General features: G+C 43.2%; 1 protein-coding gene across 4 annotated transcripts; it reads left to right on the top strand.

Moving 5' to 3' along the window:
- The first annotated feature begins 116,747 nt into the window (after positions 1–116,747).
- ADAMTS16 (ADAM metallopeptidase with thrombospondin type 1 motif 16) lies at positions 116,748–273,301 on the top strand. Of its 4 annotated transcripts, none has more exons than XM_046672470.1 (23): positions 116,748–117,482; positions 117,585–117,687; positions 123,900–124,225; positions 155,828–156,110; positions 159,946–160,145; positions 161,571–161,654; positions 163,813–163,972; positions 165,429–165,534; positions 172,719–172,856; positions 180,911–181,064; positions 190,492–190,587; positions 195,297–195,445; positions 196,842–197,014; positions 198,827–198,957; positions 200,626–200,749; positions 201,171–201,415; positions 203,521–203,659; positions 224,997–225,123; positions 257,135–257,336; positions 257,508–257,702; positions 259,630–259,854; positions 271,100–271,247; positions 272,048–273,301. In XM_046672470.1, exons 1-23 carry the CDS (start codon positions 117,372–117,374, stop codon positions 272,161–272,163), a joined length of 3,735 nt encoding a protein of 1,244 aa, XP_046528426.1. In that variant the 5' UTR covers positions 116,748–117,371; the 3' UTR covers positions 272,164–273,301. The 4 variants fall into 4 exon arrangements, with proteins under 4 accessions (XP_046528426.1, XP_046528425.1, XP_046528424.1 ...); XM_046672469.1 differs by having other exon boundaries at positions 117,582–117,687; XM_046672468.1 differs by having other exon boundaries at positions 116,748–117,494.
- The last annotated feature ends 15,057 nt before the right edge of the window (positions 273,302–288,358 follow it).

The following is a 288,358-nucleotide window of genomic DNA, read 5'->3' as shown; positions in this document are numbered from 1 at the left end:
GTGCATACCCCCCAAGCCCAGAGGTGCAACTTTTGTGGGGCTGAAGTCTTGCACTTTCCTGGAGCATCTGATCACTTCCTTTCTTGCTACCCCTTTCAAGGGGCACAGAACCTTTTGCTAGCACCTCTGCACTCCAGCCTGAAGGCTGACTTCTAGTAGAAGATGATGGAAACCAAACAGTGGTCAGGAAACTCTGCCCTCTTTATCCTCTCATAACATTATAAATGTCCCCAAGTGTGGGCCCATCCTTTTCTGCCTTTATTTGCTCTGCAGACATTAAGTGGCTCTATCTCACAGTTGATAGTGAAGTGGAGAGTGTCTCAGAAAATGACAAGTGGAAAGAACTCTTTTGGGAGTTGTCTTCCTCACTTTAATTTTCTGGAGAATGAAAGTAAAGAAATAAGTATGAAAGTGTTGAATAGAATGGGCTTTCCATAATTTGTAAAAATAGAACCTGGAACATGGAGATGATGAGTACATAAATCGTGTCTTCAAAATCCAAATCTATAAAAACATCTGTAAATAATTAAATGTCAAATTTGTGAATGTTAAATACTCTATTTGTTCTCATGGATTATATTATTCAGAACCTATAAAAAACAACTAACTTGAATATTAATTACAATTATGATTATTAATTGAAATATAAAGTTACTTGAAAGTTTTACTGCAATGTTGTAAAAGAAGATTATTAAAGCACATAAGAAAAATAAAGTGTACTCGTTCCTTTTGTGCATGGACACGCATCTCTCAGAGGGACTTGAGGTGGAATAATTTCCTATGCCAGCTATTTTTCCAAGATCCTGACTTGTTTGGAATATCTCTTGGTAATTGGTTCCTATTCTTCTGGCAAGCTACCTGTAAGCTAAGGCGGAAGCTAAGGAGGAGTGAAATGGGTGGAGTCGATTATGTTTTTAACATTACTTCATTATACTGCAATGCAAGCTCTTAGCTCCTGAATCCGCACATTTTTGAATAGGGTGTGTGGTTGATTTATTAAAGCCATTAAGGTCAAGCAATCTGAGGGTTTTTTAATGTAAAATTTCAGAAAAGCCTTTTTTAGAGAAATCTCGAATCTGAGATTTTTATCAGTGATTTAAAGCAGCAATATAAGTCAACCTAAAGTCAGCAATATCAGTGAGAGACTTGCCTGGTTAAGGGATGTATCAGTGCCCACAAGTAAGTATTAATTTTGCTTCTATTGTATCAGTGCAATCGTGGTAAAACCTAAGACATTTATTTTCTTTTGCTTCAAGACCTAAAATTTAATTATAAGAAGAGGAATTGGCTCCTTTTTGGTTAATACTTCGGTGCTCCTCGACATCTATTCTGTGTTTCTCGTTGAGCTAGGAGGAAAGTCTGATGGGAGGTAATCTGTGTGGCCCTGTGCTCTGACCACACAGCAGATGGCGGAGTGGACAGTCCCCACTAGACCTCACTCCAGTGGAAGATGCTCTAGATCAGTGGGTCTCAATGTGTGGTCCCTGGACCAGTACAATCGGCATCACCTGGAAACTGGAATATACCCCAGAATCGCAGCTTCGAGGGATGGGCTCCACAACCCTGTCTTAAGCAGCCTACAGGTGATTCTGCTCTACGCTAAAGTTTGAGAGCCACTGATCTTGGTCACACTCACTAAGTGGACTGAATAATTTTGCTGGAAGCAGCTTAATTAAAGATCAACACAGAAAGCATGTATATGAAACCCTGTAAGAAAAATAGAAATAGTGGAAAGTGAGTTTTATATATACCAAAGATAAAGATGGATTCCAACACTCTCAGTATTTAAGTCCAGAAAACGATTTCTTACAGATTATAATTTTGAATTGGAAAGAACGAAGCATGACTCTGCAGGGGTGACAATGTCAGTTCATGGTCTTTTGGGTGACCCTCCATTACAAAGAGCTTCAGAAGTTTCGCAAGGATATGTGCATTATCATTAAGGATCTGCCTGTCTCCTAACATAGCATCAGTTAACAACTAGCTATAGGCAACATTATGTTCCAAAAGTTTGGAATGAAAGGGAAATCCACAGCAGGGCAGTGCAAACAGTAAGAGATGAGGGTCAGATTTGTAGTTCCTCTAGCATGGAGGAAAGGTGAGCTCGTAAATGAGAGATGAGCCTCTTTACAGTGTGCTCACCTTTCACAAGGCTGTATTCAGATTGGAAGTCAGGCCCATGAAGACATTCCCTATGGTAACATCACAGATAAAGGCATAAATACTCTATTTACAAAATTAGCAATTTTACTAGCCCTGGAAGTGTTTACCAGATCTCACATGGCCACTTGGGGTGCACATGGTTCTGTAGGCAATGGCATCTATGCGTTCAAGAGCTCATCTACATAGGCTCGGGGCATCATCTCCCTCCCACTCTCAAGAGTTCGTTAGGGACAATTTGTGATATAAGGTTGATGATTACATATGTTCCCTTTCAAATGCTTGTGTCTTCAAGAAATAGACTTTCAAACAGCAAACGGAAAGTTAACGCTGGAGAAGATCCCAAAAACCTCACCGCCCGTCCATAATGCTTTGTCCAAAATAACCCAGGTACTCATGTCCTTGGATTCTTAGGCCAGCTCACTGTCCTGTTCTCTCTTGGCCTCTTTTAGAAATTTATATTGAAAAGGTAGAAGAAAGTAATACTAACGTCAGTACTGTGAATCCATCAACAGTAACAAATTTCTCCTGTGTTCCCACAGCTCTGGGATCTTCTACGCACCCTCTCGCAGAGTCCTATACTTCTCCTTCACAGCATAGTGTGATAATGATGATGATAATTAAGTACTTGTGTTTTAATATGTCTTTTTCACTAGTCTGAAAGGTCCAGGAAGACAAAGACCACGCATGTCCTACTCTATACGCTACCATTCACACTCAACAGTGCAATAGCATATTGTAGGCACTCTACATGTTTCTTTGGAAGTAAGGAATGAATAAATATTCATTAACGTGCAGTTGATATTACACTACATATCACACTGTAGTTTTTCACAACAATTTCCATGTTTGGCTCTTTTGCTGGGCTGAATCAAATTCATCCATCGCCCCAACATCTAGAGCAATATTTGGTTTCTAGGGGATATCAAACTGGTATTCTTAAAGGAATAACTCAGGATCTAGGAACGAGTAAACATGGCCTTTATTCTAACTCTCTTTGAAAACCAGGGACTTTTGAATGAAATATTCTATGTTCCAATTTTCCCATCCATTTTATAGATACAATGGTATTTGTCTTGATCTCCCTGGGACATTGTAAAGCCGTATGAGAAAAATGGCGATACAACACAATGAGCCTTGAAAACAAAGGTGTTATGTAAGTCTGTGATAACAACAATAAAGTTATTACTTTTACTCTGCTCTTTTTTTTCCTGAAATATCTGTCCTATCCTGGTAGTTCAGGCAGAATCTAAAAGAAAACATAATTTCCCATCTTATTGATTTTATTCTCTAAATAGTATTTTCCTTTTCAGCACATTCCTAAAACCTATCCAATGGAAGACAGAAATCAACAATGTACGTTGATCTTTCTTCAATTTCTTCGGCAGACACTTAGAGTCTCCCAAACTGGGAGAAATTATCCTAAGTGACCCATGATTCCTTTTGCAGCCAGAACTATAATTGGTGCCTCTAGAAACCCACAGAGGATGTGATTGAGGGGCCATGTGAAATGCAACACGTGAGGGATCTCACAACACTGAGTCTTCTTGGTGGCCATGGGCTCCCACCCTGGCGTCCAGCTCCATCAGTAAAGCTCCTTCCACAGTAGCTAGAATCCAAAAAGTAGAAATAAGCCAATTGTAATTCATAACCTGATTGCTGGGCCACATATCAGTGATTGAAAAGACCCACCCTGTTACGTGTCTTCTCAACCGAGGTGATGAAGACCAGGATGGTAGGGGAATTGTACCCGTGGAGGCTGAAAGAGAGGACGTATTTTTTATGATGTTCACACCTGAAACAGTGTGAGGTGAGTCTGGGGAGGGTTAAGGTGGAAGAAGTGTAAAGCCATGTAGAAGAGCAATGCCAGATCCTGCCCCACTTAAACGCATTGATGGGCTCCCCCACCCTCCCCCCAGTTTGGAAGCTTTGCTATAATGTGACCTACTCTCTAGGCAATACCCTCTCCTGAGCTGGAATGGTGGGAACAACACAGCAGGTTTAAAGCCAAGCCTGGTGTAGGGACTCCAAAAATTCAAAGAACTAAGATCCTCAATGTGTAAGTACTTCAGGCCCACATGATTGATCCCTGATAGGGACCCTGGACGCAAGGCTCAGGTGAGCTTCCCCAGTTGGCAACACCTCACCCGGGCCATCACACATGGCTGCTGGGAGACTTAGGCACATGCACTGGAGAGGACACCCAGAAGCTTGCTCCTGGTTTCTCCTAGACGTTGTCCCACGTCTCTTTTCTCTGCCGACTTTACTCTGTATGCTTTCACTGTAATAAGCCATGACTGTGAGTCCACAGCTTTTCTGAGTGCTATGAGTCCTTCTAGTAAATCATCAAGCCTGATGGTGGCCTTAGGGAGCCTCAACACAGAGAAGCAGAATTCAACAGATGCAGGAGTCAGTCTAAGGGAAGGAAACCAGGAGAAAGATGGAGTCATGGAAGCCCTGGAGACAACTGGCAAGAGGAATGGTTCCCACTGCGTGTAGGTTGGAAAGTTAAGCCATTTTCTTCCAAATTGAGTGATGAACAATCCTATAAGGGGTGATGGAGTGGGGATAGTCTGATGTATTCTGCCTTTCCCTTTTGTTTGTCTAGTTTCTCCTCACTCAACAATTTTAAGCGTTATTTTATCCGGTTATGTTGAAAGCATTTCGTTAGCAGTGTTAAATAATTTCTGTAAGAAGGTTGGGGATAACCCAATTAATCAATTTATAAAATAAACATCTCACCAATGGCCCTTTTCGCCCCGAATCAGATAAATGTGGCAATAGAACAAGTGACTCAACTTTACTGTATGTGGCCACCACCACGGTGTGCTTCCAGGAATCCAGAAAATTCCACTGTGTTAGGAAGGCAATATCTTGTTTTCTCTTCCACTTTGACGGTGAATTGTAATTACCACCCACACAAGCTGATCTACCAACATCACAGTCCCCCATGACTACATATTATGCAGCCAATCTAGATCATTCTGTTCTGTCTCCTAACATCTAAATAAGGGCAGATTTGTCAATCCTGGAGTGCACTGCATCTGACTCACCCAGATATCCTGGATCAGTTTTCCATGGGTCCACGGCTTCTCTTTGACTGACAGGAAAATACAGAGCTAGCCGCACAAGGACTGGGTGCAACTGATGGGTCTTGAGCGGCTTTTTCCAATTTATAGCACATTTTAATATGGTCGTGCTTTATGAATCATCCCTTTGAAATCATCCTAGTGTTTTGTCTTGTTGTTCTGTAAATTGTTGACTATAAGCTGGTATTTATATTATTTCACAAATCAATTTTGTATGTGTCTGTGTTGTTGTGGAGCACACTGTTTAGTCTGAGAATTCACAAGCACAAACTGGTAAACAGGACGAAAGCTGCTTGTAACCTGGCCTGGGGTTCGGCAATGCCTCATAATGCCTGACTCATTGATGCAGCCTATAAATGATTTTAGAGAGTTTTACAGATGGTGCATAGTTTTATCAGCCCCCCTCCACTTTCTAGAGACACTAACTAAAGTGAACATGTTATTTCCCCTCAGCTGAGCATAATGCTTTGGTTGGTTCCAGGTGAGAAGGCACTGGCTGATTCAGGGTGGTCCCATTGGAGATCAAAGGCAGATGCTCCGCTGGGAATACATGACTTGTGCGCAAAGCCCCAGAAAATCAAAGCAGTTCTCACTGAAACAGGAATAGTTTACAAACACTTTCCAGAAAAATGTGGGTTTGGATGATCTTTTTTGTTTTTTTAATTTTTTTTTTTCAGTAAAATGCTTTCAGAACTTTGTCAGGTCTCTCAGCCATCCACTCACCTGCGCCAAACCAAATACAGGGCTTGCCATGCATCCTTCAGCAAAGTTTCAGTTCTGTTTCTCCTTGCTCTTCTTTAATTGCAGAAGTGAAGTTTTTCTAGAATAAGTTATGTAGATTGGTGATAGTTATTGCTGTATTCTGGGACCGTCATACAACCTGGCCCTACAGTAGATAATTACTGAACATGGTTGATTTAACATTGAACCTCAGGGTTGAATGAGCCCGTATGAGGGTATTCCAGCCATGTCTCTGAATATATAACTGAAGAAACCAGAACAAAAATGGACTGTGAATTTTGCACAAGATCACATTGTTTGTTAAGACAAGGTAAGAAATAGAACCGAGTACGGCACACATCCCGCCTATGTCATTTTCTCCCTGAGCACACCGTGGAATGACATTGTACAGGGTCCCTGGCAGTTATATGTGGCCATGGAATTGACTGAGTTCGAGCCGAGGGGTTTGAGTACATGTCGGGTATGGTACTCGGTAGTACGGTAAGGCCTGGCCCACAAGAACTCCCCACCAAAGATGCTGTAAGCCCTTGCTTCACCCGCTGACCTCATGTAGACAAGCATGCCACTGTGGGGGTCATGAGTCCTTCGAAGGTGGGAGAAGCATGTGTCCCTAAACCCCTGCTTAGGGACAGGCTACCCACCCACCAAGAAACTGTCTTGGGTTTTACATGAGAGGGTAGGAAATAAGCTTCTTGGATGGAGCCGCTACATCTTTAGCATCACCGTCACTACCATGGCAGGTCTCACGGCTGGCAGCACTACCACGTGTGTGTGTGTGCATGTGTGTCCTGATACCATCCTCTCAAAAACTAACTGCAACCATATGAATTCAGAAGACAGCAGCTAGACCTAACAGAATATAATAAATGAGCTACATTGGGCAACAAGACACAACTAAGCAGATACTGGCTATAGATGTCGATTATGCTCGAGTGGTTACTGTGGAGGTTCTGTGGTTTTAGTGTCACTGTAGTTGTTAGTTGAGGGTGGTATTAAGATTTATTGTTTCTACACCTTATGGTCTACTAAACAGTCAGCTGGCTGTCAGATACAAATACAGATTTTTTTTTTTCCTCATCCAATAAGCCATGTTTCCGACAGTTGTGAAAAGTGGATCTGGTATATTTGGAAGCAGGAAAATGTAACTGTAGTCTGCTTCAAGAAGCACCTGCATTCAACACACGCAGCGCAATTCTTGCCAGAGCTGAACGACGTTGTCAGGAGTTTTGCAAGCACAGGTGTTTTGTGGGTAACAGACATGCCCCCAAGGATGAGCAAGCTCTCTTGTTTTCTAATACTATTGTAGAAAAGTTGTTTCTAAGATGCCTAAGACTCTTTCTTTCAGTAAAAATAATTTGTTCTTCTTGTTACTATTACATAAAAATAAACAAAAGTAATCTTAGAATACGTTAGTGCCTGGACCACTCATAAAAGTAGTCTGCATTTCTGACAGCAACAATGCAGCCTGCTGTTTATGCAACCGTCATTTCCAAGGTGCTCAAAACACTCGAGAATTGTATGCACTAAACAATGAAATAGGATCTAAACTATGAGGCTGGGCTTCTGAGATGTGTCCCTTGTCCTTTTACTTGCTGTGTGTTTTAAGGCAGCTATTTCAGGACTAATTTTCTGCATCTGTCAAATGAAAGGGATCGATTTTTGTAAGAGTCATTCCGACTTCAAAGTTATCCTCGTTCTGTTCATCCCAGCAACATCCACAATCAGTTTGAGAAGCACGTCTGTGTGCCAGGGGCTGGCCACATGCTGCCTGAACCCAGACCTTCTTCTTTCAGGACACACAGCTGGAGGACGTTTCCCACTCTCTCCTGCAGGCAGGTTGGCCTCATGGCTGAATGCAAGGGATTATGGTGCGATGATGTTCACCATTTCCAGGCCCCTGCAGGAAACCTCCATAGGATTTTGTCTTTCCCTGCCCCTCCAAGGCTGAATGCAGAGTGCCCTGAGGAATGAGAGGAGCAGAGAGTCAGAGCTGGGAGGGGGCTGGGGACCTAAATGAGCTTGTGGAAGATGTTCCACTGGACCACCTGGTGCTGGACTAGGATGTGAGTGAAAAATGAGCTTTAATTGTGTTAGTCCAGTGTGGATTAGCGGTTTATGTTTAAAGTATCATTGTCACCTTAGTAGAAATAGACATCTCTCTTAAGCCTTCTAGTCCAAAGTACATGAGGCATTCATGGGTAAAAGTGCAGTCCCCTGTCTTTAACCGGAGTCTTACGCATTGTTCATGACACAGAGACACATAGATGACGGCGGGTGACTGCTTTTCAGAAGATTAGACCATGGGTTGTAAATCCAGGCTTCTCAGACTTAGCACTACTACTATTTGGGGCCAGATCCTTCTTTGTTGGGGCTGGGGCTGCCTGTGTGTTGTAGGATGCATGGTAGCATTCCGGGCTTCTGCCTGCCCCATGCCAGTAGCACCTCTCCTCTAGGTATGACAACAAAAATCATCTCCAGGGCATTATTAAATATCCCCTGAGGAGCAAAATAGCCCCCTTCTTTGAGAATCGTGATCTAAACTAATAGAATAGCAAGGTAACAGAAACACATAACTTCTGCTGTTTGATTATTTTAGGAAATATTAGAACTATACGATCTTAAAAGTCTGATGGGAATTTAGAAATCCACTAATGCTGGGCTGCCACCCGCTCCAGAAACCCTCCCAGGCAGTAGTGTCTGCTGGCCCCTGTTACAGTGGAGTGCTGGTACTGTGGAGTGCTGACCCCTGTTACTGTGGAGTGCTGGGTCTGGCTGGCTCTTCCTGGACCTGCTTACCTGTGGATGGCAAGACTCATCATAAACACATCAAATCAAGGGCACATTAAATGCTAACAGAGAAATAAGAAATGTCTTGTAAATGCCATGGATGGCATTGAGTTAGGAAATTGCTCATGTTAGCATTTACGAAATGCTCATAAACCACTTTCTTAATTTCAAAGGCTTTAGTGTTGCTCAGTTGTAACTAAGGAGTCATGAGATTATAATCAACATGTTATCTAATAGCAAACCAGTTATCTAGGTGGCATACAAGTTGGGTATTAAATAGATTCTTCATTTACTACAGCATACCGATGTACTTAATATTTCATAGGGAGAGTAGAACTTAATTTTAAAATCTAAGTACTTCCCTTTTGACTACATGCCAAAATATCACACTTCCTCACACTCCTCCTCCTTGTAGCTGGAGTGAACTGACAGCTGTCATCAGCTGCTCCAGTCACCCATCTTCCTGCACGCTGTAGACACGTGCACCTGATGAAGGACACTTGGTGACTTTAAATATTTAAACACAAATGTAATTTTTAATACGTTCATTTCTTGATGTCTTTAAACTATAAATATTTTTAGAGAAAACGTAAATATGAAAATGGTTACATTTTCATTCGCCATGAATATATGCGTAGTTAGCAGCTAGTATCTGCTATACACTGAATGTTTGTGTCCCCCCCAAATTTATGTGTTAAAATCCTAATCCCCAAGGTGATGGTATTAGGAGGCGAGACTTCTGGAAGGTGATCAGGTCATGAGAGTGGAGGCTTCATGAGTGGAATTAGTGCCCTTATGAAAGAGACCCCAGAGAGCTAGCTCACCCTTTCTGCCAGGTGATGACACCGAGAGACACGGACCCTCACCAAACACTGAATCTGCCAGTGCCTTCATCTTGGACTTCCAGCCTCCAGAACTGTGAGAAATAAATTTCTATTGTTTACAAGGCACCTAATCTGTGGTATTTTTTTTGTAGCAGCCCAAATAGACTAAAATAACATCCAAGTGTGTTATTACGTGAACCTGTATGTTCATAACATGCATAAACAACATATCAGAGAATTGGCCTCAGCCCTCAGCACGTCTTGATACACACAAAAGAGTGAGGCTGCAAGGCTGTCGGGGCTGGTGGTGGTTTGTGAAAGGAGACCTGGTCTAAGAAATGCCTTACTTGAGTTCCCTGGTAGACTTAGGCACCTTTGCAACTTTGGGACAGTTGCAAACATATCTTGTCTTTAAAGAGTCTCAGCACGTGGCCCTCTAGAGTTAAGGGTATATTTCATCCAAATTAGAATCCTTGAATGGCAGCTAAACCTATTACGCAGACTGAATCCAGTAGCCAGCTTGTACCATACGGCACCTCTAACCACCAGTATTTTCTTAGCAAAGTTAGTTCACAGAAAAGATTCAAAGCTTTGTCAATGACCCAGAACTTGGATTGGTTTATGCAGCTCTCACTGAGACAATAAGACAGTAAGGGAAGTCACAGCTCATTCATGTGGATTTTTTTCTGCCTCCTTCACTCCTCCTCCTTCGTTTCTCTACTGGCTCCTTAGCTATGTCTCTGACCCAAGGAGCTCACTCCTTGGGCCTCTTTCTTTCTACCTGCAATCAGTTCACTGATAAGCTCATCAAGTCTCACGGTTTCAACGTCATCTGTATACAGATTTGTCCTGCACCTTAATCCTCAGTCTGGTACTTTCCCCAGAGTTCTGGATCCTCATACGCATGTATCACTATTGCATGTAATTGAACATCTCAAAACTTAAAGCGATCCAAACTTAGCTCCTGTATGACCACCTAAATCTATTCCCTCCTCATTCTTCCCCATCTCTGTAAACGGTAGCTCCATTCTTTCATTTCATCAAGCCAAAAATGATGCATTCCCCCCTGATTCCTCCCTTGCCATCATACTCCACATGGTGTGTGTCAGCAATTCGTACTGACTCTAGAATAAAAACGCATCCAGAATCTGATGATGCTTTCTCATCACCTCATGACTATGACTCTAGTCCAAGCCAGGGACATCTTTTTTCCTTTAAGTGAGATAAAAGTATGCTTCAAGTGAAACACACAGATACATATACATGTAGTGAAACACCGATCTTAAGTGTATAATCCAATGAGTTTTATAAATGTGTACATCCATGTAACCAGCACCAAGCAAGATATAGAACGTTTCTGATATTTCCCTGGTGCCCCTCACCTCCCCACGCTCCACTGACAGCTACTGTCTTGATTATCTATCACCATAAATTAGTATGGCCTGTTCTTTAATATCATATAAATAGAACCATACAGTATTTACTCCTTTTATGTCTGGCTTCTCTCACCATAGTTTTTAGAGATGTGTTAATATAGTTGTGATTATTAATGGTGCTTTATTTTTTATTGCTGGATAGTATTCCATGATATCGATATACCAAAATTTTCTTAGTGTATTAGTCAGCCTTCTCCAGAGAAATAGAACCAATAGGCTGTGTGTTTGAGTGTGTGTATGTGTCTATAGCTATCTATATCTACATGTGTGTGTATGTATATACACAGCATACATATATTTTTTTGTGTGTGTATACATATATTTATGGAGAGAGAGAGAGAGAGACTTTAAGGAATTGGCTTATGCAATTACGGGCCTGGCAATTCTGACTTCTGCAGGGCAGGTAGGCAGGCAGGTGACCCAGGAAGTAGTTAATGTTGAAGCTCACGTCTGAAGGCTGTCTGGGAGCAGAAGTCCTTCTTGGAGGACTTCAGTCTCTTTTTCTTAAAGCCTTCAGCTGATTGGATGTGGCCTACATACATTACTCTTTACTCAGTCTATTGATTTAAATGTTCATCAAGTCTGAAAGCAACATCTAGATGGTGTTTGACCAAATATTGAGGCACTGGGGTCCAGCCGAATTAACACGTAAAATTAACCACCACACTTATCTATTTGCTAATTGATAGAATTTTTGGTGGTTTCCAGTTTTAAACTTTCATTAATCAACATTTTGCACATTCTTGTTGTGGAAATTTATTTTCATTTCTCTTGGGTAAACAGGAATAGAATTGCCAGGGTTTAGGGCAGTTGTATATTAAAATTTATAAGAAACTGCCAAACCATTTGCCAAAGGATTTACATCATTTTAAGTTCCTAACAGCAACATATGATGTTTAAGGTTGTTTCACATCCTTGGCAAGCATTCTCTCAAAGTGGGATTTTTGGAAGTGAGGAGACTTTCTGATTGGTGTTTAGGAAATATTTGTGGGCCCTAGGTTGGCTGTGAGGGGGCAAGTGAGCAGTCTGGGACATTTCAGTGTTAGGCACAGAGGTTTTCCCATGTCTGGCCGTTTCCTAAAGCAAATGGAGGTCAACGGAGGGCTTTACTGGGGGCGTACTGTCAGACGGGGCCCTGTGAGGGGGCGGCTGCCATGTCTGACAGTTTCTAAACTGGTATTTTATTCCTTTTCATTACTGAGTAGTTTTCCGTTCTATGAATATATCATGGATTATTTATCCATTGATGGATTCTTTTGTAAGAAAACTCAATATACAGACAATAAATCGAAGTTAGGAAGGTATTATTCACATCAAAAAAGTATTCTTCCATTGCTAAAGGATTTGCCCCAGAGATCTTTTAGTCAGGAATGACCATAAGAGTCCTTAAAATGTAGATATAACTACAAAAAGTCAATTTGCTTTGTTTTTAAGCTAAAGATTTTATCCATATTTTAGTGTTATGTTCTAGAAATTCTTGGTAAAATACTTTTTTATTTAAAAAGTAGCTTATTGTAGCATACATTGAATATGTTCCCCCTTTCTTGTGAATAAATAGGCATTATAAAAACCCATGACTATTAACTAGTTTTCTCAAGCAAGTCTCTTGAAGATCGATGTGCACATTTCTTGGAAAGAAAATTTTCACTTTACCACCACAAATGGAACGTGTAAAGCTTGCAAAGTTGCCATGAGAATTCTCTGTATAAAATTGCGCCTTCTTGGGGCGGGCCCAGTGGCACAGCCGTTAAGTGTGCACATTCCGCTCCGGCAACCTGGGGTTCACCGGTTCCCATCCTGGGTGCAGACATGGCACTGTCAAGCCATGCTGTGGTAGGCGTCCCACATATAAAGTGGAGGAAGATGGGCACGGATGTTAGCTCAGGGCCAGTCTTCCTGAGCAAAAAAAGAGGAGGATTGGCAGCACACGTTAGCTCAGAGCTAATCTTCCTCAAAAAAAAAAAATTACACCTTCTTGCTGGTTAATATTAGTACCGAAAAAGAGAGAGAGATTCCTCAATGGACTCTTCTTAATGGGAACAATAGAACTGTGATTAGATGTCACCCTTGCCCTTCTTTTTGCCTCAGGTCAGGTTTAGAAGGAGCCAAACAATTTTTCTCTTGGAAGCAGAGACCCTGTTAGATGTAGGGATGTTTGTGTTTACCTGTCTGTTAGATGAAGTGAGGTGAGGGCTCCTGATTAAACGTGGGAGAAAGGAAGAACATCGACAGCAGAGGGCTGACACAAGTGAGGTAAGACCAGAACGTTGCTTGGTTTTGTTTGACTGGACAACAAAGGGACATTAAAACCCCACTTTTGCTGGTTTCTGATACTCTGGAATGTGTAAAGTCTTTCCTATAATTTATTTAAAAGAATCAAAATTAGGTGTTATTTCTGATGTTAAAATGTGCTTAGCATAACTACAAACAAAAGGTGTCATTTCTGATGTTAAAATGTGCTTAGCATAACCACCGAATGATTCTTTCTCATTTGCCTGGAATAAATCATTGCTTCTCCTGAGCCAGTGGAAGTATGGAAATTGGTAGATTGTATTGTGCAAGTACTCAGGTAGAGTGATTTCTTGATCAGAATTCTTGGGTTCAACGCCTACCTTCTTAACACTGTTTTTCTAAAAAATAAGAGATCTTTCAGCAGCAGTATTATAAAAAATAACATAATTATGTGCTAGATGTCAGGGTTGTAGTATTGAAAAGTCAGTAAGCTTATCCAGAAAATAAACTGAAAATCTTATAAACAAACAGCTTTCAAGTGAGAAATTGATCAAGTCGAGGTTATTCTTTCAGGAAAGATGCAGAGAAGTAGAAAACAAGGACTTGAGATGAGGCATGCTGAGGAATGACATTTACCCATGCTTTCACAAGCTTAAGAAGCTGGGAAATATTTTGATGCAGAAGCTGTGGTTTGTAATAAGAATCTTCGTCTTTCAGAATGGTCCCTATTGCCTCACCCCAAGACAGAATGTGTTTACAAGATATAACACACACAGTGGTATTATTTAAATTTAAAAGAGAGATGGGAGATGTAGTTTGGATTTTGTGTAAGAAATTCATAAAACAGAGCTTAGTATAAAGTCAAAGAACCAAACAAGCTAGTTTTATCTTCAGAGAAAAAGTAAATTTAGTTTGAAATTATCCTTTCAAGGTAAATATGGACAAAATTCAAGCCTAAAGGAGTGCATGTGATAAGGTTTTTGCCCTTTATTGTATTGATATAGTATGCTACATTAATTGTTTTGCTCATGTTAAACCAACCTTGCATTCCTGGGATAAATCCCACTTGTTCATGGTGTATAAAGTATATGTTGCTGGATTTAGTTGCTACTATTCGTTTGAAGATTTTTAAAATCTATATTTATAAGAGATCTTGATTTGGAATTTCCTTTTCTTGTGATATCTTTACCTTGCTTTGGCATCATGGTAACACTGGTCTCATAAAATGAATTGGTAAGTTTCCTTCCTTTTCTATTATTGAAAGAGTATCTGAAAAATTGGTATTAATTATTTTATGTCTGATAGAATTCACTAGTCATGCCATCTGGGCCTGCACTTTTGTTTGTGGGATTTTGGTTACTAATTCAATCTCTATAACTGTAATAGTTCTATTCAAATTTTCTACTCTTCTTGAATCAGTTTTGCTAATTTGCATCTTTCTATGAATTTGTCCATTTGATTGAAGTTAACTAATTTGTTGGCATACAATTGTTTGTAGTATTCCCTTATGTTCTTTCTTACTGATGTCCCATTTTCATTCTTAATCTGGTAATCATACTCATAATTTTTCTTGGTCATTTTAGTTAAAGTATGTCAATTTTCCCCATCTAGTCAAAGAAACAACTTTTCCCCTTTATTGTTGTCTATTCTCTATTTCATTAATATACTCTCTTTCTTTTTCAAGTTCCTTAATGTGGAAGGTAAATTTATTGATTTGAGATTTTTCTTTTTTTGTATAGATGTTTACACTGTAAATTTATAAGTACTATGTTATCTGCATCCTATAAGTTTTGGTTTGTTGTGTCTTCATTTTCACTCATGTCAAAGTATTTTTTATTTTTCCTTCTGATTGCTTCTTTGGATCATTGGTTATTCAGGAGTGAGTAGTTTAATCTTAACGTATTTGTGAATTCCTGAAATTTCTTTCTGTTGTTTATTTTTAATTTTATTCCATTGTAGTCAGAGAACATAGTTTGTATAATTTTAAGCTTTTAAAATTTATTGAGGTCTCTTTTATGGCCTAGTATATGGTCTATCCTAGAAAATGTTCCATGTGTGCTTGAAAAGAATGTATATTCTTCTGTGTTTGGGTAAAGTCCTACAGATGTTGATTAGGTCTAATTTGTTTATAGTGTTGTTCAAGTCTTCAAAAATCTTGCTGCTCTTCTGACTAGTTGTTATATTCATTATTGATCTTGGCAATTGAAGTCTCCAACTATTACTGTTAAATTGTCTATTTCCCCTTCATTTCTGTAAGATTTTCCTTCATGGACTTTTGTAAGGTACTTATTGTTAAGTTCATAGGTTTACAATTGTTATATTGTTATTCTAGTAATACTTTTATCTTAAAGTATTTGTCTAGTAGCCTATATTTACATGATACATATGTTTCCATTCTTTTACTTTAAACCTATTTGTTTCTTTGAATCTAAAGTATTTCTCCTGTAGAGATCATATACTTCTATCAGTTTTTTTACCCATTCTGTCAATCTTTGCCTTTTGATATTCTTTATCTGACAAGTCTGTTCAAATCTTTTGTTTTATTGGATTTCTGACATTGTAATATTGATTTATATATATTCCAGATACAACTAAGCAGAATTTTTAATTTTGATAAATTTCAATTAATCCATTAAATTTTACTTATGTTTAGTGCTTTTTCTTCTCCTCTTCAAGAAATCTTTGCCTAACCTAAAATTGGGAATATATTCTCCTATGTTTTGTATCTAGAACATTGTAGTTATAGATTTTGTGTTTGAATCAATGCTTCATTTCAAGTAAAATTTTTATGCAGTGCGAGTTAAGCATTAAGGTTCATTTTTTCCCTCATGGATATCCAGTTGTTCCAGCACCATTTGTTGAAAAGAATTTCCTCTCTCCATTGAAATAACTTGGCACTTTTTAAAAAAAATTATGTGATCATATATATATCAGTCAATTTTGAGGTTGACTTTTTTCTTTCCTTTCAGCACTTTAATGGTGTTGATTCATTGTTTTCTGTACTTCATTGCTTAGGTGTCATGTATGTTATTGTTACCTTCTACATAATGGGTCTTTTTCATCCATCTACTTTTAAGATTTATTTTTACGTTTTACTTTCAACAGTTTTACTATAATATGCATACACATATGTGGTTCTCTTTCCAAATTTACTCTGCATGACATTTTCCTGACTTCTTGGATCTCTAAGCTTATGTTTTCAACAAGTTTTGGAGCTTTTTGCCATTACTTTTCAGAAAAAAAATTTCTACCTGATTCTCCATCTCCTTTATTTTGCAGACTCAAATTAAACCTGTTAGTCTGTTAGTCTGCTTGATGTCATTCCACAGGTCAGTAAGGCTCTGGTCAGTTTTTGATTCTTTTTTCCTCTCTGTTCCTCGTATTGGAAAACTTCTCTGACATCTTATTAAGCTCACCAGTTATTTCTTCTGCTGTCTCTAGTAATCCACTACGAAGCCCATGCATTGAATTGTTTGTTTCAGAATTGTAATTTTCAGCTCCAGAATTCACATTTAATTATTTATTACAGTTTTTATGTCATTACAGAGATTCCCTATTAGTTTATGCATTATTATGATCTTTTTCTTAAAGTCTTTCAATATATTTATAATGCTGCTTCAAAATCCTTGTCTGATAATTCTAATATCTGCTTGTCTTGGAGTCTGATTCTATTGATTTTTTTTTTAGCCTTGTTAATGGGTCACATTTCCCTGTTTCTTTGCATATCTAGTAAATTTTTATTGTATATGGAACATTATAAATGTTACAAGGTATTATGTTGTCTTCTTTTTAAAGATGTTAGGTTTTGTTATGGGAAGCAGCCAAATTACTGGGGACACTGTAAGTCTGTTTTCTTTTGTTAAGATGTGTCTATTTCACTTTTCAATTATCCTGGGACGTTGCTTTTACTAGAAAGTATGATTCTTACTTATAAAACATATAATTATATGTAATCTCAAGTAGATGTTAAAGCTGTTCAGCAAGCTCCACTGTGGTTGAAACAAAACTCCAACATCTACAGGTCCTGCATGACCTCTTGTATCACTGCTCAGTTCTCAGTCCTGCAGCAGGCAAGTCCAGCCCTGTGCAAGGATTCAAAGTGAATCCCATGGTTACTTCTGGGGCCCTCCTTGTACAGCTTCTTCTGCCTCATGTCCTTGCTCCACCATTATCAGCCGCTTCTGCCATTTCAAACTCCAATCTCTGACTTCTCCACCCAACAACACTACCACTCTGTTTGGGTTCCATTTCTTTGTGCCACTGAAGGCAGGATGCTAGGACTATCTTCAGGTCAGCTTCTGTGTTTAGACTCTCCCCAGCATCCATATCTTGTGCTGCCCATGCCTGAGATATTGTAGGTTTCACAACATCTGAAAATAGTTGGATCATAAATTTTGTCTGGTTTTATGGCTATTTTCCATTGGAAGGAGATTCTGATGATTGACTGTAGGGACCAGAAACAGAAGTCACCATCATTTTTTGTCTGGATTATTGCAGCATCCTTTTGCCTGGTCTTCCTGCCTCCTCCCTTATCATCACAGTCTGGTCTCAACGTATCAGAGCAATCATGGTTGGAAACTTAGATTATGTTGTTCAATTACTCAAAATCTTTCATGGTTTTCCTACCTGATCTTCTCCTTGATCCACAATTTGCTCTCTAACCTCATCTTCTCCCACTTGATTTTTCTATTCCTGCTAGAGTGGTGTCTTTTTCATCTCATAGATACACAAGTTGTGCTTCTTGATCATGCTCCTAGTGCTGTTTGTCTAGAATATGCCTCCCCATTGTCTGGATGACTCTCTCCCTTACTGTCTTCAGATCTTTATTTCAAGCTTCACATTCTCTCTGAGACTTCTCTAGCAACTCTTTCCAAAACTGAATTTTCCCATCCAAATACATGACCCTTCCTATCTATGTCTGTATTGCTTTTCTCCATGAAATCCATCAACAACCTAAAACACCATCTCTTTTGCATATTTACATTGTCTATTATGTGTTTCTCCCATTTTAAAGTAAGCTTCATGAAGGCATGGATATTTTGTGTTTAGTTCACATTTGTAACCCCTTCATTTAGAAGAGTACCACCTTAGTGGACTCACAGTTTTTGTTAAAAGAATAAAAGCTAAATCAACAGAATTCATTTTATAGCAGAATTTATTTTATACATTGAGAATATACAGAATTATTTTATACCTTGTCTTTTTTTATTTTGAAAGAATAAAAGCTAAATCAATACGTAGAATAAATTACAGAAGACAGTTTTTCCAGATATCACTTGTCAAAGAAAGAAATTATTCATGGCACATTAAAATGGGAAGGCTGACTTTATTCAGGACTATTATGATAGATGTAGGGACTGGTGCAATGGGTTTTGCAGGAGGAGAGAGAGATTGGGCTCAACTCCAAATACAAGGAAAAGTGGGAATTTATATCGAAAGAGCAGGGTGAGGAGGTCAGTGAACCAAAATTACCAAGAGCAAGCATTAGAGGTAAGGGGGGATTCTGGCTAGACTGACCCATTAGGATTCTTGCTGAAGGCAGGCCAGGTGATCAGACATCACCTGAGGGGATGGTGGGAGATGAGGAATTTGGTCAGATATTGAGGGTGATCAGATATTAAGGGTAGGGGATTCTGGTTAAACAGACTTAGCAGGATTCTTGCTAAAATTAGGCTCTTGAGGAAATATACAAGCCTAGTCACAAGGGCTCGGAGTCATAGAAATGGACACATAGACATAGACAATGGAAATAGAGTTCAGCTCTAGGCTGACTACAGGTTGGTCAAAGAGAGGTTTATCTTAGCCCATTCTGGCTGTTTTGACAATATGCCACAAACTGAGCAGCTTACAAAAACCAGAAATTTGTTTCTCACAGTTTTGGAAGCTGGAAGCCCAAGATCAAGGTGCCAGTGTGGTCTGGTCTGGTGAGGGCCTATTTCTAGGTTGCTGACTTCTCGTTGTGTCCTTATAAGGTGAAGAACAGAGAGGGAGCAAGCTCTCTCCTGAGTCTATAAAGCACTAATCCCATTAATGAGTCTCCACCCTCATGACCTCACCTAACCCTGATTAATCCCAAAAGGTGCCATCTTCTAACACCACCACATGGGGGGGGGGGGGGGGTCGGGAGGTTCAATGTACGAATTTGGGGGGGAGTGGGACAAAATTATTTTGTCCATAACAAGAATCTTTGTCATCCCTTAAATACTTTAAATACTGAGAAGCTTTTAAAAATTATACTTTATATTTTTTCCATTACAAACAGAATATACAGCATCCAAATGATTTTCTTTACCATCCAGTGAAATTGAGATGTTTTATTGCATTTCACTGTGATATAATGACACTCTCAAAACCTCTAGAGCTTTACAGGGTTTACACTGTTCTACTCAATTACCTCAAACTGCTCTGCTATTTATATTTTTCTCTGTTTTCCAAGTTATTGAAACTTTCCACTTTAGGTCTATTTAAGCAAAAAACCATGATTATGATCTAAAATGGGATAGACAATTGTAATCCCTGTTTATGACTTCTGGCCCTCCAGTCCATTCCTCTGCTGTGAGCTGCAGGCCTGATGCCTCTAAGCTGACTTCCCTGGTTACTGGCTGGGTGTGTGTCCACCGGGCACTGAGGGGAGACTGGAGGGTGGAGGGAAGGGATAAGCCAACTTTGTCTTCTTTCTCTATCTGCCTCCAGTCTCAGCAGCTGTGTGGTAATGCCAGCATCTCCAGGATGCCATCAGCCCAGTTCGATCCCCCCATACCCTGTACCCACTGGCCTGAGTGCAGCGACATCCTGCTGATGCTAATATCTGGGTCCCCGTCATTCTTTGTTTGGCCCCCTGGCTCCTCCCTCACCTGTGCAATGGTTTCCCTGATTAAATTATCTCTGAGATATCTATCTACCTAGCTATACAATTGATGTGGTTTCCCCTTTCCGGGTTAAACTCTGAGTCAGTGACCCAAGGTCATGGTTGTGAGCAACAATTTCTGTGTTCTGAATCACATATAGGCAGGATACTGACTCTTCTCCTGCCTTAAGCTTATGCTTTGTCAATATTCTGATTGCTACCAGTGTGTCTCCCCCTTAGAGAGTCCCAGGATACTCCTGCTTGGCTTGATGGAATGGGCTTCATTATGGTGGTTTGGGGACTTGAGAAATTTTGCCATTTTTATGATGTGAATTTTCCCAAATAAATCAGACATATAAGGAAATCATGTCAGATTTAATAGAAAAATTCACTATCTTTCATGTGGAGGTCTTCTTTTAGGTGAATTTGTACTCCTGGTCTCTCTTTTCTTCTCGGTCTCTCCTTTCTTCTCAGTCTCCCTCCTAAATAGAGACAATTGGAATGACTTGATTGGCAAACCCAGGAGAAAAAACGGGGCTTTCCCATTCACACTTTGCTCCATTTTGTTTGGAAATCTGTCTGAAATAAGTATCTATTCTCTGATTTTCTGTATCATAAGTTCTCAAGGGAAGGCAAGGCTGGAGTTTTCAGCTCAGTCAATAACTGGCTGGGTTTGATTCAGGGCTGCTGAACAGGAAGTCTGTTTTTGGCAGAGATGGAAGCTGTGCTGTGCGAACAGCCTTATTAACAGTAAGGGCACCTGTTTTCTTCTCCATCTCTTCGACTTCTTGCTCTATCTCTCAATCAATGCCAAGTGTGGAGACATGGAAGACATTTATTAACTCTTTGAAAGCGCCAACAGCAGTTTACAGAGCAAACATTTCATTTTATATCCTCACTGGCGCATGTTTAATTCTCCCAGGCCGGAATCCTTGCATCCCTTATTGGGAATATCATACAAAAGAGATATGCTCTGATAATTCCCAAGGGAGAGTTAATGATCTGTTTTTGGTTGTGTATCTTTAAAATATTTCTCAATAACATTAACTTTAAAAAAGAATGCCTATAGGAGAAAAGTGTGCATTCTTGTTTTATTCAAATATGTGTGTCCCCACGATCAAGTGCAATGTCGAGTCTTCACACTGTTTAAGCTTTCACAGGAAAGGCAGCATGGTCATCTGAATCCACTCTCAGTTCCGAAAAGTTTGATGGTTGGCATCATAGAGTCAAAGCACTCAAAAAAATTACAAGTTTCAACTTTTCTTCCAGACATTTTTATATTTTTTCTTAGAGAGGGAACAGCTGGACAGGACACTGCACCTATTTTAGCATCCTCTTAGGTTGGCGAATGCCCATGGAGGGAGTAAGAAGTAGGCCATAAAATGGTAGATGGCTGGGCCATGGTTACTGGATAGGGCAACTCAGAGCCTTGAATCTTCTTCTAACTTTTTAGTATCTAACCCAAAAACTGCATACGTTGAGAAAAAATATATATAGTAAAACACATAGTGAGTTACAGAATATTCTGACCTACAGCTGAATATGAAAAATTGATGTCAGTTCTCACCTTGTCAATTAGAAGAATCTTCTGTTGGTGCCCAGCAGCTATAGCTAGACAGTGGTATCTAGATACTGCCATTTAAGGTGAGATCAGAGATACACATGCAAGTGTAAAAGATAAATCTAATACTAACAAATAAGCCTTAAGTTCTAAAATAGAAATACGCACATTCTTTGACTTTCTGAAAAGAAATATATTAAACTGCAGTAGACCTTAAAATGTCCCCCTCCAAAGACACCTGCCTCCTAACCCCTGGAACCTGTAAATGTTAACTTAAAAGGCCAAAAGGGGTCTTTGCAGATGTGATCGGGATGAGGACCTTGCAATGGGGAGATTATCCTGGATTATCTGAGTGGGCCCTAAACACCATCACATGTGTCTTTCTGGAGGGGTATACACACAGAGAAGAGCAGGAAGTGATGAGACTATGGAAGCAGAGACAGAATGATGTGGCCACAAGCCTGGGAATGCGACAGCCACCAGAAGCTGGAAGAGGCAAAGAAGAAATTCTCCCCCAGAGCCTGCAGTGGGAGCAGGGTCCTGCTGACCCCTTGATTTTGGTCCAATGAAACTGATTTCAGATTTCTGGCGTCCAGAACAGGGAGACAGTAAACTTCAGGTACTTTTAAGCCAACGTGTTTATGGCAATTTATTAGAGCAGCAACAGGAAGCTAAGACAGAAATCTTTGGCCCTTATTACTTGCTCAGAGTAAAAACATCCTCTGGACTCTGTTGGACTTTCAGGGCCGCTGAGGTGGCCCCCGTTGCTAAACTGCCAACTGCACACACAGCCCCACATTTACTGTTTAGGGTACGTTGTCTAAAACAGACAGTAATGACAAAACAAATTTAGTTTTGGCCAACTTTGAAATGCAGTAAATTGATTAAAGTGGCGATAGTAAAAATTGTGATTTTTTGAAAAACTGCTTATTTCAAAAGGGTCAATACTTGCAAGTCATAACATTTTTTGTGTGCATTTTTGGGTACATATATGTACACATACATATATATACCTGTATGTGAACATGCACACATATACATATATACGTAACTGAACTCAATGAGTCTGTCTCTTGGTGAATGCAGAGCCCAAAAGCACAACCAGGTCTCAAGTGGGTGAAGAAGAAGGTTTATTGCTTGCACAAGCAATGGAGAACACCTGGGATAGCTTCCCAAAGCAGTGTCTCCCCCAGCCTCGTGCTGGTGGAGACTTTATACATCAGAGTGCGGAGGATATGTTACAGCTAGGTAACAACTGGGCCTAAACAGGCTGCATGTGCAGGCTGTTACATAACTGGGTCAAGGTGCCATTACATAAAGATGTCAATGCAACATGCCATTACATGACAAGCTCAAGGAACAGATCATTGCACAGTGGGTCCATGGTAACTTTTGGACACCTAGAGCCAGAGCACTCTGCAGGGGTCTTGCTGCAATCGTGTAAGTTTCACTGTATGATGGCGACATCTGCAAAAACGGGGACATCAACCCGTAAAACACTGCACCTTTAATTTTCTCCTTGTCTGGGAAACATTTGACCAACCATCTTAGTTACAGATCAGATGCTCAGTAATCCTTTCCTTGCCTGGTTTCTGATCGCATGTACATGAGCTCTCATCCAGAATGTTAAGAAAATTATAGTTCTAAAAGCTACAGTTTATCTTTCCCTGGAAATTTCTAAGTAATTACTTTAATTCCCTGCATCTCTCACCATCCTCATTCGAATCCATGCCATTCTGTGTAGACATAGCAGAAATCAGAGATGAAGAGTTTTGTTTGTTCATATGGTGCCTATCTCATCTCATCACCCTATTCTTTTACACCCATACCTTCTAAAGCATTTTTTAGTATTAAATACTGTGAAGGATTTCTTTCAAGTATTATACAAGTTGCTGCTTCTCTTGTTTTATTCATTACTCTCATGAAAATTTATGAGCTAAATAACAAAGCATCAAGCCATATAAAGTAAAACCACTAGAAAAATAATAAGAAAAGGACTAAAGCTGAAAAGTGCAGAAACTAAAATCCATTAGAAATCACTATTGCTGATAACATAATTGTGTTCTTGGGAAAAAAACAAGAGAATCAAGTGAAAACTGTTAAAACGCGTGAAAACATTCAGTGAGATGAATCCATGAAAAATCAATTTTGAAAACTCAATATGTCTTTTACATATCAATTACAACCAATCAGGAAATAAAATAAAAAATCTTAAATCACCACATAAATTATATTGAATTGTTTGATAATAAATCTATAAAACTTCGCTAAGGGACTACAAAACATGAGAATTTGAATTTGCTTGGAAACATTTGCAGTGATAACATTTTTCAGCTATAATCTGCTCTAATCCACATAATTGTCAAACAGAAAACAGACAAATGCTTGCTTTCTCAAATAACCTCCGAGCATTTGCTGAAATAAAATGTCACTAATTTCAGCAAATCGCTGGCTAACGTGCTAAATCTTCCCCATAGCTGAGGACATGTTTGTAAACGTAAGGATTTCTAACCTTTAAAATGGCATCAAATAGTTTCTCCTTCTATTTTTTTTTTCCTGGAAAATTTCAGTTTCTTTTTTCCTTTGCTCTGTATACAGTATTTATGTCTCCGTGCTAAACTCGACCTGAATCCCTATTTATCCTTTCAGCATTCAGCACAATCCTGTCATTTAGACATTTGAAGGTTTAAGAATAACCGCGTCGACTCTTTTAACTGTGTGTAATTTGGCGTCCTGTTTCCCATAAATGCCATGTCTGTGTTTTATGGGATTTTAAAAAGGTTTAGGGAAGTATCTTGGATGGAGATCAGCCTACTGGATGAGAGCAAAGTGGCAGGGGCCAAGAGAAAGTCCAGAAATGATTCATGGTGTGTTCACACCGTGTGGGGCTGGCAAGTCGGGGGAGACAGCTTTCAGTTAGCAGACTGGAACTAAATTCTTAGACATTCCTGAGCTGCCAAAAAATATCATCACGGAGTTTCCTAGAGAAGTCTTGAATTGGAGGTCAGTGTCTTTCGGCTGAAAGTAGCATTTTTGTCAGACTCCAGGAGGGCTCCTTAGATACATTTTTCTAGCTGTGGCTCCTTTTTCTTTCCGGACAAAGAAAAGCATTGATGCCGAGGTGTCCCGAGTGAGAACTTCAGCCAAGCAGGATTCCAAGCAGGCAGTTACACGTGGTCTAGATGGAGCTTTATTCTTTCTGGCAGGTTGGTACCTCTGTCCCACATTTTCGAGGATGGATGCCACCCCTCTCTGGATCTCTGCACCCTTATTCTCCTCACCATCTCTCTGCGGTCCTCTGATGGGGACCCTAATTCTAGCTGCTATAGGGACCACAGTCACCCTGACCTCCACTGGTGATTTCGTTAGCCATGGACAGCCACTTTCCCTCTGTCCTGTGCCTTCTCTCTTCTATGACCTTTGATTTTCAAGCTGAACATCCACGGCTTTCTAACTCACACTGCAGTCACTCTTTCTCACCTTAACAGAGGTGGTCGGAGGATTAATATCTCACTCCCACCACATTAATGTTACATTTGTCCATGCAATTAAGAGAAAAAAATACATTCTGTCATATAAATGTCATTCCAATCTAATGGGACATAATTTCATACCTTCAATACTGAGGGGAGGTAACGAGATTAATCTCAAATCATGGGTAATTCCAGAACTTTCTCTACTTGTCACATACTAAATTTCCAGTTCCATCATTCTGTTTTTATTGTTTTCTTTCTTTTAACAGTATAGCAGCAACATCAAATTTCATCCTAACATACTTTCATCAGGATAATTTTAAATACAATTGATTATCCCCAAGTATGCATCAACTGATAAGTGGATGAAAGCTTAGAATTTTTCTAAGAAATTATGCAAGGTCTTTAGTAAATAAAAATTTTTAAGCATTTCTGACACATGAATAAAAAATTAGTTCCTTAAGAACTCAGTTGGATTTATTTTATTATTTGAGGAAAATCTAGACCATGTTACACAAAGAATCACCAAGATAGTCATGAGATCCATATGTCCCATTTTCCTGGATTGTCTCAGCACTTGTGTGACAACATTATACCATTATCCCAATTTGAAGGTGAGGCACTGCAGTATGACAATGTCATGGAGATTTTCCAGCATCCCACAGAGGAAAACAGGGTTAGGATGTAACTGCAGGGCTTTCCAGCTCCTAACCCCCGGCCTCCTCCACTGTGCCATAAAAGGGTTTGGATTCTACTGGCGGCCGAGAAGACATTTTGCTACACACTTACATATTTATTAAATAACTACACAAATGCTTTCGGGGTGCCTGTTACACAGGAGACATGCTACTAAGCATCAGAGAAGACCCTGTGGCATCTGTTCGTGAGACACAAGTTCAGTAGGCACTTATTAGGCTCCTCAGGTGTGCCCAGGACGGGACTAGGTGCTGAGAGTATGGAACTTTTCCCCTAATGGAGCAGATGCTCTGCTGGGGGTTCAGGAGGAGGAGTGGAGTCAATGAAATTATGTCAGGTGAAGTCAAGTCAAAATAACAAACAGAAAACAAAGCAGGCTAAGAAGGTGACATGGTGGGGAGCGGTCAAGGGTGTCTGGCCTGTGTGAGAAGGTGACCTGTGAATACTACAGAAGTGATTCCTGCTCATATGGACCAAAACAGCAGCAATAAGAGAGACCAATAGTCAAAGTAATCATGCACTGTGATAGAGATCAGAAGGAAGGGGGACAGGCTGGGAGGCAGAACAATGATGAAAAGACTACCTGTAAATGGCAGTGTGGGAGGCTGTGGTGAGCTGGTGACCTGCAAGCTGAGAGCTGATGGTTGAGAAGGAATCTGTCAAGCCCATTGGAGGTAGGTGTGTTCTGCTAGAGTCAACATCAAGTAAACAGGTCTGAGGAGGGAAGAACTTGGCACATCCAAGGACCTGAGAGATGCCAGTGTGGTTGGTGAATAAGGAGTGTGTGGAGGGTGGCCAGGGACAGGGCTGAAGAGATTAACCTGAGCCCATCCTGTCATCCCGAGGGCCAAGGGAGATGGTCAGGTTTATCCTAAACCTAGTGGGAAGTGTAGGAAGCTCTTTACTGGTGGCAACATGATCTAATTTGCATTAGAGAAGGCCAGTTTGCTGCTGCATGAAGCCTGGAAGGTAGAGTGGGAGCATTTAGGATCACCAGAGTGTGGAGTGCTGTGACGGAGGCTTGGACTGTGGGTTCACAGGAAAGGAGTGTTTGTATTTGTAATTACTTAGATGACTGGCTTGGAGCATGGACGTAGGACACTCAAGAAACAGCATCTGACTTGGAATTTTCTGGGTGGTGACAGGGCCTTTTGTAGAGACTGGGAAGATTTCAGAGGGAGGATGCATTTGGGGGCTGTTCAGGGGCATGAGCTGTGCACGTGTCAAGTGAATTAGAGTAGTAAGGAATCTTGTGAAGGCAAATTCTCATCTGGAAGGATTTGGATAAGGAAACCCAAATCCCTTTCCCAAACTCATTGAAGATTGGCCCCCACATCACCCTTGCCAGGTGCTCACGCAGCCACACTCCGAAGCCTCCAGGGTGAGTTCTCACCACTGTGACTTCCCCATCTTTGGACAGCCCTGCCTCCTATCACACTGGAGCAGGAGTTCAGGACACAGGACTTGAACTCCATGGATTTGCTGGGCCCATCTAGAGATCAACACAGTGCTACTTCTGTACAAGAACCTTCCCAATATGCAGAGGCAGCACCACTTCCCTTATTCTTAGTTCCCCTGAACAGCTGAGCGGCTGTCTGTGCTTCCACCTCTCCTCTTCCAGGCTTTCTCTGGCCACCATCCTGGCCATGGTTTTCAGACTGTGCTTTGTTTGTTTAACATCCTCCAAGGAGGCATCCAGAACTAATGGTGAACCCATTGATGAGGCAAGAGAGAGCATAGCGAAAGGCCCTCGCTCCCTTTACCCTACATGCTCTGGGTCCATTAATGCAGCCCCAGGCTCTCCTCCATCTGGCACCACACCACACTGAGGAGTCACCTGAGCTTGGTCTACTAAGCCCTGTTTTTCCACACATACCTCTGTAAGGCGGGGCTCCCCAGCTCTGCTTTGAAGCAGCTGGTTTTGGCCCCCAAATCATCTCCCCCACATTTGGATGCTCGGTCTGACAGCTGACACTGTGACTGCATCCCTGGCACTGCTTCGTTGGTGACAAGAGCACAATGAAAACTCAGGGATTAGAACTGGGCCACACCCATGGTGGACATTCTGGGCTGCACCAACAGAAGTGGTGTCCTTGTCCAGGAGCTTTGTGAAAAGGGACCCCTGAGTGTGACTGTGTGTCAGTCTGTGGGGTAAGTCAGCCAGGAAATGGGCCATCCTTCAAATCACCCTTTGAGTGAAGCGGAATCCCACAGGTTTGTCCTGTTGTCTTAGACTAAATGTGGAGAGCCTGAAACGCTGGCCTAAAATGTCAGGGCTTTATTCTGTAGGGACTGGAAAATCATCGTAACAAAGGATTAAAGAAGAATTTGGAAAAGCTAACTGGTGGAAAGGTTGCAGATGAACTGAAGATAATGCAATTCACTTTTTTATAAATCTCAGAAAGAAGTCAATGTTGGGTAACCTTTGGGTTATGTCATGGGCAAAATAAGAATCATAATTGTGATATGCTTCAGATAGAAAATGAATCAATCGTTCAGTATCAGAGCACTTTAGTATTTCCCGAAAAGAAAACCTCCAGCTCAAGGGCTGGAGAAATGTTTGCACAAATATTATTCTCACTCAAATGAATGGCAGCAAAAAAGGTGAGGTTGATTTCAGAATGCGCACAGAGTGGGCAAGATATGGTCAGATAGCAAAATTGTGAGAGCACAGCATTTTGTTACGTGTCATTTTTGCTAACTGTTAAATATGTAATATATTCACATTGTTCAAAACTGCTCCCTCCCATCCCTGGGGCCATCTGATCAATTCCTCCGAGCCCCCGTCCCAGCAGCTTTTAGTTTCTTCCACATCTTTCCAGTATTTCTTCGTAGCAAGCGGTCTTGCTTCTGCCTTCTCTGCTATCTTAGCTTGTTCAGGATTTCATGACAAAGTCCCACAGACTAGGGGCTTAAACAACAGAAGTCTGCTGTCTCACAACTCTGGAGGCTAGAAGTTTGAGATGAAGATGTCAGTAGGCTTGTTTTCTTCTGAGACCTCTCTCCTTGGCCTGTGGACAGTCATCTTCCCACTATTGTCATCTCTGTACGTGTCTGTGTCCTGATCTTCTCTTCTTGAAAAGACACTAGTCATATTGCATGAGGGCCCACCCACGTGACATCATTTGACCCTAATCACCTCTTTAAAGGCCCTATCTCCAAATGCAGTCACTTTCTGAGGTCCTGGGCTTAGGACTTCAACATATGGATTTTAGAGAGACACAATTCAACCCAGAACACTCGCTCTCAGTTTCTCGGATTCTAGGAAAGGAGCCAGCTAAATGGGACAGGATAGAGGCTAACCCGGACCCAGGAAAGTACCTTTGCCGGGAACGGCTCCATCAGGACAACAATGACCTTGGCCACACCGACCTTATGCCAATGGGGTACCCCCAGTTTGTACTGTGAAATTATTGCTCTGTTACCTACTTAGCAATATGGTTGTTGGTCCTACAGATTGAGCTCAGTTCTTCCCTAATAACCCTGATTTACAAAGTCCCAAGATAAAAGAACCTATGTAGGAAGAGTTGTGAGACACGCTTGATACAGATACACCAGACAGACTTTTCCAGAAGCCATCTTGTGTGTGTCTTCTGTAGTGAAGGAAGCAGTGACATTACGGGAACTTGGATATGTGGCACAGACCTTCCTCATTTTGGCATTTCATGGAGGACAATGAGATTTAGTGCTCCTCACAAGCTCATTATGCAAGTTTATGTTCTTTTGTCATTATTATAAAGCAGATACCAGCATATTAAAGGAGATTCAGAAAACAGACAAAGGTTTTAAAAGTCTGCAGGCCCACAAAGTTCAGATGGAGGAGCTAGTCTCACAATATTACACCTTATGTTAAACTATTACTTAAACAAGTCATTGCAGCTAAGAGCTCAACTTAAAGAGGAGAATATTAGAGTCATGGAGCAGCAGAATCCTAGAATGACAAAGTTATTATCAAAATAGGATGTGGTCAGAATTGCCAGACCTGAAGAAGAGGAAGACATCAAAGGGAAGAGAAGAGGCCAGGCTTTTTTTTTTGAGGACCCTGAGCTAACTACTGTCAATCCTCCTCTTTTTTTGCTGAGGAAGACTGGCCCTGAGCTAACATCCGTGCCCATCTTCCTCTACTTTATATGTGGGACGCCTGCCACAGCATGGTGTGCTAAGCGGTGCCATGTCTGCATCTGGGATCTGAACTGGCAAACCCCGGGCCTCCAAGAAGTGGAACGTGCAAACTTAACCATTGCGCCACCAGGATGGCCCCAAGGCCAGGCTTTGAAGGTGCCAATTACTTCCCTGCAAGATGGCCTGCTGACCCCGGGAGGGTGACAGAGGGGCCACAGCTGAGGTCTCACAGTCCCCTGGCACCTGCTCACAAATGTGCAGGCTTCCTTCATCCCCTCCTGGATGGGGACATTAGGCACAACTTGAACCAAAGGCTCAGAGAGATGCGTTTTTTTTAGAACTCCATTCAGTTAAAGATATTCTAGATCATTGGTGCAACTCTTTCATTTTGCTATAGAAGGAGAGTAAGATAACATGAGCATAATCATTGCTCAATGAATGAGGTCGGATGCAGGACCCTGGGCAGGCAATGTCCTGGCAGGAGCTTGCAGCTCAAGGACAGAGCACGGGGAGTTCCACGAGGTGCTGGCTGGGCTTGTTAGCTGCAAGAGCAAGTGTGTGCATCTTCAATATCCTCCAGACAAAGATCATAGCCCACATTGAGAACCCAGGGTGAGAAAATACACAGAAGGCAAAAACATGCAATACATCAAACCATTGCGTATATTAATACTGGATCCAAATTAGCTTCTGGGTGTGATGTTTATTTAGTTTGCATACATTATACATTTATTACAGTAAACAAAAAAATAAGAAATTTTATATATCCGCTTTGCAGAAGCAGAGAAACATCCCGTTAAGTTTGACACTTTTTGTTTGTTTTTTCGTTGTCACAAAGAAATGAAATAAGTCATATGTCTGAACGGTGCCCCCCATTTCTGCTCTGGTCATATGATCTCCTATGCCTGAGACTAAAGATGCATTTCATTACGTGGGAACTGCTCGATTCTTCCACTATAGTTTCCAAACTCAGGATGATTTCGATTTGAATTAGTTCCTTAAAAATGCTTCCCCAAGGAAAGCTATTTTATTACACTGATCATCAATTTGTTTGACCAACTCTTTCATGAAACAAATAATATAAATTTACAACATGAATCTTTCAGCAATCTACATCTTACTATTACTGGTCCATCATTACCTTTCATGTAAAATGGAAGTTGAGCACATGAGCCCCAGATACTTCAAATTCTGAAGCCCTAGGTTATTATTCTAGCCATACTGTTTATATGAACCAAAATTCTACAAAATTCTTCTAAAGTCTATAAAATAGTCAGATATGCAAAAGAGGCTATATGTTTACACTTACAGAAAAATTGAGACAGAAAAAATTTTTGAATAAATTAAGAATATAGTTTATTTCCTATAAGACCAATATGTTTCAGATATCAATTCTCTCCAATAACTATGTAAATTAAAGGAAAGTTCTTTCAAAATTCTCATGATTTTTGAAAGTTGATAAAATAAACCAAAGTCATCTGGATAATTCAAAACTAGGCAGGGAAATTTTGAACGCAAGCAATAGCGTAGGGACTTGCCACTCACTAATAAAATATAAAATAAAGCCCCAACAACTAAAAGTACACGGACTAAAGTAGAATCAGCAGATGGATCAACGTAAGAGATCAGAGAGCCCAACTACGGAACAAACGCACATGGCAGCTTGGTATTTGGTGGCGGCAGAATTTCAAATCAAGGGAGGAGGGGCAACATAGAGATTATTTGGTAAGTGGTTTTAAAATAATTGCCATCTAGAAAAAGATACTGAGTGAACACTTTATTTCTTATTGAAAGAAATGAAAATTAAAAAAAATAATCTTGGACTGTGAAATTTATTTCTAAACATAGGCGATTATAAAGATTAATAAAAATAACACAACGATTACTGTGTTGCAAATCATTCCATGAACCAAGCCATGGAGCAAATAATGATGGAACAAAGTGCTGCCATGCATTTGACGCAGAAGGGACAATATCACAAACAGCATGTCCTTAGTTTTGCAATAAAAATAACCTAAATGAAAACCATGGACACATAGTTATTAAAACACTGTTCAAACATCATAGCTAAATTCAAAGAAGAAGAGTTCACAATCCCCCTAGAAATTCCTAGGAATATTTTAATGAGAATTAGGCGTGGACTCTATGAGAAGCACAGATATTTTCTGATATAAAGGAAGACTGGAATAAATAGAGAAATGCAACACACTTTAGGTGTTGAAATGGCTGCTGAAGACCTCGATCAAGCTATTTCTTAGTCTCAGAATGACCTGTGGTGACCCTTTGGAACTCTTAGGTTCATAGAGATGCTTAGTTTGCACCTCAAAACCCAGCGGGGTGAGCCCCTGACAAAGGCCTTTTAGCGTTATGCCAACCACTCCCCTAACATGGGGCGATAAAGATGCTCAGAGAGTTTTTTCTTCTGTTTCTGTGCGTGCGTTTTTATGTTTTAAAGACATAACTAAAAGGAAAGAGGATTTATTTTTCCTTTAAATATTTCTCTCGGTGCCTGACAAAGGAGCTGCCTGAGAGCTACAGGAGTTTTTAATTAATGTGACAAGTGAGGTCAAAGTAGCGTTCCTGCTGGACCAGCATAAGTTAGTGTCCGGCGACTGAGAAAAAATCCATAACATTGGCTTGATTGATCTGATTCAAGTGCGTCTGGTTTTCAATTCCAGATGAAATTCTTAAAGTCTAGACTATGGACACAAGGGGCTTAGCTGAGAAGAAAAAATGTCCAATATGCAGATTGTTTTAATAGTTAAGATAGGGAAATATTCAATGGTCTCTAATGGCAGGGTCACGTTTCACGACCAGTCCTGTTCCATAAGGGAGTCCTATTCTTTCCTAGTCACCAGTGACTTAAATCTTAATCTCGTGTCCTCAACTCTTTTTTTGCTCTTTTGTAGTAAGTTGAATTGTATCACCCAAAAAATGTATATTGACGTCACAACCTCTGGCATCTGTGAATGTGACCTTGTTTGGAAATAGGGTCTTTATAGAGGTAATCAAGTTAAGATGAGGTCATGCTGGATTAGGGTGGGCCCTAAATCCAACGACTGGTGTCCTTATAAGAAGAGAAGAGACACACACAGGGGAGAAGGTCGTGTGCTTACGGACTGGAATGATGCATCATCAATCAAAGAATGCCAAGAATTACCTGCAACCGCTAGAAGCCAGCAACAGGCAGGGAAGGACTCTCTTCTAGAGCCTTCAAAGAGAGCATGACTCTGCTGACCCCTTGATTTTAGACTGGCCTCCAGAATTGTGAGAGAATACATTCTTGGGTTTTTTAGCCACTCAGTTTATGGTACTTTATTATGACAGCCCTAGCAAACTAACATTCTCTTCCTGAACCAGTTCAGCTAGTGGTTTATTTCTCAGTCCAAACGTAGGTGCTCTCAGACTCCCCCTGTGCTTTACAGGTGTCTAATGTCTAAAAGCGAAAGGGCTTTTCTCCATCTACCCCAAATGCCAGCCTTGGCTTTGCTTTAAACACTGAGCATGTGTGGACCCCATGGTCCTGTGTCAGGCCACGTTGATTCCATGGCCCCTCTTTGGGTTGCTTTTTGCAGCTATTCTCCTCTCAGGGGTCACACGTCCTGGGCAGTCCTTTGGACTTGTCCAAATAGTAATAATAAGAAGAAGACCGCTCTGCAGTCTCAGCTTTCTTTCTCATCTTGCTGATGATAGGAAACCTCTGTCCATGCTTCCCAGTCACCATACACTATCCAACCCATCTCCCCCATGACTGACTTCACATTGACCGCCATAGTTTTTTCATGTAACCAAATCCCACCATCTGAGTGCTCTGCCTTCAACTGTAGACCTCTGCATTCTGAGCTTTCAGTCCATTAGAGGAGTACACTTCTTTATGACTGCTCCTTAAATTTGGATGGAAAGACAGACACTGGAAAGACCAATAACTCCTGGAAATTACAGATCCCATTCTCTTGGCTCTTGCAAGTGTTTCTTATTTAAAATATATGCTCCTCTTTCATCTCTGGCCATTGGCAGTTGAAGCCACAGGAATTAAACCTACTATGCACACCAGAACCTTGAAAAATTAAAGCATTTGTCTAACTTTAGCCTTTTTCAGTCAGCCCCTCCCACATGAGACCCTCCCACACAAGCGCCCTTGGACAGACGTGAGGGGTCAGGAGAAGATGGCAGTGTCTGTTGTAAATCACCTGAGAAATTAATATCCAGGCACTTAGGCTCTCTGTGTTTGCATAAATTCTACCCTGAAACTAATGGAGTAAGACAACAATCATTTTATCATTTCACACAATTTTGTGGGTAGACTGTGCAAATGATAGCAGCTGGAGCTGTGGTCGTCTGGGGACTTGATTGGGCTAAAATATCCAAGTGGCTCACTGATGCCTTAGTGGGGTTAACTGAGGAACTGAGTTCAGCTGAGATGCTGGATCTCTCTGTATAGATGTAGTCTGAGGGCTTCTCTCTCCATTTGGGCCTCCACTCATGGTCTCTTAATGTGGTCTCTCCTCATGGTCTATCCACATGTTCTTGCCCTGTGGTCACTCCTCGTGGTAACTTCTTGTTGTCACTCCCTGTGATCTGTCCTCATTTTCTGTCTTTGTGGTCTTTCCCTGTGGTCTTCCCACCTGGTTTCTCCTCATTATGTCTCCTCATGATCTCTCCCTATGGTCTCCATTTGGCTTCTGTAAGGTCTCTCCTCATGGTCTTTCTTCATGGTTTCTCCATGTGGTCTCTCCCCATGGTCTTTCCATGTGGTCTTCTCACATGGTCTTACCACGTGGTCTCACCCTGTGGTATCTCTATTTAGCCACCCCTTGAAGTCTTTCCTAAGGATCTCTTCAGCAGGATTGCTGGATGACTTACACAGCAGGTCAGGCTCACCAAAGCCCAAGCACGGAAGCTGGTAGGCCTTCTTATGGTTTAGGCCCCAAATTGGCAGACTCACTTCAGCATTCTTTTAGAGCAAAAACCAGGCCCTTCAGATTCCCTGTGAGAGAGGATCACCCAAGGGAGATATGGCTCATTGGGGGATCTTCCTTGGAGAGCAGCTGTTGGTAAGTGTTAGCAGATTATTACAGATCCACAGGAGTCGTAAATCACCAGGCCACAGCTAGTGTGTGGCTCCCAGCCATGACTGCCCACGACCATGTTCCCGGCCCCAGCCGTCCCATTCATCCGGAGCTGCATGCAGCACCAGCAAGAAACACGCAGGGAACATTGTCCATGCAAAATGTGTCCTCTGTTGTCTCTCCAAGAATTCCGTAACATAAATTGATGTAATATTAAAAGAATTAAATTTCCAATAGACCATCTACATGATTTTATTTTTTGGAATTTCCCAAATATCTTTTAAGTGAGGGACATTGGGACTATCGCTCATATTAAGGCTGACTTCATCTGGTTTGTGCTCTGCAAAATTGTGAGTTACTTGCATTTGATAAGTAATTTAATTAACAGACAGTAAGATCTGTTTTGCATAAGGGAAATCCAAGAGCAGCGGTCATAAACATAAAAAGTTCAAGTTTAGAATTGCTTTCTGATCTCTCCAATTCCTGCCCCCCAGCCCCCTCCCCTTGACTGGGAAACAATTGCTTTGGATTTACTGTAGCTAATGCTCTCCACAAACGAAACATAGCTCTGACAGAGTTATATTTAGAAGCAAACTGTAATAAGTGAATAATTGGTTAACATAACAGGTAAGTGAATATTTCTTGGACTAGTCTGTTGAAAGAAAACCATGAAGATTTTAAAAGTTTCCTTAAAATTTTAAAATCTAGTTTCTGTTTTTGTAGCAAAGAGAAAGGAAAGCTTGGAAGTAAACTACATGAATGTTATCTAATTTAGTAGAAAGTATACAACTGTGCAAGTTTAGACATCTGATTCTAATGACGTTTAAAAATGATTAGTACACTATGCACTTAGGAGGGTCCCAGGCATTTGTTAGGGAAACAAAGCAAGAGGACATGTTGGCCTTGTGTGCAAACTAGGGTGAAAGTGTGACCACTCTCTCCCTGAGTCAATGGTACGCACCTCGGGGTGGTCTTAGCGTCACAAGTGTTTACATCTGGAGGATCTTTAGGCTTCTCTACTGAAGGCTATGATTTCACTGGCAGTTTTGCCTCAAGTTCAATAGCTAATTGTTGGCTTGATCCCACAGAATCAATGATAGCAGTTATTAAATGAAATAGTCGATGGAATGTACTTTGCAAGGTGTAGGCACATGGAGTGTATTTAATACAAGGTGGTGAAGCTGTTTCTTGTCTCAGATCAGATTCCCTGTAGTAGACTCTGAGATGAAGTTTTGCAAGATGCTGATAAGAATGGAAGAAATAGGACAAGAAAGAGGAAGAACCAAGGTGAAGGACTCTCATGAAAAGTCCTGGGTGAGTAGGCGAGAGGGACCCCAGAGGGGGGCTGTGTCCAGCTCCAGGTGCGGCACTGAACTTTCACACTCCAGCCGGTCAATCTTTGTTTGAGGGTTGATGATGGGGCAGGGGGCAGAGCGTGAGGGAGAGTAGAAAATCCCTAGGTTTTTCCAACTCTCCGAAAGCGTAGGCAAAGCAACAGAAATACTCATGGCAGCGTATTCAAAGTAACCCCAAACAGAAGCAACTGAAATAGCCCTTGGCTGGAGAATGGAGAAACAAAGTGTAGCATACCCCACACAGTGAAATACGTCTTAGCAGTAAAAAGAACAAATTACTGAGTTGGGCAAAAGCATAGCTGCATCTCAGAAACATTATGCTGAGCGAAAGTAATCAGATATGAAAATAGCAGAGTGTACAATTTCTTATAAATAAGTTTCAAGGACAGGCGAATACACATCTTTGGCAATAAAAATCAGAGAGTGGTTTCTGCTGGGGTTGAGGATGACTGGAAAATGTAAGAGAAAACTTTCTAGAGTGGTGGCAATGTAGATCTTGATGTGTGTGACAGGAAAAGGGAGAGAGGAGTTATAAAGTTTAGCCATTTGGAAAATTCCTGAGACTGTACCTTAAGACCTTCTCGTTTCATTTTATATCTTGATTAAATAGTATGATATGAAAAAGGTGGGAAATGAAAAAACACACTTTTACAGTCAGGACCTAGTCCTTGTTTCAACTCCTTGACCTTAGCACCTAAAAGAAATTCTGGCACATAAGAGGTGCTCAATATATATGCATATGTGTGTGTATGAATGGATAATTATTATCATTAGCACTCTAGGCTTGCTTACTTCCACACATGCCTTTGTTCATAAGGATTGTGACAACTCCAAGCAGTTGAAATTAGAGAAATTATCAAGTTTTGACCTTAAAATTGAGATCCAAAATGATGTAAATGTAAACAAACATTTTCCCTAAGATTCTGATCCAATTTCATATGAAGTGACCAGCAGGAGCATCTCTCACTGCTTCCCCTCCTGGGGCAGCAGTAAGGAGAAGCAGCCCTCCAGGACTCATCCTCTGCTTTGGCTAGGGGTTGTAGCTACAGGCTACATTTATAAGAGGTTTTCTTCTGCATTAAGCCAGATAATTGAATGCAGACGACTTAAATTTCAACCCAAAATATCAGAATGACTGTCCAAGAGGAGAAAATCCTTTGTAAATAGTACACATGGAGCAATTACAAATACTTAAGTGTAGTGCTTCCCATGCTCCTAAAGGAAGCAGATGGTGGTCAGCACTCTCTCCCTTGCCCCACACTGTCCTGTGTCCATCTGTCCTGTTTCCATCTGTTCTGTATCCTCCTCTTCCACTTTTCCACATATCCAATTCTGCATTCCACTCAGCTCTATCATATGCAAACCAAGAGCCTTCTCAACTCGTTCCTCAGTGCTATCTCCTGAAACCCAACATGCTAACCACCCAATTTAGGCGCTGTTTGGAAGATCTAGACCCTGGACAGGAAGGCTGACTCAAAAATTAGGGGGAAAAAATAAACAAATCAATCAATAAAATGAAAAAGGGGTGTTTGTTGTTTTGTTCTTTAGAGAGTCTTGTGTTACTCAACTAAGGTCCTTGGCCCAGGAAACAGACTTCCTGGCCCCAGTACTCACTCGCAGTGTGAACTTGGACATGGTTCAATCTCTGTGCATGACTCAGTTTCCTCATTTGTAAAACGAAGACAGTTTACCCATCCCATGAGCGGTTAAGTTATTGCAGGCACAGTACTTATGGTAAGCACACACACGTGCATTAGGCTCTCATTAATCACTTTCTAAACAAGCGAACACGGCCTCAATCTGTGAATAAAGAACCAGGGAAGATGTTCAAGTAATATTAAGAACATGAACCCTCATGGAAGTTGTGGGATGTGGACTTGTTCTCAACCCAGGACAGAGAGCCCATTATCCAATCGGAGCTTTCATCATTAAGAACGGACAGTAACCTCACCACTTACTTCCATGTGATAGTTCACCCACCTCATGGCTTGAAGAGAACATATCAAATAACCAAGAGTGAGTTTTAAGCTTGGTAAGATTTTGCCAAGCATGTACAGTCCATGGGCTTGTTGAGGCTGGCTGGTTGTGGGAGATCACCTGGGCAAAGCAATGGGGAGTTTGAGATGGAGAGAAACTGAATGAGGAACAGGGAGACCCCTGAAAAGAAGCATCTGTCTAAAGATGCTAGGCAGAGAACAGGAGCACCCAGGAAATTAATGGAACACATAAGAGCAGAGGATAGACTTGCTTCAGTAGTGGGAGTTATTGGGGTGAGAGTGGGGAGAAAGACCGCAGGAGTCGGAATGGGTTAGCAGACATTTGATCTTGTCCAAAACTTCCATAAGACATTTCGTCCATGCCAAAAGGTCCTTGACATTTGGTCCTGTCCAAAATGTCTGTGACCATATTTGGTCCATGCCAAATTATTTTAGACAGGACTAAATATCAAAGACCTTTTGGCTTGGACCCAATGTCTCCATGGACATTTTGGACAGGACCAAATATGACCAGATATCAAGGACCTTTTGGCATGGACCAAATATTCTCATGGACGTTTTGGAAAGGACCAAATATCAAGGACCTTTTGGCATGGACCAAATGTCTTATGGACCAAATGTCTTATGGACATTTTGGACAGGACCAAATATCCTGCAAGGGCCTGGAGGAACTCCCAGGCCAGCCTCCGATGACTTTGGATGTGGCTTTGAAGGAGCTGGAGAGAATGGGATATGTGTTGTATGCCTAAAGTTTCAAATTTCATATTGAAAGATAACAGAAATGAATCACATTGCCTTAACCTTCTTTTAATTCATTATATCTTTCTTCTTTTAAGTATTTCTATAAGTATTGTAATTAATGATTATTCTAACTAATCATTATATTTACTATTAAACCTTTGAAAAATGCAGAAAAGCACAAGGGAAAAAAGTAACAACCCATAATACTACATAATGCTACTACTCAATGATTATTTTTAATATTTGATAAGTTACCATATGATTCTACAAAACTGATATCAATTTTAAGAAACTAATGTGGGGGCCGGCCTAGTGGTGCAGTGGTTAAGTTCGCACGTTCCGCTTCGGCGGCCCCGGGTTCGCCAGCTCGGATCCCAGGTGCGGACCTACACACTGCTTGCCAAGCCATGCTGTGGCAGGCATCCCACACATAAAGTGGAGGAAGATGGGCATGAATGTTAGCTCAGGGCCAGTCTTCCTCAGCAAAAAGAGAAGGATTGGCAGCAGATGTTAGCTAAGGGCTGATCTTCCTCAAAAAAAAAAGAAAAAGAAAAAGAAATTAACGTGACCATTTTTCCATGCAATTAAATGTTTTTTTTGCAAAACTATTTTAAATTTTTCGGTAGCATTACATCCATAGACACCACAATTTACTTCTCCAGTTTTTATTATTGAAGAGTTGGTTTGTTTTTTGGTTTTAATAATGCTATATCAAACATGCTTGGGACAGAGGATGTAAAATGTCTGTTGTCTATTATTTTTTTTACCTATCTCCTCCCTCGCAAAAGTCTATATCTTTGTACGAGTGTTGTGTTTACCTCTAAACTGGGCAATTCTGAACATTTTCATTGCTTTAATCTTTCCCAATTTGGTAGGGGGCAATGTTTTCACATTTACATTGTAATTTACACTCCATTAATCAGCACTGAGATTAATCAGTTTCAGGGTTGATTGTATTTATTTCTTGAAATCTGAATTGCATATTCTGATTTTTGAATACTTTTTAGGAGTTTGTTTTTCTTAATTACTTGTGGGAGTTCTTTGTGTGTTTAACCAGGTCAACATTTATGAGTCACAGATATAGTCTTTGTTTTTGGAAGATTCTGACATATAATTACAAATTTCTGCAGACAAGTCTCTAAATCTTTTGCTCTATGGTTTCTGCCTTTGGTTGCATGCTTAACTTGGCCTTCCACAACTAGACATTCTAGTAGATAAACTCCATTTTTTCTCTTTTCTGGATTTAACATTTAAATAGTTAAACTGTTTGCAAATGGTGCGTATATGTGTGTGAGTGTGTGTGCGTGTGTGTGTGATGGGGAATCTAACATTTTCTTTTCCCCAGCCCCTAGATTACAATCTCTGGTTTGTCTCAATTTTTCTTTCCTCTTTAACGTAAATTTTATAATTATATTTTAGAAAACATGTTCCTTTAGGTTTTTTTAAAGGATGATGTTATAGCCATAGATTCATTTGAAAAGAATTAAAGATTTCACATTATTAGTCTTCCCATTCGAGAATGAGATGTTTTCATTTATATCAGATACTTCTTATCATCTTTACGCACAGGTCAGGTCCTCTGGGAAGCAGCCTCTGAGATAGAGATGGACATGCAGGAGGTTGATTAGGAAGCGGTCCCTGGATCAAGACTGTGGACGGAGAGGAGGGAAGCAGAATTGGGCCGATGGAGGAGTTGGGTTGATCTCCACCAACCTGACAGAGAGCAGACTTAGTATCTGAGATGGCCCTTAGGCAAGGTCCAGAGTCGGGATAAAGGCAGGGAGCCTCTGAACCACCACATTAATCAGTCACTTTTGGGGGGCCATCCCAAGGAGGAGCAGCACCTGGGACAAGGTGGCTCTCTCAGCCGGGGCAATTCCTGAGGAGCTATTAGCCAAAAACTTTTTCAGCAGCTAGGGGAATAAATCCATCTGTTTTGAAGAGGAGACCTGGCAGGTGCAGCTCAGCGTCCTTGAGAGTCTACCACTTCAGCCATTCAGATATTGCTATTACATGTGAGTTCTGCGAGCAATCCACCTAGAATTCTGGTGGATCTGTCCTCCTGGGGAAACTGAGCAGAGGAAGGTGAGTGGAATGAACTTCAGCCCTGCCAGTATAGCCAGTCTCAGATCTACAGTGATACTCATTTCTCCCTCCTCTGTCCATCCTAGTTTCCCCTCCCCATTGGCTGGTATCTCTGCTGGTTTACTCAGGGTCATGACCCAGCTCCTAATCCCTGAGGGCTCTGAGTCCCTGACAACCATGCCCTTGTCAGGCAATGGCTGCTGCATGTATCCACTTATTGTCAAAAATGGAGAATCCTAGAAAAGACTCAAGTGGAAAGCAGGTATCAAGATTGTTCCTCCCTGACTCCACAGAGTAGGGGCAGCACAACCTCCTTTTGATTGTGAGGGTCAGTTACCCCTGCCATAGTGAAGAATCCTCTTCTGCATGGTGTGGTATGTGATGGGACCAGTGAGTCCATGGTCTTGTGCCCTTTCTATAAAGTGGCCCATTCGGTCCGATGTGATGTCATGTGGAGCACCATATTGGGGATCAATCATTCTTTAAGAGGATTCTTCTCCTTTGGCACAAGGAGTCTGAAGTGCCAGGTAGTGGCTGAAGTTTAAAGTTGAGTGTAATGCTAGGTGTGTCCTATAGAACCAGGATCTCTAAACCCACAGAGACTCAAATTGTTGAGATGGAATCACACATTCACAAGTGGACATAATAGCAGATGAGTCCACTCCTGCTTCTTGAACCTATTGATTTTATCTCTTGGAGGCACAGTGCATGAAATGGTCATCAATTTAGCATCTACACTGTATTTTGGAGGATGACACTACATCCTTTGAGCTGATGCCTCAGATTCGTCTTTAAGGGCCACCCCATCCCTCTATAGGCTGGCAGCTTCTGGTGGTGTGGTATGTGTTGAGACCAGTGCCAAGGTCATAGGCCCACTGTCACCACTCCCTTTCCAAAGGCAGGTCACTTGGAAGTCTGCCTGCCATGATAATTAATTATTGCTATATTAGTGTAGATACCCACATACAAACTGAGATTTTTTCAAATTATATTACATTTTCTATGTAGTCTTCACAAGCATACTTTAGTTTTCTTAATAAATATTCCATTATCTCAATAAATGAAGTTATTCATTCATTGAACTACCTGTTATAAAATGCACAGTCTCATTTTCATTCAGAAATAAAGACTAGAGCCTGCTGGGACTACTGTGGAGAACGGACTTGAAGAGTCCGTCCTAGAGAAGTTAAATTCGTGCGATATTATGTGAGAAACACACAATTCAGACAACATTCAGTGCTCCACTTGCTCAGTACAGACCTAGTTAGACTGTCAACCACCATATACCTGAACTGCATCATGTTAACTCCTCCATTGCTCAGCCTTAAAGTCGAATGCTACATCTCAGTTTTTATTGATGGATGCTACATGCGACAAAGCTATAAAATCTATTCTTGAATTTTCAATAAAATTGTACCATAAAAATGTTTTTGAGAGGCTCAGTTAGCACACTGATTCATGTCCTCCAGATATATGTCGTAAGTTTTTAAAACTTTGTATTTTCCTGCTGCCTCAACATACCCACAAACAGGCCATGAGCTGTCCGCCCCAGGTGGCCAGGTGCACCAGTGTGGTAAGGCTGGCCCTGCTACAAGTTCCCTTCTTGTCATCCCCTGACTGCGACCTAGTGACATTCGCATGCATCTTTGGCTTGTGTACTCCACCCTGACCCCCATAAAGGCCCTCGCTCACCTGTCCTCGTTCTCTCACCTCCCCACTGGGAGCCTGCTGGGTGCTGCCTCCACAGGCCCCCGGCGTGGACTGCCACACCTCCCTCTCTAGACTTTGGGTGTAACAAATTTCTTTCACTTTTATACTCTTCTCCATGGTGTTATTCCATGTCTGCACCTGACTGATCATCAAAACACTCCTTTTTAAGTAACATAATTAGTCCTTATAGCACAATGTAAAACTTCTATATAAGAAAGTTCCTTTGCAATTTAGTCCTAAGATAGACTCCGTGTTGCTTAGAACTTGATATTTATGCTCCTTTCTCCTAATTGGAATTCTGTACATACTGCTATTTTCCTTCCAACCCAAGACGTCAGTAGGCTCCTAAGCCCTGGCTAAATTTCATCCACAGGAATCTTGCTCACTCTTGTAATTGATGTATTATGCATACGTTTTCTTTGGTGTTTCTTATTTTATACTTGTATACAATTTTACTATTTTGCCAGATATTTATTTTGTTATAAGCAGTCTCAAATATTCTATGGAAAGAGGTGTGATATAAAAAATTATATATAAATTAACCAACTTGATAGTGTCCTTGCTCTAACATGAGCTATTTAAAATATTTAAAATTGTTTGCTATCATTGGTAACTCTGTTGGGGCGACTTGGTTCATCACATCTGGCAGAATAGTTCCATTTTATAAATTCTTAAGAGATTTTTTGAACAGTTTAAAGTCTTTGGATATCTTTAGACCTGTCCCCATATGTTGTCACACTGATTTCCAAAGGTTGTGGATTCATTATGACGCCTGCAATAAACAGCTGTCCTGGTTTCATCTTATATCGGAGCCGTAATGTTTTTATTACAAATCACACCAAACTCTTTATAATTTATTCATTTTATAAATGGTATCTTGATGCTTTTCTTATAACTCCAATACAATTTTATGTACTGTCAGTCATATTGCTTTATCCAGACTAAGTGAGGCAAATGCTTCCAAGCTACTGTTGGCACTTTCATTTTATTTTACTTCTGAGAATCTTCTTGCTTCTTTTTCTTGAAGCTGAGATGACTACCGTTACTCCCAGAGCTGATCCTTAATCTATTTTTTCTACTATTTTTCTACAATATTAATAGTTAACTTTTTAAACTCCTAAAACTTTTTAATGTACGCTTTATTATATCTTAAGCTAATCACTATTTTTCCATGTTTTCCTTTAATTAGCTACTTTAATAAATTTATCATTCTAATTTTTAGCCGACTTATTTGGGTTGCCTAGCTGTCTCATCAGTAGACTGGAATATAATTATACTTCTAGTTTCCTCATTCCAATATTATTGGAAATATAGAATACACTTACTATTTATTAAAAAACTGAAAATTTGCTTGTAGTCATGTTACATAGTCACACAGCCACTAGCAACCTAATTAGCTAACAAAATATCGCATTTATAGGTTCCTAACAATAAGAGTTTATATCAAAAAACTAACTATATATAAAGAAAAGTCATTTATTTGATAATTCTTAATTATTCTTTGATTGAGTCACAATTTCAAGAAGAGTCAGAGGTGGGAGAAAATTCTCATATATGTTAGATGAGTAGAATAGGGCTTATTCAAGAGATAGATTTTATATAACCTTGAAACATGTAACTAGGCTAAGAGAGAGAAATAAAAAGCATTTTCCAGATTGTGACAACCTAGTTTCTCCTTGCTCACAAGGCATCAGCCAGCCCTTCATCTGCGCTGTTGGAGGGATGGTTGGTGCTGGGGATGGGGTGAGGGCGCTCATGATGCTCAGTGTACAGAGCAGAAGGGACCCGAGTTGAGTGTGCTGCATGGCTTCCTCAATAATTTATGGGAATTTTCAGCTTCATCTATGTTCGTCATTTTTATCAAATGTCAATAATTTCATGGGAATAAGGGGAAAAAATATTGTCAAGATACAAAATTAGTCCTAGTGAGTCATGAATAATAATATCCAATAAGTGTATAAAAGGAAAAGACACTGATTTTTACTACAGCTTGTTTACTGGATCATAAAGTCCTTAGGATTCTACCTTCGGGAGTATCTCGTTCTCCTCCTTCACTGAGCTGTCACATCATCCTATCGTACAGTCACTTTGCCTCTAGTTGTTGGTGGACCTTCCACCCAATCCTGATATCTGCCTCCAGAATTATCTTCCAAAAACTCAACTCAACTTACATCGGACTCCTGCGTAAGAAACCTCTTCTGTGCCACCCCGTGGCCGAGTGGTTAAGTTCACGCACTCTGCTTCAGAGGCCCAGGGTTTCACTGGTTCAGATCCTGGGAGCAGACCTAGCACCGCTCATCAAGCCATGCTGAGGCGTGGTCCCACATGGCACAACTACAGGGACCTACAACTAGAATATACAGCTGTGCACTGGTGGGCTTTGGGGAGAAGAAGAAAAAAAAAAAGAAGAAGAAGAAGATTGGCAACAGATGTTAGTTCAGGGCCAATCTTTAAAAAAAAAAGAACCTTCTTCTGCCTCTCTTTTAGGATGAAATTGTAATTCTTTATCACCTTTAAAAAACAATCATCATTTTGTTACAATAAGGCTTTTTAGCCTCATTCTTCTCTCATGCAATTCACGCGTTAGCTAGGACCAACAAAACACATTTAGCTAATAGAAGATTAACACTGAATTACAACATAGTGTGAGGTGATGCTCCTAATTCAATTTGATATCTGAAATTAATTTTCACCTGAAAAATAAATTCTCCTCTTGGAGAAGAGGAAAAAATGATTCCCTATAAAATTATAGATGCGGAGAGGGAAAATAATTTTTGGAGCTCGTCTTAGGCATGTTTTGGAAAGAACAGCTACAATGCATGTTCCCATGGTCATCATAAATTATATTAACATTTTTATTGTTTCTCCCCTAAGTGAATCTGTGTCCTTGTGGAAATAACAAAAGAAAAATATAAGCCAAATATAAATTATTACTGTATCTGCATTCATTAAACTTTGTTCAGAAATTAATAAAACTGAATCCTGATGGCTTTTGTCATAAATCTAATAAAATAGAGCTTTTTTGGAATTCAGAGCAATAACACTCATCCTGCCTTCTACCCTCACCCCTGATGTCTGTGTCACACATTTTTTCTTGCTCTTTTGTTTCTCCAAAGACTCAAAGTATTTCTTTCAAGAACCAAGAATTTACCCATTTTCTGAACGGTCCCCTTGTTAGTTTGTAGCCTTACTCTCTTGGGCCATGAGGAATCTGTTTTCTATTCTTAGCATCATCATAGATCAAGAGCAGCTCAAGGGGCAAATGCTCCATGAAGACTTTGATGCAATAGTTCAAAAGCATGCTTATTCCATCCTACCTAATGCTCACGCACAATGCCCTTCTTTGCATTATGGCTTATCATCCATACCAGAATTTAATGGAGAACAATGGCTTTTTTACTCATCTGGGTATCTTTTGGCACACATGCCTCCCAAGGAAGGCATCAAATAAATCTTCTCTAATTAAATTGCAATAATTTTAAAGAAAATTTAAGTTAACACAAGAATATTTTTCTGTTCTATTGTTTTAAGTTGTGTTTTGATTTATTAGTATTAGTATGTTTTTTAGATAATATTGAATCAAAATGCATTTCCTTAAGATATAAAAACAGAATTTAAGGGTAGACTTGAAAATGATATGGTTTAAATATTTTTAGTTTAAATATTATATCAGGATAAGTAAACAAAGCTTTGCATGCTAGCAAGTAGCTTATGATGTTTCTGAGAAAAGAAAAGCTGTCCAACATACAAAATTTGACTGGCTTTTGCTTTCTTTTGGGTTCAGGATACGTCTGCACGTTTGATGTAGCTGGGAAGTGTTGTGCCTTGTTTACAAGCCTGACAAGACCAGACAACTTCCCAGTGCTGACCCTCACTGATGCTGCTGATGAGCAGTGTCCTGAATCCAAGAAGATGCCAGAGACTCGCTGGAATAGTGGTCCCTTCTGCTCTCAGGCCTCTAGTAGGCTCCTTAGCTCAGGGTCAGCACACGCAGTGGACTATGTCAGCAGGCTCTTGGCCCCGGAGTGGCACACATGGCTATAAAGGCTGTCTTACTCCTTATAAAGTACAGGGAGGAAGTGAGGACGGACCCACTGATGAGAGGTAGCCATAGATTTTTACTCTCAAATGTATGAAAAGTTTCTTTTACTGCCTTTTGATCTTTTTGCATCAAAAATACCAGCTCATTTCTTGGTTTAAAGCACTGCCATTATATGGATGTCCTGAATATATTTGTATTGCTTCCAAAATATACATTTGAAAAATCAAGAAGGTCAGAAGTTCAGAAGATTGAAGAGTAGGGCAGAGGAGAGAAGAGAGGAATTTACCTTGGTGGCTGTGCTGTGGCAGGCTGTTACCTCCACTTCACACATGTTCAGGCGCAGCTCACCAGAAAGATTTTCTCTGCTGTGCTGGGCACTGACTTTGCCCTGCAAATGGCCCGTGCAGCCTGAGGACAGAGAAGCAGATAGGAGTCCTTAGGGTAATCCCGCTTGCGTCTGTATTCCGTTCAAGTTTCACCTACCGTTTTTGTGATCTATTTTATCAAATGAAAATACATAAACTGAAAATGTAATTCCATCTGGCTTAATCACCTTGTGTTATGGAATCAATATAGACCCCTAGCGAGCTGTTGTCAGTCTGGCTGCTGGCAAAGTCACGTTCAGTTGCTTTAGTGTAGTCTCACGAGAGAAAGAGAGAGAATTCATGCAAGCCCCTCTCCTTCCTAAATGCTCTCCACGCTCATCACCAACTTCCCTAATTTGAAAGACCTAGACCTGTCTTTTTATTTCCTTTGTGAGCACGAGGTAGTGAGAGTCATACATTTTTAGCTCAGTAATATTATTCATTTTTACAGAATAGATTCTCATTTAACAGCAACAAAAAATTCACATGGATGAGTGCTATAGCCTAGCCCAATATGCAAAACTAGAACGTATAAATAGGGGGCTAACCGTGGACATATGGATTGCTTGATTATAAGAATACATCTGACAACAAAAATGAAGTAGCACGTGGTTTAAACCAAATCTCAAATAAATGAAGCTTTCAAACAGTTAATTCAACTCCCATGGTGTTGAGTATCTCTTTGAGAAACTAATCACTCTTTCCTGTGGGCACTGGAGGATCATTAAAGGTTTTCATGTGGTGAAAGTGTGTCTGGATGTTAGGCTAAGCAGCAGCAGAATGTGGTTCTGGGACTGGAGAGCGCAGACACTACAGGCTCAGGTCAGTCAGGAGGTCACTCAGGCTGCTCAGTAGATCACTGAGCTGGGCTTTGCTGGTGGGGACGGAAAGAAAGACCTAATAAAAGAAGTGTTCTGGAGGATAAATCTCCTCATTTGCTTATTGCCTGGATATAGGGGTAAAAAGGAAGAGAAATCAAAGGTGATTCTGGAAAAATGGTGGCAGCTTGGACAGGCAGAGAAGAAGACTGCGGAAGGACCAGGACTGGGCAGGGAATGTGGAGTTGGTCTTTGAGTATGAGGCAGTGGAGGACTCCACATTGTAATGTGAAATGGGGCCTTAGACACAGGATATAGGATTACCCGTGAAGGTAGGACTAGAGGTAGAGATGTAAGCATCATTTTCACAGACGGGGCCTTCTAGAGAGAGCAGAAGGATGGACAAAATCAAAGGAGCAGTCAAGAATGTTGCAGGATAAGTAAAGAAAGCACAGGTCATGGAATCCAAGGGAGGAAGTTTTATGTTAAGTCAGATCTTGTACCGTAAGCCTATCCCAAGCCAATAGGAAGCCATTACTAAATATCCAGAATTGGGATTGTAATATGATCTTTTGATATTTTAGTTATAAAAGTGGTTACTTTAGAGAAATCAGCTTCAGTAGAAAGAAAACTTATAGAAAACTAAGATCTTGATTTCAAGATAAAATAGGGACACCAACAGTCTTCTTCTGGTGTGAAGCAGCCATCCTTAAAAGTGAGGACAGAAAGAAACGAGGGTAGCGTTGCTGTCAGTAAGTGTCCTAATGGGAAAGAGATGGAATATTTAAAGTGGATATTTTGGGAATAATTTAATGAGGGGGCCATTTATAAAGGTGTGAGCAAGGTGTGAAAAAACCTATACCTGGGGCTTTTAATAGTTCGTGGGTGCTGCTTACCCCAAGACTGATGGAATATTTAATAAAACCAAAAGACTTGAGTGGAGAAGGGCTTCCAACAGGAGCGGCAGCTTTCGAGGGAGGAATTGGCCAGACTGTGGAAGCCGGAAGGGAGGAATAAATGTGTGGCCTTACTTTCTTCCCTCCCTCTGATCTGCTACTCTGATTTCTCACTGACTGAGCCCGTTCAGAAACAGACAGATTCTGAGGGCACAGAGCAGGATGGAGAAGGACGGACAGCAGATCAGAAGTATAAGTAGGAGACTTATGGGGTGTGCTTATAAGGGCGTTGGAGAAAATCCATGCTTTTTAGGATGGACAGTTGTGTGCAATTTAGATGACAAGATGGCCAAAGTCAGAGAAATGAAAAAGATTGAGGCTATTGAGAAAGGTGGGTTGGCCCTGTGGAAAGCTGGAGCCACATCCTACATCTCATAAATATTGTTTAAGTATCCAGGAACTTTGCAGCAAGTTGTCAAAACATCAGCCACTTAAAATCAACTATAGTGGGAGTATGTACGCCACAGAAATTGGTAAACACTACGAATAAGAGGTCTTACCAATGACCCTGAGCTGGAAAGCCAGTTTTAATAGCACACCACTGGTTGCAACAATTCTTTCAGAATTCTGGGATCTTTGAGGGAAGTATGGGCACTAAAAGTTGTCTTTCTCCCTTTCAGATTCAGGAGTAAGCTGACAGGATAGGGAAGTGGGTGAGAAATTAGGTGATGGCTTTAATAGATAGAAGACAAAAGTGAAGAAGAAAAAAAAAACCACTGAAAAATAACAAATAAAAAGAGTGCAAACAGCCTCCATGTCTACTTCTCTGCCTCTTAGTGTTTGTAACATTTGTTCCAAAATAGTCCTGCTGCACCCAGGGTTTCTAAGAGCAGGTGGGAGGTCACCATCCTAAAATGATCAGAGTGAAACTTTCTCTTATGTCTCCACATCTGATCAACTTCCCGATCTCAATTAGTCAGCTGCATCGATCTCAATTAGTCAGCTGCATCACTATTCGTGAATTCTTGAATTCTTGAATCTGAATTCTTGAATTCAGCAAATTCTTGAATCTTAAGCCTTAGAGACAGTTTTAATTTCTTGGCAGGCAACAATTCTAATAAACAGCCATATATTGTAGGCAGAATACTTCTCCCCAAAGATGAGTACATCTTTATTCCCAGAACCCGTGAATATGTTACCTTACATGGCAAAAGGGATTATGCAGATATGATTAAAGTTAAGGATATTGAGATAGGCAAATTATCCTGGAATATCACAATGAGCCTAATCTAATCACTTGAATCATTAAAATCTAAGAACTTTTCTCAGGTAAGTCCAGAGAAAGAGATATGACAAGAGAAGCAGAGTCAGAGAAATGCTACTTTGCTGCTTTTAAGGATGGAAGAAAGGAGTCATGAGCCAAGGATCGTGGGCCAGTTCTAGAAGCAAAGAAACTGACTGTCCTCTGGAGCCTGGAGAAAGGAATCAGCTCTGCTGACACTTTGATTTTAGCCCGATGAAACATATGTTTGACATACAAACTATATCATAATAGATTTGTGTTGTTTTCAGCCACTGAACTTGTCGTAGTTTGTCCTGGCAGCAAGAGAAAAAGAATGCACCATAATTCAATTGTCCTGCAGTTTTTATTTCTTCAAAAGATGTTGCTGCTATGATCTTTATTTCTAAGACCTGCACTGCCCCTCACTGCTGCCCTAGTGGACCGAGTGCAAAGGGCCCGATGAAAGCTCACACAGAGATAGCGCTGCAGTGGGTGCACTAGCTGGAAGACAACGCTTAGCACCAGAGAGAGGATCGAGAGTTGGTCAGGAGGCTGGAGACATAAAGATGTTTGTATGGTTATGAGTTTAACACCTGCCCCTCTCACTGGACTGCTCTAGCAGTGAGGGCAGAAGGCTTGTCTGTCATGTTCTCCTGGACATTCAGTTCTCAGAGAATCATGGGCATTTTGCCAAAGTGCTTAAGAGCAGGCCTCCAGACATCTGACTGCCTAGGTTCAAATCCCAGCTTGGCAGCTTCCTGGCTGTGTGACATTAAGCAAGTAAATCAAAATACTTATTGTACCTCCATTTCCTCATGTATAAGATGTAGGCCAACAGGAGTACATTTCCAAAGGACAATTGGAGAATTAAATAAGTTAATATAATGGTTATTTATTCAACCAGCATGTACATAATATGTGCCAGGAACTCTTCTAGACACCCAGGAACCATCAGTGAGCAAAAGAGAGCAAGCCCTACCCTCTTGTAGTTAACACTCTGGCATGAAGAAACAAACGATAAATATAATAAATGACTAATGGAAAAGCTAATACAGTAGGGAAAACAAAATAGTGAGAATCAAGGGCAACAGAGTAGAGTTGTAGAGTTTTCATATGGTGGCCAGGGCAGGACTCATGAAGAAGGACACTGGAGAAAGGCTTAAGGAAGTGAGAGAATTAGTCATGTGGACATCTGGGGCAAGGGCTTACGAAGTAGAGAGCAGCCAGTGTAAAAGGGCCTGAGGCTGGAGTGTGCCTGGTAGAATGGAGGAGCAGCAGAAGGCTAGTATGTCTAGAATGAAGTGAACTGGGACAAGAGTTGATGATAAGGAGAAGTAACAGAGGCCAAACCATATAGGGAGTAAGGAGCCATTCTAGAAGAAGAAGAAGGTTTCCACCAATGGAGGGAGATTATAAACAGGCTTACACTTTTAATGGGCTACTCTTACTTCTATATTTAGAACAGACTCTCAGAAACGTGGGTTGGTGAGTCAAGGGTAGGAACAGAGAGACCAATCTAGGCATGAGATTTTGGTCTCTCAGAACAGAGGGTAGTTCTGAAGATGGTAAGAAATAATCAAATTGTTGGGCAGGTTTTTAAAATGAAGCCAAAAGAATTTCTGGATTCAAAGGGTATGGAATGTGTAAGAAAAAGTTAAGAATGACCTCAAGTGTTTTGGCTGAGAAATTGCTAGGCTGAGTTGCTACCAACTAAGAGGGGAAAGCTGGAAATGGGCACAGATTTCAACATAAGAAGTGTCAGGTGTCAATCACACATCTAAGTGGAGATGTTGAGAAGGGAGTCGGATAATTGAATTAAGGTTGGGAAGTAGTTGAGTAGAAGTGAACATTTGAGCAGCATCAACATGTAATGTTATTTGAACCTGTGAGACTCAATGAGGTCATGAGAGGATTGTGTGTAGACAGAGAGGAGAGAGAGCCTGGGCCCAGGCCCATCCAGTAGCATAAGTCAGGGAGGAAAGGAAGAACCCACAGAGGAAAATTTGTTATAAAAACCAAGAGAGTGAGGCATTCTGGAATCCAAGAGAAGACGTGGCTTGAGAGATGAGGGAGTCAGCTGGGTAAAATGTAGCTGATCCCTTTGGGCTTGGCAAAGTGGAGATTACCGATGATGGGGACCACCACCACCTTGGTGGAGTGTAGGGGATTAAAAGCCTGATGGAGTGAGTTGAGGACAGAAAAGAGGGAAAGGATGTGGTTAGTGAGTATAGGTAACTCTTTACAATTTTATTGCAAACAGGAGCAGAGAAATGAACGATTGCCCGTAGAGGAAATAGGGTTGGGAGAGGAGTCATCAAAGATAGGAGAAATAACAGCATGCTTCTAGAGTGATGATGAGAATCTCACGGAAGGGAGAAAATCGGCAATGTGACAAAGAGAGGAGAGAGCTCCTGGGCCATGCCCTTGAGTGGATGAGAAATGAGAGGGTCTCATGGATTACTGGAGAAAGTTGCTTCAGCAGGAACACAGATAGGTCAGCAAGGGGAACAGCTATACAGGGAGAGCAAATAGAGACAGATGATGGTGGATGAGGGGCTGAGGAGGAGGGAGTCTGTAGGTGCTATTTCTCATTGCATTCATTCTCAGTGAGGGGGAAGTGAGGTCAGGAGCCAAGAGCAACAATGGGGAGAGGGTGCTGGAAGACATGGCTGGCACTCAGCAAGCGCTTAAGAAGTTAACACTTCCTCCAACCACAGGCCCTGCTCATAGTAAATACACATTTGCAATTCGCTTAAGTGAGAACCAAGTTATTAATTTTATAGTTCTGTGAACTTCAGCAGAATTTTTAGTTAAATTCCCCTTATGAAAATTTGTTTTGCTTTTCATTTCAATGTACATTGTAAAGAATTGTGATAACTCACACAATGTTGTCTATTTTAGCAGAAAAGTTTAAGTGGTAAATGTGCTAATAGTGTCCAAGAAAGAACCCATAGACCTTTCTTTGAAGTGTATTATGATGAAGATAACATACAGGAGGCTCCTTCTAGTGGCCAAAATAGGGATAGATATTATGTCTAGGCCGAAAGCTAGGCACTTGTCTCCTAAGTCATTTTTGAGAATAGATGAGCTATAAAAAAGAAAGAAAAAGAAGAGAATAGAAATGGAGAGATCCTAATTGTTTGAGGAAGCAACTTCAAACCTGAGTTGGGCAAATTTGGAATAAATAAGGAGCATGACTTCACAGAGTTGGCAGGATCACCATCCAAGTTGTTACACGAGTAAGAAGTGCAAAAAAGGAAGAATGGTTTGGTTGAAATAATGAAAATTAATTCCATAAGTGAACCTTGAACATCAATGTCAGGTCAAATAAATCAGCCGTTTCCTAGAGCCGCCCTGGATCTTCTTGTGGCGATGGAACTGAGCTTTCACGGACCCAGGTCCCCCCCCCAGAAGGGCAGCTCCTCTCTTCTAAATGGCTGCCTCTGGAATAGAGAACTAGTGTAGGTGGAACCTACCGGTGTGCAGGTGTAGAGAGTAAGGGCCATTCACGTGATATCAACAATAAATGTATATAGGGGATTGAGTTTTTTAATCAAAACATGAACTTAATTTTCTCACTTCACTTAAAGCTCTGGGAACTTGACTGATCTCTGAATTGTCTTCATGGAACAAACAGAAGTCTGGGAAATGGATGTCTAAGGGGTTATTACAAATTCCATTTCGTGTGTGGAAAAATGGGTAATTCAGAGTTTTGAGCTTGAACTTCAAACACTCTTGAGAAAACTGACCAGTCTGTAAAAGAATGTAATTACAAATTCCCATACTTCAGTAGAAATATGCCCACTGGGAAAGTTCAGTGGGGACCAATTTGTTTCTTACAATGAACTTAAGTTTACAAATGCATTCTAAATTTGTCTATCACACTGGGATTCTTGTAATCCAAGACAGCGAAACAGCAGGATGCATTCTACTCCTGAGACAACCGTGATCTCTTCACCCTGGCTTGGGATCCTGCCAAGCAGGGTTCCAGAAGCAGCATTTATGCTAAAGGAAATGGCTCCGAGTCCATCGGGCCAGCTTGGATTTGTATGTTGGAAGCAACAATTACCTTATACACATTCACACATGTATGTTTCATAGGTATAGGTATAGCTATAGATATCTGTATACATATGAATATCTTTTAAAAGAAACATTTTATACTTTAGATAGCTCAAATAGTTGGTGAAGATTAGCTAGGAATTTGAAATATGGTGATATCTATTTTAGAACCTGCTAAAAATATATTTATTTTCAGATGGCAACTTCTTATTTCACTATATCAGTATCCAGTATATCCTCCGCGGTTCATCGGTAGCTGGCTACACGCCAATGTAAGGCTTGAGCCACTTGAGTCCTTTGTAAGAACATGTTTGACATCTTTCAATAGCTCCACTACCCTTTCCTGAACATAATTCAGTGATCCTGTGCCCAGAGTGTCGTGCTATCACTGGATTTAGAATTTAGAGAAATAGGTGCACCACAATTATCAGAGCGTCTTGCACCACTGAAAGAATATAAGAAAGAACACGACTCTCACAGTGGCAATGGTATTGCCAAAATGTAAATGAACTTTCAATCTCATGGTACAGTCTTAGGTGTGAGGGGATGATTATATGTAGGCTTATTTGTCAATCAATCCTTTATCCATCCATCTACCTAGGCCAAGCTAAGGATTAAGGCCGAAGGATGTGTGTAAAGTGAGTGTGGATATGTGTCCATACACATTTATATACATACACATTTATGTATATATACATGTTATATACATATACATCTGTATGTGCATGTGTGTTAGTGGATATGCATCTTTCTGTCTTTTGCTCTGTCTCCCTTTCCATCTACCTATTTCTTTTGCTTAAGAATCATGTGATAAAATTTTCAAAAAGCTGCTCAAAAAGCTTGGGTTATTTACAACCATACAGGCAGTTGTTAAACCACAGGAAGATGAACAGGATCCTGCAGCAGTGGACAAGTGGCCTCTGTCCTAAGGTTATCAGGGGCAGCCTTGCTGTGTAGTAACATAGAGCACAGCAGAGTTGGTGGGAAAGCAACCAGCATTACTGAGCAACTGCTGCCTTCAATTCATTCGTTTAATCTTCACAAAACCCACACTTAAAGGCTCAGGTTTGCGGTTAGCTCTAGAACTCTGAGCCCTGGCTTCCTGGTCTAGACACAGCAGTAGCAATTGTTCTCCCGACAGGATAAGGCAGAGGACGAGCAGGAAGCACTGGGTGCAGGGGACCTTCTCGGTACTGTAATAGATTCTGGAGACGCTTGCTAATTACTAATCAACACGGCATGCTCTGCCTGAACCCTGTGTCCTGTCTGCAGCAGTGCTTTAGATCCTAGAAATGAGCAGGGCAGGAACCCAGGCCATCTGTATTTAAACCAGAAGGAACCCTTGTGAGGGTCCCAGCTGTAGACCTAAATAGAGCGGTAAACTGAGGCAAGCTCAACAAGATGAGTTTACTCAGGAATAGCAGAGGAATTCAGGACAGGAAAACTACAGGTAAGTCCGTTGAGGACTTGGGCTAGGTTATATTTATGGACAGGGAATGTAAAGAAGGGAGAGTTCAGATAGAGTCAGCTAAAATCAAAATCAGAGACCAGCCTTGAAAACTTCCTGAGCAGACAAAGATCAGTCCAGTCTCACAAACAAAGCCCAAGTCAGCCCACTGTGAAACTAACACACCAGCTGACCTGGGTCTTCTCCCATTCCTGCTTCTGGCACAACTTCCCAAGGCTGATATGAGACAACCTCTGGTCAACGCCCCATCATCCAAGAAAATCCCAATACTATCAGTTTTCTGTAAATCAGGCATTTATGGGAAATCAGTGTCTTAGTCTTTAAGCTTTGTGTTCCTGAGGGCACATGTGTGAAATTCTCCATTTTTATCTTCTTGTTCTACCTTAGATGGATATTTTTTCACACAGTCAAGCCTTTGGGGTGAGCTGAGCACCCATGTGGGCAGGACGTGACTACAGGCAGGGACAGAGCCCAGGTTGAGGAGCCAGGCAGAGGCTAGATGGGTCTGTCGTACTCAGAAGCTCACAGGAGCAGGCTGCTGCCGGTCCTCCCCGGTGGGAGAGCAGGGACTGGCTGTCAGACCGACTCAAAGAAACCAAGTAGGGGACAGATTTTCTCCCAGGAATTAATGACACTAGATGTTCAGTTTTGGGTTTGATTTCCCAAAATCATGTCTACATGATCAGTTCTCCTGCAGCCAGGACGGGGGTGCACATTCCTGTCCAGAGCGAGGAGGCAGGTTGGAGCTGACCTCATACTGACAGCTCTCTTGTTTGGTCAGAGGACACTCCTCCTACCCTTCCGATCTCGTGCCTGTCTGACAAACTAGTCTTTTCTGCTTTTTTTCTGTCTTCCAGGGAGTCTAGATTCATGCACTGGCACTTCTCACTCCATCTTTAGCTGGGCCTTGCCCTTTTGTGTCACAATACAGGACATTTAAAGCAAAAATTGCTCCAACTTGCCTGGCAACGTGCGCACCCGTTCATTTAGCCTCTGTTTTGACCTAAGTCAAGTGACTTCTTCTTTTCTATTATTGTTATAAGCTGCATTTCAGAGTAAGTCTTTCATTGTGAATGTCTTCTAATGTTCCAATCCAGATTTCCTGCTCTCATGTCTGTACCTGCATTGACACACAGGAACATTTCAAGTCTTTGAAATTGGGCATCAGAAGGTGTCAATGACAGATGCCAGATGTGACAACTGGCCTTGAGGGCTGAGCCCCTTCACAGATCTTGGATACCACCTTCCCTGACGTAATATCAATCTGCTTCTCTGCTCTGTCCTTGTTCCCTCATACAGAGATGAGCTTCTTGAAGACGGAGGCCACATGTTGATAGAGACCCTGGTTTTGGACCAGTTCTACAGAAAATTCAGGTTATTCACCAATCAAAATTTTCCCTTGGTTTTATTCTTGAGGCTGTCACACAGCCTCAGTTAGAACCGTCCTCTCTCATCTTTATCCTTTCTGTCCACCAGAAGCTTCATGTCTCAGGCAGAAACATTCAGGTGAGGATCTGTACAGACAGATGCTTCTCGGTCAATGGTTTGGCTGTGGATGGTGAGTTAAGACAGGTGAGATTTTGACAATGCCAATGGGTTTCCTCAAGAGCTTTGGCCAAAAATGGACCTTTCAGTGAAGAGGTCTCCTCTTGTGCTTAAGGTTGTAAATAGGATTCTCAGAGCAGCTCTTAGGTGAGCTTTGGAAGCCATGTGGAGTCCTGCCGCACAGCGGCTACTTTTAATTCTAGAATAAGAATTCAGCTTCACAGGACAACTGAGTGCAGGCCATAGGTTTAGTACTTCCCGCATCTTTCAGCTAGCTTCTCCTCCTTTTAGTTAAAAAAAAAATTACCATGAATTAAAAATGAACTGTCCAAATTTTAGTGTTTTTCTCAGCCCTGACTAAGATGTAGCTAGGTTATTTTATTATGTTTTTTGCTTGAGAGCTCTAATGATGGAGGGTAATTTGTTTGAGTTTCAATGGAGAAGAGCTGAGAACTACTAACCTGGGTATATATCCTTTGTATAATGTGTCTTTTCTATTTCTTTGAAATTCACTTTTTTTTTTCCTGAAAAGCTATCTTCCCAATCCCCTTGGTTTGTGTCTGAAAATCTCAGCGACCTGAGAACATAAAGGGAGTTGATTCAAAGGTTTTGGAAAACTTTGCAAAGAGGCTATCATTGGACTGGGTTCCTTTGTCAGGCGCCTGAATCTGATCCCACTCCATGAAAGGATGTGAGAGAGACTATACATGCCCCCGACCCAGTTCCCTTTCAGCCTTGCCTGGGAGCAATTATTGAAAGAACAATCCTTACCACACTCTAATCCATAATTGTTTTGGAGAGCATTTTTCCCTAAAGTTTCCCATAAATCCTTTGTAGGTGAACCTCTCTTGCCAGCCAAGGAACTGTCCGATTTCCACGAGGTTAAATGATGTCCCCAAAGACTATTAAATCTTAATCCTATTACAAAAAACTCTTGTTCTATTGAATTCATTACTGAAATGTTTTCCAGATTTAATTATATGCGTCTATCTAGAAGGATAGTCTCATGTTCATCAAGTTGAAAGGAAACTTTTTAAATTCCAAAATGTTGAGAAACATTCATACGCCTCATTTCAAGCTTAACTATGCATGTTCAATATACCTGCTGGCTGAAAATAATGAACAGAGTATAAAAATCTATATTATAGGCTTAGAAAAAAGTGTTTGTAAAATATAACTTTTAAAAGAATCATTGGATTTCCTCTTATTAGTCCTGGTAGGAAAAAGATCAGGTTGTGGAAGGAGGTGGCCACAAACATGTCAAATAAAGAGCTTTTTTTCCTGTAGGAGCTGGAAGGACAGAAAACATTTTATGGAAGTGCAAAGCCAGGAGCTCCACGCTTCTGGGGAAACTCCTCCTATACGCATGTGAGAACGGTCCTAGGAGTCCACTCCCCACGCAGGAGGCGTACTAACCAAGGCTGTCATGTGATGCTCTTGTGAACTCCTTTGCCTATCCAGGTGGGAAGTAGCCACTAAAAAGTAGGCTTTAAAGGAAATCACAGATGACCTCCAGGCTTAACAGGTGGCTTTGAGGAGGAAGCTAGTCCAAGAGCGAGCAGAAAAAGAAGGGATTCCATGGTGAGTGTTGCAGGTGACAGATTAATTTGTTCTTAGCCTCGTTCCCCAAACTGCAGCTGTCTTTGCTTTATACAAGCATTGTGTGCCGTCCTGGAGAACCCTGGCTGATACAAACACAGCATGTCTTACTTTGTGGGCCACAATCCCACAAAGCATTGTCCCACGTGAAATGTCGATTTTGTTCCTGTTACAAAACACTGAATCCATCCTATTAGCTGCTTCTTTCAAATTTTCTGTATGGTGCAATCATCATCTTTTTCCCAAAATCACCCTGGCTGGAAGTGCTAAGTCATATCTCAATCAGTCCTTCCACTGATCATCTAATCTGTCCCCACATGCAGTCTAGTCTTCCCGGAAGGTCTTCTGCATTCCCTCCCAGCTTTTCCTTGACCGTCAGGCTTCCCGAGTCCATAAACCCCAGTGTAGGTAAAGCCCATATTCAGTGCTGTTGGTTCCCAACTTAACACAACGTTTAACACAATAACACTTAGTTCACATTGAAAATAAATCACTGCTGGTCTGTCCATCTTGTCCCTCTTGTTCTCTCAAGTAGGTTGAACTTCTTCGTGTCCCCACATTCCTGCTGGATGAGTGACCCCTAAGGGACGATCATTATTGGACCTGGTTTGTAAAACACAGCTCTGACCCACATTAACATGTGCTGTTCAACGAACTACCTACACTCCTCAGCATATCAGGAACAACCCGTGCAGGACACAGTCATCCTGCCCAGCTCAACAAGGATGCCCTGCTGATAGTGCTGCGCTGTTCCTGACACGTCTGCTCTTGGGGTCCCACCACTTCACTTCAAAGCCCCGTCCAGGCAACTTGTCAACCTCTCTTCTCGTCATCCTTGTTCCCACCACCGCCCCTCCCCAGGCTCTCTCACTGCCTAGAACGACATTGTCCAATAAATTTACAAAGTTAAGTGAGATATTTGACGTCTGGTTTTTGTACTCCATCTCTGAAACCCAGTGGGTGTTTTTTACTTAGAGCACATCTCAATTCAGAGTAGCTCGATTTCAAATGCTCACACAGGTACACACAGCTAGTGATACAGCCAGTGATGGTCACATCAGGAAGCACTGGCTTAGAGAATTGCAACTGTGCCTGTCTTTGCCTCCTGGCACATAGTCACTCTACTATCCTATCTACTTTATGTTCGGATCCTAGGGTATCATAACAACATTTAAAATTGTTCAGTACCCTCCACCTGCTGCTGAACTAATGAAATATTTCCTAGATATGGTAGTCTACCCGGGTTACCACAACAAAATGCCACAGACTGGGTGGCTCAAACAACAGACATTTATTTTTCACAGTTCTGGAGGCTGGAAGTCCAAGATCAAGGTGTCAGCAGAGTTGGTTTCTTCAGGGTCTCTCTCCCTGGCCTCTCTCCTTTGCTTTCAGATGGCTGCCTTCTCTGTCCTCACGTGGTTGCCCCTCCACCTTTGCCTGTCTATGTCCTAATCACCTCTTCTTATGACACCTGTCATATTGGATGAGGGTCCACTCATATAACCTCATTTTACCTTAATCACCTCTTCAAAGACCCTTTCTCCAAAGGTCATCACATTCTGACATACGAGGTGTTAGGAATCCAAAGTGAATTTGGTGGGACACAATTCAGCCCATGACATGAGACTGTCAGGAAAGTTTCCCCACAATATTAGCAAACTTATTTCTCCTTTCCTCTTCTCTTGGTTTCTAATCACTGGTGGAACTTTGTCACTGATTCACCTTAGAACATCCCGCTGTCTTTCTATCTCCACCCCTTCTCTTAGTCCTCCAGAAAGAAATGTGCCATGATCTCCCTGGCTGCTAAGACCCTTCAATTCCCTTCCAGGGTCTGTCCTCCACTGGACCACTCCACATCCCTGTGGAAAAAGTAATACACTCTTTGCTTGAACTCTTAAAAATGACGTAAGCAATACATTGCCTCAAGTTACAGTTATTTATCTGAAAAATAACAGCATCATTATGGGGTGAGCTAATACGAGACCCTGTGTTAGAACTGCCGAGGACAATGCTAGAGCTGAAGTGGATGCTCAGTTAAAACGCCTTCCCTTTTCTCTTTTTTATGCCTATAGAATGCATCCTAGTCCCTTCCCTTGCAACATACAACCACCTAATGAGAGCCTGTTGAACTGAGAATATCTGGTGATAGGCAGTTCGGTGGCTTGCGTCAGCATTTGAGTTTGCTGGGATTACCCTAAAAGTCCATATTCAACTGAAAGTATCCTTGTGGACATAAAACTAGACTTGTCTACTGAATAGCCTATGTGCCAGACACAGCAGCTGTGTCATCAGAGAACTTTGGGCATCCCAAGCTAAAGGCTGCAAACCATGGCTTCGCTACCTCTCTGGTTGCCCAAAGCAATGAAACTGCGTCCCATTTAATCACAGAGAAGCCTGAGCCATTGTTCTGAAATCACCCGTGAGTTTTCTGATGATGTTTGTTTGTTTGGCAGGACAAATTTATGATTTCCTCTTTCATAATAAAAGCCCAGGTGAGGAGGGGATAAGTGGGCAGGTTGCCGAGAAGCACTGGTTGGACAAGATGCCCCTGAAAGCACCTCGCACCTCTGTCTAGTTGACCTGTTGCGTGTCCTGGCTCTGTGGTCCTCTGGAGGGATGGAGACTCTGTGGACCACTGCCTTCTCTTGGCCAACCACAACCTTCCAAATGCAGCATCAGTCTCGGGCTGGTTCTCTCTGACTTTTCTTTGCTCTGTTTGGAAACTTCAGACAGAAATTTCCTCAGTAACTCCTGCCTGACGGTGGGTGACCCTGTGAGGGTGACTCAGTACTAATACTCATCTTTCCTCTTCCATCATGACAGGGACCAGGGTGGTAATTGAGAGACGGGTCTTTTTCTTTTTTCCCCTCGCGGACCCTTTATCAATTTCACTGTAAACAGGTGAAAGCTTTACCCTGTGCAGGTGACTAGGGTTTCTTTTTTCTCTTTAACAACAAATGCTATTTTTTTCCTCTTTCTACCAAATGTGAAACTTTTACTTCCTTCAGAAAAGGGAGAAAAGGGAGTCTTGGGCTAGAAATATATTTTTATTATTAACCTTCTACAATTTAAGTTTGATTTTTGTTTATTCCTCACCCAAACTTAAAGTGACCACCCCCATGTTAAGTCCAAGCCCTCACAATATTCCTTTTAGACAGCAACCGCAGGCCCACGGGTGGGCTCCAGAGTCTCACCACTGGGGATAGACATTAGCCCAACAAGCAAGCACTCAATAATTATTAACAGTTATTAAGAGAAACATGGAGTCTTTATCTTTTAAGAATTATATCTCTGGATTAATGCTTTTCTAAAGGAAAGAAATGGCTGGGAGAGCAACCCTAAAACTTCCCAGTCTCTATTTGGGGCCAGCAGCATGGAGTGTGGTCGGGGCTGGGGGAAGGAGATTCCTGAGGGAAGCCCCTGCCCAAATGTGAACAGCTGCTCAAGGATGTAATGGGGGTAGCTTGCATCACCCTCTCACCCTCTCAGGAATTGTCTGTCTGAATCAAATTGCTACTACATCCTGATCTACCCTCAGAACGAGGAATAAAGGGGTCTCCTATGAGGAAGTTCATCTCTGAGCTCACACTCAATCAGAACTCCAATAAAACAATGATAATTTTCTGCAACTTCAAGAATAGAATTGTAATAAAGTGGGTTCAGACTTCATCAAAGCACTTGGTTTATATTTGTTCTAAATCATTCAACAGAATCCCTATCTTTGTCTTTTGAAGTGTACTGCCAAAGTCAAGTTCTACTTGACTGATTAATCAATAGTTAATTATAGTGAACTTAGAGTTGTTTCCTGCCATCAGGATAACATGTGGGTGGTGGGGGAGCTGTCCAGGCATTTCAGAGTCACCATAAGCTCCTGGCACATGTTCAGCCTCAGTGGGTTTATTCTGACCCGGGTCTGTGCAAAGTGTTTGACAAGGCAGAGCTGAGCTGCCCAGAGGATGGTTGACCTCAGGCTCTCCACACTCCCTCCCCGCAGGGAGCTCTGGCCCTGGACCTCGTGTCAGGCCTCCAGGGCATGTGCTCCTCCCCACGGGAGGTAGCATCTGACTGGTGATTCCTGCACCCTCGGTCCAATGCTTCATTGGTCCCAGCAGGGAGCTGAGCAGAAGCACCTGGTTTCTAGAAGCTGATGATGGCTGCTGGCAAGCAAGTTACAGCTTCCCAGAGAAGATGCAGTCAGCGATCAAAACAGCATTTAATGCTTGGAGGTAGAGGCATGCCAGTATTCCAGTGAACTCCACGACCTCAGCAAAGTTAATACAGCCAGGAGTGTGTCAGGGATTTGACAGTGAAAGTAGAGAACACCAACACCTGGCCATCCCCAAACACAGAGCAGCCATAACTGCCCACAGAGAGAGCGCTCCTTACTTAGGCACCGTGCCCAGGTCTCTGAGTGCATTATCTGCTTTATTCCTCACCGCAACCCTACGAAGGCAGATGTTATTAACCCATGTTACAAATGAGGGAACTGAAGCCTCTAATGGTTAAGTGACTTATTGAGTGTTTGCCAATAAAGTAAGGACTGGGTTTGAACCCATGTTTCTTCTCTCTGACTGCTGCTGTGCTGGGACTCAGCCACTGCACACTTTCCCTTATACACCTCCATTCATCTTTCTTAAAGCTTCAACTCAGAATTCATCTCCTCTGTAGAGTTTCTTTGATTATCAAGAGGGCTTCTAGCTTATCGCTTTCAGTGTCACCCTGCCCTGATGAAGCAATAAGCTCTGCTATGCTTAGCATGTGTCCCTAAGTCTGCTACTCTGAGCATCTGAAGACCTGGAAGACAGGAGCTATGTAGTTTGCTGTGAGGACGGCCAGCAGCTGGCACAGTACAGACAGCGTGCACTTGACAAAGGGAGGGGAAAACAGAGAAAGGAAGAAAGGAAAGAAGGAAGGAAAGAAGAAGGGAAGGAGAAGGAAGGAAAGAGAAAAGGAGACTTTCTGTATGACTTAACCACAGCTAGCTATCAAAAAAGAATACTGATTATTTCTAGTATGTAAATCGAAAAATAGCGACACTTGAATATAGCCTGAATTTTTCCATTGTGGGATAATTAATGGGACAGGTATGACCACATGACCTACAGGAGAAAAGCATTGAATGCCCACCCACGGGGTTAAAATGTCAGAGAGAAAAGGCTTTGTTTCCTGTACGAAGTCAATTTCTGGAATTTTAATTGAAGATTTGTTGAGAGTGATACTCTGAGGCTTACATTATTAATGATCACATTTTTCTTATCTTAAACTAAGATAACAAAAACAATTAAGTAAAGAAAAATTGGCCCATTTTCTGACCTTATAAAAATGTGGAATAGTTACCCCCTAACACAGAACGCCTAAACAACAGGTACTCAATGAATTGCCATTGAAAGCATGTATAAATACATGAGTGTATGAATCAATGAGTAATGAATCAATGAAGTTAAGATGGTCAATCTGGAGATAGGAGTGGAAAATAAGATATAGTTGAGCTCCCCAGACAATCACTGAATAGTAAGATAGCCCTGAGGAATTCATCAGGAAGGGATTTTTAAAAAGATAAGGAAAACTAGGAGACTCTGAAGCTAGATAGAGAGACTCCACTGAACCCGCATAGCAGCTCTGGAAGAAGGTGAGAGGGAGAATGATGGAGAAACAATAGTCTAAGAGTTGATGGCTGAGACATTTTCCATGTTAATATAAGCCCTGCATCTTCTATAGGAAACTCAATCTGAGTTCAGAGTAACTTTAGAAAAAAACAAATCCACATAAGGACACAAGGTCGTGAAATTTAGAGCAGTAAAGCAAAGGGAAAAAAGTAAAAGTCAGAATTTTGTTTCAAAATACAAAGAAGTATCTGTTAGATTAATAGCAGGCTTCTTCTTGTCAAAATTGCTGAAACAATGCAATAACATCTTCAAAGAACTGAGGTAAAAAAAGATCAACGTGGAATTATATGTTGATCCATGATCATTGAAATTTATGATGTGATAAAGACATTTGCAGTTTTAAATTCTAAGACAGGTTATAAACAATCTACATTTAAAAATGATAGTATGTATTATAAAAAGAGGAAAAGTGCACCTAGAGGTAAGGAGTGGAATTAAAGAAACTGTGCTCAGCAAAGACCTTGGCAATGTATATGATATTACAATTAATTATGAGTCTAAATTTGATTTTTGTGTTTAAACGTCTGAGCTAAACTTCTAGACAATGTCAGCAGGCCGCAGAGTTGGGAGTAGGGAGCTAAAGCACACCATGCTTTTTGTCCTATTATAGAAGGAGAAGAGGGTTCCTAAATAATTTCAAATACTGTTGCAAAAATTTAGTGAATCATATTTGTTAAAAGTATAGATAATATTAAAGAAAGGAAAAGAATGAAGACTGTTTCAAACTGCTAGAAAGTAATATTAGAAAAAATAAGCACAAAAAGAAAACATTGCTATTAAAATTAATCGTTAAAAAAAATCTTCCAAATATTCCTTTCCAGTGGTTGATGCCTACTTCATTTTGTAAGTTGATGCCATGCCCACAAGGAAGAAACCGGAACTCCCTTACAGCAAGGGTGCAAGCATGTGACCTTGGTTCCACCAATCAATATATCTGAATAAACACAAATGAGGCTTCTATTCAGGAACCAGAGAATCTAAAAAGTGGATGCCTTGTGGTTTCCAGTGAATGAGGGCAAGGGCAGAGACCTTCCCGCCAGGTCCAGCCATGGCATACGTGCCGAGCACCAGCAAGGCTGCCCGCAGTGGCTGAGCCAGGCAGTGGAGGACGCCTTCCTGCTCCTGCTGGCGCAGTTCTGCAGTGGCAGTGTGGGTGTTGGTCCCGACTGCACCATTTCAAAGGATGGTTCTCTGCCCCTCTGGGACACTCTAGTGTCTGCACTACATTTTAATAGCTATTTTGTTTGTTTAAACTATGTAGAATTGATTTATGTGTAACTAACAACCCTGAACAGCATCATGCAAGGTAAATAAAGTACAATGTCATCATGGCAATAACTGATTCAAGCAGGATTCTTCAGTGGATGCAAAAACCAATGAGCAAAGGTTTAATAAACAATATATATGTACACAGACTCAAAATTATTTGTGAATTACAAAGAGAATAATAACTTTACAACGGATTAACCTAACACAACCTTAACCAAGTAATCTGAGTTAATATCCCCAATAATGAGATAAACTGACATCATGTGCCTACAGATAGGATGCCCTGAGAAAGAAACATTACTTCTTTAGTATTTATGCAAAAAAAAAAAAGAAAAGAAGGATAACCTGAATTCAATCCTGAGGGAGCACGCAACAAATCCAAATTTCAGGACATTCTACAAAATAACTGGGCTGCGTTCTTAAAGTTAAAATTGTAAAAGACAAATGAAGCCTCAGCAAATTTTTTCGATTAAAAAAGACTAAAATGGGGCCGGCCCCGTGGCTGAATGGCTAAGTTCTCACGCTCCGCTTTGGCAGCCCAGGGTTTCCCTGGTTTGGATCCTGGGCTCGGACATGGCACTGCTCATCAGGCCATGCAGAGGCGGCGTCCCACATGCCACAACTAGGAAGACCCACAACTAAATAATATACAACTATGTATTGGGTGGATTTGGGGAGAAAAAAGCAGGAAAAAAAAAAGGAGATTGTTAGCTCAGGTGCCAATCTTTAAAAAAACAAAAAAAGATATGGCAATTAAACTCAATGTAGGATTTTGAATTGGATCCTGGAGTATAAGAAGAAAAGTATCTGCAATGAACATTGTTGGGAAAATGAGTAAAATCTGACTATTAACTGTGGATTAGTGTATGCAATAATAGCATTCTATCAAGGTTACATTTCTTGCTTTTCATTAATGTTCCACAGAATGTAAAAACCCTTTATCTAGCTGAGACATGTACTATGCTGAGAATTTTAACCTGAGAATCTTTTACCTAATGGATATACTGGAGATGAGAAACAATTTTATATCTCAACCCCCAAAATTCTGGTTCTTCCATATTTCTCCTAAATTCTGCTTGTAAAATACCCAGTTCTTACTTTAGCTCATTACATAGCTGACAGCCAGCTGAACACTCAGCATTCTGCCTCAAAATATAATTCTTCGAATCCAAAAGTTTATTTGGTACATTTGCTATCTCCCAAGTTACCATGTATGATGGTTTTACAAATTGTTCCACCGCTCGGTAACATGGGGCACCATAATTTCAGCCTTCTAAAAAATTTCCTCCCATTTTCCCAGTCTTGGCCTACTGCCCAGCCCCAGCCAAAGACAGCGATTTGAGATTTTTATTACAGCAGTATGCTACTTCTATGTAGCAATTTCTGCATTAGTTACCTATTGTCATGATAAAGGTATTTTACAAACTACCTTAACATGTAATGCCTCAAAACAATATACGTGTATTATCACTCATGTGTCAGTGGTTGATACTTTGACTGATTTCAGCTGGGCGGGTGTGGTCAGCTGCAGGCCCACTCAGTGCCTTTGCTGATGGAGTCTAGGCTGTCTCATATGTTTGGGGTCAGCTGGTTGTTGCCAGTCTATGATGGCTTCAGCTAGGATGACAAACAAGACTGGGCTCTCAGCCACGGGTCCCTCGCAACCCTCCATCAGTCCATGCACGTTATCATGGCAAATTCAGAGTTCCGAAAGAGAGGAAGCAGAATCACGCAAGAGCACAAGTGGAAATTCACCTGGACTTTGAACTTCTTCACTCACATCTAATTGGTCAGAATAGGTCCCATGGCTGAGTCCAAAGGAAAATTGGAGAGATGTAAGAGCTAGAGGGCCAAAGGAGTAGGTACAGGGAGACCATTAATTGGGATCTTTGTGCATTCAACCTACCATATGCCCCCCACAGTTCACCTGGTCCTCACACAGGCCCTGCCCCACAGAGGCAGACACCCTTGCCTGCCTGTAGAGGATCAAGGCACCCAGTCAATGCAGGCTGAAAAGTAGCCTGAGGGCTTGCTGTTAGGTGGGGCCAGCCCCTAGGGCAGGTTGCCTGCCCTGGCTCAACAGGATTAAGTCTGTGCTCTAGTGGGTGTGGCAGAGCCCTGGGCTAACAGGCCAAGGGATGAACCTCAATGATGCCCACCAGGATCTGTGTCAGCACACCTGGGCCAGTTCAGAACAATGGCCCCCACCAATGTCTCAGTCTCCGGAGAGGTCCCTCCACTCACCAAGCTTCCCCCAGAACCCACCAGGTGAGTCTCGTTTCACCAAAGGCCTGTCAGCCTTCTCTCGTAATTTTAGGTTGCTGCAATCAGTGAGTTTGTGCGTGGGCCCTTTAAGACCCGGGTCTTTTTGGCTTTTGGCCAATAGCTTTTCTAGGGGTGTCCTCGCTGCAGTTAATAGCCAGCAAAGCCAGGCAGTAAGACGCCCCTCTCAGTTGGGCTGAGTCTGAAGGGTGCTTATAGCAGTATTGACCCCACCCTGGACCTCACTCCTCCAGCGAGGGCTGCGTACCTTAGGGTGGCTCCCTCCTGGCCAGCTGAGAAGCTCCCCTGCTCCCAAAGGTGGCTTTTTTCCTCTCCAGCAGGAATTTCTGCCGCTTCCGCCTTAGTCAGGACTGTCCCTTGTTGTGAGGGTTCTTTTTATCCAGTTTTCAGTTTTCTCTCCAGGGTAATTTTTCCAAAAATAGTTGTAACCTGGTTGTGTTTGTGGGAGGAGATGAGTTCAGAGTCTGCTTACGCCACCATCTTGATAAGATCTCCTCTTCAAAATAAATTTCAAAACTTTTAGCATAGCTTTCAAAGTCCTTCAAAACCTTAACTCAGACTACATCCCAAACATGAACTCCTCCCCTGGCCATCTCATGTGCTAGTTGCACCATAAAGCGTCTTTTTTTTTTTTTTTTTTCCCAGAAATGTGCTCTACACTCTCTCGCTCACGTTTTTGGTTGCTCTGTTTCCTGTGCCCTCTTTAATCGGTGAAACGTTAATTGTGATATTCAAAAAGTATCAGGCTTTTGAAACTTTTCAGGGTACCTTTGTCACGGGGAAAAATAACTCCCCTCCTCTGCACCCTCCATGATTTCATTCAGTCACGTTGTTCCTACCGTGCTCCTGTGAGCACACAATGCGACTCCACACTGCACCCTAGAACTCAGCAGTGTCCCCAGCTCCTGCTAGACAGCCAACAAGTGTTCATTCAAAGAGGAAATTGATGGAAGAGCGTGAGCAGGAGGGAAGAGAATTTGGAATCCTACAAGGTCGCAGTCTCAAAAATATGTAAATCAACTTTCACTTCGGAATAAAGTAGCTGTTACAGTGAGGATTACTGGACTGGATAAGATTGATATATTGATGTCAAGATTAAATTGATGTCAATCAATATTAAAGTATGAGTGTGTTTCATTTCCCATCATTGTAATCATTGTGGCTTTGGTTGTAGTCATCTACTTTATAACGCTTGTTAGCCTCTCTAGTAAAAGTAAAATTTAGTGTGTGTGTGAGAGAGAGAGTTTTGAGCAAATGGAGAATCGAGATATAATTTACTTGGCTTTGGGAGAAATGGGAGTTCATCATAATGCCCTGTTAACATTTATTTCATAGTGCTGACCACATTATCCCCACTTTTAGCTTCGTAGATTGCTGGGCACAGGGGAAACGAAGGATGCTACATTCTTAATAGTCCAAATAATTGAAGTTCCAATAATTGTCTACACTAGGTTTTCTGCTGAGTCTATTTTCACTTTCATTGAAGGGAAACAGTCTTGTGAAAGTGGTGGAGAGTGTCCTTCCAGAGACCTTTCTAGACATCATGGTGAGCTTGGCTGGATGGCCCAGAGGAAAGGCCTTGAACCAACATGAGTTTTTGCTCAGGTCATAGCTGTAGGAACCTGTTATGTTTGCAACTGTTTGCACCTCGACCAAGCCCAGCTGGAATAAGCCGCTCCAGTTCCATCTGTTCTTAGAATGAGCTGGGATGTATTTCTTGGAATATTATTAGTCTTGAAGTGATTGACCAACCAACCCATGCCAAGGCTTATTTATTTTTAAAGAAGCCTGTATGGTATTGATATTTGCCTTACTTATAAGATATTTGAAGACCTGCTTTATTTTTCCCCTTTTATGTGTTTTAAATAGAGTGAAACTCCAATATTCTAAAATATAGAATAATTTATATAAAATTTAGGTTGAAGTTTACCTTACCAAAGTCTTTTATGATTCAAAGACATGCCTTTTTCCTGGTCAAAGATTCGGATTCTCTTTCCCTCTAATTACTCCTTTTGATTGGTCTGATGGCTGGAAGCTACTCCTTGAGGGTATGCAGAATAGAATTCTACAGAGGAGCAAAGTGTGGACTCTGCCAGCGGAATCTGCCAACATGGTTTTACAGAGATCTCTCTCCCCGTACTGCATTACCATCCCCTCCTTTACTTCAAACACAACATAAGGAAGCATCAGGGCTCCAATAAAACAGAGCTTTGGCTAAGCTGTTAGTGGAAGAGCCAATACCTTATCATTCACACATGGACGCAATAGCGAGGCCGAGTTTCTGAAAACCATAGAGCGATTCTGTTTCTGAAACGCTGGCAACTGTTGCCCAAAAACCTTTCACTGTGATTGGAGGATTTGTCCCTCTTCTAAGATGACATCTGAAATTTTAAGAGTGCTGTTTCACATGATCCCAGGCCTTTTCTCTTCAGGGATATGAACTCGACCCTGGCCTTCCTCATGTAGTGAAATACAATGGAGTGTGGCCGCTTAATAACACTCTGGAGGCGGTGTCTGTGTGCACAAAGCCAAAGAGGCTAGAATTGGATCAGGGTCAGGGAGGTTGGGTGGAAACCGTGAAGTCAGCACAGCTCAGCCAGCAGAAACTCGAGTGGAGGCTCAGATCCATCACCACGTGTCCATCAAACAGCCAATATCACTCCAAGGTAGATGCCACATTTTAAGGAAGAATTAACAATAGCTTCTCCAATCTTATCTCTTGCAGGGTTGATAAAGGATAACTTTACAAAAGATGCACATCTATTTAGGGCACTAGATGTAGCTTACTCTGATTTTAAAAATCCAAAGCAAATATAGATAGACTTCATATTTCATATTACTAGGATATGGAAGGAGTGAGGAAGGAGTTGAAGCAAGGTTTCAATTTACTATGTCTCATCATCTGAACATTAGGGTATAAATGGTAATTCAAGGCAGGCTAAGAGTTTTTGAAAAACTTTAAAGGATAATTTTTAAATACCCTAAGGATATATAAGGCATGGATTTGAATCCTTACCTCTCCCAATTTATTGCTGAAATGCCAAAACCAACGTAACAAGGAAAATATTATAAAACCTATAAAATATAAAGAAATCCTAGCTACATGCCTGAAATATGGGACAGAACTTTGGCACAAGACTGAACTGGTGGAACTTCCTCACAATGAGGTGCCCTCGGTAGAAAGAGGGGCAGTGCATCCCGCCCCCGTGAATTTCCCTGTTCCACAAGCAGCTCTTGGGCCTGAGAGTCTGAGGGTCAGAGCAGAGCCTGGTAAGCAGAAGTCCTGCCTGGCCACGTTCATCCACTCTAGGAGGAGGTCCACTCACTGTCCCCGAAGCAGTGATGCCAGTTGCCAATGACTTCATCAATAAATGTAAGCAGACTTTGGAAAAGTCCTCATGGCCTAAAAGAAGTTATGAATTTGGGCAGGAAATAGGAAAACTTAAAACATCAAAACCACCATGTGAACCTTGCCATGAGCATGAAACAATATGAAAGAAGCAAAGCATTCTGGGAGACTAAGATGCGACTCCAAATTTAAAAAATGCAATAGAAAAGCCAGACTCCTGGCCGAGTGGTTAAGTTTGCACACTGTGCTTGGGTGGCCCAGGGTTTCACCAGTTTGGATCCTGGGCACAGACCTAGCTGGGCTCATCAGGCCATGCTGAGGCAGTGTCCCACACAGCACAACCAGAGGCACTCACAACTAGAATATACAACTATGTACTGGGGGGCTTTAGGGAGAAGAAGAAGAAGAAAAGAAAAGAAGATTGGCCACAGATGCTAGCTCAGGTGCCAATCTTTAAACAAAAAAATTTAAAAAATTAAAAAACATGTAATAGAGGATGTAAATAACATAAAAGCTACCAAGGAAAATCTAATTTGTGAATTAGAAAGTCAGTTTTTAAAAATCTTAAATTTAGAGAAGGGAGAGAAAATAGCTTTCATTTTGTGTTCCAATTACTGCTGACTGGTGGTGTCCCTCTATGTTGAGAAAGATTCTGAGGTTCTGTCTGGGCACAGCAGGAAAGGATGTCCTGGACAATTTGTGTTGTCTTCTACGGTATGAATACTGAATTTCAATTAAAAAATCATCAAGGATCTTCTCAGTACAAAGGAATGTAAAGCACACATCCTCTTGGAATGAGCCATTTTCCTGGAAAGAAGCAAGCATCAGATTGGCTTAGATGTCTGTGGAGCAATCTTTACATAATTCTAAGGGAAAATTATGATGACTCTTGAGTTCTACACTCAGCTTACCCTCAGACAGGTGCAGCAGACAAAATAAACAAGTGAAAAGTAAAATAAATAAGAGAACAATGTCATCTATCTGCCTCCTTTTACACATTAATTTTTTTAAAGTGAACCAGAATAAAGAAATTAAGAACAAAGACATGGTACAGAAGACTGTTGAGCAACAGAAAACTTTTAACATTGATTTCAGTAGAAACAATTGCTTTCTATGTGTTTGTGAAGCTTACTACAGTTATTGAGAAACTATTCTTGGACTACGTTTAAAATCTGAACCAAAAATGTCATATTATTTCATCATAAACGGGGAGGTGGTTATGTGGATAAAAAACGTCTTTGGAAGTCCTTGTTCAGGAAGGGGCGTTAATGAGTACTATACATTCTTGACATTAATTGAGAAGTAGAGACTATGTTCTTTTTAAAATGAGTATAAAATTGCAGAGTAGAAAAATTGCTTCCTAAAGGCCTTCAAGGAAGGCTGGAAGTGATGCTTCATTTGGGAATAAAGAACCAGACGAGGGATTTGGGAGCAGCAGGATGAGGAGGGTGACTCCAGTAATAGAAACAAAGCCTGGTCCAGCAGAGTGTGGCAGGGGCTGGGGCATCTGGAAGTTCATAGGGCCTAGCAATGCCAAGAAGACTGGAAAAGAGCAGGGGTCCTAGGGTCACACTGAGGTGGGACCAGTGGCAAAGAAACCAAGTAGTTTCCTGGGACGTGGCTGAAAGGACTTGAACAAAAAACACTCTGCCAGGCTGTGTATTAACAGAGACTTAAGGGAAAGAGTGAGCTGCCAGTCACAGGAACAGTGGGTTCCAGCTGTGTCTTGAGAAGACTGAAGTCATCCCTTACAGTGGCCTCTTGTGGAAAATAGAAGCTGAGAACTCCAAGGTGAGGCAGACTGAGGGTGGGGATGAGGCCAAGAAGGGGAAAAGCCAGGGTGGGTGTCACAGGGGAACACGGCAGGACGCAAGAGAGGCTGGTCTTCCCAGAACTCAGTCTGTCTGTACAAAATCTCCATGGGTCATTTCCGGTGGATGTGCTATGTAGGATATTTTAAATTAAACATCGTTATAAACTGCAGTCAGGATGTGTACCCCATGAGCAAAGGGGACAAGGAAAGGATCCTCCAGGTTGGCAATGTTCTAGAATACAAATCACTCAAAAATGTCCTGTAAAAATTTGTGACTGCAGATCTTACCAATGTAGAGGTGAGGTCAAAACATACGAAACTGCTGAGATTTAGATTTTACCTATAAAAATAGCAATTTCACACGGTTCAAACTAATAGCGACGGTCTTTAATGACATGGCAAAGAGTCCATGTATGGCTCTGTTCTGAGTATCATTTATTAATCAGTATTGCAATGGAATAAAGATACATCCCATTTCAGATGCTTGAACCTATGAGGAATCACCTAGCTTTTGAGTGATACATTCAAGATTTTGAAAGATGTGTGCAGAAACTGACAACATCACATTTCATGAAGCATGCGTGTATTCTGCAATTGGCTTTAATGGAACTAAACCTACAAATCCATTATTTTATATTCACTTAACCCAGGGCACCAGAGTTAGTCGCCTATATCAATGTTACCTGAAGAAAAAGATTAATTTAACCTCAAATTCACATAAAAGTGTAACAGAGTTGCTACAAGAGCTGAAACAGACTTAAGCTACATTAGCTGAAATGAAATGTCCTGAAGTCAAGTTTGGACCTTTTGTCAGGGGGCTGCTGGAAGGATCAAGATGTGAGGAGTGAGCCACAGTGTAATTGACAAGAAGCTAGAGTGAGTCCCATCCAGAGTTTGTCTCCTAGGATGGTGTGACTGTGGTTTGGGCAGGTGACCATGTGGAGCCTGAACACCTGCCTTACAGAGAATGAGCTTTGCAGCCACGTGAATCGCAATGTTGACTGTTGAATGAATCTGAGCAGTAACACTGCCGCCATGTGCTCTCCACAGGCTTGCTCTGGCCAGGGTCTTATGCACATGACATCTTAGGCATAAATACAGAAGGAAGTCTCCCTCATTCTTAGAAGGATGCTAGGCATCAGCAGCAGCTGGGTTTGTCCTTAGTTGCTCCCGGTGGGAGTTTGCAATACCCACCCTGAATTCTTCCAGGTTGTGATCCAACTTTGCACTTAAAATTTTGCTGGATAAAAGAGAAGGAAAAGCACTGATGCATACAATTTGACTGCTATCAGTCAACTTCCTGATGAATCCTTTCCATTTACAGACTTCTTCATATGCAGTTCTTGGTCAGCCTCTCTGCAAAAGAAAAAAACACCGATGTCACTGACATGTCCCATCAAGCTCTCTGCCCCCGACCTGGAAGGAAACTAAGTTAATTTCCCTACTCTTTTCAGAAGATTTTTTACAGATGTCTGCTAATGTGAATTTAAAGAGTTTACTTTAAAATTGTTTCTTGGTGGGAAGAAATTAGCCACCAGAAGTAGAGGAGCTTGATTGCTTTGGCCACAAAGAATATTTTCACCTTCAGATAATGTAAAATGTTTGGTTTTTTATATGCTCTCCCAAACTACCCCGAACCATTTGTGAAAACGAGCATAAGGCTAAACTTGGATGCCCGATCAAATGATTTAAAGTAAAATGAAGTTAATAAATAAGCATGGTTGTTAATGATAAGTAAATTGAAATATTTACTTTGAATTTAATTTAACATAAATTTTGTTCCCACTCAACATTAACAACGCTGAGTTATACTTAAAGAAATTGAATTGGAAACACACTTGACACTTATAAATATTGGGTAAGATACTTAATGTCCTAGAGTTTGACAAAAGCTTGAGCTGCAGATCCACAGCTGCTGGCAATCTGCCTAGGTAATTTCTAGAGACAAAATGAAATTACTTGATATCTAAAAACCAAGAAATGGGCCTGTGGGAAAAGAAGATTCCAGTCTCTGGCTCCTCCTGGATCCTCCCAAGCCCTGGCAGTGTGGTCAGACAGAAATGCAGACAGCAGTGTGCACCAGGATGTTGAAATTAAAGTAAATAAAAAATAGAAACTCCAGGGAGCTACAAATTGGGAGAGAAGTCATTCTCTGATAATAAATATTTTGAAAGTCTTAACAGAACAAGCAAAACTGCCCTGGAAACAAAATTGGTAAAATCTTCTTTTTAATTTTAGTATTGATTAAGGGAATTTGCAAAATCTGAGAATATATGCTCAGCTAAGTGTACATGTGCTTGGGTGCATACATTAGACACACGTGGGAAACTGGCATACCACTGGAGGCTTGAATCCAAAGACGAGAGATTGGAAAGCAAATGAAAGTATCTGACGTGGGCAGTGTGGGAGAGGAGGCAGCTGGCCTGAATGGAACAGACAGCGCCCAGCTACAGGGCTTCACCAACTCTGGAGCGGCTTAGCTTTGATCTGCATTTGAACTCGCTTCTCTGTGGTGCAGCACATATATTTTGCTGCAACTGACTGAGCAGCCAGCTATTAAATAGGGCCTCTTCTGGTCTCAACTGATGCCCTGAAGCTGAGAAGAACATATCTCAAGTATGCCACATCCTGGAAAGGGATCCGAACTGTTTGTGCAGTGCAAGTCGTGGCCCAAAACTGGTCTGAGACTCTGAATCACTCACCTCCGGAGTATATAAGAGAATGTTAACAATTTACAGGAAGAAACAGATTGAGGATTTATTGAGCAAAACTATTGGAGTGCTGTACATTCCTTTCCCACCTCACAACAAGCAAGGGTCTCGGAGGGAAGCGATCAGAGAGCAAAGATTGCTGGCTGGAGTGGAGACTCAGGTTTGCCTCCCCATCCTCACCCTGCTGGGGCTTTCTGAGCTGCAGAAGCTCCCTGGCCGGGTGCTGCCCTGGGGAGAGAACTCAGCATGTGTCTTCCGGCATGCATAGGAGACTAGGACCTGCTGGACTCTTCCCTGGGCAGGCGTAAAGTCAGAGGCTGGCGAGGGCAGCCCCTGCGGGCCAACTGAGCAGAGATGCTCTGGTACCAATGGTTGAGGCATGATGCTGACCTTTCCTAAAGCCCAGGTAGATGCTTCCAGAAGTAGCTGGGCTTGCACCAAGGTGTCTATAATAATGGCCCCTTCTATGTAGAGCTATAGGTGCATGTTCTGACTGTCTGGTTCTTGCCTGACCATGACACTCAGAGTTGGGGAGGACAGGACAAGGGCACCCCTCAGTTGAACACCCATTCCAACCTCTGTTTGCTACATGTTTAACAGGCATGAAATGATAAGGAAACCCGCCAGACTGATGGCATAAACCCTAGAGAGGAAGATTTAAACCACAAAGAAGGAAAAGGAAGAATCAACATGTCTGAGCAAACACTGGGCATGGGGGCAGAAGGGAAGAGTATAAAAGCAGCTCCAAGGATTCAGGCTGGATCCCTAAGAGGTAATATCATTGAGAAAATTGGAGAACTCAAGAGGGACTCTGTTTGAGAGGCCATGCATGGTAAGGCATGTGGGTTGATGTGGCAGACACCTAACACATAAAGCAAGCAGATGGTTCAAGAAGTGAGAGTAGATCCAAGGAAAAAAAGAACAAATGACCCAGCGCCACCCGGGGTCTGACTGTGGGGCACAGGAGGGGAATCCAGTGGGGATGAGTGTCACCAGGCCAGATGGGTTAGGAAGGGTTGCATCTTGTACTAATTTTGATGAACTTCTGGATTTGTTTGTTTACAGTATGCACTGAGGGCAGAGAGTTTTGATGAGAACTCGAAATTTTTTCAGAGCAGCAACAAAGATGAAGAGAGTGGGAAAGGGGAGAAAGCAAAAGAGTCCTGACTCCCCTTCGGAAGAGTTTCTGCGGGAGCCCCACGGAGTGATGATCGGGGAAAGCTGGGCACAGTAGCAACAGTGAGGAAGAAGCACACGGACTTGGGGACACCCTGGTTGCCAGTAAAAGGAACAAGGTGAAACTGAAGAAAACTCTCAGATATTGAGTCTGAATGTCCAGAGTCATGGGGAGGAAATAAGGAAAGCTAAATAGACAAGAAGAGAAGCCTTGGGCTTCATATGTGAGATAATTGCAAGTTGCTGCTGGGACATCTGGACTGACAGCTGGAACTAGCAGAATGGAGCCACAGATGGAAAGTTTAAATTGCCCTCGGAGGGGGAGAGTTGATGCCTCAGACAGGTTGTTCTCAGACTTCAGTGGCATCGCTTCAAGAGTGCCTTGAAGGGCAATTGTTGGGCCCACCCCCAGAGAATTTCCAAGTCAGCAGAGCTGGGATGGGGTGCCAGAAATGACATTTCCTTCCCAGGTGATATTGTTGCTGCTAGTCGGGGCACCACGCTTTAAGAATCACTGCCTTAGAAGGTGGATTACCAAGGGATGCTGTGGGGAAAGACCTGAAAAGGACTAAGAAGGGATAATCTCCCGTGCAGTGGTCCTCAACTGAGCTGCCCATTAGAATCCCAGCGGAGTTTACAACTACAAAAACCAAAACAGCCTCCTCCCCACCCAAGAGAGAAAACGCTCGGCCCTCTTCCTCTGAGATCCTAGTTGAATTGTCCCAGTCCACATGGTGTCATTGGTATTTTCAAAGCTCTCCAGGTGGTTCTAACACACATCCAGAGTTGAGAAATGCTGATTAAGGAGATGAGAAGAGAAAGAATAATATATTTAAAATTTAAAAAAAAAAAAAGCAGCACATAAGGAGCCCAAGTTTACTGGCACAAATCTAATTCTCTTTTCTTTTCTCAAGGAAAGCTAGGGAAAAGCCATCAGTTCATAGGCTTCCTGATCAAAATGTTGGCCACTGAGATAAGAAATTGCTCACTATTGTGGCGTCTCCAAGAGATAAACAGTAGATGATACTTCCTAAGCACCAATGTGCATCTCCTTACCCCAAAATGGTGTCATCTAAGCACTGCGGAAATTGTACAATAAGGATGCCTGGCGAGGCAGCCATGATAGATTAGATATTAAGGGAAACTCAACAATTTTCTGAACAGATAAATTGATTTAACCTGGAGCTGAATTTAATTTGAGTATAAGAAATATTTCTTAAAAACTATTGCACTGTACACAGAATTGTTATTTTTAGGTGAAAAATCCCTAACAGATGATTTAGATTCCAGCTTCTTCATTTGAGAATTAAAATGAATGGCAGCCTGGACAGATATAGTCAAGACCACCCATCTGAGAAGGTTGAACCAGTATGGACATTCTCCCACCCACACCCAACATGCCCACGGGCCCCCACATCCAATTTCTGCCTCTGCAGAGGGAATTCATTCTTTCATCCATTCTCAGAGCTTTAACTTACATACATGACGCTAAATAGAACCCAAGAAAAGTAAAGTCAAGAGCACCAGCAAACATCTAAAGAGTTCTCCATTTTGATGTTTCTCCATCCATTCCCATTTCTGAGTAGGGGGTGCCCAGAAAAATAAAAATGTATTTTCAGGAATCTGAGTTCAAGGAACCAACAAGATTATGAAGTAGCAGGCCATGCATTTTCAGCAGTCAGCAATTTTGCTGGTTGAATTGGCCACGTTTCAAGCTATTTTTGTAAAAAAGAGTCCTTAAATGCGTTCATGAAATAATTTATGCTCTTTCCCACTAACTTACAACTGTCTCCATAGAACAAGGTTCCTGGTTTCACAAACGTCCCTTGCTGGGGAAGTAGGTTTAAGACAAAGGGGCACCCTGGCTCCACCACTCCCTGGAAGGTCCTGTCCTGGAGGTGGACCTTAGGACTTCTGACGCGGTCAGACTTTGGGGGGTTATACCTCATGCCTGGAGACAAACCCGATGAGTTTTGATTTAAATAAGGATTCCACTTGAAGAGAGTTAATAAACAAGATAGACTATCATTTCCATAATGTAGGAGAGGCTGGCGGACTGAGGTGCCATCCCTAACTCAGGTCCTCTGCAGAACTCCTCTGTGACCAGGATAGACTAAAGCGTCAGTGACTTTATTAAAAGCAAATCATCAATATTGGCTCATCAGTAGTAACAAATGTACCACACTAATGCAAGGTGTTAAAAACTATAGGGGAGACTGGAGGAGAGAAGAGATATATGGGAACTCTGTACGTCCTGTGTAATCTTTCTGCAAACCTCAAAGTGCTCTAAAAATAGTCTATTAACTGAAAAACAAAAAAAGTAAAACTTCCATTCTGAGTAAATATATAAAATGCGTCTGCTCATTGACTTACTCTTCGAATGTGCTGACCTTCACTGAAAACCTTTCCTTCTCTTTGAACTTTCTTTTCACTCCCTTAAAATCCCAACATTTTATCCCAGACCTCTCTGTATTTTAGCTTTGCACTGTATATCCACTGTATTCTACATTGATGAAAGCTTTAGTATGGGACCCCCCAGCCAACCCACCCCTCTAAATGCCTGCATGCCACAAAGCAGAGTACAGAGTACACAGAGTACACACGCACATACACACATATGACCTCATTGGCCACATCAAAGCCAATTAAATGGGAAATCTTAATGTATAAAACAAAGTGCAGTTCTAGGAGATATACTCCAAAAATAGCATTGGGAGTTGTCTAGGTGATAATTCTAAGAATAAAACAACTCACATGGGATGAGGAATGGCATATTAACAGAGTGCATTTTCAGCCTATTCAACTGGAGTCATGAGAAATAATTTCAAAAGGCTACTGACATACGTCCTTTGCTTAAAAATCTCTAACACAATGGAGATATGATTTAAATTTCTAGAAGATTCCATACTTCACATTTGATTGTAAAGTCTTTGTGGAGCCTTCTCCTTTTTTCCAAGATGGAATTTCTCTGTTCAGCATGTCGTTGTGTTTGTAATTGGTCCACCACGGAGAAGGTGACATCCCTGAAGTCTCCCTCGCAAGGTGGATCTGCCCAGATGTTTATCTCTCAGAGAAGCCCTGCAATTTCCCAGCCATCCATGGACTCAGTCCTAGGACCCAAAACCAAATCAGAGCATTTGCTCCCTGGGAGAGGAGGCATGAAGAGGAGGTTTGAGACAGAAAATTCTGTGAGTTGACTAGATGATGGATATCAGATAGAAATACTTAGAATTCTAGCTGGAAGAACAAACAATAAGCTTAAATAATAAAAGGACAAGTATAAAGGAAAAGTGCTAGGTAGAGATGACAGCCTCTGTCCCGGGAGAGCAGTCATGAAGCCAGGTCGAAGTGAACTTGAAAAGTGGAAAAGACTGTTAAACTTCTTAAAGAGCAGCTCCTAATATTTTCAGAAAGCGAAGAGAAGCTTGCAAGCAATCTCCAGGGCTGGAGGGAGAGAATTTGAAACACCTCAGCCTGTTCCACAATTATCTTGTGCATTCCACTAATGGACATGTGGCTTGATATTAGCACTGTTTATTGTTGACTGTTCTTGGCTCTGCCCAGTGTAGCTGAAGACCCATTGCCTACAGATAGGCTTACCCAGACAATAGTCCAAGGAGAGAGAAACTTGTCCTTGAGAATAATGGCATTTCAGAGGGAAAGGAATTCCACCAGGGGCAAGGAAACCCCCTTGAGCACAGACCCAGAGCTCGATATCGCCTGTGTCTATCCGTGAAAGCCGTCACGGAAGCCCTCTCTGGCGGGTTACACAATGGCTTGCATTATAATCCCCCGTTTTCAGACACATTTTTCTGAAAGCGTAAACTTTGCTGGCTAGGATTGTATAAATCTGGGGGGACTTTTTACTTTTTCTTGGAAGGCATGTCTCCAGGATCTCAGAACGTAACAGTCTGCTTGTCATCCTAGCAGTGTGACCTTCCAGTCCACGAACCTAAGAGCGTCTGTGTGCGGGGCTGCATTCCCTCTGTTTCCCCTGAACTCTCCTCTCTCCAGCCACTGTCAGGATACTTGGCTGTTCTCTGAGTTTCCTCATTATCTTCTCCAGCGGTGTAGGAATTTTGCTTCTAGATTGCCATTTTGCTTGATTTTGATGTTGCCATTTTAATTTTACCGTCGAGCTTGGATTTAAGAAGAATGTAGAGAAGATGACATACCTGAGTATTGACCTGCTTGGGGCTCCCTTCTCACTTCAGTGTCTGCTGTGTCAGGGATTGGCTATTGCACAGAACTGTAAACCCTGCACCCAAATGCAAGTCCCCTGGGGGCCGGGCCCAAGGCGTAGTGGTTAAGTTCCACTTTGGTGACCCGGTGGCAGTGACCCACATACAAAGTAGAGGGAGATTGGAAACAGATGTTAGCTCAGGGTGAATCTTCCTCAGCAAAAAATAAGTCAATATAAATAAAGGCAAGCACCCCAAGGAAATAAATAATGCCATCGGAAAGAAACAGAAACCAAGAGGTATTATTAAACAAAGCAGTGTCTGAGACCCTCTGATTTATGATGAGATATTTAGATATTGTACGTAAATATTATTCACCACATTCACAGTCATTCCACTTCATGGCACTGCAGGTGGGGCCTGGACAGGTGTAGGTTTTCACATAGCTGTTGCCAGCATCATTTTAAACAATCATGTTTCATCTTGTGTCCTCTTAACAGAATCCTATTTCCCCTGCTGTTCCTCACCACTTCTCTCGCTGCCCCACCCTACTATTCATAACATATTAATGAGTATTGTTGTTTTTCTTCCCGGTGCCCCTTAAAAGTTGGCCAAATTTGCCACAATGGAGGCATCAAACCCCAGGAGTTAGTCATCGCCTCCCTCCCTTTATCCAGAACAACCGGGTGAGGGTGTGTTTGGGCAGCTGAATGTTCCCGCTGAGCTCTGGCTGTGTCATGCCTGGATGACCATTTCTGAAATGGTAGTTAAGTAAAGACACAGCCCTAAAAGGGGCCGCCTGAGGCCCCAACCCTGGGACCCTCTCAGCTCCCTCCCCCTTCCTTTTCTCTCCCTCTTGCTCAGTGCTTCACCTCATCACCCCTCCCTCCTGCCTCAGGTGTGACTCCATGCCACCACAGCACTTGGACCTGGCTTCCTGCCGCCCAGGGCAGGACCAGGCTACCCGGGAGCACCGGGGAGTCAGGTCTCGTGGGATGAACCAGGGGATGAACTGGGGACGGGGCAGGGGGCAAGGCAGGTCAGCGGCTCCTTGCCCTCCTCTCTGGAGGCACCGGCCCTCCTTCTAGCCCTTTGGAGAAGTCCCCTGGGCCCCGGGAATGCTGGCCAAGAGGGCTGCGGGTCTGTTGGGGCTCCTTGTGAATCAGGGCATCACTTACGTGCCACATCTTTCCTTGTCTCACCAACTCTTCCCTTCCATTCCCACCACCAAATAAAGGACCGGCACCCTACTTGTCACATCAGACTCTGCATTCTGGAGGACCCAGCTGAGGCCTATGCTGCCTGAAATGGATGCAAAGGGACCTGGGCACACTTTGGGGGCGTGCGTGTTAATCTATCCAGGGATACAGAAAAGGGTATGCTTCTCTGAGCTTCCTGAGGGTCCCAGCCTGGGGTGAGTTTAGGGTGGAGCCAAGACAAGGATGAAGACGATGCAGGAACTTCCAGGCTTCTCACCAGCCGGGAAGGCAGGTGACGTTCCTCTAAGGAGCAGAGGCATCATCTGTGTCGCCACCAATGGTGGAAGACCCTTCGTCAGGTCACTCTGTCAGAATAAGGCCTACATGAGGCACTGGAAATCGCTCACCCCGCTGAAGTGCGGCCCCTCTCAGATAAAGGCTGACTGTCCTTGGTTGCAGGGACTGAGGGCGTGAGTTGGGGAGACAGAGGCCGCGCCTGCTGTGAGCATCTGTCTGCTCCGGGCACTCTGGCCACAAACACGAGCTCTCTCAGGATGAAGCGATGCTGATGGTCCCACTGGCGGGCTTTGTGTTCTCAAACGATTGACAGAATACAAAGGGATGTGGATAGATGTGGGTACCGAAAACCCCAGTCACACTGTGTTGCCCCCCTGACATCACTGGGGCCTTGCTTGCAGACCCCTTTGTATTCACGGTGTCCCCCTTGTCTGGAAGGGCCTTCCCGCTCGTCAGCCTGTGGGCTCCCTCAGATCCTTCGGGACCCAGATCAAATCAACTTCCAGAGCGGCTGTCACCAGCGCCCTCCTCTGTGTGCAGCCGCGTGGCCCCCCTTCATCGAAGCTGCCGGTGTGTGCTGCATTCCCACCGTCCATGCTGTGTTGTCACCATTTTTACCGTGGCGTTTTTGTCCCCCGCACAGCACAGCTGGAGCTTATGACCTTGACACTGATGTGTTTTTAATCCCCCATGACTGGCCCCTAGTTGACCATCAGTTACCGTGTCGAAGGAACGATCTGAATTAAACCAAACGTCTGTTTCAGATATTTATCCTGAAAGTGGTATCATGTGTCATTTTTAAATGTGGTTAAATATCTGCGGCTTTTGCTGTAAGTTGGCGATCCTAACACTAAATCCATGAATCACTGTTCACGCCCACAAGAGGTGACGGGGAGCAGCGTCGACAGCAAGCACAGCATGCTGAAGGCAAACGGGGTTTAAGACGCAGCACAGGAACTACATTCACACGCATGCGTAGTTTTTACGTCATGAAGTACATGGGCAGGAAAGACAGGAGAATTGAATCATGAGCAAAAACTAATCTTAAAGCTCAGAATCCAGCTGTTTATTCTTTTCTTTTCACAAGGAACAAATTATGCTCATCATCGCCAGGCAAATGTGCACTTGCCAAATATGCACGTGTATTTTGGTGACCGCTAAAGTCCCTTGCCAGATTTGACAGCCCACTTGCAGATAACTCTTCCGGTCTACATGCGGATGGGACTTTAGATTGTAAAGAAAAAAACATCCTTTCCCAAAGAGCAACATGCAAAGATCTAAGTGACATGCTGTGTCCGTGCCAGGCACTTGTCTCATGAACACGCCCACTGCATGTTTGGAATTTTCCAGATGTAAACACATAATGTGTTCATTTACATAATTTTTCACTTTTTGCTCATCCCTAAGAGGAGTACATAAGAAGTTGAAAGCAGAAGCCATAGCGATTCCCTTAGAATCCTGAGTCTAACATCTCATTTCCTCAATGATACCTTAGTGAGCACGAATCGCCTGCTGTGGCCCTCAGCGCGCTGTTCTCTGTGCTGCCCGCGGCTGGACTGCCCTCCCCGGTGTCAGAAGACCCCTCAGCTGGCTAAGGGCTCTGGTAGCTCTGCCGCAGAGAAACCCGCTGGGCAGTTCAGCTGTGCCTTTCTGAAATGCATGTGATCACAGAGTCCTTGCCCAGAAACACCTGCGACACTCCCAGGAACGCACACCGGGAAGCGTGGGCCTAGGAGATTGTCTAGTGTGGAGCAAACTTGGCTGCTAATCATGGGGCTTAAAAACACCAAAGTGTTTTTCAAAAGAAAATCTGAGATAAACAAACCCAAAACAGCCCATGAAACACAACGAAATGAAGACACACAACAAAGCTTGATCACAGAGAGGACTCAAAAGCTCACAGCAAGGACAGCCCAGGGACTAAATCAGCATTTCGATCACGCAGAGTTCTGCCATGAGGGGCACGGCAATAAAATTAACTAAAATCACAGTTCCTCACTTTTCACAGTAGCCCCAAGATGGGGGACAACCTTGGCCACAAGTGGCAGAGGTGGAATAAGGTTCTGTGCCATGAGGATGTGTACCAACATGGAATAAACAGGTGTTGACAGTTGATCTTTAGATTGGCACACACATGGCATTCTTTAATGTGCTGAAAGAAACCTGAGTATAAATGTGAGGATTCCCTTGTATTTCCTCATCCTTTAATGTATGTGTGTGTGTGTGTGTGTGTGTGTGTGTGTCTGTGTGGGGGAGTGTTCAAGGCATGTGTTTAACATAACAATTAATCATTAGGGACCTACTTAACAGCAACAAGCCTCCCTGTGGTCCTTTCCCTCAGGGAGGTTAGGACAGCATCCTCAGAAAGCTGCTACCTGGAAGCAGTGAGGGTGTGGATAATCACAGGAAGGGGGGAGATTTGTAAATCCTGACCAGATCCCTCTTGTTAAGGTAGATCTTTGTCGATGCACAGTACCCCCAGAGTATTCATAGCAATAGTGTCTTCTGCATCCAGACCAACAGAATCTTTGGAGTCAATTAGACCCCACAGCTCAGTGAACCTGCAGTGTGTTCCAGGGAGTCCCACAGGAAGGATGTTGTGGAGAGCACAGCCCTGAAGCCAGGATGACCAGGTCAAATCTGGGCTTCACACCCCAGGGTCTCAGTGTCCTCAGCTGGGCAGTAGGGATAATAAGAGTGTTGATCTCAAAGGGTGACAATGCTGATTAATAGGCTAACAAACAGTCTCTGGCACATGGTAGGTGCCATAGTACTGCCAGCTGTCAGTTGGACATTTATCATCCAAATGGGAGATGCAGGGGCCGGCCCCGTGGCCGTGTGGTTAAGTTGGCAAACTCTGCTTTGGTGGCCCAGTGTTTCGCCGGTTTGGATCTCGGGCGCAGACATGGCACTGCTCACGAGGCCATGCTGAGGCAGAGTACCACATGCCACAACCAGAAGGACCTACGGCTAGAATATACAACTATGTACTGGGGGGCTTTGGGGAGAAGAAGAAAAAAAAAACACAAGGATTGGCAGCTGTTAGCTCAGGTGCCAATCTTTAAACAAATAAAGGGAGATGCTGTCTTCCTGGTGCTCTGAGGAGCTGTGTGGCTGGCATAAGTGTCTATGGTTTACCACGTTTTTCTTTACCTGCCTGGAGCAACCACACATGCAACAGAGAACACGCATGGGAGGGCCTTTTGGGAAAGAGAGGAGAATTTGAACTCCCCCTCAGTTGCTAATCCACCCACGCCTCCCACTCAGCCTCTTGTCACCACCGGGGCTTGCTGCTGTCCCCATGAGCGAAAGCCAGCTCTGCTCCTGGTGGAGCCACCAATGAGTTGTCTTCACGGCATCACATCTGATGGAAAGTATTTCCCCAAATGTGGGCAAATAGCTGGAGTGAAAATCCAGTGCACCTTTAACCAGGAGCCTACTGAAGCCGAATTTCAGGTGTGAAAGGCTCTGGCGTCCAGCAGCCTCGAGGTTGCTGGCTTTAGACTTCGTGGACAAGGCGGAGATGCTGGAGGGCAAGCTTGGGCCTGGGAATGGATATCTGTGCCAATGCAGCCATCGGGAAGTAGGTACCGCCACCTGCAGATCACCAAACAGGGCTGCTCTGGGCAGCACCAGAACGGTTCCCCCTCTGTCTGCGCTTCAGCATGCATTCACTGCTGGCCCTGAACGAGATGCTGCAGTGTTTTCATCTTGCAACAGCTTGTGCTTTAGAAAATTGTGTTCGTGAGCCAGAGAGCCAGTGGCACCCACAACGGAGACGGGGAGCATCTCCTCTCCACTGCCCTCATCTGCCTGTGCTCGTGCAGGGAGGGCTGCACCTCCTCAGACAGGAGTGAGGTAACCCTCTGATCAATCCTTCTGCCACTTTCAGCATCAGGATGAGCTGGCTGGTCCGGCTGCCTTCGCCATACTCCTCAGTGCTCTGCTGCCTTCCTTGGGGTTAAGGAGTCCACTCTGGATAAAACATTAATCTTTCCACTGAAGAGAAATTGAATTCCCAACATGATATATGGCACAGAGGCCTAAGAAAGAAGAATTTCGAGGGGCTGCGGTGATGTGTTTCGTGTTAACTCCCAGTTACTCAGTGATGAGAGCGGTCACTGGAACGCTCGGAAACACTGCTGGGGTCAGGCATAAGTTATGTGAAGAGTGAACTATTAACCGAGGTGGAGAGGTGGTCTGGGTAACATGGGCCTCCCGGGCGACATGCTGTTCTTGAACAAAAAAAAAAATGTCAGCTCTCGGTCAGGTGCAAGTTATTTCAAATAATCTATTGCTCTTCTACAAAAGGGAGCAGCAATTAGTTTTGCCACATATCAACTCTCTTGCATCCTCAGTGCCTCTTCTGTGTACCCACATGCTTGCCAGAAGGGACTGTATTAAAAATAACAATGTGCAGATGGAATTGGACATGTAGCTCTACAAGGTAAGCATTCACATTCCAGTGCTTCATGTCCCGTACCCAAGGAAAAGCGATTGTGATATACTGATGCCGAACAAAGTAACAACCATTCAAACCGGCTATCCGACTATGGCAACGGACAGGAAGAAACACAACAATTAATAAAATGGGAGTGACTTGCATATGAGTGCCACCATAAATGAAGAGAAAATATATTTCTCTTATTTCGATAATTAATTCAGGTTCAAAGGGTGAATATTAATTCCTTCTTATATCACTTCACAATGTTATTGTCCCTTTGTTTCCTGAAATATCTACTCTCTCCTCGTGCTCATCTCTTTCTTTATAGATAACTATGAGTCATTCTGGGACTGAGTTAGCTCCTAACCTGGTAGTGACATACAGAATAGTCAATCATTACTTCTGTCCCTGGAAGAGGTAGATTTGGGTGAAACAAGACTGTTGTGTATTTCTCCCTCCAGAAAGAGAGGTCCAGGAAAGTGGCAGAGGTCAGCAGGGTGGCTTCCCTGGGTTCCAGACGTTCCTGCCATCTGACTGCAGCACCACCTCAGTGTCCAAGAGTGTCACTGGGGCTCCAGCCATTGATCTATTTTCCAGCCAGCAGGAAGACGGCAGGAAGGAGCATACCCCTCTTTCAAGGACATTACGTGGAAGGAGGGCATGCCACTTATGCTGATATCCCACTAGCTAGCACTGCTCTCCTAACCTCGCCAAGCATCAGAGAAAACTGGGAAATCTAGTCTTATTCAGGTGGCCGTATGCTCAAATGAGAATAAAAAATTGTGGGTCCTATTATTCAGGAACAAGGAAGAAAAGCCACTAGGAAGTAATTTGCTGGCTTGGCCATATTCATTCTTCTTATGACACGAGCAGAAATAAGCACACCCAGCACCCAGATCTTGGTTTCTAAAGCCATTCTCCAACAAAGGAAACCAGGGCTCCCGGGAAAAATGGCTGATTCTGGGGCTAAGGCAGGAAATAGACCAGAATGTCAGTAAATGCTAAGAAAACAAAATGGTGGGGGCATGACCAAAGAGCCAATCTGAAGATCTTCCCAATGACTAAAGCTGAAACAATTTGAGCATCAAAATAAATAACATAATACAGCACAACCCAAAGTATAAAATAAATAGCCATTAGTCCATACTGGTATAAATAAATAAGCAGTTGACTGAGTAAATAAACGGAGGAGAAAGGACAATTTTCCCATACAGAATAATTCCAAGTAAGGAATATAGATGCTCCCCATCAAGGAGGTTTAGCTTAGCTCCCCAGCCCCTGAAAGTGGGCTATACTTGGTGACATTTCCAAACAGGGCAGTATGGAAAGAGGGAAAAGTAACATTACAGTGGAGGCACCTAGCGAACATGGCGTTGGCCAGGCGATCAAGGTCAACATCACCTCTGTAAGGTCATGTTCATGGTATGTACCCTTGATATAATGTAATGAGAATGGTGTTTTATTCTGTGGTTTAACTACCAAAACTCATGAGCCCAGTCTGATCATGAGATAAACTTCAGAAAAGCCCAGAGTGAGTGACATTCTATAAAATTCCTCATCAATATTTTGCAAAAGTGTCAAGATTATCAGAAACGAAGAAAGTCTGAGAAAAAGTTATGGTCAGGAAGAGCTTAAGGAGACATGAGGACTAAACGTGACATAATATTTTCGATGAGATTCTGGAAGAGAAAAGGACATTAGGTAAAACTGAAGTATAGAATGTAGTTAACAATAAGGCATCATTATTTTTTTATTTCATGCAACATACGTATGACACTTACGTGGTATATTTACTAACAGTAAAGTAATCTGGGAGTAGAATGTAAGTGAATTCTCTGTGCTATATTTACAACTTTTCTATAACTCTAGAACTATTCTAAAATAAAAAGTTTATTTAAATAAAAAAAGAAACAACAATTGGAGTTGGAAAAAATAACATTAAAATGAAGACGAGTAGACAGGAGGGCTCTAGACTGACTGCAAATAGTTAATAAGCTGGCGAGCTGTACTGAAGAACTTTCTGAGGATTAAGCCCAGAGTGAAAAAAGTTTTAACACAAAGTGGAAAAGCAATAAACAGACATAGAAGCCAAATGGGGAAATAAAGAGATTACAAAATAAAAGAAATAGTGGTACGAGATATGGAGGACAGATGGAGAGGACCATACACCTATCTAGACAGGACTTCCAGAAGAAGGCAGGAATGACAGAAATTCGATATCAAAACCAATGATGGCCAAGAGGTTTCCAAAATAAAGGAAAGCCATGATACTTCAGATTCCACATGTATACCAAATGCTGAATGGAATAAATTTAAATAAATCTATGTTTTCAGAAAACCTGAAAACCAAAAGTCTGCTGCTCACAGCCTCATGGGCTGTGTACTGCCAGCTGACTGTTTTGTGAACGGCACTTTTTCATCTGCAAAGTACGTAATGTGAGCAACTGTATGCTCAGTTACTCCTGCAGGAGACAGAACACAGATACCACCGATGGAACCACTCTTCAGTTGAAAGCAGGCTTCTCGCAAGCTATGAGTTCTGACAACACAAGGTCCTAAGAGGGAAAATTCTATCAACCCAGAGGTCCATATTGACTGACAGAACTTTGGGAAATTAATACAATGCATCACATCATTGAATCTAGACATAAAAAAGCACGTTTATTTCAATAAGTTCACATAGCCCTTGATAGAATTCAATAGATACTCCTGACAAGTGCTCAGAGACTGAGGAATTGCATAGCTGTTGTCACAGCCAATTCAGAACTGAGTGTCAGCCCCTTCACATCTGCAAGAGGCGAGGTTATTTGCCAGCATTTCTATAATTCACATTTTTCTGTAGGCACTAACCATTACTGCAAGACAGAGAAATTTGAGTCACAAATAATACAAAGTTCTACTAGCAAATACTACCTATAAATAGTTTTTATTTATAATAAAATATAAAAATATTAATAAATATCACTATTTGTAAATAATAAGTTGGTCTATTGGAAAACACAAGAAGATCAAGATGACAGATTAAAATAAAAATGAACAAAAATCAAGCATTTCTATACATCAGAACTAATTGCTTAGAAAATGTTATGGGAAAAGAGTATTTGTTCAGAGGCACAGAATTTAAATACAGTGCCTTTTCAAAAAAACCTAAAACTTTCCCAAAGGACATAAAAATATGGCTAAATGGAAGGCTTTTGCTCATGCTTTAGGGGCCTGAGTCTCCCATGGGAGGGGACGAGGTTGAAAAAGTCCTTTCGGCGGGACACTGGCGACAAGACTATGCAGAAAAACATTGATGCCAGATGACCTACATGATTAAAAGATCCTGGAAAAAGCAAAAAGTCTGTTGTTAACTGGGAAGAAAACACGTGTAACACAGACAGTATGACAGAAAAAGAATTTCTGTTTGTAATAATACTGAGCTCTTAGGAATTAGCTAGAAAGGACTCTCCTGCTTTAGAAAGCAGTCCGGAAAGTTAACCCGCGATGCTCAGAGGTCCAAATGGTACCCTGCCTAGCTTGGCCACCTGGGCTTTCATCGGACTCCCTGTCTTCTCTTGGGGCTGCAGCCTGTTTGATTCTCCCACCACCACTGTCCAGGTGCAGGGTCCCACCCCCACCCCACTGCTCTCCCCTGCCACCTGTCCCAGTGGTCCTGGCCCCTCCCCTGGTGCCCAGCCTCTCTCCCGGCTCTGGGATGTGGGGAATGACTCTCAGGTCCAGGCATGTGCTCCTCCATCACAGCCCCACCTGCTCTGGCCTCGACCTGCAGGGCCCCCCACTCAGTGGCTTGTGCTCCTCTGGGGACCCTTTGCCTGTTGGTTGCCACCTCAAACCAACCCTGCCTTGACTCTGCCCTGCAGAAACTCTCCACAGTCTCATGTCTGGGGATGGCAGCTGTGTTTCATCTCCCAATTTGTCACTGTTGAGGCCGGTTTTCTTCCCATTTCCCTATTACTTTTGTTATTTGGTGGCAATTCAGGAGGCAGTGATGGTGTGTTCCTTCAAGCTCTTGTGGTGGACCTGACCTGAAACACCAGTGGGAAGGCTGAAATAGACACCAGATCAATATTCACTGCATGAATGGCTACATAAAATAAGAAATGTTTTAGATGTGGCAAGAGAATTTTATTGAAGCTGGAAAAATGTGGACAAAAGCTAAATTACACCATAAAGAACTCAGGATCTGCTTGGAAATCTTGAATGGACTGCTGGATGTGTTACATAGACCAAGTTTAATAAACCAAACAAATAAATACTTTTTGCTTTTCTTGTGTTGCTAAAAAATCAACCATTCTGTGTATGACTAAATGGTTGATTCATGATAAAAAGGAAAACAGTTGTGTCTTAAATAAAGTCTAGTTTTAGATCAACATCTGGGAATGTTTTCTAAATGCTTTAATTCCTAAAACCTTTGTTTTCTGATTAAGTTTGATGGTGAGCATTATAAGTTTCGTTATCAACATTCTGTCATTTGATATATTACATTTCTTCATTAGTATGTTTGTTATTGTTGTTGTTTGCAGAGTGCTTTCTCCCCAATAACCTTGAATAGAGACAGCGGAATTCAACATGGAGAGGACGTGGAGAAACTGGAAGCCTTGTGCACTGCGGGTGAGAACGTAGATGGTGCAGTTGCTGTGGAGCACATATGGTGCTTTCTCAAAAGATTCAACAAGAATCGCCGTAGGATCCAGCAGTTCTGTTTATGGGTGTATACTAACAAGACTTGATAAAAGTGATTAGAAGTACATGTTTTGTTCCCTCAGGTAGGAGGGTAGGGGGAGGATATGAATTTTTGTCAGAAGGAGGGTGGAGATAGAAGAGAGACCCTGAGATCTGACAATGCCCTTGAAACACCAAGGCTACCAGTCTCCAGTGGTCTTTGGTTTTAACGAGAGAGGCCCCCGTTTTCTATGAATATCACCTGATTCACCTTTGGACCAGTCTGCAGGGCGACGTTGGCACGTGATAGGTGGCTGCACCAGTGGCTGCCCTCCCAAGCTTAGGATGTGTACCTCTCCAGACATCCTTCTCCCATGGAATTTTCTCTTTACTTTCCATCTCTTCCTTTCTATTATCAGTAAGAGTCAGACTCTTTCTGCTAGTGAAACATAAAATGAAATAAGACTCAGAAGATCTGAGTTCAAGTGTAATATTTGGCACTCCCCAAACAAGTAAATTGATGCTCTCTGGTTTGGGGCTTTAGGTTTTCCTCTATGTGAAATGGGAAATAGTGACTGAACAGGACTGACGTGTGACTCACAGAAAACATCACCAGGAAGTGGGTGACTCTCAACTGGTGCAGGCCACGTCTAGTATCTCTGAGACATCCTCACAGCACTGCCAGAATTTAATTCTAAGGTTTTGCTCTTGCACAAAGGCCAATGGTGGAACTAGACATGAGAAACACCCTCTCCTCTAACCCCAGACGTTTGATGATAACCTCCACTCAAGTCCACTGCAGAACCACATGCCAAGTGACTAGACTTCTCCTTTCTTGCCAACAGCTCCCAATCTCTTCAGAAACTAAAGACAGGACAGCTGGTGACAAAGGGTGGCCAAGGATGTTCTTCCCTCTGCAGCAGGATGAGAAAACCATAGACCAAATTCCTACAGAAAGCTTTTGTCCAACATTGAAAGCCCAAAATCAGTGTTTGGCCAGAGGGAACTGGAGGCTGGACTAGAAATGAAGTCAAAGGGATCAAGCACAACAAACACGCACCTGCCTTGTTCATTCCAGAAACTGTTGAGAACGCTTTCCACATATCAGCACATCCGATTTGCATGTCAATCCTATGGATGGGTTCTATTATTGACCTAATTTTAGAGATGAGCATAGAGGCAGTGGGGCAAATTGCCCAAGTCACACAGGCATGGGCTCTGACATCCGTGCTCTTGATAGCTACTCTCAACTGCCTCTCTGTGTGCCAGGACAGACAGTGTGGCTGCACCCCTCTGGATTTAACCATCATCTGCTAAGAACAGGAGAACATATAGTTTAGGATCTGCCCTTAAAATAACAAGAATGTGAGGAGAAGCAGCCTGGCTAGAAAAATTAGGAAAGGTTATTGTATTTGGCAATCAAGATGATATAAGCGACCTTCACAGAAAAGGTTCAAGAGGTCGTTTGGATGCAGGATGAGGAAGGGAGGATGCTCAGGCTCTTGGCAGTGAAGAGAATGACAACAAGACAGTAGTTTAAGCATTAGATGGACTCAGAAGATCCTTCTCTTGGAAAGATCTTACTTCTATGGGAACAAAGATCTGAGTGTGTTGTTAGAAGGAGCAGAGCCACAAAAGAGAAAAATATGGAAGATGCCAGAGAGAGAACTGAGATACTCAATGAAGCAGGAATATAGAGGAAGCTGGAAGAGGGGTGGGAGACAATGGGCATCCAGAGCACAGATGGAAGAAATGACACTGGTAAAGAGAAGGAGTGCTTGTCCATCTAAGATGGAAGCACAGGAGAGGAGCTTAGAACCGGAGTTACCATGGGCAACCCTGGCTCCATCACTGACATGATGCGTGTGCCATGACGTTTATCTGGGCAGAGACATTTAAATAGAGTCCATCATGCTCATCAGTAAAGTGAGAGGACCACCTCTGTAAATTTGGGCTCTATAGGAACAATTCATCTGACTTCACTAGCCCTGTATTCTGGACAATTCCACTGAAAATTTACACTATACTTATTCCTGAAGTTCTGTGCCCAAACAGGAAAGTTAAAAGATATCTCTCCAGATTATGTCTTGAATCAGCAGAGACACCTGTTTCCAGAGGCAGTTTGTCGTCAAGGCTCGCCTTAAAATCGCCTGGCCAGCTTCACGCCTCACTGGTAAGTCCTAATGAGTGTCTTGTGTTTATGATGCTTTGAAGTCGTTAAATGGAGATAGATCATTAGATTAACACGTACTGTACAAATATTCCATTATCCTCCAAGTTCCCCACTGAGTAGAAGAGGCGTCTGCAAATCTAATTTGAAGGATTGGTTTGAAATAAAGCTGTGGCAAACTTCCCGGAGTCTTGCAGTTTTCTGGGTCCCTGACTCTGCATCTGTCTCCTGAAGTCCTCTCAGCAGTGAAAGCACTGCCACCAAGCCAGGCCAAAGGGCACAGCTGGGGAACATCTCTCTGGGTTCCTCAAATGACCAAAAGGAAATGAAATTAGTAAGCACTCATACTCACCCACACCTGTCAAATAAACATGCATTTTATATGGAACCTGCTTAATCAGAAAAGTCTTATGTGCTGTTACCATAATCAGGTTAATATTGGGTTTTCTAGGAGGTGCTAAAAATGAGGACATGAAAATAAACAGCAGGTGAAGGAAAGATAGGAGTTGTCCAAAGAGAAGAGTTTATCCTTCAACTCTTTTAGGAATTCCTAGCACTTTTGCATTCTGTGAGGTTTTCTTTAGACACTCTTTACCACAGGTTATTTCTAACAGACAATCCATTTAGGGGTCAAATGGTGAGTCTTGCAGATGAAGTATGAATGCTCTACTTAATTTTATTTTCTGGTCCCCCCTGTGCCTGCGACACTTTATGACCACCTTCCTCATGTCTGCTGCTCTCTCCTCTCTTTGTCATATTCCAAGTAAAATATCTGTTGTGCTATCTTTTGGTGAACAAATATCTATTGAATATTTACCATTCAATACTAGTAGATGTTGAAAAATATATAAAGTTGAACAAGAAAACATCCCTTTATTTAGAGGGTTACTGAATAAGTAGATAAGTTAACAAATAAGAATGGCAGGATTTAAGTGCCAAGAGAAAAGAGCATTTATTAATCATGTCTTTTCATTTCCTGTATTTTTGATGCTTTGACATATGGGCCTTGCTAACCCTGGAAAGATCACCCCCACAGGGCTAGCAAATTCCAAGACATCGCAAAGGACTCACCTGCAAGTGTACCTTTCATAGATCAACCAGCCAATCCAGAGCCCATACCCCACACCCCTTTACAGACGTAGACTCCAGGCCACTATTCCCCTGCCCCAGTCACCCCATGTACCAGCAACTAGGGACAGACTCTACACCCAGAGCCCACAGATTTACTCAAACTACCCAATCCTAAACCTGCCTCCACTGCCTAGCCTGTTTCTTCCTGTGGAAACCACAATAAAGGCTGTTGGCCACGTGTACCCCTCGCTCCCCCTGCCTCCTGACCAAGTGTAGTGCTTCCTCATGTGGCCCCCTGTCTTGTGTGCCCCTCTTCTCATGGGATCTGTGAGGAAAAAATATCTTTTCAATAACCCTCTCCTGTTCTCTTGGCCTCACCGTATTTGAATGATATTAATAAAATCTATATTTTAAAACAGAGGTAGAGATGAGGGATAAATGAAGAGATCAGGTAAACAAGTAAGGTGTCAAGGAGGATGTAGCATTGATTCCGTCTCTGAAACATTGAAAGGGTTTAAAAGACAGAGAGAGGAGGATGCTCTGTTCAAAGAAACAGCACCAGAATAGAAGCCAAAGTAAGAATCACACTTGATCAGCAAAATGTTCAATGGACTAGGGTTGGATTACCTGCAGCTTTATACGGATGAGTGCGGTGGGCGGTGTAGATCAATTCCACGGTATGGATTAGAGAATACTGAGCCTGGGTTTACTCTGCAAGGCCCCCGGGCACCTGAAATAAATCAACCTTGCTGGACAGGTAGGTGGATTGAATAGCTTCTATCTGCCAGGGCCCTTTACATAAAGTCTTTTTCTCTTTTGTTTTTGCTGTAGACATTTGAAATAGGTCATCTCATGTCCCATGCATGGATGGGAAAATGAATACTAAAGCTAAGAGACTTCTAAATTTGCAAACATGGTTAAAAGCAGATTTATTAGCACCCAGATCTGACTTCGAAGTTTGGAAACAGTTTATTTCTAGGATTTCCTTAGCAATTACCTCTTTAACATCACCACTCCATGCCTTGTTTCTGAAACTCCTGTTAGACATGAATTGGAACCTTTCAGTCTAACCTTTATGTCTCGCTACTTGCATTGTTTCCAAACTTATCACTTTGTGATGCAGGCTAAGAGTTCCACAGTCTGATATCAGTTCATTAATTTGCCCTTTCTTTGTTGTCATACGTTGCCTTCTCTCATTAATTTTTGTTTTTAATAATCATATTTTTCATTTGCAATTCTTTATATGTACCTGTTTGTTTCATAACATAAAACACACCTGTTTTATAATTCCCTCTTCTTGATTCAATATTCTGATTCACCACATGATCACTTGTAGTACTTTTAAATAAATGTAATGACCTCTTTGTATTGCTCTTTTCGCTTTCTTTACTGTAGAACAGGATCACACATTTTTATCACCTTGTTGTGTTATTTATTTTTCTAAAAATTACTCAGCCTGAGGTTATTTGTGACTCTTGGTTCAGAGCTCATCTTCTATGGAAGATTTCTCTGATTCAGGAGAACTTATCCCCCTCATTGGGAAAACCTAAACATCTCCATGCTTCAGCACCTGGGAGATCCTTTTCCCACACAAGGAAGATAAGAAGTGTCCTCTGTACACACACACCATCTAAAACCTCTAAAATATTCTAACTCAAAATGAGAGCACCACAGGCAGAGACGTCTTCCATCTGGTTCACTCTTGTACCCTAGCTCCTAGCACCATGACTGGTGCAAGGTAGGCATGTAATATATAATTGTTGGATAAATAAATAAGCGAATGCTCCAGATGCAATCTCCAACTCCCCATACTGGAAGACAAGACTATTGTAATTTTTAACAATGGCAGGTTATACAAATTAAAAATATATAATCATAATACTTAAATTCCATGCAGTCATTTCATGGTGACTATATTTTTCCTATCATCTCTACTAGTGCGCATTACATTTTCAAAGCTATGAGATACATGTGGTACCATAACCCACAGGTCAGTTCTGTTCAGTGGGAAATGGAGAATCACAGTGACGAAAGGAATGCGGAAGAGGCAACAGTAACTGTGCAACCTCCACAGTGCGCCTTCTGCCAGGGAAATGTTACGTGGGCTCAGAGACTTGTGTGTTCTTGTTTTTATGGGGACGTTTTCTTTTAGCTTAAAATGAACCCATTGGGATGTAACTACACATGACTTTGGTGAAATGAAAGAGTAACATATGCACACTTCCACTTAAGAAGAGCACTTTTTGCACACAGTCCTTTCAAAGACATTGTGTAATGTGGTTGCCACCTTCATGTGCCCTCTATACCAAGGCTGTGTTCACTAATAACAATTTTGGAATGATCTTTCCCCAAACCACAAGTCTGCTAGGACAAGAGAAAGAGCCCACACTTCTTAGACAAAGGTTTCTGTGGTCTTTGAGTTGAGATTAAAAAACAAACTATGTGCTGACCAGGTGGGATAAGTTATTGCTTAGACTCTGATGGAGTCCAAAAAGAATTTTACAAAATGTGTCTTTGGACCGAAACTCTGCCATTTGATTTTATAATTAGGAGAAAGGTCAATTGTCACTCTAGCTGCTGTCAGGTGGATAGAATGGAATTTTGTTTTCAGAAGGTTCTGCCATACCCAGGATGCTGTGACTCTCCTGAGACAACTAATGCTGTTAGGTCCAGCCTCCTCACATCAAAAAGCATGTATTTGTTGGCTTTTCAACACATCCAGTGCACTGTCTGAGCAATTGATTGATGTTAATGGCAATAGTTTTGAGAGATGTTGGCCAGATCCTTGGTTCTGTTTTTGATCTACTTGGGGTTCTTCATGCCACCCTCTTCTCTAACTCATGGTCAAGGCTTGGGATCCTCTTCCAAAACTACCTGGTGCAGCCTTCCAGTGTCCGAAGGATTAGAGATCCAGCTGGATGTCTTGTTAGGCTTCTCTCCAGGATTGATTGTTTCCCTTCAGATCAAATCCTGCATTTCAACCCAATAGAAGCCATAGACTAGAGTTCCTCTATCACCCCTTTCTCCCACCCTAGATTCTTGGAAACCAAGCCTCAGCCCCAGCCAGTGCTCAAGTCTCCACTGGCCTGGGAGTGGGCATTGGACTCAAAAGACACATAGAGGAGAAGGAACATAACCAAGAATAAGAGAGATCCAGACCAGTCCAGAATTCTCCTTGGTTCCAGAAGAAAGGAGTTCCCCCATAAGGAGCAGGACGCTTCTGTCCACAGGCTAAGCCTTAACTTTCACGGTTTACTACATACAATCATAGCTAAACTAAGAAAAGAGCAAATAACGGGAAACTTTTATTTAAAGGTTGAGATCTAGCCAGTCAACTCTAGCTGATTATTTTACGGGCTTGACAATCCAGGTTAAAGAAACCCTTATTCATTGTTATCCACAGATTTCTGGGTTGGTTGGGAAAATGGGCATTATTCCTTCAAATACGGTGCCTTTATAAGCTTACTTTTGTCTAACAATGCTTCACCTTAAAAAATTACACCAAAGTCACAATAATTTTAAGTAGGTTCTTTAAAATGGTGTTAAATTTTTTAAAAATGGTCTTAGAGAAATCTGAATTTTATTGACTTATGCTAAATCACAAAATTAAAGAAACAACATCAAAGTTCAAAGGATAAAGCACAACAGTAACCTAGGGTGAATATGCCATATTCCAATTTTGGAAACTAGTTTATTACATATATTCACTGAGCAATGTGAAGTTCCTTTTACTCTAGACCCGAAAGTTAAATTTTAAGACAGCTAGTGAGCTTGGTAGTGGAAAAAGCAACTCAGATGGTAGAATTTGTACAACAGAGTCTCTCAAATAGGACACTTTATACACCCAGGGAAGCAGATTACTCTATAAGTATTGGGAAGATACCACCACATAGGATAAAGGACAACCACACTTCATATTTATCTCGCATGGCAAGCTAGGTGTATGACAGCAGAAGCATGTTATGAAATTCCAGAAAATATGTGCTGAAATATACCGAGTCCTAGACAAGTAAGAATATAGGCCTAACTGATAAACCACAGCTCAGCCTGTCTGCAGAGTTAAGGAAATTACATAACTATATGCTGACTCTACAAATTGCTGAGGACGGAGGACCAGCCGCCCATGAGACAGGCTCCTGAGAAGAAAGACATTTCCACAGATCTTGTTTTCTCAGCCTCTCTTTACTGCACTGGAAATTATGTAACATTCCAATGAGTGTCCTTGGGAACACTTGTTTTTCAAATATGTGCTGCGGGAAATCAATACAGATCAGAAATAGGAGATAAGATTGAAAAGAAAAAGGAGTCAGGGAACAGCAAAATTGTACACATTCTCACCAAGTCTTTCAATTCTCCACAGATACAGAAGAACATTCCAGAAAAAAGAAAAAGTCCAAAGGGTCCGCTAGACAAGCATGGAGAACATGACTTCCACAGAGCATTGCCTTGTTGGGACGCCTTGCCCGCAGGAGAGATCACCCATGCCAGCACACCTCAAGGGTACCTCTCGAAACTTCAAGGGTGTCCAGGGGCAGTGTCTCCACCCACCCCACCTGCCAGCTGGACATCTGCGTAACACGTTCAAAACTAACAGGAATAGCCAAGGTGTACAGAATAAATGTGCCTTTCTTTTTTCTCTCTGTCTGAGTTCACAAGCCCTCATTTTCCACAGCTAATAGCCATGACAAAGGAAAACAAAAGCAGAGCAAGAATGAATTCTAGACTTGTAGCATGGGCGCACTAGTTATGTAAGTTTAAGACCAACAACCGACTCCTCCGGGTAACTCATTCTCTTGAGGGTTCCCCTCTCCGTCCTTAGGATAGCATCTGCCCCATGGACCTGGGGGGTATTTTGTGAGGCAGCCTCCCCCTCAGAGTTCCTGAAGGAACCAATAAGAGCTCCCTCAGCTCTGGAATCCCAGGGTTTCTTGGGAGCCCCTATGTCTCCAACTCATGTAGCTTTGACTGCAAGGTGCCATGTAAACCCTGCCCCACCGGAGCTTCAATGCCCTCCTGCCATGCTGGCCACCAGCCCTCCCCCTAGGGAGCTTCCCCATAACCCAGCAAAGGTCTTTATCCCCTTCCAGGGAACAGGGCCTCTCTTTGCATCAAAGCTTAAATCTACCCTGCTTGGGGCTTAAAACAAAATCCAGGTTGAAACCTCCTGTTTTGCTTTTAAATGCTTACAGCCCAGCTTTCAGAGTTCTGAGAAAACCCTTTGCTCCCTTGAGCACCTGGGTCTCAACTCTCACCTCTTGTGACCACTGTCTCCTGAATATGCGTTCACTCTTTATTTAGAACATCTCCGTTCACCACGTATGTTAATGTTTTAGGTCCCAGATTGCACAGTCCACTCAGCTGGGCACTTTCCATCCCAATGCCTGGACATTGAGTCAGAATGCTCACGTCTGCCCACAGATGACTGATGTCAATGGCAGGGGCTGACCATCAACTTCCTCCCATGATAAGGGGTTTCAAACCACTGCAGGGAACCTGCGCCTATTGCAGGGGCCACCCTGTGCCATCAGCTCACAGACAGAGCCACCACGGGTTCCCTTGGGGGCAGGAGTCCAGCCTTTAGGGGTACAGCTGACCTTCCCTAGCCGGTCACCTCCTTTCCCAACCTCTCACCTTTCCAGCTGCTCCTTCTGTTGCTGACTGCTGACGGCTACAAAGAGCAACCTGTGATGCTCCGTGCCCCTTTGTAGTTCCCTTTTCCAGAGTCCCATTTTCTGTAGAAAGCACACGTCCTCTGCTCCTTAATGGGGTGGGCTTTGTCTCTGCTGGCGAGGCCTTGACTCTCCAGCACAACCTAAGAGGATGGGTGGGGGTGTGTGTGTGTGAGCCAGTCTTTCCAGGTAAGTATGAATAAAACCCCATTGTGGCTGCTTATTGGTGCCTACCAATAAAACTAAATTTGGATGTCCATCTGTCTGGTGTTTTTCTAAGACCCAAGCTTGGGAGGAGAAGGGGAAGACCCAGGGGAGGTTTCCCTTGAACTCCGGTTTCTGTGCACGGGCCAGCAGCACCGGCAGCACAGGCTTTCACTACTGAGAGCGTCCTGGGTTGCAGAGCAGCTCTGCAGGCTCCTGACCTTCTGTGAGCCATGTGGGGAGGTGACTCCAGGCTGCGCTGGCTTCACAGGTGTGCCCTTGGCTCGTAACCAGCATGGATTACATTCAGACGTGTTAGATGGCCATGCACGCCTGCAGCTGACCTTGGCCTGAATGAGGCAGACCCAGCATCTATCAAAGCAAATGCTGGGACAGGAATTACGTTATTTGAAAAATATTTGTGCCTCAGGAAAAGCAAGGCTTGGGTCACTCTCCAAGCTTTTAAGGCCTTGGAGGTACACTTTTTTTCAGCCAGGTCCCCTAAAAAACAGGTAATAAAAAGAACAGGGAATATACATTTAGCACTTACTTCTTGTAGCAAGCTGAAAAATGACCCCAAAGATATTAAGTCCTGGTCCCTGAAACCTGTGAATGTTACCTTTCATGAAAAAGGGTCTTTGCAGATGTGGTTAAGTTAAGGATCTTGAGAAGGGAAGATTTTCCTGGATTGTTCAGATGGGGCCTCAATGCAGTCACAGACATCCTTATAAGAGGCAGGCAAGGGGCATTTGACTAAACATGGAAGAGGAAAAGCCGTGTGTCCTCCGAGGCAGAGATTGGCATGATTTCAGTCCAATGACACTGAGTTGGACTTCTGGCCTCCAGAACCGTGTAAGAATGAATGTGTGTTGTGTCAGGTCACCCAGGGGGTCCTTTGTCACAGCAGCAACAGGAAACGGATCCGAGAGCTTTCGTATAGTAACTCATGTAATCACTGTAACCTTACAGGGTTGATTCCATTATCATCTCCATCAGCTTAGCGATTAGGAAGTAGAAGCACAGAGACGGCAGCTACTTCCCCATAGCCACAAAGCCAGGAATTCTCAGAGCCAGGACCCCACCCCAGGTGTTTGGTTCTAGAGCCTCACATCACCAGGTGTTTGGTGCAGGCCCAGGGGAACAATGCTGGGTCGGCTGCCCCAGTGTTGTTGTGAACGGCTTCAGGGCCATAGAAGCAAACTGTCATGGTGATAACCTCCTGTAAGGCCATGACCCGTCTGCAGGCTCAAGAAACACACATACCCCTTGCCTTCACCAAACTACAGTCTCCTGTTGATTCTGGATCCATTTATTGCTTCTGTACAGAGGAAAGCCTGGCACACAGTGGGTGCTCAGGAGACGTTAGGTGAATGAATTAATTACAAGTTATAATTATACATCATGGCTTCAGTTTGCAGAGCCCCAGAATGTGGCTTTCCATGGACAGATGGGAGAGTTTATTAGTGAGTCAATCCATGGTCGGGGTGGGGGGGTTCTTATTCAATGGCAGGGACAGAGCTGTGGCCTGGACAACACAGCAAACCCAACCCCCAGTGGGCTGCAACCACTCCTTCTCCAAGGAGGTGGGGACCTCAGCCTTGAGAGGTTGTTCCATGTCTGTCCTTCCCTGGCATTCTCCCCCAGCCCAGGGGAGCCATATGGAATTCCCTTTACATCTCTACATATACCCATCATAGTTTCATAGTTCCTTGTATTAAATCCCTTGCTCAAATCACTGTGTGGTTTCTGTCTCATGATTAGACCCAAAAGATGCCCTGCTTGGAGGAAAATTAATTAACGGACCACCTGACCTGTGTCAGAGCCCTCTGGAGTCAACAGCCTCATTCCCACCAGTGTTCTCAGAGAAACTCAAAGAGCAATGGTGTATGTCAATAAAGGGCTTCATGCAGTGGATGCAGAGTCATCCATCATCATCCAGGGGCAGCCACACCCTCAGCTGAAATCTCCTGGGCTAGGAGGACCAAAGCTGTATGCGTGTTGGGCAGCCTTATGACCTACTCCTCGTGTCTGTAGAGAAGGAAAAAAATGCCAATTTTCTTGCCAGAAGGGGAATGTGGACCAAGCAAGCCCAGCTCCTCTCCTAAAGAGGAATGGCTTATCTGAATGGTGACTTGGGGAGAAAGAGCTGACAGGGTCTACCCAGCTGCTTCCAGTTTCTCCCCTAAAAGCTGCTTTCTCTGCTCCTCCTTGAGATAAGCTTGGAGCTGGGAGGGAGCAGCTGTCCAGTGCTGCCCTCATATGCCCATTCCTGCACAGAAAAATGACGCTCACACCACTGCTGTTACTGCTGAAGCAATTTGAGACGCCACCTCCCATTCCAAGGGTTTTATGCAATTGTGCATATTAATGAAGATGCAGGCATTATAGTTTGCAGGTGAGATAAAGAGAAAGAGCCCGGGGGTGGGAAGGCTGCCATCAGAACTCCAGGAGGTGGGAGCTTCCCTGCAAACCTGAACCATGTGGACTCCAGCACGTGAGGGAATTTGCCAGATGCTCCTGATCTAGCTATGCCATCTATGCACGCATGTGAGAGTCTAAACTCAGCGAGAGTACTTACTCTCACTCACCTTCGACTTCCAAGACCAGTTCCAGGGACTTGAATATTCATTAAAGCCTGGCTGTCTGGAACCTGTGTGCCCTTGTCCCATTCCACACAGGTGAGTAGTAGAACATTGCATTTAGATTCCTCTACCATGGTCTGAACGGCTGGATGCCTTTTAGGCTAGACTGTGTCCCATCTGATGCCTGAGCTCGACCGACAGCAGTGTCTACAGCCTCTGACCCCTCCGTGTAGCTGTCTCCAAGGATATTGCAGAGACAAGGCAGCTCTCCACCTCCAAGCTGGTGCAGGGGCGAGCGTGGGTGGCTCAAGGTCGAGCGATAGATGCCCTGCAATCCTATGGGGCCATGCAGCCACCTGCCCTGCTCACTCCCAGGCACACAGAGTCTGGAAGGCTGCGGGTGGGAAGGGCAAAATCAGGCCCCAGCTAAGCACCTTAGTTACTGTCAATAAACAGAATTTCTTTGATAGAGAAAAGATTTCAAAACTCATCGTTCAGCTGAATGAAAGAGAGGAAATAGAAGGATAGGAGCATTAAAGGCCTCCGGGTCAAGGATATGCACGTCTGTCTCTGTCTTCTCGTTTGCAAAATCAGATTACCTGACATGTGTTTGGTGGACGAGGGCTGGAATTACCTGGGGACAGAGGAGAGGCGCCTGGATCTCGGGCCAGGCTTGCAAGCACAGGCTGGACCTCGTTATCAGGTAGTGATGTCGGTGGGAGTCAAAGAGGACACTGACGGGTGCAACTAGACAGATGAGGGAGGCCAAGGCGCAGTGTCTGAGGAACATGTCCCAGATCGGGGTTAGGATCAATGGAAATAGGCTGAGAGATGAGGTGGGAAATGAGTAACGGCAAACGATTTAGAACTGAGCCTGGAGTCATATGAGGGTCAGAAGCTTGGTGTTCCGGATAGTGGCCGGGTGTGCAGGGGCTGGCGGGCAATTAAAGCTGGGGTGAGACCGGGGCCCTGTTAGTGCTTTGCTCCTTTGACTCCCGTCAGCGACAAGCTACAAGCTGCCATGATTTAGCTCAGTTTGGTAGAGTTCTCCACAGGAAAAGACTCTCTCTTCCCTTTTTACTGCCTCTCTCTCAACCCAAAGTCCATCACACACACACCTCTCTCTCATTTTAGAACAAAGTCCAGGATGAGCAGAGGCACCTACCAGCTGCCACTTTTCATGGGCTCTGAAGGAAACAGGGGAACCTGAACTGGCTGGGAAAGCACCATTTAGTCAACACTTGGATCCTTGCAAACATGATGTGCTAATGGGACCGGGCAGGACTTCTTGCTGACTGTGCCCATGCTATTGTGTACTTTTGCTTTATCGCCACATTTGTGGATGGATCTGCGGAGGGAGATTTTATTAATGGAACTGCAAACCTGTCTTATTGTAGGACTATGAGCCCCAAGCATGTTGGGACTTGTTTCAGAAACCACACATGGTGCCCAGAACGAGAAGCAGACAAGGGAAGAAGGAGAAGTTGCCCATTAGGTGTAGCAGCAGCCTCACTGTCACTTCTTCAAAATCGCACAGCATCTCAAAGGGCAGAGACTCGCCCCTTCAAGGCTGTCATCTCCAACCAGCAACCTGGCTGTCATTTGCTAAATCTGCCCTGTGCTCTGATCATCTCATGGCCTTTGCTCTCAGCATCTGCCTCTGGGCCTGAGCGCACCACGCCAGCCCGTGAGCCATTTCTGTCTCGTGGCTGTGCCACACTGCTCCGCATTGATCTGTCGTTCCTGTGGCCCAGCTCTGAGCCTTGGCGTCCCCTTGCAAGGTACCCACCAAGGTCTACCACCCCCTGGACCTTCCTGGATTAGATCTTTCCTGGAACCTGACCAACCCTCCTCCCTTCTAGTCAGTCTCTGCTCTGAAGCATGAAAAAGGAGAAGCCCAAATAATTTGAAATATGTGGGCAGATTTTGAATTGAATGGCTTAAACCCGCTGTGTTCTAAATATGAAGTTTGAATTCCCTCCTCTGTGCTACCGCCGAGAGCACAAACGAGAGAAAGGGCGCGGAGATTAAATGTCCACAGTTAACAAGCGTTCCACCTGGGAAGACGACTTCCGTGCCAGCCGCTCTGTCTCTGGGTAGAGAAACAAGTCATTGTTCCAACAATCTGCATGCTAAAATACACGCTGAGGGCTCTTGCTTTCCACCTATCGGTGAGGCAGAGTTTGGAGATTTGCAGAACTGGCTGGAAGATTTCGGCTCTTTGATTCCTGCTCTGGAGAGTGAGAATCGTGGAGTTTTCTGAGTATCGTAGAAGGTAAAAGAAAAGTTGAATGTAGACCTCTTCCATCATCCAGGCAACTCAGACGTACAGAACCCTCCCAGGTGCTGGGTCCTCTGAGTGGGAAAGAGATAGCAGGGAGCGCGGCATTCCGGGGGAACACAGCAGTAAGCAAGGCACCCAAGGGATAACATGATGTGATCCCAGGCAGAGGAAGAGGGAGAAAGAGAATAAAGTCAAGCAAGTGGACAGGACACGATTCTCTGATTGAGAAGGTGTGTGTGATCAAATGTTGCATGAAAGGATGGGAAAAAATGAGGATGGCGTTGCCCGAGACTGTCTGATCAACAGTGATTTTTTTCTACAGTGACTTTTCAATGTCTAAAAGGGCGTTTCACAATCAGAGTGTCTGTCCCTACTAAGAGGGCTTGCCAAACGTTTGAGGCAGACAGAGTTCGAAAAAGAATAATCTACATTTCCATTGATTTAATCTGTCTTCATAAGTATATATTTAGTTTATTTTCAAATTCCAAATTGTATTGAAGGATAGATCATATTTGTACACTTATCAAACTGGATTTGGCTTAAAGGCATTTCAGAAACGCTAGCCAAATTCATTGCTTCTTTGGAGGGAACAGATAGAGAAAGCTAGAAAGTAAGAAGCTTTTATTTGAATTATTAAGAAGTAAAAATTGGAGATTCAAATTTCCCAAAAGAAATTAGCAGGAATCAATGGAAACTTTTCTATCCTAGAAACTTTACAGACCTGCAATTAATTTTGTTCATTAAAGAAACATTAACATGACAATAAATACTCTGGTCTTAGTCTGTAAAACAGTATCACGTGGTTACTGATTTGGAATTTTGTAATTTGGGAACTTGGGTTTTTTCATCTCATGAAGATAGAATGAGACAGCTGAACTAAAATTGCTCACTAGTGGAGTCATGATGTTAATTAGCTGTACATGGCAGGGTTTTCCGTTTGAATCTGTCCCAGGACATTAAGCACAGCAAACTGTGGTGTTTGCAACATTGTAGATGAGCTTCTTTATCTCTGAAAATTATCCAGACTTTTCCCAGACACTTTTGCAAAGAATAGGACTGGGTTCTCTTCTCCCATAATTTTTGTGAGTCTGATGGGCAGTGTGTCCAGTTATTCGAGGTATTTACAAATGAGATGCGGTAGGGAAAAACGAATCAGATTCGTCACAACAGATTTGCTGTACAGTTCTTGGTCTTCGGTCTGTAGAAATGCTAAACTCAGCTCAAGAGATGCAATCTTTTTTCTGGAAGGATCACTGGAACTATTTCCCCTGTAAATCAACTGGATTTGGAAGTAAAATTTAGAGCAAAGGGAATGTTGATGTTCATGTTGAATTCCTTCTTTACTGATCTGATACTACCAAATATTTTTTCCTTTTGTCTTATTTTTTCCAAAGTAATATGTATTAGTTTTCATTTAAATGTATTACATTTCATGTAAATTAAAGTTTTGTTGAAACTATAGGGCAATTTCTACATTCTAGGCATTGTTCTAAGTCCTTTATAAATATTAACTTATTCCATCCGCCTATCAGCCCTCTGGAGTAGGCTTTGTTTTTATCATGTCCATTATACAGATGGGAAAATGAAGTCTCCTGGAGGTTAGGAAACATATCCAGAGTCATATTCTGGCATTCTCCACTTTATTATTTACCTGACAAATATGTTAATTTAATATAATATTAATTGAATTAATTTAATATTTCAGTTTTTCTTTGTAGTATGTGGGCACTTATTAGCACACAACTGAATCTTACATCCTTAGAAAAAATCTAACACTTTGTCTTATAATAAGCACATTTAATCTATTTTATGTAGTGATAACATTTTTTACATCTTCTGTTGTCACATCTATGCCTTCTGATTTTCGTTTTTCTGTTGCTATTCTAGTTTTTCCTATATATTCAAAATCTTTTTACTTTTTTCTTCTCATATATTCTTATTTTTATCCCCAGTATTTACTTTCAACTTTTCAAAAAGATTTGAGCCTAATTTTATGATCTTCAAATTTACGAATGAAGAGTATATGTTGACTTTCTCATCTGTAGGATAAAATTTCAGAAGAATTTCACTTTACATTTCTGCCCCACCTTCTCTTTCTTTCGTTTTTTTTTTTTTTTTTGAGGAAGATTACCCCTGAGTCAACTACTGCCAGTCCTCCTCTTTTTTCTAAGGCATCCTGGCCCTGAGCTAACATCCATGCCCATCTTCCTCTACTTTATATGTGGGACGCCTACCACAGCATGGTGTGCCAAGCGGTGCCACGTCCACACCCGGGATCTGAACCCGCGAACTCCAGGCCACCAAGAAGTGGAACGTGTGAACTTAATCGCTGCACGGCTGGGCCGGCCCCGCTCATCTTCTCTTTCTGTTCCTTGAAAGTATTATGTAAATATGAAACATACTATTTAATTAACCTCATTATTTTATACATAACATATGCCACATATTTTTTTTCAATAATCATCCTTGTCATTTTGTAATGTCAGCAGGTATCTAAACTCTTTTTGTCTATTTTAATGCTAAACACTACTTTTAATATCATATCTCCCCAAAAACAAGCACATAAATATATGGACCTTTCCAAAGCTGAAAAAAAATCTACATACTTATAATGTTTCAGGCAAAATTAATGACAAACTGCATAGCCAGTCTCACCCTGAAAAATCCCAAGGGCAAGAACACCTGATGACACTATAAGGATGCAGGCTGAGGAGCAAAAGAGGCGACAGATAAAATAATAGACACAACCTGGCCTCCAGACATCTCTGAACTTGAATGCCAGATCACAAGGGTGACATGTTTGAAAGAAAAATTCTGTGGTTTGGAAATTTTACTCCAAGTTAATTTTGTCATAATGCAGGGAACAGAAATACATTGTCGAATGTGCACTGTCTACCCCTGGTGTCCCTCCCCAATGAGGATGTGACTTGAGTTCAAATTCTTCCCTTGTCTTTCTAGGGGACACCACTCCATTGTTGGACTCCACCCCTCGGTAGCTGGAGAGACCCTGCTGGAGCAGCTCGCCCATCAGTAAGGACACAGGGTGAGCCTAGATCCGGGAGGAGGGAGTGGAAACAACTTCCTGATGGGGCTGCCACTTAGGAATTCATGGAAGGATTTGCTATCCAGAAAAATAAAGGGAATTAAGAAAAAAATAAGGAAGGAAAATGGAAAAGAACAAACATTTTTATAAAAAGGAAATGAGAGAAGAGTGATGGAGATGGTGAGGGGTCTCCCACGGGCACCTTACTCTGGACCACGGAGTGGTGGCTCCGCTCCTGTGGGTCCCAGGCCAGTCACGGAGATGATGGACACCAGGAGTACTGGGGGATCTGGGATTCCCTTCCCAGAGGAACTGGGGGCTCGGTCTCTACTCCCACTGAATTGCTCTCTAGACCAGACAAAATGGCGCACTGATGCTTACGCTCTGTGGTGAGGCAAATGCAGAGGTTGTGGCTGGCATCCAGAAGCTTTCAAAGCAATTTGGCAGAGTCATTGAATAACACTTGAATCAATTAATTTTACAAATGAGGATCTATATTGTATGTCTACTTCATTTCATTGTTCTAGTAATTGCTTCTTACTTCATTAAAAAAATGTGCTGAGTTTGGGAACTAAAAACTGGCTCATCACTACATATTGTTTGAAAAGCAATGTTCTGGATGTTAACTTTTTTATGTTTGTGCCTCCTCAAGACTCATGTTAATATTATTTTTCCTAAAATTTACTAGGAACAAACTCCCAGTTACTGCATGAGTAACAGCCTCGTATCATGCCTTATTTCACTGTACTGCTGTTAAAATGACACAGTCCATAAACGGTGCACGCTAAACAAGAAATTCCTTGAAATAAAGTTGTTTCAGAACTGTATTTTCCATTCACACAACTGTTAAAGGGGGCTGGTCCATCCCTTCTCCTTCCCAAAGGAAGCTCTTTGAGTTGTAGCACTCCTGGCTCCCTTCCCTCCCTCTGCCCCCCAAGGCTCCCAGGAAGGGGAGTCACTTACCCGACCTGAGCTGGGAAGAAGAATCTGTGCACCACAGCTCCTCCCCTCCCTCTGCCCTCTTGGGAGCTGTTAGACCCTGGGGACATGTGTCCTTAATTTTGTTTGTCCCTGTGGTGGTGTGTAGACACTGCCTTTCAAAAGGGTGTGGGCTGGAAGGCCTAAAGTTTGGAGGAAGCAAATTTAATGTCAGGAATATTGACAGTTATATATATATATATATATATATATATAAAATTAATTTGTGGGTGCAACATGTATATGTGGAGAGGGCTTAGTGTTGGCTTTGGGGTTTGTATTTTAGCGACTGACCATGTTTGGGGCTTTTAGAGTCTGCAGAGGTCTTTGTTAGCCCATTTCATTTTTTTCACCAGTGCTAACTGATGTGTTTCTGCTAGAGCAAGAATCAGAGGTGCTAAGCTTCAGGCTCCTTGCTACTTTGACTTTGGTGGGTGGCTCAGGTTTGGAGACTTTGTCCAAGGGCACACAGGATCTGAAAAGGAAAGGTTGAGGCTGGAGTGAAGACGGGAGGTGCTCGGCCAAGGTGTAGACTGTAGACCTCAGAATGTGCACTCCTTGCAAGTGCAGGCTTTGCTGGCAAACATGGCTAGGGTGAGGATGCCATTTTAGGTGTTTCTACATCAGGGAAAGGCTAGAGGGAAGACTTCAGGACGCAAACCAAGGAGATCCCTTCAGAGGAAGCAGGATGCAGGAGACCATTGAGCAGCACAGAAACATTCCCTGAAAACCTTTGTCAAGGATTTTTTTTCCATATGGAATTCAGTCTATCCTTTTTTCTCGCTTCCCTATACTCTCTGAACATTATAGCCCCTGCTATGGATAGTCCTGCTCAATACTTTCTGCCCATCGTGAATTCATTCCTCTAATGGTTTACAGACCGAGATGGTTAGCGGTGAATCACAGCGGTCAGATTAACATATGAGCGTTTCATTAAATTAAGGGCGTTCAATTTAAAACACACTCTTAATGTTGAGAGAATGCATTTACCGTATTTTTCTTACCTTAGAAAAATGGAAGACTGGCAACCCAATGTTGGGTTTCTTTTAGAATTTTCAATTGGAAATTTTACTAGCCCACGAAATCTAAAACTCTGTCCTACATTCACTATGGTCTGTTCTAGTCATCGAAGTACTTACCTATAATATCTTGATTACTCTAAATTGTGTTTGTGCACATTACCTAATTTCCAACTTCTACTAATCCTCTCTCTTAAATGAACTTAACATCTGTCCATGTTTTCGTAATCCCATAGTCACCAGGCTTATTAGGGCCACCACCATGTCTCACTTGCTTTTTGATAAATTAGCCCATATTGGTCTCTCCCTCACTAGCCTTGGCATCTATCATCCATTCCCCACTCTGATCATGCGACTACCTAAGTCAACTCCTTTAGTAGTGCACCGTGACCTCCTCATCCAGGCAGAGATGGTCCATTCAGAAAAATCAAATGAGCAGCCCACAGGAGGATGGGATGGAGAAGAGGCTGGCAGTAAATTGGGCATATGTGAGGTGAGTTCCCTTAAATCTCCCAGAGGCAGAGCGGGAAGAACACTGGCAACAGCGCACATTGGGAATGAAAACTTTTATGTTCCAGAATGATTCTGAGTCCTGGAGAGATGCCACTGCAGTAGACCAGGGGGATGTTTGGTAAAAGCCTGTTAGAGAGGGGAGTCAGACCTGAGCCAGAAGAACCAACTGTGGTTGTAGGAACTGGATCGCACAGCCACAACACTGGCTATGGAAGAGGGCACAGACGATGCTCCAGCCAGGCTGGCAACACCCCCAAGTGTGGACAGCTCCTGTTTGAGAATAGAGAAGGCTCAAAAACACAAGTGGGGCAAAGTACAAAAAGTTCTGCCCAGTGATGGCGGGAAACGGCCTTTGGGAGATTCAGAGGCAGAGAGTCTACGTGGAACGACCTCCTTCAGAAGCCAGGAGCTTTCAGGAGACTCTTAGTATCCCTTATCCAGAAAAGGACCTGTCTCCCATGAAACAAGAACATGAAATCTTGACCAAGTGCAGTAACCAACACTGACATACCCCAAAGTAGAAAGTGATGCATATGAGAAAGAACGGTAGTGAAAAACATAGAGAACAATCTACTCATTTAACAAATATGTATTGGTCATGAAAACTAACTACACAGTAATAAATTATAAACACCATAAGTGGAGCAAGTCAAAAGGGGAAGCAGCACTCTGAAAAAAATCAAGAAATAAACTTTAATATGACTCAGATAATATAGGAAATAAAAGGGGAGAAAGATCAAGTTGATGTCAGAAGATGCTTAAAGCATGTGGATAACTGGCTTCCACATCAAACGGAACAGAATCAGGACTCCGAGAGATACCAGATAAACTCTATTCTAGGATATCATTGAACCATGAGCCCAACCAGGAATGACAGGGCAGGATGGAGGAGCATCGAGAGAAGGTGTGGAAAGATGCTCTGTAACGTTAAATAAATATACATCAAGGTTGCAAAATACAACTCCGATACAAGAAGGTGGTTAAGTTTGCATGCTCCACTTCAGCGGCCCAGACTTCATGGGTTTGGATCCTAGGCATGGACCTACACGCCACTCACCAAGCCATGCTCAGGCAGCATCCCACATAGAAAATAGAGGAAGATTGGTACAGATGGTAGCTCAGGGACAACCTTCCTCATCAAAAAAAAATAAGAAACATCAAATTGGGAAAAATAAATTTTTCAATTGAGGAAATGCAGATAAGAAAGAAAACTAGGGGAAAAAATAACCCACAGACTTAAATAGGAAAGACATATTTACATTGACAAGTATTATCATGTGTCAGCAAAATTATTCCAAGGTAGCCCACATTAACAGATGCATTTTTTTTCCCTTAGGTCACACTGGTTTATAAAATTAAATAAATTTCAAGTGTACATCGTTATATTTTGACTTCTGTATAGACTGCATCGTGTTCCCCACCAAAAGTCTAGTTGCCATCTGTCACCATACACATGTGCCCCTTTACCCCTTTTGCCCTCTCCCCATGCCATATCCATCTGGTAACCACCAATCTCTTCTCTGTATCTAGGTGTTTGCTTGTTGTTGTTGTTGTTGTTTTGTAATCTTAAACAAATGTCTCAAGTCCAAAAATAAAGAAAAAATAGGATGCAAGGTAACCATTCACACGGCCCCCTGTATTTCTTCATAACATGCAACCACTCTTGAGAGTACTCGTTCAATGCTGGTCTTCCCCACTGAGTAAGAAGCTCAATGAAGAATGGGCCTCCATGGTGGATTTTTAGTAAGTACATAGTTATTCACAATTAATCACAATTAATGAATGACTAATAATACAAGGGGCAAGAGAAACTATTCTAAAATGATTAAAACTCTTGATGAAGTGAACTATTTTCTAGGAAAATATAAATTGAAAAATTCTTCAAGAAGTAGAACAGATTCAAGAAGAATAAAACACATTGATTAGGCAAAAAGTTATCTCCAAAACATGTCGGACTCCAATAATTTTAAAAGTGTGTACTATCAAATCTTGAAGGAACAGAGAATTACCATTTGTTTAAAATGCTCCAGAGCATAGAAGTCACTTGGAAAATTTTCCAGTTAATTTTATTAAGTTAACAAAACACTGAAAAGCAAAACCTAAAAAGGAGCTCCTGCACATGCATGTTTTCCTCATCTCCTCATCTCCCCACTGTGAGGGACAGATTCCTGCCCCAGAATTATGGGGACGGCCAAACAATGGCACCCAACCCTGGACAGCAGATGGATAGCACTTTATTAGTCACATAAACTCACAGCCCAGAGGAGAGGGACTCCACATACCACCTAGGGCCACACAGGGAACAGAGGAACGAACACCCCGGGCTGTGGGAGGCAAGCTTTGTAGTATCAACAGGGTGGGGTGCCCGTGGGCTGCAGTGGGGGTCATGATTGGCTTGTTCGAATGATTCTACCCAGCCAGCAAGGACCCTAAACTCACCCCATAGGGGTAAGCAGGATCTGTGCCTCCTCCATGTCTCTACTTCTCAAACAGCTCAACCCACCCATTTTCTGTCTCTCTAGAAATTCTCTTAGAATTAAAAAAAATCAAATAATACACACATCGCTTGATAACTTACTTTAAATTATAGATAGATGTATATATATATATATATACACACACATATCCTTGTATGAACATTCAAGCCAAACTGTCATTGTACAGACACACCTATGTGTGCACTCTCACACACACAAAGCATTTCAAACTGGGATCACTTCAATGGGATCAGGCTATTTCAGAGGCCGGGTTACACAACCATCTCCCCCTGATGGACACTCAGCGAGTCCCACAGCTGTCACCCTCCCTCCCTTCCTTCCTGGGAGCCACCTGGTGAGATTCCCCTCGCCAGCTCTGCCTCACCCTGGGCTGCTGGTGGAATCCTCCAAAGAGCTTTCACAGTGCAGACGCCCAGGCCAACCCCAGCCCCAGGGCATCAGCTCTGGTGGTGGGCCACGTCAAAAATTTCCTTTTCTAATTTCTTCACATGCTGTTTTCCACACTGTGGAGGTGTACTTGCTGTGTGAAGTCCTATAAACCACCTTTTAGAAAAGCGTCCTGAGACTGGCCGGTGTGACCTGCCTGGCATCAGGTAACGCTGCTCCTGCCCCCTCCCCCTACTTCAGTGGCCAGTTGTGAGTCCAGGCTGTCACCTGTGCTGTTGACGGTCCTGCTATAGATGGGAGGTTCCAACAACCATCCTCGGGTTCAATTAATTTGCTAGAGGAGCTCACAGAACTCAGAGGAAAATTTCACTGACTAGATTATTGGTTTATTATAAAAGGACATGACTCAGGAGCAACCAGATGGGAGAGATGCACAGGGCCAGGCGTGGGCAAGGGACGTGGAGCTCCCACGCTTGCTCCATTCTCCCCGCACCTCCATGACTTCATCAGCTCTTCCCACCAAGTCCTTCTGGGTTTACTGGAGGCTTCATTACACAGGAGTGATTGATTAAGTCATTAGTCACCGGTGAGTGATTTGACCTCCCGCTCCTCTCCTCTACAGAGCAGGGAGGTGGGATGGAAAGTTACTACCCTCCAATCACGTGCTTGGTTCTCCCGGCAACCAACCCCCATCCTCAGGTGCCAAGTTACCTCATTAACATAATAAAACACACCTTATTGCTCTCATCACTTAGGAAATTCCAAGTGTTTTAGGTGTTCTGTGCTAGAAATAGGAGTAAGACCAAATATACATCTTACCAGAAATCACAAATCACATTACTCCTCCGTGTCCCATGGCCTTTCTTACACCCACTCCACCAGTTCCCCTCATCTCAGCTCCCAACTGGACCCCAGAGCTGGAGTTTGCCTTCCGTCCCTGTCATCTAGAGATGTTATCTTTCTTCAAAATGGAAAGAGATGCATTTTGGTATTACTCAAAAAAAAAAAAGAAATCCTAAAAGTGAATCCCTTTATATCAGCCATTCTTTCATTCCATCTTTTTGAACTTATAAAAAGAGAGCCCCTGGGTTTCTTCAGGGGATCTTAGCTAGACCCAGAGAATCTGACTCCCTTTCAGGTTACACTCAACATAATTAGAGACAATTAGAGATCCCCATTTACCATCAGGCAACGTCCTGTCCCCAGGACAAAGACAACCTCTGCCGCCTGCAGAACCCTTACCAGACCCTGGCGCTCCCCACAACCCCAGCCTCCAGTTTCCATCTGCAAGCCTGCTTCCCTGTCCACTGAGGCAGACAATTGTCAAGAACTGGGGGAGGGGGAGGCAGGCGTTTTAAGGCCACCCCAATGCAGGACTTTATGTAAAAACGTTTGCACTTCTGAAGACTATTTTCAAATAAATGAATATGAGAGAGAGAGGAGAGAAATGTGGAACAGGAGCCAGCCTCTACACGGCCAGCGGGGGTTCTGCTGTCCTGGCCCAGGATGCCTGACACTTTAGGCCTGCCAAAAGCAAGAGGCACCTACAGGCTCAGGGCTAGCTGGGCAAAGGAGGCCAGACACCACTGCCACCATTTCCCTGTCCACCCTGTTCTCCAAAATGTGCAAAACACGCAAAGCTGAGCTAAACAGAACATGAGGGACACTGGAACCACTGGAGCAGGAGTGCAGAGCCCAGGCCCAGCAGGAGGTAAGTGGTCAAGGAGGTGGGAGCGCAGCCAGTGGAGCAGAAGGTCACAGACACCAATCTGCGCGTGCACTCATGCACTGGCACACACTTGCACTCAAGCACAAGCATACAGACATGCTCACATGTGCACAGACAAGCAGGCATTGATGCACGCACGTGCACACACAAGCTCATGTACACCTGCGCCCGCATTCAAATGCACACGTGTGACTGCACACGAAAAACGCCATGGAGAGATATGGAACACCAGCTGGGCCTGTTGCCAGGGCAGTGGCAGCGCGCCTGCTGCTTCCTCGGCCCCCTCGCACTGCCGGCATAGCAGCCCAGCCCTGGCCCAGCCCGGACCGACCCGCGGCCCCGAGGCCTCCTGATCCATGGGCAGCACCCAGGCCCCCAGCGGCCCCAGGTCAGGCACTGGAGAATAGACCAGTTCAGGGTGGCCGCAGCCATGACCCCGGGGCCAGGAGCTCAGCCACCTCCCGGGGCAGACTGCGCGGAAGACTGAGCTCTCCCGACCCCGTCGTCTCCCATCACTTCACACGCCCGAGAGCGACGCACATTCGTGTATACGCAGATCTGCACGGACCCAGAGGTCCGGACGCCGCACCTGGCAGGCGGCAGGTGTTTGGCCTTGGGCCCTGCAGGTCCGGCCCTCCGGGCGGGGATTGAGAAGAACAGGGAGCAGTGTAACGAGGGGCCAGTCCAGCAGCAGGACACAGGTCTGGAGGGCGCCCGAGCGGGCGGCCCAACCTGCTCACCTCCCCGCGCCCCGGGGCCCCTTCTCCACCGGCGCACCCACGGGGTGGCCCGCGAGGCGCAGACTGCGGCCCGGGGAGCGTCCTGGTCCTCCCCAATCCTCCTGCCCTCGCGCCCCACCCCGCCGCCCCCTTTCTCCTGCCTCCTCCCTCCTTTCTCCTCTCCTGTCCTCCACCCGTTCTCCCCTCCTCCCGTCTCCCCCTGCCTGCGCTCCCCCTCCCCCCTCTCCCACGGTGCGGGCGGGTGCTCCGCCGCCGCCGCCACTCCGCCCCCCGCGCGGCGCGGAGCCGCAGTAATAACTTCAGCGCGGGCGGTGGAGTCAGTGAGGGCAATCCTCCTGCGCGCCGGTCGAGTCGGGTCATCCGTGCCCACTTGCACCCTGCCGGGTTGGGGACCATCCCACGACCCCGGGGCCCTCCGAGCGCCGCTGGATGAAGCCCTGCGTTCTGCCTGCAGAGGCGCAGCGCCGGCAGGGCGCGCGAGGCGGCCGGGCCATGCGGGGCCCCGGCTGTGCAGCGTTCTGGGTGCTGCTGCTGGCACAGGTGGGTGTGCAGGTGAGTCCCCCGCAGCGGGGGCAGGGTCCCCCGCGGCTCCCCTCTCGCAGTGCCCCGTCTCACCGAGGTGTCGCCGCTGTTTTCCAGCAGGCACCTGCGTGCGCCGTGGGACCCGCAGCGGCCTCGCCGGGGAGCCCCAGCGTCCGGCGTCCTCCCGGTGCCGCGGAGCGGCCGGGCTGGGTGGAAAAGGGCGGTAAGTCCGCGGGGAGAGGCGGGGTTCTAATCTGTGCAATGTGGCAGCTCATAAACTCCCTAATTCTGCTTTACACGGTGCTGCGAAAGTTCAGACGCTGTGAACTCACTTTTAAGACGCTCTGTGCTTCCTTACTGTACGAGCGAACACCCGTGAGTGGACTTTCGCCAATATTTATTTTGTATTCCCTTGTAAAACACTAACAGCTGATCAATCTGTAACCAGAAACATTAGGAAAAGGCAAGGAAATATATTTTATTCACAATTTAAAGAGCCAAGGAAGAACCTAGAGGTTGTGTCAATGTGCTCATCAAAGCAATTATAGAGTGTTACTCCTTTCTCCACGCTCTCCTCTTCATCCTCCACCCCTTCCTCCTCCTCCTGATTTTCATTCTGAAGTCTCTCTCTCTTTCACTATCAGAAGACCGTCATTTTTGCTCAATAATTATCATCTTAGTATCAAAGTTGCTGCTCTTCAAGAACTGGGACCTGACTGAAACGTAATAGTGCATAGAGTTGGGTAATTAGCCTCCTGTGACATCACAAGCAATGTCCATGTCCTCTGCTTGGTTTGGCATAAAAACAAGTCTGACCCTTTTGCAATGTAGGGTTTACTGCTCACAAGCGGCGTGTGTGAATTTCGTGTCTCCTCCGAATGGACCTGTGTCCTGGGCTGCATCAGGGTCAATCAGAGAGCAGGTGTGGAACGTCACTTGCTGGGTGGCGTTTCTCTGAACCCTAATCCTTTGGCAATTGCTACATATTATTACTTTGTATCATTTCTAATAATCAATTTCCATCAGATATTAATAATGACTTTTAGAGGAAGGACTAAGTTTGATTATTCCAAAATTATCTTCAGAAAAATCTAGAAAATTAAAGAGTTTATAATTCAAAATTCCTGTATATAGTCCCTTCGTCTTGATAAAATTACATAAAACCAAGAATATAGTATTTGCATTAACTATTGGAAGTGTCTGCTATAGAGACATATAAATGAACGTATAAGTAGTCTATAAATAAAGTGATAAATCAGATGCATGCTGGAACATAGGACCTCTTCAGGACCACCAGAGGGCGCTAGATGTAAATGATATAAAATGTTTATAAATTACTTGCCCTGAGTCTGTGCAAGAGAAAGTTAATTATCTGTTTAAAAGCTCAGCTTCTTGGGGTTGCCTTTGTCTCCCTTAACGTTTCTCTGAGGATGCATTCTACAATATAATTATCCATATTGGAACTTAATTGCCCAACTTTTTTCAAAAAGATTTTTGTAAAAATTCCAGTTCTCAAAAATCATGAAAATTCCTGAAGGTCTCAGAAGGTTTTCAGAGTACTTTGTAGCATTTATGAAGTTTTCTTTCAGAGAGGAGCATTTCAGACAGAGAAACATTTATTTCCAGGAGAAGAAGCCAAGAGTTCCTGCCTAAAAGTGCTCCCCACCCCAGAGGATGCACTCCTGGGAGCTGGACTCCAGCCTGGCTGGCATGCCGCTCTGTACACCTGGCACCTCAGCTAGTGTCAGAAGCCTGGTGTTTCCATGACAACCACTTACCTCGCTTGGCTAGAAACTGAAGAGGAAGGTGCAACCATCATCAGTGAAGTTCTAGCTTAGTGGACACACCAGCCTCATCCTGCATTTGTGTGTGTTTTACGTCTTCTGAGTTCAGAGAGTGCGTGTCACTGGAAGGCTTCTGCACAACCAGAGCAAAGAGCCTTTTTGCTCAGCAGAGTTACCTCTTGATCTAGAATAAAACTGGAGTGCACCATGTGACACTGGGGTCAGTTTACTGTTGGATATCTAGGTGTTCATTGTAAAAACTGGCTCTGAAATAACTCTTTTGGCCATGAGTTTTGTTTGACACAGATTTCAAACTATATTGCAAATTTTGCTAGTGTCTGAAATAATTATGCAATAGCAAAGAGAACTCCATGTATTCTCTGAGGCAACAATGCTAACTAAACTGAGATCAATTCTATTTTCAGATATTAAGTACACCCATTTCATTTTGGCTAGTTCAGCATTGCTCTTCCTTAATAAGAGACTTGAATGCTTTTCCCTGTAAATTTACCTTTGTAGTAAACATAGTGGCTCCTGTTAAGAGCAGGAGCATCACAAACTTTGTTAACTTTCTAATTCTAGAGCACACTGAGCCTCCAGGGCGAGGTTTGGAACTTCTTTAGAGCTTCGTTTCGCTGGACATGATAGACTCTGTGTGTGTGTGTGTGTGTGTGCGCGTGCGTGTGTGCGTGCGTGTGTGCATGCTGCCGGTTTATATTGATTTACATTCACGCATTCACCTATCATGAGTCACAGCAGTTTCTTTCAGGTTCACCTGGGGGTGTGCTTGTAAATGTTTAACGACAGGCTCTTCGAGGTCTAGTTTGTAACATTTGCTGGTTCCCATGGGGTAAGTACTCCCACCGTATATTTCAGCCCATGGTGCAATGTCACTGAAGTCAGGATGCAGTGTGCAAAATCCACACTCTGCAGCTGGACCAGACCAGCTCACTCACAGGTGGTCCACACCTCACGCACAGTCTGAAACCAGAGTGTTCCAGGGCTTGATGCTGTGGTCAAAAAACCTCTTGAATCGAGTAGTCCAGGGAACTGACTGGAGCAGCCGTGTGTGAATTTTTTCTCCTTAAAAAAGTCTGTACAGGACCAAGATCTTATTTAAAGGTTTCTCAAAGATTAGAAACTCACTAATTTTTTCTTGAAATCACAGGCCAATAGTTTTGGGGATTATAATCTTAAAACATAAGCTTAAAAGTTAGTTCAAAATTTTCAGTTGATTGCAGTTATATATTGCCTTCTCTCCAAGTGTGATAAAATGCTATGCTGGTTTCATTGATTCATTGAATTCTTTAGCTTTGTCACATTCATTTATCCATAACCTACAGGACACCTTTGATACTAAGGGCTGCCTTGTGACTAAATCAGGATTCCTCCACCTTGGCATTATTGGCATTTTATTGTGGGGTCTGTCCTGTGCATTGAAGAATGTGTAATGTCATCCCTGGATTCTACCCCTAGATTCCAGGAGCACCATTATCTCCTCCTGCTTTGTGACAAACAATAACGTTTCCAGACATTTGTCTCCTGTTGTGGGGGAGGGCAGTCACCTCTGGTTGAAAACTACTGGACTGAATCCAAAGACAGGGCTTCTTCCATCACACGTTTTCTCCGTCACTCTCAGGAGGGCGTTGTGACCGATGGCAATGAGCGGCTTTGCAGTGGTGCAGAGCTGGTGTCTCCAGAGCTGATGGGTACCTTTTCAGGAATTTTGCGAACTGATTGTTGAAAATTAAAATATATCAACTCACCATGAAATAAGTCACATCAAAAACAAAATTAAGGGGCCAGCCCAGTGGTGGATTGGTTAAGTGCACACGCTCGCTTTGGCGGCCCAGGGTTCGCAGGTTCCGATCCCAGGCACAGACCTAGCACAGCTCGTCAAGCCATGCTGTGATGGCATCCCCACACAAAATAGAGGACGCTTGGCACAGATGTTAGCTCGGTGGCAATCTTCCTCAAGCAAAAGAGGAGAATTGGCAACAGATTTTAGCTCAGGGCCAATCTTCTTCACACACAAAAAAATTAAAATTCTCAAACATCATCACCTCATCATTATTTTGCTATGTTTTACTCTTATCTATGTTCTTGAGGTTATTTGCATGTCTGCTATCTGTAAGGTGGAAATACCATATAATGGTGTGCTGCTGTGCATCTCGTGTGCAGTGACATCACATGTCAGCCACGGTGGGAGTGCTTACACCAGGGAGATTGGTAAATGCTACAATCCAGGCTGGGTTTTTCTCCCCAGATAACTGGTTGTCAGACATTTATTAGCACAACACTGTATGTGTTTATGTAAAAGGAGCTTATCAGTCATTATTTTGAAAGATAGATATTATATGCCCTCCAAAATCAAGCTCCTAAGAATATGGCTTATATCATCTGGAAACAATTTGATTTTTTAAAAATGGTAATCATCTTTTCATGGGCAGTAAATTCGTCGATTAGCCAGTGTTTGGAACAGTCCGCGTGCTTCTCTCTGCACTGCACAGCCTCTGTTGGAATGGAAACAGCCTAATGGTGAGAGCCCTGGAGGCCCGGGTGATAGGTGATAACAAGACCACATCGCACCAGCCTTCCCCTAGTCTGGAGAGCCGGGGCTGAGGAGGGCGGGTTGGGTAATGCAAGCGAACCGGGCATGACATTTCAATTCTGTCTTTTGGCGTGGCCCTGCACAGGCTGCCATCCCATACTTACTCCAGACACACAATTCCTGACTTGTTTCCCCCTTTCTTCCATCATTGCATGCAATTTAACCACATTCGTTTTCCTTTCTCATTTTCCTAAGTAAAACATGAAACAACTCCACTGTATTTTGCCCTATCAGACACAACCGCCCTGCTTTGACGTATATCTTGATGGTTGTTGTCAAGTTGCCCGCTAGAACATGCTGCCTGTCTAATCTGCATGCGGCCCACTTCCCCAGTTCCCCTCAAAGTGCCCATTCATACCTGCGTGGCGGGACAGGCCCAGAAGAGTCCCACATCACAGCTCCTGAGAAAGCGGGGCGCCTGGGGTTGCAGAGGCTGTAACCGAGCCCTGGGTTATCCTGCCCCTTGATTGGGTTGACTGCCTGGCCTGGGACCCTTCCCTCGCCATGGGCTTCAGCATGGGGGCTCCAGGCCCTGCCTTACCATCCATGGCCCTCTCTGCCTCCTCCAAACGCAAACACGTGCCTTCTCCGTCCCTTGGCTGACACCTGCTCTGTCCCAGTGTGACCCTTCAGTTACCTGCCAGGATGGCACAGGGACATGTGGACAAGAATTTGCACTGAAAGAGTTTGTGAAGAAAACCTTTTTTCCAGAAAAAATAATTACCAAATTGCTGTTCACTTATAACCAAATGCAACTTCTGTGGGATGCTGTTTTATCTTCTGACTCCAAGAAGCGCATCCAACCTACACTAAAGAAGAAAAGGGCCCCAGTGATGAAGCATCTAATAGAACAATCTCCTGACAGCATACATTGGTAATAAAAGGAGCTGCAAAGTTTCTCTCCATACTTTCCATAGAGAAGGAAATGGCTCAAAGTGTACACAGAACGTAAAGCTATAAGCTTGTCTGTGTTTGAAGCCTCGCAGACTTGTATGGGTGCCCTGCAATCTGATAGCTCTTGACTCTTTAAAGAGAAATCATTTATTTGAATGCCTTGTAGGCTAGAAGCCTGTAAATCAGAGTGGGAAGAAGAGTGTGGAGCATGTCTTCATAGGGCCCTGAAGTGTGAAATATGATCAGGTGCCAAGAAACCATCTCCGTTGGAGGGTCAGCAGTGGGTTTCACTGGGGAGCAAATACACACGTGAGCACTCTCAAATGTTCACAGCTGGGAAATCTGGAATATGTGTGCATTCTGCCTGTCTCCTATAGGTTCCATGAGTTAATAATTAAATATTAAAAAATTAAGCAGCAAAGAATGCCCATCACATTTGTCTTTTTAACAGTTTTCTGAAAAATTATTGATATTTTTAAGCTAAAACTTCTTAGAGCAATGAAGATGTTGGTAAAAGACAAAGAATATGACTAAAGGAATGTTTAGAACTATAAAAATGATGACATATTATAATTACTCTAGAGTAAAACTTACAAACTATAATCCTAAAAGTCCATTTTTAGTTTTAATTGATCTGTGATCTGTTTTTTCCTTTGAGGTGTCTTAGAATTTGCTGGATTGGTAATAACACATTATAGGCAAAGCAGTGATTTCTCTAAAGGCTTCTTTTAAGATTTTCCCTTTAATTTATTTATTTATATTCTTTTCTGCTGAGGAAGATAGGCCCTGAGCTAACATCCATTGCTAATCTTCCTCTATTTAGTATGTGGGTCGCTGCCACAGCATGGCTGATGAGTGGTGTAAATACACGCCCAGGCTACGAACCCACGAACCTGGGCCACCAAAGCAGAGCATGCCACAGAGTGGCTTAATCACTACAACACGCAGTCAGCCTCCAAGATTTTCCCATTTAACTCCAATTTTATGCCTGCTACAATTTGGATTTGAGGACGAGTAGATGCTGAAATTTCTTCCATCATTTTTTACTGGGTGAAAGTGTCATCTGGTAATAAATTATATTCAAAGACTCCCTGATTCTTTTCAGAATTCTGAAGTTACTTAGCCAGTCCCCTCTTTCTCTTTCAGAGTATGACCTGGTGTCTCCCTATGAAGTCGACCACAATGGGGACTACGTGTCCCACGAAATCATGCACTCCCAGAGGAGGAGGAGAGCGCTGGCCCCGCTCGGAGTTGACTCTCTTCACCTTCGGCTGAAAGGCTTCAGGCACGACTTCCACATGGATTTGAAAACTTCCCGCAATCTGGTGGCTCCTGGATTTATCGTACAGACGCTGGGAAAGGGAGGCACTAAGTCAGTGCAGGCTTTCCCCCCCGAGGATTTCTGTTTTTATCAAGGCTCCCTACGATCCCACAAAAATTCCTCAGTGGCTCTTTCGACTTGCAAAGGTTTGGTGAGTACAGCTCTTGCCGCCTGTAGTGGGGCTGTGGGGACAGTGATGTATGCAAGGGAAGGAGGACAGCTTCCTGTTGAAATGTTTTAGCTCATTCTTCTATTATTGTAGGACAGACTTCTTTGATCTGTAAAAGCCCGAGAAAATTGCTAAGCAGTCCTGTCTAAGATATGTTGCACTGCCTCGTTTGGCCCGTTGGGAAATGGCGAACACATCCAGCCTTTTGTTGTTGTTGTGGAATAATTGAGGGAGAGTGCTGCGCTCTGAAACTGGACCTAAGAACTTATGGCCCTGTCTGAAGATGTTGACGTCTTAGGGGGTGGTCTTGCTCTAACTCACTGCTCCATTACTAACCCTGGAGAAAGGTCTTCATTTTGAACAGAAGCACAGGACTCAGCTGATCGGCCATGTTGAGTATTGGATCAGATACTTGAAAGCTCTTTACTTCTGTCATTCTGATGATGATAACATGTTTACAAATTAGGGCGTTCATTCCAAACAGGGTGATGAATTCATGGCAGGGCAGTGCTGGTCTTACTGGAGTAAGGATTCTATTGGTGCATTTCCTGCTTTCTTAATATCTGATTAGACATTAAACATCGCTTCGATGGTCCAGGTGGTCCCCTTTCCTGGGACCCTAGAGTGAGGGACATCTGCAAAGTTGAGAACATGCCTGTTTCCCTCAGGCTGACCCAAAGCTGAAGTCTTAATGGCTTGTCTTTTACTTTTCTTAAAATATTTCCAAATTTTGGGGGGAAAAATGCTTCGAAGAAACTTAGATCCTTGGGCACAAATTAGTCAGGCACAGATGAGTGAGACATGGCTAGGTAGCAGAGTGAAAATGTGTGATCAAAACACTTTAAGGTCTTGACCATGTTAAAGGTGTGGCAAACAGGCTTTTGAACATTTATTAAAGCATCTCTAGAAAATTCTTTAAGTCTGTCTTAAACTTCTTTCCCTCTATGGAAAGATGGAATTCCTGGCCTACATCTCACAAGGATTTTGTGGATGTGGATGTGAATATTAGATACTGAAGGGACATTTATAACCAACACCTTAAAATACTAAATATGTGACAATGCTAAATCCTGTCAAAATATTTTTTAAAATATTAACATTCTGCCTTTTAGGGAAATTTGGTATCGGTTGGCCCCATGTTTGCTTTCATTTATAAAAGGCTTTTGGTGTGAGAAGGGATACAATGGGGAGTTGCCAAGGACAGGGTGGTGTTATTTGGCACACTTATTAAGCATGAAGACAGTGTGGCTGATTTGTTCCATCCTCTCCCAAGAAAAGTAGGTATTCCTTAGTTAAAGGACTAGAAGTCTTCATGATATGCACTAAAGGGAGGTATCTCTTCTTGGGCTTTCTTCAACAAAGGCTGGAACCAGAAATGGAAGCCATCTGTGTGGTAATGAGGTGTGCCATGCCTTTCAGAGCTCAGTCCCCTTGAATTTATGGAGACTGGGTGAGGTGCTTCGCATTAACCCAGCAGGGATGCAGGCCTGGTGACGCCCCCGGTCTCTGTGAGCCAGGGCTCTCTCACCGTGGCTGAGCCATGCCCTGGAGTCAGTCCCGTGAATAGAGTTGGCTGGCAACAGCTTGAGACTTCTGGCTCTTTTTGAACTCAATGGGAATTAATAGCAAAAGTTGTAAGTGTTCAACTACATGAAAGATAAAGAAGTGAGAAGACCAGGAAAAAAGACTCCTCTGGATAATAAACACTGGAACTTAATATTTGGTCCCTGGAATAGACATTTGTATGCCTTCATCATTAGTCTACCAAGTACCTTAATTCCAGCTTCACTGACATTCCGTCTGTAGATGGTCGTTACAAACATGACCTCAACTAGACTCAGGAGTGTGAGGTTCAGGAATATTTGCCATGTGATAGGACAAATCAAAGGCCTTTTAATGAAGAAAAAAGGAGGATAAAAAGTTCTCGGTCTTTTGCAGGATAATAAAAATATTGAATGGGAAAGTTCCCTGCAGTAGCTGCTAAGTCTGTTATGTCTTTCTTGGCGGATGGTTGCTCCACCCCTCGTCCTCCAAATCTGTTAACCTGTGAGGAAAAATAGCAGGTCTTTTACAGTAGGGATGGCTCCTTTGTCGCTATTGTTCTTCTTGGTTCTTTCAGCTTCTATGTAATGTTCCAGGTAGATTTCATTTAAGCTTTATTTTTCAGAGTTTCTGGTTGACCCATGTCTGATGGGAGTCGGGAGGCAGCAGAATTCCCTTTTTTTGCTCTGTTGCTCACACACCTTTGCAGACCCCAGTGGAGAGCACTTTGCAAACAAGGTCCCTGGTTGTGGGAAGTAGTCCATCTTGCATTCTTCCTATTTCATCTACAGAATGGGAATATTACTTTTAAGTTAAAATACATTGCTTAGTTAAGAGTTTAATATTGTGTATCACTCAGTTAGAGAAAATGGCTTACAATTGTGAGACCGTGCAGTTCTGAGAAATGCAGTTTCCACACAGATAAATTTTTTCTTTTCCCGGTTCTCAGATTTTGAGTTTGGGAAAACTTTGCTGTAGCCCTCTAATAAGTGAGATGAGGAAGGCTGTGAAAGTTAATAGTTGATGTTGTGATCCTATTTATAGTAAATAAATATTCCTCAAGAAGAAAGGCAAAACCAAAAACAGCATTTTACTTTGGGTCAAATGTGAATAATGAATGAGTTTCAGATTATGTGTTCCCGAAGCCTGCCAGAGCTGGCTACTGTCTGATGAGAAGGGCAGGGCATAGGTGATTTCACTATAGAGTGATGACATAATGACATGAGGACAAATTGGTGCTAGGAGAGCTCAGAGGACCGTGCTTCATCCTGCCTTGGGCGGGGGTGGCGGGGTGGCAACCTCAGCGTGGGTTTCTGGAGGGAGGATTGTCCGAGCCAAATTCTCATAGTAGAATTGAGCCGTGATGCCCAGAAACGGAGGAGTAACAAGCTGCCCCAGGGAAGACTGCTAACATCTGTCAAGTTCAAGGAGTCCTTGATAACACCATCTGTGAATGTTAAGAGATTAGCATTTGTTTATGAAGCCCAAGTATAGTTAAACTAGACAAGATCCGTAAACCCGAAAAAGATGTCTAAAGTCATCCTGGTATTGCCACCAAGTATCTTGACACAAAATATTTTTTATGTTGCTAAATAAGATTTTTTTTAAAGTAATATCTGTTATTCTTATGTCTCTACCAAACTGACATCACAAATCTATTGCGATTACCAACCACAGACACAGAAATGTATGTCACACAGTGGGTGCTTTCTAAGAATTACTTGGCAACTTACAGTGTAGGAAACAAAGATAACAATGAAAATAGCAGAAGGAACAATAGTAACTTAATGAGTGTTACATACCAAATACTTGGCTAATAGCTTCACATTTGTTATCTCACTTAGCCTGATCACAACTCTAAGAGGTAGGTACTATTTTTAAAATACCAGCTTTATTGAACTATAATTCACATATCATGGAGTTTAATCCCTTGAAAATGTATAATTCAATGGTTTTAAGTGTATTCCCAGAGCTGTGTAAACACCACCATAATCTGATTCTAGAAATCTATATCACCCCGGAAAGAATCTCTCACAGTAAGTCCTCATTTCCTCTCACTCCCCCACCTCCTCCCCTCTCCAAATCAGTCCTGGTCACCGACTAATTTACTTTCTGTCTCTATAGCTTTTTCTAATTTGGCTATTCCTTATAAATGGAAGCATACAGTTTGTGGTCTCTTATGACTAGCTCCTTTCACTTAGCATAATGTGTCCAAGGTTCATCCATGTAGCACGTATCAATATTTTATTATTTTTATTGGTAAATGATAATCCATTGTATACATATACTACATTTCTTATTCATCTATTCCTCAGTTGATGGACATTATTGTGTGTACTTTTCTTGGCTATTGTAAATAATTCTTCTGTGAACATTTGTGGACAAGTTTTGTGTAGACATATGCTTCATTTCATTTAGGTTTATACCCAAGAGTGTAATTATTGGGTCTTATGGAAATTCTATACTTAACATTTTGAGGAAGTTCCAAACTGTTTTCCATAGTACTTGTACCATTTTGCATTCCCCCAGCAATCTACAAAGGTTCTTATTTCTTCACATCCTGGCCAGTACTTGTTGTCCTTCTTTATTATAGCCATCCTAGAGGGTATGAAATGGTATTTCCTTGTGGTTTTGATTTGCTGGATAGAGATTGTTGGTTAACAGCTTTCTTGTTGTTGTTCTGTATTGTTTTGCTTTTTCTTTCAGCACTTTGACTGTGTAACCCTACTGCCTTCTGGCACCCATTGTTTCCAGTAAGAAGTCAGCTGTTCATCTCGTTGTAGTTTTGTTGTACCTAAGGATTGTTTTTCTGTTGCTGCTTTCAAGAGTTCCTCTGTCTTTGTCTTTCAGCATTTTTACCATGCTGTATATAGGTGTCAGTGTGGGTATCTTTGTGTTTATCCTTCTTGGAGTTAGCTGAACTTCCTGAATGTTCAGATTAATGGTTTTTTGTCAGTTTGCAAGATATTCAGCTATTATTTCTTCAGATATTTTTTTCTGCTCCTTTCTCTCTCTCTTCTTTTTGGTGCTTCCATTATGAATACATTGGCTTGCTTAACGGTGAACCACATTTCTCTGAGATTGCATTCATTTTTTTTTCTTCTGTGCTCTTCAAATTGCATAACCTCTATTGGTTTAGCTTCAAGTTCACTGATTCTCTGTTGAAAGTTCAAATCTATTATTAAGCTTCTATAATAAATTTTTCATTTTGGATATTTTACTTTTCAACTTCAGAATTTCCATTTGGTTCTTTTTATAATTTCTCTTATTGTTTATTTTATAAGGCTTTTTCATTAGGACTTGCTTTAATTCTTTAGACATAGCTTCCTTTGCTTCTTTGAATGTATTTGTAATCATTGCTTTGAAGTATTTATCTACTAGGTCTAACATCTGGGTCCTCTCAGAAGCAGTTTCTATTATGTCTTTCTTTTCTTGTGTATGGGTCACACTTCTGTTTCTTTGCTTGTCTCATAATTTTTGCTTAATACTGAACATTATAGATAATATGTTGTAGCAACTCTAGATGCTGAGCACCATGTGCCATTCCAGGGCTCGTTGCTATTGTTTTCTCTTTTACTTGTTTGTTTAGTGACTTGACAAGACTAGTTCAGTGAAATCTGTTTTCCTGCACCATGCAGTCACTGAGTTTTTCTCTCAGAGAGTGCAGCCTTGGGCACAGGCACAGTCATCCTGAAAGCCTCTATGGTCTACCTCTATTGATATCACACCCAGCTGTCGGCTTGATAGATGATTGCTCTTTTTTTCTCTCTCTCTCTTTTACAACACTCTGGGGTATAAATTGCTCCAGAATGTGATTTGATTAAAGAAGAGTTCTTTTGCAGGATTAGGATGCTGCCTGTTTCTTATACTCCTCCAACATCAGGAGAAATCTTCTTGGCTGTTTTTTTCCCTGAGTGTGTCTGCTAAACTTCTAGTCTGTGAACTGTTTTGCTTATTGTTATGTGTATCGTGGAGCTGCCAGCTTTGTCTTAATTGCTCACATCCAAGATCTCCATTATTTTTGACAATGCACTTAGGTATGAACTTTTGCACACTCTGTTCCAAATAAAATCAGCCCCTCTAGGTAAGCTCCTTGTTCTTACAGCTTGCCTCTCCTCCTGGACAAAATGTCTCCACTACTGCTGAGGAGCTGGGGTTGGTAGTCTCCTGCTTTTCCCAGAGTGACACCTCTCTTCTATGAGTGGAGCTCTTAGTGAGGATGGTAACTCTTGGCTTTCTCTGCTTTTGCTTCCTGCCTTGAAGCCTCTACCTTACAAGAGAGTCAAGGTGAGAATGTTCAGGGCTCCATTATGCTCAGCTTGCTGAGTCCAGAGTATAGTTTTTACCCTATGAGTAGAAACTACTTCACAGAAGAGAAATCAGTTTTCATGGCCATGCCTGTCTAGAATAGAACTTCTGCAGTATAGAACTGAGGGGGTGAAAGATGCTGATGTCTTGATTCTCCTGATATGAAAATACAGCTCTATTATTAGAGTCGGGGGAATAAGGACCCCCTGTCTCCTTGGCTGCCTATGCATGGAATAGAGCTCTGTCACATTGAGCAGGGGCAAGGTCAATATGTGACCATACCATGGCTCAGGTGCCACCCAATTTCATCATTCTTTCCGAGATTTACTAAATTTAATTCAATTAATGTTTCTCTACTTTTTACACGCTTAGGACAATTTCCAGAGACTTTAAATGGTTTGCGTGTGTGTGTGTTTGCATGCCTGCATGCATGTGTATGTGTGCATTATTTTCAGCAGATAAATGGTTGTTTCACTGGAGAGAGAGGGTCTGCCACACTCTTCACACTGCCAGTCTGGAAGTCAGTTTCTGCTACGTGCTATTATTAACATATTTTACAGATCATTGCCCAAGACCACTTTATTATCCCCATTTTACAGATGATTCCCAAGATAATTCTTAAAAGAGTGGTTTTGGACTTAGATGGCCTGACTCCAGAACCAGCACTTTAGATCACAATACCATTTTCTTTCTTTTTATCCTGAGCCTGTTGCTGTCCTGTGGGGACCTGCAAGATCATTTACATGAATTTCCATTGCATCATCATTGATGATGATGTGTGATGACTTTCTCATTTGATTTCCACCTCAGTGCCACCTTCCTCAGCATCCTGCCTTCTCTGAGCTTAATGGCCCCATTTGTAGTGTATCAGGGGGCTCTATTAAGATACATGGAATTTATTCCATAATTATTTATTTACAGGTTTGCTTTTTTATATCAGGCTGTGAGTTCTTTAAGAGACGTTGTTTTATTCGTCTTTGTATCCCCAAGTTCCTGTTAACACTAAGCAAAATTCTTTTTCTTCTTGCAATGAATGATTGTATTTCAAATTTACAAACAAAAATATTATATCTTCTCAACTTCGATTTTGAGGTATGAATAAATATAAAATTCATTTTATAGTCCATTTAATCTGATTTCTTTTCATGACTAATGCCAAACACCTTAAATTTTCTTTGGAAGCACATAGTTTATTCAGAAATGGTTTAATCAGTAAGGTTTCTGACAACTGTTTTTTAAAACTCCCATTTGTCAATACTTTTAAATGACGTTTCTTTAGGAATGTATCCTGTCGTGTGTGACAGGATTAGATTTTCTTGAAGGAATTCATGCTAGTTCTGTACTTAGATTAGTACTTTAGCAAATAAATAAGTAAAAATTAAAAAATAAATTGTCCTTGGCACAAAATCTGCATGAACTTTAGCTCCTCTTGTCTAAAGCGTTCTATTTGTTCAGGCTTTAATGTAGAGTACATATCACTTCTCCTGAAGTCTAATTATTCTCTTGTTTTCAACAGTGTTGGAAAATTTGTAAATGCCACAGTTCTCGGTTCTGTTTAAGAATTTCCCCACTTGGTTGGGGACTTACTGAGGACCCTGGTTCGAATTGCACTAGGTTTTATTTCCAGCCACAAACTCCAGGGATTCTCTGGGAACTCGAGTCATTAGGAGTTTTTCTAAAGCACCCAATAAATCCTAGGAAACTGTCTGAAATATTGCCAAACTTTCAACTGACTTTGAGAAATGTTCCTGAGCCAGGAAAATAAAACAAGAGTAGAGAGGAAGAATCAGCATGGGGCATGGTCAGAAGAGATAATATGAGACTAAAAAGAAAAATGTCATTATGTGAGAATGCCAGTGATGGCATAACAACTTACAAATGTGTCACTCTAGGTAAGCATGCAGGAAAATTGTAGAGAAAGTAAGGTTTTTGGATAAAGAGTAGCTGAAGTTGGTGGTTATTAGGAAATTTAAAAGGTAGGTATGGAGAACTAACTGAAAGCACTAGATCATTACATAAATTTATGCTAATTAAGAATGAGTATAGTATAAATTTTGAAATTGACAAAACTGAATGTGTTTCATCACTAGAAAAAGATCAAGTAACATTTTATAAGATAATCTTTTATACTTGAAGTAACCACAGATTTTCCTATTAGCTTACCATTAGTTGTGAACAAAAATGAGATGATTAGAGAAATTTAATTATAAAATCTATGGCTTCCTCCATTTTCCTTATTTTTCAGGTGATGAACCTGAGATTCAGAGGGGTGGAGTGGCTTGGCTAATATTACAAAACCAGATGGGGTTCGCACAGGTCTAGGATACAGAACTTCAGATTCTCTGTCCAGCGATGTTTTCACTGAAACACACTGGATGCTATTACTTTTCCTTATGAGGAAGAGCCAATTGAAAGAGTTTAAATGTTGGAATATGTGCCAGAGATTTTAAAATAAAGCACACGTGTCCTTGGCCTGGAGACCTGGGCTGGGCAGCAGTGGGGAGAGGAAGGTGGCAGGCCTCCCCTCTGATTAGCGTTCGGTGTTCCTGGTGTCCTTCTCTTGAGAGGCAGGTGCTTTCCCCGTCCACCCAGGGAAGCCTCACAGGGACTCTCATCATGGCCAGTAGAATACCTGCTGTGAGGAGTCATCAGAATGGTGCTCATCTCTGCACCAGTATGACCAGGATTTCTCCATGGCCAAGATCAGGCTGGGAACAGCCGTGTGGATCCCCTTGGTGGAGAAGGAATGTGAGAATAAAAGAGGAGACCAGATAAAACCAGGATCTATAAAACATGATCCTGCTTTGCCTGAGGCTCACCTAGAGTAGCCTGATCATATCTGTTTAACACACATGTAACTGTTTTCCTTCTTAAATGTCACCTTCACCCTGAGGGCCTCCCTGGCCCCATCTAAAATTGCCTACTCTTCCTGCTCCACACTTTCCTCCTCCCCTCCCCTGCTTCATTTTTCTACTTAGTTTTTATCATTATCTGTATCAATCCTAGTCCAGTTAGGAGACAGAAACCACACAGATTAATTGAAAAGAGAGAATTAACTTAACACCTTCAGTAGGCATTAAAGAACTGGAAAATTAAAAAAGAGAACAGTAAGGCACCCCAAGATAGCAATGCAGGAAACAGCCACTGCCTCTGGGGCTGGGCAACTATGGGAAGAAGTTGGGGTTCCTATAATTTAGAACTGGGAGCTAGGCTCAAATACCTGAGTAGGAGGAGCTGGCCAGCCGGTGTTAGGACTCAGAGGGGCATGCTGCTGCTGGGTCTTCAGGTGAACTGTGAACTGCAGTCAGCTGCTGTCACTGGAGCAAACTCACTGCCAGGGCGAGGCAAGGCTGACAGAACAGGGGGAAGACAGGAAGTCCACAGGGGGCAGATGGGAAGTCCACAGGGGGCAGACGGGAAGTCCACAGGGGGCAGATGGGAAGTCCACAGGGGGCAGATGAGAAGTCCACAGGGGGCAGATGAGAAGTCCACAGAGGGCAGACGGGCAGTCCACAGAGGGCAGATGGGAAGTCCACAGAGGGCAGAAAGGAAATCCTCAGGGGACAGACAAGAAGTTCACAGGGAGCAGACAGGAAGTCCACAGGGGGCAGACAGGATGTCCACAGGGGACAGACAGGAAGTCCACAGGGGACAGACAGGAAGTCCACAGGGAGCAGACCAGATGGGAAGTCCACAGAGGGCAGACGGGAAGTCCACAGAGGGCAGAAAGGAAATCCTCAGGGGACAGACAAGAAGTTCACAGGGAGCAGACAGGAAGTCCACAGGGGACAGACAGGAAGTCCACAGGGATCTGACAGGAAGGAACAAGTTCTTCTACCTTTTTCATTGTCTCCAGTCCTTCATTGCGTTGGCTGTTGGCAGAGGTGAGCAGAGAGCAAGTGGCACAGCAGAATTGGATTTGTAAAGTTCCAGCCCCAACATCACAGAGCAGAGGTTAAAAGGGGAATTTGGAGCTAAGAATGATTTCTTAATACTTAGCAAGCCATCTGCAGTGCTAAATATTGAGAGTAGAGCAGGGCCTTCTGCTGACTTTTTCTTGCTTTATCCCCAGCACTTTCAGTAGTGCTTGGCACATAGTAAAGGTCTCTGTAAAAATTTATTCAATGAATAAATGATTTTTTTAATGGAGAAACAAGAATTCTGGTGCTTTACTAAAATCATTTACACAGCCACTGGTCTGGAGGGGGAAAAAAGGAACATGAAAAGATAAAATAGTAGGAAGTATCCCAGCCCTACTTAGGGAAAGAACTAGACCTCGAGGACGAGACCTGGCCAGGCCTGTGTGGGGACGGGGCTGTCAGACCCGGTGCAGGCAGACCTTCCTCCCCTGAGGTGGGCTGTTCCTGCCTCTGTCACAGATTTGATTAACATTAAGTCTCCTGTGTCACTTGCCTGGAAGGAAAAGCAGCGCAATGCTTCCTCAGTATGCTTGGAAATTGTATTTCATGACTTATTATACAGGAATAAGTTGGCACTCAGGGGCTTGTGTGTGCAAGGATGTGTGTGAGTTTTCAGTGTTGGTGAGTGTGGTTACTCTAAATCACTCCAGAAGGAGAAATCCAGGAGTCGTCATCTGTAGGCCTGAGGCCAGACGGTATTAAAGTGAATATATACTCTCAGTGGAGTCCTGCCCTTGCTCATTTTGGGAAGCGGCCATCTTCAGTAATCTCGCCCCAACTCTCAGGTTCCCTCAGCCTCAGAATTCAACCAGAAGCCATTACTTGCATTTGCGCTTCTGTTGGTACTCCATTCCCCAGTTATTCGAGGTATGCATCACTTTTACTGATTTGACTCCTTTGTCTCATAATGACACTCATCCGTTGTCCTTTACTGCACATATTTTTCACTGCTCAAGGGTTTGTTTTACTGTGGGGTTTTTTGGGGAAGAATAGCGTTTGTGTTTTAAAGACATTTAATCAAGTAAATTCCATATTTTAAATTAGTAGCAAAACAGTGCTAGTTTCACATTCTCTTTTCTGTATTTTCTGTGAAATTATAGGAAAACTAAGTAAGAATATCTCATTTGAAAAATTCCAATCTAAAGAAATGTAGGCAAGATTCTTATTTTTTTTCCTGTATAGTTAATTGACAGTGAATGGACATGTACAATAAGGCATGCACTGCCAATATATAAAAAGTTACCAGTTGTGAAACAAAAATTAAACTAAAAAAAGACAAAACTGAAAAAAAAAAATCCACACTCTGTTACTCACTGGATTTACAGTGATGCTAAAATAATGGGTTGCCTTATCTGGTTTAAAAATGGTACTAAAATAATAGAAAGCTTCAATAGGCAATGACATAATATATCCAGTTATTCCAGTTTTCTGTCATTGAATAGTTATATCTCCATCTCTTAAGACATTAGAAATTTGGAGCAAAATATATAAAGTGAAGTGTAGTTTAAGCAATCGGTAATTTCTTTTGGTATTCAAAGTCTGTGAAAAACATTTGCCTTGACGACCTTAGGGTCATTCCATCCCATCACAATTTAAATTTTCATGTAAGTATATTGTATATTTTTCTCTTAGGTGAAAAAGCAGGGGCTGTCCCTTAAATGTGGTAAGCCCACATTAGGTTCACAGTTGTTCGGAACATTTTGAAAGAAGATTCTTAGTTTTGACTGGGCTGGCAGAAATAGCCAGGGCCTCCATGTAAGGTAGTTCAAGTTGAGCCCTGGGAACTGTGAGCAGACGTGGGGAACGAGAGGTTCAGAGACTGTTCCATGAAAGTTGAAGTCACCTGCCTGCCTTTCTGCTCTTTTCCTATTTCCCTCCAGAGAGCAACCTCAACAGAGGTGGAAAATCACAGTCTGATCTGGTCATTCCCCTACTCAACATGCTCCCATTGTGCTCTGGGTAAACCCCACATCCTCAACAGGGTGATGATGCCCTGGGGGCCTGCCTTTACCTGTAACTCCAGCCTCATCGGGGAAACTCCCTAGGCTCAATCGGCACCACCTTATTTCTTTAACAATAAGGCTGAGCTTTTCACCACCTCAGGGCCTTAGTAAATGCTATTTCCTCTGCCTGGAACACCAGTCCCATCCTTCTTCTTCTGGTTAAATGTCATGTATTCTTTAGGTCTCAGTTGGAAAGTCACTCCCATAAGTCCTACTTCTCTGGTGCTCCAACCACGCTAGGGTCCCTTACAATCCATTCATGACTCACCTTATTTTTCTCCTTGAAAAGAATTATCCCAATTTTATTCTTATTTGGTTACTAATTTAATATGTACTCCTCTCTCAATAGAAAGCCAGCATCCTAGGGGCAGTGCCATAACTGTCACACTTCCTTCATAACCACCAGCACCCAGCAGTGTTCCTGGTCCATGGAAGAAACTGGATGGATGAGTGGAGGGGTGAGGGGTGGATGGATGGATGGATAAATAAATGGATGGATGGATAGCTGAATGGATGGATAAATAGATGAATGGCTGGAGGAGTGGGTGGATGGGTGGATGGATGGATAGATAAATGGATGTATGGATGAAGGGTGGGCAGATGGGTGGATAAGTGGATAAATGAATGGATAGATGGAAAGATGGATGGATGGATGGATGGATAGATGGATGGATGACAGGTCCTAGTTTCAGATAGTAGTTCCATCTGTGCAGGGAAGAGTCCGTGTATCCAGAGACGTGGAGCAGTAACTGTGAAAAGCTCTGAATAGAAAGGGCTTTGTCTGAGTTGAATTTGGAAAGCATGCATTTCCCAGACAATTCCCACACAGATCCAAGCCTGCCTGTTGTGGCCCTGGGAGCGTATTTCCACAGCAAGAAAGAGAACAGCGAAAGTGCTGTGTGCATTCACATAGTCTCAGGAAAGGCCATCTGCAAGCGAACTCTTCTCCAGTCCTAACTATGTGAGTAATTTTCCTAATGACAGAGAGAATCACCCAACAAATTTTAAATAAAAAACATTGCAATTTGCTTGGGTGACAGGAGATGATATAGTTTATGTAAGTACAATTCAAGAAACTAAGTGGCATTTGTCCACTTCTTAGCTCTTTGTACCTTACTGCATGAGCATAGAGACGTTGTAATTCCTGTGTCTCAGATTCTTGGACATATGTCTCCTTTAATTATCAGGCTCATGACAAGGTTGGATTGCCTGTTGCACATGATGATTTCTGAGAAAGGGTATTCTTACCACCTTCAGTCCTTCACAAAAAGCGATGCACAAACTTATTCTATACTAACTTTTTTTTTTTTGGTGAAGAAGATTCACTCTGTGCTAACATCTGTTGCTAATCTTCCTCTTATTTTTTGCTTGAAGGTGATTAGCCTTGAGCTAACATCTGTGCTAGACTTCCTCTATTTTGTATGTGGGTCAATGCCACAGCATGGCTTGATGAGTGGTGTCGGTCCATGACTGGGGTCCGACCCGTTGAACCTGGGTTGCCGAAGTGGAGCGCACTGTACTTAACTGCTCTGCCTCCGGGCCAGCCCCTATACTAACTTTCAGAGATGAAGAGTTGGCACTTATTATCAGATGGGAAAAATTTTCTGTATTTACTTTGTTTAGTTAAGGTCAATTATATATTAAGTAATTGTTTTATCAAAATACAGAACCAAGCTAGTCGACAAGCATTCCAGAGCGCCTACAGTTTAAGGCCTGTGGTAGTCATCCTGGAAAACAAATGAGTGGAAAAACAGGAACTCTGTACATGCAAAGGAAGATCTCTATTTAGACAGATATTCGCACAAAAAACAATAAAATGACGTCTTAAGCAAATGGGAAGTTTAATGAAAAAACATAACCTTTGGAGTCAGACAAGTCTTGTTCAAATCTAATTTTTCTCTCCTACTAGCCAAATGGCTCACCACTCTGTGCTTCAGTTTCCTTAATTTGTAAATAACAACAGCCTTGTAAGTTTGCATGAGGATTGGGTGAGCCAAGATAGATATGAGAGCCCTTAGCACAGGGCTCGGTGCATAGTAGGAGCTGAGCAAGTCTTCACTCTCCTCAGCCTCCCCCCATCGCTAAACTATGTAATGTGGGTAAAATCCTAATTAGAAAGTAGCTCTGCAGGTTGTAACACAAGCACGTTCAAGTAAAGTTCAAGAACTGAGAGGTGGAGTTACACTGACCTTCAGAGAAGCCCCACGGAAGTGGTGAGCGTAGGATTAGAATATATTTCATTTACACTGGAAGCTTTTAGGTGATTTATTGAAAGCACTCAGGATGATAAAAAGACCTGTCCTTTGAGCAGGCAACTTAAAATGCAAGAGCGTTGTTTATGCAATTTTTAGAACCATTGCTTATGCCCACACATTGGAAAGAAAGCTGTCCATTCCCAACACCTGGGAGATTACTTTGAGCTGAACAAGGGATCCTAAAGGAGGACAGCGCCCAGAATAGCTGACGTTTTGGCTTTGTATTCCTGCTGCAGCAGCCGAAGGAGCTATAACCTTGTTTTATTTGCAGAGATTATCTCTAACTAAAGCTGGGGAGTTGTGGCTATTCCCTTCCAGGTCATCATGAGGTAATAAAATAAAGAGTGATGGATTGCAGAATAATAAGCCAAAAGAGAAGCTAGGATATTTTATAGCACGGTTCTATTTCTAGTTGAAATGCACAAGTACATGGAGAAGACTTGAGAGCGTGAATAGTAGATGTTTAAATATATCAGGGCTGTGCCCTGTAAACATGCCATATGTAGAAAGTCACTATCTGTCCCTCAAGAAGGTTAATAACATCAGTTAGGCTTTTCTTCACCATTCGGTATCATCATGACACATTTGTAATATTGCTTTGATACATAACATCACTATATGTTTACTACTTCAAAACCTTTTTGGATTTAATATCAATCATAATTTCCTACCTCTGCCTCCAGTAATCCAATATATTGTCCATTGGGGAGTAGTTTGTGGGCTTATGCTTTCTAATAAAATTGAGCTCACTGATCCCCAACACTTTCAAGTTTCCCATTATGAACCCTCTGAAAAGGTATAATTATGCGTGTGCCATACCTTCCTCTGCTGGAGGAAGAACTCAAGCTGCTTGTTCTATGAAACTTTCAGAAGAATTCCCTACACCCACTTTTTGAAATTGGCCCAAGTCTAGAGTCTCAAAATAATTTCAACCTCAGGCTGTGGTAGGTGCAGGCATTTTATGGGACAATAGTTTTCTCTGAAACTAATGAAAGTGCTCCTTACATTGATTTAAAACTTTAAGAACTTAACAGACAAAGCAAACCCCAACCTTCACTTCAGGCAGGAGTCACAACCTCAGTGGCTGAGAATTGGCAAAGCCAGCTATCAGCCTTGGCAGAAAAGCTAAGTGCCCCTGGGATACCTGTCTCTCTGTGTGAGGGAACACACAGTGTTTGAAATGAGTTGGGCACTCGTGTCGTAAAATGTGAAGTGTATTAGTAATAATAATTTGATACTCTCACGGATTGCAGTTTAAATGTAAAGATGTCTTAAAAGCTCATGACTTAAAATGAAATTGTTGAGTGGCAGTCCTCAGTTACACACATACTAGTAAGTTGCATTGTTGTGTGTGTCCTATAATGAAAGTGGTATGTTTGCTATAAGAAAATCAGGAATTAACATCCATTCTGGGGCTGGCCCGTGGCCAAGTGGTTAAGTTTGCGTGCTCCAGTTCGGCGGCCCAGGGTTTTGCCAGTTCAGATCCTGGGCGCAGACATGGCACCTCTCATCAGAATATGCTGAGGAGGCGTCCCACACAGCACAACCACAAGGACCTACAACTAGAATATGCAACTACATACTGGGGGGCTTTGGGGAGAAGAAGAAGAAGAAAAGAAAAACGAGATTGGTAACAGACGTTAGCTCAGGTGCCAATCTTTAAAAAAAAGAAAAATCCCTTCTATCCATATCCATATCCAACTATGAAGGCCAAGCGTATTAAGTGCACTTTGATATTGTATCATGTACAATGATATATTGTATGGTTTTTAAATTAACCCCCTCATTTGGCAATTATTCACAGTGTAGGTTTCGCCTTTATCTCCTGCACTTTAAAATGGATTTGATTTGGAGACTTTCAAGAGGTCATTTTTGTTTGATCTTGGTTTCAAAGTCAACCCTAACCAACTTTTCCTTTCTCTGATTTCAGCCTTTTCATCCACCCTTTGTCAAGGGTGTGGCCTGCTCCAGGCTCTGTCATGGTATGGAGTGGCCGTGGCACAGCTGTTGTAGATACAATGCACATGTGGGTAAAGTTTTAGAGTCCATAAGCATAATAGATAATTTATTCTTATATTTGGCAAAACAGAGAGACATAGATGTCTCATAAGAATCTGGTTACCGTAATCAGCATGTTTAGTTGGGTTCTGGTTGGAGAATTCCTTTCATGAAGAGCTAACCTTCCAAATTCCGATAGTGTTTTAATTCACTTTCCATTCATGTTCTTTCTACTATTTGCTTTTTGCATTCATAAACTTCTCACAACCCATATTTACAGCTCTTGCTCAGAAGGGCAGTCTCTGGTAATATTTTGTTGTTTTGTTTTGTCTGTTTGTTTTTGGTGAGGAAGATGGGCCCTGAGCTAACATCTATGGCAATCATCCTCTACTTTGTATGTGGGACCCCACTACAGCGTGGTTGATGAGTGGTGTGTAGGTCCATGCCTGGCATCTGAACCCGCAAACCACAAGCTGCTGAAGCAGAGTGCATGAACTTAACCGCTGTGCCACAGGCTGGCCCCGGTAATATTTTTTTCTATCATAGGAAAAGCAAACATATTCTTAGGCTTTGACCTGTTCCAACGATGGTGGTTCTTTGGAAATGTTGATTCTTCTGTTCCTTGTAACCAGACAATGGGGGGACTCTGGTGGTTTCACGCAAAAGTTGTTTATCTTACTTGCTTCCTCTTTCAACCAACCTATCGCTTTTCTCCAACTCCTAAACCAGAGCTTTGGGGAAAAAATATGAACCTAAAGTTTTTCTAATGATCAACGTACCAGAGTACCAGTGTGTCATCATTTTGAAAAGGCCTACTTGCAATCTATGTTCCGTGTTTGGTTGTTATGAAACAAACACATGGTGAATTCTGATTCTTTAGCATAGGAGCATGTACGTTAAAGTAGGTGTCAGTGATGCAATTTGAATGTTTTCAAATGAAATATGAAAATGCACCCATTATACGTAGGGAAGAATATTGATATTACAATGTGCACTTACTGTATGCCATGCCAGGCCTTTTTGCAAGCAGATTCACTGTACACATTACTACTGTATTCCATTACATTAATACAAGAGAAGTTTCTGTTCCCATCTTAAATGAGAGGAATGTGAGGATCAGAAAGATTATGTGGCCTGCCAAAAGCTGCCATCTAACAAAGGACAGAGCCTACATTCCAAGCTGTGTTTATTGGATCTCAGAACAAATGATGAGCCTTCCACCCAGCGCTCACGTCTCCTCCCAGGCATATTCTCCCTCCATGTCCTTGGAGCCCAATTGACTGGTTGGGCAACACTGGATCTTGTCAGCTCAAGAAGAACTTAGATGTACAAAACTTGTGCTTTTAATCACTCTGATGTCTGCATGGGAGACAACGTGCAATTCTGCACAACCTCGCTCTGGAAGCCATGATTCCTCCAGAAAATTTTGTGGAGTTTTTGTGTTGTTTATAGCTCTAACAGTTATCAGTTCACATGATTATATGGTTTATGGAGGAAAGACCAGAAAGAGAGAGACAGAGAGTATATGTTTAAAGCATTTTTTAATCCAAAACTAATCAAAGGAGGCTACAGAAATTTCCAACCACAAATAGTGGCTGGTCCCAGTAACTGAGCCCAATTCACAGCTATCGAGCACTGTGTTTTTCTTGTGGCCATGACAGCAGTGTTTATAGCAGCATTATTTCCTTTTCATGTGGCAGAACCGAAAATGCACATAGAGAATTGGCAGAAAGTCACCTTCAGGGAGCCTTGTGATCGCAGCCGTCTTTGGCTGACCAAGAGAGACGGATGTCTCACCTGGAAGTAACAGAGACAACTGGGCCCAGCACATTCTCTTTTTAAATTTTTTTTTGTGATGAAAACATATAACTTTTCAGGAATCATCCTTGCCAATGAAATACACACATACATGTTCATATATGCTGATTTTAAAAAAACTCTCAGAAACTTTTCAATCTGCTGGATTGTTTTTGGGGGGGCGGGGGTGAAGAGGTAACTTGAGCATGAATAACTTCACTGGCCCAAGAGTCACCCTGTAAACACCACGTCCGTGATCTGACTAGAGAAGTGGAGTTCTTGTCTGTTGATCATTTACTGTGTTCCAAACTCTTACCTATATTTTAATCATAATCTTTAATCATAACATTTGAGCAATATCTTACACTTCTGCAGAGCTTGACATGTGGGTTTTGAATGTTCCCATGGGGACTGTGTCCAAGGGCTTCAGCGTGTTGTAATAACCTATAGGAAAGTGAGTTATTTTGGAGCCATAACTCAGTCTACAGCAGTCATTGTTTTATGTGTATGAATTTTGGGGAAAATGCCTGGGGTAAATGCATCTACGGATTCGGGGTCACAGGATAATACAGCATTTAAGGCAGTTGTATATTCCCCACCCTTCATTACCTAAAATTAAGTTTCTTTGTCCTAAGTAGTAAGTTGGAAATAATCTATTTGAGAGACTCTTGTGAGAGAAACCTGTTCTAAAAATATATAAAAATTCCCAAGTATGTGAAGATCAGACTGAGCCATGATACCCTTCTGCTGAGTTCTTACAGAAGCTCCTGAATTCCGCAAGGTCAGAGTCAAAGTCAACAAATATTGAGCACAGACTATGACGGGAGAGAGAATATAGGTGACCCTCATCTATCTTTTGAGACATTTGCTGGTTGAGAGAATTGAAATTATAAGTCATAGAGGAGGCTATGTTAACAGTAACATCTGGTTAATGTGGAGCAATGTACTTCATGATTTAGAAGAGCCGTTTGCCACTCTTAGGGCTGCATGCTCAGTCTGCATTCCTAGGCTGTTTTCATGGCTTAGGATAGGAGGACAAAGCCAACCCCAAGCTTTGGTTCTCTCTGAACCATTGTGAGAGTGAAACCCTTTGTCACTGCCTGGCAAAGGGAACAACGGACTGCCACGTGATGGTGTAGAGAAACAAGCCATGATCATAGTCAGGAACCAACCTCTGCCTGGTTTCTTTTCATTATTTGTTGTCGTTCTGTTTTATTTGTTCATTTTTCGTTCCTCTGGAGGTGATAGGTCTGCCCAATTTTCTAGTGGTGATCTGTCTTCTTTGATGATTCTGTTGGAAGACCCCTAGATTCTCCCAGACTGATTTTGCAATAGGGTTATCAATGTTTTATTTCTACAGAAGAAAAAGGTGGTATTTGCCCAGTAGGTTCTTGATAACAGCTTATTAATAAGGCGTTCTAAAACAGACCATTTTGAGTGTGCATTGCCACATTGTGTAACGATTATACAATTTGAGCTAAGAGCCTGGAAGTAGGATTGGTTAGACATTTTATCATCCCCTCGGGATTCTCATGTGTATGAGAGTATATGCAGTCATATATGTAACTGCGGCTGGAATTTGTGAATGATCAAATTAGCGATCTGTAGTAATGGATGTTTAGAGGAACTGCCTGGGATGATACATGTGTAACAGAAGTCATGTCAAATCACAATGTGGGTACAAATGCCCGTCCCTAGGCCCTATGTTACAGAAGTCATTATGAGGCCATATTTTCAGTCTACTCTAGTGAACTAACTGGAGTGTTGTTATACGTGGTATTGCTTTTCATATGTATCAATTTACCATCAGAAATATTGGTGTCTAATGTCAACTTACTTAAAAATAAAGAAACTTAGTTATGACAAACTTCACCCAAAGTCAAATTGTGTGCTAGCAAGCCATTCAATGTACAGTAGACATCCAGCAAAACCACATTACCCCACAGGGGTCGTGTCCCTCCTGAGCACAGGGCTGGAAAGTGAAAGATGACAGATAAGCACAAGGTGTACAGGCCTTGGCCTTCATAATACATGCAGCGGGTGTGTCTTGGTATCACATCTGAGAATCTTATTAAACACGCTTGTTGTCACAGCCCCACCCTCCCAGATCTGCTGTCTCAGAACACTTTGTGGGGAGGATTTCAGTGGGCTTCTCAGATGATTCTCATGGACAGAAAGTTTTGAGAATAATGGCTGGGTATGCAGAGGGTGCAGACTCCTTAAACAGTACTCTCAGGTGCCTCCTTCAGGGAAAATCCATTAAGTTCCTATGGTGTGTCCACAGCTGGGAACCCAGAGGTGAAAGACCATGGCCCTTCCCTTGTGGCTTCCCCAGTTCAGGGGCGGTGGGAAGGAGACGGGTGAACAACTGATTTCAAATCTTAATCACCTTTAGTGTTGGTGCTGGTGAAAATGAAACTGGACAGGTTCTTCCTTCAATATTCCACGCGTGTCGAGGGGAAGCACGCTCCAGCACATGCCGCACTCCTGGGCTGCCGGCGGGCTCTCGGCTCCATTACTTGCCTCTGTGTTCTTTTGTGAGAAATCTGACCCTTCCACGGGCCTTGGAGTCTGTGCTGTGCTGTTTGTTAGGCTGGTTGTTAGGCTGGAAGTCTCCAAATGACTTCACCCCCCTGTGCGCCTCGGAAGCACCAAGGTGTGGAAGGAATGGCGGGTAGGAGCCCAGCAGTCCTGGCCCTGCGTCCTGGCTGCCTGCCCTTGTTCAGGTCACACTCCTGGAGCCTGAGTTTTGTTTTATTTGCTAAATGCTTTACTGAGGTATAATTCACATAACCAAATCTTACTGTGTTGAGTGCACCATTCAGTGATATTTTAGTAAGTGTTCAGAGTTGTGTGGCCATCTCTGCACTCCAGCTTTGGATCATTCCTATCACCCCAGAAAGAGCCCTGGTGTCTACTTGCAGTCACTCCTGGTTCCCAGCCCCAGCCCAGCAGCCACTGATCTTCCTGCCTCTGTAGCTTTGTCTTTTCTGGACATTTCCTAGAAATGAAATCTTATCAGACAGGGTCTGCTGCTCTGGCTTCTTTCACTCGGCGCAATGTTTTTGGATTCATCCAGGTCATCACTACTACTTTCCTTTTCGCAGCTGAATGGTATTCCATCGTAAGGATACACTACATTTTGTTTATCCATTCATCAGCTGACTGACGACGTTTGGATTTTTTGAGCCTCAATTGCTTTATCTGCAAAACTGTAACTGCGAATCCCTACCTTGCAAATCTGTTCTGAGGATTATTGATAATGATATGATATCCAGTCCCTTGGACAGAGGCAAGGGCATGGTAAGTGATCAATAAATGAATGTCATCAATATTAATATGGTTAACAGAAATGTGATGTGGCCATCTTGGAACCTGGAGCTTAAAGAGTACTGTTGTGAGACTACATATCACCACCAGAACCAGAGGGGAAGAGCGATCTCTCCAGTGGCAGAATTAAAGAGAGAATACAGCTGATTCATGAGCTAAGTGTCAACTTGTTGAGCTCATAACAGAATTCGCCTCAAGCCGGCAGCCTGCCACCTGAGGGAAGGGTGCCATCGGATTGCACACTGGGATGGCTTGAGTGTGTGAAAAAAGCATGGATGACTTCAGCAATGGCTTGTAGACCCTGGGGACCCATGGCCTCTAATGAGAAACACGTGTGCCCGCCCGCATCCTCCTGGCCCGCCTTGCGGCTGTGGCCAGCTTCTCCACAGCCACGACCTGGCGATGATGGTCAGGCTCTGCTGTCACTCTCCCACACTGGCCTGGGCCTGTTGATCTTCCTTCCCAGCCTGCACAGAGTCCCCACACACCTTGTCTCCTCTCTCCTGCAGCTTCCCACGTGCTGCCTTTGTTTTTAAAAATATGTACGGGGGTCTTGGATGACATCACTCAAATATTTTTTTCTGCCATCTTTGAAGTGTGTATATTTACTCTGCACAGTCACCCTGGAAAATGGCTGTAGTTTTATCCTCTGTTTGCGAAGACAGGAACTAGGTCTCAGAACAGACACACACATAAGCTCACCCTCTGAAGAGAGGCAGAGTCAAGACTCAAACACCATCTTTGGCCTCAGGAGCTGCTACTTGCCTGTGCCACAAGGCCAGGTCTGCTATCTGCTCTGCCATTAAGAGCCCCATGAAGACAAGAAGTTCCCATACCTCACTCTGTCACTCCAGACTGAAAGAGGAGAAAGATCCAGCCCACAGAGGTCTGGAAGGAGTGGGCCAGGAAGCAGGACGAGTGGGGCGAAGGCTCTGAGGCCAAAGGGAGCCTGGGTGTCCCTGGAGCAGGAGTGGTGGCTGGTGTGGCGAGAGCACCATGAGCGCCTGGAGAGGCAGGCAGGAGCAGAGGCTGGGACGAAACCAACAGAGGCCAGAGGACGAGGCTCCTGGAGCCTGACCATGGAAGTGACAGATCGTGTTCTTAAGTCAGAGGACGCGACTGCAAGGTAGTAAGTAGAGAGTGATCTGGTTTATGCTTTTTTTTCCTGCAAAAAAGTACAGAAAAACATCAGAAGGAGGCCAGAAGTGGAAGCAGCAGTAAGTGTATCCCTGTGGCGGAGATGGTGAAGGTAGACCACGGGGATCCCTCTAAGCTTCAAGTGTCCCTCTATCTGATGGGCTGGAAGAGAAGTTCCAAGAGAATAGTCCAGTTTGAACAGCACCCTGCTTAATTGCTGTCATCATTGTTGTTATTATTATTATTATCAGTTGGTGAATCTATCACATGTGGATATTTTGCAAAGAACATAAACATCAGCTGCTGCCACGTGGGGCCACAGGGCCATTGCACTGGCTCTTCCCCCTACCTGGGCCTCTTCCTTCTGGTGTCCTCACTGCCAACTCCTCATCTCATTTAAGACCTTACAGAAATGCCACCTTCTCAGTGAGGCCTACCTGGCTACCCTATGCAGAATTGAAACCCCCTTTCCTGCACCCCCAATCCTAAAATGTTTCTATCTTTTTTAAGTAGATTTTATTTTTTAGAACAGTTTTAATTTCATAACAAAATAGAGTGGAAGGAAGAGAGATTTCCCACATATGCCCCTATCCCCACACATGCACAACCCCCCCAATTATCAACTCCCCCACCAGAGTAGTATATTTGTTACAACTGATGAACCTATATTGACACGTCATTATCACCCAAAGTCCATAGTTTACATTAGGGTTCACTCTTGGTGCTGTACATTCTGAGTTTGGACAAATGAATAATGACATGTATCCACCCTTATAGTATCATATAGAGTTTATTCACTGCCCTAAAAATCCTCTGTGATCTGCCTGTTCATCCCTCCCTCCCTGCTACCCCTTGTCATTCACTGGTCTTTTAACTGCCTCCATAGTTTTGTCTTTTCCAGAATGTCACATAGGTGGAATCTTACTGGATGTGGCCTTTTCAGATTGGCTTCTCTCACTTAGCAATATGCATTTAAGGTTCCTCCATGTCTTTTCATGGCTTGACAGTTCATTTCTTTTTAGCACCTAACAATTTTCCATTGTCTGGATGCACCACAGTTTATTTGTCCATTCACCTGCTGAAGGACATATTAGCTGCTTCCCGGTTTTAGAAATTATGAATAAAGCCGCTGTAAACATCAGGGTGCAGGTTTTTATGTGGATGTAAAGCTTTCAGTTCCTTTGGGTAAGCACCAAGGAGCCCAGTTGCTAGATTGCTTGGTAAGAGTATGTTTAGTTTCTAAGAAACTGCCAAACTGTTTTCCGAACTGGCTGCACCATTTTGGATCGCCATCAGCAGCGAATGAGGGTTCCTGTTCTCCGCATCTTCCCCAGTGTTTGTTGTTGTCAGTTTGGCTGTTCTCATAGGTTTGTAGTGGTATCTCATTGTTGTTTTAATTTGCATTTCCCTGATGACATTTGATGTGGAGCATCTTTTCATATGCTTATTTGCCATCTGTATATCATCTTTGGAGAGGAGTCTTTTAAGATCTTTGGCCTACTTTTCAATGGCGTGTTTTCTTATCATTGAGTTTTCAGAGTTCTTTATATGTTTTGGATAACAGTCGTTTAGCTGATGTGTCTTTTGCAAATATTTTCTTCCAATCTGTGGCTTATATTTTCATTCTCTTGATGGTGTCTTTTGCAGAGCAGAAATTTTAAATTTTAGTGAAGTTGAGTTTATCAATTCTTTCTCTCATGGATCATACTTTTGGTGTTGTATCTAAAAAGTCATTTCCAAACCCAAGCCATCTAGATTTTCTCCTATGTTATCTTCCAGGAGTTTTCTAGTTTTGCATTTTACATTTAGGTCTCTGATCCATTTTCAGTTGATTTTTGTGAAGAGTGTAAGGTCTGTGTCTAGGTTCGTCTTTTTGCATGTGGATGTGCAATTGATCCAGCACCACTTCTTAAAAAGACCGTCCGTTCTCGATTGAGTTGCCTTTGTTCTTTCGTCAAAGATCAGTTAACTGTATTTAAGTGAGTCTATTTCTAGGCTCTCTATTCTCTTCCATTGATTTATTTGTCTAGTTTTCCTCCAGCGCCACTCTGTCTTGATTACTATATCTTTATAGTAAGTCTTAAAGTCAAGCAGTGCCAATCCTAAGACTTCATTCTTCTCTTTCAATATTGAGTTGGCTATTCTGGGTCGTTTACCTCTCCATATCAACTTTAGAATGAGTTTGTCAATGTCCACAAAATAATTTGCTGGAACTTTGATTGCGATTGCATTGAATCTATAGATCAAATTGAGAAGAACTGACAAATTGCCTTTTACCTTCTTGCGATTTTCATTTTATTGTCTGTTGTTTATTATCTGTCCCCAAACCCAAACCCCATGATGGAATTTAAGCTCCACGAGGGCAGCTATATTTGTCCACTTTATTCATTGTTGTATCTGGATTGGCAAGAAGAGTGCCTGGCCTGTAAAAGGAAATTAATGAATATTCATTGAATTAAAGAAGAGTGAATGAATGAACAAACATACTACACACTCCTTGCATGAGAAGCACTGTAAATTTCTTCCACTGTGGAATTAAATTCATATCTAAACATTACACAACTCTGTGAAGGAGTCTATTAAAATGTTTCATCTGTGATATTTTGATTATATTAGGTAGCAACTGTATATTCATTGCCTTCACTAAATGACTATTTAAATATGTCTCCTCATGTCGTGGGAATGTGCAGATAGATGTAGGATCCGAGAATTTAATTTGCGGTTGTTCTTCTCTCAGATATTTTTGTGTCAACCAAAAGCAATCTTACTAAGCAATCAATCTAGGACAACGTGTTCTGAATATTTTAGCTGGCACAATTTTATGAAGATGCTAATGGATGTGATTTATTAGATTGTTCCTAGCTGTGTGATATGTACTATTTATTATAGAGAAATATAGCAACCTCTCAGGTGTCTTGCAAAATAATCTTGAGAAGTAAGCTCCCAGAGATTTGTTTATTATCAGTTCTAAAGTAGCGCTGTCTGGAAAACTCTGTGCCACGATGGAAATATCTGTGTTGTCCAATATGTTAGCCACTTGTCACACGAAGCTATTGAGCAATTGAAAGACTAAATTTTTAACTTTATTTGATTTTAATTTATTTAAACTTGAATTTGATTACCCCTATGTAGCTATCAAGAAACTGGAGGACAGAATTTTCAATTTTATTCAATTTTAATTAAAATGTAGTGGCCACCATATTGGACTGCACAAATATAGGTTTCCTCTAACAGAAACATAAATCCTTATGATGGGTTGGCCTGAAAGACGTCAGAAAATTGAAAAGCCCCCAAAAATAGAATAAAAAAAATTAACTAATGTAAAGTAAGAATGCATAATGCAATGATGTTTCCTCTCCAAGAGAAGTTAGAGCTCCCACTATAAATATCTGCCATATCCCATTATATTATTGATGTTTTTGACTTTTTTCATACTCATTGCATTTTCATGAAGTGTGCTCACTTTGGTTTAAAAACTGAATCTTGGATTTGCTAGATGTTTTCAGTTTAATAATTACATTGTTTTACTATTTACTGAATTATCTATTCTGAATTTATTTTTTTTAACAAGCCCTTTCTGTTTTCTAGGTGGTTGTTGAATTTTTTTAAAACTCTTTGGGTTAATGCGTAGTTCATTGATTTTCTTTATTTTTTTAATAAGGAAAGCATCCAAGACTTCAAATTTCTCTAAGTGCAGCATGCGTACATCTCACCATCTTTTAAAGAGGCAGCTTTCAGTTTCTTTGATTTTCTCTATTGATTTCCCATTTTCAATTTCATTGATTTCTGCTCTAATTCTTATTATTTCTTTTCTTCTGCTTACTTTGGATTTAATTTGATCTTTTTCTAGTTTCCTAAGATGGAAACTTAGATTATTGATTTTAGATCTTTCTTCTTTTCTACTATATACATTTAATACTATGAATTTCCCTTTAAGCACTGCTTTCGTTGCATTCCACAAATTTTCACAAGTTGTGTTATCATTTTAATTTAGATCAAATTATTTTTAAGTTTCTCTTGGGATTTCTTTTTTGACCCATGTGTTATTTAGAAGTGTGTTATTTAGTCTCCACATATTTGGGGATTTTCCAATTATTTTTTTGTTGTTGATTTTTAGTTTAAGTCAATTGTGGTCTGAGAGTAGAAATTGCATGAATTCTATTTCTTTTAATTTGTTAAGTTATATTCAATTGCCCAGAAGGTGGTCTATGATGGTGAATGTTCCATGTGAGCTTAAGAAAAATAGCTCTTCTGCTGTTGTTGGATGAAGTAGTCTATAGATGTCAATTATATGCAGTTGATGGATGGTGCTGTTGAGTTCAGTGATGTCCTTATTCATTTTCTGCCTGCTCATCGATTGCTGAGAGAGGAGTGTTGAAGTTTCCAATCGTGATGGTGGACTCATCTGTTCCTCCTTGTAGCTCTGTCAGTTTTTGTGTCGCATCATTTGATGCTCTGTTGTTGGGTTTTGAGGTGACCCAATAAATAGCTCTCTTTTTCCTTTCCCTTTTTTCTTTTCCATGCCTTCTGTATTCTGAATGAATTGTAAAGTATGAACAAAAAGAGTAACTCGGATGGTAGGCCTATGCATCCTTTTCTTTATTACTAATAAAATTATTTTTGAAGAAAGTGGAATGTTTGTGCAGGCAAGGGGATTTCCTGGACTCACCTTGGTTTGGGATGATGAGTGATTCCTGTGACCAGCACATCAGCCCCATTGTCCTTGAAGACAAAAGGGTTTAGGAAAGCCAGGCCCATGCCAAGTGCAGTAGGGACAGAAGTAAAAAGAATCAGATGCAAAATCCCTGGAGAAAGAGAGAGTCTTCTGGTTTGTTTAGCTTCTTAGAAGATTGTGGCTAAATTTGTATTTTCAAAGTATCACAAATAATAATGCGACAAGACTTACTGTGGTCCTGGGCACGTGGCAAGTGATGGACTGGCCTTGGGCCAGGTTCGTGTTCTATCCTGAGGTTATAAGGAAATAAAAAGCAGAGTGTGGCTTCTATAAAAGTTCTATAGGGTTGGAATTGTCTTCTGTTCCTGAGACGTCACTAAAAAGACTTGGATGAGTAAAATATTCTCAAAAAAATCATACTTTTGGAGAAAAGACAAAGGAGGAGGGTAAAAATGAAATTAATAGTGAGTTAAAATGCCTGTTTCTCCTAGAGAGTCTAGTCATGCTTCCACTTGTTGGTTGATAGCTAGCTGTCTTGCAAAGGGCTCATGGTGCCACTGGAGACAAGCTGGGAACTAGTTCAGTGGGGATCTCTTACACTGCAGGAGCACCAGGCTCAGTGGTTGGGCATTTATCCATTTCTTCTTCATTCCCATTTTATTTTTGATTCATGCAACTTTTATGGGCAGCTTTTATAAGTAGATATACATTAATAGAAATCTACCAACTTTAATTGTGATTAACAACAAATATAATATAGGAAACGTACTTTCAAGATTCAACATTTTCTTTAGTTACATTGCTCAGAAACAGCATATTCTCAGCACCAGCAGGGTACACATTCTTTCCTTCCTTACAAATGCAATACGAGTGTTAGATGAGTTCTTGGTGTAAAATGATTTACAGAACTGGCCGTGAGAGATGCAGGCCCCCCGAGAGCTCCTCTGCAAAGCCTGGGGGACACTGGCCTTTTCTGAAGCCAGGTTAATGATTCACCCAGCTGACATCCCAGTGGTTACTGTGGGCAGGTGTAGACTAGACATTTTATGAGTTTCCAAATAAATATTCTTGATTCAGTCAAGAAAAACTTTGATAAGAAGAAAGCGTTAATCTTCTATGGTTTACCTAATTGTTTAAATAAGCTTTCAAACTAATAATGCAACAAGATAATGGAGGAAGTTTTTTTGTACTTTTCATTATCTATTGATTATCAAGGTATATCAAAATATCAGTTATTATGTTCTATGTAGTTAATGAAATTGGGGATTATTTAAATGTAGACTGTTATAACTCAAGCTGAATTATAAATGAAGTATAAAGCGTAATGCTCGACTACCTAGTTCATGAAAATTCAGAACTCCTCCAGCTGTGACAGGTCTCTCTTGCCTGAGGATCTGGTCCTCTCGGCCTTGGCCACCCAGAATGTAGCCTGGGACCCCCACGTGAAGAAGGAGTCTGGAACAGCTGTCGTAGAACACAAGGGTTTTAGGAGAGGAAGCAGAAAGAGTGTAAAAACTAAGACGGCAGGCCAGAATAAAGGTGTGTTTGGGGTGATTGCGGCGTTGGGGTGTGCCACACTCGGGCTTCGGAGAAATCTCAAACTGCAGTGAAAAATCCCCCAGAACCCCCTGAATTATCAGAAGAGAATTGGAGACCATTGGGATGAAGTATGATATTTAACATGTTCTTTCATTAATTCAGCAACCTTTTTTCTATGTTTACTATAGGTGATGTGTTTAAAATATATTATTAAGTCTTACAAACTCAGAGAGCTATCCTTATATCCACTTCCTAGAGGACAAAACAGCTCAGAGAGGCTTAGCAAATCATCCACAGTCACAAAGTGATGTTAGAATTGGATGACAGATGTTGGGGGTCTGACTCATCCATCCATTCTCTGTGATCCACTCAGGCTTTCGGAGTTACTGAATAGCGTCTGCTCCAGGGAACCTATAGGCACTGATGGTCTTCTAAAGGGTGATTTGAAAGCAAGAAATTGTTTGCATATCAGAAAAGATTTTTTTCAAGCAAAAAGTGCGTTTTCCTTTTCTTTTTTTTTCCTTTAGTTTAATACTTAAACTAGTTACCTTCAATAGTGTTGAAAACCTCTTTGGGTAGTGTTAGTACACAAGGGCAAACACGTGGATAATTGCTCATACTACGCCTGGGTTAGTTTAAATGCAAAAAGGATGAAACCCAGCTGGGTTTATGGGTAGACTTCTAGAAGGCCAAACAGATTCCAAGTCGTTCGTGTAGAGCGCTGCCTGAGAGCCGCCTCCTCCGCTGTGTCCCGGGCATAAATTCCAGGGATTCCGCCTTTCCACTGCCAGGTGGCCTGCGGGCCCCAGGAGGCCCCCCCATGGTGCTGATGGCCTCACCGAAAGTTCTCCACGTTCACCTTCTCCTTCCGCCAGCAGGAACACCGTGTCCAGTGCTTGGTCTGAATGTACGATAAGCTTGGTCTCCCCTTTCTGGAATATCTCCCACCCCCAACCCTGCTGTCCCCCAGAGTTGTCTTTGGGCCTTTCCCAAGATCTAAGACACGCTTCCCCATGCCTGTCACATACAGATATTCAGACTTGCGCAGAACAGCTCAGCCCACCGCAGAAGATTTGATCCTCACTAAGGGCCTCCCAAATGAGAATCAGACTTGGGCTCCTAAATCGATGCATACTTAGAACAGGCACCCATGCCTCGGTGTCTTCGAGTACCTAGGAAGTGTCTAACTCAGGGTTCGAAGTTGTCAAAATAACTTTGAAAAGACATCAGCTCAATTAAATACTGTAGTTCAGGATTGGAGACTTCTAAATAATATTTAGATCTGTAGGAGTAATTAACTCTATTCTAAAATTATAAAAGTATTTAAAAAACTTATAAGGATTTAAAAAATCTGTAATTCTATGATCTAGCAATGCTATTGACATTTTTTTAAGTAAGGATGGACACAGATTTTAAAAATTTGAGTAACACAGAAAGATATAAATATGGGTGTGGAATTTTCTTTTTGCATCTCTCCCACTTGACTTTCTCTCCCTGAGGATAATCACCATTAATACTTTCTCATCAATCCTTCCAGGAAAATTCTTTAAGTGTAGATGCGCACTTTTAAAAATGAACATGTTTGGGATCTCACTATGTACTTTATTATACACTTTTTAAAAATTTAACGCCTTTTAGAAACCCTCTAGTATAAACCTTAAATTTACAGGTTTTTAACTTATTCTGATTTTGTTCAAATCCCTATACTATGTTTCCAAGCCAAGTGACCTTGAAAATGTTATTTAATCATCTTCCCTCTCTAATTCCTCATGCACAGGAGGAGGATAATAATGACCGCCACCTCACCGAGCTGCTGGGAGGGATAAACAGTTATTATACAGAAAATGCTGGCCGCAGTCTCAGGAACTCAAAAAAACGTTAATTTATGGTTATCATCAGTACATATTTATCTAACCTTTTCTAATGGTTATATATGCTCCAAATATATAAATTACTTTTAAAAAATTACCCTGAATTAATTGGTAAATTTTTTAATTGTTATTTTTTGTTTTGTCTGTACTTTTATGTTATTATAAGCAGTGCTTCAATATACATTCATACATATTTATCAGCATTGGAGAAGTGCCTACAAGAAATATTTGGTAAGAATTCCAGAAGGTTTAATTCCTAGAAAGGATTTGTCCATTCAATGTTGATAGACATGGGGGAGGGCTGTGGTGGCTGCCTCCTTGGTCTGGCCCAGTTTATACTTTCCCGGAGTCTCACAGGCCTGCTTGTGCCCTGACAATTAACAAGTTTTAAAAATATATCACTTAAAGTGTAGAAGATAGTGTCTCAATTTTGTCTCCTTTGAGATTTGTTTGTTGTTGAGGAAGATTTGCCCTGAGCTAACATCTGCACCAACCTTCCTCTATTTTTTTTTCTTGGTATGTGGGCTGCCAGCACAGCTTGGCTGCTAACAGAACAGTATAGGTCCACGCCCAGGAACCGAACCCCAGCTGCTGAAGCAAAGTGTGCTGAACTTAACCACTAGGCCACTGGGGCTGGCCCTCCTTTGAGATATTTTTAGTGTTGTTTATGCTTTCATTGCCTGTTATGCTGTATGGACATGCTTAGTGTTTTTATAAAATCAGTTCTTTCCTATTTCCTTCATATTTTGCTTAGAAAGACCTTCCTGATTCCCTAAGAAATTCTTTTACACTTTCTTCTGGATTGACTTTGTCAAGTTACACTTTTATAGAAAGTGTCACGTCATATTCAGGTTTGAACAGAGTTTTGCAAACTACTATATTAGAATTGTAATCTAATCTCTTTATTTGGGACAGCCCCAATATTAATATCTAAGTTTGTGTATGTGTATTTTCTCCTCATTATTTGGTTTGAATTAACTGATGTTGGTATGTCCTGAGCTCTCTGTTCCTGGAGTCAAGTCATGGAACATTTGCACCGAAGTCTTTCTGAAAGCACGCACCTGGGAAGAGCTCAGAAAAATTTCCTGTTGCTAATTCTCAGCCCAGAGTGTGAACCCTTTCAACATAGGCCCTCACAGGAGGGAACAGCATCTTTGTAAACAAGCAATGAAAAGTAATGCCGGTTTCTGTCTTTCTCTGTTTTTGCAGTCAGGCATGATAAGAACCCAAGAAGCGGATTACTTCTTAAAGCCGCTTCCATCGCACGGAGCAGGGAGCCCGGCGGGCCCAACCGGGCGAAGGCCTCCGTCCCACATCCTGTACAAGAGATCCGCGGGGCCGCGGGTGAGGGCGCCGCCGCAAGTGCTGGTGGTCGAGAGGCAGCGGGAGCTGGAAAAGCGCCACATCTTCTCCCACCAAAACCACCCCCCGCACGGCAGCTTTAACCTCAGGCTCCCACAAAAGCAACATTTCTGTGGAAGACGCAAGAAATGTATGTAAGGGCGATTCCTCTTACGTATTTAACAATTTATGTAAGTCAATGCAACATTTTTAATTTTCTTCCAAGTATGTCTGCCCGTGAGATGAAATTTTTCCACTGTCACTGCTAAACTTAAGTGATGAGTCCAAAGAGAGCCGTTATCTGGAAGTTCAGCATAAGATCTCTCTCCGTGGTAGTTGGATAGATAATGCTAGGTGTTTTTTTAAAGCGCTGTTCCCTGGGCAGATTAGATGACACACTGCTCCCAAATGTGGAACCCGTGGGCCGTCTTTAGAAGAACCCTGGCACGTCTACTCAGGAATTCTATATGTTTGAGGTTTAGGTTTATTAAAGCACACAGAGTTTTCCCGCTGAGGTAATTTATCTCTATGCATGTTTATATGCTTTACTCCACCGGATCAAAAGGACAGATCTGCATGACACCATTTACCCACAATTTATCACCAAGCTTTTATCGAAGTCTTTCTTTTTGTTATGAACATTAGGAGGTGATGCGTTATTTACGTTTTATGTATGAGCATCTCACAAATTCAGGATGAGGAGTCCAGTGTTTTCTGGAACTTTCCTCAGTTCCTTCAGCTTTCCCCTCAAGCAGCACTTCGTTAAAACTTCCCCCAGTGAGCCTCGGGGAAGCCCATCTTCTCCCAGCCCTGTCTTTCTCTGCTGTGTGATTTCCTTGGCTGCTGTACCCAGCGCCCTAAAATAGAGGTGAGCATGTTGCAGGTTCTCTGTAAATATGGTGGAATAGAGTGAATGACCCATTATCACTTGGCACCTACAACAAAAGAATAAGTACCATTTAAAGTGGCAGCACCTGTGTGTGCTCTGAACTTATATGGTCCTAGAAATAAAAGTCTTATGCTACATTCAAATGGACTTGAAAAACTCAAACCCAAATTGGCTACTTCAATGGGCTGGGTCTCATGAGAGGCAGCAGGAAGAACGAAGTTGAGAACAGAGAGAGGTGGCCAGGAGTCTGCCAAAGTCAGGAAGGACAGGCTGAATGGGAATTAGAACTGGGCACACTTAGCAACAGCTGCTTGGGGCTCCATTGTCTGGGAGAGGCAGAGGAAAAGGGGGCAGGGGACAGGGGCAGGCAGAGTTGGGACCAAGATCCGGGGCTAAGGCGTTGATCGACAAAGTCAGAAGCAGGATTCATGTTGGCAGGGCTCATGGTGTGGGTGTGGTCAGTGCAGGGCAAATTCCATGTAGCAGGGATGAAAAGTTGACTGAGCCCCTGGATCTCGGCAGGAAAGGTGGGTAGAGCCATCTTCACCTCTTTGACAGGCCACGCCAGGGTCTGAGGCAAATGTAGAAATGGACCCAGAGAAAATCCAGCAATGCTGACCATTCTGAAACGAATGAGCCCCTTTCACTCTTATCTGTAGGTGATAGGAGCCATTCAGGCAGTAACAGCAAAGGCACAGCTGTACATGCAGGGCAGTAAATTATTCTGTTTGGTGTGGCTGTGTGTGCACGTGTTCGTGTGTGTAGGCATGTGTGTGGGCTCGTGTGTGGGGCTATGTTGCCTTGAGAGGCATTTCGGAATCCCAACAGCAGAAGTCGCTTGGTGGAAGGCAGCTATTTGAAAAAGACGGATAAACTGTATAATAAGTTTTGTATTTGGAAAATGGAAAAAAATAGCCATTGTTTTCATAATAAAACTAGAAAAGGAAAACGCAACAGAAAGTCTCTTGCCAGTGGAAGATATTAGTGATCAATACAGTGCTGTTTGTTTTGCCACATAGTTCTGTCCCCTCCTGGCTGGGCACGGGGCAGTTTTGTCCTCCTGGGCGCCTGAGCGGGAGAGGCCCTGTGACTGGCAGAACTGATGCACATGGATTCCAGGCTGAGGCGTTTAGTTCTCAGGACCTCTGTTATCTGTACATGGATATTTCCGTTTTGTCCATGAAGCACTGGACGTCCCTGGAGGAATCCTGGTCTTCTGGCTCAGTGGGCTTCACACTTATGAGAATGCTTCCCTGTTAGGTCGCTGGTTCAGAAAAACAGAGATTTTTTGGTGCGTTTAGACATCTATTTGTGTCTAAACACAAATCTATCCGTGGAAATAGGTGTGCACATCTATTTGTGGAAAAAGGCAAACAAAGACGGATTGACTTGCTTAAAATCAATGGTTATGCTGAACCTCAGGCCCCTGAGTCAGTCTGCTGCTGACTGAAGGCGGGGCTGAAACTTTTTTAGCTGGGACTCACCGGTCTTGGGGAGAATGCTGCAAGTACCATATTTAGCAAAGATATTTGCTCTGAGGGGCTTGTCAGAGCCCTGGCCAGTAAGGTCACCACCCTGGTGCTTCTGCCCCTATACCCTGTACTGCAGAACACGTGAAGCTGTTGTGTCCACTTTCATCCTGCATACATGCTGTGTCCACTTTCATCCTGCATACATTTTCCCATCAGTGGAAATTAAGACCAAGGGCCTTGGGACCACGCTGCCAGATCTGAAACCTGTTGCCAATCTTTTCTGGGAAGGGAACCTGAGCAAGTTATATTCGTTCCCTGTACCTTAGTGGCCTCATCACTACCTGGCGCTGGTGTGAAGACTGAATGAGTTACACATAGACAACCCTTATAGGGGAGTTCACATCTATGTAAATTGCATCAGTTGTTAATGGCGCATGATGAGTGCTTACCGAATGTTAGCAGCTGTCATTATTATCCTCCAAAAGGTTCAGTTAGGTTTGGAAGTATTTTAGAAAACAGAGATATAATGCGTTGGATGAGGGTACCAGTCAAACAAAGTAGCATCTTCTAGCAGCGTGCTCCATGAATAGAGTTGGCATTATTTTTGGATGCTAAATATGTGGGTATTTTGAAGGCTACTTTCACATGAAACAATTCTAACCACACTTTCTGAGGCATACACTAAACCTAATCATTATTAACATAGTGTTACCTTTCTGATTATAAATACAAAGCCATTTTTAAGTGGATTACTCCAGGAGGATGAAGTATGTTTTGTCTTCTAATGAAGTTAGGTAGATATTTATGGTGCTTTCTGGGAAATTCAGCTCTGCAGTGAAGTGGATCTGTCTTGAACAGTTTATAAGCCATTTGAAACAAATAGAGACAAACCAGTTATGTGTCCAGACATGGGAATCGGCTGTAAAAACTGTCAAGTATTAAAAATCTTCATTAACCCAAGACAACACTCTTTTTTTGTAACTGTTAGTTCCATTGCTTTGTAGATAAGTCTCTGTGGAGCCATGTTCAGCAAATCCCTGTGCTTCTTATAGTCTGCACGTTGTGCTTCCAGACCTAGCACTTCAGAGCCAGGGACCTCTATTTTACTTTAAATCAGGACAAAATTATACAAAGGTAGGGGCCAGCCTGGTGGTGTAGTGGTTAAGTTGACGTGCTCTGCTTTGACAGCCCAGGATTTGTGGGTTTGGATCCCAGGCACGGACCTACACACCGCTCATCAAGCCATGCTATGGCAGCATCCTACATACGAAAAAGAGGAAGATGGGCACCGACGTTAACTCAAGGACAATCTTCCTCAAGCAAAAATAGGAAGATTGGCAACAGATGTTAGCTCAGGAACAGTCTTCCTCACCAAAAAATAAAAATTATACAAAAGTAAATAGAGCAATGATTTCCATGACATCTAGACTGTACGAATTTTATTTAAATTCAATATTCCACTTTAACACAAGTTTTGCTTCACAGAATTTTAAGGGTTATATGATTCTTATCATGAACATTCATTTTTAAAATCCAATTTCTATATAATAAGTTGCAGTGGTTTTGTGTTCTGAGTTTTGTCTGATGGCTTTTGCTTTCATTTGCTCTCCGAATGCCCCTTGTAGACATGCCGAAGCCTCCCAAGGAAGACCTTTTCATCTTGCCTGACGAGTATAAGTCTTGCTTACGGCACAAGCGCTCTCTTCTAAAGCCCCATAGGAATGAAGAACTCAACGTGGAGACGCTGGTGGTGGTCGACCAAAAGATGATGCAAAACCACGGCCATGAAAACATCACCACCTACGTTCTGACGATACTCAACATGGTAGGAACGTCCTTCTTGTTGAGGCCACGTGTTTGGTTACACCTTATGGTGTATGTGTGTATTTTCTAGCCTACTTTTTACTTGTGGATTTATGTCTTGTACATAAGGAATATTTTGTCTGTGATAGCTCCTTCACTTTTACTATGCTCCAATGAAAAGAGCCATTTTCAGAACTTCAGAGAACAAAAAAAGGAGAGAGAACAATTTGACCCTCTCTGTGAGCTGGTAATGTGTTTTGAGAGTACTAATGTCTTCATTTACCAGAAATCTGTAAGAGAATGCTGAGACACTGGGGTGCAGTAAATGCTTATCAGCATTATGTGAGTGATTTTAGATGGCTATGTAGAAATACTCATCTTTTTAGGGATATTAATGTTCAAATATTGAATACACATTATTTTATCTACTAAAACAGAAAATACAACCTTTAGAATATCACCTCAGATAAAATGTGTCTTTGTTTCTGATTGGCACTGTAGTAATTATGGAAGAATGATATGAACTAAGAATGGTACACCAAGCCCTATTTCACCTAAGGGAAATCTAGATCGTGGAAGACAAAATCGTGGCTCACTGAAGATTACAAAAAATAGTTGTGATGACAGTATTTTAAAAATATGTTTTATGTTCTACCTCAGTAAACAGAATACCCCTAAATATGTTTTATTTTCCTATGATGCCCCATGGTTATTATTGCTAGCATCATTTTTGGTAGACTGAACCACATGGTTCATGATCTCCTAGGGAACTGAGTGAGACAATGACGGAGACCCCCTACCCTGCACGTGCAGGGAGGCGAGGACAAACAGGGCGCAGGACTCTCTGATTTGTGGAAGTGTTGCCTCTGTTCTGTAGAGCTTTTCCAGTATTCTGCATCTCAGTGCCAAATCCGTACCCTCTTGCCTCCCCCACTGCTTAACTCTCCTTGCTCTTCACCCAAAATGGCCTCGAGTCATTCATTTCCGCATCTACGATCGTCATCATGAGATTTGCCTCTTTCTTTGATCATCTTCTTTCCACATTTTTCCTTCTTGTGTCCTCTTGGTCTTTCCCTGAGAATTTTCTTATGCTTCTGGAATCCTTGCCAGGAGAGCTTGGGGGGGTACTCACCTATGTAGTCATCACTAAGAGTAAACAAATCCTTCTTCTGTTCTAGTGAGGACACTCAGCAACTCGAGGCCTTGTAATCCTTTCATTGGTGTTTGATGAGAGGCGGAACTTACCTCCCCAAACTGTAGTTTATACTCTCAGGCACCAACCGTAAGGATTCAACAATGAGTCGTTAGATATTTCTACGCCTGCCTGTCTGGCAGTGTCACTAAAGAACACGAGGACTGGTCTTCAGCTGCAGACTCTAGGCTGACTAAGGGTTGGGAGTGAACAGTACCACGTATGGGGACTGACATGACTGCCTGTCTTTTTCAGGTGTCTGCTCTATTCAAAGACGGAACAATAGGAGGAAATATCAACATTGCAATTGTGGGTCTGATTCTTCTGGAAGAAGAACAGGTATTCTATATTTGAAACCAGCAGCCTTTTTTTTCCCCAGAAAAATAAATGCAAATTAATGCTTTGCTTCCCTTAATATAATTGTCCAGTGGATTCTTCTCTTTCCCGTGGAGACAAAAAGGCTTTAATATTTCATGTCTAATGCGATGAGTGGCTTGTTGATTCCTTTAATGATTATTTGATTTTTTGTGTATTTTTGTGCAGGGTTAGTTAGGAATCCTCTTTTAATTGGCTTATGAGAAAATGGAATAGAAGAGCTGCATTAAATATATAGGTGGGAAACATACTGGAATGCAGAGTGCAAAATGTGTCCCCAGCTACGCCTGTGAGCTTTTAGGATGCCGAGTGGAATTGAACCATTTTTGTCTTTTGCTAGAAGACTAAAAATGCCCGGTAGCCTAGAAGTTAAATCGTACTGTGAGACATTGCCCTGCTCTACTCTCTTACCTCCCGACTCCCAAGATTGATCGCACTGAAGCTCACCACCTTCACTCTTAGGATTTTATTTTCATAGAGATTCTGGAACATGGAGTATGTGTCTCTCACTGTGTACAAAAGGCCAAATTATGCTGGGTCTTGATAGCAGTGGGTCAAAGAATCTCCTTTGCCTCCATTCCAGAGCCGCTGTGTAAATGCATAGATGTACAGTTCAGTTCACAAGGTGGATATATGTGAACATTTCGTGGCATAAGTAATGAGGGGCATCTTCGCCATGAAAGCCTCTCCCTCCTATTTTGCCCCTAGCTGATCACTGATTCAGCATGGGAGAGGGAGCCTGGACCCACGTCGGCACTCTGCATCCATTCCACCTTGCTGATGTCTTAGCAGAGTCTCCTGTTAGCCGTGGTTTTCTTGATTGTAAAACAAATCATTTTTTAGGTGAAATCTAAGATCATTCATAAGATCTAAGATGCCTTCAGACTTTAATGTTCTGGGGTGCTGCTCTTTTTCTGGCAGGGTGATGTGTGCATGGACACGGCTACTTCTAGCCTCAATAGTCAGGAAGATGCAACTTCATTGTCTTTTGTGTGATGTGTGTCTGGGGATGGGATGCTGCACTAGCCAGGCTTCTCAAGTGACAGGTTAATTATTCCTTGTATTAAATCATTTTCACCTTGGAATTCATCCAAGCTGCAAAGGATCAGCAGGGTTCTCGTTTGATCATCCACCTGGGTAACTTTAATCAATGCAGTTTTCCTGGAAATCACCGGCTGAGGAATGTAAGGCATGTCCCAGCGTTGATGTATAGCACTCAGCTTAGATGTGTTTGACTCTCTGGAAAGACAAAATAAACACTTAAGAAAACGTGTTCAGTGACTGAGAGACAAAAGTTTCAACACAACACTCTAGGCATGAAAGCTTTAAACACATTGTTGTCCTGAAATCAAGGTTTTCACTCTGGTTTTAATATAGCATCCCCATAAACAAGGTTCAGGTAACTCATCGCAGCCTTCTCTGGTGGATGTGCCTGCCACTCCCAAATTCCTCATTTCTCTGTTATTTCACTGTCGCTCTATTAGAACTTGGATTATATCAATAAGGTTGAATGTCTTCTATATATTTTCCTTCTATTTCCAGTCTATTTTCTAGAAGTAAAGCTTTGCCAGTTGATATGCTTCTTCTCATAAGCATGTTGCCTCTGGGAAAGTGACTTAATTTAACACTGTAATAATAAATTTTAAAAGAGTTATAAACTGGAAATCCCACCTGCCCAACTTGGTTATGAAAGAAACAACACTGTCTACGTGTGTTTTTATATATGTGTAAAGTTACATATGAATGATTCTATTGCCTTCTCTACTTTTGCAAAATGTTTTACAAAGATTTTGAGTGCAAAAAACACACACACAGAAGTAGTCTTTTTTGGGTCAGTGAAAATGCATTCAGCGTCAGCTAAATACATCCCAACTATTTTTGTACAGAACTAGAGAAATGCACATTAAGTGTCTACACTGAATCTGTAGAGCTTTTATATAATGCACAATCCCTTGAATTTTAATACATAAAATGGATATAATAGCTCATATGCCATTCAGATCCATCTATGTATTTGAAATCCCAGTTAATGATAGTTTGCTCTGATGACAATGCCAGTAACAATTGCATTATAACGTGTTTTCTTTTTGTTATCATGGGGGTCTTGGTCTCCTTTGCATAGCCAGGGCTTGTGATAAGCCATCATGCGGACCACACCTTAAGTAGCTTCTGCCAGTGGCAGTCTGGATTGATGGGGAAAGATGGAACTCGCCATGACCACGCCATCTTACTGACCGGTCTGGACATATGTTCCTGGAAGAATGAGCCCTGTGATACTTTGGGTAAGATCCTCCAGTAGAGTTTTGAGGAACACATATGCGCTAGGCACTTTCAGTGGCCTAGGATATTGAATATTTTTGCCTTCCTTCCAAATCCATAAGTGGTAGGTGCTGCTGAGTACAATTGTAAAGAATAGACTCACTTCCCTATTTAAACTTTGGTCAAACATAAAAGTATGCATTCATTCCTCAAAAGTGATTATTTCACAAGGAAAAGTCCCTCACCGTTTCAAGAGTTTCTGTCTCTTCTAACTTAAGAAATGATTTCCTTCATTTCTTCTTTCATTTGAGAGAATGGGGTTAAGTGTCTCATTATGTGGTAGGAATGATACATTTATGAATATTTGTAGAGAGAGTACAGCAATATTATATCTCCATTTTCCCATTTCTCTATAAATGTCTCAAGCATAGCAATTATTTTACATGTTTATGGGGCTAGGGATATCTTAGATATTTTTCCAAAAAATCAATGTAAAGCACAATGTGCTTGACCAGGGCTCTCCTGGACATTTTTTCTAACTCTCCATTTCTTGCCAGAATCTTAGGGAAGAAGGATCTTTATTATAAAAACATTCCCATAGGACTCAGTTTAGTAGAGGTTAGTCCTGACTGCTGGTTCCTAGGAAGCCTTGTTTCCGAGATTGGCTCTTGGCTGGCCTCCGAGACCTGAGGTTCCAGGAACATTCCCACCAGCCTACCTGATGCACCTCAACTGTCTGTGCAAATCCCGTCATTTATGTGGAACACCTGCTTTCCTTCTGGGAGTCTGGGATTTGGGTACATGCCAGGCAGAGGGTGCCTGTGTGATCAGCCACTAGTAAAAGCCCTGGACTCTGAGTCTCTGATGGATGTTCCTGGTAGACGACAGTTGACACTTGCTGGGGGAATTAAGCACATCCTGTGGAGCTCCACTGGGAGAGGTCGCTTAGAAGCTCCTGCCCGGCTTTCTCCAGACTTCTCCCCATGCACTTGTTCCTTTTTCTACTTTTGTTCAATATCTTTTTGTATCCCTGTTAAGTGAGTATAACAAATGCTGAGTCTGTGGATCCTCCTGGTGAAGCCTCAGACCGGGGTGGCCTTGGGGACCTCCTGACACACCCATTCTCTACAACGCTTTTTCACTTGGGCTTTTGAGAACACAGATGTTCATAGAAAAGGGCAGAAATTCTCCTCCATCTTCAGTGAATCCCCTCTCCTACTTTGCGCCAAGTATAACCTGTAATATGAGCATTTCATAGAGCCAAGAATGGTTTTCCACGCAGAGAGAATAAATCTCCTTCCCCACATTATTGAGAGTGCTTTATGCGACTGTCCAAGGGTTTCCTATTTCCTATTTCACCAAATGAAGATGAGAACCAATTTCCCTAAAGGACAGAGGGTAAATATACAGATAGAATACATCCCCTTTCTTTATTTTACAATGACACTGCCATATATCTTTGATCTTTATGCCCTGTAGGATTTGCGCCCATAAGTGGGATGTGTAGTAAATATCGCAGCTGTACAATTAATGAAGATACGGGTCTTGGACTGGCTTTCACCATCGCCCACGAGTCTGGACACAAGTAAGTTCATCTCCATGGGAGAATGGAAGCCAGGCTCCTTTCCTTACTGGATTATTGCCATAGAAATACTGATTCATTATGTCAAGCCTGTAAGGGGAGTTCACGTACATATATCCAGTGAGAATGTGATTGACAGGTGGGAAATGCTATCACGTAGGTACTTTGTTTTTATTTTAGTGCCACACCATGCACGTTCTAAAACCATTGCAATGCACGTGTTTACAGTTTTCTCCCTCTGTTCTTCCCTCATGTTCCTGCTCACACATGTGTATAGGATTGCAGACAGTTGTATCAATTTCTGCTCCTTTGTCCTGTGTTTTGAACTTGGTCCTGTGGGCTAATCTCATTCCATGATTAGCTCCTATTGGGGGTCTCCAAATGGGTGAGGACAGTAACAAGCCCTCCAATTGTTAACATGTTACTCTTGAGGTTGTGTTCTTATATGGCTTGTATAATTTGTAGACATGTTTTTTGATTGTTGTGCCAGAGCTTGGGGAGTGCAGGTATGACAAAAGGTCAGATCTGGTAGGAGCTGACTTGCTTCCTACTTTCCCATATGCCCAGCATTGTTGGTTTTGAAATGAGACAGCATCAGGGTGAGTGGAGGTTCTGGGGCCTTGGCACAGATGTACGCTGGTGCTGGACAAGAAGCTCTCAGCATTAATTTTTTTTCTTAATGGGGCCCACTTACAGACATTCTGCAATTGCCCTGGTTAATGTGAGGGCCAGTGGTAATACAAGTGTTTTCTTGCTATACTGCATCTGTAGTTGAAATTTCTTCTAGAAAATACACAACCAGGAATTGTAATCTTTTTATTTTTTACTTTACTCTGATTTTACTTGCAAATCACAAAACTTGTGAAAGGCAGTGCTTGTGATTTGGTTTTTGCAAAGCCAACCTCTCCATCCCCTGTTAGAAAATGGACAGAGCTCCCTCATGTCACCCTGCCCTGTTCAAAGCATCTATATGTATGTGTTTGTGTGTGCCTGCCTGTGTGTGTATACGTGCGTGTGCCTGCCTATAATGGAATCCCGTGGAGGCCCTGGGGACTTTGGCTGTGTGTGAACTGATGACCTGACAATGAAGGTTTATATCCTATTACTGATCCCTTTATCATTATAGGTAATGATTGACTTTTTCAGTGCCTTGAAAATTGCACCTACACTTCATAAAGCTTTCAGTTAAATCATAATTGTATTTTTAATAGACTGCTAGAGTTAAAACTTCAAAAACTCTCATTATTTTAACGACACGGGGCTCTTGCTGTCCTCTGAACCATACCTGAATTTAATTAAACAATCAAGGTAAGAAATATGTAAGTCACCGCGGGCTGAACAAATCAGCACTAGATTAGCAGTTGAGATAGGGCCTTGGCAGTGCTGGCAGTTGCAGGTGGTAAATTTAACTAAAGTTAAACTTGATACATCCAAACTGGGCTCTCAGTCTTCAATCTCAACAAGTTTCAGCATTTGCTTTTGTTTTCTCTTAGAAGTCAATTATTAGTATTTTCTTTCTTCGCTAAGGCTGGGTCTACATGGAAAAAGAGCTTCTTGCAGAAAAGAGAAAAGTGTTTTTTCTTGCAAGTGGGAATATAGATGGAGGAAGGAAAGGAACTCTAGGTTTGGAGGAAGGGGACCCACTCCTAATAGAATTAACCTCTAGAAAATTATCAGCTCCTCCTCGAGCACCTGATGTTCAGAGGACATTGTGTAAGAGACGAAGGGGCCGGGAGCTCTGAAGAGTCGATGATGCCAATGAGGTAGCTTCTGATCATATTGAAATAGGAAATATATATGGGAGATGTGCAAATGAATCGCATGTGCTAAAGGCCAAAATGACTGGTAATAGTAATAATAATAATGACAATAATAATTGTAATACTTGGTCTTTGTGGAGCACTTTTACTAAAATGTGCAGAGCAATTTCACACGTAGCTCAAACCATAAGAACCACGCAAGACAGTCTCCATCTTGCCTTTACTAGCTTAGCAGGTGGACTGCTGAGTATTCAGCAAACATGAATGAATGGAAGGGTGGATGAGTCAGAGAGAGACCAAATGAATGAATGAAGAGTATTTCCAATGAGTCATTAGCTGTAGCAACTGCATCAACTGAGAGAGGCTGTGGCATAGCAGACTCAGTAATCAAACTCCATGAATTATAGTTGAATTGAATTGGGGACAAACACATTTATTCGGTTCATTTGTTTAATAACTATTATTCTTGAAGAAGGTTGATATAAGGATCAAACATCGTAACATAAACAGCATGCCTTTACCTTATCCTTGGCAATGAGTGCCAAACAGAGAAGTTTTTAAGTTCTATTCCTTAAGAATTGAAAAGTAATTTTACATCTATTGCATCGATATAAAATATCCTGTTTCACAGGTCCACTTCATTTCTTCAGCTTTGTTTACACTCAGAGGGCATTATTCAGGGTGGAGGAGTGCTTCTCCGTGCCTTTTGGTCATCCGTTTTCTAATCCTTAAATCAAAGAAAGATTTCAGGTAACCGCCAGCCAATTTCTTTTACTTAGTTCACTTGTTTTCATCTTAAGATATCTTGTGGTTTATAAGGGGGAATCTAACCTACAAATAGAAATTTCTAAGAACCAGCACTTCGATTTGTGTTGGAAAAGGGTCAAAGAGAGGCTGGAAACAGAAGCGAGGATGTGTTCTCCTGTGGAACGTAGGACTGAGTCAGGACTGCTCTTCAGCTGGCGGTGCAGGGAGAGTGTCTTGGTTACATTAAATCACCTGACACAGGACATGTGGTTTGCTAGATGCAGGTGTTGAAGAATTAGCACAGACACATTGAAGGCTGAACGACACGTTTTGGAAAATGTGTCAGCTAGACATGGATCCGTTTAAAAAGTTCCCGCTTGCTAAGGGAAGTCATGCCATTTGTTGGGTAGGGCCCTGGGACGCTGATTTCAGGTACATTGAGGTTCTCCCACAGCCTAACAGTGACCAGGGCACATCGTGTGCTCTCCTTGTACCCAGGTTTCCGTCTGCAGAACCAATAGAGCCTGTGAGCCTCTTAGCAGTTGTGTGCAGACACAATTTAAGTGGCATTATTTGAGCTGAGCATTCCTAGGACGTAAAATAGGCCTAGAAACTTAATTTGTAGTATCATTGCAGGTTATTAATACAATTTTAAAGCATATTTACTGTGCTCAGAAGTATTCATGATCTATCATTCCATCTCCTGTCTTTTCCAGCATTTGTGGACCCATTCACTGGGCATAATTTGCATTCTGCCAGCAAGGTGTTGTATAGGAGTCTATGAAAAGACTGGTGACCTATGCTTTCCAAAAGTCTAACAGCAAGATAAAATAGACACAGCACACAAGGGATCAAGCAGTGAGGGCTTGCAGGCATTGCAGGAGACACAGTCAGGGAGGATGACAGAGGTCTTCCTGAAAGAAGCAGAATTGGCTTGCTAACACCACTCATCTCAAGTACACTTGGCTGGTGATGTTAGATGCTCTTTCAAGCATTTAATGGGGATGTCGACAGCTGCCCAGTTTGTGGCTGTGCTCTGTCGTCAACCTGGCTTCCTCCAGCTGGGTCAGGGAGGCACTGGGTGATCCGAAGGATGTATAGAACATCATGCCCTTAAAGCTCCTCTGGTCTGGTGACTGATTGTCAGACTGCCTTCTAGGGAGCCCCAGCAGACTGGAGGGGCATTTCTTACCAATTTTATTTATTGTCATTCCTCTTAAGATTGTTTGTTCTGTGTCTAAAAGGTCTTTGGAACTCATTAATCTTGGGAAAACCCACACGTACACACATGCACACACACATGCATGCCCACCATATGTATACGAATGACATCTAGGTGTTAAGTGATTTGACCAAGAGCGCAGTTGAATCAGGGAAAGAGAAGTTTTGAATTTTCCTTTGTGACGTGCGTTGTGTCGGGTATTCTGTAGAGTTTATGAAGGAGGTTTTATATCCCATTTTATAGGTGAGGAAAGTGAGGCTCAGAGACTTTAAGTAACTTGCCCAAAATCACACTGCTTGTGAAGGACCGAGGCAGGACCCTGACGGAGGTCCCCCACCTCCACAGCCCGGTCTCCGGTTGTCTGACCTGCCCCGCTCCCCGGAGTCCCACCTGAGTGCTGTCTCTGCATCAGCCTCCCGCCTCTCAGGGATGATGGGTGTGCTTGCTAAGCCTGCATCAGGGCTCTGGACAGCCAGGTCCTATGTGTGGTCACGTTATCAGGCCAAGGGTGTGATTTACTATGCAGGTGACACTAGCCCACGGTTTCTTTGAAGGGTTTCTCGTGTCCTTAACTGTCTGAGCAGCCTGAAATAATTGATACGACCTCTAAAAATGCTTGGCTGTTCATCATTCTAGGTATATCATTAGTAATGAAGAAAAACTTGCTGATGTAATCAAATCATTCAAGAAAATACTGTAGAAGATGTTAAAAGCATCTGACACCGAATCTAATTCTCAAGTCTAATTTAATCTGAAACTATGTTTACATTTGGGTGTTTGATTTGGTGTTATAGATGGAAGGTTGTTTTTTAATTCGTTCAAAAAATACTGGTGGAGAATGTGTTATGGGCTAGCAAGTCCACTAGCGCTGGAGCTGTGAACATGGATAAGAAGAATCTCTGTCCTTTAGAAACTTATGAGATAGCTAAGAAGAAAAATATATTTATTGTTTTAACATGTGAGGTGATAACCACTTTGATTAAAGTACTATGCTTTATGGAAGCAAAAAAAATGTTGTCTGGTATCTACAACTTGAATATTAATTATATTTCTTGGTTGCCAAATGCCAATCTTATCATCAAAATGTGTTCTATTCATTCCTCCATGACTATATTAATGTTCATATCAAATGTGGTGCTTTCATACTAATGTGCTGGCATCTATTACAGTACAATACATGGGCATTGTACTGCTTGGAAACACAACCTCAAAATAGTGGTGCTGAGATTTGGATGAGCATCAAAATCACCTTAGTGGGTTGGAATACACCCAAATGCCAGAGCCCAGCCCCCAACCTACTAAATCGGAAATCTACTGAGGTGGGCTTTGGGTAGCCACATTGTGCACTGTATTTCTCAGATATTCTGATGTACAGCAGAGGTGGTGATCAATGCTAGAAAGTGTCATTGAAAATACCTTAGAGGAAAAAATTTAAGACCAAGATATCCCCAGACCTGGTACGCAGGTGCTTTGAATTCCTTAGAAATGTAGGCAGAAGTGGTAGCAAATTTATCTGGGGAACTTGCTGGACCATAATGTGTCTTCTTCATATTCAGGTCAAGGGCCACCCAGGGGAGGGTACCTTGGTATTTCGTTTTTATCACTTTCTCCCCAAGCAGCCACCCATATGTGACTACAGTCTGAATACTTTCCATAGCGGTGACACATTTCCTCGGCCATATGCTTACCCTGGCCTTGATTGATGGCTTTTAATAGAACTTCAGAGAATGGGTGGAGGCTGAAATGACTGCATCTACATCACCCTTGGTACTGAGCAGGAATTTTGCAGAAATTTGACAATGTTTGCAGGCCAGATTTCCTTGGATACACCCTTCAATCATGCTCGGGTTACACTATTGCGTGGGTCCCGCCTGGGCTCTGACATCAGAGTGTCAGGTTCCAGTCCTGACACTGAGACCCAGGGCTAGGCTCTCTCCAGTCCTCAGTCTTGCTGTCATTATATTATACCTACCATATAGGCTTGTAGTGAGGTTTAAGGTAGAAAATATAGGTAACATGCTTAATATCCTGTCTGAAAAATAGTGAGTGCTTACAAGTGTTAGTTTTTACTTTTACTAATATTATTAAACAGCTCTAAGCAAAACAGTTAAGTGGGGAAATATGTCTTCAGCCTTGACAACCAGTGCAGAGTCTCTGTGCCATTTTTGGAACTTATTTCCCTACTGTTGCTGCCTTCTGCCCCTGCTGCCCTCCCTCCACTCATCATGGGATACTTGATGGCAGAATGTTCTAATCCAGTAACCACCTTGTCCTTGCTTTCTCTTTCTCTTGCCTTTCCACTTTCCTCTGTATCCTACTCATTCGAAACTTCACTCTCCAGGAACCCATGCAATGATTGGGCGGGTCCCCTACATTAACATCCCACAATGGCTCAACTCTCTAAGAATATATTTGCCCTAATGGAGAATCTTTGGAGTCCTATAGAGCTGCTAAATCCCCCAGGCTTTCTTCCTAAGGCAGTAAGTTGTGCTCTTCTGGGGTAGGTGAAGATGACAGTGACAGCCCAAAGCCTTAAGAAGTTAAGAAGAAGCAGAGTTGGTGGGAAGAGGTAGCTACTCAGTCAATGGGATTCTTATAGAGGCAGGGCTCCAGTTTTATCAAGTGACAGTAAGGGCTGCTGATTGGCATTGTGGGAGCTGAACATTTGCAAAGGACCCTATTAAGAGTGCCCACAGCCACTGCAGCTTGAGATGTCCCCATATACTAAGCCAGGGCTGGAGCCCCAAAGTGATCTGATTGTCAGTCAAGAGTAACAGGTGTACCTTCAAACAATGCCTCCAGATAAATGCAACCATAGCCACCCATTGGGGTTCCATGGAGCTACTTCCTCCAAAGGGATGTAGGGAGTCTGGTCAAACACTGTCCAGCTCTTACAACCTCCAGCAGTACAGGCCTAACATGAGATGGGGCAGCACTGGGTCAGTGTAGGGACAAATGTCAGCACCACCAAGAGTTGCAGTAGGTATTTAGTAGTTCTCAAATTTGTTAAGCATCAAACTCACCTGGGGAGCCAGCATCTATATTCCTGACAAACACCTGGAAATTCTCACAGCCCTTGGTGAACAGAAAAGAGTACAGAGAGAAGGAAGTAGTATAGAACATTGTCAGCTTTATCAAGAGATCAAGTGAACTGCCCTCCACACCCCACTTGAAATGGTTTTTTATAATTAAAACATCTGCTCTTAGCAGATATCTGGACATGTGCTCTGTTTTGATATTGATGTTCACTTTCAAACACTCAGCAAATGGTAGCTCTTCAGGAGAGAACTATGAACACATGACTCTTGTCCACAATTTGACTGTTAGGACTTTATGTTTCTGCCTGACTAGCATACGGAAGTAGGGGAGTCTTCACCGTGTTGACGTTTGTTTGTTAGAGTATATGAGATAACCGAAACTGTTCTTTGTTTTGAAAGAACCATTTCTCTCTCTCGTAGCTTTGGCATGGTCCATGATGGAGAAGGGAACGTGTGCAAAAAGTCTGAGGGCAACATAATGTCCCCTACATTGGCAGGACGCAACGGGGTCTTCTCCTGGTCACCCTGCAGCCGCCAGTACCTGCACAAATTTTTAAGGTATGAACTCCTGGAGTTGGTGTATCTCTTGGCGCCTTGGATGTTCCCTGCCTGATCAGTCTGATCCTGTTCAAGGATTCTGAGGCTCAAGTGTGACTTCCCAAGATGGTTCCCATTTGAAGGTGTCTTGAGACATTCAGTTGACCAAGGAGTTTGCCAAACACTTCCTTGAACATCGAGTCCTTCAGGTTTACTGTGACATCGTTTGACTTTTAGACTCAAAGGAAGTCCATAAGATACTTACTGAACCAAGGTATTTGTCACTAACATTTATTTTTTAAAATTCCTGCGCTCTAACTAGGCAGTTTCAGTTCAAGAATAGGCAGATCTAGTGTGAGCACAACGGTAAAGCCCGTATAACTTTTTCTGCTTTTCTTTTATTTTTTTACAAAATATAATTCTTATTAGGAGGAGACACTTGAGTATATAAATCCTAACTTGGCTCTAAAATCCTGTAATTTTAAGAATTATTTTTAGAAAATTTTATTACAGCACGAATTCATTTAAAGTAAAGAACATTGGAGAGGTAGGGCTTAACTCTGAAAAAGACACAGTCAGGAGATTTTTAAATTTTAGAGAAAGAAGGGACTTTAAGAAACATCGTGGGATCTACTAATATAAGGTAGATTATCCCCCAAATCTCAATGGCTTTATGTTTAAAGTTCACTTTAGGCTTTAAGCCGTAACTTGGTCTTTATTACCACAGTCCAGCACAGGTTGGTGAGGTCTCTGCTCCACACAGTCCTCAGAGACCCAGGTTCCTCCATCCTGTGGCTCCTTCCTATTCTAGGGCCTCGTTCTCCACTGCAGCCAGATGGTGGCCAGGAGAGAGAGAGAGCGCTGGAGGGTGTGGGGGCCAGGGACTGGATTCTGGAAATGAGAACTCAGCTGGTGGCCCTCCTGCTGCCTCTTCTTTGGTCCTCTGGAAGGTCTTGTAACGCGTCTTCTGAGCCAGCATCCTGCCCACCAGCTTCCAGGGACTCCGGTCTTCCACTTGTGATCCTTCCTCAGAGTCTTACTCTGAGACCTCAGTCAAGATCAATATTTTGCCACCTAAGGGAATGAAGACTGCTTTCCGTATTTTATGCCACCCAGGAAGAGTGAGAAGTTTGTGGATAATATCTATATCCTGGTAATATAAACCTGTATTTTAGGAATATCCACTTGATCACTTTTCTTTTATTTCTATTTCCAAAAAAGGTAATGCTAACATTATTCCACAACTGACATGACAGATTGGGGTCCTTTTAACATTTGCTGTTCCCTGTACGGTATTCTCTGGTCTCAAGTTGTGGATCGTTAGCATTGTTTTTAGCTGTTTCTTGCAGCTGTTCAAATTTGTTTGGTGCATGTGTGTGTGTGAAGAATTCTGCTTGCTGGAATAAAGAAGAATATTCACTTTAAGCTCACAATGCTCTTATTTGTATTTATAAGGAAATTTTGGAGTTTTCTATATCCCAAATACTTTCTATAATTTTCTAGATTCTTTTTCAAAAATTTTCACACTAATGGTTATGGTAAAGGTATATAAACACTTTTAATTTTTTAAAATGTGCTCCGACAAGTCAGAAAACAGAGGATGCAAGGTCTGGGTGTGCAGTGAGAATTGTCATAAAAGAGCCCAAAAAGTGTTTTTAAATTGCCGAGAAATATAGGAAAACTCATGGAAAGAAAATAGTTATGTGCTTGGAGAATAATGATGACATTAAATGTGGGCTGTAATTTTCAAATCGTTGTGGGATCCTACAAACGATTAGTAAGATTCTGGAATTCAAAGCCATTTTTGTTCTGTGATACTGGAACGGGTGAGTGTGTACTGAAGTATGCTCATTTGTTTTTGTGCCAATCAATAAAACTCTTCTGTAGCAGTTTAGTAATAAGCCTTTATTTTCAGGAATTTTACTCACTTCTTAGGACCACATGATTATAAATAAATATGCAAGATTTTACATAATCACAGATTTGTTTTCTTGAAAGATTAAATTTTCCAGGGAAGTCTCTCATTGTCAAATTCACTATTGAGTCTTGTTTTCCTTGAGACAACCGGGTGTGAATGGGAGTTGCTACCGTGTGTTAATCCTGACTTGTCATTGGCTTAGCGAATCTGAGACTGTCTTCTTTGACATATTTGCTGACTTCCTGCTTTCCAAGTAATCAAAATACTGTTATATTCTCCACCAGTTAGGTGGCTATTTGGATATGATCCCAACAATGAGTAAGGATAAGTGGCTAACTTTTAGAGATGAATCTACTTTCCTTTATTAGCAGTCTAGCATTTGGTACATGGAAAAAACATATAATAAGGGAGCTAATTGGGCCTAAAGTTGTCAGCACAACTTTTCTCCATACTGGGTAGAGTCAAGAAGCACAGATACGTGTTTGGAGTAAGTTCATCAACCTAGTCAATAGTCGTGTGTCATTTCCTATGAACAGACCCAGACCTCATCACATTTGCTCATGTCTGCATCTGGGTGGCCTAGGGCTCAGGGACAGTTTAGCTCATTATTTTAAACTTAATGACAACATGGACTCATCTTCAATTTACTTTTTGAAAATTGAATCATGTACTACCGACTAGTGAACATGCCTCCCCTCTGACCACATAAATCTACATCAATGCGTGAGAAAGGCGACCATCACAGGGAAGTGGAAGTTTGAGGGGTGCCTGGATCCCCTTCAGTACCCCATAGCACTGCTGTCAATGAGAAAACTTGATGTGACCTTAGAGTCCATTAAGCATGCTTTTTGGCGTAATGGACATAATATATTTCAGCTCACATCTTGCTCTGCTGAATAAAGTTCCTCTCAAGAAGAACAAGCCAACAAGTCAGGGCTCATTGTAGTTTCTGCAGCGTGGCTGGGAGACTGGAGAATGAGCATTGCCGGGCAGCAGAAAGAGCAGCAGAGGGAAGCAGCTGATATGCTGACCGTGTCCTTATCACCTATGTCTGGGAAGATCTTGACCTTGGCATGGAATGTCACATTTTTCTGGGGACCCCCGTTTTCTTACTTGGAAAAGGAGCGGATACAACTAAAATATCTCTCAAGTTTTTTACATTTTTTGGTTCATTAATTAAAGTGGGAAAAGGATTTTGAAATGTTGTTGTGGTACCTTTGGCTTTGCCTTATTTTTTGCATTAACATTAGTTTTGTTGTGGTTAAACATATATACAGAAAAGTACAAAATTATAAGGGTATAGCTCAATGAGTTTTCACACAGTCAACATCGTAGTGTAACTTCTATCCAGATCAAGATATGGAGCACATTACAATAGCCAAGACATGGAAACAACCTGTGTCGCTTGAGGGAGGAATGCATAAAGGAGATATGATGTGTGTGTGTGTGTGTATATATATATATATATATATATATATATATACACACACAATGGAATATTATTCAGCCATGAGAAAGAAGGAAATCCTGCCATTTGTGACAACCTGGACAGACCTTGAGGGCATTGTGCTAAGGCAGGCAGAGAAAGACAAATACTGTATGATCTGACTTATATGTAGAATCTGAAAAATCAAATTTATAGAAACTAAGAGTGGAATGGTGGTTACTAGGGGTGGGTGATGGGAAGGATGGCTGAAGACAGTCAAAGATACAAGCCCCCAGTTATAAGATGAATGAGTTCCAGGCATGTGCTGTGCAGCGTGGTGACCAGTTAACAACACTAGATTGTATATTTGAAAGTTGCTACGAGAGTAGACCTTAAAAATCTCACCACAAAAAAAAAATAAAATTCTAACTACATGAGGTGATGGATGTGCTAACTAATCTTTCAAACAAAAGATATGGATCACAGTAAGCACCCCAGAACCCCCCTGCTCCCGCTTCCATCATTACCTCCCTCTCCCCCAAAGGTAGCCCTTCTTCTGACACAGGACACCGTCCGTTAGTTTTACCTGCTTTTGAACTTTCTATGAATGGCATCCTAAGGTATGTGCTATTTTGTGTCTGAGTCTTTAGCTAAATATTGCAATTATGAGATTCATCCTTGTTGATGCATATGAATATAGCATTGGTTTATTTTTATTGTGTTGATATGCTGCAACTTATTAATCCATTCCATTAGTGACAGACCATTTGCGTTTCTGCTTTTTGTCTATTATGAGAAATGTTGCTGTGAATATTCTTTTGGTTTAAAGATTTATCTCTGATTCTACACAGGAGTGGAACTTCATCGTCATAAATACACGGTCCCCAGTGTCAGTAGGCACTGCCAAATGCTTTCCTAAGTGGTTATGCAAACTTACTCGCCCACAAGCAATTATGGAAATTCGAACACTGGTCTTGATCTTCTTCATTTTAGCATTCCAATGGGTGTGTAGTGGCATATCAAAATGGTTATTAATGAGATTGAAAACCTTTTTATGTGTTTAGTGGCTGCTTGAATAACCTCTTTAGTGAAGTACCTATTCAAATCTCTTGTGCATTTTTAAAACTTTGGCTTTCTTTTCCTTATCTCTTGATGGGAATACTTTATATATTCTGAGTATGAACACTGTCCATTATGGAAAATACGTATTGCAAATATCTTCTGTCACTCTATGACTTGACATTTATACCTTTAATGGTGTCTTTTGATAAACAGAATTTCTTAACAATGTTTTTAACAAGGTCCAAATTATCCATATTTTTCCTTTAGGATTAGCACTTTTTGTGTACTCCTGAAAAAATCTCTGCTTAGCCCAAAGTCATGAATATGTTCTTCCTGTGATCTCCTACAAGCTTTATTCTTTGGCTTCTCACATGTAGACCACCTGACTTTTGTGTAGGGCATGCAACAGAGTCAAAACTTATTTTGTTCATGTGGATATGGTGATAAATTGCTTGTAAAATGACCACATGATTTTCCTTCTTGCACCCACATCATTGAGTACCTCTGCACCCACCTCGTTGACTCTGGGCTTAGCTGTGAACTTCTTTGGCCAAGGGGACAAGAGCAGAGAGGCCCAAGCATGAACCTAGCCAGAAGGACCAGGGGTGAGAAGCGGAGTTTCAGCTGTTCAAATGCAATGCGAATTGGAGCCAACTTTCACGGCACAGCATTGACACATGTGTTCCTGCATCTGTTCCCTCCGTGGTTTCTTCCAGGCTGCCATTCTGAGCACTTCATTGTTATTGACCAGGCCGGGCCCTCATCCTCACTGCCCTGTGCTTATTGTCTGGGGCTTTACTGGCCAACACATGTCCCCTTTGCATCATTCGTCACTCCTTTTGCATTTATTTCTATTTTTCCATCTGAGAACATTTCCTTTACATCTGAGGAAGCCCTCCTAGGGTTTTCTTTGTTTGTTTGTTTCAGTGTGGGCTTCTTAGTGGCATGTCCTATTTTTGTCTTCATTTTGCTCTTCAAAAAGGATATTTTAATTTTGAATAGAATTCTAGTTTAGCGGTTGTGATTTTGCAGTTTTTTGAAGCTCTCATTCTAATTTTTTTTGGCTTCTGTCATTTCTGTTGATAAGACAGTTGTTGGTCCTTCATTACTCTTCTGAAGGTTACATGTCTGTTTTTGTCAGATTGCTTTTTATACTTTTCCCTGTAATTTTGGTTTTCAATAGAATTCCCATCATGTACTTACGTGTGTTTTTCTTTTCTTTTGTCCTTCTTGGGGCTTAGAACTGATTAAATCTATGGTTTATTGTCTTTCATCAGTGTTTGAACATTCTTCGCCATTTTATTTATAAATATTGACTCTGCCTCATTCATTCCGTCCTCTCATTTTTGGATTCCAATTGTGTAAATTGGACCTTTTCCCTCTATGCATATTTTTGTATATATTAGTTCTCTGGTGACAGTCTTCATCTTAACTGCTATTCTTTCAAAACTATTCATCGCAATAACTTTAAATTCCATTTCTGATGACTCCAGTATCTGGCTTACCACTGAGTCTGCTTCTATTATTTGTATATTCTTTTGGATTTCAATCATTTGATCTCATCTTCAGGTACTCCTGGTAATTTTGAAGAAATGAAGGATATTGTTTGCGAAAAACTTACAGACAGAATAAAGCTCCCGATGATATTATCTTTTATTTCTGGCAGACAGGGTAGCTGCAGTTTATCTTAACCCACTTTGGGATTGAGCTGATGCAGACCTGGCGGGCAGTCTTTCTAAACTGGTCTATTGAGGTTAGTTTTTACTCCTAGAGAGTAGACCTATTGTGGCTTCAATGAAAGTCCTGTGATGTTTACCAGGGCCTCTCCTTTTTGCCAGGCCTTCAGTTCCAATTTCCATCTCCCAGCCCCACCAGAGTGCCAAAAGCTTTGCTCAGTTTCTCAACTGCTTGCCTACTACTTTCCACTCTGCCACTTGGCTTCTTGTCAGCTGCTTCTGACTCATCAAATTCCTTGAGGAGAAAAGTACCACTGGATGTTGAGTTCATTTCTGTGATTTCCTTTGCTCTGGAAATTTTCATCCATCATATCCTTTTTTGTCTTGATGGCTTTCTGATGCCTATGGAAGAAGCAGTCTGATACATGTTAGTCCACCATAGCTAGAAGTGGAAGTCCCCTTTGAATTGAGTTTTAAGGCTCAATAATAAATAATAGATTACGTTTATATGAACTGTAAAAATTCCTGAACCTGTGAACATTTGTCTTAATTTTTCAGTCTCTTGCTTGGGCCAATCAATTTAGCTGTTTTTCCTACTTTCCTATCCATGGAATGGAAATACTATGTCCAACCCTGATGTAACCTTAGGGACATAATGGGGAACATCTAACTAGTAGATAGAAATCATCGGAGATCCATTAGAGAGATGTGCTATGGAATTCTAAACAGGCCAAATCACTCCTGCCTTTGAATGTTAATTGTACTTTTATTCATTTTTCTTTACTCTTAAATATAGCCTTACGTCGTGATCATAGTAGCAGTAATAGACAAGTCCTTTATTGAACATTCCAGTGAGCTAGTCACTGCTCTTAGCACTTTCCTATCATTTGATTGAATCTATACTTCTTAGTTTGCTCTTAAAAGGCTTCTGACCTCCTTGCATATAGGATTAATATCTCATCCGCAGACTGTTGCCACCCCTCATGTTTTGTGTATGTGGATATTAATTGAGGGCATGCGTCAGTGGGCCCCGGGGTAGTGGAATCTGGCACTGGGGCTCTGGAGACTGGGGCCAAAAAGATTCCAGTCAAGGTGGACAACCACACAAAAAGAAGTTTGGGATGCATGAGCAGATCTGCTGTTGTTCAATTTATTGTGATTACAGAGGCGCTTTTTTGACTTATTGAAATTTATAAGTAGGATTTCATTGCTATTTGCAAATGCTTATCTCTCCTCCCTCTAAATGCAAAAATTATACCTAAGTGTGGAGGGAAGGAGGTACTCTATTTGTGCTGGAAGAAATCATTAGTTGGTTTTTAGCCATCTGCTAGTTAACTTGAGCAGAGTTGATCTCCTTCTTGATTTGGGAGTCTAGTTAGAAAGTTGTCTGAGTATATGGCATTCCTGGTGAAAATTGTTACAGCATCTCATGTGGAACTTCTGAAAGCAGTAAGACATTGCGCAGGTGTCCCCTAGCCTAGGACAAAAAGGAAGGAAAGAAGAAAGCAAGGAAGGGAAAGAGAGAGAGAGGGAGGAAGGATGGATGGGAGAAAGGGAGCGAGGAAAAAAAGAGAAAATTCCCGTCTTTGAACTAGGCTGATTGTGTTTTGCCTTTTATAATGCCCATTTCTATCTTTCAATTGCTTCTAGCAAGAAGTGTACATAAAAGGTGTCTGTAATAGAGCTCCTCTCATTGACATCTGGTTGTGTTATTCCATTGCACTTTACCCCATGATAAGTTTGAGAAATCTAATGAGGAACAAATTGCCTTCCTGGAGAAGGTGAAACGTCTTATGAACAATTTCAGTAAATGTGGCCCCTGTATTTAAATGGAATTAAGATAAATGTTATATTGGACCTTAGGAGAAAAATGTCTCCTCTTCTTTATACAAGGTGTGTTGTCAAACTGCATGATAAAAATGTGACACAGTTGAGCGTCTGTCTTGGGTAAGTCTTTTGGCATCACCAGCAGCCCATCTCCTCTTTGTTCTAGCACTGCCCAAGCTATCTGCCTCGCTGATCAGCCAAAGCCTGTGAAAGAATACAAGTATCCTGAGAAGTTGCCTGGAGAGTTATATGATGCAAACACACAGTGCAAGTGGCAATTTGGAGAGAAAGCCAAGCTCTGCATGCTGGATTTTAAAAAGGCAAGTGATTATTGGCAAATGCTCAATGCAATATGATTCATAAAACTGTTTTATTCAGTATAACTGACATGAATGCCTTCTGCATTTATTGGGTACCTACCACATGTCAATTTCTGTATGTTAGGGCTGGCCCTATGTAGCAGGAAACATATGTTTTGCTGTCGAAGAAAATGATGGTAGATAGTGTTGTGGGTTTCAGTTTTCATTTGAGAACTAACTTGGCATGTTAGGTTAGCTCTTTCTGATTTATCATGTGGGAGCTCAGCAATAACTTTTGGTTGGTATAAGTTGGCAAATTAATACTCTGCACTTTTTTCAAACGGTATTAAGAAAACAGTGTTCCCCCTTGCCTTCCTCCCGTGTAAGTATAGTTTACTATAAAGCAGCAGCCTGTCTAGGGATTCTGATTATTAAATTCTCCCAAATAAAGCATTTATAGAGAGTTTCTCATAGAAGGTAATACCTGCTCCATCGACCCCAGGGACATCCTCAGCGTGGTTTCCTAATAGAAATTCCTCATATAACACAGAGATGTGCTCTTGCTAGACAGGGAAAATCGTGATTCAGGAACTTGCTCTACTGAACCACAAGGAAAGCTAGCCATAAATTAAGTGAAAGTAACTATTTTTGAGGTTTCTTTTATTCTAGTTTATAATGAAATCAAAAGGAACATAGACAAAAAATATAGTCCTCCAGAAACCTCCAAACATTTCAGAATGCCCTGGGAATATTCCCAATTTAAACCTAATGTGATAATCTTCTTTCTTATAAACTCCAGTAGAATTCCCCCAAGGATCACTTACAGCCGTGCACCAGAACTGGATTCTTATCTCCTCAGCCGGGCAGGCTCAGCTTGGAACAAGAGTGATAAATCAGTTAGCATCAGCATATATTCCCAAGATTGCCTTTTCTGTGGGCAGAATATGTGAATTCCTTAAGATTTTTGATTGCATAAGGAAAAGGAGTATAAAATTAATGTTTTCTTTCAAAGATGGGATTTTCTCCATCATACTTCTGGTTTCCACATTGTTTTGCTCTGTGACCATGGACTATGTAATCCGTGGTACCACATAGTGCCATTCGGAAAATATAGAAAATAAGAAATTAATGAAGTACATCTGTTTATTATTGAGGAAATATTTACATGCAGTGAAATGCATTCATTTTGGGTGCACAACTGGAATTTTAACAAATGTATTCACCCATGTTACCAGCATCCCAATCAAGGTATGGCTTATTTCCATACAGCCAGAACGTTTTCTTTTGATGCTTCCATTCAACCTCTTCCCCACCTCAGTAAATAACCATTGTTCTGGATTTTATCACCATAGATACGCTTTGCTTATTCTGGAACTTCGCAGTTGCCGAGTAAAGTGTTTAATATTTCACCATTAAATTTACTCTTAGCTGTTGGTTTTACATACTTACCTTTTGTCAAATTGAAGAAGTTTCTTTCTGGTCCTAGATTATTGAGAGATTTTATCACAGAAATGTGTTGACTTCTGTCAAATGTTTTTATCTGCATCTATTGATATAGTTATATTGTTTTTCTCTTTTATTCTGTTAATGTGGTGAGTTATGTTGATAGGTTTTAGTTTTTTTTCATTGATTTTTGAATGTTAAGCCAATCTGCATTCCTGGGATAATCCTGCTTGCTCATAATCTATTACTCATTTTTATATTTTGTTCATTTGATTTGGGAACATTTTGTTCAGGATTTCTACATCTGTGATCTTAAGTGATATTATATAGAAATCTTGTTGTCTTATAATTACCTTTCAAGAATTTATATCAGAATTATGCCGACCTCAGAAAATGAGTTGAAAGTATTTTCTATTTCTTTGTATTCTTGAAGAGTTTATACAAGATTGGTATTATTTTTTTCTCAAATGTTTGTTAGAATTTACTAGTGAGTTCTGTCTGTGAGAAGGTTTTTGTAATTACTTATTCAACTACAGTAACATATATAGGGTTATTTAGAAGAAATTCCTGGTAGGCTGATCAAATTCATTGGAAAAATAGAATCAAAAGTGACACAAGAGAGCTTTTCCAATGAATTTGTCCGTTTTATCTAGGTTCTTGATTTTTTACCAAAAAGTTCCTTGTAATATTCTCATTCATCCCTTTAATGATTGTAGGATCTATACTGATATTTCCCTTTTTATTCCTAATAATGGTGATATGTGCTTCTTTATCTTCTTTTCCTTGATCAGTCTAACTAGGAGTTTACCAGATTAATTAATCCTTTCAAAACCTCAATATTTGGCTTTGTTAATTTTTAAAAAAATGTTGGATTCTTTTCTATTTTATTAATTTGTGTTTTGTCTTTATTATGTTTCAAGGCTTAATGCATCTTTATTTTTCTTGCTTTTTAAAGGATAAACTTGGATTATTAACTTTAAAACTTCCTTCTTTTCCTAATATAACCATTTAGCTATATTTAAAGCTATTAATTTTTTTATAAGCAACATACTAGCTAAATCCTGAAAATTTTTACTGTTGGATTTTTAGTATTACTAAGTATAAATATTTTTTAATTTAAGTGGTTATTTTTCTTTAAATCTTGTATTATTTGGAAGTATATTATTTAATTACTAAATAATTGATTTTCTAGATAGATAGCTTATTAATTTTTATTTCTAATTTAGTTGAATTTTGTTCAGAGAATATCTATATAAGTATACTTTTGAAATTTGTTGAAATGTATTTCATAGCCCAGCATTTGGTCTGCCTTGGAGAACATTCAATGGCCATTTGGAATGAATGTGAATTCTGCAGTGGTTGGGTGTAGTCTTCTAGAAATATCTATTTTGTTGATTTGTTTGATATATCATTTATATCTTTTATATCCTCCATGACATTTGCTACTGGCTATGTCAATTTCATAGATATGAGTGTTAAGATCTCTAACAGTGATTGTGTATTTTTCAATTTCTTCCTTTAGTTCTATTAGTTTTTGCTTTGTGTGTTTTGAAGCTGCATTAGTAGCTGCATATACATTTAGGATTATTATGTCTTCCTGACTCTTTCATTATTAAAAGTTATCCTTCTTTATTGTTGGCAATGTTACTTTTCTTGAATTCTACTTTATCTGACATTACTATAACCACGTCAGCTTATTTAAGAATACCCTTTGCATAATATCTTTTTCTACTCTTTTACTTTCAGTTTATCTGTGTTTTTATATAAAATGTGTCTGTTGTAAACGTCCTTTAATTTGGTATTGCTTTTCTATCCAATTGAACTATCTCTAACTTTTACTAGAGTATTTAATCCATTAATATTTAATGTTATTTTTGACTTAGTGGATTTAAGTCAACCATTTTGATTTTTTTTTCCTATTATTCTTATTTCTTTTTTATTTTTCTGTTTCCTTTTGGATTAAACTTCTTTTTTAAAAATTCTATTTTTTGCCTTGATGTTCTTTTTAGCTATACCTCCTTGTATTAATTTTTAGTGATTGCTTTAGAGATTACAGCTGCATCCTTAATTTACAATATGTGTAAAATTAACATGGTTTCACTTTATGTGAAATGCAAGATCCTTACAACAAATAAGTGCCTGTATCCCTCTTCCACATTTTGTATTATTGTCATTATGTATTTCGTTTCTATGCACAATAGAAGCCACATGATATAATGTTATAATTTTTGTTTTAAAATAGTCAGTAGCTTTTAAATAAAAACATAGATATAAATAAATCATCTTTTATATTTACCCATGTATTTGCCATTTAGTATACATTCTTTCTTATAGAGCAGTTCCAAATTGTATCATTTCCTTAGGGCCTGAAGAACTTCCTTTAGCATTTCTTGTCGCACAGATCTGTTGGCCACAAAATATCTTTTTTTTTAAATCTGCAAATGTCATTAATTCACCTTCAGTTTTGAAGACTAGTTTTTATGAATTTAGAATTCTAAACAGCTTTTTATTTTTTTCTTCCTTTAGATACTTTAAAGATATTATTTCATTTTCACCTGGACTCAGTAGTTTCTGATAAAAAATTGACCATCGTTGTATCTTCCTTCGACCATTTCAAGTCATTCGTTTAGACAATTCAACAGACTATAACTTTGGGTTATTTTAAGTTTCAGTTCCAGACTTACCATTTGGCTCTTTTTTTATAGTCTATGAATTTCCTTACTGAAATTTCCCTTTTGTTCATTCATTATGTCCATTTTTTCCTTTATAGCCTTGAATATATTTATAACATATCATAATACATTATTATTTTATGTTATATATATTTATATTATTATAATAAGTGAATCCTTTTGATACTGTGAGGTTTTGTTTTATTCTTCCTTAGTGTTCATCTATCTCCATTTTTCCTTAGCCCTGGAGTATAGCCTATACTCTTGTTGTAGTTCTTACTCATGTGGCATGGACTTCAGGCTCTCCACTGGATGCCCAGGAGGCTCACTGAGGTGTCTCCACTCTGTGTGGGCCAGAATTCTGATGTCTTCCAGCACTGTGCAACCTCTGTCTTCCAGCCCTTATCAGCTTTCAGCCTGCACCTGCTGCCCTCTGCTAGACCACATGGAGTCTCATCCTGTGCATCAGCTGTTCATCCCTCAGATATAGATCTGCAGGAAATCTTCACGTAGGCATCTGGAGCCCCCTACTCAACACAGCTTTTTCCCTTCTGGTCCCGTTCCCACAAATTCCAGCTACTTCTGCAGGCCTCAACTCCAATCTCTGCATCCTCCATTCAGTGAGACTGCTGTCATCTGCCTGTGATCCATCTCTCTGCACCAGGGTCAGCAAAGTGCTCCCAGGCAAATAGCTGGGACAAAGGTGACACTTACCTTATGAATTGCCCTTCTCTTGAGGATCATGTGTTTCCCATTGCAAAAGTCTAAAACAATTGGCCCATGTATTTTGTCCAGTTTTATAGGTTTTGTATGTAGAAAAGTGAGCCAGTTACCAGTTACCTCATCATGGAGAGTAGAGGAAATATATTTTGAAATTTAAAAAAAAATACACCCATCAAAATCAATAGTGTCAGCTCATTTCCTATGATGTAAACTTGTTCTGCAACACAAATAAAATTGACCTGTTCTTGTATAAGTTAAATTCTATCTGCATAACCAGCATCTCTAATATACTGAATCTCAAATTTAGGTGTGGTGTGGCGATTAGGTTCATTATTTCCCATGTGAATTGAAGCAACTTGGGACATTTTCAACTATAAAATTTAATTTTTTAAGTGAACTCCTACTGGAATTTTATGAAAATTGATCTATTTTATTAGGTTGAAATGTAAACATCCAGAAATCTTCTGATGGGAGAATATAAAATAATAAATAACAAACAAATTACCCAGTGCCTAAACCAGCACTTGGCACATAAATAAAAATGTGCTGAGCAGAGTGATAGATGGATGGGTGATACTTTAGAAAGAGATGAATCTCTTTTAAGTACCATGTGCGATTTAGTTTGAAAAGTTAATAGATAAGGCAAATGCCTATATATCCTTCTCTTGAATAAATGAGTGTGTATTTCGTGTGCATGCATGTATGCTTACACACTTGTGTGTAAATTCACACACATATATGGCCATGGAGTTCTCTGTCCACTGATGCCTTTTATAGTGATAATGAGAAATAGAGATAAAAGCACCCCACTACTTGAAAAATAAATAATTGCAATAAATTGTTTATCCCATTATAACAATATTTGTAAATGCATTTTCAGTGTGTATTTTTAGAGAGTCTAATACTGAATACTAATTCATTTGAGAAAATGAATCCAGGGGCACTCTGTTCACAATATGGAAATGCCACAATAAGTTTTCATCTGAAAACGTTGGCTTTATTTAGGGTGTTAGGTTATGATGTTAAACTTAACTGAGTCAGTATTATTGAAGTGGGTCTTTGTGAATATAGCTCTTAAATTATGGGATAAAAGAGCAAGCAAGAGCCTTCATTAAAGATAGTATTCCTTAGCTACAAAGATGAAAGCAAGAGAGAACTCTCTACATGGGCTTCCACTTTTTTCTTCCTGAGTTAAGTATTATTATAAACATTGTGTCTTTATCAAGCACCTATTCTGCTTCATCAGCATTGCTTGGTGGTCTGACCCAGCAGTCTGAAATACAAGCTGCCAGAATTACTTTGAAATTTGATCACCTTAGTGTCCTGGGTACTGTTGTTAAATTGGGAGCTCCTCCCATGCCCAGCACGTCTGCATTCCAGCTCCCTGGCCCTAGAACCATGATTTAATAGGCTCTTTGTTCCAAGGGGACCCTGAAGTTTCATTAAGAATGTAATGACCTGCAACAATAATGCTTAATTTAATACAATCATTGTACGTTTCTCCAGAAGTTAGCAGTTAAGTCAAAGTATGATAAAAGTGAGAAGGAGTAATCAGTGTTTGGTTGTTTGGTCGTGGCTTAGTTTTCATTTTATTATCAAATTCTTTGAGATACTAGAATTTTTATTTGTTTTCCAGCATAGAATGTCATGCTTTTATTAAATGACAGATAATTACATCTGTAGGGTACCAGGGGCTCAAATGCTTTTCGATATGTTGAAAAACAGTAACATGACTTTTATGATATTTCAAGGCCCTTCTAACTCTATTTCTACCTGGAAGACTGGAATTGGGGATTGAGCAGCTTCCAGGAAGAGGCTGAAACACACAGGCATAGACTGAGTTAGTGGATCACGTGTTTTAGTGGGGGCTATCACCAGCATCCAATGTTTGAGAGTTTTATACTTAGAAAAGTTGCAAACCATTGCCTTTAATAGTATCTTCCATCTGTATTTCTTTATTCTGCATTATGTTCCAAAAAACTGCAATGTGAAAACATTCTGAAAATACTCTGAATGGTAGAGTCTGGACCTGGTATCTTCACATAGTAAAATGCCCTTTGAAGTTGTCTTAGATGTTTTTATGATCACAATTCACTGATCATTAATTCCATCTTACACTAGAAACATTCCTGCTCATCCTGTCCATGCCTTCCATAGGAACAAACTAACATGTAATCAACTCACTCAGAAAGCATTTATTGAAAGGCAGCTAGGTACTGAGCATTGCACCAGGTACCAGTGACAAATATATAAAAATAATTTAAGATTTTAAAACACCTTTTGTTTTATGTCATCTTGGATAATCTTTGAAATGACCCCATGAATTAGTATCACTCTCTCCCTAAGACTGAGAGCTGTGGTTGTGCTGGAGTCTCCTCACAGCCTTGAAGTGAGAAAGGAAACAGACACTGGTTTGGTGCCTGTTAGATGCCAGGCCCTGAGTCTGGCATGTTACCTGCAAACACTTGATTTAGCTCCCAGGACAAGTCGATGATTGAGTTTTGTCATCCTCAAGCATGCAGGGAGGACATTGGGGTCCTGTCTGCCCAGATCTGCCCTTCTGATCCACATCGGATCTGCCTACCTTCTCAGAAGCCCAAACTTTCTACTGGACCACTGTGGCTGTCTCCCTGCTGACCTAACCACAGAGCAGCTGCTTCTTTCCATCCACCCATTCATTTGTTCATCCATCCACACATTCATTTGTTCATGTGTGTATACCCAGCCTCCTGAACCCAGAGGTCTCTATGCCCCATCCATCCAGTCAGTCTCTATGAGCCACCACTCAAGCACAGGTATGTCTACTCCGCATCTCTGGCCAGACTCTGGTTCTGATCCACCATGTTGCCACCCGGATGTTGAGCTTTGGGGTCCAGGAGCTCCAATTTCAAGGGAGCTTTATTTATATCCTGGTATTGTATCAAGTTGTCATTCCCGCAAGCAAACGGAGCTTTCCAGTTGTCACTTGGGAGAGTTACAGACACTCAGGCCCCTGCTTTTATGGATTCCTTGAGGTCTTCATATGGCTCTGATCTGTAAATACCATTCTGACAAAGAACAGAGGCCCCCAACACAGCATGCCAATTAATGTTGTAAGAGCCAGGCAGAGCACTAACCACCAGCATGACACGTTTACCTCAGTAGTGTTTAATGATCCTGGAGGACTTGCAGGAAAATGAAATTTAGTGGAACCATAGTTGCGACCATAAGAGATTATCATGAATACCTCAGAATAAAAGTAATTGATATCCGAATTAAAACATTAAAAATATACTTCTTAACGTTCCAAGTTCCCAAAAGCTTATTAGTGAGAGAGAACAAGCAGAAAAAAATATAAGACTGTGTCTTTAACAAATACCGTAACTTCTAAATACATAATTCAATGTAGAGAGGTGATTTGAGAACTAGGTTTATGAAGGCAACATTAACATGGATTATTAAAAATGAAACCCTTCATGAGATGACTCACACAATGCAGAAAACCTCCATGTGAGCGCCTCTTTTAACATGACTGAAATGGGGAATGAAAGTACAAATGCAGTGAAACGCTGTCTTTCAAGGAGAACTATGTTCAAGTTTTTCTGTGTTGCATTTTCTTTATAGTACTTGCATTTTCTTTATAGTACAAACCATCTAGTAGATGCAGCCGTCAAATATCTTGGGAAATAGTGCAGCACTTGTTCAAATGTTCAGAACAGTTGTGCAGATAATTTAAGAAAGCTTTTTTTCACGTGCAGTCGAAGCTGCCACCAGAATTCCTGAAGTTTCCATCATTTCATGAGTCCTACTGTTTGCCCTTCGCTAAGACATTCCTTTGGGCTCAAAAGAATATGAAAGTGAAAATAATTTCTTACACTTGAGTGGCTTTTATACTGTATAAAGAGCTGGCTCAGACATCACATCTTTTCTGACTCCTTCCCTGAGTCCTCCAGGCAAAGCCCTTTCTCCTTCTGACGGGCTCGCCCTGCCCTCTGTTCTTCCCTCTGTAGGGGCCCCTCTTCCCACGTGCACCACATCGTGATTTACAGCAAATTTATCCCTGTAAGACCAAGCTCCACAGGGTAGCTCTGGGTCACATTCCCTATGGAACTTCTCACCTAGCAAGGCACCTGGCATGTTCTAGGCCTTCATCAAAGGCCTGGGGATGGTGGATGGGTGAATGGATAGATGGATGGAAGGATGGGTGGATGGATGGATGGACAAGCCAGCAAGTTGAATAAACATCTTTCTTTGGAGGTGAGGATTCAGACTTGGAGAGGTTTAGTGGAAGGTGGAGTCAAGAAAAAACTTATAAAATGTTAAGTTTTATTGTTTAAGTTTTTGTAGTTTTCTGCAACGTCTGGATTAAGCATACTTTACTTTTTAATTTAGAAAATACAATTTTGTTAAATTTGTGATGAATAAATACAAATAAAGTTTCAGGGATGGAGTTAACTTGAACCAAGTTTATAACATGAGTCTTCTGAGTCTTCACTCTATCATATGCATCTACTGCTAAGTAGATGTCAGCTTTTAATTTGTATAATTATTTTTCCCGTAAATTTTCCAGTGATATTTTATTATAGATATATAGACCATTTATAATACTAATGACTTTTTTCCCCTTCTAGGATATCTGTAAAGCCCTGTGGTGCCACCGGATTGGTAGGAAATGTGAGACTAAGTTTATGCCAGCAGCAGAAGGCACTATTTGTGGGCATGACATGGTAAGAAGCTAATCTTAGGTACATGCATCATATTCAGATGTCAGAGTCTTTCAATCCATGCATTTTTTCTCCTCTTGCATTGGTATTTTTCAAGCTCATCTTTCTCATGTATACGTGCGTACCTGCACTTGTGTCAAAAGATCGCGCTTAATTTATATTGATGCTATGAAGATGACTCCTTTTGTCACTTTTCCGATGATATAGTTGATGAGCTATCTGGAATTAATAGACATAGATATCAGGCAACAGGTGATGATGGAATCTGTTTAATAAGGGGAAACATTAAACCCTTGACCACCATTTAGCCATGTAAAGAACCAGCATTAAGAAGTCCTGTTAAAGCTGCAGAGCATCGATTTGAAGATCCTAGAGGAGACCATTTTGACCTATTGTTGCTACTTTAAAAAAAGAGAGAAGCTATGGTAGGGAAAGGAAGAAATACAGCAGACAGCATATTTATTACTAACTGGTAGAGAATGATAATTTTGTCCTTGAAACTTAAAAAAATAAATGATCTTAACACTCAAGAGTAATATTTTGATCCTTTTGATTTAATCTGTGATTGCATTGTTTTTTTCAGAATATAAAAGACTCTTGATAAAGATATAAATATATTGGACCCGGATTGTCACTGTAACCATCTTGGTTCTATATATCTGAACTTATTAATAATACTAATGAATGTGAAAGGGAAATGTATGCCTAAATATCATTGATCTATTATGTTTAAATTTCCAAACAAATTTATCAAATCCTAAATATATTTAAATGTGATCATGAACAGAAAGGATTTAAAAATGTTAACAAACATTGCTAATATGCATTCTTATGTTAAATTATTGCAATGCTGGCTGGAGAAATGAGGTAAACTTACTTGAAAAAACAGCCAACAACCATTCATCCTGCACACCTTAAATGCTTATTTTCAGTCCTTCAAAGACAGAGAGATTGGTAATTAAATCCTTCTAGTGATATAGGCAGCATGTAAATTAATCCATGACAAAAAAAAGCTAATAAAAATGCTTTCAGTTTCTTGAAAGAAAAAATGGATATGCTGAGGTACTACAAGGCGGAAGTACCAATTGTCGCAGAAAGCCCAGGAATTTACCTGAGTATTAAGCTGCAGATGATCATCATTTTCTACACAGAATTGATAAAAATTTATTCTTCAGTTGATAGTTTGCAAAATTATGTCATCTCGTGAAAGACTGGCAGACTTTGCATGGTTGCCCTTAAGTTTCTGCTCACGCAGGCTTGGGTTGGCCCTCCAGGAGCCCTGCTTCCTTTACGGCCATGAGCTGTTTCTCCCCTGGGTAATGTTGTAGCTGTGCTGCTTCCTCAAAATAACCCCTAAATTCTTGCTACATTTTGTTTACTTTGAGAGCACAGTTAAATTGATTTTCAGTGATATTTCATATTATTTTCCCTTATGTTTCTAAATATAGCTTTTTCCTTCATGTTGAAAAGAATTAGGGCATGTTAAGCCAGAATAAGTGCCTACAAATTACACAGCAAGAACGTGTTCTGCCCGGGGTCACGTGGCTGCTCAGTGGCCATGGTGGGAGGAGCATCAGAGCCTCTTGTAATGTGGGTGTTAGCTGTGTCTTCATCTATCATTGGTTCACCTGTGCCTGTGAGGTTTAATGCGTTAGAATTGTGCACTACCGGAAGTCAATATCTCAATTCTTAGAAAATTCCAGAGCAGCTGTGAGTTCTAGATGTCTGGCGAGTACTGTCCTGTTTCTCTGCACTTTTCTCTTGGATAGAAACCTGTTTCCCTCCCCCCTGCTGCTGCCATTGAGGCTCCATGTGACTGCGCATGGCAGTAGACTTGACTGAGATTTATTGCCTTTTTTAATGCCAAGCTCTATACTTAGTACGTTATGTACATTTAATCCTCACAACCACTGTGTGAGCGTGAGCCTGTTGCAGCCCCCACTGTGCACTCAAGAACTCATCCCGGAAAAGGACCCTGGGTTCCTCTGTGTTCATGCCGTGAGAACTCCAACACAAGGTGTCAGAAGCACAGCCTACATACATGTTGAAGCAAATTCTAGTTCTTTAATAATAGCAGATCCCTACATAAAAGTAAACCAGCTCTCACTGTAATTCCATTGAATATGGTGCTGGCACCTGGCCTGTGTCATTACATTGGATCTTCAGGACAACTCAGTCTGGTAGTTTCTATCATCCCTAATGATGTCTCCCTAAGGAGGACATGCAGGCTCACAGTGTTTGAATGATGTGCCCCAGGTCACACAGCTGGCAGTGCTGTGATTGAGGCTCATTTTCTACTCCACAGTGTCCATTTTGTACTTTATTGTGTTGCTTCCACAATGTATGACATGTGGATTCTGTGAACAGTGTCACAACAGGAATGTGTACCTCATCACGCCATCTCGCTTTCTAAGATAAAGCCTTCATTCATAAGCCACACTCTCCATCAACGAAATCTAAAATCATGATAAACACGGGACAGTCCTCAGAAACTTGAATGGGGTTTCAATGGTAATTTTATTATATATTTAACACAGGGAATTTTATTGTATATTTAACCCCTGACCTACTCACTGCTGGGCCCCACAGCTCTGTGATCTTCGTGAAATTGTACTCAAAATTGTGTGAGCATGTGTGTGTGCGTCTGTGGTTGTGTGTCTACATGCACCTGTGTATCCCCCAGCCTCTTTGGGAGAAGATATAGTGCTTTCTCCTTAGAGTCTCAGAAAGTTTTTTAAAAAATAATTTTTAAAAGGATAGTCATTTAAGGACATACTGGCAAAAATAGCAAAAGATGAATTTGCAAGACTTTTAATTACAGCAATAATTATTGTAACAAAAGATCAGAAATGATGCAAATGTCATGAAGAGGGGACTGGTTGAAAAAACACCTAATGGAATGTTTTGTAGCTGCAACAAAGAATGAGGGCTATGTCTACGTACTTCTGTGGAACGATCCACAGAATATATTGTTAAATGGAAATGCAGAATGGAAAATAATTTGTGTTGTGAGCTATCATTTATCAAAGAAAAGGAAATACTAATCTATGTAGTCATCTTCTTACATTAAGAAATAAAAGGATAAACCCTAAATTTTGAAAAAAATTAAATTTTGTATAATTTTAAATAAAATTAGACCAAATTTTATTAAAGTAACCCCTAAATACCAAAAGCAAAATTAAATTATTTAGCCTAAATCTATATCAAATTGTTGGCCTAATCATAATGACAACTGAGGAATTATTTCGAGTGACTTTAAAATCTGAAAATGTTTTCTGAGTTATTCACCTTGTTGATTATTGCTTTCATGTTTGCTGTCTTCAGTATTAGAAAGCTCTGACCAGATGGTTGTTAAAAGTGACACAAAAACAATCGTGGCACATGCCTGACTTCTCCCTCCTCCCCCACGGTCCTGCCCACGTCAGGAGAGCTGGCCTCCCTGTCTCCACGCCAGGCCTCCCCTCTCACTCACGAGCCCATCAGGGGAGCAGGTGCCTGTTCCCAGATGCACGCCCCTCACTGAGCTGGGGGCACAGAGGGACTGTGGGGCTTTGTTCTGTCACCTGGGGTGAGAGCAGGTGGTAATGAAAGAGAAACTTTTTGTTGCTTATAGAAAAGAATTGAATCGAATAGATAAGAATTTAGTCCTCAGAATTACTTATGTCTTTAAATTCAATTTTTCTTCCTTAAATAATGTTAAATTAACCCATTTGTAAATACCATTACTATATGTCAACAATGGTCCAATATCAGCTATTTGATGTGTTTTAACCTCACATCAATTAATAGTTAAAGTCTTGTTTTTTTCCTCTTTTAAAAGCAGCATTTTTCTCTCAGTACAAATCTGGTGTCTCTAGACTTGGGGAGAGAAGAGTAGACTTCACTCCACTCCCCCTCGCCCAGCCCACAGGCCAGGCTCTGCTGCTCCACACGGGCCAGCGACAAGGGGCGAACATCTTCCTCTCCTCCTTGGAACAGATGGCCTGGGTCTTTAAGAACCTCGAAGTCTACACCAAACCAACGCCATTGAACACGATGGTAGACCTTGTGTCGCCTTTATGGGTGGTGGACGTGGAGAAACCACATGGACTTTAGCGTTGCGTTGACAGTGATAAGCACTCCTCTTGACTCAGCGGAGCCGACAGCGTCTCCAGCCTTGTAGGGACAGGTGGAACTCTGTGTGGCTTGTTTCATCTCAGAAAGCTGTGTGACCTCTGACCTGCTTCAATTAATAAGCCCACGCTCGGAGCCCAGGTGCTTTGCAGTGAAAGCACAGAGCATTAGCCAGAAATGACAAGGTGTTGAGTCTCAGGGAACCTCCAGCTGGACTTTTCTACTGGAGACTCAGGTTGCTTTGCAAATGAGATATGAAGAGCACTTTGTTTTCAGGAGGGGTCAGAGTCCCCTCACCTGAGAGCCGAACAGGCAGGCTGAATGTTCGTGCAGCTCTGCTTAATTAAATGTGTTAAGTTCCAGCAGCTCAGATGTTAGAAAATGATATTTCTATTTATCCTCCCTTTACATGGATTTATAAAACAGTGCTGGGTTTGGAAAGTAAGAAGAAATGGCATTAAATTTATTTGTATTACACGCTGCTTGAGGGTAGGCATGTTAGTATCTGCCTATTTTAGCGAACTCCCGACTGAGCTTTCCGGTAGAGATGAATCCGCCTATTGGACCATGAGACACATCAACTTTTTTTTAACTTTCAGTGGTGCCGCGGAGGGCAGTGTGTGAAATATGGTGATGAAGGCCCCAGGCCCACACATGGCCATTGGTCTGACTGGTCCCCTTGGTCTCCTTGCTCCAGAACCTGTGGAGGAGGGGTGTCTCACAGAGAGCGCCTGTGCACGAATCCCAAGTAAGCACGTCCCAACTTCCCTCCTCACGAATGAGCAGTTTCTATGCTACGAATTTTCCCAACAGTGTGGGTAGCTAAGCTCAGTAATATTAATTCTGTACATCACATATTACCGTAAAAAACACTAAGTAAGAAAGCATTTTACTCAAGCGTTTCTTAAACAGTGATATCTCTTTGACGTAATTTAAGATGCTTATAACTACCTGACCAGAGCAAAAATAACAGACCCAATAGTGATATTCAGGAAGGGGGTTTTAACCACATTTACGTGAAACACCAAAGGTCTGCCTAAAATAAGTAAATAGGTCATAAGAAAAGTATAGAGAACACAAATGAAATAAGAATCAATAAGAACAATTCATCCATATAAGTAGAAAACCAAATTTTTGGGTTTCCATCAAATATATTTACTTTTACAACGTGTAGTCTAATTGTGGCCTTCTGTTAGAAGACAAGAATGTTAAAAGCAGTCACCAATGCAGTGGAATGAAAGGGATTTTACATCCTCCTTTTGGACATATATTTGATTAAGATGTAAAATACTACCCTTATTTTAGTCCTGTCTTTAACTCATGAGACCCAACAGGTCCCCTGCATTGATAGGATGAACCTCAAACATGCCCTCATTCATGTATGCACGTGAGTTCTCGGGGTGCGCAGGGGGTGTTTTCTATCAGCGCCAATCAGCAGAAGGTGACTGCTTCTTTGGACTCCATCCGTGTCCTGGCCTTGTCACAAGGAGGTTGGTAGTGGAAAGAAGTTTCCATCTGGGAAGCGAAGTAGCTGGACTTCAGTCTCAGTTGTGCTTCTACCAACTGTGCAATCCTGGGAGAGCCGCCACCCTCGCTTTGTCATCCCCTCCTTTACGGACTGCAGAGAATAGCCATGCTTGCCCCACCTGCTGCGGAGGGATGCTGGGAGGCAGCGAGGAACAAATACAGGCAAACCCACTTTCCACATCCTGACCTGTTCTTCCAGGGTTGCAAGTAATACACGCAATAGAAAAGGAAAACACTACTCATATTGTTAATATGTGAGAAAACGCCAATGATGACTTAGAAATGCACTTTCCTAATTGGTGACTGTAAATAATTTAACATTATCTGCTCCATCTCTCCAATGAGCCTAGAATTTCAAGGAAGGGATGAGTACTATTAAAATGTCAAGTTTCAGGGGCCACCTCAATGGCATAGAGGTTAAGTTTGTGTGCTCCACATCGGCAGCCCAGGGTTTGCAGGTTCGGATCCCGAGCAAGGACCTACACACTGCTCATCAAGCCATGCTGAGGTGGCATCTCACATACAAAAGAGAAGAAGGTTGGCATAGATGTTAGCGCAGGGCCAATCTTCCTCACCAAAAAAAAGTAAAGGTTCCAACTGTGAAATATTTTTTCCAGACCGTCACACGGAGGGAAGTTTTGTGAGGGTTCAACTCGCACTATGAAGCTTTGCAACAGTCAGAAATGTCCGCACAATAGTGTTGACTTCCGCACCATGCAGTGTGCCGAATTCAATAGCAAACGGTTCAGAGGATGGCACTACAAGTGGAAACCTTACACTCAAGTGGAAGGTAAATCTCAGATCCTGCTTTCTCCTAATAGACCTGTCCCTTATTATCTTCACACCGTAAAGAATGATGTGATTGATAGTGTGGTGTTCAGATAAATCAAATATCGCCAGGTGAGGTCAACGTCACAGATTCTTTCCTGGGGGTTAGTTTGATCCTGCCTTTCCCATGGCTACTGGCATCTTATCTAAACGTGACCAGCTGTGTGGTCATAAATTAACAAGCCAGATAGAGAGCATGTGTCTAATACCATGAAATCTTCCAAGAAGTGATAAAAAATTCAAATTAGAGGATTTATTGAGAAATGGATCAATGTTTTCTTTTAATTCCACATCACAGTAGTTGATGGTAATACTGCCACAAGCCTGCCATTCATTGAACACTTAGAATTGCCAAAGATGAAAGGAAAACTTTAGTATCTTTTGGAAAATCAGATAATTTTCAAGTATACTATATTTGGAAAGCCTTGATCTGTAACTATAAACCAAGAAGTTTATTTGTACCATATGTAAGATTTTACTCTCCAGTTGGAGATAAATATGTATTATTCATTTGATTATAATAACTTGAACTTGGTAGCTCAAGTGGCATAATTTAAGGAGAAATTCAAAGAACACCTAATCATCTCATTCTTTGAAAGTGGGCATGAATTGTCCAGGCAATGCTTGGGAGTACATAAGCTGGGCCATCTCATCTGACATTTACTTTCATCATCCCAATATATATATAATGTTTTCATGGTGGGAGCTTTATGAAGTTAGTAAATTCTGAAGGGAAAATTGTAAGCAGTTTCACACAAAGAAGTTTTGGTTGTGTTTTTACTCCCAAATTCAGTAAAAATTAAGCCAATGAGAAACAAGTAGACAGGAGAGAAAAGTAGAAAGCTCTTTGAAATCGGGCTCAAAAAAGACGTGTACCACTCCTGGCTTTGATAGTCTTCAGTAAATAAATTCATTACTCGTGAAAGTACATATGAAATTTGATTCTTAGAATCATTCAATTGGGTCTCCACTTGTATAATAAAGAAAATATTTGTAGATGAGTCTTGGTCCTGTGAAAACTCCTAAAGCAGACAAAGGTTTCATCATTAACTCTTCCTTTCTTTACTAAGAAGAGAACAAAGGGAAAAACGTTTTCTAAAAATGTTCATATTTAACTATATAAATCATAAATCCTTGAAATGGATTATCAAGATACGAGATGAATTTAATCTGCCAATTTTAAGTATATAATGATAGCTATGTTCTCGATGTATCAGTATTTTTTGACAATCCATTATATTTATAGAAAATGTTCTCTGGAGATTTCCTCTAAAAGTTATTCCCTCTATCAGCTTAAAAATATTATGTATTTCATCAAATGCATTAGCTACTAATAAATTCAGTGATTATTTTAATTCTTTTATTACATTTTATTTGTAAGAATTTTGTATATTGCTACAAAATGATAGAGGAATTTTTTGTGCTTCTATGAGAGAGTAGTTAACTATACTAGTAAACAGTTGAGCAGTAATATTGTAGTTCAAGTCAACAAATATTTATTGACTGCCTACTATGTGCCAACCTCTGTGTAAAGAAAAAGGATCCCTTAAAGGACAGTAAAAATTAATAGTGAAGCTTGAAAACATAAAATAAAAGGGGAAAAAAAACTAGCCTAATGAGAAAACCATTAAGAAAATGTCTTTGCAATGTGTTGTTGTGTGGGAGTTATTTTATGGGCAAAAAGGAAAAAAAAGTCTATCTAAAATTTAGAGCAAAAATGATCAGAGCTTAAGTATCTTTCTTATTTGTGTTTGTGTGTGTATTTCTTTTTAAGATCAGGACTTATGCAAACTCTACTGTATCGCAGAAGGATTTGATTTCTTCTTTTCTTTGTCAAATAAAGTCAAAGATGGGACTCCATGCTCGGAGGATAGCCGTAATGTTTGTGTAGATGGGATATGTGAGGTAATAATGATTGTTCATTCATTCAACAAACATCTCCAGACAGTGTGCTTTGTGCCAGGCATCCTGTAAGGGGTTAGAGCAACCAGACATTTAAAACGCATCCTTTCCCTCCAAGTCACAGCCCAGTGGGGAAGACAGCCAGATGAATACATACTGAGACACGCAGTGGCCTGTTGCAGTGGAGCATGGGGAGAAGGGAAGAGCCGATTCTCTTTTAGCTGTGGATCTGGGAGAAGTGCAGGGTTCCTTGGAGAAGGGAGCATCAGGGCCAGATCTGAAAGGGTGAGTTGGCAGAGGAGTGCTAGGGGAGGCAGAGAGGGGAGCGTGGTGGTGCAAGGCAGCATGAGTTGGTAGGAACCGATTCAGTCATCAGAGTAGCCGCAAGGCAGGCAGGGCTGGGTGTGGGGAGAGAAGGGAGGGGCTCTCAAAGCGCCATTGCTCTGGAGATGAGGAGTTGGGGCTTTATCCTCCTGTCCCTGTAGAACAGGCACTGGGATCGGATGGGGAATGAGCCAGGTCGCAGGGTCAGTTGCTGTAGCTGGGCAGTAGCAAGGAGAGTAAATGAAGGCAAGGATAGCTTTGAGCCTAGAGGCCATTTTGCCCCTATTGCAGGGGTCTCTTCTGTCGGAGAGGGACTTAGGAGATAGGCTGGGGGAGATGTGGTGGCTAAGTGACATGAAGCTCTGAGCTTCCCTTTTCGTCAATTATTAGTTGATTTGTTAAATATCTCATTATTTTTAGGTATTCTTAATGATGCAGTGTCACAGTCCCTTATTTGTAATTCTGAAATTCAAAAAGCTGTGAAATGGAAAGTTTATTTGGCTCCAAAATATAAGCTGGCCTGAATTTGTTTGGTGGTAAAAGCATTCCCTGAACTGATGTGAGACTATTTTTCAGTTTTATTTACCCTGCGTAGTGTGAAGATGTGTGCATTTTGCTATAGAAACATCATTGCTATTATAGGCTCTGCTGGGACTCTCACATTATACACACAATATGTTAATTACTTTCGTAAAATCCAAAAGACTCTGAGTTCTGAAATGTATCTGGCCCTAAGGATTTCAAACGAGGGATTGTGGACTATAGTTATTTTATTTCTGAGTGGATTTTTTACATATATAGACTGTAGTTTTTGTTAGGAAATGTAAAACTAGCCAGCATCGTAGAGATTATAAAGAGCTCCTGAAAGTCTAAGACAGTAAACAAATATGTCCTTTCCATAATTTACCACTGGGAATAATTTCCACGTGTTACTATTTTGCCATTGCACAAGGCTGTTCAAAACACAATGGCATATTCCCATGGACCCTAGTGAGGACACAGTGCTTGTCATTTACAGTAAGAGCTTTACGTCAGTCTGAAATTTACTGTTATCTCCAAAATGTCAACCTGATAGATTTAATTGAGGGCTCAAGATGCTGCAATCATGTCTCAACACTAAAGAGAATAGGCTATGTTTCTTGTTTAAAGGTTTCCTCCTTTGGATCTGAAGAGGAGGGTTACGGTCTCGCTGTGCACATATTGGGTATCCAATAAATATTTGTTAACTTTCCTGTGTTGGTGAAATTTTCAACTATTGCGGGGAGGAGGTTTCTTGCTGGAGGTTTGTGACTTCGCTCTTATTGTCTTTTCTTTCACGAATGACGTGTGACCTTGTGGGTCCCCCAGAGAGTTGGGTGTGACAACATCCTTGGATCCGATGCTGTGGAAGACTCTTGTGGTGTGTGCAAGGGAAACAACTCGGACTGCACGACACACAAGGGCCTCTATGCCAAGCACCACCGCACCAACCGTGAGTACGCCGGAGCTGCTGCAGGGCTGAGGAAGGGGATGGAAGCCGGCCCTTCCTGGTGGGGAGAGCTTGAGCTGCAGTGGAAAGAGCAGAGTCCTGCACAGTTCTACACCGTCTGCTTTCCTGCTCCCAAAACGCTTCGCTTCTCAATTCGTTTGTTTTGATTGGAAGTGGTTGCTAGGTTATTTGAATTAAAATGGTTCTTAGGAATAGTGAAAATTACAATAACTCTGCTCTAACTAAAAAAAAGAAAGTCATTTATAGGATTAATGTAACTGATTGCCAAAACAGATCTTTTCCAAGTTCCAAATGTGGCTTCTCGAGTTTTAGTTATGGAGAATGGAAAGTGCTTGGGGATTTTGCCTTGGTGCTGCTGAATGAAATGTCCCATTCTTCCCTTCTCCTGTTTTCTTTAATTTAGAATATTATCAGATGGTCACCATTCCTTCTGGAGCCAGGAGTATCCGCATCTATGAGATGAACGTATCTACCTCCTACATTTCTGTGCGCAATGCCCTCAAAAAATACTACCTGAATGGACACTGGACGGTGGACTGGCCCGGCAGATACAAGTTTTCAGGCACAGCCTTCTACTACAGACGGTCCTACAAGGAGCCGGAGAGCTTAACCGCTGCGGGGCCAACCAACGAAACGCTGATTGTGGAGGTAAAATCCAGCCTCTTGGTTTCAGAGCTTGGGTTTGGGGTCTTATGGTATTTTTGTGGGTTAAAGGCTATTGGCATAATTTTAAGTACATAGAAGAATGTTTGCCATTAGATAATGTATCACAAGCAAGACTAATCAATTCATAGACTGAATGGGGCGGTGGACTTGTTTTTAGCATCTTTCATTTCCAGGTGAATGATTCAATTTGTATTTACGCCCACCGTGTGGTTCCCATTTTAAGGTCTTTATCCATAAACTTCTACAAAAGTCCGCTTCTCTCCTGTAAGCTGTGAGAAACAGATGCTCTCTGGGGGCTCCCTCGGTGCCTGTGTTTTGGGTGAGACCAGCATTCCACTGAATCCTGGGGAGCAGGAGCAAGATGAGAACCCAGACCAAAGCCCAGTGGTGTGGACACATGGGCCCAGTGCCCAGCAGGCGTGGGGATACACAAGCCCCCTCCTGACCCCATGCTCTGCTGTTTTCTGCCCACAACCACAGGGGCTCACAGACACAGTTGGGCATCTTCTGAGAACATAATTTGTCCCCGTGGGACTGGGCAGATGATGGCGGCAGGCAGGGGATGTGCTAACTCCCTACCTTTTCATATTTCTGTGCACAATTAGAGAAAAGTGCTTGGTTCAGAAGTCACCCCAGCAGCCCACTCCTAAGTCTGCATATGGGAGTGACCCAGATGCCCCCCCTGCTCTCTGGCCCAGCGGCCCACTCCTAAGTCTGCAGATGGAAGTGACCCACATGCCCCACCTGCTCTCTGGGCCCATGAGCCCACTCCTAAGTCTGCAGATGGGAGTGACCCAGATGCCCCCCCTGGTCTCTGGCCCAGCGGCCCCTCCTAAGTCTGCAGATGGGCATGGCCCAGCAGCCCCTCCCATCCTCTTGTATCTTCCTGACAGATGCCTCTCCTGGTGGTCTGGGGGCAGCTGCTGCCTGCATCTCCACACATCCCACCTTCATCTCCTCTGCTGACCCTGAGCTGCTCCCTCTGCCCCTTTGTAAACTTATTCATCCTGAATTCTTGCCTTGGTTATTCCTCCCTTGCCATTGCAGGCTTTTAGTTTTAATAATCATGGAGAAAGAGAGATCCATCAGGGTTGAAAATGAGTGTGGCTTCCTAGGAACTGTTCCTGACAGAAGAAGAGTTACAAAACCTAAGGAGGCCAAGCAGGAGAGCGTCTCAATGGCTTTGCAGTGCAGCCACCTGTCCAGGGCTTGTACCTGCCCTACGACACCTTCACCAACTAAACTTGAGCTGTGTTGTCAGGGAGGGGAGTGGGAGCCTGGGAGCCAGGGAAGGGCCAGTGGCTTTATCTACCGGAACATCACATCAAGGACCAGTAAGGGCTCCAAGCCTCAGAGATGGGATCTCTATTAACAGGTTAACTGTGAGGTTTCCAAAAAGATCTTCTCACCGAGATCAGCAGTGTGTATGATGCCTTTATGAGGGAAAAGGTCACTGGTCCATATGATTGGGTCTCAAGCTGGGAGATGAAGAGTCCAAACGCAGTTCTCTGTGTTAAGCCGTGGCTCACAGGTGTGCTTGGCATGAGAGACCATCTTTACCGGTCAGACATCGTTTCTCCCAGAACTACAGGGTACGTGCCAGCAGGCAAAGACTTCTGCATCCAGTGGCAGTAGAAAGTACTCAGACATAGCTTTGACCGTGGCGTGGACCGTGTCTCCCTGAATGTCCTGGGTCTGGAATTCACTAGGAAGGCAGTGCCTTAGGCATCGCTTTCTGATTTGCTTACATGGAGAGGACTTGAGGGGGATCCCAAGGAAGCACAGAGGGAAATAACCAAATCCTGTTGTCAGGTCGCAAAGGCATTTGAGGCCTCGTATGGAGGAATACACTAAATGTAAGGCACAAGACTCAAATGTATTTCCATTTTTCTAGCTGTGCTTGAGTCTGGTTGAGAGCTTATTCCTGTTTAGAAAGTTAACATAAATTTTGGAGGATGGACAGTGTTTATCATTGTAACCAACTTTTGCTTGATATTCTCATTGCTTCAAGTAGTTTAAAACAAATTAGCTCATATTTATTGGTTCTGCTTTAACTTGTTTGATTTTTCCCTTTTCTTATTTTGTAGCTTCTGTTTCAGGGAAGGAACCCGGGCGTTGCTTGGGAATACTCAGTGCCTCGGTCTCGGGGTGAGAAGAAACTGAGGGCGCAGCCCAGCTACACGTGGGCCGTCGTCCGCTCCGAGTGCTCCGTCTCCTGTGGGGGGGGTAGGTCACTTCTCATGTCTCTCCTGGTGGTGGGTATGGGGGTGCCCCAGGTGCGGTCCAGCCATGGGGCATAGGGCCATGGTCCTCATCTCATCCGAACAAGTAGCCCCAGGGTTCTGCCTGAGGGTGGCAGTAACATTTCCAGAGGCAGAGTAGAGAGCGGTGGCCCTGAGTGTCACTTGAAAGTCTGAGCCATGATCCCCATTTCCTCTACCTCAGGGAGTGGCTTTAAGGAAGTCATTTAGTGGACTGGTTTCTGTTTTTCATCTAATTTAAGATTTTTTTTTAAAGGATAGTTTTGCAATTTGAGGTTATTCAAAAAGTTACTCAAATGATTATATATATTATGTTGGTAATGAGAAATAGAAGCTTGCATGGACAATACAGTGATACAGAGTGAGACTTTAATGGCCTTGGTCAAAAACATTTTTGAAAAGAAATTTGCTATAAAGTCATACACTGAAATTCACCCAGAAAATATAAGAATTTTATGAAAGTTGCAGTGGAAATGGCAAGAAACAACATACCAAAAAGAAGAATTTTACATGATAATAGATTTGTCATCTAAATACCGTAAGAATTTTAAGCCCGTGTTTAAATTGATAAAACTAGTTCACAGAAAGAACATTTTTAGCCAGAGCCAGTATGTCCTATCTGGTAAAAGGTTGCAAGTCAATATTGTAAATTTAGAAACAAAATACCTAATTCTATCTGATGTGTAGAAAACATACAAATTTCCATACAAACAAATGGTTTTCAGCTTTGTGCATTCCAATTTCTTAATAAGTAAGAAATTAATTTAGACAGTACCATATTTAAGTTAAAAATGGTATACAAATGAGAACTTGCGTAACGTAAGAATCTAATGAGTGAATAAAGAAAAAGTAAAAATGAACTCATGCATTCTTAATAAAGAGATGAAGAAAATAAAGGAAAACTGAAAGATTAACCAAAAAAAAAGTCTGCAAGGTTAACGCGAATGTAGTTGACATGTGTTCATTCTTCCCATTATAAACTAATAAAATATGTAAATCATATTTAAATTATGACATTCAGAGCTTTCTAAGGAAAAATATGATTCCCTTCTGCACTGAAGGATGGCAAGAAATGGTTCTAATGGTAACTGGAGAGGAGTGTACGGGGAATCCTACACTGGTGATGGGCTCAAAGGAGCTGCCATTTCACTCCATTCGGAGGAACGTGGAACAGAACTATATTTGTGGGCATCTGTGTGTGTGACGCGGGAAACTGCTTCCAGTCATACATACCTTCCTTCTCCTCTCTTCTGATCTTATAACCATCCCTCATGCTTCTATGGATTATGTTGAATATGCTTGATTTTATGTCTCTACTTAGGGTTACCTAATAGTGTTTGATTAAATAAGCAGTATCATAAAGCCTTATATTTGTGTAAGGACATTATGATTTTCAGAACTTTTTCATATTCATTTTCATTTAGTGGAAAAAATATAAAGAATTACATGGAAACGTCTGTAAAGGATAGCGAGTCGACGACTGTGTTTCATTAGGACAGTTTCATTCATATCTTCCCTTTGAATGTCAGGTATTCAGAGAACTGCTTGGTTTTCTCAGCTGTTCCCAAGTGACTTGTCACAGTATTCTGAAAAACACTAAATGGATGATTAGCGTACTTGCAAGTCACCTTATTATGCCTAAGAAATAACTCTCGCTTTGAGGTTTCTAGAGGAAATGAACCCCAAAGCCATTCCCAAATCAGTTGCCTACAGAATTGCATTATACAATCAGTGAATGTGGTGTTTGTTTTCAGGTCGGATGGAAAATCAGGACAAGCTCCTCTGTAACAGTCTTCCCGGTAGAAACCCAACCTGTTAGGTCCGGGGACTCAGCACCTGATCAAAGCATCCCCTTGCAGGCAGCTGGGAACATTCAGGGAGGGACACTTGAAAACGGCAGTCCCCTGGGGCTTGAACTGAACTGGACTCTCCCCTGTTTTCGTAAAAAGATAAAAGCACACCCTCCCTCTCCCCTCTCAGGGTCCCCAGGTTAATTCTCTGTACAACAGGATGAAAGTGAGAAAAGTATTCTTGTTGCTTATGGAGCACCTGCTACCTGTTGTCACATACACTGTCTTGTCAAAACCTTCAACAAGATTAAGAGTAGAAAGACCCCTCCCGGGTTGGAGACGGCCAGATGAGGTTCAGGTCTTGGCTTCATCAGAGCACGTGCCACAAAATTTTGAAAGAGCTTTTTCTCTGTGAGGTTTTAAGATTTTATGACTGTCTGTGCCTGGAAGCAATCACTATTAACATCTCAGAGGGCTCAGCATTATTCTCTCAGTCTGTAGATACCATGGGCTCAGAAGTTTGGGGAATTGCCCCAGATAACCCCGCAGGTAACTTGGATCAGTCAGGTCCACTGACTCCCATGTCCTATTCTTCGCACCACTAAGCTCCAACAGAACACATTCCTCACGGGGGGGTGTCTATTCACCTTCTCTAACGACGATTATTCTACAGCGGAGGCACAAAGTGTTTTCAACTTGCCGTTTGCCGTTCATAATAGAGCATTTACTGATGAGCAGGAACTGCAGCCTCTTGCACATTAGACTGAAATGTCAGCGAGTAGGAGGTGACCTCACGGAGCAGGCAATGCTTGAGTTGCATGACCGTTTAAAGGCTGAGGCTGGTCTTGTTCAGTCCCAGTATTTGATCTTTTTTCATCTCTGTTTGGTTTACTTGTCAAATCTCCCCCGACAGTCTTAAATCACATAGTTATTGGCTGAGTATTAATTACAGTGGTTTATTTTGAGGCAGGGGCTTTTAGTTCTTCAGACTTGATCATAAGTGGTTATCTTGATTAAACTGTTTATCAGAATTCACCATCTATACCTTTCTGAACGTGGAAGTTTCAAAATTTGATGTTATCTGTTGGCACAAATCTTTGAGAACTAAATCCTTAGTTACCTTAAGTTTATAAAAAGCTTCATTAGTTCTGTGCTATTTAGAGCCTCTAATGATTACTCGTCATAGTAATTACTTTGAAAAGATGTCAGGTTATTTAAATTCTGTATTATCTGAAAATAGCACATTTAACTGCCTAAATGGAGGATGATGTTTTAACATTGGAGGGTAACAATTCAAACATTGGAGGATGACATTTCTAAATGAATATCATTTTCACTTTTTCAATTTTGTGAGAGAATATCTAGCTTCACCAGTGAATCTGATGGAAATGGCACTTTATCCCTGTTCTCATTTCTTAGTGGCTTGGGTCAGTGCATCACCGAACAATTCCCAACTGGATTCCCAAAGGAACAGGGAAAGCATAGATACCATTTTCATTTTATCTGTGTATTTTGTATTTTTAAAATCTCTACTTGCGTAGACCTCCCAATATCCCAGATTTTGAACCATTTAAAATATCCTTTCTTAGCTATTTCCTTGTGACTTTATTGTCTCCAGGGGGATTTTTAAGGAACTAGTTGGGGAATTAATGAACTGGGAGAAGACACCTGGAAAATTCCCCAGTGTCTTGCTTCATTCAAGAAATGTTACCTGGCACAGTAGAGGAAGGGTAATTCTTTTTTATTTAAAGAGGTCCCATTCCTTGTCTGTTCTAAAGGACTCATCTCGCCATAGAATATAAGATTTTCTAATAGACACAGGGCAGATGGCGTCTTTCATCTTCTTGTATGACAAGCTTCCGTATCCCTTTTTCCTCTCCACTCACTTTTATGATATAACCACGTTTTATTTCAGTGATCCCGCTTACGTTGGCCCTGACTGGACTGTCAGTGCCTGGGACATTGGTGGTGGTGTAACGACCACACAATGAGACATGAAGCCCAGGGTCTTGTTAGGAACCAGCTTAGCTGATCGCATCAGACTCCAGGATGGAGACTTTTGGACATCTTGATGACTTCGCTAGATTCTTGTTTACAGCGTAAAGTCATCAGCCATTTCTCAAAATCGCATATGCTGTAGCTTTTAAAAATAAGCCTCCATGATTCAGTTGGTTCAGAATATTTCAAATAACTAATCTCAGACCTCTGATTCACTTCCAAATGAAAGGCTTATTAAAATTTGGCTTACAGTTGTGTTTTAAACTCTCCAGTATGCATCGTGCAGTGTCTGGGGATGATGTTTTTATTTCAAAGGAAAATATTCATGTGATTCATAAAGTTCCCCAGACAAATCTTAAAACTGGCTTGTAAACCTACCTCTCATACTTTTCCAGTAATATTCTCCTCACCCTCTACAGATATTTTTAAAGCGTAAACTTTAACTAGTTCAGTGGTTATGCTTAGAAAATGGAATGAAATCATTAGCAACTTATTTTGTTGATAGCAAACCATTCATTCACTCCTTCACTTGTTGAGTCAGCAGATTGGGAGTACTGATCTGAACCTCAAGCTCCGTAAAACCACGTGGGGAAAATGCAGAGACCTCTGTCTATGAATTGAATGATGAAATACTAACATAGTTGTTACTTTAACAGTATTTAGTGATCTTTTAGCATAGTAGTTAATCGAAGTACAATATATCTGTGCATCTCAACCAAGCAATTGAGTACTTCAATCCAGTAATTCTTCCTTAAATGTGTGAAGCACTATGCTGAGTTCTGAGTCCGTAAAGAAAAATGGTATATCCTGGCCCAGTCCTCACAAATATGGACAATCTAGAGAGAGGAGTTATGATATACACATGCATGACAATGCAAGATTCTAGACTGGGTCAAGTGCAAAGGCCTGTGAGGGCCTCAGGAACATGGCACAGAGAGAGTGACGTTGAGCTGTACCTTGAATATCTGGCTCAGGCAGAGTTAGAGAGCTGAGAGCTTTTGAGGAAAACAGTTCTTTTCAGCTCATATTACTCATCTAATTGGCTAAAATCTAGAACTTTTTCACAGGAACTGCTTCAAATCAGATCTTCTCCGTACTTACTCTGTGTGCTGGAATGTACCAAATCTTAGAGCAAGTCGACTCTGTCATTTTTTAAACTTTATCTAAAGGGTTTGGTGTGTCCTTTTAGGTCTCAGAGATCAACTTAAAATGATTCTGGCTCTTTCTTCCCTTCTTTGGGTCACCTTTGAACCAAGTTCATAAAAATGCCTTCTATATTTTTGTCCAAGATACATTAGAAACCACATTATCCCCCACTTTTGCCCTCTTAACCCCAAAAAGCAGAGGAGAGGAAAAAAAGTCTTGTCTCCTGGAGGGAGGAGCATGTTCCTCACAGGCCTGGGCTGTGTGATGTCCACCCCTTCAAGCGTACTCACAGGTCCAGGGTAAAAGCAGGAAGCCCACCCACTCCCCAAGGGGCGGGAATCCTTCCCCGTTCCCAGAGTCTCTCCAGGTCCTGCAAACCTCCCCTTAGCAGGGGTGTTGGGTTCAAGCATCTGTCAGAGCCCCCTGCCCCCTTCACATTGCCGTCACGTGCTCATGGCCAGCTCTTCTCCGTCGTCCTCCTCCTGTGGGTGTGTGCACACATGGGTTTCAAGTCCTGCCACCTACTTCTCTGTTAACCAAACTCGGAACCTTAACAACCAGTAATAACTGCCTTCAACAAGATGAGTGGCACCTCCCTCTGTCAATTTTGACAGCTCAGCCGGTCAGGGAAGTTGGGGAGTTGGGCCAGTTCCCTGTTAAGCAGACTAGACACGTGAGGATGTCACGGGCTGTCCGTAAATGATCGTCATCACCACCCTCCAAGTTCTGGTGCACGTTAGGATGCCATATGCTCAGCGCGATCAAGCCAGGCATAGCTGTCACTTAAACACACCTGGGAATTATTTAAAGTCTCAATTCACTCATTCTGGTTTCCTGCAGTTATCTTCCCTCTTCCGATTTCAAGGTTCTTCAGTGCTCATGCATCACATATCCGTAACATATCTAGCACTCGCGATAGAAATGATGCATGCTTCTCATGAGACCACATGCATCCATTTTTGGAGTATTTTCCAGTTTTCTGTGTAGTTTTGCTGAAATGATTGGTTTCTTTTTCTTTATAAGAGAAGGATGGGGCTTTTGGCAACAGCTGGAATTCATTCTCTAGTTAGAATTATTGAAAACTTGGAGATTCTTCGATAAAAGCATAGCCTTTAAGTCTGAATACTCCTCTTCCAGATACTTTGGCAAAATATGAAGGTTTTAAAATGATTTCCAAAGAACTAGCTGGAGCTGGTTTCTGTAAAAGATAAAAATAGAGCCTGATCACATTGCTCCCCACCTTCCGTGGCTGGGATTCAGCTTTGGGCTTTCCCCACGAAAGGATTGTTCTCTCTGACTTTCTTAATTTATCCTTTGAGTTTTATACTCTTCTCCTCTCTTATCTATTAATATGGGTCATTTTAGAAAATTGGTTGGCTTGATTCTGACATTCCCATGAACTATGTGATGTTTTCTTTCTGACAAATAGTTGAGTGATTGTAAGCACTGTTGAGAAATTCCTTCACAGATGCGCCCTTGGTCAGAGACATAATACCTGACTGTCCATAAGCATTCAGCTAAATAGCTGAGCAGACCCCATGCCATCACATGAAACTCATCCAAAAACATGATTAGCTACAACCTGGTGTAACACTAGAACTTGAAAGTTCTAAATGTTATTGGACATAGGGATGTCTACATATATTTTTATTTTCTCAGACTTTTCAGATATTTCAAAATGGTCAAAGGAAGAAATATTTAAATTCACTTTTATGTCTATTATTGTTTATATGTGCTGGGGAAATGGATTTTAAATTAAAATCTGGAGCATCTTTACCACCCACAGTTGGATTTGACCTCCCAAATTCATTCACCATGCACTGTCCAACTTTTGGATCCCTGACCATTTTAATGTGGGACAAAGCACAGTGCCTAGTGTCACCAGGCTAAATCTCTGTGAAAATCTTGTCTTTTGGGAAATGCTGTGACTCGATTGGAGATCCAAAGCCAGTTGTGTTTCCCAGCATCCGTGTGTGGATAGGCAAATAAGCCCCAACCTGGTCAGGCCACATTTTGATGCCTGAGGGCACACACCCTGGGACTGTGGGCACTGCTGTGTGCCATCTCCCATTTGGTTTCCAAATGTTTCTAAGGATCCCTTCAATTAAGAAGATACGCAGTTGATTTTTGCCATTTCAGTTTTAATAGTCTAGGATGTGGCTTCCCTGGTCCGTCCAGTAAGCACTTGGCATGCAATGTATTATTCATCTGTGTGTGTTCCTGTGGACTGTGAGCCCCTGTAGCTTGAGGAGCCTGGCCTGTGGGCTCACAACGCAGAGCTAGCAAGAACGCCCAGCCCACGACCTCCTCAACCCACCCCTGTTTGCTCCTTTATTCACCATCTGACTTAATCGCGGTGAAAATGTGATGAGACATCAGGTGCAAATCTCCTTTTGACAATGCAGAAGCAGAGGTAAATGGCTAGGCCATCACCAAAAGGATATTTTCTGTATAAACTCCCAAGTCAGTCTCTACAGGATGCCCAGGATCTGGGCACATGGATTGATTGCCTGAAAATGAAAAAGCGCCCTGCAGATGAAAGAATCAGTCTTGTGCATCCTCCCACCTCATCATTCCAATGTCTATTGTAGTGGGCACTGCCTGGATTGTTTTGCCCTTTCTTTGGCTTTGATTCTTTTCTGTACCAGTTTCATGTTCGTAACGGAAGCTTTCTCATTGTTTTGAACTTTTTCTTGAGTCTGAGGAAGGGATTTTTGTAACCCAGTTGCGGTGTCCCTGCATCTGTAGCGTGTCTTTGCCAGGCCTTACTCACCAATTATGAGCTCTAAGAGGCCCTCAGGCAGTAGGCCATGGGCCCCGCCACCCCAGCAGCACCACTGCCAATTTCCTTGGCCTGGACATTTGTCTTCTTGGCCTGTTTACTCCTCACATGTCTGCTTTGTTATTTCCTGTACTCTCTCTGTGGTTTAGGTTCTATGACAGGGATGGAATGGTCTTTAGTGGTGGTTGGTTGGTGACGTTTGCTGTTTCTTATTAGCTGCTGCGTCCTTAGGATCTAGCACAGTGCCCTGAGCATGCCAGGAGCCAAGTGTATATTTGTTGAATGGACGAATGCAAGATCTCAACCACTTTTTGATTTGTAAATATGCAAGGGCCATGTATGGGAATAGTGATGTGGGATCAAACTGCTGTTACCCAGAAATACCCCTCCCCTCAGGGGCTCCCTCATGCCTCTCTTTGTCCTGCTCTGAGAAGTGACTTTCCTTCTTTAGAATTCCGGCTTCCTTGCTTCCAGGCATATTCTCAGCTCCCACTGAAACAGAGTTTAAGAAACTGTCCTCAGTGTATGAAGAGTTCTGAGACAGAAAAGGTTGTGAGTCTCCCGCTGCCTCAAACAAAACTCAAACAGATTTCTACATGTGTATGTTACATTGGATAGAAAGACCAGGCCACCAGGTGACTCACCATGCTAAGCTGAGCTATAACATACAGTGTGGTGGCCGGGACCAGACTGCCAAGGATCAAGTCCTGCCCCGCCTCTTGAAAACTTGTAACCTTATGGGCTACTTATGCCTTTTACCATTAATGAGCTATGTATAAAATGAGAATAGTAATGTAACCTACTGTACAGGGGGTCTTTTAAGGATTGGATGAGAGAATGCCCGTAAAGCTCTTACCACTTTGTCTAGCCAAATAAATGTCAGTTTCTATTCTTTTCTGTTAATGTTGTAGCTTTGCCTAAGAAATTGGACAGTTTGGGTTATTGGACAGATTAGGTTACTAAACTCTTGAAGCCAGAGGGAATTCCATAATAATCTTGTTATTCATGCGGCCCCAGGACAGGGCTGATGAACACATTTCTCCGTATTTTGGATTATGCTGCCATCTTCAAAGTAGTGTATATTTGTTGAATGGACGAATGTGTACACATGTGTGTAAAGGCATGTGTGCATGCGCAAGTGCACTTGGAGTGTACATGTGTGTATGTGTCTGTGTGTGCATGGCTATGCAGGTTTGTAGCCGCTTCAGCTGAGTGGTCAAAGTGTGACGCGCCACTTTCCTGCTGGAAGGGGACAGAGGCCAACAGGCAAGACGCTGAGACAGCTGAGGGGTAGTGGTGCGAAAGGAGAGCAGTAAGTACTGCCTGGAGCTTCAGTTTGGATAACAGATGAGTTTGTTTCTTCTATGCAGCATTTTAAAGCAGATAGAGAGAAGTCGTCCTATAAAATGTGTTCTGATTTCTCAGCTTCCTGGGTGGATTGTGCCTTTCCTGGACTGACTCAGGTCTTCACCAGCTGTTCAGTCCCGGCACCTGATATTTTGCGGCAGCGCATAGCTCTGTGACATGGGCAGTCCAGGCCTGCTGACGCTGCAGAGCCATTGGCGCACACTAACTGCCCAGTCCATCATTCCATTTGGTATTCTGAAGCCTGTTTTGTATAGGGTTTTTGTTTCCCCTTTTTGGTTCCAGGCTGACATTTTGTCATCTGTCCTTGACTGTATACTGGCCTCTAACACCTGCTCTTACTCAAGAACTTAGTACTTTAGGTCTTGGTAAACGCCAAACCCAAGATCTTAAATATGCAAATTACATGTATATGGGGAGCAAAAGTCTCTGATTAAGGACCGCAGGAAAACCATTTGTAAAATAGACATAGACATTGCACCTGAACCTGAGGGTCATTTTTTTTGGTTAATTTTTAGTTCTGGCCATTTTTCCCACAGGTGAGGCTACTGGATGGTTGAAATGTAGTAAGCACGATGCGATGACCAGACAGCCGTAAAGCAGGAGTTAGAGAGAGGATTTGGAGGGAAACCCTAAGGGAGCATTGATCAGACAGGAACCACGCGAAAATTAAGGGAGGAAATCAGGAGTGTGAAGGAAGAAGTGCAGGCGCTCTTGGTCAAGCCTATGGGCTCAGATTTTCAAGTCCTTGACTGAAGGAAAGACCTTCTGAGCTCACGGGATTCTCCATCACCCTGGTGTAACTGTGAAAATGGTCTCTTAAAGCATAACCTAAACCCCTTCCCAAGGAGCCTGGCCATGTGACACCAAATGCTCTTCAGAGTTCAGGTGTGATGCCTGGGCACGGCTCACGGCTTGGAACGCAGATGGAGGAGAGGATGTGCTTTGGGAATCTGCCCTGCCCTCTGCCGTCTGCTGAGAGAGTCTTCATGAGCCCCTTTAGGCTTTCGAGGCTGAGCTTTCTATATGGCAAAAAGCAGGAAGGGAAAGGAGATGCCGGAGCAGATGGATGGACAGGCTGCAGCCCAACAGGAGGTCGGGGAGGGTCTCCTGGGGGTTTCGGCCCCTGCTGCCCCCAACCCTCACTGCCCAGTGTTCTTGAGCCAACCCTGCCCAGGATGTCGGCAAGACAGGATGTCCATTTTCATGAAGGCCCAAATCTGTAGATGTTGGAATTATTTTTTATTATGAATCTTATAAACAAGTAGAAAATAGAGAAGATAAACCGTCCTCTGAGCCAAGGTCACTATAAACATTTTAATCGTCCTGTCTCATCTCTTCTTCCCATGCGGTCCTATATGTGTGCCCTCCTTTGGAAGTTCCTGAACGAGAAGCTTTTCCGCCTGTTATTACACAATTTGTATCCTTCATTTGCAAAGAGTCTTCCCTTAGGTACTGAGTGCACAGCACGTGTTTAATGTGGCAGTTTACATTCTTGAGCAAATGTATTCAAGTATTATTGATACTTCAAGCAAACTGTAAACGATGAATCTTTCCTTCTCCCCAAAAATTTTCTTTAGAAATCACAAATGTTGGCTCCACTTTTTGGGAGATATTTTGAAGGGATAGTTCCTAAAAGTCTAAGACCCTTTCTTTTGATAAAGCCACGCCTCCTCACACAGAGTTTAGTTTGCTTGTGGACACAGAGTTCGAACAGCGGCATGAGATCTGAGCTATGGAGTTGTGAAGATTCTGATTTCACTTTCACAAACCTCAGCTGCCTACCAGTTTAAGATCACTTCATGCAAAATCTTGTGGAAAAGTAACCGAGATGCCCTTGGCATTGTGGGTCCTCAGGCCAGCAGCATCCACATCACTTGAGAACTTGATAGAAATGCAGATTCTTGGACCCACCTCAGACCTGCTGAATCGAAACCGTAGGAGCAGGGATGGGCAGGCACCTGCGCCTTACCAAGCCCTCAGTGGTCTTGAAGCACACTGTAGTTTGAGAACCCCTGGTCGTGTGAGCCACTTTCAATTGTGTTTCTGCTGAGGGGACTTTTCTGCAAACACATTCCATATAAAGGTCCCCTGCCCATGGCCCCAGGCAGCCCCCAGAGGCATCTCTGGAATCTGAGGTGTTCAAGAATCACAGAGGAAATCCATTTCTCTGGAAAAACCGGTTCTAAAAGAATCACAAGAACTTCACCGAACACAGCAGTTAGCCTTTTTGTAAATTATTTTATTTATTTATTTTGGGAGGAAGATTGATCCTGAGCTAACATCTGTTGCCAATCTTCCTGTTTTTCTTCCTGAGGAAGATTAGCCCTCAGCTAACGTCTGTCCCAGTCTTCCTCCACTTTATATCTGGGTCACAGCCACAGCATGGCTGACAAGTGGTGTAGGTCCGTGCCCAGGATCTAAACCCGCAGACCTGGGCTGCTGAAGTGCACCAAACTTAACCACTATGCCACAGGGCTGGCCCGTCAGCAGTTAAGGTCTAAATGGCAATCTGAAGACTGCCCACCAGGGATTGTGATGGTCAAGGGCCAGCCCTTATGCTCTTTGGAAGGTGAGTTAAGACAGATTCAGTGGATGGGTGGGAGAATTGAAGGCAAGAACTTTCCTAGAAAATGCCCAGGATGCAAGTCTGGGGACCCTTGCATGTGATTTTAATCTTAGTAATGTTGGAAAAGGAGGAAAGCAGTTCCTGTTAACAGAACCCCCCCGAGCCCTGCTGATCTTTATAGATTGCAGACGACACTTTACCCTTACATAGCAACACCGTCCCCTCAGAAGCAACTTGGAAGCCAGGCTGGTTGTGGAGCAGGACTACAGCCAGTTCTGTGTGCTTCTCTACACCAGCCTACTTCTGCACGTCCATGTAGGCAGCTTCCATCCCTTGTGGGCGAGAGTTATGCCAAATGTGAACGTCAGCCTGTTCCCACCAACCCATGGTTCCCTGTTACTCATCTTTTCTGTGTTTTCTGCCCCAGAAGACACACTTCTCCTTCCCAAATCTAATACAGTCATGCGCCGCTTAACAACGAGTATACGTTCTGAGAAACGCGTCATTGGGCAATTTTATCCTTGTGTGAATGTGATAGAGTGTACTTATACAAACAAAACCAAAGGTGGTGTAGCCTACTACACACCTAGGCCATATGGTCCTAATCTAATGAGACCATCTGTCTCTGCAGTCCATCGTTGACTGCACGCTGAAATGTTGTCATGCCGCATTATGCCGTGCATGATCGTGCTACACTGGGACTCTTGACCCTATTACTAGACTTCTCACCACCTAACGTACCCTTTCTTTCTCTCTTTCAATGTCATTCTTGCCCTTCCTTCTCTTTTTTTCCCCTAAATGTGCTCAGGTCTCCTCAATCTTAAAATGAACTCTTCCTTCATTCTCCTGCCCCTTCTTTTTCCTCTCTTGCCTTTCATTGCAAAATTTTTCATGAAAATAATCTTCATTTCCTGCTCTGCTCTCAACCACAACCCACTTACTGCTTATCCTTACTGCCTCAAGGTTTCATTTCTGAGACCATTTCCGGTCATGACCACCACTCAGTCACCAGCTCCAAAGGTCCTTCTCTGTCCCCTCCTATTTGGCCTCCCACAGCACGCAACAGTTTACCAGCCATTCCTCCAAACTTTCTCTGCCCTTTATTGCCAAAATCTCTCATGCCCATTTGCCTCCTTCCTCTATAAGCACATTCTTGTCACTGGTTCTGCCTCTTAACTTCCTTGAATGCAGGTGTATAACAAAATCGAGGGTGCTGTTTCTCCATATTTCCCCTCAGAGCACTGGCTAACCCCCATGTCTTTCACCATCATCCCTACCCAAGAGGAGTCTTGCATCTCTTGATGTGCATCTTTGTGCTTTTGTCAGTCTCACACCGGTGGTAGGCTGCTGGCCACAGTCACTTGGATTGCGCCCTTCATAGCAACTTCATACCATCTCAGCAACAGGCGGCCTCTCCTCTTGACTTCAAAGACATCTCTGGTTCTAAATCCAGGCAGTGCCCATGCTTTATTTTTTCTAGTTACCAAAGAATCTGTAATCATCCTTCTTTCTCTCCAATTCATTCTTCTTCCCCCTTCCAACAATCAGTCAACAGACTCATCTTCATGCCCATTTTCTTGAGTTTTCTAGACATAAATTTTACCACCTGAAGTTTTTCCCCTGCTAAATTGTTCATATCTTTTATTCTTTTATCTTTTCTAATTGTGTGAGCCAGTATCTCCAAAACAACTTTAACTAATACTTATAGTAGAGGCCAGCCCGGTGGTGCAAAGTTCACATGTTCTGCTTCGGTGGCCTGGGGTTCACCAGTTCGGATCCCAGGTGCGGACATGGCACCGCCTGGCAAGCTATGCTGTGGTAGGCATCCCACGTGTAAAGTAGAGGAAGATGGACACGGATGTTAGCTCAGGGCCAGGTTTCCTCAGCAAAAAGAGGAGGATTGGCAGCAGTTAGCTCAGGGCTAATCTTCCTCAAAAAAAAAAATACTTATAATAATTACAATTCTTTTCTTATTCCCGACCTTAATGGGAATGTCTCTAATGCTTCCCATAATGCTGGCTTCTAGGTTTAAATAAGCTTGCAAATATCTCTGTCTATCTAGATACATAGATATAGATATGCACACACATAAACACATGTAAATATAAAAATATATTGATGTGAGTAAATATTCATCTATTTTATTATATTTTTGTCAAAATGGGGCTAAATTTATCATACTGGACTTTATTATGTTTGTGGCAAAGTTTGCTCTTTAATTTGTTAAAATGGTGAAATATGTTAACTGATTTTCCTAAAATAGAGCCATCCTAATATTCTTGATGTGAGTGAATATCTGGTGACGTAGCTTCTTTCAATGTACTATGTGATTCTGTCCTCTCATAATTTATTTCATATTTTTACGTTAACATTCCTAAATATTATTGAGCTGTAATTTTCTTTGGCGTGCTAACATTTTATAATTTATTTTTTTAAATGTTAGAAATTTTTCTTATTTTTTATACTCTGGAACAATTTGAAAGGCATTGATATTATCTATTTCTTTAGGATATAGAGTTTAACTGAATTTCATTGAAACATCTGAAGCTGTTGCTTTTTCAGGAGTTAAGTCTTTGATAAATTTTTCTATTATGTATGGTTATTAGACTATTGTTTATCTCTCTGGGGTTGGATTTGCTAATTAAAAAAACACCTTCTATAGGATTTTAAATTTCATTTTTATATGTTTGAACAAAATACCTTCATTAATTTATTTTCATTTCTTCTACATTCAAATATTTTCTTATTCCCATTTCATATCTTGTAGGTTTGTGCTTCTTCTTTATTTTCTTTCTTAAGTTGGTACATCAGTGCCTGGTTAGCCAGGAAAACAGAAACCATCCTAAGCATTTTAAGCAGGAAGGTATTTAATATAAAGGATCACTTGCTTACAAAATAGTCAGAAAGGTTGGAGGAGTAAAGGTCAGAGAGAGACACCTTTATCTCTCAGAGTCACTCTGTCTTTTTAAGAGCCGGGAAGTTGTAGAACGTTCCAGAAATCATTGGTGCTGATTACAGCTAAGCCAGCAGCTGAGCAGGTGATTCCCAGGAAAATGCCTGGAGACTAGTGCGAAGCTCACGTCTGTGAGAGCCCATGCTCATATCCACTGCTGCCAGAGACGTGATGGTCTGCCTCTCGGTCTCCTCTGCTTTCTGCATCCCGTGCTCACGCCTCTCCTTAGACAAGAGATGGAGAAACCGCGGTGCCAATTTCTATCCCCTTTAGTCCAGAGGAGCACATGAAGGAGGGAAGGGCACCAAGTTGTATGCTGTTACATTTGAGGACTGCCCCTCAAAAAACTCTGCTCTTGGATTTACCATTTTCTCTTTTCTAACATTGACTTTTGCTTCAAATTTCTGTCTGCATTCAAATATATTGACATCTGTTCATTTTTTTACTATATTGATCTGTATTTCAATCTATATCAATTCCTTCTTTGTGCTTCCTTGAACTATCCTTTTTTCTGAAATCCTAATTAGGTATTAAGTTAATTTATTTCTATTCTTACTTATTTATCAATATAAGTATTTAAGACTATGAAATTCCCTCTGAATATTAGTTTAGCTACATTCCACAAATTCTGTTTTATAGCTTTTTCATTATTGTTATTTTCTTAAATGAATTTTGTTGTGTACCAACTAACCACCTCCTTTTTGTTAAATTTCGTCTTTTTTCCTTTTTTCCTCCCCAAAGCCCCATTACATAGTTGTGTACCCTAGTTCTAAGGCTTTCTAGTTCTGCTATGTGGGATGCCACCACAGCATGGCTTGATGAGCGGTGTGTAGGTCCACACCGGGGATCTGAACCAGCGAACCCTGGGCCACCAAAGCAGAGTGCATGAACTTAACCACTACACCACTGGGCCAGCCCCATAAATTTCTTCTAATTCCTAAAAATTTCAAGGCAATACTTTACATTCCCCCTTTTCCTAATCGTATACTTTCTTCCTTATCTGCCTGTGATGTATCCGTGTTCTCAACCAGAAATCGTGCTGTCTGTCCCAGGGGGCATTTGGAATTGTGTGCAGATGTATTAGTTGTCATAATGAGGGGAGTGGGTTGCTCCTGGCATTTAGTGGGCAGGATCCAGGGATGCCAAAAGTTCTGCATGTATGTGATGTGCTCCACAACAGATAGTGTTGTTAGTTAAGATGCCAATAGTGCCCCACTAAGAAAATGGAAGGTCTCCAGAGTCACACAACTAAAAAAGATAACTGGCAGCGTCAGAATTTGGACATGCATTGGACAAATCCAGTGGGTTTTTTTTGGTTTTGTTTTGTTGTTTTTTACTGGGGTATAATTGACATATAACATTATTCTAGTTTCAGGTATACAATGTAATGACTCGATATTTGTGTATATTGCAAAATGACCACCACAATAAGTCTGGTTAACATCCGTTACCAAACATAGTTACAAAATTTTTTTCTTGTGATGAAAACTTTTAAGATCTATTCTCTTAGCAACTTTCAAATATGCAATACAGTATTTTTAACTATAGTCTCCATGCTGTACATTACAATGTTTTCCTTTGGGCTACACTTTCTTTACTTCATTGTTACTAAACCATTGCATGAATAGCTAGATCGGGTTTCCTTCTTATCCAGTTAACAGGTAACAGTTTTAGGACTCAGCTGATACTGAGCAGCTCGAGAGTGAAGCCAAACAGATGTCCCCAATAAGTACTTTAGTAAAGTAAACTTCTGTTTCTATTTTAAAGCAAAACAAATTTTCATTTGCTTAATCGAGAGCCTGTACCTTCCTCAGAACCATCAGTGATCGTTAAGCCCTGACTCTTGGTTGAGACTCGAGCAGAAGGAGTGAATTTCACGTCTTTAACTTTAAAACAGGAAACCAGACTGAAGCCATTATTTATAGTGTCACACCTCCTAACAAGCCATGAGTTTGGTTAAAAAATAAAAAATGGACTTTTAAATTAACTTATAAGTGAAGAGAAAAGACTAGTTTTCCTTCTGTATTCATTAGAGCAACCTCTGAGAGTTTTAGAAAATTGTGCTCTTATTCAATATGTCCTCATTTAAATTGGGTCATTATGATTTTCAGGCTTAACTTAAGGAAGCCCACAGGATTCTCTGCTGAAACAGCTTTAAACAGATATTTGTTTCCTAATTCTAATTTAATAGTCTCTTATTCCTTGTAAGCAAGTGGAAAAGTGGGTTCATAAAACATTGATTCACATTTCATCTCTGCATTGATACATGAGTGAGCCACCAAAACTGTGCCCAGTTCATCCTAAGCCACGTAGAAAGCAGAGCCCGTGCCCCTGCTTTGGGGAATCGTTGGCTGAGCATTAGGGAACTCACTGTTAACTTTGCCTGAGCTTGCAAGTTACTGAATGTGACAGAATTGGCCAATGGCTCCGAAGCTGCTTACTAAGTAAAGGGGCACGTTAATCCCTGCAAGCTACTGAGATGACAGAGATGGGTGACCTGTGCTCTCTGCCCTCCAGAAATTCGTTCCTAGGGATGACATGTGTATGTTAATCGAACCTTGTCGTCAGGTTCACCATATAATGTCTTGCCCAAACTGGGATGCGTTTGAGGGGGAGAAGGGTTATTACCATTTTCCCAGGACACATGAGCATAAACCTGAGCCAGCCTGCTATGAACTGTCTTTCCTCACAACGCTTCTGACACCAAGTGCATGGCTTTTTTCCACACCAGCACTCATTCTCTGATTTTCCAGCCACCAACAGGGTGTCCTATGGTTCAGTTCAATTCTGACACTAACTCCCCAGGGTTTCTGTGAGGCCCCGCAGGTTTAAGGGCTCAGCCCCACAAGACTGTCCCCACTTCAGACACCAGTTGCAAGTGCTGGGTGCCTAGAGGCTGTCCCACTTGGCTACAAAGTTGAGGGTTCCTTAAATCCCTCCCTTTCAGGTTTGATAATTTGCTAGGATGGCTCATAAAACATAGGGAGTCACTTTACTTCCTCTCGCCGGTTTGTTGTAAGGGATGTGAGTGAAGAGCCAGATACGGAGGTCCATAGGGAGAGGTCCAGAAGGGTTCCAAGTGCAGGGGCTCCTGTCCCTGTGGAGTTGGGGCGCGTCACCCTCCCAGCTCGTAGAAACAACCTGGAGGCTCTCTGAACCCTGTTGTTTATGGGTTTTGGGGAAGTTTCGTAACACAGTCATGATTGATTGAATCGTTGGCCATTGGTGATTGAACTCGAACTCCAGTCTGTCTTCCCTCCCTGGAGGTCAGGGAGGGAGCTGAAAGTTCCAACCCTCTAATCAGGCCTTGATCTTTCTGGGGATCAGCCCCATCTTAAAGCTGTCTAGGGGCCACAGCCACCAGTCATCTCATTAGCATAAAAAAGACATTCTTATCACTCAGAGATCCCAAGGGATTTAGGACCTGTATGCCAGGAACCAACGACAGAGACCAAATATTTATTTTTTACTGTATGACACCTATGTAATCTGAGATGTAGAAGTGGTGGCCTCTGATTGTGCCTAGAACAGTGGTTCTCCAAGTGTGGTCCCTGGTCCAGAAGCATCAGCATCACTTGAGCATTTGTTAGAAATGTCGATCCGTGGGCCCCATCCTAGACCTACTGACTCAGAAACTCTGGAGGCGGGCCAGCGCTCTGCGTTCAACTAACGAGGATTCTGGTGCACACTGGAGCCTGAGAGCCGCTGACTCAGAATTCATTGGAGGGGGTGTTTGGGTCTGCTTTAAAGAATGAGAAGAAATCTGCCAGGTATGTCCAGGGGGGTGGCAGTGAGGACCATGCTCCAGGTAGAGAGACAGCATGCGGATGGGCCTGGAGAATCGGAGGACCAGGCAGGACATCAGAGTGACAGGGATACAGCAGGACCTGAAGGGCAAGGCCAGGAAGTCTGAGCTTTAAAAGAAAAGTAGGCTTTTAACCTGGGAGCAGCATGAGTGTGTGCATGTGTGTATTTTTAAAGAAAATGTCCTTGGTATCAGTTGAACAATTGGACTTGGAGGAGGAGTGCCTGGACTAAGGTGGGGGGTGGAGGAGCTAAAAGACATCCCCTTGACCACACAGAGACCACTGACCCCGGGGCAGGTGGGTTTGAGGAAGCCTGCGTTGAAATTGAGGTTTATATATTTGTGTATCTGTGTGTCCAGGAGGTGGCCCGCAGGCATTAGGCGAGAGCTACAAGAGGGTGCGGGCTGGAGACGTAGGCTTGTCGGTCATCTGCTGTGTCCAGTAAGGACGACCCCTGGGAGAGCACTTAGGGAAAATGGAAGAGGATCCAGGACAGATCCCTGCTCTTCCCTCCCTGGGGGCACGAACCACTGCAAGGCCTCAGATGTGAGACGTGTGGGCTCTGTGCCCCTCAGTGCATCTTTGCAGTAGTACTGTGCGTGACATCGTGACAGGTCACATGGCTGGCTTGTTACTATCTCAGAGACACTGAGAGAGGCTGATTTCTGGGATGTGCTTCCTTCCACGGTAGAGTGGAGTGTGAAGCCTGCGCGTTATGTGCGTTGCATCTCTAAATCATGCAGGTGCTTGCTCGTGCCTCTTGCCCACTGTGGAACACCTGAGCCTTGTTCAGAACGCACTGAGCGAGAGCTGTGACACTCGGGGATCTGCAGCCTCACCTTCTGCTCTTTTGTCCCACACGAGTCACCAAGCTCATCTTTAATTTTCCTAAATCTATATAGTAGAACACACGTTGGGGCTGCAAACCTGCTGGAGTGCTTGAAATGCTCATGTGTATTACCATTCTGTTCCTTCTGGGACTGAGGTTCATCTTCACTGAACGCCAGCTTGAGCCTCCTAACGTTAGTGTGTAGGGGCACTCATTACATGCGATTTCAGTCGTGTGCTTTCATAGAAATACTCTCCTTCAAGATTGCCAAGATGTCTAAATACATTTTCTTATACTTTTGCAGAAGTATTTCACCACCTTTATCAAAATCATTTTTAATAAGCCCTTCCTGATCAGAAATCGTTAAAATCGGGAAGAAATAATTGCAAAATTCACGTTGGTGAGCACCAAATAAAAACTACTTAACTTGGGTAAAAATACGATTGTGTCAAGTTAGCAGAGAGCTGAATAATTGTACAAAAACTGCAAGGGCCTAAGTGAACACCCCTGTCCTTCATCAGCGCCCACAGGGCTAACCCAGCAGTGGGTGGCTTGGGGCTCCGACCGTGAGCTTCCGCTGTGGTTCCCTGCTTTGGACCCTGCGAGGCCTCTCCTCTTCTTCTTGTCACTTAAGAGAACTGATTCTCTAGAGAATAGAACTTTCCCCATTGACTTGCCTTATTCCTTTTGAAAACATGAAGCCAAAGTGTCAAACTGGTTTCCAGCGTATATTTTAGAGACTTTTAGTTTTCCTTAAGGAAAGAAGGATATGGCTTCCTATTGAGCCAAGGGTCAGAGATGGTTGTGGGTGGAGACTGCAACCTGTGGCTTTGTCCTCTGACACCATTCCGTTGGTCTCTTCCTTCACCATCTGCCTGATGGGGGAGTCAAGTTGGGTGCAAGATGTCATTCCGAGTTGTGCCACAGCTTGGGTTGCCTAGGAGGGAGGACAGACAGGCCACACGAACGGCATGACTCTGTCAGTTTTTCCAGGCATAGTGATAGAATCATTTTAGATCTTAATGTGTGTTACTTGTGTTAATTTTAAATCAACACTAGACTGGTTCTCTTCCTTTATTTTTTTCCTCTCCACTGGATGAACTATTTAATCTCATCCTTCAAAAACGTATATCTAGGTACAGTCCCTTTTTTTATGTGATAAAATATACATAACATGAAACCTACCATTTCTACCACGTTTAAGTGTGCAGTTCAGTGGCAGTAAATGCATTCACATTGCTGAGCGAACATCGCCACTGTGTATCTCCAGATCTGTTCCATCTTCTCAAACTGAAACTCCATCCGTTAAACACTAACTCCCCGTCCCCTCCTCCCAGCTCCCGGCAACCATCAATCTATTTTCTGTGTCTATGAAGTTGACTATTCTAGAGACCTCATATAAGTCATAGTACTTTTCTTGGTAAGTTTAATGAATTGAAATATTGACAAAGCCTTAAATAGCATTGAGGATGTAAATGGAGGCTGAGAATCAAACCCACTTTCATTTCCATTGACCTCTGATTCAACACCTGAGTCATTGTGAAAAGTTCATCATTGGGCTTGCAACCCTGGCAATATTTAGCTCTGTGGAGTCTCTGGTTATGAACTGCTTATTATTTTTTTATCTGTATTTCTTTCTGGTTTATTACTGATTTTTTTCCTATTGTGACTTCTCCAATGGACACACAAGTCAGACATATTTAGTATTGTGTTTCTTCTGAGAAATGACTGGTGTCTCCAACTCTGGAAACAATAGAAAAGAACCAGTATGTTTAATCAGATGTATGTTGGCATCAATTGCAAGACATATGTTGATTTTAAAAATGTTAAAATGTAGGAAGAAAATACGTGCATCTTAGAATTGATGAAATTCACTAATAAAAATCATGAAGATAGGTCAAAAAAGTAGAATATCAATAGTTGGCCAGTTGGTCATTAATGCAAAGACATGCCAAGATGGTAAAGATTTTTTTTAAGATTTTTTTTTAAAGAAATTTTATTGGCTCTTCATCTGCCTGAGGCATGTCTGTGAGTCTTTATTATGCATTTCACTTTTCCATACAGGGCAGATGACCACCAGAGCAGGCTGCTACAGAGACCTGAGGTTTCAAGTAAATACGTCGTTCTGCAACCCCAACACCCGGCCGGGCACAGGGGTGGCGCCTTGCAAGGTGTCTGCCTGTCCTCCCAGGTGAGAACTGCCATGCTCATCTAGCAGGTTTCACAGTTTTGCAAATATAGTTGGCGAGTCCTTGCAGCTCCTGAGTCTGGAGAATTAGAAGTGCTAACTACTGTCACGTGACCCAGAACAGCAAAGAGGCAGAAGCCCAAGAACTGGCTGAGCGAGGGAGTTAAAAAAAAGTATGTTCGGCTGGGAAATAGTCTGGGAAACCTTGTGAATGAGAGCGGAAGTTTATAATAGCATCCTGTTTGTTTTGTTTTTCCTTTAATCAATGCAGGCTGCAGGAGAGGTAACAGACTGTGGGGACAGTAATGTGTTCTCTCATAGACTGCCATCCCCTCCACTATTGTTAACTTTTCTTACTGAATGAAACCAGTTAGAAGAACCCACTCAAAGGCCCTCCCGGGTTGTAAAGGGAGTATGGATTGCTAGAGTGTGCTGCACGCGTGCATGTGAGCAAGACAGAGCCACAGAAAGCCAGGGGTCTGCCATCCCGTTCGTCCTGTCGTGGGTACTGCTGCCCCTAGATATTTCTAAATAAAGCTCAGATTCCCGGAGAATGTGGGTTGGGAAGGAGACTCACTCTCACATATGCACACTCACACACACGCTCACTCACTCAAACACACACAGACGGACGTACACATGGATACCCAGCTGGACATTCCCCACCCTCCCTCCCAGCTCATCATCGGGCAGCGGGATGCAAGCACAAGTGATGCAGGCTCCTTCCGTGGGTGTCCTGCGAAGGCTCTGCTTCCGCTTCCTCCTCTCCCCACGCCATGGGCTGCGGCAGGGCTGGCCTTAGTGTGAGAGAGCTCCAGCCCTGTGGGCAGGGGCAACCTGCAGGGGATGTGGAGTCACAGGATGGAGGGCGTCAGAATCCCTGGGGACCTCTTGGAGCAGAGCTGCTCTCACCTGCCCCCCAACTGCCTACCAGCTCAGACTTGCACGTGAAAGGGAAAGGCAACCTCCCGTATTTGCGCCGTGGTGATGTGGTGTCTGTTGGTGCAGCTAAGCCACTCTCCTGACTCTACCTGCCTCACCTGTAAAACCTCGGTCTGAACACCCCATGCTGGTCACCGCCTCTTGTTGTTGCAGCTCACGTGCTCCTGGATCCGCACTCCAGTCGTCCCTCTGTCTCACGGGTAGCTGGTCTTTCCACCCCTCACTGTTCAGGACCCCCATACCCTTCTCCCCAGTCTAGAGTCCACAGGTAATGCTGTAACCTTCTCCCGCCAGCTGGCTTAACCCTCTTGCCAAACTCTTCCTCCATTATATGTCCCTGGAAAACCCAGCCTGTCTACACCCAACTCCTCACCCACTCCACACGTGGAGCTCTGTGGCTAAACGCTGCCAGAAAATTCACAAGCCCACATTCTCATTTGAAAAGTATGGCTGCGGTCTTACATGGCCTCCTCAGGATGGCAGGCAATCCTAACACCTTCCCTGGCCACCGGCTCCCTCCCAGGACAGTGATTTTCCATCACCTCCAGGCTCCTCCAGCACTCCTCCTTCTCGCCATCCCGCACTCTGGGCCCATGACCTCAGACCTCAGAGGTGGGGATCAGGGGATGACCAGCCTTCTTCCCACCACAGCCCACCTGCCAGCCCCGGCGCGCTCTGCCTTCCCTCCTTCACAAGGGCGGGCACCCTGCTTCTTCCCCCGAGGCTTCATGGGTTATGTCTGCGATTCCCCTTTTCCTTCATGCTTGTTGACGTCTTCAAAAAAAGATCTTTCTTGTGCTCTATTGTAAATATATGTATTAGTAGGTTAGTAATTTCACCTGTTTAGGAATGTGCAGCCACCCACCTGGGTTCAAATCCCCCCATGTGTGCCCACCTTGTATGTAACCTGGATCATAGAAGGTAAGGATCTGTGAAGGGAATCCACGTAAAAGCTCCTAACACAGGACACGTGCTGAACCCTCAATACGTCTTGTCTGTTTTTCATTTTTGCTGTAAAAGGAGAAACAAATTCACATCAGTTATTTATTTAGTCTGTAAAGCAAAACTATCAATGACAAAGCACAGAAAAATGAACCCACATGACATATATCAATCCTTGTGGAATATCCTTTTATGTTAACAAATGAATTGGGGAAATAGATCTTAATTTAAAGTTGTTTCCTTTTCCTCTGAAATGTAAGGTACGTTTCTCTCTTGCCCAGAATACTGACAATTTTTTATGCCTGATCAAGTGGGCAGAAAACTCAGGCTTCATTTTTCTGACAATGAAAGCGTGTGTCTTTCTTATTAGACTCTGTCTCTGGGAGGGGTCCGGTCCCTCTCCAAGCCGCAGGCCTCCTGTTGTTTCCTCCTGGTGGCCTCACAGAGCCCAAGGGAGCAGCTGCGCTGATGGAGCACAATGGCACATCCTCCCACGTCTCTGGCTGACTAAATGGCAGGATGCAAGAGGGTGCAAGTGGTGTTTCGTGTCCAACTTGAGGGAGGGTCCCAAAAGAATTGGAGAGTGGAATCTTTAAAACATCTTAATCCACAGGCTTCTCATTTTTAACTTAAATGAAAAAGAAAAACTGCCCTGCTGGTTCAAACTCCTAACCTCCTCTGTCAGCATCCAACTGCATGCACGGGCAGTGTCTGTGGCTCACACAACTGGAATCCTGTCAAGCCACCGGGTCGTTAGCCTGATGGGACCCCTCAGGTTATAAATCTCTGCAGGGGGCAGAGTGCTAGGAGTCCAGGAGTCTCCTTACTGGAGGAAGATGATCCTAAAATGTCTGCGAGGCTTCGGCCAGCAGGAGCATCATGGCTAAATAATGGGGCGTCAGCAGTTCCCAGCTGCTCCTCTGGGATGGAGCGCAGCCAACACGCAGCCTCCGGTTTCCCCTCCTGGTGCACTGCAAGGCTGGGCTGGAAACGTCCAAGCAGCGCGCAGCTCTCCCACGGCTCAGCCGCCTCTGTCTTCGTTTTAGCATGAACCAGGCATTTTTATCATTTGCTTTGGAAACACAAGCTATAAATCACACAGATATTTATTCCCTTTGTATTTCTCAGTTTATCTAAATGGAGTGGTTCTTCATGTCATTTATCTTAACTATCTCGTTTAAGAAGCCTAAACACTAATAGAATGCCTTCCTGGACCATGGATGGAAGATACAGGAGGAAATACTTTCCAGATGGTAAACGGATACTTTCCCTCCGTCTTCATTCTTCTAGGAACGCAGAGTAAGAGTTTAGGTAAAACACAGTGATCCCATGCTTGTTTTCTCCTCAGGAACCTGTACAAATGTAGCCCCTCTCTGTATTCCTTTCACCTGATATTTGGATGGTCATATTATTTTTGCCTACACTTTGTTGACTCCTTACAAACCCACTGGCAGAAATGTTTCTTTGACAACCAAGATACCTCGGTCAATGACTACATTCATTTGGTTGCACACTGCAGAAATAAAAGATGAGATTCAGTAGGATAACTTTATTACTAATGCAGTACTGTCAGTGACAGCGAAGGGCGCAATAATTATTTTGTCTCATCTCTTTTAGATCTGAGCCATGAAAATATTAACTGCCCAATAGTGTATAGGTTACAAGGGAATGAAAAGAACCCTAATGACAGAGGTGCTACCTACATATGAAACGGTTTGACCCTTGGGAAGGCCAGAGGAGGGAGCATTTCAGTGCCTTTAGTTATCTGAGTAACAGAGAATAAACCAGCAGTAGGACCGGCTTCCTGGGAGTGCGACCTGCACAGTCACCCAGGGCCCTGTGTTCAGAAGGGTCCTTGCTTGGTTTAATTCTCTGCTACCACCAATGTGAAATCCTAGTGATTTTTTCATTTTGCACTGGGTTCCACAAATTACATAGTCCTACCCAGAAGCCCACTTCTCTGTCAACATTGTTTTCTGGAATATTTTGGAATTGTGCTGGAATGTTTCTTTTTTTAGTAAATCAATTTATATTCCTCTTGAGTTTGGAACGCTATCCTACAATGGCTTCAGATTATGGATTTCTCTTGTGACACCACAGCAGTAGATGTGAAGGATACAAGATACTGGGTGCAATTCTCTCCTCCTATTTTCTTTGCACTTATGGGATGGGTGCCAATTTTGCTGAACTTAAGAACACTCGCAGGTGAATGAAGTAACCGTGATGAGGGCGTTACAGAGACTGTTAAGATGTGTTCTCTAGGCTCCAAAGCTTCCTCTGTCCTTTTGGGGGAGGGCGCCTGGCCATGTCAGGGAACCTGATGCTGTGGTCCCAGAGGAGCCACCTCCTTGCGGCGGGCCCTGCTCTTCTTCAGATATCGAGTCGCCCCCACACCCCACCCCCTTGAAGAGGCACCTCACCTTCTCCGTTCACCAGGGAAGTCAGGAGTGTTGCCATCAGAAGTTGCAACTTGAAACTGTCTACTCACCCAGGTGTGACAATATCTCAGTCTAAAAGATGGCGTGTTGCTGAATCTCCCCCAGGAAAGATGTCACTTAACACCAAAACGGTGCATTTAAAATACATTCAAGCTGGTATAGACACTTGTTAGAATATATCTCTAATGAAAATCAAGTTACCAATGTGGACAAATTGTCCGTAAGCAAGACTGATTTGACTTATGTCCTCAGTCACTGAAATATTAACACAGAAACCACTGCAGAAGCAGTGGGGATATAAAAACTGGCTAACTGTCCAGATTGGGATTCGTCATTTCACACCTGAAAATCTGCCTTAGGGAGTTCTGTAGACTATTTTGTATTTGGATGTTTTTTGTCTGCTTGTTTGTTTTGGTTTATTTGTTTTAATTTGGTGCGTGTGTATATTTTGTTGTTGTTTTCTTTATATGTCTGTATTTATTTATTTATGTATTCATATGAGAAAGGCAGAAAGACAGCTTGGAAATACTTCTATTTTTCAGGCAACTTGCCTGGTTACATAGGTTAAATAATATCTAAATTTTTCATAGTATTTTCATAATTCTGGTCTCCAGGCCTCAGTATGATTGACGCAAATTCACCGAGTCCCCACACACAGCATGACTGTCTTGTAATAATACACACTGTAGCATATCTCCAAATGTTTTGGAATAAAAATGAAAAACAAACGTACAGATAGATAGAAAGAAAGAATATGTAGGTGATAGATAGATTAGATGATAGATATAGATAAATAGATAGATGATTGGTAGACTGCTAGAAGATAGGGTAGGTGACACATGGCAGATGGATCAATAGCAGAGCTGTAGATAGATAGACAGGTTGATAGATAGAATAGACTTTACTACAAATCTCCGTCTACATCCAGATATTCACTGCGAGCATACGAATCAGTGCTTCTGGAAGTATTTGCTGAAAACTGAGGCTTTGCTAAAAATCATGACTTTTGTGGGGAGAACACAATCTATTGTTTTAGGCACCATTGCTTTATTCTCTAATTGGTGAATTATTTAGAATTATTGGGGTTTTCATTTCCAAATGTGTGGAGGCTTCAGGGTAAATTTTTTTGTTATTTCAGATGTTGTTACATTGAGATCAAAGAAAGAGTTAAAGTTATATCACTTTTAGCATTTTCGAGACTTCCCCTGTGGCTTAGGAATGGGAGTTTCTATAAATATTTCCTGTGGGAATGAAGGAGCCTGTGTTTTCTGTTGGAGTAGGGTTATTGAGATGACAATTATATCAAGCTCCTTTGTCATTTATTCAGGTATATTCTGACATTTTGTCTATCTAGTAAATCTGTTTCTGAGAAAAATGTTTTAAAATCTCACATTATGATTATTTTTCAATTTGTCCTGTTACTTTTCTTTTATAATTAACATTATAATTCTACTTTATGCTTTCAGGTAAGGTTATAACTTCTACACGAATTGTTCTTTATTGTTAGACAATGCCCATCCTTCTCCCTAACAGTGCTTTCCAGTTTATTATCTATTTTTTCTGAAATAACATGATGGCAGTAGATCTTTGATCCTTTTACTTATTTGCGGCCTGCCATCCACTTCTTCATTCTCTTTATTTTTAAATGTCTGTGTTATTAGGTTTTTCTACACCTGGAATAAATAATTTTTCTGTTGGATTTTGATTTTATCAAACCAAGAATGTAACTTTTTACACACAAGCTTTATCTGTTTATATGAGTTGTGATGGCTGTCATAACTGGAGTGAGGTCCACCAATTCGTTGTGTGTCTTCTATTTACCACGCCTTTTCTTTGCATTCTATCGATTCATGTCTCTGCTATTTTCTAACAAATTTGTAGAATTCTCTTTATTCGCTTTTATTGCCACTACTGCTGGGAGTTATATATTCTCTTTTCACACCACTGCTTTCTGATAAAAATAAATAAAACAGATCATAATATAAATTAATATAACTTAAAAGAATACCCAGGATCTCTCACACATGATTACTGTAAAACTCTTAGAAATAAGTAATTTATGGAAAAAACTAAATGAACTATGGCAGGCCTAAACTGGCGTAAATCTTCTTACAGCTCAATTATGCAACAACGCTTGAGTTCTCTGTATACATCCTTGAGAAGTGTTAGAAATCTGTGGGTCAGGACCCCAGCAGTAGACAGAAGACACCCTGGCATCGTGGGTCATGGGGAGGCCCAGCTGGCCCCCAAGTTCCCTGCAAGCTTTCCTGACAGCACAGGGGCTGTTTGCATGGGGTGCAGTCAGCTGGCAGCGCAGAGCCCAGGAAACAGGACCCAGCGCGGCCGGCCCTAGAAAGAGAGCCCTGTTCCTCCCCAGTAAGGCCGCTAGCTTAATATTGCACTTTTTTTGCCAAAAAACAAAACAAGACAAACAAAAAGACAAAGAACAAACCTGCTTCATTAACCCTGTGTTCCTTAAGAGTTAATATGCCTTAGTGTCACCTGTTTCTTCGAGATACTCACATAGGCCTCCTTTTAACAAGCGTCATGCTCTGTGAGGAGAACATTGCGAAGTTTTTCAGTTTCTTGTTCACTGCACTGATTCCCATCCTGGACCGGTGCTCACAAGCCAGTCAGACAGGCTTCCACGTACAGTGACGTGAAATCTGTCCAGATGTTCCTTATCGAGACTCTGTCACTTTCTGTGACAGAGTTGGGCTGAATCTACCTCTGTATGATCTCCAAACAGGAGGTTTGCTGACGTAATTAAACAGCATAGTCAGATGGCACTGGAAGGATACGTTCCTGAACAATATCACAGAGAAATTCACATTTCTTCTCTATTCAAAACACAGGGTTTAGTATGAGAGACCATATTAGCTACAATGTATATTTAGTTATCAGCAGATATTTACTGAGTGACGACCTGAAAGCTGCCACCTTTCTAGATGATTTGCAACTGGCTCCTGACCCATGGAGCTGACAGGGGCAGATGGTCAAGAGACAGACAGATATGTACATTTCAAGGTTTGAGTCATGATACAGAGTGACAGATCTAGGAGGTGGTGCATTGTTTCCTTAGAGGATCAGAGAAGACTTCTCTGAGAGTTGGAGAAGGAGCCAGGTGGAAATAGAGGGTGGGAATGCTTCGGCCAAGATGAGCAGCAAGTACAAAGGCCCTGGGGCAGAGACAAGCTGGAGTGTTGGAAACCAGTGGCTGTGAACAGGATTGTATTTTCAGGAGGGCAAGACCAAGGGAAGGGAAATAGGATGGCTGTTTGAATTTTGAGCTGAAAATTGAACAAGTATTTTTGAATCATTCTGTCAGTTCAAAATTGATTATTAAAAACTCTTCTTTAGGCACCACCTTGAAAGAGATGTTGATTGACAAACATCTCTCCAGTGCAGCCCCATGTTTGATGAGTGTCCATACCCCTGGGGCAGCCTGTGGGCTGGTGTCAGCTCATGCCGCTCGGTGTCTTTTCTGATTAGCCCATGCCTGAGCCAGGCACAGGATGTCAAATATTCTGAGCATCAGTCCTGGAAAAATCACGTGTTCACCCAATGATGCAGCTCAAAAAATCAAAACCATGTGAGAAACACAGACAGTAAGGATGCAAAGAGAAGGAAATAAGCGCTTCAAACTTCCAACAGTTCCATCTACTCGGAATGTTTATATTGCTGTCCTCTAGAACTAGTTGAACAGCATACTCTCCATGTTTCAGTTTATCTATAAATCATTCTGTTTTATTCGACAAGACACCGTGACTTTCACTCGTTAGAGTATGGTAATTTTAGACAGTGTTTAGATGTGGTGAGAAGATTATCTAAGTCTACAGTTCGTAAATTTGGGTGGGCTGCAGATGGTATTTCGTGAGATCAGCCTGAATTTATGCTCAGGAATCAGGCATATTCTTTTCATGCTGGAACACAGGTGACAAGTGTCCAGATCAATTCCTGGTACATGACATGAAATGAAACTGTAATAAAGTAGGTTTTTAAAAGGAAGACACTTTAAAAAGACTGTCTTTGGGGTTTTTTTAAATCTGTGAGAGGTCCAAGGCCATAGCATCCAGCACAATCCTGGACCTTCTCTTCAAAGGTAGCGTGCACCCTCCCCAGCTTGCTCAGGGCTCGGAGCTCAGGAGTGAACGTGGGAAGGGCAAGAGGGAACCCATCCTTTATTTCTCCCCTAAAGGTGAACGCGCATGGCTGAACTGAGCCAAAGTTGGGGGAAGGTAGGAGAGGGCATGGGAGAGGGCGGAAGTGGCTCTTCTTTGCTGCTTCGCACTGGAGCCCTTCTAAGGGCTGCATTCTGCTGGCACCTCAGAAATTCTGCATGCTCCACTGGCAGGATGGCTCGGCCAGACATGCTCCATAGTGACCTCTGTGAAAGTGGGCTTCTGACTTGTAGAGCCTTCGGAGGGTTCTTTAAGATGACGGACCAAACTTACAAGGCGGTACCACGTGGCAAACTGTGAAAAGGCTATCTCCTGCTCTCTGCAAAGCTACCTGAGTCATTTTGAAAGGAAAAGTCATTTTTCCCACCATAATTCTTCTCTTTTTAGCCCACCTTCCCATCCCACCCAACCCCCACCCCATGATAAAAAGAGTTTCACTAAATTAAAAAAAAAAATTACTGACCTTACAGGGCTGGGTAAATTGAACAAATGAGCCTAGTGAACTCATGTAACCTTGAAAGAGCTTTAGCTTAAGAGGGAAACCCAGCTAATTGACTTCAGAACATGATGCAGGAATTTAGTAATTTGTTTTGTAATTCACATGAGCATTTGTTTAAGAATTCAGGTTAGTTTGGGTTGACATGTTGATGCGTCATCATTCCAATGTCGCCTGTAAACCAAGATTTCGCCAAGTGTATCCACCAGTTGTAAAGACTGAGAATCTCCCCTTAGTGTCTTTAAGACCTAGAGGGAAAATAAGGCCTATGCATTCACCTTATCACAGGGCTATGAGATTTTGCCGCAGTTCTGAATATGATTACTGAATCTTAGATTTTTCTCATCTTTCCTTTTTTTCTTGGATTTCTGCCTACGCAGTCCTTATTTTATTTATAAAGTTTTGGATAAATGTTACATATCCTTCATTGCATTTTTTAGGCATGCATAAATTTTTAAACAATATTCCCAGAACCAAAGGGATCCTCAAATTAATTTGGTTAGATAAGTTACATTTTCAATTCAAATACCGCTTTCAAGACAAGACCTCATTTCAATGAAGAAATGATGTCACAGAGTCTGAAACAAGACCACATGACAGCATAAAGCATTTTTATGTTCAACTTGATTTGTTTTCCTACAGGTTCCATATAAGTTCAGGGCAAAAAGACCTGAAACAGAAAACAAACTTTCAATCTGCTTCAGACGACTGTGGTCACCAGGAATGTAATCACCACAAAGGAAAGACCACAATCTCCCAGAGTGTTTACATTTGTCTGGACCCAACACAAGACAAGAGTCCACGCGAGACTCCCCTCCCCGTCCAGCTGCCACATTGCTGCAGCGTCTTATTTTAATTTTATGTCAAACAAAATTCCGACAATAAGGGACTTTTACTTTTTGATGCATTTATTAAATATTGCTTTAATAAAAAGTAGTACTAAAGAGAAGAATCCATTTAAATTCTCAAAATTCAACAATTAAACTACATTGTGGACATCCCTCATTCATAGGGTAACCGGGAGTCAGAGCCAACCTGACAGCATGTAACAATAAAACTAAATCTAAGTTTTTGCTTCTTACAGCTATTATTTTAATTGATTTTTCGTTTATTTGGTAACTATATGCAGATAGTTTAAAAGTCACATTGTATTTGGAAGCTCATTATGAGAGATCGCAGTGCCAGCCCCACCGACCCAAACCATCCCCAATCCCACTGACCGGGGGCAACAATGTCATTTGCTTTGGCTCTTTCTTCTGGAATCTATTCCAATATTTCAAAATAATATGCCTAGCTACCATTTTTCTATCTGTTGGTTTTAAAGATTATTTTCTTTTCCATCACAGGGGAGTATGTAGCCCTTTGCATCACTTTTTGTCACTCTTACACCACTAAGCTCACTCTTAGCACCAACTTCCTTTGCCTCCATCCTTCCAATATGGTTATATCCCATTAGTAATCATTGTTCACATCATTATTTAATTAGTCTTTGCTGGTTAAGTAGAATACCCTGATTCTGTGTCCTTTTGTATATAAAATTTTATTTTTCAGAAAGTTAATAATTGCCTGAATTTTACCTGCTTAGGTTTCTTTACATAAACATCAAAAGATATATTAAGTTCATTGACTCATTTAATAAATATAAGTTGAGTGTCTGCCATGTGCCAGACACTTGGGATAGAGTAGTGACTAAACAGACAAAGGTCCCCATCCTTGACTAACTTATTGGGGGAGATACACAGTCAACAAAAAATATAATATATATTTTAAATGATGACATATTTTAGAAGATGATAAGAGCTGTGGATAAAAAGGAAAAAAAATAGAGCCAGGCAGAGGAGATGGGAGCGGTGAGAGGAGGAGGTGCAGGGGGTCGGGACCACACAGACAAAGTGCTGTTTGGACGGGATGAAGAGGAGGTGAGGATGTCAGGTGCCTCTTCTGGTACTCCCCACATTGCCAAGCATGACTCAGAACCTCCTAGTTCTTTTTAGCCCTGGAGACCTCATCCCCGCTGCCACTGTCTCTTGTTCCAACCTGGACCTGTCATCCTGGGACTTCCCTTGTTTCTCTGCGATGTGAAATATGCTATTTCTTGCATGCCTGGCCATTGTCTGCCCTGGGTTACACCACTATGTGTGGGAAACAACCTCTTTCAGCTGTCAGGGGAGTGGAACTTTTTGAGGCTTTACCGATGACAGAGAGTTTGAGAAAGGAATTCAGGGTGAAATTCTCTGTGCCTTGGAGTTTTATTGGCATGACATCATTGTCTTCCTTCTGCTGTGGCTGCTGAGAAGTCTGCTGCTATTCTGATTCCTAATCCTTTATTTGGGAACTGGTTTTTAGGTTTACCTCCCCCTTTCTGAAACTTTTATTTGTCCTTGGGTTTTTAATGTGCTTTAATGTCATTGTATCTTCATTCATATACATATGTATAGCATAGAAAACAAAAGACCCATAACAAGGGCAACCATACATTCCAGTTGGCCCAGAACAGACAGGCGTATCCACTGTTATCGAATTCCTGTTGTCCCTCTGTAACCAATAATGCCCTTTCACCTTCAAATGTGGCCTGGTTCAGATGGTAAACTGTTTGTCACTCAGCATATTTCCTTCACTCTCCCAATAATCATATGTGGAAATTTATTATAGCATCTTGTCAGACACATTCTTTGTTACTCTTACATAATATTTTTTAATTAGTATGCAATGAAGGTTACATGTCCTTTTAATAGCTTCTTGTTTCTATAGCCTACTTCAAAAGTTTTTATACTCTAATATTATGAAATATTCACTCATATTCTCGTCAAACATTTTGGTTACTTTAAATATTTGACTTTGATCAAAATGAGATTAATTTTGACATAAAGAATAAAGAGTAGAGTTCCACAATCTTTCTTCTAATGCTCAGCGATTTGTCCAACACCATTTACAGAAAAATCCATCTTCTGCCCACAGATTTGGAAGGCCAGCTTTATCGCAGCTTAAATCCACGTGTGTAATTGCTTGACTGACCCTAATGGCCTTCTCTGTTGCCCTGGTTTGTCCTTCTGTGCCAGAAAGTCACTGTTTGATGACTAGCATTTTATGAACCACTTGTCTTAGAATCTTCTGGAATGTTTTTTCCAGGTGAAATTAATGTTGTCAAATTAAAATATAAAAAAGAATCCTCCTGAAATTTTATTGAGATTACATTGTATTATTAGATTAATTTAGACAAAATCATAATCTCGAAAATATGGAAGCTACCTACCAGAAACCAGTTTTCTCTTATCATCTCTATTTGGTCACTGTGTTCTTCAGGAACACTTCATAGATTGATTTATATAAGTGAATGTGAGTTATCATATTTTTCCTGAATATTTCTTAATTTTATTAATATGGTGAATGAAATCTTTATATAATTGTACTTTAATTAGTTAATATTTTTGTAGTGTAAAATATTAATTTTGTAACCAGACACTAAAATTTTAAAAATTCCAATTTTTTTCAGTAGTAATCTTATATTTCTAATATCCTAAACTGATAATGAGAATTTTGACTTCCTTTTCTCCTGTTTACACCTCTTATTCACCCCCGCTCCCAAACACATGCGTCCAGAACAATACTGAAGTGCGTCCTTTCTTTTTCCCGGTCTTGATTGGAATGTGTCCACACTGTCACAGTTAAGCGCTGGCTCTTTCTTTGACAGAAGTTGCCTATTGCATTTTAATTTATTTATCTTATTATGGTAACTCTACTTGTTTCTATTTTCTTGGGAGTTACTGAATTTTAGCTAAATAATCCCTTTTCTTCCTGACATAACAGTTTTATAGCAAACTTGGAGAGATTTTAAGAAAAGAAATTGACAAATCTGTTTTAAAGTTTGTGAGGTTCTGTTCGTAGCACAGCGAAGAGCCATGCTTCCTCCCCAACTCCATGACCAGGAAGCCCACAGGACACCGTCAACTCAGGATCTGGAGGCAGAGAACCTTGGAGAATATTCCTTAGAACAAGAACATCATCCTTCTCTAGATGCACAGGTCCGTGGGCTTTACAGACAAATGATGTAATCTCAAGGAGCCAAGGGGCAGCACGGACCACACTGAGTGAGTTCTGTGGGTTTATGTAAGCGACGCTGTGTCAGCCCTGGTCACTTGAGGACACTTACACTGGGACACATTTTCATCATTTAAAGAAGTAAGCACTTGTGACAGTAAATTTGTGAAGGAAATAAAAGCACATCTCATTCTACCGCCTGAGATGAACAAGGCCTGGGATGTGCGATGAACTTCACCGTCCCTGCGTCCCCAGAATGAAGCCCAGCTGATCGTTGTGCGCTCTTTAATGCACTGGTGGCTTTAATTTGATAGTATTTTATTTATGATTTGCATACACTTCCATAAGATTGGTCTGTGATTTTATTTGTGTACTATCTTTCAATAGATAAGTCTTATATTAATTCTTTCATCTAAGTTTGCTTCTTATTCATAATTATTTAATGTCTCTCTACCATTAGGTTTCTAACTTTTGATTTATGGTCTTCTCTTCTTTCCCCCTTTGGTTACCTAGGAAATATGCAATGTATTTCTAATTCTAGTAGAGTTATTATACAATTTAAAATAATTTGCTTAAGCCACTCTTTTTTAATTTATCAACTTCACAAATTAAAGCTATAAAAACACTGTTGGGTAAAATAAGGCAATTAACACATTTCTATTTCTTTCATTCTCTCCTCCTGATACTTCAGTTCAGGCCCCACTCTTTGTTGTAATTGCTTGTAGGCTTCTCATTTCAATTTAGCTTTCATACAATTATTATTTTATATCATGTACCTCTATCCTTTCAATAATGATAACATGTTAATTCTGTGTTGTAATCTTGACCACAGTTGTTTAAACTTAATTGTCTGTTTCATTGGATCCAGCGCCCTTGCCAGTCCTTTCATACAATAGCCTTCCATTCTCAAGTTCAGTAGTTTAAATCTTTTCCTGCCAGCAGGAGTATGGCTCAAGGAGATTTTACAAGAAGGATCATTAAATCGTGGATCTCCTAACTCCTTGCTCTGGGACTGTCTTTCTTCTGCTTCTTTTTTGGGTCCCTTTAATGTCATTCTGTCCTCTTATCTCTTCCTTGACATCTTGCTTCATAGAATTTTTACTCTTTTAAGTTTCCTGACGGTGTCATCTATTTTGTGAAATTATGTTTGATGAAGTAAGTCTTCTTCCAGAATATTTTCTTATTTTCTTAATCTTTCTTTGAGTGCTATCTATCCTTCTGGCGTGTGCATTTTGGTGGTGGAAGGATAGCCTGATAATCTTCACATAGATTCCAGGTGAGGTCTCTTTTTTCTCAGCTCCGTTCTGACCAGGCCATTTGCATACACGTCTTCTGTAGACCCCAAGACCAGCTGACTGCCTTCCACCTGGCCTTGTTTCTGTGGTCTACTTTTCCCAAGAGCTTTGTGAAGCAAAAAGAGATGGTGTAATGTGAGTAGTCCTTTTGTTTCGGTTCTTTTGATATGTTCACAGCTTCTCAACCATTTATTTGTTTTGGGGAAAAGGAATCTGTCTACTGCCTCCCTTGCATCATCTTTCCCAAAATCTCCACCAGGACTATGGAAATGTAAAGAAAAGTTTCAGAGAGGTGTGCTTTCTTTATAAAGCTTTCAAAGAGTGCACCACACCCATCAAATAGCTGTGTGGCCTACCTGTGCTTAATGAAGAAATTAGCTCAGAATCTGGTCTGTTGATCAACAACGCATTATTAATCTCTATAGACAATGCTGCCATCCTGTCTGAAGCAAAGGATGCCTGTGAAGCTTTCTCCGGAATTGGCAGTTAGCCACACTGTGACCCATACTTGTGAGGTACCTCCAGTTGGCCTCTGAATGGTGGCTCTCAGATGGTCCAGAGCGCAGGCATTGGGCCAGGCTGCCTGTGCTGGAATTCTGGCTCCACCACATGCTGCTCCTGCATGTCCTGGAGCACGTTAGTTGGTATTCACTTCAATTTCCCATCTCTGAAATGGGTGTAATAACCATAACTACCATATAGACTTGTGAGAATTAAAATCTTAATAGAGATAAAGCATCTCATTAAACACAGCCATCATTATTAGTGTTATTAGAACTCAATAGGCTAGAGGGATTGTGGCATTGGATTCATCAGCTCGGATCATCTCACTGCATGGTTCAGGTGTTGGAATATATACTGGTTTCTTTAGAACAATGAGATTTTGCACAGCTTGTGCAGTGTCATCTCAAGCCTGTGAGACCATAATACACAAGGAACCACACGTGAGACATCTGCATTTAGCCTGCACTGCTCTCAGTGTTTTCAGACGCTTTCACTGTTCTCCTTCTTCAGGAGACTCTTATTTAGTTCAAAGAATTGGATTTCCCACAGCTTTCTTTCCTGTGTCTGTGAATGCTAACGCAATTCTCTCATGGCTACTTGTGCACATGTAGACCTTACATCATATGGGCAGTTAAAGAAAGACATCATAGCACTGTCCAAACTACCCAGACGTCGTTCCTATGTTCTGCGGAAGATATTTTGGAATAAATTATCATAAATGCTACACTGGCTGGCTGCCGTCCCAATTTGAGTCATTTAAACCAGCTGAGCTAGAGAATGAGCTCTTTAAATACGGGGCTTCTCCCTGCCCCAACCCATTGTAAGAATACTGAGCATATGTGAAACCATTTAAATATAAAATGTTTTCTTATGCCTATATAGAGAATGTAAATACCATTGAATCATTAGGCTTTTTTGCAATACAGGCTAATAAATTATACCAATTATAATGTAGCAAATATCATTAATGAGATACTGGTATAGTACATTTCTCTTCATGTGTCCTTAGTCTTCCTGCATTGATGTTTTGAAGAGCAGTAGATAAATACGACATTTGCAACACGATTCGTCTTATAAGCTTCATGACATGATATCTGAAGCTTTACATTAGGAAGTTGATTCCAAAGACTGCAATAGTATTTAACTAAATAGCTATTTAGTTAACTAAAGAACTAGCAATATTATTTAGCTAAATATTTTAAAGTGTTAAAACCGTCGAGTATTTACTAATATATAAGACCCACTTGATAAGAAAAAATTTCAAGCAATGGGTATCTAAGACTTAGTGAGAAAATAAGAAGTGACTAATCTGCAGATGTCTTGAAGAAGAATGAACGCGACTGAGAAAGGTGGTCTCCCAGGGACAGGAGCCAGGAGGTTACATAAATATTGTTCTACATACTCCATGTGTTCATTTCCTGGACCCGATTAATCTCAGGGTGCCCCAGTGAGAACTCCTTCCTGCAGAGAATGGAATCGTTCCAGCCTTATCCAGAAAGATGACTCCAACATCAAATGTTAGCCATATATTTTTGGCAGACACCTGGCCTAATGGCACCTACTGGCCAGCAAAGTTGTCTACAGCATGCGGTGGCTTCACACCTGGACCTCACTTTGGAAACTATCTGACAGCTTAAAAGATAAAACTTAAAGATTATTAGAAATCATTGTAAAAAATCAAATCCTGCTGTCGTTTTGTGTAAACTCCGGTAAATATTCACACGTCTGCTGTCATTTCTTTCCTTTCCTTTTAAATTCTTTACCTAGACTCCTCTATGTAGGTTTATGCCTCATGTTCCCCATCATTCAGTTGTCATGACTGCCTTCATAAATTAAAACAAAAAAAGCAGAGAAATGAGGTCACCAGTTGTGTTTAGTTTCAGTGTGCTATCCACTCAGAAGGTGATGTGGCTAGCTCCTGGACTCGAGTGTGACCATTATATTCTTCCTGTGTCTCTTTTGTTACCTGACAGCAAAGAATGTGATGGAAAATCTGGGCAGGAAAATCTTAGCATTGATTTCATCCGGGTGTCAGGTATCTTGCAGATCTGATTTGTGTTTGTGTTAAATTGGTTTCTTTAGTTTCTCTCTTAAAACTCATTGGATTTATGGTGATTCCAGGTAACCCTGGTACATAAGCCCTCCGTTGGTCAGCCCTAATTGACCAATCCCACTTGGCCCAGGCCCTTGCAGCGCCCCCAACTGATTGACTGCATGAGCCTCAGGAACTGAGAGGCTGCGTCCGGGCTCAAGCCGTACAGATATGCTGGATGAGGCCACCTGGAACGCATTCTTAGAAAATCGACTCGTGAGTCTGGAGAAGATTATTTCAAAGTATTTATCTAGGAATGAACATCCAAGAAACACTGAAGCGAACTGCCAGAAAAGCCTGAAACTGTGGGAGGAAGGATGCCATCATCTTAAAATCCTTCTCATAGAAGGAAGAAGCCACAGTGGGGAGAGTCCCGCCTCTGTAATACAGTGAGAAACTGACATTCCTTCCCAAGAAAATGAGGATCCAAAGAAAGTGAGTAGGAACACAGTTTCTAGTGACTCGGCCATGATTTAAGTTACATTTTGCACCTTGAGACGGGAATTAAACCATCTCCTGCGGGAAGGTCACTTATTTTAAGGAAAATGAACCTAAATCAGTTGTGAAATGTTTAAATTCATGTTAGACACACAGGCTTTCCCTAGAGCATCACTAATGGGCTCTTCTGAGGAGCAGGAAGAGATATTTCAGATGTTAACAGAAAATCTGGCTGTCGTGATGACTAAGGAGAAAACCGTTTGGAAAGAGCATGGCCCTAAGTATTCTGACAGTGATTCAGTACAGAATCATTAAAGACTTTTCAAAACACTGCTCCATGTGGATAATTAGCCATAAAGTAGAAATACAAAACTTTTACCTATAGTCATGAATTCCATGCTTATATGTGTATGAAATATGTACACATAACAAAATCTGCAACTCTGCTGTTAAGATATGTAATGCTCACGAAATTTCTGAATGTGTACATTTTTCCTAGGGTTCTTTAAAACTAAGCCACATTGCATAACCACCTTGCATTAGATTAGCCCCTCAGGAAAAGCCAGCCTTGGAGAAGTCCTAGTCCATCGAGCAGCAGTGCAGCAAAGCAGGGAATGGCGCTGGCTCACGGGGCTTCCTCCGGGGCCCTGCCGCCTACCAGCAGTGTGACCTTGACCTCGAGAGCTGAGTGGCTGCAGCAATGGCTCTCACCATCTCTGGGCCTCAGTTTTGTCATCTGTAAAATGGGAAATCTAACAGCAGCTCCCCCTGTGGTTGTTAAATGGGTTCGCATGAGTGAATGTGTTTATCAGCATAAACACTTTGAGCAGCGCCAGGCACAGAACAGTGCTTGAGTCCCAAATTGGCGGTGAGAGCCCAGGCCTGGAAGCTGGACTCACTGGGTTGGCTTTTTTTTCATTTTGCTCATTCCTTTTTTTTTTTATTGTGATACCACTGATTTATAACTTTGTATCAATTTCAAGTGTACATCAATTTCTAGTGTACATCAAGTATGTTCTCCAGTCTGTATTGACTGCATCGTGTTCACTACCAAAAGTCTAGTTGTCATCCATCAGCATCCATATGCGCCCCTTTACCTCTTCCGCCCTCCCCTCGCCCCCTTTCCCTCTGGTAACCAACAACCTGTTCTAGTGTCTGTGTGTGTGTTTGTTTATCTTCGACCCATGAGTGAAATCACATGGTATTGGGTTTTCTCCATCTTGACTTATTTTGCCTAGCAAATACCCTCAAGGTCCATCTATGTTGTTGCAAATGGCAAGATTTCATCTTTTTTATGACTGAGTAGTGCTCCATTATGTATATATACCACATCTTCTTTATCCATTCATCCATCAATGGGCACTTATGTTGTTTCCAAGTCTGCAAAGAGCATAGGGGTGCATATATCTTTTTGATTAGTGTTTTCGTGTTCTTTGGGTAAATACGCAGAAGTGGACTAGCTGGATCGTATGGACTCACTGGGTTTAGACCCCAGCCCAGCTCTTCCATGACCTTTCTGCTCTTCACTCTTGTCCTCTATGAGAAGAGTAAAGAATAGCATCCCCCTCATTGTTTTCTGGGGAGATTTAAATGAGTTAGTAGCTCTCAGAAGCTTAGAGCTTTGGCGTGGCTGTTATTTAATGGACTTCACACCCTGCCTGTCATGTGCTGCAGGTTTTCCTTCCTCCTTGCTGCGGTATTTGAAACCGTCTGCCGTGGGCCTCATTCTGTCTCTTTAGGATTTACAACTATTTCGCTAGAACTTCAAGATCTGACAAGTGGGGCTTGTTGCTGTTGTTGGCGTTGTTGTTTTATTGTTAACATCTGTCTCCCACAGTGGAGTAGTTTGTCCTCTTCCTCCCAATAATCTGCTTTGGCTGCACTCAAAATAGGTATAAAACTAACGCACCTGCCTTGTAAAGGCATCCTGGCTACTGCAGACATACCCATTGCTTCCGGGTTTCTGCAGATCTATTCAGTCCTATTATTTGTATGTGGAACTGGTTAAGTCTGGGGTTGGCAAACTGCAGCCTGTGGGCCAAACGCAGCCCGCTGCCTGATTCTGAAAATCAGGTTTGATTGGGACACGGTCGCGCCCATTGGTTTCCCAGTTGTCTCTGGCTGCTGTCTGTCATGGCGGGGTAGAGTAGTTGCACTAGAGATCACAAGGCCCATCAACCTAGAATATTTACTGTCTGGCTCTCAACTAAAATTTTTGCCAACTCCTGGGTTAGATGAAAGCATTTTCCCAGCAAAATGAGTGTCTTAGCAGAAAATTTCATCTTTATTATCTTTCACTCTTTTTCAGGGCAAGATAAGTGTTAATGTTATTGCAGCAACGTATCCCGAACAGTTCAGAAAACCCCATCCTAGTTGAAGTCTACACTCTTCCCATCACTAGTATGTAGTTATCTTTCAGAGTGAGTCCCTGATGTATTTATTAATATGTTTATCCTCTCAGCAATTGGGGAAACATGTTTTATCTTTTCTCAATTAGAAAAATGTCATATCTTCAGGATAGGAAAGCTTCTCTAACTAAAGAAGTAAATTAGATTTGGAATCCTCAGATCTGTGGAACATGCAAGCTCACGTTCAGAGAGCTGGTTTTTACCTAAATGGTGTGATTTCCTAGCCAGCTATCAAAATGTCTGCATGCTCTGGGCAGCCTCAGAGCCACGTTCTCTGCAGGTGGTGGGAGAAGAAACATCTGCTTCAGGAACACTCATCCATAAGGTGATACCCAAAAGCAGCTACAGAGGCCCCAAGATTCTCCTCATTCTCGTGACTCGATAAGCTTCGGCAGCATCTCTCAGAAGATCTTCAAGTATCTAGTTATCTTTTCTCTTCCAAGGACAGGATTTGTAAGATGGACGAGCTGTAGTTTCTCTTTCTTACAAACCTTTGCCCTGTAGAACGTAGGTGTCACATTCTGCCGTTAGTGACCCTTGGCTTTCGTTCTGTTCTCGGGTGAGATAGGGAACACCTGTGGAGGGCCTTTCCAGCATCCCTAATTTAGTTTAGCATAATTGAGATGGCATCCAGTCCCTTTCTTTAGACATAAACACATGCATTTGGTTAGCTTTTCTTGGGGGCATTGTTTTTCATATTCCTTCATCTTCCCCTCCCATTTTTGGAAACTAGTTCTAGAATTTCTCAGTGATTCTCTTAAGAGTGAATATCCTAAAATTGCAGACTTTCTGTATTCCCTTTATTACATCCCCCTTTCCCCGTGTCAGAAAAGCACTTAGAGGTAATTCAACAAAATAAATGGACATGTGTCTTTTTAAAAATTTGTATTTACTAGTCATGCATTAATCAGCTTTTCATTAATTGTCAAGAAATACATATGAAATAAGGTTAATGCAGTAAGCAAACATGGCTTTCCCTCCTTGTCTGCATGTTGGGTAGACAGACTGAGGGGCTGAATTTATGGAGCCATGTAGACTGTATGTGAATGACCTCACCTTCCAGGGTGAGAACTGAGGAGTAGAAGGGAAGGGCAAGCATGAGGATGAGATGGAGGGATTAAATAACAGTAACCGTGGCTAACGGTTCCATAGCACTTAGCCACTAGTACCCACCGGGGCTTCCCAGCACCGTCTGCAGCAGGGACGGTGACTGTCTCAACTTTGCAGAGGAGGAAATGGAGACAGAGGTCTGGTTTCCCAGATGGTTTCCCGAGGGTCGTACAGCAGGGGATGTTGGAGCCAAGGCTGGAACCCAGGCAACCTGACTGCAAAGCCACCTCTCACCCCCGCCCCACACCGCCTCACAGTGGTTACACCCAGGACGGCAGTCCTGGGACAGCTTCAGCCCAGGGCGGTGGTCCAGAGCAGGGCTGCACAGAGCACGCAGCCTCGCAGAGCCCTGTCGGCACATGGTCACAGTCTCATGAATTTCTACATCCACAGACAAAAGCAAATCCTCTCAAGCAGAGATTGAGCATGACGAGCCCATGTTACTCCATTCGGCTGACAACACGCCTGCGTGTCTCTGAAGCAGGGATGGTGATGTTTATTCTGAGTCTGTCTGTCGACAAGCGCTGAGTATCTTACCTGTGCGTAGGCCTGAGAGTGTCACAAAGGCACTCATGAAAGGTCAAATTGTGAAGCACAGGTTTTGTGGACAGACAGAATGGCCACCTCTCAAGGGATGAGCCCACTGCCATGGCCGTAGTCAGGCCACCAGCATCTCACCCTTGCAAGCGTGGAAGCTTCCAGTCAGCTTTCCTACCACCAGGCTAGCTCCCTCTGTCTCTCATCCATTCTGCAATGGCCATGATCTTTCTAAAATACGAAGCTAGTGTAGATGCTCCTCTATGTCAAGCCTCCCATGCCTGTCCACTGTCGCGTGCTTGGAAGCCGGATCCAATCGCGTGGCCTCCAGGATCCTCTAGGGCCAGTCCCTTCAAGTGCTGTGTCCTCTCAGCCCCATCACTGCCATGCAGAGCTTCCCTCTGGCCTTGTCATCACCGGCCCTCTCACCTCGGCTTTCTGTGGGGCCCGTCTTAGTGCTCAGCCCCTCTTGGGGTGTGTCTGTCCATCTCTTCTCACAGCCGTTCTTGAAGACCCCCAAGGCCCCAGGCTGAGCCTGGCTGAGGGCGCCTGCCTGATGTGCCTGGTGTGCCCAGCCCACAGGCTGCACAGCCGTGTTCGGTACAGGGATACCGCACATTCACCTACTCACTTCAACGAAGTGGATGCACCAAATGGAGTGAGAGCGGCACACACAGCACGTCCCAGGAATGCGAGGCTGTGAGCCACCCTGTGAGCCTGTGGTCCAGGGCTCGAGGGAGGAAGCAGGACTGAAGGGTGATGTCCAGGATGCGAAAAGTTCGTGGGAAGAGGCCTCTGAGGGCGTCAGTGTTTAGCTGTCTTATGTCTAAGGCGCAGTTCCTTCCAGGGTTTCTGATGCTGGCAGTGCACACATTCTTAGCTCAATGAGTGTGAAATTTCAACCTAAAGACAATTAGGAACAGTTGCCTCTTGTGGCTGTTTCTTCTCAATTTCCTTTCTCGTCTCCTTCACTCAAGTCCTTTGTGCGAGGAGAAAATACTCAGGGGCCCTCCTGATCAGGATGAGGCCCACAGGCCTGTCCTTCCTGCTCCTTCCCTTTGTCCACAAAATGGCCTCTCTCGTCCCTTTAAGACATGGGATTCCAACGGTGATGGAGATCTTGCTATCTGCATTGCGATTCCTCCTGCTGAGCTGGTCAGAAAGGAGCTGACCAAAGAGAGCCAGCAGCCCAGGAGCAGGAACAAGGGGAGGCCCCCAGGCAGGGGCATTGAGTGCTAGAACAGGGGTTCCCCAAGGTCCTGGGGACACGTGGCGTCCCTGCCTCCTTCCTTCTCATGACCTTCCAAGGTGCCTGCATGAAGCTGAGCTTACGGTGCTTCCCTTATAGTTAGGATTGTAAATGTTACGAAGGCTGGTTCACAATGGGGCAGGACTGCAAATTGAAGGCGAAAGCAGCCGTCATAGGTACCTGGAGAGAATAAATAAGTTCTTAGGCGTAGACCTAAGTGAAGAGACTCGGCGCTAGAGGTTGGACTCTTTCCCCTGGCCCGGATGTGTGCTCACCCACGGCCCCTTCTTGGCCCTGAGAGCCAAGGCACCCTTCCTCGGGGCTTTGCCGGTACTCCGTGCCTCGTACTCTCTGCACTCAGTAAGTACTTGTGGAGGAAGGCAAGAGAACAGCAACACGGCGTGTTCCCCAGGTGGTGAGCGGGTTTCCCAGGAAACAGCACGGGCGCGGATTTCAGATGGTACAGGGGCACGTTTGCTTTAACACAGAACATAATTCTTGGCACAGATGGGAGACTGGCCTTTATCAGGCCAAAGCCAGGAGCAAGGGGCCAGCGCAGAGGCAGTTTGGATGAGGAGTGACCAAGATCTTGTATTAGTCCAGGTTCTTCAAACAAACAGAACCACTAGGGTGTGCAGGTGCAAGTGTGTGTGTGTGTGTGTGTGTGTGTGGAGAGAGATTTTAAGGAATTGACCCATGTAGTTATGTATGGTGGAGGCTGGCAAGTCCAAAGTCTGCAGATAGGCCAACAGGCTGGAGACCCACAGTTGATGCTGTAGTTCAAGTGTAAAGCTTGTCTGCTGGCAGAATTCCCTCTTCTTCTGGGGAAGGTCAGTCTTTTTCTATTAAGGCTTTCACACCTGATTGGATAAAGCCCACCCACACTGTGGAGAGCAATCTGCTTTAATCAAACTCCACTCGAATTTAAATGTGAACCTCATCTAAAAAATACCATCACAGCTACATCTAGGATCATGTGTCACCAAATATCTGGGGACCGTGGCCCAGCTAAGTGGACACATAGAATGAACTGTCACAGACCCGGCTTCATCAGATGTACAGGAGGATGCAGCTTTGCTGAAGAATCAGGAATTAGAATCTGTGATTTGGGGAGATGTGGGAAGGGCTGGAGGAAGGAAGCCAGGAGGGGGTTCCACTCCCTGAAATAGGGACACAGGGCAGAGGGGGCGAAGATGGGGACTGCTGGCTCCAGGGTCCTGTCACACATCAGATGGAGATGCTCTGAGAGCAGTGGCTTTACAGGTGAGGAGTTCAGCAGGGAGGATCCAGGGTTCTCTCCAGATGGAAGAGAAGCTCATGTTCAACCCACTAGTGATGAAAGTAGATTAAGGGAGAAATAATGTAAACACACACACACACACCTTGAACTTTTATTTTCACTAAAAATACACAAATGTGCATCTATTTCTTAGTTCTTTTAGTTGTGACCAAAGCTTATTTTGAGTAGGGATCTGCTTATTATAGATCTAAGTTGATTATTTGCATAAAATCTGCCCGCTATCTAGGACATCCAGTTTGAGTTTCTTTAAAGAAGGTTCAAACTTGTCCCATTCAACCAAGTACAAAATCATTTTACATTTTTAATGTTTTCTGCCTAGTTTACTTTGGTCTCAGCCACGCCTGAGCTGACAGAAGTTCCGCTTAACGACTGATCTTTACTGAGTCATTCCAAAGATTCGACCTGGTTTTCATAGAAACAAGCTTCTCGATTTTCATGCTTATGTTTCATGGAGCTACACCAAATTTAATTATATTACATAATTCCAATAACAAGTTCGTTTGGCAGAAGCAGATTTGAGTGCAGGCTCAGCTGGTTCCATGTGTGTCCACGTGTCGCCGGTGGCCGCAGAAGGATGCTGACAACCTTGGGCAAGGCTGGCCCCCACCCCACCCAGTGCTCAGCATGATGTGGGAGGCGGCTGGGATGTTTTGCCAAGAGAGTGGAGGGGCCCAGTGAGTCTGACAGGTCAGTTCAGAATGAGTAAAGAAGAGAGCTGCTCATGGGGCTGGAAATGAACCAGTGGCAGGGAGGAGCCCATCCAGGCGGCATGTCTGGTGTCCAGAGAAGAACTGAGCAGATGTAGAGGGCCCCCAGGGCAGAAACCGATCCAGGGAGGATCCTACCGCTTTCCCCTCTGGAGGGCAGAAAACTGAGGAGGCTCATGTAGGAAGCTATATGGCCCCGCCCAGTGGGAAAACAACTGTCTGCCTGGGGGTAGGGTGGTATAAGGGATTTTTGTAACCTAAATGGTGTCCCCTGTTCTGAATACATCTATTATCACAATCTTCCATGTCCAAGCAAAACATAAGGTTACAAAGACTTTGCACCATGGAACCGTCCTCGGATAGGAATGTCTCCCCAGCTCTAAAGTTGGGTGTTGGGAGGCTTGGAAGAGCGTCAGTATTGGACACAGTTACCTTTATTCTCAGAGCTCTTTATTTCAATGTTGGAAGGGTCCCTGTGCTAGGAGCAGCTCTGGGCCCTCCCAGCTCCTCAGCCACTTTGGTTCCCCAGTGGTCTTTCTTTGGGAAGGAGCCTAAGCTTACATGACTTTGCAGTCCCCCAAGCTCCGGCGCTGGGGCGGGGGCTATAAGGCTGCTCCAGAGCACCGTCTTTAAAACCAGGAGGACTTCACACAGCCAGGTCCACGGAGGAGCCTGAGTGGGCTTTTCTGATTTGCTAATGACAAGGAATGAAGGTGTGTGCCTTCCTGTGGAAGAACCTATTCGCCAGGCTTCCCCTCTGGTTCTTTACTGGCACGGGCTAGTGCTCATAAGAGCTAAAAAATGACATGAGTACAACTTTGTATTAATACGAGGGTGGGAGCGAGGGCAGTTCCCAACTGCAGGACCCTGGACTGTCCTGAAGAGCACAATGTTGCATTTCTTAGAGTCAGCTTCCCAGCTCTGCTGGTCATCTTGGCCACCAGGCTAGGAAGGGGAAGGCTTTGTAAAAAGTTCAGATTTTTGATCCCCAACCCCAGATTTGTGATTCCTGTGGAAAGGAGGAGAGACCAGGAATGCGTCGGTGTTTGAGAGCCCCACCAGCCAGCTGTGGTCTGGGAAACAGTCTTAGCCACAGACCAGAGTCCTCTCAGCCTGTTGTTACTAGCCTCAGGCATGAGAATTTGGGATGTTAAACCTGGTAAAGTGGAGAGAGGCATCTCCTATGCATTCAGTCCTCAATTTCAGTTGCATCTGGTCTAAATTGCTCATTTGCCCACTTGTATGTAGTTATCACCCCAGTATTTTCTACTCCGTAACAAAGGCATTTGTAATATAGACAGTTGGCTCAATGGTTGGATACTGAATGGGTATGGAAGACGAGCAGGAGGGAGCCGCCCTCCCCACATTGAAGTCCAGTGATGAGAAAGACTTTCAGTCTTTGGAATAGAGTAGGGATGAATTCTGAGAACAGCACTTGGGGGCAATTCCTGCCCCCTCCTCTTTGCATCTCCACTCCCTCAGTGACTGTCCTTGCTTCCTGGAGCTCAGACCCACACGTAAGACACGGCTGCGAAAGCCCATCATTTCTGAAGTCCTTCCAAGCTCTAACCCTCAGCCTTCTTTTTTCCAATTTTCCGTGGCAACTGGATAGAGGGTCAGCTTCACCATGGACCAGGACTTCATTGTCATGTAGAATCTAATGATTTTCCTTTTACCTTTTATGAGCTAGAGTTTTTCTTTTGAGTTAAAAGATACAATCACCCTCAGTGGGCTGCAGAGAGAAGAACCTTCAGATGAAGGACTTCTGCTGAAACAGGGAATTATTAAGGCTGTTTGCAACAGTGAAGTCAGTTTCTTTGGTTTGCATGTCCCTCCTAATTTCATTTACCCTGTTTTTCCCGGTGTAAATGAGAGCTCTATGGATCTTATTGATTCTTCTTAAGATAACATCTTAGGATAGTGAGACAGGAAAATCTGGTAAAAATGGCATGCTGAACCCTAAGTAATAAAAATTTCCATTCCTTTGGCTTCTCGTCGCCCATAAAATTAACACCCCCAGCGCCTCCTTTTGGGGGAGCTTTTGCTGCCCTTCAGTTGGCTTTGGATGATTCAGCAAAGAAACGCAGCGTGTAAAAATGAAAACAATTCCGTACCTGTGTCTGGCTCCTTATAAATCTCTCCTTCAGTTTTACAAGTTGGATAAAGTGTTTTCGACTTTTAAGGCGGAACAAAGTGAAGTAACTGTCAAGTTGCAGCTTCAAAGTGCTGATGGCCCGGGCCTGCATTCCTCATCTGGGTCTCCTGTTCTCTGAAGTCCGGCCCCTGTCCTTGCCAACCAGTCGTCGGTAGTGGACTTTCGGCTCTGAGTTGAAAATCCGGGCCAGTCCCTGGCATTGCCCCTAGAAGGATGCGTCCAGCAGATAGTCAGAGGGTCATTTCCTGCCCAAGCGGTGTCCAGAACATCCAGGCAAACAGACTGCAGTGGAGGGCAATGAGTGAGTGTTGTGTTCAGACCATTGCTGTCGTTCCCTAATGCACTTGCTACTGGACTTGAGAAGGAAGGAGACTATGCGCATTGCTCCCGAAGGTAGCGCTTGTGGGCAGGTGTGGTCTGTTTGTCCAATAACTCTGGCTGTAACAACACTGTTCACTCACATTTGATTACCGAGATCATTGGCCCTTTCCGAGCTGGCCTTCTGCCTCTGAACTTGCCTGGACTGTAGCTGGCACCCTGTGATACTGATGAAACATCCTTTGACATAGACCAATAATAAATCACCAAATCAGCAGACTGGGCAGGCCAGCTAATGGGCCACGGCCATCTGCCAGGTGGGCTCAGGAAGTCAGTTTCTCTCCTTCCTCGTCTTCCCAAGTTCTTGGCCTCAGCTGTCAGCGTACAGCCTGCCTGCATGCTTTAACTTATTTTTTCCCTATAGAAAAGGCAGATTTTTCAAACTGGCGTCGGTTTATTGTTGGATATGTATTGTTATCTTTAAAACATCTCATTTAGAAGAAAAGTGTGGATCTCAGATTACTTGCACATGTGAAGGTGCTTTAGTTTCATATGAAGACAAGGTCCTTCTGTCTTCAAAAATCATGTGACACCCATCCCATCGGACCACAAGGCAGCCACCATAACTCCTGGGACAGTGACGATTGAGCGTGTGAGTGTCCATGTTTATAGCCACAAAGGTCTTTAAAGATGACTTAGGAAAGTAAAAGTGGATGGCTTGATTCAGAACAGCCTACCTGAAAGTTGTGACAGATGCACTGACATGTAGAAGTCGTGTGCACCCCGTCTGACTGACGTAGAGGAACCCCTCACAGTTAACGCTGTGCTTTATCACCGTCTCACTGTGTCCAGCCGCACCTCCCTGAACTGAATCCAGCCGTGACTACCTGATATTTATGATGGCCTTCTCATAGGTTTGTGTCGCGACGCGGCGTCTGCCCTGTCGTTATTCCGTGTGTTCACTGAGTTGTGAAAGACTACTCTCCAGAAGATGGAGAGCGGCTCCTGAAAAGAGAACGAGGGAGCGCAGTTAGTCTTGAAACTTCAAAGAGAATAAGCAGAAAAAAGAAACTGAAACTAGATTCTAAAATGAAGCTCGCACTGATCTGCTCTTTGAGAGACTGACTGGTGCTAAGTCCCGGCCAGCTCTTGGCTGCTCTGGGTGGGCTCAGCTGTAAGCAGCAGGCACTGGTCCACGCGAGTGAGTGGCCTCTGAGTCTGAATAGTAGTTCCAGTACTGGGGCTGCCTGGCTGGTCCTTCATGACAAGGTATTTTATTAAAGCTAAGTACCCTTGCTAAGAATTTGCATTAAATGATCAAAAAAAATTATTGTTTTATAAATGGAGAGGGGAAAGTCATTTTATTAAGAAATAACTCATGACTGTTGACAATTAGGGATACGGAATATTGAACAAATGGTGCTAGGAAATCCTGCCTACATGTTGAGTGACAGCCACCTGTCCTGGCAGCACTGAGAGCCATAAAGGTGTGCCCGCAAGGGCAGCCCTCAGCCTGGGGAAGTACCACAGTGGCTGGTGGCTGAGTCCTCCAGGTCCCGCCTGGGAAGCCTGGCTGATTTGAGTAATACCAGCCACCTGCTTTGTTCCAACTTGTGGACCTAGGAAACACAAAACAAAGTGGGACAAGATGACCACTGGGTGGCTGCCAGACACACCTCTCTTCTGCTCAGGGAACCTCAGATATCAGCCCAGAAGCGTGCGTGGATTTTGACTCTTTCATGAGCTGAAATCAAGATGTTTCCCCAGAGCTCTGCCTGTGAAACAAAACAGACACTTGGCGTTTCCAGATGCCATGTGAATAATCTTTGTTTAGGAGGGTTTCTTAATGATGTGCCGTTAGGAGAAGGGCAGAGAATGGATCACCCCAGTTGGAATAGCTTAAGATGGTGGAGACAGAGGACCTAACGAGGCAATGTGAAAAGCCTGAGCGCCGCCAAGACGTCTTTGCAGCCCCAGAGTGGACACACCAATTATAATTTATAAGGCTGCGGGGTAGAAAAAGCAAATGTAAGAAATAGGAGGAAACAGAAGAACAACAGAAAAGCAGCCAAAAGGCTCCAAATGCAGAATCATCGCAGCTGTGAGGCCAAAAACCAACGTCGCATAGCCGTGATACATAATATACATGGTATAATGTGAAATAAAAACCACTGATCTTGATGACACTGAAAAATGGAAGCATTTCCACTGTCAGTATGGAACAATTCCCACAAACCTGCCATAGTTTCTTTTTATGTGAATACAACTTGGCTTTACTGTTTTTTATAATTTTCTTAGAAACATAATAGAATCTGTTCAGGAGAAACACTTGGTATAAAATAGTTCAAGGCTTCTACAAACAAAAGTAAGTCAAACTCTCACGTTACAACTCCGCTTAAAGGTGCGCCAAGCCATAGGGCAGGGCTGCTGGTAGCCCTGGGCTGGGCCTTTCTTTTCCCATCCGGGAAGCATCGTCAATCTCCTCTCCTTTTTCCACCACCTAAATATCCTTAGAACCTTCACAAGAGTCCAAAACTTGCCTCTAAAATTACTTGGGCCATGGACTCCTCTGAGGACTTAAGGAAAAGTCCTGGGCATTTTGCTCAGAAATCTTGACAGGCAGGGCATACCGAGAACCGGCACGATGTCAAGGCGCCCATGGATCTTGTGGAGCATGGAACCCAATCCATTTTGCCTTTGTTTCCTGAGCCAGCTATTCACATACCTTGGTCCATACCGTGAAGACTACAGACTCTGGAAATATGTTTACAAAGACTTTGCATGTAAGAAAAATGCTTGTTTTAGACATTGAATTTTTTAAATGCCGAATTTAAAAGTTGCATATACTGCCTGCCCTCAACCATGTTAAAAAAAAAATATTGACACACACAGACACACCCACAGACACACCCACCGAAAGCACCAGACGCAGATCTGAGGAACTAATTACAGTGGCTATCTCTGGGCAGTTTCTGTCCTCTCTTTCCGTCTCTCGCTGTGCAACTCAGCTCACGCACTTCACTCCTCACAAAGCCTCTCCAATTGGTAACGGGTGTTTCAAGAGGCACCGCATGAGCTCTTGACCAAACATCTGGCTGCTGCCGAGGCACCTCAGCCTGAGTATGACCATCGGGCTGCAGTGTGGGGGACAGGATGAACCTCACGAAGCAAAGGATGAGCCGGGGCATCTTCGCAAATCTTGTTTTACTTCAAGATTCAGGAGAAAATCATTGTTATATTAACTCATACTCGGGACTGCTGTGGAGCAGAAGACAGAACGTTCCTCTCTGGGCTCCCCTGGAGCCCCCCTCACAGACTTAGCCTCACAGGCAGTTCCCCTGGCTCTGCTGCCCCTGAGTGACCCCATCATGACCCTCGCTGGCATCCCGGAAACTTGGCGAGGCGGCAGCGTGGCTGGCAGCCATGCTTCTCCCTGCAGGATGGTCAGGCTGTGCCATCTGAAGAAGGGAGATCATGGCTTCGCCTTTGCCTTCAATGCTGTTTGTGCACAACCACTAGGGTGGAGCCCCTTGGGCCCCAACGTTTTCCACAGGATTTTCAGTTTTTACTGAAACGCCCCAAGCAGGAAGACAAATATGAGTGAAAACCATCAAGTCCTCTTAGAGTCCAAAGACTGTCTCCTGGAGGCAGCCCAAAGCCTTACCAGCCAAACGAGTCCTCCTCCCTGGACCACATTCCACCTCCTGGCTCTCTCCTGCCTTGGATGCCCCCCCTCCCCCAAGTGTGTGCCTCACGCTCTCCTCTAGGTGGACTTGTGCACAGCCAGCCAATGGCTTTGTAGACATCCTCAGGCTTATCTGAGAGCAATTGGGCTGAGCCTGGACCCAGCTCCATCCAACGTCCATCATCTGCCAACATACACATCGACAAGGGAGACTTTCATAACCAGAGAAGAAAACAAGTTGCTTTGAAAAATTACATTCTCGAACATCAACAGCTGCCAACAAATTAGAAGAAAGATGAGCAGACACTATTAGCCTCCTATGGGAAGATATCCCCTTTGAAGTCATCATGCAAAAAAAGATTTTTTTGTCCCGCTGAATCTGATAAAGCCTCTACATCCAACCACTAAATTATAGGAAGTACAGAGGACAGAGGAACATGCTAAGTGATACCACAGAGCCATGATTTGCAAAATCCTGTAATCAGCAAAAAAAGCCGTGGAGACTCAGTAAGGTGAGCAATCCTTCCATAATAAATACATTGAATAGAAAAATAAATGAGATTAAGGAAGAAGCTATAGGCTAAAAGAGAAGAAAGACACATCAGCCAACTGCAGAGTGTGGGCTTTATTTGGATTCTGATTCGAACAAACAGATTAAATTGTGACATTTGTGACACAATTGGGAACGAAACACTGAATATTTAATGATATTAAGGGATTGTAGTTAATTTTTTAGATGTCATAATGGTATTGCGGTTATGTTAGAAAAACAAAGAATCCTTATCTTTCAGAGATGTATACTGAAATATTTATATGTCTGGAATTTGTTTCAACATTCTATAGGGGTTGGGGGCATAAACTGATAATCCTTGAAGTTGGTCGGATGGGGACAGGGAGGCCTTTATTTTTGTATTTTGAAATTTTCCATTTAGAAAAAAGAGGGAAAACAGACACACTGTGAATACAGATAAAAGCCAGGGGGGGGAAGAATGGCCATCAGGAAAGCTGACCCAGGAAGTGGAAGCAGCCGCTCAGAGAGCCCTCTCTGGTGACTAGAAATAACTATGTGCACGCAGCCTGCAGATGGGAAATAATAGGGCCGCTGCCTCCACAGACACAGCCTCCTCTCCTGGAGTGGTGGCGCTGTCCCTCACAGCAGGTCTCTCTGTCCTCTCCCAGTTGGTCCGTGGGGAACTGGAGCGCCTGCAGCCGGACGTGTGGCGGGGGCACCCAGAGCCGACCGGTGCACTGCACACGGCGGGCACACTACAAGTCGGAAAGGGTCTCGGCCAGCCTGTGTCCGCAGCCTGTGCCCTCCAGCCGACAGGCCTGCCACTCTCAGAGCTGCCCGCCCGCCTGGAGCACCGGGCCCTGGGCCGAGGTAACTCAGGCACAGTTAACATGGGGTGCGGCCGTGGGGCCCCCGTGGGATACAGAGCTGGATCCTCACGAGGCCTTGCAGGGTCCATGGGTTGGAACACACACACCCACCTCCCCCAGCACGGTCCAACTCATTCCTTGCTGGGAGCCGACGCTCACTCTTTCTGTGCAGTGCTCGCGAACCTGCGGGAAGGGATGGAGGAAGAGGTCCGTGGTCTGTAAGAGCACCAACCCCTCTGCCAGGGCGCAGCTGCTGCCTGACACCGGCTGCACCTCGGAGCCCAAGCCCAGGGCTCACGAAGCCTGTCTGCTTAAGCGCTGCCACAAGCACAAGAAGCTGCAGTGGCTTGTGTCGGCCTGGTCCCAGGTAGGTGCCTGGTCCAGAGGGAATGGGTCCACCAGCTCTCTCCTTGGGCCTGCCTCTCCCAGCTTTGTTTCACTGCTGCCTGCTCCTCTTCCTCCGTCTCGGTTCCCCCCACCCCAGCTTCAGGCCGCCCTTCTGGGCTTCAGTCAACCTCCTGGCCTCCTGGCACTCCATTCCTCCAAGTCTCCCTTTCGGGATTGTGTCCTTCAAGCATCTCCCCCAGGGGCATCCACGCAGTCATCACCCAATCAGTGTTGAGCAGAGGACGAGTGGGCAAACAGGATGCGAGGTGAGCGTAGTGGGCATTCATCAGGCCGTCAGTGGGGTGGTGGGGACCCTCCTAAGCCCAGAGCAGCTGCAGCAGTTTCCCCAGAAGTGCCTACCTGGCGTAGAGTGGGAGGAAGGTGGATCACCCTGAGAAGAGGCAGAGGACTCGCTTCCTGAGACAGGAGACAGGTGTCCTTAGCAGCCTTCACGTTTGGAGAGGAAACCACTCATGCTGGGTTTGCTGGAATGGATGCCTGTTCTGCTGAAGGCTGGGAAGCCCCCTCTATTTGCGCCATTCCAGGGCTGTCCTGGCCCTGCTGTGATGGGATGAACACTTGGAAATGTGAGTTTGAAGTGTTAAAGGTTTCGGGCCTCGCTTTGGCCCGAGTGATGGCCGGGACACCACATGAGGGTACAGACAGAGCTACCACCTCTACCCGGCACAGACTCCCACACTGGGAAGGGGGCATTGGGATAGCCCAGCCCCCTCCATGGGTGCAGCATGCACGAGGGGCTGCCTGAGGGGCATGCAAGAAGTTCCTTAATCAGGGGGTGAATCAGCTCAGAGGTCTAGTCATCAGTAAGGCCCTAAAGGACATCAGAAAGCTAAAATCCACAGAATGACAGCAGCACCCCACCAGGTGGGACCCATCTGAAGGGGGTATTGAGAGACCTCCTCGGTAACCCCAGAGGGGGACATCTGCATTTACACACACACATCCCTCAGAGCTTCTCTCTTAGGCACAAACCCCAGCAAGCACCAAGAGGAGTCTTCCATCTCTGTCTCCATCTCGGCACCAGGCACACCCAGAGCACACCTGTGAGCCCAAGCACGCGAGTGTGAGGCCAGACCCTGGGCAGGCGTTGCCACCTGCAGACACTTCAGCCCAGATGGAATCCCCCATCAGGCTCACCGTCACCCACACTCCCCAGTCCAGGGCAGCCAGCCAGGCACCAGGACCTCTGTCCGAGACCCCGGGAGCCCGGCCTGGTGGTACAACAGTGTACCTTGCCTCCTGTGTCCTTCCTGCTCCACAGGTGGCGGCAGTGGCCTCTGCCTGGCCCACTGGCTGCCCGGGGCCCAAGGCACATGCCAGGGGCCCTGCAGCGGTGACAGCTCTGGCTTGGAGCGTGCCAGGGCGGGGCGAGGATGGATGTGCTCTCTGTGGGTGCTTGCTGTCTCCGCGGGCAGCACTCAACTTTCTGGGGAGGATTGTGAGCCCTGGGTTTCTTCTGCCTGCCCCTGTGTTAGGGGCCAGCAGCGTGCTGCAGTTGGGTGGTGTCAGTCCACGGAGATATGGGGTTGACCTCATGTCCTTGTGTATTACATTTCAGTGCATTCTAATATCAGTTACAGCCCAGTATTTTAATTTCCAAGTGAAATGATATCTTGAGAATTACTCCCTTCATGGTTTCTGACTGCCCTGCCCTTACTTATGCCCCGAAGTGCTGGGCCACTATGACCTCAAGATCCTCCTTTTTTTATGACAGATACTGTAATGCCTTTTTAAAGTGCCAAGGTCCAATAAATTTCATTGAATGTTTACACATATCAATGTCCAAGCTGATATAATTGCAACACATTTGGACTTCATGATTTCGTAAAAGAGACACTTACCATGGAAGAAATATTTTCCACTCACGTCTTTTGTTTTCTTTTTAGTGCTCTGCTACGTGTGAAAGAGGAACACAGAAGAGATTCTTAAAATGTGCTGAAAAGTACATTTCTGGGAAGTACCGAGAGCTGGCCTCAAAGAAGTGCCTGCACTTGCCGCCGCCCACCCTGGAGCTGGAACGCGCCTGCGCCCTGTTTCCCTGCCCCCGGCAGCCCGGGCTCGCAGCCGCAGGCCCCTCGCGGCCCGGCTGGTTCGCCTCGGCCTGGTCCCAGGTAGGGGGCTCCGCGTGGCTGGAGAGCGCGGGCGGTGCCCCTGCGCCGGCAGTGGCCACGGGCTTAGGGGGGCAAGTTTCTGCGATGGTATACCTCCAAACCACTGAGCCGGTTCTAGACCCTTCTCGCCAGTGTGTGCGCGTGCCCGAGTTCCTGGGGTCTGGAGTGGCTTTCCGAGGTGATTTCCGAATGCTACCGAATCTTTAGGGCGCGTGTGTTTTGTTCTAAATCGCCACCCAGTTAAGTGTGGGAGAATACAGTGGTTTCGTTAAAAGCTGGATGGGTGTGCATGGGGAAGAAATATGAGATCAGGAATAAGGAGGTGGTCCTGAGATTAGACGAGGTCCACCAGGAAACTGCGCGAGGGAGAATGGGGGTTGAGCCGCCCCAGAACCATCACGTCCTGCCTGGGCCCTCGGAAGAGCCCACCCAGGCCCAGTGGGGTCTGCGGGATTTGTCTTGGGGCCTCCGTGTCCCCGCTCCTCCTTCCACACTTCCTTGAGTCTAAGGAAGAAGTCTGCTCTTGCTGCGGTTAAGTGCCCTCCTTCGTTTCTGTTCCTGCTTTGGGTTCCCCACGCTGCGCTCCGCGCCCCTCTCTGCCACGATTCTGCTTCTCTGCCCTGTTTCTGATTCCTCCCTGTCCGGGGTCAACACCCTCACTCCTCCTGTTCGCGCTGGTATTTCTGCTCGAAGCTCAGGGTGGACCCAGGCCTGGGGTCTTAAACCATTCCGGCGGGCCAAACCCTGAGCGCCCGCACTGCTTGCCCCTGCCCAGGAGGGGGCGCTTTGCCTTGATTGGTCCCTGTAGAGGGTGAGGAGCATTTTCTGTCTTTCTAATCTCTTGGCCAGGGATCCAGCCGCTTTCTCATTTGCACAGTGGCAGCCTCGTCTCTGATTCTCTCCTTGTCTCTGAAGAGATGAAGGCAGAAGGAAACAGAGGGAAGGAGAGCGATGGAGAGTGCGGTGGTGCCCAGCCTCTCTGTGTCCCACTCTGCTGAGCCCATCTCGCAGATGATCCTCATGCTGTCACCCTCTGAGTGTAGTTTTGGCTTCCCAGTGCTGTGATGCGCAGGAGTAAAGGCAGCCACAACAGCTAACACAACTGTTGAGACCCCCCAGGTGCCAGCAGTGTTCTAAGCATCGTTGGGCTCCTAACTCAGTATCCCTCCCAGGGGCCCCATCAGGGAGGTAACATTATCACCCCCATTTCACAGATGAGGAAACTGAGGCACAGAGCTGTGAGAAGGAGAAGATGCCCAGCTCAGTGGTGCCCACGTGTCATGTGATTTCGGCCAATACTCACCATGTCTTCTTCCTTTGTTCCTCCCAATGGTCCTGCCACCTCAGCCAGGCCCCACCTACGCCCTGCTTGGTCCCAGCCTGCTCTGGGCAACAGAAACGGTTCCTGAGTGAGGGCAGCATAGCAAAGACCAGGCCAGAGCCCATTGTCATCGTGGGCACATGGCAGAATGTTGGTTTTTAGGAAGCAAATGTAAATGATGGCGTAAATGGCCAGGTGCTTCTGGTTTCCCCCTCAGAGAACACCTTGTTCCTTGGCTAGGGCTTCATAACTACATCAGGTGACATTTGCTCCAGCACATGCCAGGTGAAATCCTGCGTTCATCAGATGCACAGGAGCATCTCCCCGTCAAGATGCCCTCATCACAAAGGAACGTCTCAGGGCCCACAAGGGGACCTTCACTGATTCCACTGGTTGATCCCAAGGACCATTGGGCTGATGTCTGTCCTCTGTCACTTTCTAAGGAAGTTTCCCAGGTCTTTGTCTCTCTTCAAAAATATTTCCCAAAAGGTCTTCCAAGTGCGTGGTGCTGTAGGAATGACCCAGGCAGTAGCATATGGCCCAACCTTCGCTGCCTACAACATCGTCCCTGCCTGGAGAGTGACTACATGTCTTATCTGCCTGTTCGCCCACTCAGTCTTCCTGCCAAACCTTTCCTGGGAGTCTGCACTGGATGGGGTTGCTCTGAGCTCTCAGCATGACCAGCCCGTCCCATGGAGAGTGGGGGCACCCTCCCAGGGAGCATGCTCACACCCCAAGCTCACCAAGGGGGAGGCCCCCAGCATCCTGTGTTAAAAGGAAGCACAAATGGCTTCAGCGGCCCGGAGTTGGCCGGTTCGGGTCCTGGGCACAGACCTACACACCGCTCATCAAGCCATGCTGTGGCAGCATCCCACATAGAATAACTAGAGTGACCTACAGCTAGGATGTACAACTTTGTACTGGGGCTTTGAGGAGGAAAAAAAAATAAATAAAAGGAAGATTGGCAACAGATGTTAGCTCAGGGCCAATCTTCCTCACAAAAAAAGCATACCTTACAAAAAAAGGAAACACGGACAGAAAACAGTCTCCGGAGTGGAGACGCCTTCCACCCCGCATCGCGTGCTCTCAGTCCTTCAGCCTGGTGAGGAGTCAGAGGTCACAGCTGCCCACCTGGACATGAGCTGCTTGAAAGCAGATATGATCACACAATAACCATCGGGACCGAAGTTCACCCAGAGATGGCGTTGTGGCAAGCGCTATGCTAAGTGTTTTACATGTGTATTCAATATATTTGCATGTGTGAATATACATATGTACATATACACATATTATATAAATATGGCCCCTAGTGCCTACCTGGACACCTGGTCCATACGAAGCATTCAGGGAATGTTTGCTGGCTGTGTGAATTTTAAAGGAGAAACAAATTCAAGGAGTGTGTCAAGCCAGCTGCTTCCCGTCCTTATTTAGAGAACTTTCCTCTCCCATACAGACAGGCAAAGACACACTTGGCTCAGGGCTTTTGTTTTCATCATCCGTCTATGTTGCATGCTCTATTGAGAGACCCATGAGTAGGGACATCATCCTGAAAAACCAAAGACAGCCCTTGCTCCCCAGCCACACGCCTCCTCCTTGCGTGCCCAGGGCTCAAGTTGAAACACACACCCCCATCTCATGTGCCCGGCATGCAGCAGGCTAGAGCGTATGTTTCTGGTCATCAGGGATCTCCCCAAGTCTGTGTACCTGATGGGATGAGGGAGGAGAGCTCCCTCCCAAGAGGGCAGGGGAATGTCGCCAGACAACCTCATAAAGAGCCGTCCACGGTTCACTTCCCGGTCAGGCTGCTGGGCCCCTTCCCCCACAGAAATGAGTGAGTTGAGTTTGATTTGGGTAAGTTTTTATTAAGGATTTGAAGAATTGCTGCTATTGACCTGCCATCTGGCCACTGCACCGACAAGGCGGCCCTTGTCTGCACCACCTGTCCTGGAAAGGACATCGATGTCCAGTACTGGAAATCAGTGCTCACAGGGGCAGATGCTTGCTGAGTGTGCCAGCCAGGATGGAGGCATAAGAAGTGACCAGGAGCTTGAGCTGAGTGACGCAGTGAAAACACAGGAGCTTAGCTAGACTGGACCATTGGCGCCCAACTTGGACTGGCTCTCCCACCCCTTGAGTCCCCTCAGGTGTTTCCTCGTCCTCCAGGCATGAGCCTGTTTCCACCCGGGAGACCTCATCCATGCTTTACAGCCCATCTTTAATCCCTCCTGGCACAAAACCCCTTTCCCAAGGCCCCTTCAGCCTGCGGCCACATGTCGCTCCTCTCAAGAGGTCGCCTCACCATGTCTCATTGATGCTGTCCTGCACTGAACAGTGTCCCCAAAACTCATGTCCACCCAGAACCTCAGAATGTGGCCTTATTGGGAAATAGGGCCTTTGCAGATGTAATTAGTTAGGATGAGGTCATCCTGGATTAGAGCAGAACTTAAACCCAATGGCTGGTGTCCTTCAAGGCCATGTGAAGACAGACTCACACAGGGGAGAGAGGCCATTAGATGACAGAGGCAGATGTGGAGCAATGCAGCTACAAGCCACGAACGCCAAGGACTGTCGGCAGCCACCAGACTCTGGGAAAGACGCAAACAGATCCGCCCTGGGAATCTCCAGAAGGAGCCGACTCTACCCAGATCTTGATTGCAGACTCCCGGCCTCCCGAACCGTGAGAGCTGCTTCTGGTGCTTTACGGCACCCGGTTTGTGGTCATCTGTCACAAGAGCCCCAGGCAACTAATACAGGTGGTTGTTTGTGTCCTTGTCCCATTGCGTTTTTTCCCGACCCCCAGAGAATGAGGTCCCGGTTGGCACGGGCACGAGGACCAAGGACTGTGGGCAGGTGAACAAAAAGAGTTGAATCTGACGATGCAGTAGTGCCTGCCCCCACTGGGACTTCTCTAGCAGGAGGAATGGGGGCCTCTGAGGGGAGACCTCAAGGCCTGTGCGTCGCAGTCCCCGGATGCCAGGAATGGCTGAGAGGTGACGGTGAGGGGCTCGCTGGCTTGTTCATTCCTCACTCTCCTGACTCCCCACAGAGCACGTAATGCCAGCTATGCATCCTCTCCCCTCAGGGGTGCCTACCACCAGCACCTGTAATTAGCAATCCTCTCAGGAAACCCCAGCCTTCAATAGGAACCTGAAAGGAACAAATTTGACAGAGCAAGAATTGCTCAGTTATTATTTTTATCTAAACCCAAAGGAAACAGAGAAATACTTAGAACCAACTTAATCCATCATGGAATCTTTTTTCAATATTAGCTAAAATTTTATGCAAATAAAACCAGTTCAAAATCCCCTCTAAGTGTCGCCACCACTTCGTTCTGTTGGAGCTCTGGCTGTGTACGTATGAGCCCAGGGTTGGCTAGTTATCAGTAAGCTTCTTAAAAATCCGTGCCCTCTGGTGCCTCTGCCTTATTCCCAGTCCCAGTCTCTGAGCTCTGAAGAAGGAAACCAGACCCTCAGACGGTGGTGGGAAGAGACCCTCCACCAGGGCTACATGCTGCCCCCTCCTGGTGTTCCAGCGCCACTTTATCGTCAATCCCCATGTAGCGTTTTCATTTAGAAATATATGAACTTCTCCCCAAAAGGTATTCAAATTAAAAATAATTCACATTATTAGAGCAGGTGACACTTGAACTATATCCTTTTCCAGCATTTCCTATTTTAAATAGACCGGAAGTATCAGGAGATACACCCTTTTCCCAGGTGAGCCCCTGTGACTTTCTTCTGAGCGCCCAGTCTTCCCAGCAGGATGGAGCCGTGGAAGGGCGAGGGAGGTGAGTCCAGGTGTTTCTGGGGCAGATGTTTGCTTTCTCTGTCCTTTGAGAAGTGTGGGTCGGAGACAAATGGAGGCGGTTTCCCAAGACCATTGTCCCTCTGTCAACAGGGAAGCTCGCTCCGTCCCTTGGCCTCTGCTGCCAGGCCATTGTTCACCCTACTCTCCTTAATCCAGAGACTTCAGGAAAATTTAGAAACAGAAAAACAAGGTTTATCATTATTGAATTTAAACTAAAACTTAGAACCTAAAATACATCTTTCATAGCTTTCACCAGTCTGAAATATTCAATCTGTTTGTCTAATAAGTCATTTTTATCATAAGCTGCCTGAAGTTTTTACCCAGTGTGATTCATCTATTATATTCTGAGACCGTAACTTTTTAGGAGTAATAACTCAAAGGGCTATGTTTGTCATAAGCACTTGTACCCAGGACTCTGTGACCCCAAACTGTGGGAAATTGTTGGGCCATAATGAATGGCCAGTGCCTGGCTGAACTTCACCCCCAGACAAGTTTATTCTTGTACCAGTTGAAAGGTCATGGTTTCTATTATGTGATCTGCAGGGTTTCTGTTGATTTAAATGGTTTTGCTGATCGTTGTGTTGAATGGCGTGTTGCCTGGTAGGACCGACTTAAATCATTTGGGTTGTTTGGTCTTAGCGATGGGTGGTTCACATGCTATTTTGGTTTGGGAATGGCTTCAGTGTGAACACCTGTTGGGCTGTCTGCTTCTACGTGAGAGACGGGGGTATATCCTCAGTGCTGGCATGTGAGGGCCCTGGCTCATTCTGTGTTCTTCACCAGAACTGCTCACAAATTGACCTGGAAACCCACACACTCTGAGGGGTGAGGAGCCATGTCACAGACAGTCAATATGGTTTTCCACCATGGAAATTATGACTACAGTTGTATCCAAGTTGTATCAAATGCACACGCACACGGGCATGCCATGCCCACACATATACAAGGCATGTACACACACAGAATGCATAGAGACTTCAGCAGGCTGGGACTGGGTAAATATGTTTGGTCCATTAGTGGGTGCTGCCCTGCACCCTCATAGCCAGTTCTCCACCCCCAATAATTCACTGCTGAATCCACCTCATCGTCTTCCAATTATGAGCGATGCACAGGAAAACCAGAACCGTCTTGCTGATGCTGATGGATGAGGTCGCAGTACTTGCTGCCTGAGTTGGAAGAGTTTGTATTTGTAGCTGATTGAATTTGTACAGAAATTTACAACCCCATTTATGAGTAGAGCAGAAGTTGTAATGATAAGGCCATCAAGGTTTGCACTACCCATCCTGAACTGAGTAGACATTTGGTCTCTGGGAAGAGCCTCTCTGGGCAGAAGCTGCAGATGTGGGGAGATAGGACGCACCCACTGAGGTCCACGGGTGATGATAAAGAAACGGAGAAACTTCCAGGGGGCCTCCCAGTAGAGACCTCACAGGAGGAAAATGAAGGTGTGAAATCTTCGGCTCTCAGGCATTAAAGTGGGTTTGTTTACTTGCTGTTCTTGAGTTAGAGAGATGAACTTTGCCCTTCAGGGAGCCCCCTGGTTTTAATGGTTCCTGTGAATGTGAGGGGTGGAAATTTACCTTTGAATAAAGCCAACCAGAACATCAGCATCACTTAGAGATTGGCAGCCATCCCCTTCCACTAGCATGTTTCCACAAAAACCAATGACACAAAAAGAGAGTCGTCACTCTAATTTAAAACAGACCTCGAGGCAAACATTATTTAAAAATGCATCTCTTTGATTTTTTGGATAATGATCATCTATTTTTACCACTCCTCTATTCAGAGTTTATATAGTGCTTCTTACACAGGAGTGGCTAATCTTCCTAAAAATATGGAGATTGCTACCAAAACAAGAATATACAGAAGAAATTCAGAAAGGAGAGGTTTTTCATCATTTCAGCATTCTGGAAAATTGTGCTGAGTAGATGTCTTCAATTAGACTTCCTTGAAGTCTGGGGTTCCTGCAGCCTGCTCTTTCAGAGCGTGATGGTCAGAACAGTGGTCTCCCAGGTGAGGAAGGGGTGTGGTCAACTTTAAGAAGGTTGTTTAATCCTAGAATGGCAAAAGGACCCTACTCACCAACCTCAGGGGCCGTCCCCTGAATCCTGCAATGCCCTCATTGGACAGCCTCGCAAAGAGCCCCTGGCTCACCTTGAATGGCCTCAGGCCCTGGTGAAAGGAGACTTGAGCTGAACAGCTGAACAGCGAGAGGAAAAGAGAGGGGTTTTCTAAGGCCCTCGAAGGTCCTGGTAGCAGTGGAGTGACCAGCCCAAGGATGGCTCTTCAGAGCGCCCTCATGTTCCTGTTTACATTCTGCACCCGCCACATGGAAACTGGAGCTGGCCTCATCACCCCTCCACAAACAGACACAGATTGACTCCCCGTCCCACAGGCTGGCTCATCCTGGCCCCTGGGAAGTTTTCACACCAGTAGGAGCCACAGACCTTGAAGAAACAGTCACAGGAATATGGCAGAACGACTGTGACAGTGCTATGAGGGGTCTAGCATAAGAGGAGAATTCCTCTAGAGTAGGGGGCCACTGGGGTCCTCTCCGAGGCTGTAATGGGACATTTAAACCAAGGCCCTGAGAGGTGAGCAGAAGTAGGCAAGGTGGGCGTGGGGGTGAGCGGGAGCAGTCCATGTAAGTAAAGGACCACAATGACCACCACAGCCACAGGTGGGAAGAGTTTCAGTCCCTTAACAAAAGGACTTGTGTAAAACTTCACAGTTGCGCCACATATTGGCTCTATGCACCACTTTTCTCAGATTTAGATGTGACTGAAGTCAGTTCCAAAAAGAAAGCAGAAGGAAAAGAAAAGCAAAACGGTCTTTGCCGATGCCCTTCTGAGCATCTAAAGCAGTGGTTCTGCAGGTGTGGCCCAACCACAGCACCGGCAGCAGTGTGGTTAGAAACGCAGGTTCTGGGGCTGGCCCCCTGGCCAAGTGATTAAGTTCGCGCGCTCCGCTGCGGTAGCCCAGGGTTTCGCTGGTTCGGATCCCGGGCACGGACATGGCACCGCTCATTAGGCCACGTTGAGGCAGCGTCCCACATGCCACAACTAGAAGGACCTGAAACTAAGATATGTAACTATATACTGGGGGGATTTGGGGATATAAAGCAGAAAAAACCCAAAACCAAACAAAACAAAAACATTGGCAACAGTTGTTAGCTCAGGTGCCAATCTTTAAAATAAAAATAAATACAGATTCTCAGGTTCCAGCCCAGACCTGCGGTTTGAGGTTTGAGGTTTGGGGTGGGTTCCAGCAGCCTGTTTTAATAAGTCTGCAGGGGATCCGAATGCACGCTCAAGTTTGAGAACCACTGATCTGGACGTGGAGCCAACAGCAGGGGGGTCTAAAGACATGGCCACAGAAGATGTCACTGCCCGGGTTGATGACTAAGTGCAGGTGCAGCTCACCGTCACCACACAGTGCACTGGCCTCCTCTGTCCCGCCATCATAGGAAGTTATCTAAGATGCTCAGGTTAAGCCGGGTAAAGCTGAGGAAGACGCCCTAAGCTTTGACTTCCAGGTCCCAGTTCTAGACTCTCTTTTCACTGAGCATCACTTTTCCCAAAGATGTTGGTCCTATGACTTGCCCACCACACTTGCTGGCCTCCTGGCCCTCCAGACCCTCCAACCCCTCGGTCTTCACCCACGAGTCTACATGGTTGTCAAGGGCTGCCGGTGATTCTTAGGATCAGTCTGTCTGCAAATCGCAGGTCCACTGGAGGATCTGCAATGTGAATTCCCAACACCCCTGCTGACTTTTAAGTCATTGTGTTTGTGATATTGATGAACAACTCGCCTTCTTTTTCCTTCCTGGGAAGAAAAGAGAATAAAATTTTTCAGGTTTCTCCCTTTACTTCCATCTCCTAGTGCATCACTGGCTTTATCAATGCAACATCTTGGTTCTTCCAGCTTACATGAAGCAATGCAAACTTTGAGGAATTTGGAGGCTTTTTTCCCCAAAAAAATGTTTTTCTCACAAGGAATTTTAGAACTGTCTAGACCAGGGCTTCTCAAACTTGGTGTGCATATGAATCATGGGGGACTGTGCAGATTGTGGGGCAGAGTCCAGGGGAGGCAGGGATGCTGAGAGTCGGCGCTGTTAACAGACTCCCAGCCAATGCCAGGGCTGCAGGTCCAAGGATGGCGGTTTGAGTCGGGATGTTCTTAAGTACCCTGAGGAAGGGGCAAGTCCCTGTGTTCACTGCTCAGTGTCTAGTGCCTAGATCAGGGCCTGGTACATGGGAGGTGAGTGATTCCTATTTGTGAACAAATGAATCAATGACGAAAAGAATCCAACCACCTCTTAATTATTTTGGCACTGTTTAAGTGATGACAGATGGTGGCTGGAGCTCTTGATTTCTAACTGAGGCGCAATATCATTAGCAAGAATGGAATTCTGCCCCAGCTGCTGCTGATGAAAGAAATTCAGCTCCTGGGGAGGAGTCACTGTCACCACCTGTGGATGGGACGGCGGTGGATGGGACCGGTGAGAACCTATAACTGCTGTGCCGGTGCAGCCCTCTCTCCTCAAGTTCTCAGCCCACAGTGTGAGCTGAGGGAGAGTCTGAGTCAAAGCACAGAGGCCAGAATGTGGGTCTGCTGGAATGTTCCAAAAGATGCAATAGATGGTGGGAGCGTCTGGCTTTGTCGTGGATGGGCCTGGTGATTCAGGAATCAGACATGAATCTGCCCACAACAGTGTTTTTTCCTAGTTGCTATAATTGTATGTTGAAACTGAATTATTGGCGACTTTTACTGAAGTTGGTTTTGAACAGAAGGGGGTAAGCCATACAGAAATGTTCCAGACCCACATGCTTATCAGCTGAAGCCCTGCATTTTCATCTCAGGCCCAACCATCCTTTACCTAAAGAGGGAAAAAGAAGAAAGGACAACCCCTTCAGCTCGTGATTTTTCGGGACTCTTTGTTTTCAGCTTCTCTCCTCTCGAGGAACAAAGATGTTTTACTTGCTCCATCACCAAGTCCCTAGCCCAGGGGGTTAAAAAAGCCACTTCTAAAGGCTCTGATTGCAGCAGGTCCTGAGAAAGAAGCAGGGGAGCAGCTGGCTGCTCACTGGCAGGCTCATTTCAGCTGTGGAAAACCAGCCCCGGGGCTGCTGCCTTCACTTGCTCAAAGGGGGTCCTGGCACCCTGCCCTGTACATTTGGGCAAGCCGCCTGAGGCATGTATGTCCCCAGTGCTGCACAGCTTTAGCCTCGCCTTTTAATGCAACCGTTTACCACCTGGTGCTTACCCACCAAGCACCAAGACATCCAAAATGCTATCTGACCCCATCTTCTCGCAGGTGCTCCTTAATTGCCTACATTCTTGACATTTTTGAACCATAGCCATATTTGAGCACAATTTACATAATTCAGTCTAGACTTCGAGAAGCTTTCTTTTTGGGCAGATTAACTGCTGTGGGTTTGGGTGCCTCTGTCTCTCTGATCGCCCGTCTCCAGATTTCTTGTCCACAGTGGATCTCAGACGGACCCACTCCTATATTCTGCGGTGTGTGCACCCGGCCAGCTAGTGAAAGATGATCTGACCCCCTGCCGCCATTCCTTCCTTCCCCAGCTGTGCTCTGCTCTTGTGCCTCAGAGCACTGGGGGCCTCCATGTCAGCAAATAACACCCCCGGGAGGGTGCAGGTGCACAGCCCAGGCAGCTAGTGTCCCCATCTCCAGGCACCCAGCGTCTGTGAACGTAGAGTCTAGAGGGGCTTAGTTTTATGCTGTCTCTGTGGCAGTTGGCTTGTCAGGCTTTCCCAGTCAGGAACACCAGAAAGGATGGCATGGTGATGGCATTCCAGGAAGGGCACTGTTTTCTTCACACCAGACCCACAGCCTGGCACCCCAGGGGACAACCCCAGGATTCCCAGATATGCGCCAATTTCCTTGTGTCCCTCAGACCATTAGTGACTCAAGAACATTCTAGACTTCCAGGCACTTCTCCCCTCAGTCCATACCTGGGATTGATCCGGAATCTAATCAGCCACCCACAGTCACAGAGAGAGACGGCCTTGAGGAGTCTGGGTGAAGGGGAATCTTGGGAGAGGGCGGAGGACACGGCGCCTGGGTGACTGCTGTGTTTGTGTTTCCCACAGTGCACGGCCAGCTGCGGGGGCGGCGTGCAGACGAGGTCCGTGCAGTGCCTGGCAGGGGGCCGGCCGGCCCTGGGCTGCTTCGTGCACCAGAAGCCCTCAGCCTCCCTGGCCTGCAACACTCACTTCTGCCCCATTGCAGAGAAGAAAGGTGAGTGCCTGGAGCCCTCCACTGACCTTGGCATTTCTGGTGGGGCGGTCAAGTTTCTGGGTCTGTTCCTTAGAAGCCCCAAGGAGGTGGGGTGCCCTCTGGTTAGAGGGCCCTAGATTTCTGGCCTTGTGTCTGCTACGTATTTTCTCTCATTTCATCTCCCCCTCATTTTCCCATGAAATGGCCCACGGAGCAGACCCCTTGTTTCTCACACCTCCCCAGAAATGACATCAGAGCTGGTGAAATACATCCAGCTCCAGGAAAGCATGAGTGCTTTTAAACTTCAGTGTTATTCACTATATTCAAAACAGGCAATTTTAAATAAAGCAGTCTTTTTTGCTCAGTTAAACAGAAGCCCACCTTATCCGTTGGGCGCTCTCTAAACGCCATCCCTGTGCTCAGACTCGCACACGCCCCAGGCGTTGTTTGCAGACACCAGCAGCCTGTCTGTGGAGGCTTCTTGGAGAGGAAGTGGAGCTGGAGGAGGGCAGTGGCGGGCTCCATCAGAGTCTCAGACCGTGAGAGTTCAGTCAACAGAGGGCCTGTTGTCCTGGAGGGATGAGTGGTTAAGTGGGTGGGATTAGCGCAAAAAGAAGAAAATTTCAGTTCCGCAGGGATGTTCCAACAAGGGTCTCGTGAAAACAGCACGTTCCGCACGGACCCCTGTTACCTGAAGAGCCCCCTGGCCCCAGCAGCTTCAAGGCGATGACAAAGTCACCCCCTTGTGCTGAACAGAGTTCTTAGCTGGGGCATCAGACAGGCGCTGGGTTCGCAGACTAACCGGACCTTGCTGTTCCCAGACACCCTCTGCAGAGACCACTTCCCCTGGTGCGCCCTGGTGCCACAGCACGGCATGTGCAGCCACCCCTTCTACGGCGCGCGCTGCTGCCGGACGTGCTCCTCCTCCAACCTGTGAGCCGGTCCGGGCCGCGTCCAGGGCAGAGGAAATACTGTTTTCAGCACGACTGAGCTGTGCAGGCTCCATTGGAAGGCGTCCACGGAAGATCGGAGCCGGAGGAAGAAAAACTTTGTCAGGCTCTTTGACACGACTCTGTGTGTGTGTGTGTGAGTGAGTGTGTGTGCGTGCGAAGCGTGAGTCGGAACACATCCCCGTGTGCACACACACACGCCCTCATGTCAGGGTGAAGCATGGAGGCTGGAGCAGGGCCCGCTCTGCAGACCAGGAGCCGTGCTCGGAGCATTTGTATTTCGGCCACATGGAGTCAGAAAGACTGGCGGAGCAGACCTTGTTCAACGCTAAATGTGTGGTGCTTTGTAAAGCTGAGGAAAGGCTGTGAAATAAGGAACAAGTACCAAATATGGCCACTCAGCATCCCACCTTGGAGGCCCCGTCCCCAGGTCAGGAATAACGGCCTCCATCTGACCCGGAGGAGCAGGTGGCCAAGACAGCCCCAGGGCTGGGTCCCCAGGGCCGCCGCCTCCTGCCCCCGTGGCCCGAGTTTCTCTTCCCAGGGAGCTGGTACCACGCCAGGAGCCGGGCCTCGTCTCCGCGGGGCGCCTGACCTGCCGGGAGGAGCTGGACTCTGTCCTGATTCGAGACTTTGCCCCTGGGAACGGGAACTGTGACATCCCTGCCAATGTGCTCTGTCCCTTTCAGATGCACGTGCTGGAGGAGAGCATTCTCGGAGTGTATGTTTTATCCCTCTCAGTTATGCACAGTGACTGTTCCGCTTTAAACCCGTCCTTAACGCTGTTCTTTTTTAAACAACAGAATTTCAGGTTATACCAGAATTAGAGATCACTGGTTACACCAACCCTGCCTTCCTGATGAAGGGTAGCAGCTGGTCCCGCTGAGACAGACGTCAGCAGACATGATCACCTTAGGGCCCTTGTGTGTGTTGTGGGTTTTTTAAAATTTTTTTCCGTAAGTTTTGGTTGTTTTTGTAAGAGCCATTCAGTAAGAAGGCCAACAACGTCCCAGTGAAACGCCGCCCATTGGGCTCCAACATCCTCCTAGTTGGTGCTGCTTTCAACTCTCCTTTCCTGCGATGTAGCTCCAGTCAGAATGGGCACCTGGATATTTATATTTGCTGAAGTTTTATAATAAATTTTATATTGTACGGCGTGCTTCTGAACTGCTCGTGGTTCCTCACGGATTCGCTTCTGAGGTCCCAGGGCTGGTGTAGAGACTGGGGAACTGGCCTCAGAGAGAGAGAGAAATGGGGCTCTTGAATCTAGCAGAAAGTGCTGAAGGGGTCTGAGGAGAAAGTGCCCCCAAATGAGGCCCCAGAGAGGACAGCTGGTGACCGAGGATGGTGGCGGCCAGCATGGAGGTGGACAGGACCACTGGGGCCACCCAGCCAGATGACCCAGTTTTCTTCAGCTTCCACTGCAACCTGAGCCATGCAGGTGTGGCCTCTCTGGGTGGTGCCGCGATTAATTAAAAGGCACCCCCTGGCCCTGTGATCCTCGTTTCATTAGTCAGGGTTCTCTAGAGAAACAGAACCGAAAGGCTGTCTGTAGAGAGAGAAGGGGGGATTTATGAGGGAATTGGCTCACGTGACTGTGGGGGTTGGCGAGTCCGTAATCTGTAGGGCAGGCAGCAGCCTGGACTTTCAGATGGGAGTGGATGTGGCATCTTGAGGCTGAATTCCGCAGGGCAGTGGGCTGGAGACTCAGATAGGCAGTCTTGAGGCCAGATTCCTAATTCTCAGGAAAACCTCAGTGTTTGCTTTTATGACCTTCAGCTAATTGGTTGAGGCCCCCCCAACATTATGGAGGATAATCTCCTTTACTCAAAGTCTGCTGATTTAAATGTTAACTGTTAATCACATCTAAAATATACCTTCACAGCGACATCAGGTCTGGTGTTTGACCACACAACTGGACATCAGAGCTAAGCCAAATTCACACATAAAACTAACCATCACACGTCTGCCCCTTGACCTGCACTAAACCAGCCCTAAAGGGGGCCCCAAGAAAAGCTGCCACGGCTCCTGGGACTACGGTGGACACCTGCCCCGAGGAATATCAGCTGCCAGAAGTACAGCTCCTGGCATGGTTGGCCCCACTCCCCCTCCCTGGCTTGCAGGTAGCACCAGCTCCCCATGTCGCACAGCAAGCCGACACCACCTCAGTGAGCACACAGGCCCACGTGCATGGGAGATAACCCTGCTCCCACTTTATGGAGAGGAAGTTGATATAGAAAATATATGTGGCCTTTCCTGGAGTCACAGGCAGGAGTCACTGGGCTGGGATTCCGCAGCATCAGGTGGCTTATTCCACGATGCCATGGTCCCGTTGGTTCACCAAGGCACTGGGGCAGCTCCCCAGACCTCTGTCCTTCAAACAGATTTCCAATAATCCTTCACTATCTTTTCCAATAACCCTTCATTGGACACCTGTGGGCCTGGTTCTGTGAAGGATGCAAAAGTGGCCAGGTGAGATCCTGCCTTCCGGGACTTCGTGTTCCATCAGGAAATAACCTATGGCCACAAAGCAGTTTATTGCAAGGACAGAGCCGGGCATGGAGTCAGGGGATCCGCTCCTGTTAGGGAAGGAAGTGGTAGACCACAGGGGGCAGCCTTCAACCTGGGCCCTTAAAATGGGGAGAAAAGCATGAGCAAGGGGAAGAATGGCAGGATGGATCCCATGATCTGCTCACGGCCCTGTGCTTGAGGAGACACTGGGGCCACGGGGGGCCACAGGGGGCTGCCTGGGGCCACGATATTGCCAGCCCTGCACTTGGACAGCCTTTCCACACCGGGCATCTCCTGCTCTGGGTCTGCTCCCTCTGTCCTGTCTTACGTCCCACAAGAGGTTAGTGGGAAGTCTTGCTTGGTCTGGGTCAGTCCTTGCCCAAAGCCTCATCTGGTCCCTGTTGCCAACATTTTCGCATCAAAGTGGCAGGGGCTGCATCTGCCTTGATGTTGATTTAGCATTGCCGTGTGCCAAGCACAGAGATGAGCGCTCCACGAGTAAAACCCCACGTGGCCCTTGCAGCCATCCCCCTGGCGGAGGAGCGTGCCACTTTCCCATCACCTGCAGCCTGTTCCCCGTGAAGCCCCCTCGTCTATCCCATGCCAGACTCCAGGGCTCCTCTCCTCTCAGTACTGCTCACGGGCTGGGTGAACTCTGCTGCACCGCAGCTTGCTGCCCTGGCGTTCTGGGAGCTCCTCAAAGGCATGTGACACGTGCAGTGCCTGCAGTTGTCCACCCCCGTGTCTGAGACCCGCTCTACCTGCCCCCCAGGGCTCCGGAAATATCTGGACCATGGAGAATCTCTTTCCATCAGGAGTGACGAGACTGGAGATTTTTCCCAGCCTGACTTAGCTTCGCCTGAAAGTGTTTGTTCCCAATGTAGTCTCAGTACTTTGGGCTGGAAGAAAGTTCTAGGTGCAAAGCTTACCACTCCTACAGGGATGAGTTCAGAATCTGCATAGAGGGAAAGGTCCCCCCACCACAGCACCCCTTGCATGAAGTGTCTTGTTCTATAGGTGGGCCCCGGGTGCCCAGCATTCACGCCCCTCCCTTCTCACAACTCTCCACTCTGGACTGCGTGAGGATGCGGCTGATGCTCTGAAACTACAGCTAATGGGGAAACTGTGGCTGGCTTCTGGGCCTTCGGGGGTGTTTGTTGACTGTAATCCTGAGCACTCCTTGTGTGGCCCCTGCTGCGGCTGTGCTCTCGGAGGCCGAGCAGTGAGAAGACAGCTGGGCTGACAGGGACTACGCAGACATCCTCACAAATCGGGGCACACTGGCCTGCTTGATGTTGACGTTCAGCTGTACCGTCCGGTGTGAGAGACCAGGCCTCACCTTACAGCAGAGGCTTTGGTGGCATTTTTCTTTGTTTCACAGCTGCAGAGGCCGTGACGGAGCCACAGAAAGCTGTGTCCTCCTCTCACTCACCAGCTGCTGAGTCATCACCCGGGGGTGATGTCACCATGCACCAGGAGCCGCACATTGCCTTGGACTAAACGCAGCCCCCAGGGATTCCAGGCTGAGCAAAGGTATCCAGACAAGACACAGCCACAGTGGAGGAGGAGCCAGCACCAGCCAGATAGGTCAAGCACACAGCGGTCACCCTGTCTCTCTGTCTGTCACCACCCGACGCTTCTAACCTCCCCAAGCTGAAAATCTTCTGGCTCCCGCTAGGCAGCCCCAGCAAAGAAAGTCTGCAGGGAGACTTTAGAAGGTGAAGGAAGTTTTCCCAGCCCCCTGGAACTGTGTCTGTGCCTTCTAGGACGCCAGCTGGCCTTAACCACTTCCCACTCCCTCACCCCCAAACAAACGGCTCGTCTTTGCGGTTTGGGAACCCAGACCACAGCCCTGGCATAGTCACTCTTCTGCACCTCATCAGACCTCATCAGGTCTGTTCTTCCCAAGGGACGGAGGTCTGCCAGTTTCCTGCTGGGCCCCCGTCCTCACTGTCGCAGGCCAGGTCCATGGCCCCCCACGCTCTGGCATCCTGTGCTTCCCCTGGGCTTCCTGCTCACAACCTTCACAAATACCAGACTCTTTCACTGGATCCTCAGATGCAGACCTTCTTGTCCCTTCCCTCAAGTAGAGAGTGGTGTGTCATTACATTCACTATAATCACTATGCTGTGCACGGGAGCTCCGGGACTTATTTATCTATTAGGTATGGATTTGTACCCTTAAACATCATCTCTCTGCTTGCCCCACCCCCAGGCCCTTGTACCCACCATTCTACTCTCAAAATAGAGTTACCATATGATCCAGCAATCGCACTTCTGGATGTATATGTAAAGGAAATGAAAACAGGATATCAGAGATGTCTGCACTCACGTGTTCATAGCAGCGTTACTCACAATAGCCAAGACATGGAAGCAACCTAAGTGTCCATCAGCAGATGAATGGATAAAGAAGGTGTGGTGTATATATATGGAATATTATTCAGCCGTGAGAAAGAAGGGAATCCCGCATTTGCAACAACATGGATGGACCTTGCGGCCATTATGCTAAGTGAGATAAGTCAGAGAAAGACAAATGCTGTAGGCTCTCCCTTATATGTGAAATCTGAAAAACTGTAGGCTCCTCCTTTAGGGAACAGCTCTCACCCACGAGTGAGGGAGGGAGTGCTGGGCCCCTCTGCGCCATCCCACTCCGGGCTCTCTGAGAGCCTCTGATTTTGCCCTCACTTCTCAGACGCAAAGCAGCTGTCATGTAGACAAAAGAAAAAGCACCCCCTTCGGCACTGTCTTATAAAATCCTCTGCAGGAGAATGTTGTGGCCAGAGGTTGAGATTAAAGGAGCCAGAGAGGAAGGAGCCCGTGTTTTCACATTTCACACAGCCGCTGTTCGAGGCTGCCTGGAAGGGGCGGGGGTGACAGTTCCGGTGTGGATGGGGTGATTCCACACCTCTTTTTTATTCATAGAACTTAAAGAACATTCTAACAAGCTCTAAGTTCCTCTGCTGAATCCTGGCACTGACTGTCACACCTCGTCACAAGCTCAGGGCCACAGAATTCACCCCCTGCTGCGTCCCCTGTAGAAGATTCCTGCTCTTTAAAAGGGCATTTCCCTGAAGACACGAGGAGTTTGCAGTGAAGCTCAACTTGGACGTGGCAGCCCTTGCAATGGGGTCGTCAATTCAGAAGCTTTCACATTGGGCCCTGTGGGCATGGGCAACCTGGGCTCTGCATTCCAAACTCAGTCAGGCTCCTTCCTGACATGTAACGGTCATTATGCTAACTACTCGTGTGACCTTGGGCAAGTCATGTCACCTCTCTGGCTGTTGGATTATCTATAAAGCAAAGTAATTAGATCTTTTTGATTCCTCAAAAATTCTAAGATGCTGACCTTTCCATTTCAGTTATTGTTACACTAATCCATTACTGGAAGTCACGAATTAATCCTGAAAACAGGATCTCAACTCACGTAATCCAGCTGGGCAGAGAGGAAGCTCTGCTCTGCATAGGAAGCCAGATAAAGAAGGCTCTGGGCTTTTTTGGGTTTTGGCGACGCCTGTAAAATCCTTACACCTACACTCATACACTCATGGACTCCAGGCGGGGGCAGAGCAGAACCCACCTGCAATTCTCCAGGAGCCCAGGTGGGTAGATTGCAGGCCAAGGTGTCCAGAGCTACCTGCCCACCGGGTGAAAGAGGAGCTCAGAGGCTTCTCTGAGGATCCTCCTGCCAAGGGTCTGTACCCAGGCCCACAGGCCTGCCAGACTCGCCCTCACAGCGACCTGGCTCCCTTCTTTGGTCGAGAGCCCAAGAAGAGCCTCCCAGGGCTCCCACCTGTGTTGGCATCCAGCCCACGGCAGCTGGTGATGAGGATTTCTTCTTCTGACCTTGGGGGTTTTGATGGCTGGCCCAGGCAGCTGCCTCCCCAGCTGGGGGCTGAAAACCACAGAGGCTCTGTGATGAGACTGCAAATTATGAGAGCTTAAATCTGAAGTCTGAACAGAGACTCACCAACCCCCGTGTGCCCTGTGGCTAAGAGGCAACTGAATGCTGAGCCCTGGTGGGAGCCCGGGCCCCAGGGAGCCGGCCAGGTGGACAGCGTGGGGCTCGGGAAGGGCAGGGAAGCATGTTTCTGCGTGTTTGGCCTGCACATCTAGTAGTCATCCGGTAGTCACCTTGGCATGCCCAGAAAGGCATGCCAAGATCCCCAGGAAAACCAGGCTCAAAACCTTCAAGATAAATGTGCATGCCACGTTTGTCTCCATGATTTCCCCGAAGCATGGTTCAGTTCACTGCATGACCCTGCACCATGGTGTACCGTTAGCTCCCACGTCTCCTTTTGCCTTCCCATGGGGATTTGAAGGTCACAAAGCTGTCCTGAAGGACGCCTCCTACAAGTGCAGATGGGGTCCCACAGGTCTATTTGTCTTCTCTATCTGGGACACACCTACATATCCCATCATTACACTGGGGTCCTGCGCCTGAGGAGAAATGGACCAAATATTTGTTCAGCTTTAACTCTCTTCTCTCATTTTTGAATGAGCAATAGTTCAGGAATGTGCCGTACTTTGTCACCCTTCTGCATCCTTCAAGGTTACTCCCAGACCCTTGGATAACCCAAAACCCCCTCCTCCAACACATTGCATGCTATGGACTGAACTGTGTCCCCCTCAAACTCGTATGTTGAAGCCCTAGCCCTGAATCTGACTGTATTTGGAGATGGGCTCTGTGAGGAGGTCATTAAGGTTAAGTAAGGTCACAGAGTGAGGCCCTGATCCAATAGGACTGGTGTCCTTATATAAAAAGGAAGAGACACCTGAGATCTCTCTCTCTCTCTCTCTCTCTCATACACACACACACACACACACACACACACACGGACACACACAAACCTTCACCTGTGTATGTCGGGGTGGGGAGAAGGGAGAGGCGTTTTAACATTTGCAAGAAACCAAGTTATTTTTAACTCTCTTTCCTTAATCTCAAAAATGGATACTGATGCGGGGTCAGTGAGCGGAGGAGTGGAAAGAACGATTTCTTGGACTCTCAAGATCTGGCAGTAGTGCTCTTTTATTTAGAGAATAGTGTGGAATAGCATGGGGACAGGACCCATGGGCAGTCAGGCTGCTGTGTGGGGACAGGACCCACTGGCAGGAGGAGCCGCTGCTGCTGCCCCCGCCACTGCTGCAAACATGGGTGGAGAGTAAGGCTAAATTTAAGGCATAGGTATGTGAGCCATCTCTTTACAAGACAAAGGAAAGAACATGTAAAACAGTTAAAATGGTATCAGTGCAGGTGGGGTCTGGCCATTGGGTGGTCCCACAACTTTTAGATAAGAATCAAATCGGATTAAGTAAAGGCCAGAAGCCACCACCCTAAATCAGTTACATGAGGTTGCCAGACAGTAACCAACTTAAGTTCTTTCCTTCCCCATTAAGAGTTTCTAGAGATAAGGCCATCCCCCTTCTTCCTGGCACAGAGAGGGAGGCATCTTTACAGATGGAGGTTTCGCTACAAATGTAAATGTTTCCCAACAAAGGGCAAGCAAACTCCAGTCCTTGGAGCCTGCTTCTCATCTGCAGTTTTAAAATTAACCAGCCTAAAATCATCATCAGATACAAAATAATTTTCTTATTCTTTCTTCCACTTCTGTTTTTAAATGAGTGCTACATGCTCACCTATGCCTCAGATCAGCTCTTAGCAAATTCAAATGAAGGAAAGAGAGATCGTAGGAAGGAAAAAAAGAAAAATTGTGCCATCTTTAGAGATTTGTGGTCAGCGGGAGTTAAAGGTCTATGTATAACCATTCGTCATTGGAAGTTTCGTCAAGACAAAACGACCCACGTGGATAATCGGAAAGCAAACACACTCACTTGTTTCAGTTTCGTTGTCACCTTGACTTAGGGTACCACATGAGAAGACTGCCCATAAGAAGTGGCATTCTTTTCAGTGTTGAGAAAAATGAAACCACAGTAAATAAATGTGAAGGGTCATCTCAGCATCATTCCTTCTCTGGTGCCACTCAGCAGCAGGAGAAAATTCCTAAGACTGCCATCATTGCTTTTACATCAATCACTTTCTTCTGTGTGTGTGTGGAGGTCAACATCCGTGTTCACCCATGGCATGGTGACAATACATTCTGGGTTGTCTGGCGAGGTCCAGTCTCAGACATTGTTTTATTTATCACTGCACTCCCAGCTCAGGGAGGGATTTCCTGGAAAGACCATAGGATTGAGATGCAGATCAGAGGGACAAGACGGTACGTGGAAGATGTCCCCGTAGTTCAGGCATCGTGTGAAAGGGCCTCGTATGCAACCTCTATTCCAGGAGCTGCAAAAGGTGCCTATCAATGAGCTGATGGTTTTCAAGGGCTTCGAAAAGGATGAACCCCTTCTTAGACTCTGAGTTAGAGGAAGGATCTTTCTACAGTGTCCCCTAAGTAATTTTTCCACCTCTTTTCCAAGTTTTCACCAGAGGAACATGGTGATTTTGGAAGCTGAGCTTATGTTAATATTTTTGTTTTAGGTCCAACTGAGACAACGTTGTAGAAAAACCAAACCCCCATTCTGATTCTGCGTGGCTCCTCTGAAGGTCCTCGGCGGCCTCATTTGCTCAGCAGCAGGGCCCTCTCTAGCTCTGCCTTCCTCGGTGGGCCCCTTCTCTGGGTGTCCTCAGCCCCTTCACAGGCTCCCTGCTTGGTCTTCAGCCTCAGAACCTTTCACACTCCAGGCTCTTTTGTTCAATTGGCCCCTGTCTGAGTCAGTTCCAGCTGCCATACCAGAATGCCATAGACTGGGTGGCTTAAACAGCATTCATTCTCGCCGTTCTAGATGCTGAGAAGTCTAAGATCAAAGTGCGGACAGATTTTGTCTGGTGAGAACTCCTCCCAGCTCGCAGATGGCCACCTTCTTGCTGTGTCCACACACGGCAGAGAGTGAGAGCTCCAGTCCTTTCCACTTCTTGTAAGTGTGCTCATTCCATTATGGGGGCTCCACCCTCATAACCCCATTTAAATCTAATCGCTTCCCAGAGGCCCCATCTCCAAATACCACCAACAAAAGATTAGGTTTCAGCATAGGAATTTGGGGGGGAAAAAACACTCAATCCATGTCAGCCACTGAGATGTGTTCCCCTAGGTGTCCTGGCAGAATTATCAACTTATCGTGTCCACATCCGAGTCCAGAGCCTACTCCCAGCCCCTGCTCGCTCCCCTGCTTCTCTGGGCATCATTTCTCCAGCCCCAGTCTCTCCAAACTCGTTCCCTCTTCGCCATTCACTGCAGAATACCCCAGCTTCACCTTCAGTCTGAATATCCATAGACCTGACTGATCCTAGAAATACACCCATTTAACAGAGGAAGTCGTTTTAATGAGGACAGAGCCCCTTGCCTCTGTAGAGTATCCAGTCCCAAGAAAATGAGGCCATTGGCACAAGGATGAAGGCACGGTGCTGTGTAACACCTGGTTCCTTTAGGGTTGGGAGGGGGCTGGGGTATTTTTGCTCTAGGACTCACCTATGCCTGGTTGCTTAAGATTTCTCCTCAGCTTACAGGAAAGGGATCAAGAAAGGTGATGGGGGCAGGCCCCGTGGCCGAGTGGTTAAGTTCGCACACTCCACTTCGGCAGCTTCGAGTTTCGCTGGTTCGATTCCTGGGCGTGGACATGGTACTGCTCATCAGGTCATGCTGAGGTGGCATTCCACATGCCACAACTGGAAGGACCCAGAACTAGAATGTACAACTAGGTACTGGGGGGCTTTGGGGAGAAAAAGCAAAAAAAGAAGATAAGCAACAGTTGTTAGCTCAGGTGCCAACCTTTAAAAAAAAAATCTAAAACGAAAATCTAAAAAATCTAAATTTAATCTAAAAAAAAAAAGAAAGGTTATGGCCCAACTCCAAGGCCAAGGAGAGTCTGTCCAGTGACTGATGGCACTGGGGAGCTGGAGCATCTTGCATTCCGAACCTCTCAGGCAATATTTTGGCCAAAAATGAAAGAACAAGAAACTTTTTCACACCTTCCACAAACATCATAAATGGACAAATAAGTACAGAGTGGAAGAACAAAGATTGTCTTCCAAATGGATTCTGATTTTCTTACAAGTTAATTTGGTGAAGGACGGAGTTGAGGATTACGGAGGAGACAGGAAATGCTTGTGGTTGAACCATATTTCTTGGTCAATGAAACAGCAATTGTAAAGGTGGCTAACAAATACCAAGTATTTAATAAAGATCAGTTGAAAGTAAATGGAATCATTCAAATTATATATCTGTGCACCCAAAACCATGCAAGGCGAGGCACCAGCGAAGGAGAAGCCTGGGAAGCGGGTGTCTGGATCTGGCTTCCTCTTGAAAAGCAAATACATAAAAGACATAAAAATGCTTTGAGGAGCTGAAGCCCTATAAAACGCCAGATATTGTTGTGATAGAGTCATCATGACTCAGTCATGAGTAATTACCGCTTTAAAAAAGTAACCTTTGTTCACGTATCTCAGAGCTCCTTAAATCACTCCTCAGTGGCTATCTTCTGACAAAGGAAAACATAACTAATCTTTAAAGATACCTTTCTTTTCTCCTCCTCAACCCAAACGCCTTCCCAGCCAGGGCTAACCAAACAGCGACTGTGACAAGCAGACGCTGAGTGAGCATTCTTTCTTAACACAGAGAGAACTTTCGAGTAAGAAAAAAACCTGCTTTCCCTGAAGTTGCTCTCAGCTGCTGTGTGCCAGGAATCCCCATCCTGGAGGTCATGCTATGGTTTCCATCACATGAGACATTCTTTGTGGATGTTCTCACTTCACCGCCCTCAGGGGCAAGTATGCACACATTTCCCAGGGGCTCAGCGTCTGTCCTTAACGCCAGGACCACAGAGCTGGTGATTTCTAGGGTCACAAAGAAAATTTCTTTCCAGAAACTTCTCCGAGAATCCCCTCTGATTCCTCCTTCACTTTGCTTTCTCCCTTTCACCCACTTCTTCCCACTCTAAGTCATTCGAGACATTCAAGCTGTGAAATGTTCAAGGTTAGACAACGTTGCCCCCCAAAATCACAAAAGCTAAAAATATCAGAGTTTTAGAAGTATTTAAATAAGTTCATTCAGTCCAGTTTGTAATACCTCCATCCAAGCTCCTACTGTGTGCACAGCATGGTACTATCTCTTGAACTAAGATAAGTGTACGACCGACCCCTGTCCTGAGCTGCTTTCTAATTTTATTGTGGACGTAAGTGTCACAAATGTGAAGCAATGAGCATCTAAGATATAAGAGCATGTGTGAATGGACATGTGGCGGTTAAACCTGTGGTGCAGACCATGGGTTTGGGGTGAGGATGAAGAGAAGAGTCACTTATCAGATGTGGTGGAACGTGCTGAGGTTTGGAGGAAAAGAGTGAGGACCATCCAGGCTGATGACACAACAGGGCAAAAGAAGCCAAATATCAAAAGTGCACATAGGGGCCGGCCCAGTGGTGCAGTGGTAAAGTTTGCACATTCCGCTTTGGCAGCCCAGGGTTCACTGGTTTGGGTCCCAGGCACAGACCTAGCACCACTTACCAAGCCATACTGTGGTGGCACCCCACATATAAAACAGAGGAAGATGGGCACAGATGTTAGCTCAGGGCCATTCTCCCTCAGCAAAAAGAGGAGGATTGGCAGTGGATATTAGCTCAGGGCTAATCTTCATAAAAAAAAAATAAAGGAGACCAGCCCCGTGGTTGAGTGGTTAAGTTCACATGTTCTGCTTTGGTGGCCCAGGGTTTCACTGGTTCAGATCCTGGGCGGGGACCAAGCACCACTCATCAAGCCATGCTGAGGCAGCATCCCACACAGCACAACCAGAGGGGTCGACAACTAGAATATACAACTATGTACTGGGGGGCTTTGGAGAGAAGAAGAAGAAAAAAAATGGCAACAGATGTTAGCTCAAGGCCAATCTTTAAAAAAAAAAAGGTTCATGTAACTGTGTGAAACACTCACCCAACTGCGCATGGTTGGGACTGGAACAGAGGCAGGAGGGGGCTGGCTAGGAGGGGCGCCTTCTCACACAAGCCTTGTGGGGATGGAGGCAAGGCTGGAACCAACTCCAATGGGAAAGGCACGACCTTGCCCGTCGTTGAGTAACAGCCGGATGGGTCTGGAAGCTGATTCACGTGAGTAGAGTAGGACAGCCAGGGTGAAACTAGACTCCATCCATGGTGATGTGGCGAAGGACTGGGGTAGGAGTGCATCAACAGAAGGGAACTAAGGAGGAAATTACTGGCAGAAGAGAACATGCAGAGGACAAGATGAACTGCCCACTGCCTGAGCCCTGGGAAAATGCTGCCTGAGGAACTGTTCGTCAGATGGGACCCACAGCTGGACTGACCACATATCTGACCCTTTTTCTTCTGGAATCCTAATTCCCCTGCATTCATTATATGACCCTTGGTTTCTCAAGAAGTGCTGAATGAAATTTAAAGGTTTTTCCTTTAAACTGGCAGTAAGTTTTCCTTTAGGAGTCAGGGTTTCCCAAAGTAGGCCTCCCTACACAGCAGGCGGGATAACTCTGCACCGTGAATGGTGGTTCTGCCCATTGTGGGATGGTTAGTGCTCTGTGCCCTCATCCTAAATGGGAATGCCAACCACTTCCTCCATCAGTGGTGACAGATGAGAACACACTATGCATTCCCAGTGCTCCCAGGCTGTGAGGGTATTGCCCCAGGGAGAGTGGCTGTCAGGTCTTTCTGCTAAGGGAACAGGTGCACACTGCTAACGTAAATTTGACCTAAGCCCAGGTCCCCACTTCCGCCTGAGTGGCTAGATTTTCTTCTCTTCAGAGGAAGAGGGGAAAGGAGGGCAGGAATATAAATATGTAATTACGCTTCAGTGACGGAAGCACATAAAATCTCAAGTTCAGAAGCCACTGGGCGGCAGAGGAGGCCTGAGATGGTGTCAGAGGAGACACGAGAGGAGAGACCGGAATGCTGAAGAGGAGGCCAGAGCTTTTCAGGAGTGACACAATGTGCGAAGGGCACAGGGCTGTTGTCAAATGTGTGTTTCCTTGTGAGGACACGAGATTTTTTTAAACACTCAGCATTTGTGTCTATTTTCAAATCACTTTGAACATAACAATTAAAATCAACAGTAGCTGTGGGACCTGGTGGCATGGTGGTGACATTTGTGCTCTCTGCTTCAGCGGCCCAGGGTCTGTGGGTTCGGATCCTGGGTGCGGACCTACACATGGTTCATGAAGCCATGCTGTGGCGGCATCCCACATACAAAACAGAGGGAGACTGGCACAGATGTTAGCTTAGGGACGATCTTCCTCACCAAAATACCCAGAAGTTGTAAGAGATACTATCTAGTGAAAACCACCAGAAATGACTCTACTGTAACTTTGAAATTAGAAAAAAAGTAAGTCAGATAATAGATTTCAATTTTTTTGTTTACAATAAAGCTTCAACCAAATCAATTCAATGGAGAAAGAATAGTCTTTTCAACAAATGGTTCTGGGAGAAGTACTGTCATGCATCGCATACCTACGTTTTGGTCAACAATGGACCACATATATGAAGGTGGTCCCATAAGATCAGTACCATATAGCCTAGATGTGCAGTAGGCTATACCATCTAGGTTTGTGTAAGTACATTCTGTGATGTTCGCACAAAGATGAAATCGCCCAACGACACACTTCTCAGAACTTTTCTTGTTGTTAAGTAACGCTTGACCGTAGATATCCAATTCAAAAGAATGAAGTTAGATCTCTACTTCATGCCATGTACAAAAATTAGCTCAAAAGGGATCAAACACCTAAATGTAACTACACAACTGTGGGAAGATACAAATCTGCATGATCTGGGGTTTGGCAATAGTTTCTTAGAAATGACACAAACAGCACAAGCAACCAAAATAAAAACTAGATAAATTGGACGTCATCAAAATTACGAAACTTGTGCATCAAAGAACACTATCAGGAAAGTGAAAAGACCGTGCAAAGGATGAGAGAAAATATTTTCAATCTATATATTGATAAAGGTCTAATATTCAGATTATATGAAGTCTTAACAACTCAACTATTTAACAACAAAAAGACAAATAACCCAATTTAAAAATTGGCAAAGGATTTGAATAGACTCCAAAGAAAGTACACACACGGCCAGAAAGCACATAAAAAGATGTTAAGCATGAGTAGTCATTAGGGAAATGAAAATGAAAACCACAATGAGATAGTACTTCACACTCACTAAGATCGCTAAGATCAAAAACACACAAAATAACAATTGTTAGCAAGGATATGAGGAAATTAGAACCCTCAGACCTGCAGTGGGAATGTCAAGAGTCGTAGCCACTGTGAAAAACAGTTTGGCGGTTCCTCAAGAAACTAAGCATAGAATTACTATGCAATCCAGCAACTACACTTCTAGGTATATACCCAAGAGCATTGAAAACTTGCTCACACAAAAACATGTACACCCATTCATAGCAGCATTATTCATAATAGCCAAGCCCAGCTTGGAAGGTCACCAACACATGAGACGTTGTGAGAGGAAATATTAGTTCTCTCTCCTCATGGATCAATCTATTAAGAGCCTAACAATCATCACCCTTTTATAAGAAGTCAAGGAAGAGCCAATTTCATCAGGCAGAGGAAGCCAGAGACCATTGGAACTGGGCCCAGACTGGAACCATCTGCCACAGCCTCTGGCCTTCACGCTCTCAGTGGCTGCACCAGTAAGCTGGTGCCTGGTTGGGTTCTGAACAGCTGTTTCCCCTCCACTTCTCCAGGTTTCTGACAGCTGTGGCTCCCACTGCATAGAACTCAGCAGCAGGACAAGCTCTCGCATAGCCCAGGTGTGGCTGTGCACCCACATTCGCTCCCTGATTTGGCAAACCCAGGACCTGCAAGAGACTGCTCCAAATTTGCCTTCACTTTTCCTAAGACATTTCTGTAAGCCGCTTCCCAGAGTTGAGTTTGGAACTCAAAGACAAACTTACTACCATGTAGGTTCTTTTCTTCTCAAAGATATTAAACCATTTCTAGGGCAGGGCCTCTTTCTGTTTTAATTAATGCATTTTATGATTAATCCCAAATTGTCCACAGTGAGTCTCTAAACAGTCAAATTTATGAAGCAATTTTCGCTTTCCCTCTTCAATTTGTATTCATACAATTGGTAATGAAGTTGATCAAGCCTGGCGGCTTCACCTTGGGACTTCCCTCTCCCCTGGAAGGATGAGGCCAGAAGAAAAATGCATGGGTCTCCGGAGAGCCAAATCCTTGGGTAGGAAGATGAGGGCAGTAGGGTAGGATCTCATAAGCAAGTAACTGAAGAAAGCAATTAATCTACCAATCCACTTAGGCAAAATTTATTGTGATGCAACACTGCAGGAGGTTGTGATTAGTGATGAGGGAATACCAGGAAAGCTGATCCTAAACATTAGCGTACTTTTCCCAGACCTCCCACCACATTCTGTCCCATGGGGCCCTGGGAGCCTCCATACATTTGTTTCCTCTTAGCATTACTCATCTCAGAATTACTCAACTTTCACACGGCACGGGCCTCCCTCGCATCCCCAGACGGCTAGCAGATCATCCTTGTCTTTCTTTTTCTCTTAATGGATTCTGATTGATTTATCTTCAAGTATATGAAAAATCGATTGCAGATGGACCTCTATGGCATTACACCTCTTTCCCTCTGCGTATGTTTTTTTTTAAGATTAAGACTTTTTTTAAAGATTGGCACCTGAGC

This window comes from Equus quagga, chromosome 9 (genome assembly GCF_021613505.1).
Source record: "Equus quagga isolate Etosha38 chromosome 9, UCLA_HA_Equagga_1.0, whole genome shotgun sequence".
NCBI lineage: Eukaryota > Metazoa > Chordata > Mammalia > Perissodactyla > Equidae > Equus > Equus quagga.
The sequence above is the reverse complement of the archived record's forward strand: the minus strand, read 5'-3'. Positions and strand labels throughout refer to the sequence as shown.

Excerpts from the sequence above, each read along its gene's own strand:
- ADAMTS16 (XM_046672467.1), top strand. The coding sequence starts at position 117,372 with ATGAAGCCCTGCGTTCTGCCTGCAGAGGCGCAGCGCCGGCAGGGCGCG. Across the intron at positions 163,973-165,428 it reads TGAGCCCTGTGATACTTTGG|GATTTGCGCCCATAAGTGGG; the intron begins GTAAGATCCTCC and ends TATGCCCTGTAG. Across the intron at positions 197,015-198,826 it reads ACCTTACACTCAAGTGGAAG|ATCAGGACTTATGCAAACTC; the intron begins GTAAATCTCAGA and ends TTTCTTTTTAAG.